The sequence below is a fragment of the Emydura macquarii genome, unplaced genomic scaffold (assembly GCF_026122565.2).
Source record: "Emydura macquarii macquarii isolate MOO-44397 ecotype Brisbane River unplaced genomic scaffold, CSIRO-AGI_Emac_v2 contig_1348, whole genome shotgun sequence".
Lineage (NCBI taxonomy): Eukaryota > Metazoa > Chordata > Testudines > Chelidae > Emydura > Emydura macquarii.
The window spans coordinates 6138715-6427072 of record NW_027131485.1 but is presented as its reverse complement, the minus strand read 5'-3'; the positions used below and the strand labels follow the sequence as shown (position 1 = coordinate 6427072).

Here is a 288358-nt window from a genome sequence, read left to right as displayed (position 1 = left end):
CCTCTTACCTTTATTTGTATCTTTCCTTCATATCAGAATAGTTTGATATCTCTGCTTATATTAAATGTGTCCAATTTTATTAATTTAATCTCAGATTCTATTCCTCTGCTATTCCCCACCCCAGAATAGCAGCATGCAATGCTATTGTTATATTGGCCCATTGTTGTCCCTCATTATTTTAAGAGAATAAATGATTAAGATCTTTCTCGGTTACTTTTCGTTTTTCAATGTTTAACTTTATTCTTTAATTCAAGCTGTGCTTGAAGCATATCCTGTCTGATGTGACTAAGCTGTTGACTCATTTCTTTTATGGCTCTAATAAAACAAGATCTAATGAATAGTGGCTGGAAATCAACCACCACATGCATCTGCAAAATCCAGGGTTTTTTTCCCTAAGATCTGGTTTTTTGTATATAGCGTGAATAGACTTTAAAATATCCAACGAGCATGCCTCAGTAGTAGTTGAAATTGTATTTTCTTCTGTGATAGAGATTTTCTGTTTGGCTTTAATATTGTACCCAAACTTTCTAGTTCAGAAAGTTTTAAATAGCATCCTTTAAATCTGTCTGAGTAAACAAACCTGGTAATTGTATTGAAAGATCTAATACGGACAATTAGGCTTGTATCGTGCACTAGGGATTTGCTTTGACTCTAGTGAGGATTTTATAATTTTAGGGATTAGCATTTCAACCTACTTTTGTCATCATTTTATTATAATTTGGTTGTTTCTCTTCCCCTACAGTTGTCAGTTGTACGGCCAGATTCTCTTTTGAGATCCAGCCCAATTGTGCCACTCAAGTGACATAAAAAGGACTGGATTCTGGCTGCAAATTGGCAGCATAGCATTTCCCTGGCATAGGGGAACTTCCTGTTGATGAATCTGAGCAGGGTCCGGCCCTGAAACTATGCCCACCTCCTTTCCAAGTGTGCATTGCATGTCAGATGAAAGATGGGGTGTAACAAAGGTCTGTTCCACTATAACTATTCATTAAGGACATCAGTGGCCGCTCTAAGCATCATTAGGACTGAGAATCATGGTTGGCACCCTGGCACCCCTCATTCTCTTGTGCACTGAGGAAATTCCCATAATTAGGTCTGAATATAGTCCTTACACAGGCAAAATAGCCATTGAATTCCAGTGGGATTTTTCCCAGCAGAAAGACTAGAGATCTAGGCCCTCAGTTATTTGTGAACTAATGTTTTATTCACTCATCCCTTTAAAGAACAGATCCCAGCAGTCATTTAATTGGCGGTGTGCTGTTTTGTTTGAGGAGTGGGCAAAGGGAATGTTCCACATCTCTGCTGCTTGTTGGATTGGCAAAATGTAACAGGGTCAAGCAAGGGTGATGTCTGCTTCCCAGGAGTGTCAGCTGTTGGAGAGGATACGGAAATGAGTTAGACACTGGAGTTTAACCCTACAGGATTTGCAATTGCAGTGTGGCCAACTCTTGTGATTTTATCGTCAGTCTCACAGTATTTGGTGTTTTTCTTAAATCTCGGTTGCTGGAGTCCTAAAGTTACAGGAGATTCTCAGCTTTTGTTTTTTTAAAAAAGAAGGTTTCCAGCTCTTATGGCTGTTGCTATTAATTAGAAAACGTGACCCAAATTCACCCTGAAAGTTCAGAAACCAGAAGGTAAAGGAAAAGATTCCAACATTTATTATTTTTTAAAATCTCATGATTTTAAGCCAATCCCATGACATTCTGGGTCCTGATTCATGATTTTTGAACAGTTGGGTTTGGCAGGACTGCCTCTGAGGGAGTTAAATGAGATTGGACCTTAAAAATGCAGAGCTAAATTTTGACCTCATTTACGCTTGTATAAATCTGAAGTTTCTCTGCTGAAGCCAGTAAAGCTATTCCAGATTTACCCCAGTGTAAATGATGTCGGAATCTGACCCACTGTCCCTACTTAAAATTGATGAGGTTGCTGTGAGGTAGAAGAGTATTCGGGATATAAGTGTGCAAATGAGCTTTGCATACATCTCACTTTGCAGTGACTTATTCTGACCACGCATTTCACTCTGTAACATGCGGTCAGCATTCCATAGGAATCCAGAGATAGACTCCAGTTTAGCAAAGCACTTAAGCATGTATTTAATTGCGTTGCTGAATCTGGGTGTTGCTGACAACTTCTCTTTCAAATTTGTCTTCTTTGGACTTCCCAGTTTTCAACCTTCTCAAACAGAAATATGACTCTAGCAATATTCAGATAATAGCAATAATAACTGAAGATAGATGAACAATTCTGTATAACCCTTTTCCCTATACTTTGTCTGTCTTGCCTCATTTGATTGTAAACTCTTTGGGGCAGGCCCTGATCTTGGAGGATCCTTGGGATTACTATAATAAACTCGCTTATTATTAATAATAATAAAGAAATGGGTCAGCTAGCAGTCCCAGTATGTATTCTTTTACCCAGTACTCCAGGCTTTCAGGAAAAGTTTGATGCAAGAGGAGGCTCCATGTTCAGCCTATTTTGAAAATGATCCTGATCTCTAACTGCATTATTTCACGTGAAGCTGTATTTATGAGATGTATTAAAGCAAAGACATACTTTAGAGAAAAAGAGACTCATTAAAGTAGTGAGAAATAGAGCAGTGTACTTTCTTCACACATGTGCCATTAAAAATTCTTTATTGGAAGATTTAGGGCCTGATCATGCATTCTTTGTATATCCAGAGCACCCTTTGACTTCCATGGAAGTGCAGAGAATGAAGGATTGGGCCCTTCTCATGCTTTTCTGAAAGGAATTCTAGTCAGGATTGTACAGTAGAAGCAGAGCTTGTCTCCTGAAGGTGAATAGCGATGGAGTTGAATCCTCAATCCTGGAGCACAATTCTGTTGAAAACATACAGGCAACTTTGTAGTTTAATACTTGGAATTTCTACAGCTCCTGCAGAGCCTGTGTACCTTGAAGAAATATTAAACTTTCAGTGTAGGTCAGTGAGGAGATTTATGCACAAGCTACATGGGAAGCACAGGCTTTTGGTAAGTGCCTAAGTGGTTTTCAACAATGAAAAATTAAAACAGTCACTCAATTAAATGCATGTAGGTGCCCTGAAATGAACCACTGTGGCTAACTTTACAGTTTAATTGATGACGAGGCTTGGAATTATGTGATCATTCTTTATTTCCTGACTTTCTCTCAATAATATTCTTTTCATTGCTGAGATTTATTAAAAAAACAGATATACATTTTTGCAGTAGTGAAAAATTTTTCAAAAAAGGCAAACCTTTAGAAACAGATTATTATTTATTCAAACGTATTCGTCCAAATACTGAGGTTCTTTCACAGTTTTTACCAAGGGCAAGATTTTTACAGATATTTAAGCACCTAAAGATGCAGATAGGGTTTGGATGGAAGGTTTTTCAACAGCGCCTCGTTGGCTAATTCCACTAAATACCTTTATAGGTCTGGCTCTTAACCCATGTAGAGGCAAAATTCCCACTCACTTCACAGTTGCACTCTGTGGTCTGTCCTGAGAGAACCGTAGGGAGTAGCATGCCTCATATATTTTATTCAAAACCCTTTTTGGTCAACAAATGGCCTTTTCCCCCTATTTTTTTAGTCAAAACCAGAAATTTCACTTTTCTTTCCCCCTTTTTTCCTTTTTCCATCGACTACAGTTGCATAAATGCTGCCTAGGGTTTGTTTGGTTTTTTGTTTTTTCATTTTTCAACTCTCTAACTTTTCCAAGTTCTTCTCTTTGGAAACGTTGGAGTAGCTACAAGAAAAATGGGAAAACAAAACAAGCCTGGACATCATTCATTTTATTGCACCTGGCTGCAGAGGGGAGGAAAGTGAGGGGGAAACAAAAATATAAATTGAAATTTCTGAAATTCAAAAATTTTCAAAAACATATTTTGAAAAAAAAAAAAAGAAAAATCCACACCATGAACAGTTGTTCCATTTTGAACCCTGTGAAGTGGAACCAACTTCAGAGTCGACTTTTTTGTGATTTTTTTTAAATTTTCATTTGTAATCATCTTTACCAGAGATCCTGCACTTCCATAGTGATCAGCAGAGCAGTTCTGCTGCAGAGGGAAGCATCTGCTGCATCCCCTCTGGGCCATAGAGCTCTGGGATTAATTGTGCCTGCTTCCTTGAGTTCCCCCGGGTGAGTGCAGTTCTGCACCAGCCTGGCAAGGTGTGGCCTTAAAAACTTTCTCCATCAGCCTATTCTACTTAGTAGAATGCTTGCCACATGCAGGCTGCCTAAGATATTTGTGTTAAGGTCAAAGCATAAAGCACCCCCAAATTATTGGACACAAAGTCTCAAGGATCAGAGAGCATCCAGCAGGCCTCATAATAGAGCCAAAGCTAAATGAAAATAGGATGATGTTTCTGAGAAGGAAACTGAGGGTTACATCTCCCTAGTCACTGGATGTTACCCCTCAGTTTACTGCTCTCCTACCCAGTTCACAGCTAAGGTGTCACTTTGACCAGCGTTACCACGTTATTTTTCTTTTTGTACACATTGTATTATATCTCCTGCAGTTAGGCTATGTCTACACTACAGCTTATGTCGGCATAGCTAATGTCACTCAGGCGTGTGAATAAATACCCCCCTTGAGCGACATAAGTTACACCAACCTAAGCGCCGGTGTGGACAGCGCTATGTCAGCTGGAGAGCTTCTCCCACCCACATAGCTACCGCCATTTGCGGGGGCTGGAGCAGTTAAGCCGACGGGAGAGCTCTCTCCCATTGGCTTAGAGTGGCTACATTGGAGACCTTACAATGGCACAGCTGCATCAGTGCAGCTGCGCCACTGTAAACACCCAGATGTAGCCAGGCCCTTATGAATACACCATGCAATAGTAGCTTTGCCACCTTCACAAATTGAAGCAGCCGTTATGGTTGCTGGAAAACCAGCAGAGTGCAAATAATGGCTCCTCTGGAAAGGTGAAGAATAATTTACCTCATTAAGTAAACTAATTAAAGTTGTACACAAATCTTATCCTTAGAGCTGCACGTTGATACCTAGTAATAAGGCCATTAAGTATATGTAAATCAATAGGAAGTAAAAGGCCCATTTCTTATAAATAAAGCAGCGCAAGATTTATACTCTACTTCAGGTTTCCAGTAGTGGATGTTTATTAACCATTTATTGGGAAATGTTGTTCTAATGATTTGGACCTGAATGATAGTGCACAATGGTGTGAATTTAGGAAGGAGACACACAATTCTGGACAAGCCTTTAGTGGCGTAATCTGTGAACCTGTTGCCTACAGAATAGAGATTCTGTCTTTGCTTCTGTTTTATGATATCTCACTAAAAATAGTCGGGACTTCTCTGAACTAAGTTGTTTCTGGGGCCCTATCGTCTCCTTGATTATTGCATACTCGATTCTCATTAGCATGAAAGAGAGTTACTGTACATGTGCACACTGAGGGCAAAAGAGAGTCCAAAATCTCCTCCTTGTCTCCACACTTTCTTTCCCCAGGCCCAGTACATTCACAGTGATATTTCAAACACATTTCAAGGTGGAGCTGTGTTCTAGGGAGAAAATTCCCACACTGCACCTTGCTTCAGTCTCTCCTCTGCATCCTAGACCTAATTTTTCCCCTCTCTGACCACAATATCTAAGCAAATGTGAAAGGGATGGGAAGGAAGGTGTAAAAGGGAGGCACTTTCATGCAGAAAGGATTGGTACACAAGTGGCCTCCAGCATCTACACACTGCTTTATTGCTGTTGTCTAAACAAATACAGTTCATGTTGCAGTCCAGGCCTTACATTTAACTTGTGCCCAAGGCGCTGTATTTGGGGTAAAGGAAGAGTATCTAATGCATGATTTTGTTGTCTTGGCCACAAAAGACCTAAAAGATGCTAGACAGAGAACAGCAAGTGCAGCAACAGATCTGACGAAATGTCTACGCACTAGTGACCCGGTAGGAAATAAAACGAGAGGGGCAAGTAGCAAGGAGCTTGAGACTAGAGTGAGTCGAAATGTATTTGGGATTGAATCGATATACAGAGGGTTTTGTCAGACTGTAGACATATGGTAAAGGGCCAAATTCACCCTTGAAGGGGCCATGACTTAATTGGTTTCAGTGAAATTGCACCCACCTATACCAGTCTTTGACCAAGGCTTTAGCTATCTATAAGCATCTACTCTGTTTTGATTCAAAGGACAGGGTTTGTGGATTCGGAGCCCACCACTTATCTAAGGACGTAAAGGGATGCTACAAACTGGGAGACAGTTGTTCATTATTCAGCAGTGATAACATTAGCTGTAACTCACCTGTCCATCCAAGTATAAGTAAACAAAAGGGGTTGTGAATACTAGCAGTGCCAAACAGCTGCTTATCTTTGTGAGAATACCAAAGAATACTTTCTGGCAGATTGAACTCCGCTCTAGTCGGAGCAAGTGTGTAGCAATCAAAAAGAGAGCAGTTTGAGAAGCTCTTGCATTCCCAAAAGTGTCACTTTGAAAGCTATTGCTGATCTTACCGACTTCTGTAACCGTGGCACTGCTTAGCAATTGCACATTAAAATGTTCAAAACCTCAGTATTAGCTAGAAAGGGGAGAAGCAGTCAGAGAGTTTGCAACAGGAAATACCAGTGCCAACTCCAAAACCCCATAGCAAGGCACATGTGCAGTACTCTAGTCATCAAGGGCCAAATCATCAGCCACGCAGCCAGCTATAGGAGCTAAGCTAGATGTGTTGCAGCTTCATGAAGATGGAAGAGGAGAATTCTCCCTCCCATTAGGCTACAGAACAACTGCAGAGCTTGTCCATGTAGGCTGTAGCACTTAGGTAATCCCTAACAGTTATAGGGTCTCTTGGTGTCTGTTACCAAATGTCTTAGGTTACAGTAGCCCCTAGGCCTCTCTAAGCTACACACGGAGTGGTGCAAACCAGTCCAGATAATCAGGGAGCCATAACTGGATCTTATCGCAGGAGAATATTGGGATCCATGGGCTTAAGTGGGACTGAAGTTCTGCATAGGTATTGTGCTCATTTTTGTACAAAGGAGAAAGTCACCCTCAATGCTCTCTGCAAAGATTAATTAACCCTAATGAAACTCCTGTAAGATCTATAATTATACACACAGATAAGCTAAGCCAAAGATTGGCTTTTGTGGCTGAGTAAGGAACTCAGTTCTCACTCCCAATCCCCTGCTATAACCACTAGACTACAGTCCCAGAAGACCTGGGCACACAGATAATTCTTTTGTTAACACTTCTCATACAAACAGCTTTTAAAATAATGCAAGACACTGCAGAAAAAAAAAACCAAGTAAATCTGTATTGAATGGATGTATGTATGTTTGAGGAATCCTATGGAAATATTTCTTTACACCAGGTAGGACCTGATCCTCCAAGGAGCTGAGCATCTCCTTTAAGGTGAAATCAGTGGGAATTGAGGATGCTTATCATGTTGCAGAAATTTACAGCTAGCCAGAAAATGGAATTTCCATCCCAGGGGAAATTCTAACATTTCAAAATTTGTTTTAGTCCTCCCCGGGACAAAAAGTTGAAATTTTAAATGGAATGGAAAGTGTGAACAAAACCTCGATTCAGAAACATGAATGCACCCTGAATGAAATGTTTCATTCAGATAATGTAGAAACATAATATAACAAATCTCAATGAGAAAGTTGAAATGAAATCCCATTTCAATTTCAAATCATTACAACATTTTTCCATTGACATTTTCATCAAAATTAACATGTTCTTGTGAACCATATTTATTTTGACCAAACAGCATTTTTCAATGGAAAACTGTTCTGTTGAAATTTTTTTTGTCAAGCTCTAGTAGGAACGCTTCTAGGAGTAGGTTTTGTCTGAGCAATCTACAGCATCATAATCTCTACTAAGTGGGGCAATCTGATTCAAATCTTGCAAACATAATAGAATTAAGAGGTTATATACCAGTGCTTACAATTGTATAGGTTAGTAAAAGCTTTTACAAAATATAGTTAAAGGTATTTTCTCTAGGGTTTTTAAATTTGAAGAGCTGTATATTAAGTTGCAGAAGATTTGCTGAATTTATTTTGAAGAAAATGTCCTAGGAAATATGAGCAAGGCATTTAAGATACAATAAGAAGGAAGGCAATTTACTGTGCCTTCATACCAAAAAAGCTTAACTGTAAAAACAATAACAACAAACCAGGAACCAGCAAGGTAAGAGATGTCATGAACTGTATCAAAGATAAATAGGAAGCTTTTACAAGGTATGGTATGAAGAAATATTTGGGTAATAAGAAAATTGGCAAATGACAAACTATGAAAAGTTAAGGCAAATAAAAAGTCATTGTCCCAGAGTGCACAAAATGTAAGCCTGCACTCTTTCCCAAGTACATACATTTTAATTAAATAACTACAAGAAATAATCAACTATCTGATGATCATGAGAGAGTAGACTTGGAATAGGGTAAAAGCGGAATTATTATGAAATGATTACAGACCACAGGGTGGATTTAAAGCTAAGATTAGACTTCCAAGCACAGAGGCATTGGGTTGGAAAGTGTGCCTTTAAATAGCATATTTTGGTGGTGAATCATACTAACATTCCACTTACTGGAATTTTAGTTCTAATTTCCAGGGTCAACATAGAATAAATCCTACCTTTAAAATGAAGGAATGGTTAAAAGTTTATGCTTGCAGTAGCAAAGAAGCAATTTCCATCACTAAAAGAGGGTCAGTGTCAAAAGGGCTTCTGTTGCTTAAATCAATGGGAGTTTTGCATTTGACTTCTGTGATAGCAAAATCAAGTCCAAGGGACTAGATCTTCAGCTGGTGTAAACCAAGATAACTCCAGTGCAGTCTTTTGGAGCTACTTCAGTTCGCACTGGCTGAGGATTGGACTCAAGATGTCTAAATGGCTTACTGCAAAAGAAATGCCTCAACACTTTTGTGGCCATGACAAGTGATTAGATACCATGATACTGAGCAAAGTATATAACTTAGAAAGAACACGGTCTAATCTGGATATTGCTGCGTGTGGTACCTTAGACATTCCACATCCTCAGCTTTAGATGCACCAGCAAAAAGCATGGATGACAGGACAATGGACACATTCTGCAGGTCAAATTCAGAAGTGACATTAAGGGGGTGGGGTAATTTACCTACCAGTAATTGGGCATAAGGGAGTCTAAATTAGTATTGTCACAGGCAGAAGAGTCAGGTGGCATATGTTACGTTAACACAGACTTCCTGAGTCAGAACTTGACCTTATGTCTTTGTGTGTTAAAATAAGAAAAATCAATATTCATTTGAAAATGATGGACCTACCAGTGCTAAAGATCCATGGATGCTGCCAATTGATCTGAAAGGGATTTCTTAAAAGAAAGCTAAGATTATGAGCTACCAAAGAAGGAAGTAACATTCTTGTGGCTTGCTCAGTTTGATCAGAGCAAGAGTCCAAATCTTTCTCTCCTCTATGATTAGTTATATGTCTTCTGTAGTTAACCGGAGTAACAGAGACACCAAACTTAATCCTGGTGAGCACAAGTGCAAGATGAAATGGTCTCTGTGTACTTATTGAGTCTAATAGTTTACATCTCATTTAATTCAATCACCTTAACAATTTATCACATTAAAATTACATTAAACTGATTGTCTCCAGCTGTGATAATTTATCACTGCAAGGAGCCCTACAGCTGAGTCTTTTTAGTTTCTTTTTAAATCCCAAGAGTGAAAGTCGAGGGTAATATTTTGCATGTGACATCTGGAGTATATAGAACAAACTAACTTGGACTAACGAGCTTGACTTGTTCAATGCACTATCAACCAGTGCTGTTTGGAAGCTGTGGAACCCCAAGGAATCAATGATCTTGATTATTCCTTTGTTTTTATTGTGTATATGTGACAACTCCCCTGAATTCAGTTGTTACTCCTGATTTTCAGCAGGGTAAGTGAGGTTAGAATCAGGTCCATTAGGTATAAATACTATAGTTATTTATTGTTGTTGCCAGGTGGGTAGGTAGGTAGATAAAATGTCAGCTGTATCCTATCACTGTGGTATGACATATTGGAAAAATGATTTTTATATACAGTACCAGTGTATTTTGAAATTGAAAACCTCCAACTGACCAACTGCAGCCAGAAAAGAAGAAAACCAAGTATCCAGTTTCAGAGTCATTAAGAAATTGCAAGGTGGTTAAAGAATAAACATACAGCCACAGTAAGGGACGGAACTGATCTAAGCATTGATGAGAAACAGAAGTTAGTAAAAATAAGATTTTATGAATAGTAAAGTGACAAGAGCACAATTGACCGGATCCCTAAGTATTCTTTGCACTAGATCTTGTTTTAGAAGCGTAACACACACAGCCATGGTAGAGGTCCCCTCTGCCTGGACACTTCCCAGGCCATTCTGTTTGGGGTCCACACTAGGCCCCATTTGCTCTTTAAGCCTCCAGAGTCTGAGCACAGTCCAAACACTGTTGCAGGCTAGGGTCTTTAGGCACAGATCCTCTGACTGTCATCTCCTTCTAAGAGTTGGGACCCCACAGTGCAACTGCCTAGCCCCTGGAACTAGTGCTGACCCCTCCAACCCCCCTGTAGCTTAAGAACACCCTCTCCCAGAACTCCAGCCCTGTGGGCACTCTGGGTTTATAGTTTAACTCTTCAGAGGCATGTGACAGTGAAAGCAAACAGACCCACAAGTAGACTTTGCACAGGGTTTTAAACACAATAACTCTTTACTTAGCCTGAGAGATACACAGGTCTAGACAAAATAGTTAACACCTCTATGTATTTCCCAGCCTCAGTTTTCTCACCACTCTGGAGAGTTCTTTGGGCTTGGGCGAAGTCCCCGTGGGTGTCCAGGGTCCTTTCCCTGCTGCACATGGCATCTCTTCAGATTCATTGAGCCTCTCTAGGTCAGCTAGAGGTTTAACTACTGATTGTTCTCCCTCATCTGGCAGAGACATGCTTCAGCACCTTTTAGTAAATTGTGGATTCCACATCCGTATAGAGGCATTCCATGGTACAACAATTTCATAACAACAACTTCATCACATCAGCCAGAACTCATAAATTGTATATAATGAGATTCTCCAAATTGTCACAAGAGGCAATACAAAAAGTTTATTCTTCCTTTCTCATCCCTTATGTAGAAGTCCTATAAAATGTAGTTGGCATGAAAGCTATAGGGTTCTATAGAAATTACTCAGACACCTATATCATTTAATAGAGAATTATATCCCAGCTATAGAATTCTATGAGTTATTTTTAAAATTCTATAGAGAGGTTATCACACTTCATTAAATCATCTTTAACTTTTCATGAGACAGAACAAGTGGCATATTTCCTCCTGGTGCCAATGTGAATTACATAGAATCATAAAAATGCAAGGCTGGAAGGGATCTCAAGAGGTCATCTAGGCTATCCCTCCCAAACTGAAGCAGGACTAAATATACCTAGACATGTATGTGCGGCAAAGATTAGATGCCTAAACATGCTCTACAGCAAGTTAAAGGATACCCTATATCTGCCCTCTCTATTTAGAATGTAAGCGCTTTAGGCCAGGGACTGTCTACTACTCTGTGTTTGTACAACACCTAACACAATGGGGCCTCATTCTTAGTTGGTACCTAGGCACTACTGTAATGAATATAATTAGTAATAATGATAAATATAAATCAGTGGGGCTGAGCTGCACAGTTCAATCCAAGCTGCTCCAAAATTCAAAGGCAATTAGATGCCTTGTTTCATTTCAGGCCTGTCTATTTCCTAAACATACATCTTATATTACTGAGGGCTTATCTACGCATACAGCGGTGAGAGCTTCTTCCATCGGCGTAGGTACTCCTCCTCCCTGAGAGGTGGTCGCTATGTCAATGGGAGAAACCCTCCCATCAACACAGCACTATCTACACTGGTGGTTAGGTGGGTGTATCTGCATCACTCAGGGTGTGGATTTTCCACATCCCTCAGCGACATAGTTGTAATGACAAAAGTCTGTAGTGTAGACCAAGCCTCAGTAAGAAGAAATGCATTTCAAAGGAGACATGTTTGTTCAAACAGCTGCAATCTACAAGTTTCAACTTCAAAGAAAAAAACTGGATCAAGAAGATAGTATCAGGAAGCCATGGATTTAAGTTTACAGGCCTGAAGACAAATGTTTTAATTTGAAAAGTATTTTTAAATCTCTGTCTTGATTTACAGCTACTTGTTGATTAATATAATAAAGTCTTTTGGTCCAATTCTCCATTTTCTCTCTGCTCTGCAGTTTTCTTGCTCCTTCTGCATGCCACTCACATTCTGCTGAATAGTGTGCAATTTTTTTAAAAACAGCTTGTGGGCAACTGGTTTGAGATTACAAATATCTGTAAATTGGTTGTCGTTATTTAAACACCAGACTGGCATTTTGCCGCGGGGCTGGAACAAATAAATACGTTTTTACTTGAGAATGTTTTTCCTAAGCATTTGAAAATGTTTCGGGGGGAGGGAAGCCCTAAGCTTACTGAGCGTGTCTCATTAGAACCTAGTCCAGTGGAACAGCATGGGGATCATATAGACGGATAGCTCAATCTTTAACAAAGATTTTGCTGTTGTTTTTCTTATGGCAGTGAATGGATTGGTTTTGTGTTGGTCTGGACTTGATAAAATAAAAAGAGCAGACAAGAGAAATTAAGCACCCAGAAGTTACTAAAGTGATACTTTGGGGGTTATTTGAAAAAGACATTGAAATATATATTGTATTTTCAAGAGAATGTTTTTTTCAGGGGGATGAATTATACTTAGTCATCACCAATTCAGGTATTGGAAATATTTTAAGTTCGTGGTGTTGCACTCACTTACACCCTGTCTTCATTTGCCCCACTGCGAGTAACTATACAATACTGGACATCTTCTCCTAGAACTCTGCTCACATTTAGACTACTGCTCATATCTCAGTGAGATCAGAAATCTTTAAGCAATCAGAGTTTTGGTTTTTTCTAAATTATAATAAAATGAAACCCTTCAAGATTTACGTGTTTTTATGGGAATTTGGAATTCTACCTTCCAGGTTTTCTGAAGGAAACATACCAATAGGGCTGAATTTAGGGGCAGGCGACCACCTGGTATGCTGGGCTTGAGGGGCGACAGGCATGGGGTGCTGTTTTTTTATTGTTAGTGACAAAAGGGAAAATAGAATGTTTGACGTAAAATGTATCAGATATTCCATATGTGGATTCATTTTTCACTAACCTCCTAGGATGTTCTGGACCTTCGTAGAATCTTGTGGAACCTTCCAGACTTTCTGAGAACTACATTTTCCTTGAACCTCCTAGAATGTTGTCAGGCATGCCCTCACAGGTATATAAGGGGCAGGGCATCACCAGTCAGTTAGTGAGATATAAGAATGAAGTGAGGTGAAGTGAGAGCCCAGCTGCAATATTGTGAACCTTGTTTTATTGTATACATGTGAAAGTGTATATGTGGAGGGATGGGGGGGGGGGGGGGGCATCAAACAGGGGATTGCCAAAATGGAGAGGTAGGGGACAAAGACACTGCTCGCCTAGGGCACCATTTGGTCTAGGGCTGGCCCTGCATACCAACCTCAGTTTAGCCAAACATTGGCTAGATCCTGACTCACAGAAGAGCATGAGTTGAAGCCCAGCAGGCTTAGCACAGGTGGCTTTGAACTACCATTATGTTCTGGAACTTGTGAACTCTAGATTAATCCTATAAGGGCAACTTGGCCATAACCCCTTGGCCACTCCCCTATGTTGGCAGTCAAGAGCATTACACTGATTGTACGGGCACCACATCACCACCCAATGATCTTAGTCTCAAGAAAAGTGAAGCCTTGAGTGGTAAGATCCACCCTGCCACTTTTAAGTCTGCCTTGTACCAGGGGAAACATCACAAAGTGGATTTAATGCACCAGAGAATGCAGCCAATCATGACTTATAAATGGGGCAGGGACCATCTTTTTGTTCTGTGTTCATACAGTGCCTAGCACAATGGAGTCCTGGTCTAGGACCAGGGCTCCTAGGCCCTACAGTAATATAAATAATAATAAATAAAGGCTTTATGAAACCATCATATAGATAATGCTGCTTTGATGCTACTCATTTTATTTTTATGTTAAATATTAAATATTAATTTAATGGTCATCTTCAAAATTTAGAATAGTGAAATAATGCAACATGCTTGAAATCATCCGCCCTCTTCCCCCCCCCACCCCCAAAAAAAAAAATTACATTCAGGCATTTAAAAAAACTGTCATGTCTGAGCTAGAGGGAAAATCCAATTTCCTGGCTGGGAAAATACATTTTTTAAAATCAGGCTTATTTATTAAACATGGAAAAGTTAATGGGTACAACAAAAAGCCAACAAGATCGGAGAGAGGATTGACAAGGTTTTCTTTTTAATAAAATTATCTTTACCTAAAACAGCTCCTTTCCCCCAGCGGTTTTACCAATCACTGCCTTGCAAAGGTTAGAGTGGAGGAAAGTATCCATATTCAAGAAAACACTTAACCACATGCTTGAGTCACACTGGTTTAGAGTGATGCCTGTGTTTGAGGGCTGTCTTGAATCATAACCTTCAAAAGCAGGGTGGGATTTTTAGAAGTGCTCAGGACCGGCCTAACCTGGTTCCCACTGAAGGCTAAAATTCCAATTGAGTGCAATGGAAGCAGAATTAGGTTGGTGCTATGCACTTTGGAAAACCCTGTCCTCAGAGTATTATTAAAATAAGTCAGTGAAAATGTTGAGAATAGAACTCAAAGTCTCGTGACTGTTGATCATTGCTCATGCCCAGTGGCACGCGCAGGAATTTAAATGTGAACATTTTTGGAAGGGCACATTAAACACACTCCAAAGAAAGGTTTGCGTGACCCTCTCCCCCCTTGATTTCTTGGGACGCCTCTGGCAGGGATGCCCAGCAGTGAGGAGGCAGTGGCTCCCCAGCGGCTCCAGGGAGGGGGGAAGCAGCAGGGTGGCTGGTTGCCCTCAGAGCTCCTCCTCCCCCATCCCTACAGCTGCTGCTTCTCCTTCCCTGTTGCTGGAGGCCCAGTGCTGCTGCCTGCTTTGCAGATCACCTGCTAAGGTGAGTCAGGGAGTGGAGACAAAGGCAGTGCGTGGGACTCCAGCAGTATGCTGAAGCTGTAGAGGTGTGGAGTGGAGGAGCTCAACTGGCAGTGAGCTGCCCTCCTGCTTCCTCCCTCCCGGGGCTGCACGGACACACACAGATTTTTTGCAGGGCCCGTGCCCCTGCTTGCTCCTTCTTGTGCATGCCCCTGCTCATGCCTCTAGTCCATGTGGCCTGTAGGGAAAAGCCTGCTATTGTGTAACTCAGAATAGGGTTAAATCAAAATGCACAGTGCAGCCTGCAATTCAGAACGTTTCAGAAAACATTTGTCTGAGCCTGAAACTTTATTTTTTTCCAAGAGAATCCACATTCCTGTTCAAATCAGTGGTGTTCAGGATACAACCAGACAAGCCCAACTCCCACCAATTGAATACAGCAAGAAGTTTACTGGTTATTTATTCTGCCTCTCAAAGTATCAAGTGTTATGTTTTATGGTCATGTTCATAGCAGTCTATTATTGTAGATATAGCAAATGATCCAGAAGACTAACCCTGCAGCTGAGCTTTGAGATACATGGTGTCCAGAGCAGCAGTACTAGAGGGGAAAAAAAGGAAAGAAAAGATAAAGAAAAGCTATTGAAACCAATGCATGACATAGTAACTCAAAGGTCAGTGCTGGCACAGTCACAGCACTACCTTAGACAGTATATAAAACTACAAGCACAGCTGTAGCCCAGTACAGGTGTATAGGTAAAAAATGATCATTAGTAACTGGGTTAAAGAAAAAAAAAGAAATCAGCATCATTAAATCTGTGGTACATTTCAGCACAAAATAATAGCCAGCTGAACCCTGGGAAGTGCTGAGTATCTGCTGAAAGCTCTCATTGGAATCAATGGGACTTGCAAGTGTTCTATAAATGTGTGTTGGGAACTGTAATGTTGGCCTCAGGAGCCTATTGGTATTGTTGACAGACCAATTGGCTGGTCTGCCTGTGGTAGCTACTTTATCCTGCACTAAAATGTATCATATTAGATATTGCAGTCGCTGCTTTCCAATAATGAACATGGACATGAGGAGGCTCAGATGACTAGAAAGGAGCCAGCTCCATCATAAGCTCCGTGTTGTTGTGGTGGGTGAAGCATCGTTGAGGCTATTGGGTGAGGCCACTGCCTGGGAAGTATCCTCCTTTACACCAAAGACAAAGGGTATACCAGCCCTCCAAAAATTAGTATTGTGTGGGTGGAGGGTTGCGTAGGTTATGCTAGATCAAAGTGGGGGGGATGTATAAGAGAAGCAGGAAATATGGCACAGAGAGAGGGACGAAGGGCTTGTCTACACAGAGCTGCAATGAGGGGTATGCTTTCTAAAGCACACTAACATGCTGCACATTAGTTGGTCCTTGTAGACCCTGCTGGTGCACACTAAAGGTTTCCTAGTGCACTTTAATGCAGTGCTGTGTTCAAGTATGCCACTGGGGTCTACCCAGACCATTTAATGAGCAACACGTTAGTGCACTTTAGAAATCACACTCCCATAGGCCAATTTACTCCACCATGTAGACAAGCTCAGAGAGAAGCAAAAAGAAAGCCAAGCAGATGCAGCCTGGAAACATGGCATGTGGCCCTGGGAGAAGCCTGAAAAGAGGTTTTGGGCTGCGGTGCTGACTGAAAGAGGCTTGGATCTGTAAGCAAGGACACTGTTGCCTGTTGTTTGGGTCTTCCCGTGTTCAGGGAAACAGGGCTTTGTACATTCATTGTAAATAAACAAGACTGAATCACAGAAATACCCGACTCACCAATTTCTGCTCCTAATTGGAACAACCTACAAGAGACCCTGAATTTTTGGCTAGCCGCTTGGGTGTAAAGGGATAACAGTATTATTCTCTTCTAAAGAAGGGAGAAATATTTTCTTCTTTTCTTAAAGCAAAATTCCCTTTAGAGATAATTAAAGGATAAAACTGTCATCTTACAGAGCCAAGAGAAGAAGAAAAAATTATATGGGGGGGCACAAGAAGTGGAGGCTCTGATATAATGATGATATGGCTGGGCTGTAAAAGAAGAGTTAATGGGCTCCTTGGAGATGGCTGGCATGCAGGCTAGAACATCCCTTAGAGCTCAACTGAGAGCCAAGCTGTGTGTCCATGCAGAGGTGCAATAGGGCATAGTTTCTCAACCTGTGGTACGCATACCCCCAGGGGTACGTGAGACACAGGCAGGGGGTACGTGGTGAAAAACCCAGTCAAGGGAAGGCGGGCGGCAGCTGCTGACTTCTGGGGAAGCCGGATGGCAGCCGCCCACTTCCTGCCCGGTCCCACCTCCTAGCTGGGAGGTAGACGGCAGCCCCCCCAGTCCTAAGAAACTGAGCGGCAGCCGCTGGCTTCTTGGGACTCTAGGTGGCAGTTACCGGCTCGGGTGGCAGCCGCCGGCTTTTTGGGAAGCCATGCAGCAGCCGCCCATGTCCTGCCTGGTCCCAGCTCCCAGGTGGGAGCCCAGCAGCAGCCTCCTGTGCCTTGCGAGCTGGGCTTGCAGCTGGGTGGCTGCCGTCCGTGCCCTAGCTCTGAGCCGAGAGACAGCCTCCTGCGCCCTGGCTTGAAGATGGGCAGCAGCTGCCTGCCGCCTGCCCACATCCCTGGGTCCCAGCCTGTGTGGAAGCCTCCTCCGCCCCAGCTTGGAGCAGGTCGCCCACCTCCTGGGCTGGCAGCCAGGCAGCAGCCACCTGCAACTTGCCCAGGTGGTAGCTCCCCTCCCTGGCTCAAAGCCCGGTGCCCAGAAAGCCAGGCAGAGAGCCCAGCGTCTTGCCCAGTCCTGTAGCCCAGCTCTACCGGCAGGTTTACTTGTCAATTTCACTACTCTAGCTGAGTGGCCCCAGATTTTACCAGTATACAAATTTTAAGAGGGGACCACACAGTGTGATTTGCCCCAGGCCCGCACTCCCCCTAGGGACGGCCATGGAGACCGCTGCTATCCACTCTGGTGGGTCGCTAGTGCCTGCTCATACCTCACAAGATCCCGCCTGTGTGAGAACACCAGGTGACCCCACCGTCAGGCCATCGTGATTGGCTGGCGTTGACCTTTGCTCCTATATGGAGGAAGGTGAGGAGGAAGGAGTTAAGAAACAGCAGGGGGTTTTGTGATCTGCCACAGCCACACAGCATTGCAGAACTCAGAACTCTCCTGCTTTACGAGAAATACAGTTCTCCAGCGGTAAAGGGGGAAAAGATTGTATTTCTCAGAGTTGTGTGTTGGGGTACTTATTAAAATTTTCAGAAGTTAGGGGGTACTTGCCACTTAAAAGGTTGAGAAACTGCGATAGGGTATAAGGGGCCACCTTTCCAGATCACGCATCAAAGGAGAAGAAGCTGCTGCTGGGTCACACGTCCCCCTCCTGCATTATTGGGAAGGACTGGGCTGCTGCACAGCTAGATCTGGGCAGAGGAAGAAGTAAGTTGCTTCAGCAAAAGGCCTTGTGTAACTTGCTTATTACTGGAGAAGATGGGGATACAGGGACCGCAGTGTGTCTGGTCTCTGCTCCTGGGATAGTTCAGCTACAGACCATCCTTTACTTAAACTGAATTGCAAGGTGCCATCCCAGTCTTTAAGCGTATATATTGTGTAAGGGAATATGTGCCTTTGTTCATTTGCAATTTAGGTCATCATGTATAAATCCCCGATGGGGCTCTAATGGTAAAGAAAAAGGACGAGCCCCCTTCCAACACCATAAATCACGGGGCTCCAGCTGCAGCAGCTCCAAATCCACTTGGCAGCCTGTTATTCTCTAATCCATAAATTGTGTAGGAGTTGCTGCTAAAGATAACACTCCATTGTTCTGCATACAGAGTGATCTATATTTTTAAAAGGGAAAGTCCTTTCAGTGTGATGCTCAGATTTTGTTTTTCTAGACACTCTCAGTTTTCTATAGAACAGCATTTTTCTGTAATTAATGATTTCATGAAGTTTTAATTCCCCCCCTGCTCCCTCACACACACATTTTCAGTCTTGACAACTTTAATTTTTGATTTTCAACTCATATATACATATATGTATGTCTGTGCTAATGCACACTGTATAGTGCAGTAGTTCTCAACCTGTTTACCGCTGTGGGCTGCATATGCAGCTCTGTATGTGTTATGTGGGCCACAACCACACACAATATATATACTACCTTTGTGCCCTGATGATGTCTCATGGGCTGCAGCTGTGTGCTGATTGGGCCGCAAGCAGCCTGGGACAGCAGGTTGAGAACCACACACACACTGTCCCCTGCATCACGCCAGTTTTATGCTGAAATCAATGGAGTTATAACAGTGGAATAAATCAGTAGTGAAACATATCCCTTGTGCATCCTATGTGTTTGTACAGCACCTCGTACAACGGGGTCCTGATCCATGACTAGACACTACCGCAATACAAATGTAAATTGTAATAATATGTATAGTAAAGATCAGATTGGGATACCCTTCTTTGAGTAGTGTCTTGAGCAGTTGTATTGTTAAAGAAGTATGGGTTGGATGAATGGACTATAAAATGGATAGAGAACTGGCTAGAGCATAGGGCTCAGCGAGTAGTGATTAATGGCTCCATGTCTAGCTGGCAACCGGTCACAAGCGGAGTTCCCCAGGGGTCGGTCCTGGGGCCGGTTTTGTTCAACATCTTCATTAATGATCTGGAGGATGGGGTAGATTGCACCCTCAGCAAGTTTGCGGATGACACAAAGCTGGGGGGAGTGGTAGATACCCTGGAAGGTAGGAATAGGATACAGAGTGACCTAAACAAACTGGAGGATTGGGCCAAAATAAATCTAATGAGGTTCAACAAAGAAAAGTGCAGAGTCCTCCACTTAGGAAGGAAGAATCCCATGCACAGCTATAGACTGGGGACCAACGAGCTAGGCAGCAGCTCTGCAGAAAAGGACCTGGGGGTAACAGTGGATAAAAAGCTGGATATGAATCATCAGTGTGCCCTGGTTGTCAAGAAGGCTAATAGCATATTGGGCTGCATTAGGAGGGGCATTGCCAGCAGGTCACAGGAAGTGATTATTCCCCTCTATTTGGCATTGGTGAGGCCGCATTTAGAATATTGTGTCCAGTTTTGGGCCCCCCACTACAAAAAGGATGTGGACAAATTGGAGAGAGTCCAGTGGAGGGCAACAAAAATGATTAGGGGGCTGGAGCACAGGACTTATGAGGAGAGGCTGAGGGAACTGGGCTTGTTTAGTCTGCAAAAGAGAAGAATGAGGGGGGATTTGATAGCGGCCTTTAACTACCTGAAAGGGGGTTCCAGGGAAGATGGGGCTAAGCTGTTCTTGGTGGTGGCAGATGACAGAACAAGGAGCAATGGTCTCAAGTTGCAGGGCAGGAGGTCTAGGTTGGACATTAGGAAAAAGTTTTTCACTAGGAGGGTGGTGAAGCACTGGAATGGACTACCTAGAGAGGTGGTGGAATCTCCATCTTTAGAGGTTTTTAAGCTGAGGCTTGACAAAACCCTGGCTGGGATGATATAGCTGAAGTTAGTCCTGCTTTGGGCAGGGGGTTGGACTAGATGACCTCCTGAGGTCCCTTCCAACTCTAATATTCTATGATTCTATGATTTCAGTGGCACCACTCATGGGGTAAGATGCAACTCAGTGTGCTGAATGGTATCAGCAATTGGTCCTAGCTGGCTGACTGCACTGAGAGGTCTTTTGATGGCAGGGAGATTTCTTCCTTTCGATAAATCATGTGGCTCTACCTCAGATTTTGGTATTGTATTGGATGGAATGGGCTTTAATCTGGCATGCCGGGCTAACTAAGTATTTTCAAATTTCATTACTGATGATGTACCATCTTAGGCTTATTCTTTTGACAAACCTTTTTATCATTATTCTTAAAGTAGAGACCTCCGACAAATAATTTATGTCATGTCAAACAAGAGATAACTAATAACCTGCTGTCAGGGTGATTATTTTGCTACCAACAGTACTTTGTACTTGAATATTCTACTGAGAAAGGGAATGTGTAATATTAACTGCAATAATTATGGAGTATTTGTACAAGGTGCTGTATATTTCTTGATAAACAGCTCCCTTTGGTATTCATTTGTTCGTTATGTACCTTATATTGTGAACAAGTTATATTCTGTAACAAGAAATATCACAGTGTATTAGGAAAACAAAGGAGAAGGTGCACAGAGAAATCTATTCAAAGGGATGATGTACCTGCATGTTAATTATGGTGTGGTGCTGTAGTATTTTAAATTTAAAAAATACTATTATTTTCATGAAGAGAGTGTGATGGTGTATGAATCAATACAGCACCTTTGTTTTCTTTTCCCCACAGATGTCTATTATTATTATTATTTTATTTATATTTTGGCAGTGTGCCACAGTCCCTGTAAGGATTATTATAAGTTTATGATGGTGGTATAAGTGGGAATGAAAGATGATGTTCTATTACAGGAGATTGTGACAACGTGTTGTAGTAGTTGGAGAGCAAGGAAAGGGGATTTGGTTTTATTATGCATGTACAAATGCCATGGTAGAGAATAGAACCAGTTGAAAAGCTAGTTTAAAAAATCAGGAATTTTTTTTTACATTTCTTTACTTGTTTTTCAAAATTTCAAAAAATGTCCACATTTTTAAAATTTCATCAAAATGTTTCAATGGCTGAAAATTTCCATTCAGCTCTGTGGCTTGGCAAATAACCCCAAAATGTTCAATGAAAGGTTTTTTTTGTTTTTTTTCCCCCCATCAAAAATCAAGTTTCCAAAGAAAAATGTCATCAACATTTGGGAAAATTTGACCAGCCCTAATAGAATATTTATTGAAAATGTCCAGTGGTTAGGATTAAGATAGCATACTTGATTTTGAGTGGAAGGGAGGAAGTCTGAGTGGTTGTTGGGAGGTAAGGTGTATGAGTGTAGTGTATGCAGTATCTGTGCTGTGATTCCCATTGTTTTTATTCTTTTGTATTGATGCAATATGAGCATGAGCATCATTAACTGTAAGCTAAGCAAGTTTGGCCTGGGAAGGAAAATTTCTCAGGTTCTTTAATAAATATGTATCAATGTTGATCTAAATGATGTTATTGGATGGATGTCTATCAACATTGATTATACTTCCTTCCTTGTGCTTGTTTCAAAGTGTCCTATCCATAGTGCTTTACACAGCAGGACTCAAAGACATCCCTGGTGTGTGACTACATTTAAGTCAGTAGAGTTGCATCCAAGATGAATTTGGTCCACATAGTCAGCATGAATATGATTTGGTGAGAAATTAATATAGGATAATCAAACATTCACTTGAGTCTATTGGAGTTCTGGGCACACAAGGAAATCAGGATCAGGTCCAGAAACCTGAAATACTGCTGGTTTTCTTATATATATTTTTTATATATTTAGTCCAATTAACTTTGAATCGGTGCTTGTAAGCCTATATGCTTTGTGAGCTACCAGCACTATATAATGTTTCAGAAGACTGGATTTATTTAATGCTTTTGCTGTGTCAAGATAATATTGAGTCAACTCAGAAATTTCCAAGTTTTGTTTAATTATCCAAGTCACTTTGTAACAAATGAGGAAGTTGTTTTGATCTTTTAAACATGTTAATTTGCGTGAAGCTCCCTTTCCACCCATCAGATCATCTTTCTTGCTTAAATTTTAGATGTCATTTTGCATCACCATCAAGATGATGGAATTTAAAGTGATGATTAAAAAAATAAACAAACCCAGGATCTCGTTTGCTTTCAAGAACTCTGAAAATATTAGAGGCTTTGTTTAAATTTAGTGATTAAGATAAAGTTGTTATAACTTCTGGAAATGTTATAGGCACCACAAATCAGTGTAAGCTCTCCATGGCCCTGCACAACTAGTATTTGGATTTCTTGCCAATCTAAATATACATACAATGGAGTCCTTGTTAGGTAGGTGCATACCAGTTGGGAAACTGATATTAAAAGCAACAAGAATCCTGAAAAATACTAGTGCAACTTCAGGAAAGCATTATTATATTCTAAACCCCCTTCCTGCTCCATGCAACAGGTCTCATATTGTTAATTAGGAGGATTGGTTGGCACTCTTTGGAACCACCCTGGAAAATAGCCCTCTCTATCGCACCTGCTCAGCAGGCTCATCCAGATTGAGACAGATTAACATTTCAAGTAGGTTTCTGTTGCAGGACTGAAAATGGCCTAATATTTTTCATCTTTGTCTGTTCATATTATTGTAATACTCAAATACATTCTTAATATGGAACTAGATAGCCAAATACAAAAGTAAACAGAGAAGAACAGAATATTAATGTCATTCGGACATGCTGTGCTCTTGAAGAAATAAAGTAAACTATTTATGAATATGAATAACAGCTATGAATAACAGCATAAATCACAGAGCAGCCAATTACACCATGTGTCTGTGTGAAATAATAGGGTAAACCTAATTTAAAATAAACTAGATGTGGATAGAGTGGGGTAAGTTTAAAGATCTGTATTAGGGTTAGGCTAGGGTCCTGAGTGTGGACCTGATGCAAACTTAGTGATAAGGTTCAATTTTGACAGTGCCAACGTCTCATGAAATTTTTGTAGCCTAGGGCCTCCTCTAAATCAAACCTGGAGAATAGGTCCCCATGGTCTTGAACCAGACCCAGAACTGTAGGAATAGATTTGGATCCAGGAGTTTGAACCCAACACCTGCATCCATGGAAAATTTTGGAGGAGAAGTTTCCGTTTTGAGTTTTCACTTCAGGCCCAATGGTTTCAGTGGAATTACACCTGACATGAATTTGGCCTACTGTCAAAAGGATTTGGGTCTGACTCTAATTGAACATCAGTGGTAAAAAACGAGGGCCAAATTCCCCACTGAGCTATACTCAGTGCAACCACTTTGAGTTCATTAGGGTTGGAGAGATGACATGAAGAAACATTTTTTAAAACTAAGTAAGGCTTTCTAATATGGCCTGCATAAAATGCAGGGGGAAGGAAAACTGAGCCATGTTATGACAATTTGGTTTGGAAGGACATGTCTGATTATTCATCTTTTCCTGTTTCTGTAGTGGGTCATAGTAAGGTCATCTGAATCTTTCAATTGACCTCAGTGGGCTTTTGATCAGGTTTTTATGGCCCTGGGAGAGAGGTGGTATTTCAAATGTATGAGTCTCAAACCATTTTGGCTGTAGTACATGGATTCTCATTACACCAGGTGTGGTATGATTTCTCTGGCCAGTATGAATGACTACTTCTCCAAATGCACAAGGAATTTACTTGAACCAATTGAGCTCATCTCTTCTAAGAATGTCCTGAACTAACCAGCACTTTGTGCTTTAAATAATAATATGTGGGTAATTGATACTAATGTGATTGTCTGCAAGATGTATGTAGAACTAGAAAAGCTGAAACAATCGATTTTAGTTGGCTCTCCTTTCAAACAGAGATTCAACCATTTTGTTACAGGTGATGAATACAGCATACCCACACACAAATTCACAAGATTCAATTGTTAGGTTTTTAAGCTGCCTTCAAAATCTAGACCCATGTTTAGAAATGCTCCATTGTCTTCCCTTTTTTCCCAGTGTAAGATTTTATACAATGTCTGCTGGATTAGGAAGAAGAACAATATGTCTTTTTAAATGTTTAATTACTTTGGAGCAGTGATGAGAGTAAGGTGAATTAGAAATGAATGCAGGTATGAGCATGCTAATACAATATTTTGGTAATGAATTAGGAATTTGCATTCCATGATGACTAATAGGATCATGTGACATTACTCAGAATGATAGTTTTAAAATGAATTGGGTTTTCTAAAGTAAATAGACATAGAAATAGGTGCAATTCCATGTGCTTGCAATGCAACACTCGCTGAAGAAATCACTAATAACCAGTAGGGGACAATGCCCTCATCTAGTTAAAAATCAGCAGCCCTGGGGTATCACAAATGAACAAAGGAAATCTACATAGAACCAGCACATTGTAGACAGACATTTAGATGAATACATTAACTTGATTTATATCATCTTCCTCTATTCCAACGCACATTTTTATTGGTTCTTGTTCGTAGTCATATGTTGGAGTTTACTTTTGATATGAGGGGAAAAAATGAAAGATGAACCTGAAACTGTTTTGATTGTTGATGGCTCTCATAAATCTTTGTAAGGTGAAAATGCTTAACGGGAAAGCCTAGCTACAGAGCAACACTATCTACAACCTGTAAGGTGCTTTCCCAAACAACATAGTAAATCGAACTGTCACATTCCAAAAATTCTACGTTATCAAGAACATAATATGGTGCAATAAATATTTTAGTATTATTAGGAATCTAAATGCTCTATAATTCAGCCCACATAATCTTGCTTATTTACATTGGACCTATCAGAAATATTTGAGAATGCATGGGAACACTTTCTCCGGAACCGTTTAACCAGGAATTTTACATGTATAAGCATCAACAATGGATTGGATCTTCAGCAGGTGTAGAATGGCATAGCTCTATTGACTTCAGTTAAAGTATTCAATTTTACACTAGCTGATGCTCTGGGCCAATTATTTGTAGAGGTGTGTTCTTGACCTGCTGCATGTAGATTTGTGTGTAACTCCTCGTATGTTAATCTTTAATGAATAACTTAGCAGAGGTTCTTATTTAAAACTTTATATAGTTCTGTATATTAATATTTTCACCTCTGAATGCACTATGAATCCTTGGATGAGAAGAGTTATATAGATGCAAACTATTATGACATAACAAGCGATATTTTTTCATCAAATTTGTATAAGTGTAAAATTTAATAAATCAAGTTGTTGAAATGGAGAGGTTCTCCTACCCATTAACAAGGCACTAACTTTAAACTAACTGAAAAGCAGATATAAATACAGAACCCTAAAGATGGTGGTTGTTTATTATTATAATGATGATTTATATTGTGGTATACTAAGAAGCTGCAGTCAGAATCAGGGCATGTTGTATTATAAACATGGCTGTGTCTATTGTGTATGCTCTTGTGTATTGTTGCATTTTGAAGGTCAATAAATTAAAGCATGAAAAATATATGAATCAGATACTTATAAACAAGAATGCTTATCACTTTATTACAAACATTAACTAATTTATCCTCTCATCACCCTGTGAGGAGAGCAGCAGCAGCAGCAGATTCACATGGTTGTGATGTAGCCATGTTGTGTGTAGAATGGACTTCCTTTTGAATAGTTCCTTGCAAATCTTCTTCCTTTGACGAGAGTCAGCATGGGAGGATTTAGAATTCTTAAATACCTCAAAATTACATCTTCCAACCTCATTCATGGTTGGCCTCATGCTCTATTTCCTTCGACCTCAGCACTGTAAACCTTCTGTAAAAGCATATCTTTTTCTGCATGTTGGATATGACTCCACCATTGCTGTTATCTTGTTCACAAATGGTGCAAGACTGCAACTTGCTGGAATCAACCTGTGAAGCAGTATCATATCCATTTTACAACTGGGGAAACTAGCACAGAGAAACTAGATGACTTAGTTTCTAGCCTCATGCTCAACCAATGTATATCAGATTGCTTTAGGTTTCACACTAGTGTTCAGATTTGTCTATGAGAGAGTGTGATCATCACCAGACAATGTCCTTGTGGTCAGAATGGCTAGACAGCACAAAGATAGATTGTTTGTCTTGAGAACCTGGTCAGTCAACCTTTATGGTCCAATGATAAAGCCATAGTTTACATATGAGTAGGTTCTGTTGATTGGGAAGCCAGACATCCCTCAGCTTACATTTGAAGATACTGTATGCACCTGCTGGTCCCCAAGACTGAATGCTATTAATGTGTGAGTGGGAGGATGCATGCTATTCCCTGGAGAGTGGCATGCAGTCACTGCTATTCTCAAGTCCTGCATGGTAAACAGATAAGCATATGAGGTCACACTGGTAAGGCCATGTCAGGCTATGCTTGCTGTTTCTGAGGATTAGTGTGTTAGCTAAGAAAAAGATGAAACAAAAGGAGAAACTCAGTTCAAATTGGAGAATTTCTGGCCACAAAACAATTATTTTATATGGTTTTAGAGAAACTACTGCCTAAGGGATATATTTATTTCAAAACAGGCTTTGACTTTGGACTGTAGAGGGACTGCATGCTTCCATGGCTGTGTGGTTGTAGAGAATAATATATTAGCTTATTTCATTCTTCAATTTATAATGCACAGGACTATTGCACTCCATATGCGCTATGCAATAACACAGTCACATCTGACAAACGTATACAATCAGGCTGACTGTGGAACAGTTTGTAGGGACTTCCTTTCATCCTTTTCTGCCTCAAACACCCTAAATCACAGTCAAACTGTGACCAGCTACCCCAAAGACCATAATATGATTAAATGGCCATTAATGATTAAGAGTCATGTATTGTATTTGAGGTAGACTGTTGAGCTCTTTTAGACCTTACATGGTGTGAAGGACATGGGAATGCTTGTACTATTTTCTGAATATTATATGTTCTGTCTGTAGGTTTGATTGTTATTGTGTTGTTTGCTATATGATTACAAGGGCTTGACTTAAACAGAGGTTATTTACATGCCCAGTTTTACCTCGGATTATGCGGAGCTGTACAGTCTGGTTTGTAACCACAAGAGGGGGATCCAGGCAGAAGAAACTGGAACAGAGAACTTTGTGGTGGTTAAAAGACAGTTCCTGGAGGACAGGACAAAGAGTGAGGCTGACCTCCAATATGCAGAGGTTTGGGTGTCTGGGATAAACTGGGCCTACCTAATTGTACAGTCAGATGGATGTGTGCATAGACCTTTGATTGTGTTAAAACCCTTTGCTCTTGTTATGCTACATTCCCACTGTTGGGATTAAGCAATACTTTGTTTTGAAAAGTCAGTTTTGTATCACTGTATTCACCACTGATCCCAGCTCCCAAAAGGAAGACTTACAGGCACCAAACCCAGTCAGGCCTTCTGAGCAGTCACAGTTGGTGCGAAGGATGTTGTAGCCCAGGAAGTCAACTGAAAAGTGGAGGGGCCGTGGGATTCCACCCATTGAAAGCTGAAGGCACATGGCCTGTCACCCGCGTAGGTGCACTCAGCGAGACCAGAGTGGGGTCAAAGGTGCAACTAGCCCTGAATCATGACATATGGATGTTTGTTTTAAGAACATTTTTAGAGCCTGATCTAGTCAGGGAGTCTGTCCATTGACTTAAATAGACTTTGTATCACAGCCTTATATAGCTGTGTACCCAATCAATACCTATCTATGTAAGTTAAAGCCCACATTACAAGATCAGGTTGGGCCACATTCAAACCACCAGACAACTAACTTAAAGGCAGCCTAACATATTTAGGATTCTAAATCTTGGAGACTGAAGTTGACTTCCAGCTGATGATTTTTCCCCCTTTTTATTGCTTCCTTATTGTCAGAAATCTGTGTTTATTCACCAGATTACACTTAGATGAAAAATCTCTATATCACATGGCTTCCCTTTGCTACAATCATTTTCTCTGAGACTACACTCCCCAGTGTTCATGTCAATAAGGCTGGTCACAGTTTAGCTTTTTCATTGAGAGAGGGCAAACTGAAGTTCATGGAGATTTTAAGTTCACTGCTAAACCTTTAACATAACAAACAGTCTGTAGCATGTTTTGGTTATAATGGGGAGTACAGTGATTCACGGAAACTAGAATCTGATGATTTTATTTAACTGTTGCATCAGCTACTTAATGGATGAGACCAGTTTCAGTGGTCAGAGATCTCCTGAACTCTGTCTCTTGCCATATCTCTCTAGCCTACGGTTGTGTCTTTTGTTCATTATACAACAAACATAACATTGAGGATCTTTAATAACTCAGTCATAGGTCAGGGGTCTGTTACAGGAGTGGATGGGTGAGGTTCTTTGGCCTGCATTGTGCAGGAGGTCAGACTAGATGATCATATTGGTCCCTTCTGACCTTAGAGTCTATGAGTTTGTGGGGTCCATATAACCATGTTTGTTAAATATATACAACGTGCAGGAACTAGCTACCTATACACTGCTCTGACTGATTTCTGGTGGCTTCTAAAAGCACAGGACACAGTGAATGCCACTAGAGGGCTCACAAACTATTTAAAGCCCTGGTTTTCAAACTTTTTAGGCTGCATACCCTTTTCCAAATAATGTAGTCTACCACATACTCCCATCTGAGACAGGATCATAATATATCTATGATTAGATTACCAAGTCTTACTAAATAAATCTTACTAAATAAAATACATTGTCTGCCATTACAGGATTTTTCTTGTGTACTCCCTGATGAGACCTCTATTCCTAGGGATATGTGCACCCCAATTTGAAAACCACTGATATAAAGGGTTACTACCCTCTAGGAATACACGATACCTACTTCCTGTTAGGTACCTGTAGGGTCCACAAGATGGACAATGCCACAGAGAGTATCACATTGTATTTTTGACCCAAAGGCTGGTTTTTTATCATCTAATCTTCTATGGTGTGAGTGTGGATAAATTATTACAGGTACAAGACTACAGAGTGGTTGAATCTTTGCAATAGGAGGTTAATCTCCCTGGAGGAAAGTTGGGCAGGTGGACACCTGTTAGAAAACTCTCCTCAGGAGAAGAAGGAAGAAATAGTTTAAACATCAGCCATCTCCTATGGAAGAGCATGCTATGTTCCATTCCTATATATCAGTCTAGCACACAGCCCAAGTGTAAGAGGACTATGCATTAAGGACAGTCTACTAGTATTTTAACTGTTTTTTTGTTGGTCATGAGGAAGCATGACCAGGAAAATGTGAAGTGCAAGATTTGGCAGCTATGCTTACTAAAGCTAAAATGAAATATGGTGCCATTGGAAGCAGAGAACAATTGTCTTTCTGAAGTGTCACCTAAATAAAAGACTGCATTACACACAGAATACTAATCTGCTCAGTGATTGTATTTATTCTGCCAAATCATAGTTTCAAAACAAAACAAAACAAGAGTAGCTAAAGAATTTTTAAACTAAAAGAGTAGCGTTGCAGATGTGACTTGTAATTATCGTGCTGTTATGTATTCTGTTGGAATTTCACGGCATTGAAACGTATTTCAAAAGATGTGAAAGGGTTGCAATCACATCTGGATGTTATTTTGTTGGCATAATGGATTAGTAAATAGTATTACTGAAGCTGAGAAATGATGCTCTGCATGTCTTTTAACTGTAAATTCTATCCTTGGGGTAATTTGAAAAACAATGTTACCTGATTAGTGATCATCCAGGTTCTTATAACAGATGTAGAGTAAAGTTCTTAAACCAACAGTGAGGATAGGATTTTCAAGATGTATAAATATTAGCCAATCTTTGTTCTATAATGTTTTGAAAATTAAAGATTAATTGAGCTGAGGGAAACCCATTTAGTGAGCGAGAATAATTCTTATTTTGAAAGATGTTTTGTAGCCTGCCAAGTCACATCATTAAAAATGATGGAGACTTTGTAAATAAGAACAAAATGGAGAAGCAAGAAATATGGAAATCTTAGGTTAGTGGAAACCTTCCCTGTAGAAGCGACAGGATATCTAGGCCAACCATCATTGACTCAAGAGATGGGAAATATAATACACAAACTGCAGTGAGTCAGTTGCCTAAACACCTACGGCCAAATCCTCAGATGATATAAATCAGCACAATTCCACTGAACTCAGTGGAGCTCCACCTATTGAGAGTCTTGCTCCTGTACTTTAGCAGGTCATAGATATTTGATCTTACTTGCAGAAATACCAAAAATATGGCACCACAGTATTGTATTGTATTACCTCCAGTTCTTGGTGCACCTAATTTATTAAAAATAATAGACGTGCTGGCCATTTATGACACTTTTGCTGTTCTATTCATGGTTGAACTTTGTCCTCAGAAATGAGATCAGAGATGGAGGAAGTAGGTAGTTTCACCATTGTGACCAAAGAAAAATCAAATGACTGGGATATTGTCATTGTAATGTTTATTGTCATGTAGTGAGGCAGAGGTGAGGATAACCATAGCTACCAGTATAAAGACACTGTTGTGTCCAAAACTGAAAGGCAGGCCCCTTTATAGGCTCCATAACATTAATTTCTTTAACTTTCTAGTGTCAGATATCAGTTGCTAACTCTTCAGGATTGTCTGGGAATTTCCAGGAATTAGAGATTAATCTTTAATTAAAGATTATGTCATGTGATGAAACCTCCAGGAATACAGCCAACCAAAATCGGCAACCTTAGCTGAAAGGGTTCATTCCAGTCTTTGCCTGCTGTTATTTATCACTGTTGAGGCTGGTATAGGCTATACAGAAATTTAGGGAAATTAGAGAAAAGTAAAAATACAGTAATCTGTTAAAAAAGCAACTGCTCAAGATCAGTTCTGGCTACACCAGGAGCAACTCCATTGACTTCAATTAATTCCATCCCATATATTTATTTCTTTACAGTTATTTTACCTCACAGTTTGAAGGTTGACATTCTTCTATCTGATCTACCAGGTAGATCTTGGCTCTCATATACTTCTTTTCTATGCTGTCTAACTTTCCATTGGGAGAGCAGAATAGCAGAGTTCAGGTTCACCACATGGATCTGAGAGGAGAATTTTGCCCTCAGTTTTTCACCAATGCTCCTTAAAAATTGATAGTGACATAAAAGCAAAGAGCACAACAGCTCTTGTGAGATATTGTAAGTCATAGGGAGATTCAGTGTCGTGAATATGTGACCTTTTCAAAATATGTCTTGGGCCTGGAGAGGTGTCATGTCTGCAGCATGGACAGGAAGTCTTGGTCCAGACAGATGTATTACAAGCAACAGATCTACAGAAAATGGTCCCAACTGACCACATTGAAAAATGAGATTTTGGGAAGGAAGGGGAGAAAAGGTTGGTTAGGGTGCTGGAAAAAGAAAGGGGAGGAACAGAATACTGATTTAGCAAAAATGTCTGTACAATATGAAACAGTACATACTTTTAAAAGTTTATATAACTCAAGTCCTGAGGTAGCTTAGGCAATCTAATAAAATAATAATAATAATAATACCACCTAGCTCTTATATAGCACTTTTCATCAGTACATGCCAAAGTGCTTTATATGTAGGCCAAGAGTCTATCTAAATATTTTTAAGTATCTGTGAGCTCTTAAGAGACTGGTTATGTATTCTGATTCTAATGCAGAAGCAGACACCATCAGTGGAAACTGCACATATGTCATTAGTGAGCCCATCAGGTAAATTTTATGCAAACAAAACAACTGTTTGCATGACTCAGTAGCTGGTGTTCTTGCTATCACCTTCCAGCATTTATTCAGAGCCGACTTTCAGTGCAGCTGAGAATATACCAGATACTGAGGCATGCAAACAATTCCTTTGTTTGTATAAAGTTTAACTTGTTGGCCAATGGGTTTCATGTGACCAGGATTTTCATTGATGGTGCTGACATGTGTATTAGAATTAAAATAAAAATATATAACATGTCTGACTGACAATTGATTCTGAATTATGACAATGCCAGTGACTACTCTTACAAGTAAACATGGAGATATTTCATTCAAAAAGCAGAGGTTCTGTTGAAGCTATAAATGCTGATATAGCTTCTGTGATACTGATAGTGATGAATGATCTGTTATATCAGTTCCAGGACTACAACACATCAGTGAAATGGAATCATCTCATCCTGTTCCTAGTAACATCAAATAGCCCAGACTTTCTTGAAAGGCAGATGGCTGAACAAAAAATCAGGTATGGCTTCAATTTATTGACAAACTGTTGTGTGTGAGAAAACCCCATTCTGCTCCTCATTGTGCTAAGGTCCACAGATCCGTTACAAGGGGTTCTCCAGCCTGCTTGGGGAGAGAACCAGATCAACTCAGTCACTGTAAGCAGGGCAGTGCCCCATCTCACAAAGTTCCCTCCAATTTTTTGTGTCTCCCAAACTGCCAGTGCCTCCCTGGTGCAAAGCTTTATTGAGGGAAATTCCAAACTTTATTTCAAATTTCTGGCTAACATTTTGGTTCAATAATGTGTCTTGTTTGAAATGGGACTACATCAATGTGAACTAGTTTCCTTTTAGTTTGTGCCAGCAGAGTCTATATGGGGCAGTCAGAATGCAACACATTAGAGTATTCCACAATTCACAGCCCCATAGTCTGGACTGCAGCACTGTGTAGACAAGCCCCTTGTTGTAGATTTGCTACTGATTTACTCTCTGGCCTTGCAATCTACCTAACTTTTCTGTGCCTCAGTTTCTCCATCTGTAGAATGGGGATAATAAAATACTTTGAGGGCTATATGCAGAAAGCTCTATATATGTAGTAAGTGTTAAGTGTCATTATTATTATTCTCAGAGGCTTATGGCCAAGTTCAGGGCCCACTGAGGCCAATGGGAATTTTGCTGTTGGCTTCAAAGTGTTTGGCCACTGGTTCTTGTCATTAGTGAACAGTGATCTTCTTAAGGTCTAACTAACTAGCGAAAAGCGTGCTTTGTCATGTGTGTTGTGTCTAGTTTTCATCCACTTATCATCTTGCAAAAACCTAAAGTCTCCTGCAGTTTCACTCAGTAGCATGTTATTCCCGACACTTCCATGCAGTCGTCTTATGTGTGGTCAGATGGAATTTGCCTGATTTGAGTTGCTTTTATTATTTGACAGATGTTTTGGGGTGTACGTTTGCAACCTGTGTCTACTAAGCATGGGACTGGAAAATCCTTGCAATTCCGAAGGGGATGACAGGATGGTATAGAGCACTGATCTCATTGATCCTACTGATAAAAGCTTACAGCCCTGGAAGTAGGTTATCAACTTCAACTCTGCTGGAACATTTCAATTATTTGGGGCTATAAAGGGTCATAATGTCTGAGGTTTCACCAGTGTTTTACTGTAGAGAGCAAGAAAGGTCTGAAAGCATTTGTTTTATAACCACCATTATGACAGAGGCAGCAGTGTTAGATAGTGTTCACAGCAGCAAACTAAGACCTGGTATTCTTGGTTTCAGGTGCCAGATCTATTACTGACTCAGTGTGATCATAGGCAAGTTATTTAACCTCTCTGTATCTCAGTTCACTGATGTGAGAAATGAGTAAAATAATTTTTACTATCTCATGGTGAGGTTTGAAGAAGCCTGATTAACTTGTGTTAATGTTTATCCATCTCAGGACATCTTGATTGTGGAAGCCATAAAATTCAGAGAGTTCTGGCTCAGTTTTGCTGGCAGAGGTGTTGGTGGTTTGGATAAGCATGTGAACTTCTCAGTGTTGGACTAAATTTAGGACTAAGAGAACAAACCCACACTAATAGTGACAGGGACTAAATACTCTAATAAGACTTCTCCAACTTTCGGGCCTTATTCTGCATCTTTGAAGTCTCCAGTACCTTGGTGTGTATATGGAAATGCCAACCGTTTTTTGAGGTTTGCCCATCACTAGATACAATATTCAGTGGTATTTCTGAGCAATTACCATGTCAGGTTTCCTTTGTGTTTATGCAACACTTACTAAACTGTAAAATGTATTTGAAGGTGAAGCTGAATAAGTGAGTAGGTCAGATACTAGTTTTGTATATTTGACTTTGGATGCTGAATGTTTAATTAAAAAAAAAGTTTCAACAGTATATTATGATGTTATTTGTACAAAGTGTGCTTGTGCTTAATGTTTTCCCATTTTCAAACTGCTAGTTTTATATTCAATAAAGGGCAAACTGTCATCAAATATATTTTCAGCTCATATAATCTGGGTCTTAAAACAGAAATGGCTCAAAAAACTAACACATAAGTGACATGGTTCAAAATAAATGAATGCACAAATGCAACTAGAACAGTTAAACAGTTTTGTGGCAATGTGAATTAATTGGCAGAAATGTGAGCAGCACATTTTGACATGTTTATTGACTCTTTTAAGTGAACAGTAACATGCTAAGGGGTTACTTTTTTGTGTGGCAGTCAGTGGGCCAATTTCTGAAGATGAGGTGGTGTAAATTAGCCCTTGTTACACTCAGAACCCCTTACTCTTAAATTTACAAAATGGAGACTTCTTTATCTTACATCTTCATAAATGTTCTTCTTTCTCATCGGTCTGTGTGATACACCAATGTAGATATCTTACACACCACCAGCATGGATGTCAGAAAGTCAGAGGAGTTTAACTGAACACTGGCTTTCCACTACCTTATTATGTTTCTCCTTCCCACTTCTAATCTAATCTATATCTAGTTGCTTTCCATGATTGTTCTCTTGATGAGAAGTAGCATTGTGTATATATAAAACTAGGACTGAGCTGGCCATGAAATTTATACGCAGAGTGATGCTTGTTTTCCCTTTACATGACTGTAAGTGAATAAGGACTTCTACATAGTTTGGACATCTCTAAAAAAATATAGGTCTCATGTCTAATCTGACCATTTCTTCTGATATCCTATATAGATTAGGTAAACATTTTTGGAAAACTTATGCCCCATGTACCTTCACAATTTAGGAACAGGAGGGGAAATCTTGGCTCCATTGAAGCCAATGGGAATTTTGCGATTGACTTCAATGAGGCCAGGATTTCACCCTAGATCTTTTCCCACCAAACATACCTTTCCCTACTCTCTTCTCCCCTTTGGATTTTAAATGTGTTAATGCAAGACTACTAACATGTATTAAGGGAGAAATTGTCAAAGGCACACATGGGAGTAAGGCACCCGAATTCCATTGACTGGTAATGTGAGTTGGGCACTTAACTTGCCTTTTGGCCTTTGAGAATATCTATTCATTGCTTGACAAGCCCTACATCTATTCTGTATGGAGATGTAGATCACTTCTGTATCGAATCAATGGGTCTTTTATATGCAATTGCAACCATAAATAAGACATTAATCAGATCTGATTAGAACACATGAGCAAAGGAAAAGACAAGTTCGAGAATTGAAGTGTAATAAACTGTGTTTTACACAAAGGACTGGCTCCTCAGAGCTGTGTCAATTCACATCAGGTGACGATCTGGCCCATAACCCACAGTTATCAAATATTAATGAATGTTTCTCATCTCCAATGAACTATCCTCTAATGAAAGGTCAATCTTCTGTAAACTGAATTCACTTAAAAATAGTTAATGTATAGTAGGTCATCATGATCAGACAAACTTGAAGAAAAAATGAACATTTCCTTCTGTGCAGGAAATATTAGAGCAATTATCTTTTTATGTCATATTGAACCTCTAGGAAGGAGCTAAAATAAGAAAAAATAATGGCTATGCCAGAGATTATGTTTAGAGTTACATCGTGTCATTTAGTAGATGGTAAAAATCAAAATGTTCATAAGCAAATTAAAAAAACCCTGCAATGTTTTAATGAACTGTAAAGCATTTTGTGAGACTCCATATGAAGGATTCTATTTGCAGAGGCAATGGTAATATCATTTTGTCTTCATTCAGGTATTCTACAGACTGCTGAATTTTGATAAATTTTAGCAAATGATTATTAAATTTCCATTTATCACTTAGGATCTGATCACTGCATTGACTTATGTAGGAACTTAAGAGCACTTTTCAAAAGTGGGTAAATAGTATTATCCTCATTTAGGGGACTTGAGACTGAGAGTTTAACTGATTTGTCCAAGATCACGCAGGCAAAGCCATAATAATGGGAGACTTTCCTTAAGGAGTGCAGGATGAAGCCTTAAGGGCCAAGTTTTCCAACACCTGTATTACCAGTGAGCTGCAGAAAATGAATATACACCTATTTTAACTCCCCAACTCTCTCATTTGTGCTATCAGTGGTGTTTGCATGTACAATTCAGGTACATTGTTCATGCAAACCAGGTAATTATTGGCCTGATATTCATAACTGTGTGTGCACAATTTCAACTGCAAAAATGGGCATACCACTGAGCATGTAATTTGTGCATGTGTTTGCATGTACAAATGGATATTTGTATGGGCAAATGCCATATATGCATGCAAAGCTGGACAAGCACCAGGCACTGTTACAGTAAATGTATAGATTCCTAGTGTTTAAGGTCAGAAGGGACCACTATGATCCTGTGATTTCACCTCCTATATAACACAGCCATAGAATTTCATCCAGTAATTCCTGCAAGAAATCTAAGTGTTCTTCTCTACTACATAAGAGAAGTCTGTTTGCAAATTACATATATGACAGAACATATTTTTTGCATACATGTGACGTAGTGCTGGACAACACCAGCTGATCCAGCATTCTGATTACTGCAACTTCCGATAGCTGCCCTGTGCACACCTGAATATAGGAAGTGTGCCAAACTGATAGATTTGAGTTTAGTCTGGAGAGAGTTAAAAACTAATCACCTCATTAACTCAGAAGGTACAAAGGCACAGGAAGGAAGGGTGAAAGGGAGAGCAAGTGAAAGAGCTGTAGGCTGGCAGAGCCAAGACCCTAGGAGGTTTCTCCCCTGCTGAGTTAAGGATTCTTAGAGCTCCAAGATGCCTTTAAAGCTGCTGCACAATCTGTAAAGGTGGTGGGAATTAACTTTATAAATAAATCACTGGGTGTTTTACCTGAAGAATGTGTCTGCATAGTATGCTTGTTTGGAAAGCATTGGCTATTATCTTTGAAAGCTCGTGGCAACTGGGGGAGATCCCTGATGACTGGAAAAAAGCAAATATAGTGCCCATCTTCAAGAAAGAGAGGAAAGAGGATCCAGGGAACTAGAGACCGGTCAGCCTTACCTCAATCCCTGGAAAAATCATGGAGCAGGTCCTCAAGGAATCCATTTTAAGGCACTTGGAAGAGAGGAAGGTGATCAGGAACAGTCAACATGGATTCATCAGGGAAAGTCATGCCTGACCAACTTGATTGCTTTCTATGAAGAGATGACTGGCTCTGTGGATGTGGGGAAAGCGGTGGACGTGATATACCTTGACTTTAGCAAAGCTTTTGATATGGTCTCTCACAGTATTCTTATCAGCAAGTTAAAGAAGTATGGGTTGGATGAATGGACTATAAAATGGATAGAGAACTGGCTAGAGCATAGGGCTCAACAAGTACTGATCAGTGGCTCCATGTCTATCTGTCAACTGGTCACAAGCGGAGTGCCCCAGGGGTCGGTGTTGGGGCCAGTTTTGTTCAACATCTTCATTAATGATCTAGAGGATGGGGTAGATTGCACCCTCAGCAAGTTTGCAGATGACACTAAGATAGGGGGAGTGGTAGATACCTTGGAAGGTAGGGATAGGATACAGAAGGACCTAAACAAACTGGAGGATTGGGCCAAAAGAAATCTGATGAGGTTCAACAAGGACAAGTGCAGAGTCCTGCACTTTGGATGGAAGAATCCCATACACAGCTACAGACTGGGGACCGATGAGCTAGGCAGCAGTTCTGCAGAAAAGGACCTGGGGGTTACAGTGGATAAGAAGCTGGATATGAGTCAGCAGTGTGCCCTGGTTGCCAAGAAGGCTAATAGCGTATTGGGCTGCATTAGTAGGAGCATTGCCAGCAGATCGCGGGAAGTGATTATTCCCCTCTATTTGGCATTGGTGAGGCCACTTTTGGAATATTGTGTCCAGTTTTGGGCCCCCCCTACAAAAAGGATGTGGAGAAGTTGGAGAGAGTCCAGCGGAGGGCAACAAAAATGGTTAGGGGGCTGGAGCACAGGACTTATGAGGAGAGGCTGAGGGAACTGGGCTTGTTTAGTCTGCAGAAGAGAAGAATGAGGGGAGATTTGATAGCAGCCTTTAACTACCTGAAAGGGGGTTCCAGGGAGGATGGAGCTAGGCTGTTCTCAGTGGTGGCAGATGACAGAACAAGGCGCAACGGTCTCAAATTGCAGTGGGGGAGATCTAGGTTGGACATTAGGAAAACGTTTTTCACTAGGAGGGTGGTGAAGCACTGGAATGGGTTACCTAGAGAGGTGGTGGAATCTCCATCTTTAGAGATTTTTAAGCTGTGGCTTGACAAAACCCTCGCTGGGATTATTTAGCTGAGGTTAGTCCTGCTTTGAGCAGGGGGTTGGACTAGATGACCTCCTGAGGTCCCTTCCAACTCTATGATTCTATGAAAGAGGCAGGAGCAGACAACACCCTGCCACAATCTATGATTATCCATTTGCAGATTATGCAGATCAGGCCCAGGGACTTGTTTTTTGCAAATCTCCTGTGACGTGAGTCAGGCAGGCAGGCCTTCACTCCTTTGAGCATGAGAACCGTTAATGGCCTTGAACCAGAAGAGTGTACCAGAGAGAGTTTCGTATGCTAGAGCCTAATAACGCACTGGAGCTGATACAACAAAGCTACTATAAAAATCTCATATTGAATCATAAACTATAAAAAAATTCTGTTTGCATGCTATTGCCCGGATACTTCCACTTCCCGAAGAGAAAACGCAAATGAGCCAAAGCTATTATAATGGCATAATATCCCATTATCACAGTTCATGGAGATAGGATCGTATACAATATTTAAATAGAATAAAGGCATGAGCCATTAAGCTGTATTCAAAACTATAATTGCAGGCTCCAAGTTTAAAACATATTGGGCCTGATTGTCTGCAGTGTAAATTTATCTTGCTCTGCTGAAGTCAAAGGAGCTTTGCTCATTTACACTTGCTAAGAATCTGGCCCATACAGTCCATCTAACACACTGCATTGGAGGCCACATCTCCTGCAAACTTGACAGTTTTGATGGCCAAAAACTTTCAGCCTCTGGAGTGTGAAAGAAATGTGTGACCACAGGATTGCACCCAAGTCAGGAATAAAGTGCCTCAACATTCGGACTCCCATTATGGAAATCTTTCTTCCCTCTACAGTTGCAAAATCCTTTCCTCCTCTTGTATAGCTGGAAGCATAATCTAGGCAAACATCTATGAGCCTCTCCGTTCTCCAAATTATTTGGCTATATGGTTGCTCTGAAAAGTGTGTAGACTGAAATATTGTCACAAGTATTTAAAGCAATCCTTCCACTCTGCACAGTCCTAGAGGCAGAGTTACCGACATTCCAGCAGCAGAGAAGAGAACAAGATTTGGCCACACATATAGTTGCCAATAAGTCATCCAGCCACTTGGAAAATGAAGACTCTAGATTTTTGTTCCCTCTTTTCCCTGGAATACAGACTGCACCCAAATTAGCCACTCTAAACTCTCAAGCATATGTCATGTTTATCTGGCACTTGTTCAATTTTGGCAATCATGCGAAATATGTTTCATGATTGCATGCAGTATTTGCCAAATTCATTATCAGAATTTTATACATAACAAAATACCTTCCATTTCACTAATAATAACATAAACTTACATAGGAATTAAAAGCACTTGTCAAAGTGGTTAAGTACTATTATGCTCACTTTGGGGACCAGAGGCACAGAGAGGTTGAGTGATTTGCCCAAGGTCACACAGTAAACCTGTGGTAAGGTCAGAAAAATAGCTCAGGTCTTTTGACTCCCAATCTCCTGGTCTCGCTATTCCCCAAGACGTTATTTTTCTTCTCTCTTAACTCGCCATAAATAATCCCTTTAAGCATCTGGAGCTATAGTCAGCTGTTGTAGTTAACTTGGTAATAAAGAATCCCCAATATGTGCTGTCTACCAGTGGATACCCATTTTCTAGTTCCTCCTTTTGGTCGTAGATGGCAATAAGTCTTGAAGCACAATAAGAAGGTGAGATGGTCCCAAAATACTGGTGAGGCTTCTTGTTCATTACAGCCATTTGGACTGAATTAATTTTAGAAGCACTGAGTGAATTTTAGGGCAGTTGTCTTCTCCTCCTGCTTCCCTTTGTACAGCCAAGGAGTCAGCTCACCAGAAAAAATCACTACAACCTAACCAGTTTCCAATGGTGAAATAATGAGAGTAAGCTTGTATATTTGGGAGACAAAGAGAGAAACAACATGACTGAACAAGTAGGAGAAAAATATATCTTTGCTGGACAGCTTCTGAAGTCACAGAAAAATCAGATGGAAGAAATCAATGTAGAAGCTAGGTATAATGCAAGGCAAAGGATCGGAAAGATGTAACTGAAGAACAACATCCCGTATGGCCTGGAGAGAGGGGGAGAAACAATGGCATATAATTCAGTGATAAGGCATGGAGTAGAATTGCCACATCACTAAAGCAGTCAAAAAAAAGTTACAATGGAAATCACTGAAGATAAGAAACTAAATAGCTCAGTATAAGAGCTGGATTCTGTGCACTAAAAACTCCCGCTACAACTGGTGGGATTAGTGTGTGCGTGCTGAAGGTAAGGGCAGAATTTGGCCTAATGACTAACAAGCAGGTAGATGGGGTTTATAAGTGGTCATAAAATGGATTCTAAGGTTTGACAGACCAAATGACTATTTTGGGAGGCTATTCTGAATTCCTGAGACTAGCTTGGATACTGAAAACCCAGGATTTGGAGAAATAATTGTGCAGGAGTGAACTGATCAAGCAGAAACTGGCAGTGATCGTGAGCATAATGAACGTTAATAGAGCACTCAGTTTCTGGAAGAATAATATCCTGTGCTTTTCAAAATTTAGGATGGCATTTAATTGATGTTTTACGCTGTCTTTTGAAATTGCAATAAAAAGTAAATTTAAACTATTTTTTATCATCTGCTATGCGGAAGTTTTATGTCTTTAAAAGCTCTGTGATTATAGCATTTATATAGCATAGAGAAAATCTAATTTATATCTATTGATTTTAACTTTGCCTTACTTTTTACATAACAGTTAAGCATCTTCAAAAATCAATATTTTTACATTTTGACAAATCGGCTACAGATGAATGGCTTTATTTAGCAATCCAGAACTTTTGAGTAGCAATAAAATCTCACAAAAAGGAAAGCTGTCAGCAAAACACCTCCACATCTTACTTACTGATCACAGTAAGCCTCATTGAACAGACATGGTATATGCTCTGTGTTAAGTGATCCAGGATTGAATTTAAGGGCTCATTTGCCCTTATAGCATTATGGGATATACTGAATCTCAAATCAGATAATATAACAGCAACAGCCGAGGAGGAACTTTCTGGGTGTGTCAAGTCAGCTACACATTTCCAAATAATAATACTTGGCTTTTTCAGCATTTTTCATCTGTTGACATCAAAGCATTTTACAAAGGTAGAAAAATACCATTATCCTAATTTTGCAATTGAGGAAACCAAGACAGATCAAAGTGATCTGACTTTTCCAAAGTCACATAGATGGTCAATGACAAAGCTGGTAATAGAATCGTGGAGTCCCAGTCCAATGGACCTCATATCTGTTTGGGAAAGGAGTAGATTAGCCATATAGGAAAAACTGATTTGTGGCGCAACTCCACTGAAGTCAGCAGACTTGCATCAGGGTGAATACGGTCCATTTTCATCAAAGGTCCTGCTCCTGCTACCGTTGAAATCAATGGGATCTTGCCATTGACTTCAGTAGACGCAGGGGCAGGTCCAAATTGATTTGATAGATAGATAGAGAGATATATTTAAATTGGCTGCCTCCATTTAAACTGCCACAAGACAACGTTAACTTTTGTGACCAGCACTTAGGTCCCTCTAGCCTTGACGGCATTAAACAGATCTCAGTTTTCATAATGAAAAACTCTGCCAGGCATATTAGCTCCACCTTTTTTTTGTGCACAAATGTAAATTCCTTTAACAAAAGCCATACATGGCTTTGATCGACACCTATGTTTTTTCCTCTACCAAATTCATTTATTATGAATATCCTACTTTCAGACCATGCTCCTCTTACATTGGTCTAGGCTGTGGCGTTTTGCCATGGCCACACTGTGAGGGAGTGAGGAAGGCGTAGGGGAAGTGCAGCAGGGGGCACTCTGGGGAATTCACCACAACTCAGTCAGAATTTGTCTGGAGAACCTGGGAAGTGTATGATGGTATAGCATAGACTTCCTCTTACAAGGCACAGCGGCATTGGTTAGTTTATGAAGGGCTGTAGGGACCTTGACCCTTACCTCTTTTCAAAGGTGCTGAGCATCCACACCTCCCATTGACTTCTGTTCCAATTGGGGTACTTAGTATGTATCTTCCTGCCATGCCTTTACCCCATTACAGAAAACTCCGGCTGCAAGGAAGACATCTTAGATAAGCAGCAGCCTTTCCATCTTTAGCAGGAAATTATTCTTTTCCAAGTAAAATGTTTTGATAAATACTAAATTTTTCTTTGAAATTTTTAACATTTTTGTCAAAAAGCTGTTTTCCATCAAAAATGTTTTGATGGGAAATTTTCAACCAGCCCTACTTGTTCTGTTGTTGCAAAAGCAAGCAAATAAAAAGATAGAAATGAAAGAGACTTTCTTTTAAACAGCACAAGCACAGATGATACATAACTTTTATTGGTAAACCCACTCTAGGTCTGTTAGCATTGCCCTAGCTAGTTACTCTGACCATTAATCCTCTTCATCAAACTGGAGAGATGACAGCTGTTTCAAACAACCTACTCCCTAGCACAAGCTACGGGCTTGCTATAAGAAGAGAGTAATACAAGGACAGAAAAGGGGACATGAAGACTGCTAAAAGAAAGACTAAAGCATGGTATTAATAATGATGTTATTAATCCTCATGTTTATTACTTCCTGCTCTGACACCATCTGACACATCTGGGAGCTATCAGGTGACCATATTCCATTATGTCCAAGAAAGGGCAATTCTTCTGTAAAAACCCAGACAGCCCTGTGTTTTAAAACGTTTCCCAACAAACAGAAACTAGAGACAACTGAGGGTATGTCTCCACTACAATCCGAGGTGTGACTACAGCGCGCATAGGCACATCCAAACTATTTTGATCTAGGGAGCCCAAAAAGCAATAGCAGTGAAGCCATGACAGCACGAGGAGTAGCGCCGGCTATATAACAGCACCTGGGACCCTGAGTCTGTACTCGAATGGCTAGCTCATGCTGTTGTTATCCCAGCTAGCTAGATCAAAGCTATCTCAGGTAGGTCTACACCTGCTACCATCACACCTCTGATTGCAGTGGAAACGTACTCTCTGCTGCATTGAGTGCCACGGACTCCTTATACACTCAGTCCTTTAACTGATCTTGTGACTCTAGGAATACAGGTTCTTCTATCATCATACAGAGCCTGATTCTGGAGCCCTTCCTTCTGTTCTCTGACTCATGCACTCAATCCCGTTAATTGCAGCACTGAGTCAAGAATAATGAAGAAGTCCCCGGGGCTGCTTGCACAAGTAAGGCTTCCCAAGTTAGGTTCATAATTGTTTTGAGACCTCCTTGGTATTTCTTATTGTTCCTCTCCCACAGTCATTTTATGTTCTTTTGGGGATAGAGGCCTGGGTTGGTTTCTTCTTATTTTATTATGTGAATATCCTCTGTGCACCTCTCCTGTTTCCCCAAAGTTGTGACCACAGAGGTCCTCTTCTGATAACCAGTAAAAATGAGGAAGAGGGTTGTGATTTTCCAAAATGACTAATGATTTTGGGTATGTTCATTTTTGGGTGCCCCATTTACGTCACCTGAAAGGGGTTTGATTTTTAGAGGGGAAGGGATGCACCCAAAGTCACTAATTACTTTTTAAAATCTTGGTCTTGGAATTTTTTCCACAGGGGCCTTATAGAAATATTTCTTTACGTCATTCATTAAACATTTTGTTTAATGCTCAGTGTCTCTCATTCTCTCCTAACCTGCAGCCTGTGTGAGCAAGGTGATCTCCTCTCCCTCTAGTGCAGTGAATCATCTCTCTAATGGTACAGTGTTACCCTTGGAGTAGTTAATACTAATTTTAACCACATATTATGATGTTGAGTTATTGACTGGATTTACTCAATTTGGACTATCCATATGCAGAAAGCAGGAGTAGATTTTCTTGCTAATGTTAATTTCATTGATATTTCTTAGGTCCCCCAACCCACCTGAAATTTGTCAATAATGGTACGGTGCCACAATGCTTTTAAGGAGTTAAAGAGCCACATCAGGGAGATTACAAAAGATGGTATGAACAAAGCAGAATGCGTTCAAAGCATGAATATTTCAGGGCTGGACTGCAATTTCAAGAGTTAAAATTGGAGATTTATTTTGTAGGTGGGAGAAAGACATTCCCACCTCAGATGTTATTTTCCATTCAAAGGACAGGATGGCATTAACACGTGTGACCTTTTTCTCTGGAGTTTCTAGCCTGAATCAGACCGAACAGATTTTGTGTTGCCTGGTTTTAAAGTGAGCTGGCTTTTGATAAAGGGGCTGTGCTAAGTAATTCTGGCCAATTTAATCAGAAAACACTTTGTACCACCATAACTGACCCTGTGTGCCAGAAAGCATTATCATCAGCATGCAGAAACATCCCTGTGTGAGAGCACACATTCAGAGTGTCTTTAATATAATATAAATAAAGAGGTGGAATTGAACTTTGGGGTGCTCCAGCAGGCATGCTACGTATTCCTCTAATAGTGCTGATCTTGATCCCTTCAAAAAATAAAGTATTATTTGGAGCATGTTTTCAGGAAAACATTGAATTACGTTTTCAGCCTTTCTGAATGCAAATAATGGGTGAGTATCTGACGGCATCAAATGTTTGTTCTACATTCAAGAATGTTATTCCCCACAGATGACCCTTATCTGTAATAATGTCTATTTGATCAGCACATTCAAATAATGCCATGGAGGTAAAATACCTGCGTTGACATCCAGACTGGGGACTACTCAGCATAGTCTGAATCAGAATAGAGCTATAGAAAGATGTTTTCAGCAATTTTGGAGAGTGAAGCTAGAAAGAATCCAGCCAGGGCTGTGTATATTTCACCATTTTTTGTTTCAAGGTATTTGCTCAGTGGTTTTTGGTGTTTTGTTTCTTTGTCTTATTCTGTGTAGCTGTCCCGTCACCTCCAAATGTTGTTTTAATCACGGTTTGGGTAAAATGGCTGTCAGCACCTGAGACCATATGAATTGTTGAATGCAAAATCCATCATAGCATAAAAACTAATCCATTCTTCACTGATAACTGGCCCATTTCAACTGAAAAATGAATGGGTGTTTTTGTCAAAATATCACAAATTCTTTTCTGATTAATACAATTTTCCATGAAAATAGGTCTAATTTCAATTTAGTAACATAATGCAAAATCCCTTGAATGCTGGTAATTTTGCAGTGTATATTTCACTCACCTCTTTATACTAAATAGGTCAGCAGGGGTCCTTTTTCATTGGGGTCTTATGTATTGTTTTTTGTTATAAATAGGAATTATACGGTCATTTTCTATGGACAGGGAAAGCATCTTGTTCTTAGAGAAGGCTGAATTATGTAGTCCAAACAGGTGACATATAGTAGTTGTGGTTGCTTTCGGTAACCTGAAATGTAATCCAACTACACCCACTGCTTTTTCAGATGTCAGCTGTACCATCTGCTAATGAAAAAATTCATTTATCACTGAGGAAATACTAAACAGTGCTGTGGTCTTTTGCACTATTATCAGGCTACGCATTTTTAAATAACTTGATCTTTACTCATTAAAAAATATGAGAAAACTATGCAAGACAGAAAAATTAAAGCATTGTAGTCTACCTGATTAATAAAAGAATACTATAAAACTGTTAAAACTAGAGGAACAAAAGAAATAGTTCAATTCTTTTTAAAACACTTAGGAGGCCCTCGGAGACAATGCAATAACTTCTGGAAATAGAAGCATAAAGTCAGCTGTAAGGAATGGGTGAAATCCTTACTCCATTGAAATTAATGGAAATTTTGCCATTGACTTCGGTGAGGTCAGGATTTCACCCAGTTCTTGTTAAATAGACATATTATAGCAGTTGTTCATACGGTTTCATTATCCTTATACCCCATGTTAACTGTGAGATTTAATGAAGTGAGTTACTGAGGTACTCTGTCAAAGCTTGTAAGAACTTTACATCATCTAAGGGCTTGTCTGTGTTGCCCCACAGTGTGGACTATGGCGTTGTGAATTGCAGAGCACACAAAACTGTTGGACTATGACTGCCCCATGTAGACTCTGCTAGCATGAACTGAAAGGTAGCTGGTTTATGTTAGCTTAGCCCTGTTTGAAACAGGACTACACCAATGTGAACTAGGTACCTCTTAGTTCACGCTTGTGGGACTACGCAGGGCAGTTACAGCACAACACTTGAGTGCATACTGCAGTTTCCACCCCTGTAGGTTGCATTGGGGTCCATGCAGACAAGCCTTAACGTGTCATTTGGATGTTTTTAATTTTTGGAGTTGAGATGCAAAATGCTTGCTGTGACAGTGGCTGTCTGTCTGGCCAGGGTGTAGAGAACTATTTTTATGGGGAGGAAGGGTAGAGTTAGAAAAATAGCTGTTGACTATAATTCTAAAACTGATTATTGTAGCAGGGACAGTCTTCTGAGAACTCCTCATTTGTTCCCTTCAGCCCAGGAAGGGTACAGTCCTCTAATGGTCTCGGCTGCTTGAAATCCCTCTCTTTACCTGAGGATGGCCCTGGTAGCTGGGGCTGGGTTGAAGGTCAGCTCTGCAGCAGGCTCTGGCTCCTTTCTTCGCTGGCTAAAAATGGCTCAGCAGGGTCTCATCATCTTGTGAAGGGGAATTTAGTGAACCTGGGTGAGGATCACCTCTCTATGCTTCTCTCACTTCAAGCAGCCACTTTAAGCAGCCAGACATGGCTGTGTGCATGGTTCTGTGCATGCGGACTTCTGATCCTCTGTCTCTAGAAATACCTGGGATATGTCCAGCCAGTTGCTACTCCACCGGGGCTGACTCCCAGAGCATCCTGATTGGCTTTTTTCTTCTTTTCCTCCCCCCACGCTCCCCAGAAGTCCATGTGTTCACTTCACAAAAGGACAGTCAGGGATGCCAGATGTCATGAAGCCCATGATTCTTTGACTGTCATTTTGCAGCCTCCGACCCCAGTCCCATCATGCCTGGGTGGGTCAAAAGGCCTCCAGCTACCGTCTTAGGGTACGTCTACATTAGTGACTGTACATGGTTACATGTGATGTGTGCATTGTTGTGCCATAACTCCCTTATTGTCCACATTTCTGAAGGGGAGTGCCCAGGGAGAAAGCTAGCAGGTATGAAGAGTGTGGGTATGCACATGCCTCCACTGTGGCATGGCCCCATACCCATTCTACAGAGTGGTGTGGACAGGGGCAAGGGGTGTGTACCAGGTCACGAGTATCGATAGTCCTCCACAGCCATTCTCACAATGCATTGAATATTTTGCTGCCTGACCCTGACTTCGCCATTGCCAGTGGTAATAGCAGCCTGGTGCTGACCACTTCAGAACAGTTTTCCGGTTCTGATCAGTACTGGTGTTCATGGATCATGTTCCAAGAGCTGCCGCTTGGTCTGTGGAGCACAGCCAGGTGCTGATCAATGTGTGGTCAGAGTACACCGTCTTCCATGATTCCAGCTGGTGAGGGAGGAACATACACCTGTACTGGGAGATTTCACAGAGGCTGGAGGAAGCAGGCATTCCTCGGAGTACATGAAGCACCTGAGGCTCCTGTACCAGAGGATGAAGGACTCAAATAATCACTCCAGGAGGGAACCTTGCACATGTGCATGCTACAGTGAGCTGGACCAGATGCTCTCCAGGGTTTTGAGTACTGAACATGAAATGATTCAGGACCCCCTCCTCAACCTCACTAGCCTCATCTTATGATGGGACACTAATGAGGGGCAGGGTGAGGAGGCAGCAGGGACTTGGGAGGAAGAGGAAACACTGGAAGACCAGGAGGAAGAGGAGCATGTGTCTCTTCACCTCTATCTGATTGACCTGGTTGAGGAAGTGCCTCTGAGAAGCCTGAGGAGGACTCAGAGCCATTGCAAGAACCAGAACCTAAGGCTGGTAAGTTACAGTACACCCCCACACTCCCTGGAAATATTCCCTATTGCTCCGGTGATACATGCCTGAAGTCCATGCCCTCTTTCCCCCCATTGTCCCCAGCAATGAATGTCCTAATGTTTAAAACAAAAAAGAGTTCATGACAATGAACTAAGCTCTGAAATAACCTTTGTTGTCTAAAGCACAAGAATGAAAAACAGAAGTGAAGTGAACTGAAATGTCTTTATGGTTTTGGTAATAATTTAAGTGGCAATACAGACAAAAGACGCAAAACTAAATTATTGTTGAAGATGTGTGAGACTGAGCAGTGCTTTTATGATCCTTTCTTCCCCACCCCCACCAGTCACCACTTGCAACCATGGAACACCATGCATAGCAGCTGATAAGTGTTGTGAGCAGTGCTTTCAGAAAACATTGTGAAGGAGGAATGAGTGAAGTCCCTCCCGAAACCTTACACAGCTGGTTTTCAATTACTTTAAGAATGATTAAGTGCTCCTGCCCCATAAAGCGAAAAAACTTTGCTCAGCACTAGCATTATAGAGTCTTTACACCCTTCACAGCACAAAACCATGGCCAAAGGTGTTAACCTTGTGGAGAAGCCCTCGCAATTGTCTGCTTTCAATTGGTACATTAATGTCTGCTGCAGGGGATTGAAATTCACCAACGTGTGTTGCCACACAACTACAGTAGAACCTCAAAGATACGAACATCTGGGGAATGGAGGTTGTTCATAACTCTGAAATGTTCATAACTATGAACAGAACATTATGATCCAGTAGTACCCTGCAGTCAGTGTCTTCCAGCTGAGGCTGGGAGAGGTCTCTGTAAAGGTGGCACCTAGCAGCACTGCCTGGTTTCCTACCCTATTCCTGTTTCTTGCCTTTGGGCTGAACTGGGGGGGCCTGTCCCACACTCTTGGCACTACAAGTCCCAGTCCTCAGCCACCCCTCCCCAGGGCTCGCTGTGATCAGTGCACTGCTTGCCATGTTCCAGAGGCAGCACATGGCAGGAGGTTGGTGGCAGCCAGCTGCCAGCCCCCCTCCTCCTCTGCCCCTTGCATTCCGAGAGGTGCTGGCAGGATCCAGGAGTGCAGCCACGGGCAAAGCTTGGGCGGCATCGGTGACTGCTGTGGCCCTTTAAAACTCCTCCAGAGTGTAGCTGACTCTCTCTCTAGCACCAGGCCAGGCTTTGGCTGCAACCTTCAGTTTCTTGCTGCAGCAGCAGCAGCAGCTGTGAGCTTTCTTTCCCAGGCTCTGGAGTGGGGGAGACAGAGGGTGGTGAAAACAGCTTCCCCCTCCTGGTGGGGTGGGAGGGAGTGAAACAGCACCCTTGGCTTACAGGAACAGCGCAGACCCCAAACTGTTTCTGCTGTGTATGCCAACCTTGCAATACAGGCACAGTATTTGCTTTGGTTCTTCTCCCCTCCCCACTGCTGCGTGATTGTTTACTTCCAGTTTCACAGGGTGTTTGGTTGACTGGTCAGTTCGTAACTGGCTTCAGTGTCTGAGAACTATTTTGCAGTGTGTGAGATTTAGGAGGTTGTAATGGATGTAAGAAAAGATTCTGAAATGAGAGCTTGAATGGTGGCATAGCAGCTCGAATGGGAAATGTCACTTCCTCTATGGTATTGAGCTGGGTCAATAAGTCCTAAACATGGTAGACAGTCTGTCCAAAACTCTTTAAAGACTGGATATTTCAGCAATGGAAGGCCAGTCACTTAAGAAAATGGCATTGAATTCACTTCAGTCCATTTGGTCAGATGAAAGCAGCAACTTGTTCTGAGAGCAAATCTACCAGAAATGTTTAAAGCTGGAGATAGTCTGAATGCTTGAGTTTCCAAGGGAGAGAAAAGTTCCCAATGATATGCAAATAGGGACAGGTGAACCCAACTACCCAAATTCATCAAGGGAATTGTATAGGAACATCTTTTTCAAAATAATTGATTTTACAATGTCCAGTATTCAATCAAGATTTGAACATAAAGGCTAGAAAATTATTCAAAATCTTGCAACTCTCATTACGTCTCCAAAGCAAGTTCAAGACATGCTTCAGGTATATGGTTCTGATTTCAGCCATGTTTGATTTATTTTTCAGCTTCAACTGTTGTAAGTCAATTATAAGCTTTACAGAAAGATAATTGAAATCAATTCAGAAATACCTCTTTGCTCAGCCAAACCAAATGTCAGCTGTTTCCCAAAATGATGTAGTTTATACAAGTTATTCTGGTGGTACCTGCAACTAATACTGTAAGCAAGCATAGTTTCAGTGCTCTACACTTTATTAAAACATTGCTTTGATCCACAGTGTGACAACCATTGCTCAACTGATATATGATTTTACATATATGCAAGGACAAAACCGCTGACTTACATTTAACAGATATTGCAGAAGAATTCATTTCAAGAAACTCAAGGCGAAGATCATTGGAACTTTTTCATAGTTGTAATTCATTCTTTTTACTCATAGTTTTAAAAAAATACTTTAATGAGTAGTTTTGTAGCATGACTAAATTTGTTTCCTTTTAATAACATGAGATACATGTGCTTCTGTTTAAAACTCAGTGTTTTCTTTATTTATTAATGCAATCCTGTGATGGCGTGGACTAGGCCCAGAGGCCACCTGCTGGAGGCCTCAGGGTCCTGTCACACCCCTCCCAGGAAAAGAGCAGTAGAGAAGTCCTCCAAATGGCCTATAGAAGCTGCAGAAAAGCAGCCAATAGACCGCAAGGGGCTAGCCAATCAGAGGGTTGCAGGCTAGTATAAAAGGAGCTGCAGTGCGGCTCAGAGTCAGTTGTGCCTTGCAGCCTGGGGTAGTGCATTGAGTGTAGCACCATGGACAGCTCAGTACTGGCAGGGCTTTGGAGCGTGAGAAAGTGCTCCTGGCTGACTGCGGGGCCTGAACATTAAAGAACTCTGAGGTAAGAGTGAAGCATTGGTGAAGGCTGGGGCCATGGGGAAGTAGGCTAGAGAACTGAAAGCAGTTTAGTTAAAGGGACATGGGACTGGGACCTGGGGTAGTGGGTGGGCCCAGGTTCCCTCCCCCCCCCCCCCCCCCAAATAAGTCACTATGGATATGGCCTACCATTGGACAGTGGTGATCCTCCAGAAGGGGATCTGAACTGTTAAGAGGCCCAGCTGGGGTCAGAACAGATCAGAGTGGGCAAAGATTGTCCAGGGAGGAAGCTCTGGTGGCACGGCCCCCTACCAGGGCTAGATGCTTAACAACTTCGTTGGTCTAATACCCCAGAGTGAGTCTGTTGGAGTTGAGTTCCATAAAGATTGTGTGAGACTTGGCCAGAGGGTTGAGTCACTAGAAACTGCCAGAAGGGGTTGCCACAGACTGAAAAAAAGCAGACACACACCTGACTCGCGGGCACTTGTGGGAGATGGGTGCCAGCCATTACAAATCCCTACATTTTCTGCAGGAGCTAAAGGTCAGACAGCATACTGTAATGAGGTGGCTGGCATTCTGAAATCCTCAGCTGTGTCTCGTAGGCCCTAAACTACTAATAGCTAACTGAAGTGGGAAAGGACTGACTGTGCTTTTGGAGCAGAATGATCTGAGTTCTGCCTTCACTGTTGCCACTATGTTTCATGGTGGTGATGAAGTCCCAAATGGACATGGGTTTGTTATAATATTTTCATTAATAAATACCAGGATTAAATGCAAATAGGCTATTTTGTGTCACATGGATGTGTTTATGCAAAATTTTCTATGATTTCAGTCTGCATGTAGTCTGAAATTGAGTCAGGTTTGAACAAATGCCAAAATGTAAAGTGAAACCCAATAGAAATGACTCATTCTGGCCCTCTTTCATGTCAAAGCCATGAACATTTTCTATGCAAAACAATAATTGGCCCCATGCTCACTGGGAAATGGCTCCATATTTGCTCAAACCTAGGCTCTGCTTCATTTAAAACACTTGCACATTTTTTTGAGAGTCCAGTTTGAGTTTCATGTTGTAATGGGCCCAAAAGTAGATGCATTTCTTGTGACTGGGTGTCATTGGTCATGTTGCATGAAGGAAAAAAAGTGGAAAAAGTTATCTCAAGAATCTAGATTCCGTGAGAAGGATGAATTTTCTGGACCTGATCCCTTGGTTTAATCAATTTAGGGCCTGTTTGTTCTTCATTGGAACGATGTAGTGTTAATGGGGTGTTGACTTGGTTTCTAAATAAACTGTTTTACAGAGACATTCACAATCTAGAGGAAGGTTACTTAATTGTTTGGACTATTTCATAGCAGTCATGTACAGGGATGTTAAAGATTTAATAATCAAGCCATCTCTGAGCCAAAGCCTAGTCTCACTTGTGTAAGACTACAGTAACTCTCTTGACTTCCAGGGATTTACACCAGTGTAAATGAGAGCCAGAATCTCATCCTCTGTGTTGTGGCACAGACTAATGGTTTTAGAGTTCCAATAAAATTCCTACCTAGGGGTCTTGAGGAATGTGTAATGCAGTTTATTGAGTGGGGTCTCACTTTGCTGTTTGAGTCTAGTGTTCAGATACTTGCCAGTAGAGGTGAAATGTTTGAGCTAAATTATCTGGTCTGCAAGTTTGTCAGTTTTCAGATTATTGGTAGGGTAGTTCAGACACAGCTGTATCATGAGAACAGCTTGAACTGGAATTGATTTGTTTTCTTTCTCCTTTGGAAAGTAGGACATTTAAGCCTGGACAGGTGTTTATAGCTACTGTCTGCAATTGTATTATAAAACCATTGTAAATACGAAAAGTAGGTGCACAAAGATCAGTAGCTCTCTGAGCAAGTCTGCTATTTTTCAAATCTTTCCCTTTGTCAGGCTTTCTAGCAACAATGCCCTGGGCTTTGCTTTGATCAAGGCTGGAGCAACTACTCTGGTACATTTGCTTGATTATTAGTATGTTGAAGGTTCTTATGAACACACACATTGGCAGAGGAAGATAGAATTAAATCTGGGCTTTATTACTCAGGCCAAGTGTTTTTAACTGTTGATGGCTGTCAAAACAAAACAACAGAATGGGGAGAAAAAATAAGTATCTGAATGTAAATATGGAATTGATCAAATGTTGTATGAAGCAGATGAAAATGTAAAACTATTTATTTTTCAAAATGCCACCTTCCAGTGTTCCTAATATGGGCTATATAACGTAGGGTGGCACTAGAGCTGTCCTTTTTTTTTTTTAAGTTGCCCAAATTTAACGTGGACAAAAATATGAATTTTTCTCTAGCCTCATTCTTCGAAATAGCTTGATTCCTTTGACTGAAATTTTCCAAAAATAAAGTTAGCCTGAGAGACACAACTTCAGCTCAGACAGTTAAGTTTGGCAAGGTTATAAGTAACTGAAAACAATACCTTTAATAATAGGCAATGCTTACTAGCCCCACCCATAATAACAAAGCTGTGTTTCTCCTTTGTTGGGTCCTGGACTTCCTGTGGCAGGTCACTTGGGGTACGTCTGCACTGCAATTAGACACCTGTGGCTGGCCTGTGCCGGTGGACTCAGGTTCATGGGGCTAAGGGACTGTTCAGTTTCGGTGTAGAGACTTGGGCTCTGACTGCAGCCTGAGCTCTGGGACCTTCCCATATCTCAGGATCCTAGAGCCTGGGCTGGAGCCTGAACATCTTCCTGGCAATTAAACAGTCCTTTAACCCGAGCCCCATGAGCTCCAGTCAGCTGGCATGGGCTAGCTGAAGATTTTTTTTTATTGCCATGTAGACGTACCCTTATTCTTTCTGTGCCTCAGTTTTCCCATCAGTGAAATGGAGCTGATATTGTGTGCAGTAGTGTGTGTGAGGCTCTCGGATATGATGGTAATGAGCATCACAGAAATACTTATAAACAAAATTAAAATAACATTCTCTACTGAGGTAATAATTAAAGCCAATCAGTGAAATCACAACCTTATATTGATTTTTATGTTCTATTCATGATCTGTTTGGGATTCTTTTGGGGTTAGATAAACTTTCTGACAGCTATAGGATAGGCTCCTATATTTCTTTTTCACAGCTGTCAGCCGCTGTTGACTTGCACATTGTTACGATGCTGCATTAAAATTCAATACATGTGTGTCATCTTATTTAAAACAAAGCAGAAAGAGAGAGAGGATTGGCCTGGTAATTCCAATAAAAGGAAACCCATTCAAATGAGTGATTTTTATAAAACTACCTACCACTCATGCTGAATATGAAGTGACTCTTCATGCTATTAACTCTGGCTATATCAGAGCTAGTTTAACTTTGATTATTCAAGTCACTGTGACACAATGAACCTAGCTGTAAAATGCTGCTTGTAAGCAATGCAGAAGAAGGGAAAGGGACCCTTTTGTGTATCTATTTCAGGGTGGAGGGGGTGAGAATCTTTCAATTAAAAAGGAGAAAAATATATCTAAATTTGAAACAAAAATGATTTAAAAAACTGAAGATTAACATTTGAGCTCTGACTGACTGTAAAGTGGTCTTTATACCAGAATAGCACAACAATTAATTGTTGTGTAATAATTGAAATACATAATAGCATGGATAGAGGCATGAAAGGATGTCCACAGACTGAGGTAACCCAGAAACCTGAAGGCAGGCAGATTTACTCAATTCACTGGGGAAACAACCTGCTTCAGGCACTCACGGTTAAGTCAGCCCTGTTTTGAGTGCCATGGAGAGGTAGATCGGGACACCCAAGTTGGCTACTGGGGCGCATTTTTCAAAAGTGTTTGAGAATGGATTTGAATGGAAAGTCACACAGCTAAAATTCTGCTGTGATAATTCAGGGGTTAACGTTATAGTCCTAGATCCCCATTTGCGGAAGGCAGGAATTGTAAAATTATTTGCAAGCATATACAGCCTTTAATTTGCTTAGGTAGTAATTCTGAAGTAGTGTTCTGCTAATCAATGATAATGGATTTCTCCCATGCTGTAATCCATCATTTTAGCACAGTATACAGTTTAGCAATAGCTTATGCTAATTATTACAAGATCCAGAACAATTTCAAGAACAGTTCTAGATTATTCCCAGATCTAAAAGAGATGCTAGATTGTTGAGGGAAACGCTGAAATATAGAGGTCACCTTTAAAATGTGTTTTCTTCCTAAGATGAATAGATATAGTTATCTGAATATTTGCCATATTACCTAAATTTTCCAATGCCTACTATAGTGAATATGAGCACTGCAAACCTGGAGGAAGAATTAATTTGACATCAAAGATATTATCTTCAACTGGCAAATTCTCAAGGGTGGGCCTGTATATAATGATGCTGCACAAGAGAAGGGTTCTGGTCTCTAAATTCCATCTTTTCCTAGCCATGGGCAGGTAAAGTGAAAAATAGAAGATATTAGAGGTGTGAACAGACACCTTTGCATGGGGTTTTTGTACCACTGTGCACATGGATGTAAGGAGGACTGGATCTGAAAGATTACTCACTGCATAGTTACTTGTGTACGCAAAGCAATATGAGAGAGCATGTGATCTGTGAGAGGCAATGTAGTCTAATGGATAAGGCACTAGACTGGGAATTAGAACACCAGGGTTTTATTTTCAGCTCTACCCACAATCTGCTGTGTAACATGGCATGAGTCACTGACCTTCTCTATGGCTCCATTTTCCTCTCCTACCTTTTGTCTGTCTAGCCTTTAAACTCTTCAGGGCAGGGAGTGCTGCAAGTGCATTCTGCATGCCACACAGAGGAACATCAAAGAAGGGAGATCAAGTAACAGTTTTTAGAAATCCAAAGCTTCCTAACTGAGTTTTGGATTTTGGTTTGCTGATTATGGATCACACCTTCCCACCCTAATCACGCTAATGTCGTACGTGTGATGGGTCTTCTAAGCAGCCTCCTTCCCACAGCACATGGCTTTTCTCCTAGCTAGGTAAGGGGAAAGATCTTGAACAAGAAGTGGCTGGGCTCTGTTTGGGGAAGCTGTGGCTGCTTAGTAAGCTGGGAGCTGTGCAGAAGCTGGAGGCAGAAAAGATTCCCCTGAACCATATGCAGAGCTGCCTGTGGACCAAGCTGTGACTGCCGGATATTACAGCAGGATGCAGGTCTGTCTGGGACTTATGGGGAACAGCAGTGGCTGGGTGGAAAGCCAGCTCAGAGGGTCCCAATGAGCGACACTAACTGAGTCTGGCCTGGAAACCTGCAAGTATCAATTTTACATCAACTAGAGATTGGACTGGAGAGGGCACCCCAGGCACCAGGCCTAATTTGCAACAGAACTGTCATGGGTGCAGACAACAACTGCTGTTGCTCACTGTAACTGTCAAGCTTCTGTAGCTAGGGTGTTTGCAACTTTCCCTTTCCTGCTAGCCCTAATAAAATAACCTTTCCCTTAACCATGTGTCTGGGTGGTTATCGGAGCCCACCAGGGTAGCTGCTGAAGCACCTCCTAATGAGTCATGGTACACCTGGCATGCTACTGGCACTCTCAAGGTTTGGTGTGCTTAGCAGCCCCAACGATTACATATGGTGTGTGGGTGTTTTTTTTTTTTTTTTTTTTTTTTTTTTTCCAGTGGGATCATTAATGACACATCTATACATCCCTTAAAAGTTGCATAGGTGCTCGAGCTGTGGATTTTTTTTTTTTAAATTTAGACAGCAGTCTTGGGGTGTGCATGAATGTTTTGATTATGTACATGTAAATATTCATATCTGTGTGAATTACAAGAAAAGATGCACACAAAGAAAGAGGAGTTGTCCATGAGTACTTGAAATTAACACTTTTCTATAATAGCTCTGTCCCTCAGCTCTACCTCCCATTATGCTGAGTTGATCTAGGTATCACAGGGATAAGGAGGAGCAATGGAGGCAAGTCATTGATATTCCCTGATACAGCAAAATGGGTTTTAGGTTGCAAAGGTTCAATGGTAATTTCTGATGATAGTATTCACGAGAATATGGGCTTTGGTAGATCACTCTTCCCCCTTCCGTCTGTTTATTGTAGTACCATGTAAATAACAGCATTTGTTAGATAAATATACTTGAAATTATTTTTACACTGAGATTGATGGACTACACAGTTCTGCCTTTATGCTCACCCAGATACCACTAAAATCAAGAAGAGCTGGGCACGCATTTCTGAGGGCAGAATTTGGCCACAAGACCTTTTAGCCTATTGCTATGCAGTTGCTTTATCTGAAGCCCTGAAGATAATGCTTGAAATTATGACCTATCATAGAACAGTGGCTTTCAACCTCCATCATAATTGCCCTCTTAAAAGTAGCACCGAAGAGTTTCCCGACAAAGCCATTACTGTTTAAAGGACAAAAGGAGGGTAGCTAGGTGACTGTGCTCAGAACTGGGTTATCAAATTAGCTTCAGTCACTTTCAATTACAGACTCTCTCACGCTTTAGAAATGAGTTCTGTATGCAGGGACATAATTTGTTTTTCACAATGAGCAAAAGAACACAATCATCATTATTTAACAAGAAGCCAGCAGTATAACTAATTCCAGCATAAGATTCCTCCAAAAGAGAGCAGGATTTGATTGGCACTAATAAGGAAAAAGATTACCCAGTAGCTTGGCTTCCGTGGATTTCACAGCCCTGCTGCTATGGAAGTGACCTTGGGACTCATCCAGGAGGGATTTACTCCTAAAACTATTCTGAGCCACTTGCTAATGAAATATAAATAACCAAAAAAACTAGAGCAGTGGGAACTGACCACTTCATATATCATTTTGGCTGTAGCCTAGGGCATCTCCAGGAAGGAGGATGTTAGCCGACTACAGCAGCACCAGGAAAGGAAGGAGAACTAGCTGCTCTGTGGAGAGAGACTAGCTGCTGGCCTCCTTGGCCACTAGACAGTGCTGAACTCCCACCTGGGTCCCTTGTCCATCGAGGTCAAGAATATGTTGTACTGGCAGCAGGAGGAGAGGAGCAGACCCCAATGCCACTTGCCCCTGAGGCTGGGGGACTCATGGCCATCACACCCAAGGGGAGGAGATCTAGGGTGGCTGTAGTCAGGGACTACCTTCTGAGGTGGATGGAGGCATCAATCTGACATGATGTCCTGGGGGGTGTGTTGCCTGCCTGAAGCCCGCATCCAGGATGGTACGGAAAGGATGCCAAGGCTCATCCATCCTTCTGAGCACTGCCCTATACTGCTTATCCATATGGGCACTGATACTGCCAGGTGTGACCTAGGGACCTCCCGATACCAAATGGCAGAGGGCATAGGGTGCATAAGGGTTACAGGGATCCTCTGGGTCTAGTATCTATATACTAGTTCACCCAGTGTCATGTAAGGTCTAATGAAAGCCTGTGTCATACTGGTCTTCATAGTCACTGAAATGTACGTATAGATAATATGCAAGGAGCTATATATAAAATGATGATCATGTTCACCAGAAAAAATGAGGCACTGTTCTTTCAGGCAAGAGATGTTTATCTATCTGTCTACATGTAAATTGAGTAAGGTATGATTCACAATGGGCACCCATATACAGTCTAAGCAAAATGCTAATCAAGTAATTGCAAAGTCTCCAGTGGAGATACTAGACAAGAAAACGCTCAGTAGGGTTTATCCTGTTACACATCCAGACAATGGATTTTTGGACACTGACTATAGAGACAAACTTGACATCTTTCCATTGAGAAGGCAAGAGGACAGTGGGTTTGTTTCATGACAAGCCTGGCTGTAATACTCTGGAAGGATTTTAGATGAGTGTTAGCACTTATGACATGACAATAAACTTTTAGTTAAAGTTAGGATCTAGTATGAGTTTATGTAACCCTTTGTTTTCAGTATTTCTGCTTGCTATCATTTGACTGTTCTTTGTTAAATAAACACATACTTTGATAAACAAATCTAAGGGCTGTGTTAAGCGGAGCTGTGTTCTACAGTGTAACTGGCAAGCTGGGAAGTAATGTTCCTTTGGGAATAGAGGATGTGGGAATTCTCTGGGTGTCCAGGGGATCAGGGACTGGATGGCTGGAGTGTTCCTATCATTAACCTGTAAAGAGTGGGGCCTGCGGAGGCTTGGAAGGCAGTGCTTGTGTTGCCAGATGCTGGAGGTGTTGGAGAACTGACCCACAGCAGGGACAAACAAGGCTTCCTCATGCTAAGGGCAAGTGGTAGCAAGGTTCCTCCAAACTCTGCATACCTCCAGGAAGCATCCCAGGTATGACCCTGAGCAGATCAACAGTGACTACCCTGGGAGCAAAAGTGAAGGAGTCAGGGACGCAGGCAGTCTCCTCTGTTCTTCTGGGGGGTAAGGGCCAGGCAGGGACATTGCATCCTGGAGATGAATATGTGGCTGCACAAACAGTGTCAGAGGGAAGGCTTTGGCTTCCTCAACCATGGGGTGTTGTTTCAGGAAGTAGGACTGTTGGGAGAGATGGGTGCACCTGATCAAAAAGGGGAAGAGCATCTTCACACACTGACTCACCAACCTAGATTCAAACAGGACGTGACAAAAGCCCATAACTGGGTATAAAAAAGTGACCTTAGCAGGAAACTAGATGTTGTGGGCAGGACATGGAAAATTATTATAGGGCCATAGGAGCAACAAAAGGAATAACATGCACAAATGCAAGGAGTATGGGGAATAAACAGGGAGAACTAGAAGAAATAGTAAATAAAACTAAATTATGCCTTTGTTGGCATCACAGAGACTTAGTGGGATAAATCTCATGACTGGAATGGTGAATATGGAGTATATAGCTTGTTCAGGAAGGATAGGTAGGGGGGAAAAAAGGATAAGGCATTGCATTATACATCAATAGTATGCTCACTCGTTCTGGAGTCCAGAAGAAAGAAGCAGACCAGTTGAAAGTCTTTGGATGAAGATAAAAGGGGGAAAAACAGGGGCAACATCATGGTAGAGGGTCTAATATAAACCACCAAATCAGAATAGGGAGATGCATGAGGACATTTCTAGAACAAATGACAGAAATATCCCAAACATCACTGGAGATTTTTAAGAACTGGTTAGACAAACACCTGCCAGGGATGGTATAGTATACATGGTACTGCCTCTGGGGGGTTGGACTAGATGATCACTCAAGGTCCCTTTCAGCTCTACATTTCTATGACTCTTTTCATTGTGCAGTGATTTCTGCCATGCCTGAGAAGGGTTATTGTTTTAGCAATGGGGTTAAAGCCCTCCTTCTGGTTGCTAAGCTCATCATCCCTATGTGTGGTAGTGAAACAGAGAAAGTTCAAGTCAGGAATGAATATCCTTTTTAAAAAAGGATCTATTCTCCTGTATATAGAAGTCACATCCTTACTTGTACAAGTAAGGCTAACTCTAGTAAGTAGGGACAGCTAGTACTGAGTAAGCGTTTTCAGGATTGAGCTCAAAGTGAGGTCTAGGTGACTGCCAAACTGGAGAACAATTACAAATCACGTAGGGATCTATGCAATGGATTGTCATATCTGAATGTTTATTAGCAGCAATTCCATTTTTTTTTTAATTATTTAAAAAACCCCAGTAATTCCTTCCACCCCATCCAACTGAAATTAATGATCTTCATGAAATCTCAGACATACAGGAATAAGCCACAAGTCCCTTGAAAGGTAAAATGAACAATTTACAGGACCGTGAGTAAGAGCATAAAGAAAGGTGAATTTGACATCCGTCCGCCTGATTTTACATTACACATTAAATACAAATAAGTGAAGGGTTGCCTTGCATACTACTGATGTGCCTTGGTGTACTTAGCTCAAACATCTGGGGTGAAATTCTGACCCTATTGAAGTCAATGGGGATGATGTCCATGACATCAGTGGGGCCAGGGTGTCACTTCTTGTTCTTATTGGTCCTTTGCTTTCTTTTAATTTTGTTTTTATTCTTTTTCTCAATCAACATAGGCCTCAGGTGCACCAAAAAACAGTAAGAAAAACAAAACCACCACCACAAAAAAACCCAAAAAACAGATTTTCCCACTGCTCTAATTGACTTCCCAGTTCCTTTCTCTTATTCTAGACATTTTACTTGCAAAATAAATATCTGGGGAAATTTCATACTATTTTGCACTAGATTTGTTGTTGCGATGTGTAAGGATAATTGGGTCTCTGACTTTATTATTTTCTTTATGGGTTTGTTTTGTATATTAATGGATCTATTTCAACAATGTGCTGTTAGTTACAACTCCGTGTATACTTTTCCAGGTAATGTAAAATATAATCAGTATTATGGATGAAAATTGAATTGGCGGAAAGAATGGGAATGCCAGTTCATATTAGCCATGAAGTAACAGATCTCACCATTTAAGAGGTGCAAAATATCCCTTTAATGAGACTGTTGCCTGAGTAAGGACTATAGTATTTGTCCCAATTTGATGTTCATACTGTTAGACATCCTGTGAGAGAGGAGAGAAACAGAAAAGCCGAGAGAGAAGAAACCACCAGTCACAGCCTGGAGATGCTTTGGGAATATGACCCTGAGAAAAGTCTACAGAGAGCTTTTGTATGGAGTGCTGTCTGAAAGAGGCTGTTTAAGATTCCTTTGTACAATCCTGTTCATTGACAATGATTGTACATCAGAGATCCTTGACTCCGTCAGATTCTCTCCTAATGGAAACATCTTGCAGGCCCCTGAGCTTTGGCAAACTGCTCAGGCAAAAAAGGGGGTGGTAATCTGAATGCTCAGGGATAGAGAAGAGCTCCCTTCTGTTCAGCAGAGAAAGATGTGGGACGAGCAACAGATATTTTAGGAATATTTTAATATAAATGTGGAGTGTGCCCTAAAATGGTATAGAGAGGAAGTGTGGTTAAGGCACAGGAGGTGTGGGTTTAATTCCCGGGTCTGCCACCAACTTCCTATGTGAAGTTACTTTAGCTCTCTGTGCCTCAGTTTCTCACCTGGAAAATGGAGATAATACCGCCTTTCTGTCTGGTCTGCTTACAGTGTAAATTCTCTGGGGCAGGCATTGTTTGTGTGTGAGCAAAATGTCAGCCACCTCTGTGGATACGACTATCAAAAAGGGGAGCATATGGTAACAGTGAGATATTTAAGTATGACCGTAAGCAGTAGTTTTGGCCTTCTAGTGGTCTAACCAGTCTGTTCAATTCATTGTGTCTCACTAAATTCTGAAACACTTGTCAGTGACTGGAAAGCCTGGTAACTAGTGTTCTATATACAGTGTTTTCTGTCATCTTCGTTTATGTACCTTAGGGGAAAACCAAGTAAAACTTGTTCAACAAATGAATAGCTTTCCTTCACACATGCTCTCCAGTGGATTGTTATCCACGGTCAGATCCCTATCATGAAATGGGTGGATGATGTACTGCTAATACACAGCAGAGAGGCAGTTTCTGGTGCCAGTTCCATAATCATAGCTCTTCTTTGTTTTACATCTAAAAAAGGTCACTGATCATTATCGGTCCTCAAGAGAAAGAAGGCAGCTATCCCTCAGTGTTAAAAATGTGTGCTGCGCTTAGCTGTTCTAGTCTATACAGCATCACTATGTCCAATGGTATTTTTATGCTATCATCACTCCAAATAGAAAAGTGAGCTATGAACCCTTTACGTGGCTTAACATTTTATATAAAGTTTTTTGGTTTTTTTTTCAACTTCTGTTTGGAATTCGATGGCAATGCGATGTAGCTGCCATTTGATTTCAAGCAACTACTTAGGCTAAAATATGGAATTTTGATTCTAACTCTGCATGTGTGTTCCTGTTTAAGGGAGGGTGTGTGTGTGTTTAATTATATGAATGGCTATCCTATATAGTTTCTTGGACCTCGCTCATCACCATAGTGTCTGAGCACCATCCAGTGGTGCATAAAACTGTGTGACTACGTTTCTCTCATCCTCTCCCCACGGGGAGAAGCATGCACATTGGAATGTCTCGTTTTGATAAGGTTTTAGATTTATTGGTGGAAAAGGGATTCACCTTTTAACATTCAGGCAATGAGATCCCTTAAGAAACAGCATGAGATCGCTGGAAAACTTAGAAGACCTTTGCTATGACTTAACTATTGAATGCAATGAAGATCATGATATAACTGAATTCTGCCAAATAGTCAAAGTGATGCTACAGAGAAGTGGATGAATGCACTGAACTCTGCTCCAGGCATTCCCTTAGGGAGAGTGCGGCTCAACCAGAAGACCACTCTGCCCATGTCCTCATTGGAATGCTATGATAATTTGTCTTGGAGCTTATAAACAGGGGACAAGGAACTATTGCTGACTTTCTTTACTGTCTTCCTTTGCAACTTGTTCCCAGATATGTTGCTCTGACTGTGAGGTTTAATATTCTGAAAAATGGTGAAAATCAATCACTGTCCCCCCATGAAATTCAAATGAACAGAGCTTGTGCTGTAATGTCTTGGCAGTTCTTCCATCCAGCACCTACTACATTTGTACTTGTGACTAACTGAAACGGGCAATTTCCAAACTTATTAGAACATTCATTCTCTTAAAATGAAAAGAATGAAAATTCTAGTTGGATGGGGCTTACCTCTGCTCTTATACATGTGTAATTTGATTGAAAGTAGTGGAATTACTGCTGATCTGCACGGGTATAAGTGAGAGCAGAATCTGGTCTATAACTCTGTCAATATATTAAAGGCATATTATTTCCCTTAACTTGACAGAATATTGGGAGAAAAATCTCATTTTCTATAAGGTGGTTTTTTTTTTTTTTTTCTTTTTTTCTTTTCATACCAATGAGCCATATTGTGCCATCAATTTATTGTTTTGGTGGGTTTTTTTTTTTTTTTTTTTTAAAGACCACCACCACGTTGACTCAACAGAGGTCTTATAGTTTGCATCTTTTTTCTCAAAGCCAGACTCTGCAGAGAAAAACATGTCTCCATTGTTCTCCTGTAAGCATTTCCATACGCCAGCTCCTTCAGTGACAATATTCTCTACCGTTCATAAAATAACTCTGTATGTAAAAACCTCCTCAAATAGATAAAATCTTTGCTTTTAAGACTGAGCACAATCTTCAACATTTTTTGTACTTCAATTCTGATGATTCTTTTTCTTTCCCCTCTGCCCCTCCATCTTTTGCCTAGGTGCTTGAAGTTGGCATCCATGTTAATAATGGAAATAAAGAATCTTTAGTGTTCAGCTCTTCAAGTATATTCTCTTCCCCTCCCCCTCCCTTCAGTGTTACATAGGTCAGTCTTTCTCCTGAATTCTTTCCATCTGTATGTCTAACTTTATTGTTAGGGTTTTTGTCTTTTCCAGTTCAAATTCTCTTGATAGAAAAAATGCTGTTGCATTCAAGTTTTCTATCATCACTTTCCTTGCTTGAGATCTTTCTTACATTGCCATAGCCTTTGGTAGCACATTTGAATTCTCTGTAGTCCAGTTGGTACTCTGTAGTCCTCAACACTGATTCTGAGAAAAGATGTAAGAGGACAACAGCTTTATTTATAGCTTTGGTGGATTTATTACTAGGTACTGTGGAATTGTGCATGTATTGAACTACTTCAGTTCTACTCTTATCAAGCAATTCTTATCATAGTTCATCTGCTTGCTCAGTATTTTCATACCACAAATACATTGTTTTACAAGTTGCTTCAATATGATTTTAAATAAAAATGAAGAATTGTTTTCCTGCACTAGAGGCAAATGAAGTGAATGTTTTAAATAAATTCCATTATTATAGAAAAATGAAATAGTGTTATGTCCCTTCTTTGCAGGAAAGTTAGCAGACTTGCTTCTGTATATTGGTGTAAAATCATATTGTATCAGACATTATATGCAAAAATTACAGCACTGGCAAACATTTACAGAGGCTATTCAAAGGCTCACAAAAATCAGCACAGTTGCAATAACTTTTTGCTTTTACCTAGAATACAAAAATCAAATTTTGTTGCATTAGTCAGATGCCATTTTCAGTCTGCTGAAGTGACAGCCCACCTTCTTGTTGCAGAACTAAAACTCTCCTGGGGAAACTACTGCATTACTAATGATTTCTCCCACCTTTATCCTAGAAAGTGAGCTCAGTTAATTAAGACTTTGATAGTGGAAAAAGTGGCTAAAATTTGAGTGGAGAAGTATCAAAGAAGAAGTCTTGTCATGAAGACACAATTTATTGCCTGTAGCCCAAATAAATACTAAGGCCCTTTATCCTGCAAACCCTACTAAACATAAACCCCTAATCCAAAAATAGCAGTTAAAATCCATTGGCTTCAGTGGGACTCTAGTGCATGCTTATTTTTAAGCACAAACTTAAGCTCTGTGCTCCAAATAGGGATGGACACAAGCACGTGCTTAAGTACTTTTTTTGAATCAGGACCCAAGACCAGTAGTATTTATAAGAATCAGGCCCTGTATTTTGTATACTTTATATTCTTTGCTATTGAAATATGTTTTTAGCAGTCTGAACTAATTTGAAGAGCTAATTATTGGGCCAGATTCTGATAACCTTGCTCACATTATTACTCCTATAATCAGTGGGGGTACTTGTGGTGCATGGTCCTCTCTAAGTGAGTAAGCGTATCAGAATGTGGCACATTATTAATATTCTTTGCCAACTAATGAGATTTGAGTGTCTAACCACTGTTCACTGCCACCACTTAAAAATATACTAGTTTTACAAGAAGCTAGATAAGGCTTATTGGTGGCCAGGATTGGGGAGAGATGATGGCTTATAGCAGACTAGACTAGACTGCGTGGAAAAACAAGTAATTCAGAAGTGCTTCTGATATGTCCAAATTCTTCCTGCAGGTGCCCAGGCAGATCTCTCATTGACTTTATTGAATTCCTGCTGTATTTTATTAACTGTTGACAAATCTCTCCTCCTTCATGGATTTCCTCCTCCTAAAGTGTATCTAGCTAGAATGAGACTTGCATATGCACAGAGTCCCAAAATATTCTTTTGTTTTGCCTAGATTCACAGCTTTGTTCTCTTTCCATCTAGTTTTTTTGAAAGATGTGAGTGTGGCTGTGTGAACTTCTGCTCCCTCTGGAAATTCATTATATGCCCAATGTTTTTCCCACCAGCTCCTAAAAACTCAAAGCACTTACAGCTCCACCACTGAGCTCTAGTGGTGGGCAGCATCTTGCTGTAAAATGCTCATAGCGAAATGCACACAAGTGCCAGTTTCTTGGTAGCCTTAGGGGTACCTAAAAAATCTTCACATATCTACTCCTCTTCATCCAAGGCCATAGTACTGCAAAGAAATATCAGACAACACACTGTAGCATCTGAAATGTGTACAAATAGATCACATAATAAAAGCCAGTAACAAATATTCCTTTGTATGAACACAATAGTCTAAATTCTTCACTGATGTTACTATTGGCTTAGGTGGAGGATACATCAAAGATGAGTTTGAACTATTATAACACACATGCAACAGAAACTGCATGACTGCTGTGGGGAACTGTCCTATCTCACTTCTGTTATGCCACCAGAAGACTGTATTTCATCTACCCTCACAGCCATGATATGCAATGTTTATAAAGATAACCTCTGTTGTAAACATATTGGTTAAAATGCTGTATGTGTAATCAGCTAAGGGCAATTAATTGTAAGAATTACCCTGAAGTAGGATGTACACATGACTAAATGCTACTAGCTGTAGTTAAATGCATTTTAACTTCTAGACTGTGAGGATTTTTTTTTTTTTTAAAGCTGAACAGAGTAGAGTGAAAGGAGACTTAGCTTACCGTATATTTGTAAAGATTGTTTGGTTAATGGCTATCTACACTCAGTGACATATGACCCGATTTCAAAACTGGTTGAACTCCATGGAAAGACTTGCACTGACCGACTTAATTGGGTTGTGGATCAGGGCCGAAATTAACCAAAGGAAACAGAGAAGCATCATAACTCTTTTGATCTTGCCTGTTCTTATTCCCTTGGGGAATACCTGTGACACATGACTGTGAGCATTAGTCACAAAAATCCTATAATGTAGTTAATGGCAATAATTCAAGCTGTAACACACCCACTGAGACTTGGGGTTTTTTTTGTTTTTTTTTGTTTTGGTTTTTTTTATAAGTGGACTCCATCTTTTTAGGAAAGAAGCCTATTTGTAGAAACATAAATCTTCAAAAACTGCTGTTCCAAATGCAAATGTCAGTGAGGAAGCATTTGCTAGACTGTGAAAGCAAGGGTTTCTGTTATCCAGCTGATTCTATGGTAACACGATCCTATTGTGAATTGGAGCACCTGCTGAGAAATTCCCCACAGAAATAAAAGGCTGCTTCGAGATACCTGGCCCACTTCTAGCAGCAAAAGCCCTACATCAATATTTCATGATGGGAAGTAACTGGAGTGTCACACAGTGTGGTGCCAGCAATTATACTGGGAGTTAAATACTAATTTAAATCTTGTGATTCCAGGAAAAAAACAAATAATGCTCATATTTATCCGAGAGATCTTGGGCAATAGTTTGGCATCCCCAGAGGAGATGCCTTGCCTACCATCCACCATGGATGCTCCTTGGACTCTCTAATATCCCCGTTTTCAGGTGCTGCTGGGCTGTGCATGGCTCAGGATCCAAAAGGGGGCAATTATGTCTTTAGGATAAGCTAGCCTTGAGGCTACTTATGCCTGGCAGCATATGGCTTACGAGGATGTTCTGCATGCCAGTAGTTGTGAATAGCCAGAGAGATTCTGCCCATACCCAATCATGACTCCATTTAGAGGTATGTGTAAGATAGAACCACTGTGTCAGCTCTGTGCCACATAGGAAGATCCTTACACTAGGGGAGTTCTTGGTAGCTGGCTAAATAGGCTTTACAGCTTCTTTGTGCTGGCCATGCAGCAATGCCATAGGATAACAGAGCTGGGCCTTCTGAGTGCAAGGTAGGTGAGTGGGAGATTGATTGAGGCAGTAGGTACGCAAAAGGTGGGGGACCATGACCTGCAGCTCTCTCCTCTATTACTACTTTGTGCATTTTGGCTTCTGGAGAGAGCATGGCTGCAGCTTTGTAGGTTGTTGCAGCTGCCCAGTATGTGGCTGGGTGGGTGTGTGTTTTTTTTTTTTTGTTTTTTTTTAAACCCCAAAGCACCCACGGACGTACTTTCCATAGCTGTGTTCTCTGCCCCTTCTTCAGTGCCCTACTGTAGACCATGAAATTTCAGCTAGGCTGGGCCTACTTATAAAATTGAGCTATCAAATATTAAGATGCATATTGCAGAGTATGTGAAATGGTGGCTGGCGTCCCTTTTGAAAAAGGGTGGTGGTTTCTCATTGCAACACATCCATGCTGTCTTTCCATTCTCAAAGTATGTCTGGTATTTCATTATGAGAACTGTTTATTAATTGCCTCTCATCTGGACCATCTTCCCTGATGAACTTATCCTCTGGGAGTAACTCATCTATGCAGTAAACAGAAATGTGTTAAATGTAGGGTGTGCTAGACCTCCATGGCTCCAGACCTCTTAAAATACCTTCTGATCAAAGCCCATGGCTGGATGCCACCCCAGGTATTGCTCAATGTAATCACAACCCCAATACCCTTTTGTTTGAAGGGTGGAACACTGAAACTAAACAACAAATCTAGGTGTCTAGCACCTTTTAACTACGTAAAGTGCATGGGTCTCTCCTTCTTGTATTCTTTTCTGAAATTCCTGTGTTTACTCATGTAAATTACCAAAATGCTTTGAAAAACATTGAATTTAAGAATATAAAAGAAGCAATGGAACTGGAAAAAGGCTAGCTTCAAGAGTGAAGAATCACTCTGGACAAGAAACTGACAAGACCTGCCATCTTGCCCAGCTCTCTTCTGAGACTCCGGATCCAGGCTCTCGGGGGAAGCTGCTAAGAAACCATCGCCTCCTCTTGCCTGCATTGGTGAGGATGATTGCTTTTGCAGCTAAAATATATTGGACTTTTGGTTTGGGGGCTCATTTTATACGTTTATAAGTATAGTAATTAAAGCCTTTCTGTCATTATTGAACGAGAGTCGTGTCAATTCCTGAGCACACTAATAGCAGATCCCAGTCTGTGTGAACACCTTCCGCAGCCCGTGGAGATGGCACTGGCCCCTGTTGTCACAATCTGCATGTAGACTGTAAAACGGGAGTGCTGTAGTTGGGGAAAACAGCATACCGTATCACTTTTTTTTTTTTTTTTTTTTTAAACTAGGCAAGTGGTACCCATGTTCCAGACTTTTCAAAGCAAGAATTAGTGTCATTACTCTGGATTGACACCGGCTTTCTAGATGTTTCTGTGCTATATAAACATAGATTCTAGGGAAGAGTCATTCCTAGTTCAAGATGTATTTTTTTAGGCATATTTTAAAAGGGACTTTCTGATACATTGTAGGCTCATTAGGGCAGAGCCCATATATATCTCCCTCCCACTGTGCACAGCACACTAGGGTCCTGGTCCATCATTGGGGTGCCTAAGCACTACCCACAGTACAAATAAATACCTTCAACACTTAGGACTCTTTCAACAGCAAGTAGCCAGAGCCAATGCTGTGTCTGGATGCAGGCACATACCCAAAATGAATTAATTTTCATTGCACAATTACATATTTCCACTGTATGCTAAAATACAACTGATAGAATCCCATGGACCTTCACTAATTTTTTTTCAAATTTTTTTATAAAACTTCCCCAAAACATAACACATAATAAAAAGATGATGTGCTATGAATATGTAATTATTGGTTTTTATACTAGTTATGCCATTAGAGGAAGTTCTCTACTCGAGTACAATCTAAATGGGTAAACATGGCTAAGAAAAACAAGGAAACACACAACAAAACTACATTAAGGGAATATTCTGTATTGGAAAGAAATATACAGCAGTATGGTCCTAATCCTGCAAACCCTTACTGATTTGAGTGTTCCTTAAAGCCCCTAGGCAGCTTGGTATTTATGCATCTTGGGATATACATGCAAGGGAATAATGGGCAATAAATCATGGTATGTATGTAGCCTCTTCCAACCCATAGAATATCCCTTAGTTGATCAAGTATTTCGTCATTTACACACTACTGGTCTTTAGCCAGTGAATATCTCTTTGAATTTGAATCTGTAGGGAGTGATCATGGCTTTAAAATTCAGGCTGTGCTGCTGAATTGTGATTGCTCAATAAGTCCTAGTGTACTGTTAGAAAGAATGCCTAGTTGTGCCTGCTGCTAGAATACTTCTACATGTAGCATTGAGATTAACTTTCTGCTGACACTTTTTTTTACTAGCAAAAATGTGATCTCCCAGATGTTCATAGTAAGTGAAGAGAAAAGGGGCACAGACATAGCCAATGGTAATTTATTTAAAATATGAATATTCACACATTCTGCATTATTCACCAAGTTCCGTCTATAACTCTGAGTAACTTCTAATAGTAGGATGGATCCCACACTGCATATATTACATGTTCCTTTAAAAGCTAATTTCAGCAATAATGTGTGTGTATATATAGGTATACTTAATTCTGCCTCGGGGTGGGGGAGGGAATGGACTAGATTATCTCTTTAGGTCCCTTCCAGCTTTACGGTGCTAGGATATTAGAGAGACAGTGTGATAGAGGTAATATTGGACCATTTTCTGTTGGTGTCAGAGAGAAGCTTACACAGATCTGAAGAAGAGCTCTGTGTAAGCTTGAAACCTCACCCGCCTTCTTTTGTTCTTTGGAAAGAAGAGAGACAGTGGAGATCAGAGATCGTTCTCACTCATTCACTCTTTCAAAAGATTATCATGGCAATAGCTAGCACAGTGACTTGCAGTCGCCTTGGAGACAGTAGAGGTTTTGAGCAAATATGGTCATTGTGGATGCCAATTCTAATATACCTTCTCCAACACATTATCTAGCTTGCAAGTACTGTAATAGTCTCCTTAAAAATGGCGTTGTGGGCCTCCAGGGGTCTTGTGACTTCAGGTGAAAAGTGCCCTCCCCCTTATTTCTGGAAAACTCAGCCTTGGATTTGAGCTCATTCTTCACTACCAGAAATTGTTTAAGAGAATCCAGCTCACTTACTGTCTGTTTGGTGTGTTACTTTTGCAGTGTAATAAAATAAATCAATAGTCTGTAAAAGTGTGCTGATCCGACTCTAAATACGCAGTAGGTGCAGATCTGTTAAGTAAGGGTTTGTTCTGGGGTTTTTGTTTTTTTCAAATATAGTCACTTAAGATTTACCATGAGCACTAACTTCTTATTTCAAACAGACAATAAAAAATATGCAAAGAAGTGAGTGGAGGTCAGTACAAATCTGTTCTCTACTTCTGTATTTAAGCATGCCCAGTTCACTCATTCACTTGTATTCATTCAAGCCTGTGATAATTTGATTTGCAATGGTACAAAACCTCCCAATTCAGCTGGCATTTTAGCAAGTTATCTTCCTCTTGTGACTCAATTGGGATTTTTCTAACCTTGACAAAATGGCTAAAATGACTCTTTCCTTAGGGTTCTTGCTACCGACCAAGTGCAAAACACAGTACGGTATCTTTTGTAGAACTAATGTTTTGGGCGTGTATAGTACTGAGTTGGCATCTGTGACTGACATAAGATATGGCAAGGCTAATTAAAGTTGATCTAAATCACACGCCAAACACAGGCTGTATTGTTTTGATTCTAATTATCTTCACTATTGTTCTGTCGCCTGCCAGAGTTTGACTGGCTGGCAAGCTGGCTATCACTCCATCTCCACTTTATAGCAGTTATAAATTATTCTCACCCCAGTTTTTATTTAGTATTAAAATCACTGAAGAGTAGAAATGGATCTCTAACCAAAGAGCTAAACTGAGTTGAAACCTATAGAAATGACGCTAATAGGCATCTGATTTTTTTAACTAAAATATGTGGTACGCTTAGAGGGCTTGTGGTTTTGGGGTTTTTTTCTGCTACTGTCCAATATCTGAGCTGTCCATCTCCAAAGTTTATAGCTCCAGCCCCACATACCAAGTGCTGCTGTAGGTGTTGTGATCTGACTGCCTCTGTGTCAGCTGGCATTTAAAGTCTACTGGCACATTATGGTTTCCTTGTGACTGTTAGAATAACATTGTAGCTGGCTATTAATTAGTGTCATACCTCTTCAGTCATGTGACCCTGACTAACATTAGACTTAGTTGCTCTTCTCTCTTAATTATCAATTATCACCAATGTACGCTTCACTATTGATTTTGTTTTCTGATCACTGTTGGTGTATGCCAAGTGCTTAACAGCAGGCTGTTTAGTAACAGATTTAGCCTTTAAACTAAGAAGGTGGGAGAATGAATGAGCAACTGTGGCTTACAAGAGAATTCAAACACAGAATGACTCTTTACTGATGATTCCACACTTTATTCTTCTCAGGTTTCTGCTTCATGAGTCATGTATGCTGGGTCATAAGCAAAGACTGTCTCTCCAGGGAATGAATTAGGAAAAAGAGTAGTGATGCTTTACTAAACTCCACCCACAAAACAAAACTGTCCCAAATGGACATCAAAACAAGACTCCACTCATTGTGACTGTTCCTAAGAGCCTCCCTTTCCTTTCTTGCTTGTTTTGATCAGCAGTGAGATAGTGAATGACGCTGATATTTGAAAACATCGTCATTAGGCTTTAGGGTTAACTTATTCAAATAAATGGTCCAATTGGCAGGTTGTTGCAGGCTCAGGAACACATCAGCACCACCATGGTTATACTGGGTTCACATTTTGAAGATTTTCTTCACAACCATAAAGGCTAGAGACTCTTTCTTGAAACAAAAGCTTAGCTTTTGGAGCACACATTCGCTGAATCGTTGTGAACAAGCTCAGTGTAATCCCTGTATGTGTCTAATGCTGATAATGCGATTCTTGTGTTAATTAGGATATCTGCGTGTTATGCCCCATAATGTATATCACTATATGATTCTTTATCACACAGCCAAACTAAAAAGCTATATTTCCTAGAGCTAATTTTAAAGACTCTGCCTCCTCTCCCCCAACTCCTCAATACTTATACTCTAAGTGAGTGGCTGCAATATACTTTCCACAGGGAAAATAAGAGTTGGAGTGAGGCATACAGGAAGAGAAATAGAGGTGGAGTGGATGTAAATGACTGTGGGTATGTTAAAGTGGAGCGAGTCCCTAGAACAGTTTGAAAGCTACAAGGACTATTTTTAATGGGTTTGGAGCTATGAAGTTAGTGAAGGTTAAAGATGATGGGGAGATACAATCAAGTAATGTTGAAAATTTTCCACTAAACCTGATGCATGCAGGCTTCAGCCAAGTGATTTCTAATAATGCTAATGAGTTGCACAGCTAAATCCTGATAACCATGCAGAGAATTCACCCCAGGGATTTAATTTATATCTTCATGAAAAAATGAGTTCTGTGATGAAGCTGCTACATTTGTCCTTAATTAACTTTATTGCACCATTAGGTTTTACAGCACATATGTTATGTGATACTGGGTCCCTGCAATAACTAGGCAAAATGTGATGAGTTACTGCTCGAGGGTGTGCTCCTGCTTTCATTTAAGTAATGGCAAAACTCCTTAGTGCTAATGCTGTCTTGGCACTAGGATGCTCATGGAAAAGCCACTCAACACTACAAAGTTAACTCTGTATGTCTTGGCGGTTTTTACATTTAGCTGTGCTCACTAGGGGCAACTCATGAAAAGTGCACAGCGCCTGCAACCCCTATCAGTATCCCTTATGGGGCTGACCTAATTCTCCTTGAAGTCAGAAGAAGGCTCCCTTGACTTCAGTGGGAATTGGATGCAACCCTTGGAGTTGTATGCTCAGCTGTGCACAGCAACTCACAGGATTTGACTTCTAATATTTAATGCAGACTATTGTATTTCAGTAAAATTTTTCTGGTTTAGATACACTTAAAAAAAAAAATAAAAAAAATCCCACCTCGTAAAACATCTGAAAATGTGCTTTAAAATGTAGCTGCTGTATCAGTCAGCACTTATCTCCAAAATAAAATTAGACTGTCTACAAACAAAAGGACATTAACCATATATTTGGTGAACTATCATTCAAAAAATCCAAACAGAAAGATAGTCTTTACTAGCTATGATGTAATATTACCTAAGCTTATTTCTATAATCAGAAATACAACAAATGCACTTAAACTGTTTTCTTGTAACTGAATGATGCATTTTGTTTTGACCACAATACAAAAAATTAGCCTATCCATTTAAAAAATATTGTTTGGCAAAACGGATACAAAGAATGTCTAAGACTGATCTCCATTCCCACTGCACTCTTTGGGCAAAATTCTGCACTCCTGTGATGAAAATTGAGTTAATTCCCAGCAGCTCCAATCATGGACCAGGATCTCATTGTGATAGGGGCTGTATAAACACAGACCAAAAAGATTTACAACAGCATAATTGAGAGCAGAGCAGAGTTTGGTTTGTAAAAAAAGAGAGAACAGCCCCTCCAAATCTTATAGATGGTATAGTAATGTCAAAAGGGCGAAGGCTCGGCCTCCCTTTTGTGGATGCAGTTTGCTTCTGCATTGGTGCATGCAATGCTGAATAATTGCCATCTCTTCCTATGTGACTTGTGCACAAAGCTGGGCACCACTTGCCATCAAAATGGGGGCACACATAGCACCTGGAAAAGGTAGGCCGTCGTCTTGAAAAATGTGATGTATGTCTACACTGCTGTGGCGGCAGGCATCAATGCAGCAGCAGCATCGACTGAGCGGGTCTGTGTAGACCCGCTCGTTCAATGGGAGAGTGCTCTGCAGTCGACTCAGTTAGTCCACCTACCTGAAGGCAGTGTTGACGGGAGGGCGTCTCCCATCAATCCAGGACAGTAAAGACGCCGCGGTATGTCAACGTAAGTACAGTAAAACCTCAAACGTCAGGAATGGAGGTTGTTTATAACTCTTTGAAATGTTCGTAACTCTGAACAAAACAGTATGGTACAGTACCCTGCAGTCAGTGTCTTCCAGCTGAGGCAGGGAGAGTTCTCTGCAAAGGTGGCATCTGGCAGCACTGCCTGGTTTGCAAGGAGCTCCCTGTCCTATTCCTGTTTCTTGCCTTTGGGCTGAACTGGCCTGCCCCGCACCCTAGGCACTACAAGCCCCAGCCCTCAGCCACCTCTCTCCAGGGCTCACCCTACTCTGTGCACTGCCTGCTGCACTCCAGAGGCAGCATGTGGCAAGGGGTTGGCACCAGCTGACTTCCAGCACCCCTTCCTCCCATGCCCCTTGCACTCCCAGAGGTGCAGCCACAACCTAGGAGTGCAGCCATGGACAAAGCTTGAGCCATATCAGCTCACAGGCTGTGACCCTTTAAAACTCCTCCAGAGCATACCTCTGGCTCCCACTCCAGGCCAGGATTTGGCTGCAGCAGCAGCAGCTCTCAGCAGCTTGGTCTTTCCAGGCTCTTGTCCCCCTCCTGAGAGGGAGGTGGATGCTTCTGCTCTGTGCTACAGTTAGGCTGCCTTGGGCTGGCAGCAGGGGCTCACAACAGTGCCTGTGAACCTCAGTGGCTTCACCTTCTACCTGCAAGTGGCTTCCCCTCACATGGCAGGTAGAGTGGGGAACAGGAAACCCAGATGTGCCGACCATTAAGATGCAAGACCGGCACAGGATAGTACTGTATTTGCTTTCCCCCCCCTTCCATTGCTCCCTGATTGCTTACTTCCGGTTTCACATGGAGTTTGGTTGACTGGTCAGTTCATAACTCTGGTGTTCCTATCTTTGAGGTTCTACTGTACATCAATGGGAGATACACAAACTTCATGGCATAGCATCTCCCATCGACCACTGCCGCCAGTATAAACCAGTGTCATCTACTGACAAAGCTGCTGTTTTTCTGAAGGTTTAGATTTGCCATAGTTCCTTGCAGAGAGGACAAGTTGGGGAAAAGGCTGGCATGGAAGGTGACAGTTTTGCTCACTGAGGTCTGATAATAGTTGTAGTATTAAAGATAAGGAGTGTGTATGAGAAATGAGCCACTCATGGGCATAAATGTTCCAGAAGGAGTATAGGTGAGCCCATAGCCACAAAACAGAAGGAAGGTACCATTTACATATTCAGATTATAAAATCAACACCTGGGTTGTTTGTTTTTTTTACTGAAGTGCAAAACCTTTCCTCCATTTCTCATTTGACCAAGCACATCAATACGCTGCTTCATTTCAGCAGATGCAAATGGAATAATAAATGGTGGACTCAGTTGACTGATGTGCTGGCGTGAAAGAGGAATATGCTGTCTCCTCAAATGCTCTGCAGTAGTTTTTCAGTATCCCATGGGAACAGGGCTACAAACCCCCTTCCTATTTGATTTGTTTCTTCTGTTTCCAGAGTAGATTCAGTTAACAAGAAAAGCTGTCATATGGAGCATATAAGGTGGTGGTGTTTAAATTAATGCATAGGCAGTCGATTTTAGAGAAATGCTGTTAATTACAGTGCAGTTCTTTTTGGCATTACACAAGTAAGGTTGGTTCCCTGTCAGTTTCCTTGACTGACTCTTTTCTCACTTGCGTGAATATATCCTGAAGGCAGTAGCTCTGCACCAAGAAAAGCATTGCATGGTGTCAAAAACTTTCCGTGAATCTATAGTTAAAATGCCTTTATTTCTATTGTTAGGGGACTAGAAGATGCCATCAAGAAATCACTTGATAAATAGTGAGGAATGTTCTCTCCCTAACTTCCCCGTTTGGGTTTCCTAGTGCATTATGTCTTCCTGAGTATATTTTATAGCCCTGATTCTGCAAACTGCTCCATGCAGGTGAACCCCGAGACCCACGTGGATTTCCATTGAAGTCAGAGAGGCTACACATGAGTGCAGAGGTCAGCATATGTGGAATGCTTGAAGTATGGGTGCCATAGTTTGTAAACTCTTCATGGCAGACACTGCCTTCATTTCCACCTCTTGTATAGCACTGGGGAAATTGCTTGTGCTTAACAAATTAATAGTGGGGAATAATGGATGCACAGGATATTCATCTAGGAAACTCTTATGACAGGCATTCGGAGTTACCTCAGTCAGTGCCTGCTGTCTGAAGTAGGTATTGAATGCATAGGGCATTTTTGGAGATATCCCAGAATAAGTCCTTATGCACGCTCATAATTGTCTCGGATGCTGTTTAGGTGAGGACCTTGAAAATCCCTCCTGGCAAGCCAGCTACCTAGTCTTTAAATTTAAAGCTGTGCAAGCTTCTGTGAAGAGCTTATCTAACGTCAATGGAGAAATCACCATGCATGCAAAAAAGTTAATTAAGCACTCAAGTGCTATTTTTGATTCAAGTTTAGCATGAGTCTCAGGAATGGACTGGTCTGACTGCAGGATGGAATAAGTGACTCAAGCAGCTTTCGGATGTGGTTTTCTTTATCTCATCCTAACCAACGAAACAGGTGGATTTTGCAAGCTTTCCCAAGCATGCTTAGAAGAGTTTGTGCACCAGAGTTCTAGGGCCTGGTTTTTCAGAGGTGCTAAGCATCCACAACTCATACTGAAGTAGATGGCAATTATGGATGCTCAGCACTTCTGATAATCATTTATTGATGTCTTATTGCTTAATCCATAAGCCCCAAACCTGCAAATACTTGTGGACTTGCTAAACTTTATACACATGAGATGTTCCATTGGCACACCTCCACACCCCCATTTTCGCTTTCAAAATGCTATGTGATCAAACTGCAATATATTATAAAAATTGAACTAAATGAATCACTGGGATGTCGTCAAAAAAAAAAAAAAATCTGAACTTCCTGTTTCTTCTTCCTTTCCCTAGCCCCAGTTGACCAATTGTTCTTCTTTGAGTGCTTGCTCATGTCCATTCCACTATAGGTGTGTGCAAGCCTCCGTGCACAGTTACCTGGAACTTTTTTTCCCCTTAGCAGATCCTGTAGGGCCGGCTCTGGTGTCCCCTGAAGCCCCACGCACATGCCACGGTATATTAGGCGCTGCTGGCCCTACGCCCCCTCAGTTGCTTCTTTCTGCCTGTGACGGTTGCTGGAACTAGCCTTGCTCTGAGCAAGTACTATTCCCCTTGTTCGGACTTGTTTGATACTCTAAGTTTAGTTTTTGTTAAGTAGGTGTTAAGTGTAGTTACAGATAAGGCAAGTCCCCGCAGGGACTTCGAGCAGCCGGGCTATGCCCTGGTTGCCGGGATTCAAGTCGTGTGCCTCCTGTGGGAAGGCCTTCCTGCTCAGTGACCCCCCACGACCGCTGCCTTAAGTGCTTGGGGGAAGCCCCCAGAAAAGAGAAGTGTAAGATCTGCAGGGCTTTTAAATCGAACACTCAAAAGGATCAAGAGATGGAGGCAGCACTCCACCTGGCATCCGAGCCGGCCCGCTCTACCTCGGCACCGAGCGTGACCACGGTAAAGAGCGCGCCGCCGGCACCACCCTTGACTCGGCACTGTGCAACATCACCGGCATCGAAGAGGAAGAAGCAGAGTGCGGAGTGCAGACACTCCCCTGCGCCATCAGTACGGGCAGGGTCGAGCACGGAGATGCACTGGACCTGGCCCGTTGAGTCTTCTCCGGTGCCTGCATCTCTGGTCAGGGAGGCTCCCCGATTCCTGGGAGCGGGAGAGTACTTGGGTACTTTGTAAAGCCAAGGATTCTTAGCTGGGAGCTGGATCCTCAGCTGAGCTATTTTAGTTTGTCCCAGATGACTTCAGCTGAGGACCTGGCCACAGGAGCATTTCCTTAGTCAAGACTATGCTGTCTGGTCTCCTGCACATTTCTCAAGAATAGCACAGTACAAGGAATCTATGGATGCATGAAAGGAAACACCTTTAGTAGCGCAGGACTTTCCATACCAGGTCAGATCAGTCTCATGTAGACTATTGTCTTCACCGTGGTCAGGACCAGATCCAACAACATTCGGCACAACAATCCCCAGATGACACACAAGTAATAGCCTGCCCATAGGGAAAAATTTCTTCTTAGCTTCCTCAGTTCCTGGTTAGCTTATTCCCTGAAGCTTGAGGGTTTATAGCCCTTATTAACTAGTATCCTGTTTTCAATAAGAACTCCATTAAATCCCAGAATAAAAATGTAAGTCTTACTTTAAAAAAAAAAAAAAAAAAAAAAAAAAAAAAAGCTTGGTGTTTAAGATCGAATCAAATGCCCACTGAATTCAATGGGCATCCTTCCATTACTTTGAGGGGTTTGGCTCAAGCCCTAAAACCCTTCTGATAGTCTACGCAATATATGTGTGTCGTGTGTCTCCAAAATAAGGCATTTCCTAGAATGCTTAGGAAATGTGACGGTATTAGTACTTGCACAACTTTTCTTTATGCTACAAAAAATGTCACTAAGGCTACGTTTGTGCTACAAGCTAGGGCTGTGATCCCCCTGTTCTCATACACATGCTCCTGTTAGCTCTCATTGAGCTAGCATAAGGTTTAAGAGCCGTGTAGCCATGGTAGCACAAGCAGCAGCAGCAGAGGCACACCTTAGCTGGGCCAAGTACCTACCTGGCTGAAACTGTTAGGTAAATACACTCTCATGGAGCTAGCGCAAGTACATATACATGAGGAAGGAATCAAACCTTGTAATGTAGATGTAGCCTAAGAGTGTAATTACGAAGATGAGACATAGCTGCACTTCCTCTAATGTTACTATGATATCTATCTTGTTCATCCATTGAAGTCTCCAGTTGGCCATAATCACTTTGTGGTGCCATTGTTGTTTACCGCATTTCCTGGAACTCTTTTTTTTGTAAGGCAGGAGGCTTCCTGCTAGACTTGGCAGTGTGGTTTAACAGCTGTCACCTGCAAAAACATGTCAGTCTTAAATGCTAAAAGTATTCTTAGCAATTGTTTTTGTAATTGCTCTGTCATCACACTAGCAGATGTGCAGATTAGAACTATCAAAAGGCTTTTTTGAAATAAGGTCAAGAAAATCACAACCAAAGCAATAGACTCAGAACCACAATGAATTTTTTTTTAAATATTGTGACTTTTGGTTAATTATGGTCCAAATTCTCTGTGGGTATGAAATGGCAAAACTCCAGTGGAGCTGTGCCTATTAACACCAATAGACAATCAAGGTTTATAAAAATATTATTGACCTTTAATTTTCACTTGTTTTTCAATATTCTGTTGTGTACGTAACTGGCTTCCATGATCTAGCCAGCTAGATGAATGCAATGCTGTCTATAAAAACTTAATATAGATGATTCTGCCTCTGGGATCTACTCTCCACAGAACTCCCATTCACATTAATGGGGGACTTGCTTGTCTGAAAACTGTGAGATGGATGGAATTTCTATTACTTTGCAAAAGGAACCTTCAGATTTACTTTTGTTCTGGGGGAGATGGTGGCTAGTGGCGCACTGCAGAGATTGATATTAAGTCTGCCTTTAATGAGCATCTTAGGGCTGCATTCTGCCTAGTTCCTAGACAGGTGAGCAGCTGTGGGTAATTGAGCTCATTCCAACCCTACACTGGATGGCCTGAATACTTACATGGGTAGCTTGGGTAATTGCTGAGGAAAAAATATGAGAAGTGTGAGAGTGGCAAATAGATTTATATTTAAGTCTAAGACATTTGCACAGTGTTATACATTTACAAAGCTCTCCCAGCTCTAGTGTCAATGTCTCTGATCTCCTGTATAGGAAAATCACTACACACAATCTGTTACAAATCTCCAGAGTTCCATGTAACTATATTCCAAGTTATGCTACTATTTCTTTACCTCAGGAAACCTCTGAAGTATGTCCTTAGATGGTGAATATTTAAAACAACAACAACCCAAACTTTTCATTTTCTTGAAACGCCTACTTGTCTGAGGCCTCCATGGAGCCTGTAGTCCCTCAGCTCATAAACTAAGTAAAGATTTAGAGGTACAGAGTAACTTCTGGGCAGATGTTGGTTATGCATGAAATTTTAGTATAGGGATTCATTCTTTGTTGAACATTTGAGGCTTGAGTATAATTCCTCAGATGTAGAAAATGCACATTGTTCTCAAGATCACTGAAAGGGAACTTTCAAACCACAGTGCAGAGGTGTTAGCTATCATATTGTCCCATTTGCAGCTGTGTTTTTAAAAAAAAAAAAAAAAAAAAAAAAAAAAAGACGAGCTTTGTTCTCCTTAAAGCTATAGCATGAAAATAAATGAGCCATTACTTTTAATGCCTGCCGCTTTCTGTAAACAGTGGTGGGAGACAGAGTAAGCTTGACCTTTTCAGGCTGCTAACAACACTGCACGTTTCGGCCCCCTGGAAATCTAGAGAAACAACATAATGGGAATGTCACAACTTGTTCCTGTCTCCAATAAGAAGCAGAGGGTTTGAATCTTGCCCTTAATCTTTTTGGGCTTCAGAATGCAAGCCCTTATGTGGGGTGCAGCTAGGTGTGCAACATTACTGCCCAGCTCTGGAAGTATAAGCAGAAACTGTGTCTGAATGAAAGAAAGGTTAAGTACCAGGTATAGTCTCCCTAGTGATCGATCACTGATCACTTAAGTCCCTTGTGCATCTAATGTCTTAATTGCAAATATGCAGAGGAAAAGGGTGGGCGTAGGAGGGCAATGGATATATCCAAGAAGACAAATCCTCAAATGGTGCAAATCAATGCAACTTCATCTGAGGACCCAGGATTAAGCATAATATTCAGCATGCTAATAAAATACTGAGTTATCTTGATGTGACTTTTTTTTTTTTTTTTCTATTAGACCAGAGTCATTTGGTCCCATGGAGTGGAAGTTCTCATTAATGCAGGATTGGTTTCCCTGTGCTCCTGATTGTCCATCAATTTAAATCTTGCACTTAAAGTGCAACGCTCTCCATCTATGCTGTGCAAGTTCAAGCCCTTAATGGGGAACTATTGGGTTGTGAAGGGAAATAATCATGTACCTACAGAGAGATTTGAATTCCTGGTGACCTTCCAGTGCATTTCTGCAAATGGCTGATATTTAGCTTCAAAGCACATAAAAAATTTAAAGAATCACTAAACACTAAGCAAAAAAGGAAAAAATAAGTTCTCTGCACTCAGTGAAATTATTGAAGCAATAAAGAATAATGTTTTTGCAGATGAGGCTCCAGGCTGAGCAGTGCAGAGCAAATCAATAATGTCAGACTTCTTGCCAGGATCAAAATACTCAAGGAAATAGCTGCAGAGTAAAAAAGGGAAAGGCTCATTTCAGTCTGTCATTGTGCAGTATACTGCAGTATTATAGGACAAACTATCAGTCTTGCTAGGGAGTTGAAAAGCATTTAATCAACGATTTAAGCCATTGTTTATCCTTCAGGATAATTATGAAACTGAATATAAGGTGGGGACAGGTGAGGGATTCTGACAAGTGATGGGTTCCATCAATGCTTTTAAGAAAAAATTGACGACTGTGTGCAGCTCCCACTGAAAAATGAGAGTTCAGAAGATTCACAAAGGCCAGGTAGCAAATGAGTCACGGGTATGTATCTGATGGCCTGTTTTGAGTGCAGAGATTGCATTAAGCATTCTGCCAGTCAGTGTCCTTGACATGGGGGGATATTCAGGTAATCCAGATGTACAAAGTGGGAGATGGGAAAGGAAGTAGTGTGACTGGAACAGTTATTGCAATAAGGCCTGGGGGCCCCCGCTGTGTCTGAGGCCCCACTGTGCTAAATGCTGTATGTACACAAAGGAAGGCAGTCCCTATCCCAGAGTGTGTACAATCTGCATAGAACAAAGGGGGTGAGAGAAAGGAACTAGTATACAGAGGAGAAACTGAGTGAACTATGTGACAGTCCAAGGTCACCCAGGAAGCCTGTAGCAGAGTCAGAAACTGAACACAAATCTCCTGGGTCTGTGCCCAGTGTTATAATCACAAGGCCATCCTTCCTAGGGAGAAGAGTGAGAGTTTGGATTAAACTTCATTTCAATGCTACTGTATAACGTTGGGCAGTTTTAACACCACATTGGCTAATGTTGTTCAGAATTTTATTTTTAAATCCATAACTATCTTGGAAGTGTCTGCAGAACTTAGAAGTTATTTACCTGAAGCCTAGTGAATTCAGTTACCTAGTGGTTTTTCAGTTGGCCATTGTTGGAAAAAGAAAAACATGAAGGATCAACTTTTAAATCCCATCCTAGCACCAGTTACACCTGCATGGCATAAGAGCTCTCTAAGGAAGCCTGCAGAGACCAAGGAGATGTGGCATTTTCCCTATGTGGTGTCAGAATAAGAGCTGCCTGGAGAATGACAGTTTCGTCTCATGGCAATTTTTGAGGTGTCAGTTTTTGAAACCAAGCCAAATCCCTTTGAACATTTCAGAATTGTGTTGTCAAAATGCCTCTTTTCAAGACAAAACATGAGCGGTGGGTGGGTGTGGTGTGGGGGCTGCCTGCCTGCAAGACCCAGATTCAAATCCCTACTCTGACTGATTCAGAGCATTGTTTTCCATTCCAGATCACGCAGAGCAGGGACTGACACTTGGATCTCCCACATCCCAGGGCAATGCTCTAGCTACCAGGCTGCAGAGTATGTGTGTTTTGGTTTTGGCGAAATTTTATTTGGCCGGAAGTGTTCCAAACCAGCTCTATTCAGAAAACCTTCAGGAGAATGGCAGGCAATCTACAAGGCAGAAGCCTTTGAAATCACAGCAAATGAAAGTGGAATTGCTATCTCAAATTAAGAGATTAAAGACTGGAGTAATTGCTTTTTTTAAAGATATTAAATTATAAAAGTAAAGCCTAAATTAGGAAACATATTCTAGCGTCATGCAGCTCGATTTGAACATGGGCTCAGGGACTACTCCAGATTCTCCTTTTACAGCAGTAAAATTCCAAAGCAACAATGTTGCCCTCAGGGGAGTTACCCTAGTGAATAGCTGGAGTAAGTCAGATAAGAGTAAGTGCCTCTTTCTGGAGGAATAGATTATTCTGGAGTTGAAGCTTCCTTTCCATTGAACCTGACTGACAGAGGCAGAAATAACTGAAATTATAGTTTAACTGATTCAGTTCTTCTTGCTCTTTATTTCCAAAATGGGGAAAAAAAGTTGCACAAAATGGACTGTTCTATGATTATTAAACAAAAAGTGGGTTCAAATGCAGTCGATGGTTCCAAAAACACTCAGAAAGAGCCAATCTTTTCTTAACTGCCAAAGAATCAAGTCCACTGTATCATTTGCAGCATTATTTTACAGCAATCAATAACAGAACTAAAGACCACCTTCCCCGATTGCATCAGTTCATCATAACCTAATGTTCATTTGGAAAAATGAGCTGCTGCCCTCGTCTGAAACGCAGAACATTTTAAAAGTATTTCCCTGTGGGAAAACAAAAAAGGAAACAGTAAAATATCAGTAATTTATCAGCTTGTCTTTCCTACAAACATGATCTTATACATAAGGAAAACAATGTATTGAAGATTTCTTTTCTCCCTTGCATATTCTGAATTTACCATTGAAAGGGACTTCCCTGGGAGTGTTTAAATCAAAAGGGAATACATACAATTGTCTTAGCATTGTAAGACATCTTGTCAATAGCCTGAAATACCAATGTCATAAGGACAAGAGAAAGATTGGATGGACTCAGCTTTGTCCAAGTGCTTCCCCCAATCCTTTTTCTCCCTGTTTTTCTTGTGTGTTTGCTTTTTTCCAAAACAATTCCATATTTCTTGGGTAGAGGGGAGAAAGAGAACTGGTAATGTTAGAAGACCGGCACTTGTGAGTAACCTTATGGCACCAAACTAATGTGCACCTGTAATAGAGAGGAGGAAATGGTAGTAAGAAATGCAGTACACTTCCACACTTCAGAAGAATTTTTCCAAAGTAGTGAATTTTTATAACCACTGCATGAAAAATATTCTGTCCCCATATGACTCTTAACAGCTGATCTGCCTCTCCTGAACTTACAGTGATGTAAAAAAGAGCTACAGCAATGTGACACTCATGATGCTTCTGCTCTCTAGATGAGCTTTCCTGTGGGAATGGGATCAAGATCAATGGATGCTATATTCCTAATATCAATTTTTACTTTCATTTCCTTAAGTCCCCAGCGTAGACTGTCTGTCTGGCTTTTGAATTCATTGCATGGCAAAGCAGATTTTGCTGATACACGATCATGGTACACTCTACAAAACTGAAGATTTAAATGTGCAGGGTTTTCTGTTTGTTTTGTAGCCGCCTCCATTTTGGGGCTGGAGAACACAAGTCACTAGATTTGCAGCCATAGCTTCACTCTCCCTTCAGTTCAAATCACCTTTAAACCAAATCATGTTGCCCTTACGGAGGGTGAAATCCCTAGCTACAGCACATTATCGTAGGTAAAATGCAATGGTGGTGGAAAGCTCACCTTTACTGTCAGCAAGTCCTGGTGGTGGTTGCCAGCATTCATTACAGCAGCCTGAACCTGGGCCTCAGTAGTAACTCAGCCAAAATTTTCATTCATATCACTGCATTTTGCCTTCCTGCTTAGTGCAGACTGGCAGATGCAACCAGCCCAGGAGGCACTGTCTCTTGCCCAGTTCAGAGCATGGGGAGGCCTTGTTGGGTGGAGGTTGGGAAATTTCTCACCCAGGAAAGCGAAAAAAATCACTTGCTCTTTGGAAATCATTGGCTCTCTAGGGAGCTCGCCCTGGCTCTCTCTTGGTTAAGCAAGAGATACATGTCTTTAGAAGTTATGATCCATAGCTGGGTGTGTGGCTACCATACATGTGCATATTCCCCCATACCTTATACATTATTTTGTTTGTTGTAGTATTTCTGATGTTCTTTTGCAACTTGAGGCCCTGATTCAGCAAAGCACTTAAGAACATCTAAGTCCCATTAACATCAACGGGGATTAAACAACGCTTAAGTGACCTGCTGGAATAGGGCAGCTTTCCTGAACTGAGGTCTGGGTTTTTTCTGCCTTATTTACTACAGTTTGTTTCTACATTTACTACATTTATTCACTACCCTTTTTCTCCCTACTATATATCTTGGGGTTAACTTTGCTTTCATAAATAACTAATTAAGTAGCTATAAGAGGTAATAGTTTCATGATAAAGCTCTGCAAGTGGGGCTTATTTTTAAATTCAAATGGGTGACATGCCATCATTTGGAATAGCTATACAGTTATGAAAAAAATCTATAACACCAGCAAGTTGTTTTGTTTGGAAATGCGATTGACCAGCAGCAGTCTGGCTGGGTATGGAAAGCAAGAAGGGCTGTCTCTGACCGTCCCAGCCAAAGAGGCACTTAAGCACTGGAAGAAGGATAATGGAGCATCCGTTCAAGTCTTTGCCCAAAGTAGTTTGGATGTGAAGCCTATTTATGCAATGGTTTGATTGGGGGAACTGGTTGGGGATGTAGCCTTTGAATTGGTGCTCTTTATAGCTGTGTGCATAGTGCTCAGAAATGGGGGGTGGAATGTCACTGCATACAGTCACCTGTTAGGCTCATGCTTGTTGGCGGTGTGCTCTAGGGATCCTGTCCTCCTTCCCCCGCCCTTTGTTACAAGGGTATCAATCTGTTCCAGTTGTTCTCACTCTCTATATCTGGTGAATGTAAGGGGGCAGCCCCAGCCCAAGCAGTAGCAATAGCCCATCCCCCAAGCCTGCAGAAGCCCCTTATCCAAATAGCATCTAACAGGGACTGTGGATTTGGAGTCATGGCTGGGAGGCCTTTGCTGTATGCAGCATTGTTTTCAAAGATGTAGGGGAACTCCAGTGGGAGTTAATGCTAATCAGGCCCTGCCCCTGCTCTCTCTGGGGTATCTTGCACCCAAAGGAAGACATGGAGGAAGCATCCCTTGGGGGAGACCAGTATCATAACTGTGCTGCATTTGTGCCCACAGGTAAAAGGTGGAGGTGAATCCATGACCCCCAGCCTTGCATGTACCAGAGCAGTCTGGCCCGGAGGTCAGTAGAAGCATTGGTTTGTTGGGTATATGTGATGGGGTGCCTGCCCCTCACTGTCAGGAAAGGATTAGGAGGGTCCTTGGAATAGGAAGGAGCTGCGTGGCAGCCAATCATGGCCCAGGAGGCCAGTATATAAGGAGTGACACAGCAGAGCAAGGACAGTGCCTCCCAGGAGCTCGAAGGAGAGACTGACAGTACCCTGGACAGAGCAATGGCTGGCTGCTGGGAAACAGCAGAGCCAAAGGCCCTAAGGCAAGGGCAGCAAAGGTACTGGGGCTGCGGGGAAGTGGCCCAGGGAAAGCTACGGAGGAGTTGGGGGAGACGCAGTGAAAGGCTGCCGCTCCTAGGGTCCCTGGGCTGGGAACTGGAGTAGTGGGCGGGCCCGGGTCCTCCCCCAGCCCCTGATTGGCATAGGACTGGTGGCAGGACTGCAGTGGCCTGGGAAGTGACCTAGAATAGACTGCAGAATCCCCCTGGAAGGCGGGGAGCACAGATGGTGACTTGAGCAAGGGAGACAGGCATGAGACACAGCAGAAAGAGGCATCTGCCTGGCTGAGGGCTGATTCCCCAGATAACCAGCAGGAGGCGCCAAGGCAGGGAGACGCACCGTGCACAGTATAATATGGAAATTCCATAGATCTATTTTTTTTTTTTTACATGACCTCACCATTACTTGACCAGCATCCTACCTATAAGTGTGTGTCCTAGCCAGTGTCGTGACACTCCCTCCCACAGTTACAGCATGGAACTGAAATCCTTTCAGAAGCTGCTAGGCATGTTAATAGAAATCCTCCTGCCAGACCATCTGGCTGCAGATAACACATTATTTTGATCCAGGCCACTGTTAACAGGCTGGTAACAGAAAATCTCCTGAGGGAATGAGATTTGAATAAGGGAAAGTGAAATCTTGATTTAGAAAGGTCTGATGGTATATTAACCTGCCAGATTAGGAGGTCCCTATCCCACTGTGAATATAAAAATGCTCTTAATGAGAGCATAGGACCTGTCAAGGCCCATTTATAAATAAAAGGTGATACTTTCCAAGCACTAATTATCTATTAAATTGTAAGATTAGCATCTGAGGTGACAAAGCAGGGAAAAATAGAATCCTCTGTGTGTCTAGGAATGTCATAATTTGAGGAATAAAGGGGTTATTTGTTTGTTACAGCTTAATCTTGATCATGTAAGGCCTCCAGGGTGGTGGTTTAGTGTCCGGAAAGAGCTATCTGGGTTGTAAATGAGAGAGACCAAGATATTAGCAAGGTCTATAATTGCCTACAGCCATTTCACTAATGTCCCTCAGGTTCCCGGAGGCATGTCTAAAGCAGAAGATCCTGCATCGCTGTCTCTTTATCAAATGACTGGGACAAAACTGTCACCATATTTTTACCCACCTCAGATCAGAGGATGGGGTAACATTCTCTTTTGAAGCATCAGCCCATATCTTCCCAAATAGTTTAACGGAAGCTGACATTTGGAGTTTTCTCTAACCTGTGGGCTACAGCAGAGACAGCATACAGGAAGTAAGAGGTTAAGCATTAATCTCTGCTTTCTGGTACCTGCAAAGGTCTGATGAAGCTGTTATAAAAGCTTTGTTCCTAGAGAGAGGGAGACTGGCCAAGAGGCCAAAGAGCACACAGCACAGGTCAGGAGTGAGAACACATAGATGACCTCTGCATTCCTCCAAAGTTTGGTCATCTATGTGCCACATAGATGGGGTAGAACAGAGCATCACTTCACAAACATTAAATCACCAATCCTCCCAGCACATCAGCAAGATAGGATGCTGATTCTTATGCAACTGTTTTTACAGATGGAGAAAGCTGAGGCAGAGGGGTAAAGTGACTTGCTTGATGCCACAAAGTGAATTTGCAGCAGTGATGGGATCAGAAGCCAGGACCTCTGGACTCCCACCTCTGTGTTCTTTTCTTCAGTTCATTCTCTCAAATAAAACGCTCCACATACTAAATGAGACTTCCCCCTGAACTTTTTGAGGTTACTGCTTGATTCAAGGGGGATTCCTTAGAGACATCATTCTCTCTCTTACCCCACACTACTCTGTTTGTTTGCTTAGCAGGGGGTCTGCAATTAATGTGTTAACCTGCCACTACACAGCCTGCTGCAGTGTGTCAAGCACCTTTCTGTTAATCTGTGCCGTTTTAAAGAAATTGCTCAGCACCCTTCATTTCTAAATCCTCTTCCAACATTGATTGCTCTCCTACACAAACTCATTTATTTATCTCCAGTTGTGTGGCATCACTCTATCTCAAAGGTGGTTAGTTGGTCTCCCATAAGCAGAAATAGCAGCATAAAGGAAACTCCTCTGTCCATCTCTTTTTGACGTGTGAGGTTGAAGTACCTGAAATAGTAAATCAGACAGTGATGAAGACTTTGTAGCTATGTAGTGGTGGAACATGTACCTCAAACCAGGGATGTATGAAATAGTTAGGACGCAATCGCTTTCTCTTCAAGTGACATCTCCAATACGGAGGTTGGCAAGCACTACCTTCCATTTTTTTGCAGTCATGACAGAGGTGTAAAGCTTCGACTCTTCTTTAGGTACCAGTCCATTTGGCAATGTTTCCGATGTAGCTGGCTCTTTCTTTTTTTCTTCCTCTGCCTGGTTTGTCTGCAATTTTACTCGATAGTATGAGTACTGGAATTGAGTTGTTCTGTGATTGGTGAGCAAAGTCTCTGCAGAAAGATGCACATATTACAAAGCAGGAAGTAGAAAGAGCACCAAAAAGTGAGCAAAAGCATTTGGGGAGGATTGCATTGTGGTTGATACTACCATCGTTGAATGAAGATTCAAAAACTTATCTGCTAAAACCTTTCACTCAGACATAGAACTTCAAGAGGACTTTAAGAGGTCAGTCTTCATCACTCTAGCAAAGGTTAGTAATGCTAAAGAATGTGAACAATCTAGAACTATATGTCTGATAAGCTACACACAACATTTAATTGGAAATTGTCAGCACATGTATACATCTGCTATTCTTGGCACAAGATATTGAAGTCAATTTAGTTTCTTCCCAAGAGAAGGCACAAGGAAGGCAATTTTCACCCTGAGGATCTTATGCAAGTGCACGTCAGTACAAAGGGAAATTTATATGTGCTTTGTAGCTTTTGAGAAGGCATGTGATAAAATCCAACATGACAAGATGATGTGTATTCTTGAAGAATGTCAAATTGACTCTCAAGATCTACAATTAATAAAAATCTTGTACTGGGGACAGAAAGCAGCAGTCCAAATGAACCATGAAAAATATGTGACTATTGCAGCATTATGAAAGAGGATGCTCCTTGGTGTACACATCTCTGCAACTATTCTCTCTCTCTATATATATATATATAATCAGGGCATACAGGTCAGTAGCATCAATAACATAAGATATGCCGATGACTTAGTTTGCATCACTTCAACCAGGGAAAAGCTCCAGATATACTTATTGCTGTGAACAAAGCCAACAAGAAATACTGAATGACAAAGTATGGTAATAAGTAAACATAGTAACTCACAAGGTAGGCAACACCCATGCCTCAATGGTCAAGTGGTGGAACAAGTTAATAGTTTTCCCTGATTAGGGAGTCCTAATAACCTAAGGAAGATGCAATAAAGAAATGAAGAGGATACATCTTGCAAAAAGTGTATTTAAGAACTGCCAAAAACTTTGGTGTTATCAAGTTAAAACTGCACATCTGCACTAGGTTAAGTGCTACATATGTGGTCAGCCCACAGATATGTTTGTGAGATCTAAGCTCTTGAAAAGGATACTGAGAGATGACTCTGAATATTTAAGTTTTGGTGTTACAGAAGAATGTTAAAAATTACCTGGATAACCAAAGCTATGAACAATGAGGTGATTTTAGGACAGAATAAGAGATCTGAACCATCACTCCTTCCCTTAATTGAACTCCAGCTTTTCTCCAAGGCTGAGTGCTTTGGTTGAGGAGTCTCTTTTTCATCCTTAGTTTCTCTACTTTCATTGCTTTTAGCTCTCAACCAAGATTACAGCCCCATTGAGCTAGGCACTACAAACATACAGTAAGAGTCCCTACCCAGAAGAATTTATAATCTAGCCAAGACAGACAAAGGTTGAGAGAAAGGAAAAGTTATCTGCATTTTACTGATGGGAACTGAGAAATAGAGTAGACTGAGTGAGATACACAGGAAATATATGGCTGAGCCAGGAATTGACTAGAATCTCATGAGTCCTAGGCTAGTGCCTTTAACAACAAAACCATCATTCCTTTCTTAAACTGAACCTTCTTAATCTTGCCTCCAGTATGATTACCTCTTTTGCCCGGCTACAATCGGGTTTCTAACTGATCTCCCTAGCCCTGAGTCAGTGACATCTTTCGTCCATCCCTTTGTGAATGTTTTTCCTTCTCTAACCCTCTCCCTGATCTTCACTTTCTTTTCTTTCCCCCAATTGACTCCCTAGTCCAGATAGTTTTTGTTCCTCTCCCCCCCCCCTTTATATTTCTAGTGCTGGGTGCAAGGTGCCCCAGAATATGCTGTGTGCATCCGATAACTGGAATGCTCGGCTTGGCAGAGAGTGCCCCAAAGACCTGCAGAGACTTCACCCTGGGCTTTGTAGCATAGCAGGAATGGCTGAGGAGTCTAATAGAACAAGAACATACTTGTGATATCTGCCCAAATCTTGATCCAAACATTTGTACTTGGTTCAAGGATTGTGTGGTTCTTCTATCTTTCTAATCATCCCCCATCCCAACTGCTAAGAGCCGAGCACCTGGGGATACTGATAGAAGTTGAAAAATGTTGAAGTCCCTAAAATTGCAGGATAGAGATGTAAAAATTACCAAAACCTAAACAAAGGCCTTTATGGTCCATAAACTTAAGATTTATTTACTGCTCCAATAAACAGTGTCATGTTGTCTACCATGTCCACCTTTCCTAATATGGCCCCTCTAAAAGTGAAAGATCTAGATTTTCCTGCTGTTCAGCATCAGTCTTTTAACATTAGCGCTATGAATGTTTTTCCGAAACTTATTTGTATTAAATACCAGTGACATTCACCATTGGTGAGCCTCGATACTCAAACAACTGCTTGCATTTTATTCCTCTGCTCAAAAATGACATTTCCTCTGTATATCAAGGCAATATCACACCCACAGACTTTTCAGAAATTATAACTGCTGTAGCCTGCATGCCCCAGGAGGTGATTTCTCTAAATTGGCAGAGTTGCCTCTCAGTAAATCTTCTGCCAACTTGTGGAGTTCATGTGGTTCATTCTTTATACTAACAGCCTCTTTAAATTTAAACACACACATGCACGACAACTCAATCCTCCAAGTGAGGTTTTTATCTCAACTCATAAAAGCACTGCAGTTTTCCTTGCTGTTACATTCTACATTAAAATGAAAACTGGGGCGCCATTTTATATTAGATTATAGACAGCGGTGACATATGTTATCTAATCAACCCCCTGCACTGGGTCATGTGACTTTTGCCCTCCATCTCACATTGGTGCTTGGTAACCACATGTAGCTGATTCCTTAAGAAATAACAGAAACTGTAAGTGACAACCCATCTGAGTAACTGAAATGTAATTATCCTGTTTTCTCAAACACAGAGGGGAATGAATTGCAGTCACTACTGTACAGCCTGCATGGATGAAAAACATGTGTAACTTGTATGTGAGTGCTAGATAAGTTGCATTTGTTTCACGTAATGTATTGGATATATAAAAGCCTATACTAAGAAAAAGGGCAAGGCTTGTGCATGCAAGGATCATTCATAGGTGTTCTCAACTAGTTATAATCTTGGCTTTTTCCTCGCTTTTAAATATTGAATAAACGATCCTTTTATAGTTTGCATTATGATCCTTGCTTTTTTGACAGTATTGGGGATCAGATATTGTTCTGTATATGGGTAACTGGACCCTATGGTCCACACATGCAACATATATAATGCAAATAACTCCTACCTATGCGTACTAAACACACATGCTTTCAAGAATGTGCATCTGCTTAAGGAATCCCACAGATTTTATATGGGTTCTTGTGAAACCTGATGGATTTATGGAGCCGTAGCAGATTTCAGAGGCATGAATTTATGCTAAAGCTGTTGCTGACCTCTAGGCACTGGTTTGAATACCTCTATAATCTACCGAGCTGCTCTCCAGGGGAAATATTTTTGTCTTCCACTCTAGTCTGTTTCCCTAGGGCCAAATGATGCTGCGACTCCCACCCCACACACTCGTTGGGGTTGCACAGTCCAGGGTAGAATTTAGCTGCTGTTTTGAGCAGAGTGTAATGAAAATTTAACTTGCTCACCTAAACCAGGAAAGCTCTCTTCCTGTTGCTATGGAAACATCTCCATTCCACAGCCCCTGATCACAGGCCATTGCTGCTGCCTTGCTCTTTCTTCCTATTGCAGTGTCTTGGACCAGTCGCTATCTTCTTATGCTGCTTTACTGAAACCAGGGGGAAGTTAATAAGGAACATCCTTAAGCACATGGGACTGGATTCATTCCAGGCGTAGTGCCACTGAAGTCCTTGGCCCTGGAGACAGACTCAGGAGAGAATGAAAACAGAATTACCTATTTGAAAGTGCAGGTCTTGTTCTGATCACATAACCCCCTGGCTACCAGGCTACACTTCTGCTGACTTTAGTGCTGTGGCTCGCTCTGTGCTGAGTCCTCTGACATGTAATAAATTCCACAGTTCTTTTCACTTCTCTGGCCTTGTGGAAGCAGTTCTCATCATAAGTCGTTGTAGTAACAGCTCTATTTCTACATCATGAGCTCACTCCCCAATCTGTACTCCTCATTTTGGGGCCCACTGGGCTGGGGAAACTAACTTGCTGCTTTCTGTGGGTGAGTGGCTCGAGGGAGATATTTGGTGCTGATTTCATGCTAAGCCATTGTAGTTGCTTACTTTTCTGCCTCTGAACCATCAATTTGTTTAGGCAACTAGCTTAGCTTGGGTCCTCTCTGCCAGGGATTTGGTTAGACAAATAGCCCAATAAAGGGCCCTGCTGGCTAAGGATTTTTTTTGGAAAGCAGGTTGGCTTGAGATCTGAGGAACTGTATTGTCATGGAGGGTTGGTTAGGAACCTAGACCTTCATGAGGGGAGAGGCCTGTTCGCCACAGTTACCAGATATTTCATATTCCTAAAAACTCTATTCATAAACTCACTGAAGTAGTTGTGAATGAAAATAGATTTTGTGTGAACTGGCCTAGCTCAGCTGAGGATCTGGCCCTTGAAGCTAAAGCTTCAGTTAAGTAGCTGGTAAGATCTTTGATGGAGAGATTTTGGTCCTGATCCTCCTCTGCTTTTATAATAATGCAACTTAATTGACTTCATGACTACTTCTTTTTTCACAGGCAATAATGGAAAAAATCTGGCTCTTCTTTTTCATGTTTGCCTGTCCAACACCTAATGCATATTGCTCAGTAGACTAATAAACACTCTGATACAAGGCTCGGGCATATCCTTTACACACTAAAGTAATAATTGCTATTTCTAGAAACACCATATCCTTGGATGAGTTATTTAAAGCTCTGATTCCCTGTTGGTTGCAGAGGTTCACTTTCCATGAGGTATATTGTTATATTCAGAAGCTGGAGTTGATATCACTCGGGTGGTGACTTATCAGAGTTGGTGCTTGCTGAAATGGTGTCTCAATGGTCGGGAAAGGGAGCACTAGATGATGTAATTTGTTAGTTTGCCGATTGCTAGAGGAAATTAAAGCTAGAAACAGGAAGTGTCCCCAGTAGAAAGTTAAAACTGATCTTCATGGCTGTGCGGCTATTACACATTTGCTTCAGCTGCTGCTTTTCCAGGTTCAGGTGTGCTAATTATCTGCCACCTAGTGACCTAGCATGGAACTGAAAAACTTTTCATTGCTCTCATACATGGGGATGTGAGAGGGGTGGGTAGTAGGGGAGAGGCAAAGAGGGAGCAGCCAATTACTGGAGCATACTGTGATACAGGATTGTATTAGGCAAAGTTCCTTACTGCTTCTCCAGAAAGGAGTAACTTGAACTGTTCCAGCAGAGATGCTGGATGGCAGCATGTGTGTAGGGTATTGGAGTGTGGGGCCATAGAAGACCAACAGTGTGTTGGTCTTCCATGCCCTGGCCCTGTTCCTGCACGAAGGTGGCTAAAGCATACACTCCCTGGACCCTCATTCCCCTGATCACAGCAGCACAAGACTGGGCAGAAATCCTATCCTAGAAGAATCCTAAGTGAGGGGTATATGTTTTTATTTTGATGCACTGGGATTATCACATGTAATTGCAAGATCCTGCAAAGTTTCCTATATTTAAATGGAAATACTGATAATTACTCAGTGCAAAGTGGATAATTACACTTGCCTGAACTCACAGGCTGGTGACTTTTAGAATGTGAATGAGGAGTCTGCTCCCACTCCTGGATATAAATGAGGAATGGTACAACAGCTGACTCAAACACATACCTTGCCTGGCCTAGCCTGAAACAAGGGAGATGCAATAATAAGATTTATTAATCTGTGAGCTACAGCTGATCTGTTTCTTGGCAATACTGAAAATTACATACTTGGGAAAAATAAAATGATGCAGCACATCCACGGTGCACACTGCATTCTCTTCTTAATGGAAACCCCTAAATCAGGGGGATTTTAGGGACATGATTTTTTTGCTTGCTTGGTAGTTTGCGTTTTTGGGATTAGCTGGGTGACTGTTCCCTTTCCAGCACTCATGTAAGGTGTGTGTTACAATAAAAGTCACACTGAAATTGTTTTGCTAAAGCCCGGAATTCATAAATCAAAGGCATATTGAACTCCCAAGCAGATATCCACCTTTGGATGTGAAGGGCTCTTTTCAAACCATAACAGAGCAGGTGATTTGGAATGAAAGCTGATCCTCCATCTGTGACCTGTCGTATGCAGGGGGCTTCCTATGTTGGGGTGACTTTTCATATAAAAATAAGTGAGTCATAACCTGAGTCTCTGAGGTTGGCCACTGGGATTTCATAATCTACCCACAGATATGCCTGTTTATAGGAAGTCCCTATGTATTGCATCACTTCAGGTTCCTGGGAAGGTTGGGGAGTTTTCTTCAAGAGAGCTGTAATCTGACATGAGGTAGGGCTCAGCCATTGACAGGCAGGATATGCAGGCAAAATTCCTGATTTCCTCATGATTCTACTGTGTCAAAGCTGTATTATTTGTGGAAATGAGGACCCTCCAATTCCCAGGATGATCAAGGCTGGCCGGAGTGATACTCCTCTCTGGCAATCCCCAGCTGGCATAATTCAAAGTACCCCCAAAGCTGCTCTTAATTATGCATATGGCTGACCTGGCCCTCAGATGGACATAGAATTAGCCCAAAATTGCCCTTCTTCCTAATGCCTGATCCTGTTCAGGGTTGAGATTGACAAAACCAAAAGATTAGGACCCAGGGGTTCACACCTAGCCTCCTTTATCTCTGTGCACCAAAGTTCCCAGGCTCTCCCTCTCCACTTCAGTCTCCAGCCCTCTTGTGGCTCATGTTCTTCTCATGATACTTCTCCTGCTCCCTTCTATCTATTTCAGTGCTCCAAAGCCTTCTAGGGTCTTCTCTGTATCCACTGGCTTGTTTTTCCTCTGTCACCAGCACCTTGGAGTCTCTTCACTTCACAAATCACCATAACATTTTCCTGATGTTCGTTGCTGTCCACTCTGAGGTAGGCACTGCTTTTCCATGCTGCTGTGGGTGAATAAGATGCATGATGATGACACAATAGACACAGCAGTGCTTGGGACTGATTCCGAAAAAAAGCATCAGCAAAAGAAGTGCATGCATAGAACTTAAGCCTTTCAAATTGTCCTGTCCGATGACTCATGCTGGAAACCTACAAACCTCAAGTGTGATGGAGATTTTAATCAAACTCATTCTCTCATCACTAAACAAATAATTGTTAGCATTAAACTTTGAGGAATGATGGATTCTCCTGAACAAGATGCTGACTGGTTTATTCTGAAGCCTTATCCTACTCGTAATGTTATAATCACTAAATATAGCTAATTTCTGTCATATTCAGAAATGAAGAAAGGGTAATTAGTGGTGTTTGTCTATGGGAAAAGCTGATTCTTGCAGGAAAACACAAACTCTGACTCCCACACAGACCTTTAAATGGCAGATCTGACATGAAGGGTTGTATCCACCCCTCCATGTAGAGGAAGGAAGGAGCAGAAAACCTGCTTCTTTGGCCAAAACTGTGTCCGTGGGAGTTGAGGAAGGGTGAACCAATATTGCAAGCAACTTTAACTAAGTGCATTTTCAACACGTCAGCAGAGGCTCTGGCCATAAACGTCTGGTCCTTTCACTTGTGAAGAGCCTTGAAGATATAAATAAGCAAATAAAATTAGAGTAAACAAATCAATAGCAAAGAGCTGGGCACCACTTCTGCTGTTGGAAGCTCAGGGCAACTTGAAGATGCCCACCACATGGACGCAAACAGTAACAATCTTCTGTTGTAAAATGAGTCCATTAATTTGGAAGATGTATCCTAAGGTTTATCTTTCGAAGTCCCCTACCCCTAAATCCTGAGAGCAGCCAAAGGTACAGTGGTGTGAGATTGGTTGAGAGAAATCAGTTAGATTAGAGTGAAGGGACCGGGGGGAGGGGAGGATAACACAAAAATGAGTTTGCAAACCTGCCTGATAATGCCAAGTTTGACGCTGACTGCGAGGGACCTGAAGATGCCGATACTGCAGCTGTATTGTATTCATCCAAGGGTATGATTCCTGTAAACCGTAATTGGTTTTTTTTAATGAGCATAGTTTTGAGATATTTGGATATGGACGCACCATTGTTTAACTAACAAGGAAAAAAGTAAACATGGAGCGAAGAGGTGGCCTTGAGTGGGTTAACGAGAAACACTTATGACTCATTGTAAAAAATGGATTAGAACTCTAAATGCAGGGGGAAAAGTGACAGAACTGTCACATTGTTTTCCAAACTGTTTCACAGTCAGTTGATTCCTGTCTATTTTGTAATGAAAACATGTATGCATTGAGGATTTGTAAGGAGAGTTCAATACAAGAAATAAACGCAATCATGAAATGACTCAAGAATTTCATTGTATGAACCAGGCTGTCCTTAGCTGTACAAATCAGTTTTACTAGTCACTCCTGTTATAAGCACTTAAGGTACAGTTTTACCTCTGTGCAGAGGGCCAGCACAAAAAGCCAATGTGCTACTTAAGCTGTCAAAATAAGGTGTTTAGTGAGATTTACATGGGGCATAAAGACTTTGTGCTGGCTCTCTATATAGAGGTGAATATTGCCCTTAAAGAATTTGCCCAGAATCTTCACTGTTTCTCATACACGATGACTAAAAGAAAACATAGAGCAATGTGAGTTATAGGTGATGTGCTGTGGGTTTTAAAATAACATTAGTCAGCAAGTGAAGTCTTGAGACAAACCCTCATAGTAATGAAAATTCTTCTTGTGAGCTCTCTGTGGTGCTTGTTTGATACAAAGCTACTTCCTTTCGCACATGGCAGTCCGGAAATGACATTTCACTGAAAATACAGATTTTACAAGGAATTTTGCAGAGCCAGCATTCTTGGCTATCTGGCATTTCCTTCAAGTTTTAAGCAAAGGCTCTTGATAGTTGCATATGTCACAATGTTACACCAGCTGTAACTTTTATGGGTTTTTTTCTTAAATTTTATTTTTAAGGAGGTTTCAGAATTACCATTTGGAAAGGAACAGTCTGTTCTCAGTTTCTGATCACAAATTTTACAAAATCCAAGACTGGGAGAAATGTTTCCATGTTTTTAAATTCCTGTGCAAATAGGGGGAGAAGACAAAGGCTGTGAGTGTGAATGAGTGTGAATTAAAATATCTCTCTACATATTTGTTACCCAAACATTACAGTACAATTCTAGTCCATGGCATCCAGAAAGTGAAATGGATGAGAAACTGACTAAAAAAACCTAACTTCTATTTTCATTGTCTTGAGGCCAAGCAGAGCAAAATGTAAAAAGGAAACAAACATAGATAGTGCTAAGTAAATTATATTTGTAAAATTCATTAAACTTTAAACTAAGCTCTTCTATTTTTAATGTATGATGTTTAAATAGATGCTGTTCTTTTAAATATTTTTTGTAAATATTTTTCCTTCGCAGACATTCTTATCAAAATGTTCTTGAGTTTGACTTTAAAATGACAACTTTTTAAAGGGAAGGGAAGTCCCACTCTTAACACTGAATGTGCAAGTAGATGCAACTCCCTCAATCAATAAAATTGTCAATTCAGAACAAATTCACATTTACAATGTCAACCTGCCTCTGAGAATTGTGGATACATTGAAATCAATACTTAGTTATTTCACTGTTTGGACTCAATAATTCTCACATAGACAAAGTTCTCTTACAGAGTAGTAATCATTGGTAATTAAAGTTCTATATCTCAAAGTACCTTAATTTACCCCTAGGGTTAGCCAATATGATGATCTTACTTTCTTTGAAAATCTCCTTCTTGTAGGCCCAAGTCCATAGTCTTTCAGAAATCTCTGAAAACACTTTAGGGTGAGGGCAGAGGATGAAGCTGAAAGCAATTCCTTCTATGGCCTGTATTATACAGGAGGTCAGACTAGATTATCACAATGGTCCCTTTTGATCTCAGAATCTCTGAATCTGTAAGAGAGAGTTGGGAGGGCCAAAGAAGCGTCAGTAACAGCCAGGGAAGTGTTTAAAGAGATAATGGCAACCAAGGAAGGGAGGCGAGCAATCAGGTAGAGTCTGGGGACCATTTGGGAGAGCACGTGTGGGATCCAGCAGACAAGGGGAATGCTAAAGAAGAGTCGGAATTACAACAATACTGAATGGCTGGATTTCTAGCATCAAATAGGAGCTGAGGGTGAACATGAAGGAAGGATCTGTACATGTCTTTGTTTTTCATGGCTAGAAGCCATTTCAGATTACCCTGGTCCTGAGTTTACTCTGTAAGTACATTGATGACAGGCCTAGACAAATTTCATGGACCAACATTGAATCAAAGCGTTGTTATACCTATGCTTAGGATCTGTGCTTAGACTGGAGTCTTCCTTTGTCTATGTAGTACATAGTTCTGTGTGTGTGTGTGTGTGTGTGTGTGTGTGTGTGTGTGTGTGTGTGTGTGTGTTTCACATGAGTTCAATAACTAATCTTACAGCTAGTTGAAAACTTTTTGCTCAGCAAAAAATGGTGGTTTCATCAGAATAGAAATTTTCTGTGGGCAAATGTTAATTTTGAGTCAACATTTCTAAATGAAACCATCCTTTTCACTTTAAAATGTCAAATTGAAATGAAAAATGTAATTTTGAAACATTGAATATTTTTTTTTTGATCATTCCAATTTGAAACTTTTTGAATTTGTTTTGTTAAAATTTTCAACGTCTTGACTTTTTGTTGCAGTTTGAAACAAAAATCAATTTAGAAATGTCAGAACTTTGAGTAGGGAAAAAATTGTATTCAGAACAGTTCTAATTCTTGTGCTAATGAATTGGGAGTCCCTGGTTCCCTCTTATTGCAAAATGCACTGACAGTTACGTAGTTTAGAAATAGCTTTGTAGGGAACCAATGGGCCTTCATTTCTTAAGCTTTCCTCTCATAAGAATAAATTGCTGGCCTTGTGATCAGTGGACTCCTCGGAATGGGCAGCATGTATAGTTCATGTTCCCCAACAGGTAACTTTTTTGTTCAGTTTACTGGTGCCTATACATTTACTGTAGATCCCTGGTTACAATGTGCTATTCCAAAGCTTATGCAAACCTTGCAAGGAAATAAACACACAAAACTAGATCTTTTATCAATTTGCCAGCAGGTGGCATTAACAGAGCAGTTAAAGACGTTTTAAACCATTACAACTGGAACTAGTTGAATAGGTTGCAATGAACATTTTATTCAGTAAATACAGGCCATGTTTCTGTTAACATTATCTGCCAACATGCTTCAATTTTTACAAATCTGATAATTTTTTGAAATGATCTGACAAATGTTTTAGGCAAACAATGTTTAGCCTTTCTATTACTTGCAAAGCCATTCACTGAAATGGTTGCCTTGAGTCTTTGTTATTCATAGTTCTACAATTTACTATTTGTGATTGGGTACCTAAGATACTGGGTGTTGTTTCTGTTTCTTGATTGGATGACAGAAATATTTAGTGATTTATTCAAGCCCCTCCTCCTGTTTATAAAGTTGTGACTATTTGCACACATATATATCTTGTGAGCATCTGGACACTTCCAGCATGAATGCATATTTTCATGCATGGTTCAGATACTCATCCCAAAAGCACTATTGTAAATGAACTTCTGTGAATGTTTGCAGACACTGGATAGATGGGGGTTACAAAAGGTGTCAAAGCAAATTCACTTTTTTTATTGAAATGAATGTTTTTTATGATATATTATTGTTGTGTTAAGCATTTGTTCATTTCTAAGTGGCACTCACACTTGCTAATGATTGTTCCAGTACAAACTGGTTTTCTACTGTGAATCAAGTGCTTTGGCTGAGGGAGCACATCTATCCAGATAGATTTCGTCTTCTGTCTCTGAAATTTTCAGATGACCTGGGTTCTGTTTGTAAATGGGCCTGTAAACGAAAGCCTCAGTGCCAAAGATCTCAACTCAGCAGTGAGACTGGGGAAATGCAGGGGAAATAATGCACATCAAATGAACAAAAGGTCCTTTGGAAGTCTTTTCTGTCAAACAAATTGTTTTAGTAAAGGATTTCAGGGGCGAAGGAAGGCAGTGGATTAAGGTGTATGATCTGGACCAGTAATATTAGTTTAAAGTGAGTGGGAAGGTAGCTAACTGTCACTGTTGCTGTCATAAATGCTATAATTGCCACCTACAAATCTTAAGCTTTCCCAAAGGTAGCCACTACTACTGTACAACCAGTAGTAAAACAGTATAAGATAGACTGTGCTAAGAGGCTTCCACCACAACTGGAAACAGAAAATTCATGGATGAATTCCTGGTTCCATTGAAATCAATGGCAAAACTCCCATTGATTTCAGCAGAGCCAGGATTTCACCTCATACATTTGTATGAACAAATCCCTATTTCAGTAAGGGAAATATATAGGGGCAAAATCAGTCTTGGGATATGTGGGTATACACCATGAAAATGTTTTAAAACCTTTGGCTTACTGTCTGGCAATGATTGGAATGCTAGCTTATTGCTATACTCTCCATACTTTGTTGACAAATGTGTGTTCAAGAAAGGATGCAGGAAGTTGAAAAAAGCATGCATAAAATGCTGATAATGGCAATATAAATAGCACCAAAAAAACCAGGGTAGCTTTAAGCAAAGCAGTCCCTCCATTTTCAAACCAAAGGAACCGATTCCTAAACTATTAAGGAACAAGAGCACCCAAGATATGTTGCTTGAAGCCATAACAAAGGAGATAATGGTTTGTATATGTCCCTTATATTACTAGTTCAAGGAACTATCTGCTGGAGACTCGTATAACATGATCGTGGGGTAAATTGCTGTCACAGAAGCACTGATTCTACTCAGTACCAGTGTCTGCGTCCAGTCTATAATTCCAGTGATATATTTTGTTTCTTAGACCAACTAACCAACCAACACCTGTTTAGAACATGACATGAAAAGGAAATTAAATTCTAGATGTAATTCCCAAATCGTGTCAGTTTTCAAAGCAGCCAATTAATATAGGCTTAAGCATCAGCAATAATGTTTGAACATACAAATTCTATTGTCTCTGCTGACTAATTACGATGCTACCTGTGTTGTACTTTGGCAAGCAATCAGAATTTATTCACGGGTACTTTTGCCAGCTGTGCTTGGGAAAATGCTTTGCAATAAAGCTCCATTTTATATGCTTTATTAATATTTATTGCTTACTGGATGCAGTTGTATATTTATCTGTTTGCCTAGGAGAGCTTGAACAAAATGCAGCAAAAAGCTTTTTTGGGGGGGGGAGGTAGAAATGACTGACTACAGATTGTGCTTATTATGCAGTTGTTCATGGCATGTTAACTAGATCTGAATTATACTAAAAGTGGGGAAAGTCAGTCTGGTGTATAAAAGTACCAAGTTCTGATGCAAATTATAGCCATGCACAGACAGCTAAGGCCCTGATCCAGCAAAGCTGCTGACACGTGTGCTTAACTTTTGTTACTTGAGAAGTTCCATGTACACTGCTGGGTCAAGGACCAATTCCTGAAAGGAACTGGAAATCTGAAGAGAATATATTTATAAGCAAAGCACCTGTAACTGTTATCTGTTACGGTTAGTGTTCACAAAGAGAAAACGTAAACTATGGGTACACTGAAGGTATGACATGTTATTTCAGTGGCAGGATGGGTGAGGTAATACCTTTTATTTGACCATCTTCTGTTTGATGAGAGAGACCCATCTTATCTATGCAGAAGAAATGTCTGCTATGAGGCCACTGGAAAAAACCAGGCTGGCTCAGATATTACCTCCCAAGCATATTAGATGTAGTTATGAAGCATGAGCGCTCTAAATCCATCAGGACACCTTTTTGTCAGTAAAAAAATATGTATGAAAACTACTAATTGCCTGTGCATGGGATTGGGCATAAATTCTGACACACGAATAACATTGCCACAAGTTCAGTGGATAGATTAATTTTAAAAGGTATTGCATTTCCATAAAACAGAGTTTAAAATTATTATGTACTTCTCCCCATCCTATCAGCAAACCGTTACAATCAATCATGGTCTTCATACCTCATTAGCTTTTTAAAACAATGTACGCTTTGGGCCAAATTCCACTCCACGTTACACTGCACGACCCCATCAAGTAACAGAGAAGAAGAATCCGTCCTCTTTTATCAAACTTCCTAAACTAAATATTTACAATTTATAGGCCAAATCTTTACATCTTGTTGGCATGTATAGTCAAGTGGATAAGGCAAGCAGGAGTTAGACTTTATGCATATAGGCTGGGATTGTTAAAAGAGCTTTAAGGAGTCAGGCACACAAATTCCATTGAAAATCAATATGAGATGGGCACCTCCTCTGACAATCCCAGCCGCAGCATAAATCTTTAAGCGTACACATAACTTAGCATCTGGCAAAATCAAAACTTCAGACAGATCCAAATGTCCTCAAAGTCAGCCAGTCAGAAGAGGAAATTATATCTTTCTGGATCTAAACAAGGGAGGATCATGAAGACAGTCTCTTCATTCTGACTAAAAGAATTAGCAGCAAAACTTAGTTTGATTCAGTTAGTAATGACAGTAATGACAATTATTTCAGTTTTATTTCTCAGAAAATGTTGTGACTGTGCTAGTTAAGTGCAGTAACTCTGCATGTGAAAGGTAATGCAGTAATTACTAAATGCAGTAGTCTAAAGGGCAAATTCTCTTCCTACTTGCACCAATGCAATCTACAGTCTTCAAAGAGTTGTAACTGAGAGCACAATTTGGCTCTATAGGTAAATCCTGCTATCCATGTGTACTGTCAAGCCTTGGCCAGGATTTTCTCCCCCAGATGTCCTGCAGTATTCTCTGCCTACTGATTCCTGCCCTCCACCTCAGAGGTGGCTGCATCTAAGTGGAGTTGTACAAATATAACCGGGATCCTTTGTGAGAAAAATACTAAATATATCTAGGAGCTATCTTTTTACTCAAAACCATAAAGAAAAATATTAAGAAACACAAAAAAATCATTCTCTGAAAAAAAGAGGAAAACCACACACTATGCAATTATTTCTATACTAACATTTTACCCCGATAATATAAATGTAAATAGGAGTGTTGGCACTTTTTAGACATAATTTTCTATTCTTTGTGCTACTTAATTCTTCATACACAGAACACATCTCCAGAACTGATATTCATCTTTATTATGGGAAAGCATGGAAAGCCATAATGCCAGGTACCAGCAGCACTGCAAGAAGCATGCAAACCTGAGAGGGGGAACATCACATATCTCATAAAACACTGTATGTCTTGTTGAAAAACAAACAACTCTTACTTTTGCACGTATCCAAACCTAATACAATTATCTCAACTGGTAAGTGGTAAAGTAGTGTTTCCACTTCTTCCCGTTAAAGCTGTGTCTGAACTTTCAGTATATTTGTTATGAATTTATTTTTGCACTTTCTGATGTTGCACATGCTATAAAAATTGTCTCTGTTTCAGGTCTGTTTTATGCTGGGGTAACTCCTAAGGGGAAAAGCTGGTATAAAACTGAAGTAAATGAGAAAATAATTATGCCCTATACGTATCTCTTAGAAATTATTTTAGTTTCTGTGCATTTGAGTGTTTATTGAATGTTTATCAATTCTGGGCCATCATGCCTTTTTCTCTGGAGACATCAAGTGAAGAAAGGAGCTTACCAAAATTGTGAGCTGAATCACTCACTGCAAGACACATGAGACCTCCTTATAGCCTTAGGAAAGGTGACATTCAACATTCTTTAGCAACAGTATATGGAACTTTCGTTTTTTTATATGTTTATAAATTTCCATATACTTCATGCGTACATTTCTAAGTAGTTATGTGGTGTGATATTCCTGTTGGTGAATATTTTAGTGTTTTCACTACTTCATATGACTAACTAGATCATCTTAGAAACAAGAACAGTGCTGCAATGAGTCTTACTTTCAAACTGATCTGCTTAATAACTACCTTCTTGACTCTAACGGCTTGTATATACACAAACTTGCATGGGGTCATTTTTAATGTATATTTATGTATTGGTTTAAAACTGGTGATATAGGTTTAACTTTCCCCTGGAAACTTACATATCAGGTTTAAATTGAGTTAAGAATGTCCATGCACACAAAGTTGCACCAATCTAGATAAATTGGTTTAAAATCACACTTTTAGTTAAACCGGTGCTACTTCATGTTGAGACCAGGCCTAAGGAATGTGACGCTTGTGAATTATAATTGCATAAGCATCTCTGAGCTCTGCAGACAATGGGTCCCAAATGCAAAAGGTAATTGGGGTCTACATCAGTGGCCTGATGACTTTCAATTCCAAAGCAAGACTATGGAGAGCAAATCTGCTCCTTTAGCAGGATTACAAAGCAATATTTATTGTAATAATGTAAAAATGCATCAGTGAGCTACAATTTCTAATTGTCATAAATACACTTAATGGCTTGCATGCTTCAGTGCTAGCCTCAGAGACTAATTTTGCAGTGGAGGTAAACAAGACTAACTTCCAACAGACTTAAGCATTTCAAGGGAAAATTGTCCTTGAGCTGAGATGCTATTTTCTACCACGGTTACAGTATACTCTTGTGTGCTTAGACAGCTGTAAAAGTCAGACTGATTTATATAATGGTTCTCCAATAAAAATTCAGATTTCAAAATATTAAGGGCTGAATTTGGATTGTGAAGGTTGGGGTGCCATAGTATAAATAGGATGTAATGAGAGTTGTGTACCAAATTCACCAGATGTTGGCATGCATTGGAAAATGAGTTGCTTTAACATAGTTAAGCCACTTAAACTGTGTTTTTAAGTTAAAACATTTTAGTACTGGTTTCACCGTTAGGGAAGCAGCCAGTCCCCAAGGACAGGTCATCTGAGATCTAGCTAATTTCTTAAGTGTAACATGCTGCCACTGGAGGGTGTTATGCAGAGAACAGTGGGCTGTTGGGAAATTGGAGTAGGTAGGGATTCATAGGGTGCAGCAAGTCCTGTTCCATCCTGTCTCTTTCCCTGTCCTGTTCTACTGATGCGACCCTGTTATTGGTCACTCTCCTTTTCACCAGGCCAAGACAGAGATGGGAAGGGACCAATACAAAGCCTAGAGTGGTTCACTGTGAGAAAGCAACCCAGTAGAATCTGGTGGCTATCAACTGAGCAGGACACTCAGGTGCTTGGAGATGAGGAAAGGCAAGGATGGCAGAGGAGACTGACTGACTTTCAATAAGACATAGGCACCTAATTCACTTTTGAAAATGGGCTTTAGGCTACTGAGTCACTTAGGTACTTTAAAAAAATGTACCACTAGTCTCTTAAAGCCACTTTGGAGCCCATTCAGGGAAGGAGATGAGATTCCTATAGCGTGGGAGAGCAAAGGTGAGGTAGCGGTCTCTGATACCGCAATGCAACTTCATTGTGTTTTAAGGGTCTTTTTGAAATGCAGATGTTATAGCAATGGGCACACTAGAAATGGCTAAGATAGACAGAACTTTGCCCTGACCTGAATAGGAATTTGTGCTGCAGATGAAAGGTGTAAGATTCTTTGCAAATAATTCTCTAATCCATCCCCATCTTGAATGATCAAATATTTTGTAGGATTGGTAGCATTTGTTGTAAGCATAGCATAACAGCTCTTCAGCAGCAAGACAAACTGGGATGCATTCCCACCATCAAACGTTTTCTCAATACGTAGCATGGCCTCTGTTGCTAACACAGCTGCTGATCCCTCATAATATGAAATGTAATTTTGATCACTATAGGCAACCATTTAACTGTGAGCATCCTGATGTGCCAGCATAGACATTTACTGAACTAAAGTAACAACTATACTTAAATTATATTGATATATCAACTTTTTGGGGCAAGAAAGTATATGATCATATATTTAAGGAAACTTACAATTAACAGATGTGCATTTTATTAATTTAAATTTCATGAGGTGTAATCTTTTTCTTTCTCAATAAATCTTGGTGTTTCACTGTGCAAAGTAAATAATTTCTTGTTTTGTACTCCCATAGAATTTAGAGTTGTCAATCGAGAGGTTACCAGTGGCCTGTTAGTCCCCAGGCGCAAGTTAGAGCACCTACGGGGCTCAGCTGGAATGGCCTTTCAGGCTATTTTGCTGGCCCAGAATTCCTGGAGGGTAGTGCATTCCAGCCATGCCCACTCCCACCATTGCAACACGCCTCCACAAAGAGGGGGGAGAGTCAGGAGCAGGTGGGGCAGTATTAGTTGGGCTGGCTTTTCACTTGATGAGGTTTTCTCAGAGTGGGAGCCTGGACTTGGACCCTTGACACCCAAGATATTAGCTCTAATAGACACGAATATGTCATTCATCGAGATGAATCATATTGCATTAATCCCGTACCTTATAATGGGCTCGATGGTTGTTTTCAAGACTGGTTTTCATATCCAGGGGGTAGGAGCAGTGAAAATTAATTTTTTGTTATCTTGAATTATAATCCCATTTTCCAATAAAGAGATTGCTATAGGTGGCATGTGTTTCATTTTTCTATGGGGAAAAGAATTAAACCTTTATAGCTTCTGGATTAGGTAGATTTGTATGGTACAGTATCTGCACGTACTGCCATTCAAATTTCATCTTGCTGCAAATGTTACAAATTGCCTGCCTGGGTTTATTTTCCCTCTCAGTATGATAAGATTATTTGATTGTATCTCCTTATTCTTCTGTTTTCATCTGTTCTCTCAGATCCTCTAATGATGGGTTTTCTGTTAATAATAATAATAAATATTTTTATTACAGGAGTGTTTAGAATCTCCAACCTAGGTGAGCGCCCCTTTGTGGTAGGCACTATACATTCACATAGTGAGGTACTGGCCCCCTCCCTAAGAATTTACAATCTAAATAGACAAGACAGTCAATGGGTGGTAGAGGAAAACAGGCACTGAAAAATGAGGTGACTTGCCGGAAGGTAGTGGCAGAGAATGGGATAGGACCTAGGTCTTCTGACTCTAACTAGGCAGGCCAAAAAAGAATTTGAAGAGCAACTAGTCAAAGATACACAAGCTAATACCAAAACTTTTTCTTTTTTTTTTTTTTTTAGTACATCAGAAGCAGGAAGCCTGCTAAACAGTCAGCAGGGCCACTGAGATACTAAAAGAGCACTCAAGAACGATGAGGACAGTGCAGAGAAATTAAAGGAGTTCTTTGCATCAATCTTCACTGCAGAGGATGTGAGGGAAATTCTTTTTAGGGTGGCAAATCTGAGGGACTGTCCCACATTGAGGTGTCAATAGAGGTTTTGGAACAAATTGATACATTAAATGGCAATAAGTCACCAGGACAAAACGGTATTCCCCCAAGAGTTCTGAAAGAACTCAAATATGAAAGAGCAGCTTACATACCACAGTTAGTAGTTCTATCATTTAAATCAGCTTTTCTGTACCAGATGACTGGAGGATAGCTAATGTGACACCAGGTTTTTTTTAAAAGGCTCCAGAGGCGATCCCAGCAATTACAGGCTGGTAAGCCTGACTTCAGTACCAGGGAAATTGGTTTAAACTATAGTAAAAAACATAATTATCAAACACATAGATGAACATCATTTGTGTATGGGAGGGGGGGGGAAGAGTCAACATGGCTTTTGTAAAGGGAAATCATGCCTCACCAATTTATTAGAAATCTTTGTGGAGGGTGTCAACAAATATGTGGACAAGGATGCTACTTGTTTACTTAGACTTCCAGAAAGCTTTTGACAAGGTCCTTCATCGAAGGCTCTTAAGCAAAGTAAGCAGTCATGGGATGAGAGAGAAGGTCTTCTCATAGATCTGTAATTGGTTAAAAGATAGGAAACAAAGCGCAGGAATAAATGGTCAGTTTTCAGAATGGAGAGAGGTAAATAGTGGTGCCCCCAGGAGTCTGTACTGGGACCAGTGCTGTTCAACATGTTCATAAATGATCTGAGAAAAGGGATAAATAGTAAGATGGCAAAATGTGCAGACTATACAAAATTACTCAAGACCATTAAGTCCAAAGAGACTGCGAAGAGTTGCAAAGGACCAAAACTTGACTCATGTCTGAACCTTTGTAGATGTATAATATGGTTCATATTTTTGAACCCCAATTACTTTATTTTTAATTGCCATGCTCCTCTATGCTTCCTGCTTCCAGCCATGATAGGAAGTAAAAAATGCCAAAATCCCACAAAAAAGTGTTCTTACTAAAGGCACGGGGTCAAAGTTTTAAGGTGTTTAGGTGCCTAAACGTGCACATAGATATCTAATGGAATTTTCAAAAGTACCTAATACCCATTGACTTCAATGGGACTTAGGAGATTCTGAAAATTCCACTAGACCCCTACGTGCATTTGTAGACACCTTTAAAAATCTGGTTCTCAATCCTTAGCTGCACGTGCTTATTTTTAAAATAATCCAGATATTTGTTCTAATTTTGGCTCCATTCCCATGGTGCTGAATTCCCCTCTCTCTTGAAGACATTAGGGATGCACCAGTGCAACCTAGGGAACAATGGGTTGAATGAGCATCGGGCAGGTTTCATTCAAAAAGGATACTATGATGAATGATCTTTGCCCTGTTTTCTACATCAGTGTTTCACAATGACCAGTCCATGGCCCGGTGCTGGTCCCTGAGATCTCCTTGACATAGTTTAGGAAGGCAGCAAGCCAGTCCCTGGTATCAAAAGTTGAGAAACACTGTTCTTGAGGGCCTAAACCCTTTCTCTTGTGACACTGTGTGACAGACTGCTGGCCAACAGCCCCTGAGCTAGCCCCTGAACAGCCCAGTCACTGCAACTCCAATGGGAGGACACATGACTGGTAGTTCTGCCAAACTGATAAATTTAGGGATGGGCTGGCAAAAGCTACAGGGCTAATTAACCCATTCTCCCAGCAAATAGAAAAGGCACAGAAAAGAAGTGCCAAAGGAAGAGAAGGCAAGAGAGGCAGGCTGTCAGTGAGTCCCAAGAGAAATCTTCAACCTCTCCTTGGTTTAAAAGGCTGAGGATGATGTGCTGTTGTAGATCAGGGGATGTGCAACACTGTAAAAGTGACAAGGGAACACTAAATAAACTACACGTGGTGGTTGCAAGCAGAGAGTCTCCAAGCAGGCTCTGTGCACAGAGAAAGACAGGTGTGGTGGGCGAGCCCTGTTACACACTGACTATAAAAGCATTTCTGAGGCAAAATGGAAGATTACTTTAAGAACTTGAGACACTGATCCCAGGTTAGGGGGAAAATGCCAGTAAAGTCACATTCCAAAGAGAAATGATGCACAGCTAGACAGTGACATTTGTAGTCTCTCTTTATTTTCTTGTTTTTATTTTTTGAAGCATCTCTCTATTCTCATGATATGGTCAAATTCTCCTTGTGTGGTGTATCCTCATCCTCAGGATATCCTCATATGGAATCTTTTCCTTTCACTGTGGAATTAAAGTTCTTCTTTCTGTTTTATGACAGTCTCTTCCTTCGTGAGATCCTCTTTGCTTTCTCCAGGAGTCTTTAAAAAATAAAATACACCAATGAAGTTCTGTATGATAGCCACTCGTAAAAAGAGAATCGAGTATTTGTTCTCTGAAAAGTTTGTTGGCTTTAAAAATATTATGGGAACTTTAGATGAGTTTGATCTTTTACATCTCAAAAAATGTGATCTCTCACCCACTCATCAGCCCCTGCGCAAAGCTTAGATGAGATGCCCTTTGTGTAAAATTCTGATAAGGTCTTGAGAAAACAGTCAATTTCACTATGTAATGCATTAATGCATGGGCAGATCTAAAAATCTTGTAGAGATAATTCTCAGTCATTTCTTATGCAGCCTCAGAAGAACTGCCCTTTTCTTTTGTTATTTGTAACTGCCCCAGTAATGGAACAAAAAGAATTGCTCCAACAGGGGATTTGCACGTCAAGCCGTGTATCATGCAAAAGACGTAGTGTATCCTGCAATGCTATGCTGGACAAATTTGGATGTCATTCAATAAGAATAGCAAACATGAGCAGGTGAGCTAATGCCAACCATTCCCCCTCGAGCAGTGCAAAGCACATTTTGGATGGTGTTTCCCAGACTGGCTCTACAATTACTCTGCAGCCCATATACTTTAAAGGGACATAAGGCAGCCTGAGAGAAATGGCAGCATGCACACAGCTCTGTAGTACAGCACAGAGGAGAGTGAGTGAATGTGACTCATACCCCTACTTCAAACACATGACTGGAGAACATTCACCACAGCTGCAGCCCCCATGTGTACAGCAGGAGAGGATGCTCTGCTTCCCAAAACAAGCTGCTTAGTCATCGATCCCCCCCCGTAAACCCTGAGAAATGAGCCTGAGTGAAGGGTGAATCACGTTCCTCAGTGAAGGTATTTCTCCATCCACCATCTCATTGCTTCCCTGCACCTTTAAAGGGCAACTTCAGTTATCCTGGGCTCCAGCCTCCTCATTCTTTTTGGCAGAATAGGCCCTTGAGTCCAGTGAAAGGCTGATTATGCAGTAAGAAGTCCTTGCATATACTTTCTCAGCAGACATTGGGTGTGAGGACTCTACAATCACTTTTCTAAGTGTTTTCTATATGTATTGTGAGTCTCATGTTGTTATATTATTTGTCATTAATTAACTCTTTCATAATGAAATACATGTAAATGTACAACTGAGTCAATAAGGGGCATCTTCCACATACATAGTGTGCTCTGCAAGAGGTGAAACCCAGGAGAAAGTTAGAGTCGAGAACACCAAAACTTGTGATTGGTAATCCAGGCTATAGTCAAATCCAAATCACAAAAGGGAAAGGTAAGCATTGCAGTCACTTCTGCCACAGTGCTTGGAAAGGAGAGAAGCCCTAGTGAACTTAATGGGAGTGGATAAAATGGGAGTTGGATAGGAGCTTTTCCAATTTTTGTCCAAACCAGCTGTGGCTGAGGCTTTGGTTTGTAAATTCAAAACCCAGTTAAAGTTTAGTTCTCTCTTGCCCAGATGGTAATTGCTTCCTGTTGCCCAGTGTGGTGGTCCACTAGCTTCTTGGCTCCGAGACTGTAACATGAGAATCATGAAGAGAAGGTTCATGTGTTGTAAACCCAGGTGTGACTGGGTGAGTAGAAGGTCAAATCCTTTACCTTTTCTGTTCCTTCTGCTTTTGGCCTGCTTTGTTTTTCTAAGAATTCAGTAAAAGCCTCAAGGGTGTATTCCCCATCATACACCACAACCTGAAAAGAACAGAAGTGTAAAAAACCGATAATTCTATGCATAAAATGTCTGAAATCTGACTACAGTACACAGCGATTTCTGACTTATGCAGGTTTATCAGACTCTGGACTCTTGCATTTAGTTTGGAAAGCCATGGAGGAGACTCAACAAATTCTAAGGCTAATTGGATATTGGGAGTGCGGGAGGAGATAACACATACAAAGACCTGTGATAAGAAAAGAGGGTATCCCACTCAAACCACAGAAAGAAAGTCCCTTATTTTATTAGGCCTGGGTCCCTCCAACTAGTGACATCTGATGCGTATAGTTAAGCAGATGCATGCATTTTTGTGGAATAGAGACCACGAAGAGTGTGGTTGAGCTTTTCAAAGCTGTGTAAAGTGTTTTAATTGGACATCCAAAACCATTAGATGGCTTTGAAATCCTCCACCTAGAATGATTAAACTGGAACAAGAGGAAGATGAACAAAAGTATTAATTTCCCTATGCTTGATGACCATGGAGAATACTTCATGTCTTAAGACAGAATGTATTGCTGAAATGTTTGTTTAGGGAGTTTGGAAGAAAAATCATTCACATTGAGAGCTTTAAAATTCTCCAAAAATCACTGGTTACAGCACCATTTTAGAGGCTTGCAGAAGCCTAAGGAAGATTGTAAATTTGTTTTTTAGCCATACTGTAGTGTAAGATTGTATCTGCTTGACACAAAAGTGTCCATTTGTGATCTGAGCAAATTTAATCATTCTGGCCCAGAACCTCAGATAGTGTAAACTGGCCTCCCTCCACTGAAATAAATGGAACTGTGCTGATTTACACCAGTGGAGGATCTGTCCTGTTTAAATTCAAAATACTGTGTGCAAAATTCCTCCGTTTCCTTGTGATTTCAGTAGACTCACACCAGATATTCATTTGGCCCATGCATTAAAAATGTTTGAATATGACAAGAAAATACACAGCCACCTTTAAGTTATGCTTTCTCAAACGTGCTTGGTTTTTTTAAGTTCCTTGAACAAAACAGTTATTTGACTCCTACAGAGAAGATAAACGTTCTCCAAAAAATCTTGAGTCTTTGTGACCTCTGATGAGGTAATCAATGATAGCTAAAGCAGCAGGGTTTCAGAGCCTGAAGGTTTTCGAAGTGAGATAAACAGCCTTCTTAAGCTCTTCCTGGGGTTTGGAACTAGGGAGAATTTTCAACATATCTCAGAGCATTCAGTTCTTAAGAGGATATAAATGTGTGTGTCTCAGTGCCAAAAACAAAAACAGATGTCAGCATTAAACTCCATCTGAAAAATGCTAATTATATTTTATTTGCACACAGCAAACGGGGAGTCAGTCTGCTTCATCAAAAGATCTCAAATAATGCATGGCACCCCAAGTTGCTCCTTCTGAGGGTGTTAGCCGATGAAATATCTCCATGTTCCTTCAGCCCCGACTGTAACTATCCCCATCAGATGGTTAAATGCCAACTATGTTTTTTCAATTCTCTATATTTACTTAGGGGATTTAAGAGTTTTCTGACTCAGTATAATGGCTGATTGCTTTTAACAGCAAAGTGTTCCCCTTCAAGTCAATGGACACTATTCACTTGTTAGAATAAAGAAATCTTTATTAAAGCCAAGACTTCAAAAAACCAGATCCCTGAGTAAGCACTTTTGAAAATCAGGCAATTTACTTAGCTGTCTAAATATGGAGCCCCCAGCAGCTCTCGACTTACTCCTCCTCCTGCTCCCATTGAAACCAATGGGAGTTTTGTCAGTGATGTTGATGAAAATAGAATCCTGTCTTAAATGGCCAAAATCTAAAGGCATGTTTGAATGAGGGACAGCTGATGGAAAAAGTGGGTGAGAAGAACACCCACCCAGAGAAAAAGTGGGTGTTCCATAAAACTGCCTTTGTATTGTGAGAGAGTGTCTGATTGCACACTATCAGCTGAACTGGCCTGGGGCAGAGCATGCAGTAATGTTTAGTTTTCTGGTGGCTTTATCACAATCCTTTAAGGACAGCCTGAGGGAGACTATGGTGGTTGGAAGCCATGACATCCTCTCTACCCTAGTCCTAGAAAACAAGGACCTCCTCTTGCTCCCATTGACGTCAATGGCAAAACTCCCATTGATTTAATGAGAACATGTTCTAGCACCCTGATGTCAGGGGATTGTGGTATTTATCTGGAAGAAAAATTCTTATCTCAAGGATTTTTACTGTCCAAATATTTTCCCCCACAATGTGAGGTTAAAGTGACATCCAGAAAGTACTATTTTCATCCAGCATAGAGCTCTTCCTATCTTTAATTCTTTAACAAGGAAAGGTGTTGGGTAGAGAGGACTCTGATATAGACCCACCAACCCTCTGACACCAACAAAATCCTTGTCTTGGGGGTCAGGCATTTCATGAAACATTGTAATTACTATGCTGTTTGTTGAGAGCTTTATCATCTTGGTGCTGTACAAACATACAGAGATGTGGCTGTTGCCTCAAGGAGCTTATGCTCAAGACAGAACACAGAGACAGTAGTTCAGACATAGTGTCCTCTCAGTGCGGGCATGATTTTCATCTGGTATTAGAACCATACAAGAGTCACATCTGAAAGACGATGAGGGAGAAATAGGTTCTGAGAAGAGATTTGCAGATCATTTGGTGCATGAGAAGACAGACTAACCCATGCAGAAGAAGATGCAGAGGGGAAACATGCAATCTCCTTTGACCCTTGTCACACTAGTATTTAGTTCCCATCCCTAACATGCGAGAGAGATAAACACCACAGAAATATTGCAAGGAGCCAATATTTCTAAGTGTGCCATGTATTTCCTGCTCCTCTCTCTCTGTCCATCTGCTTAGCATCTGGGCACCAAACTCCAGTCTAAAGCAGGAATGTGGCAGGATGAGATTGTAGGTCCTGAACCCAAGGAGCTTAACTTTGTGTTGTGCATGTTCAGTGCCTAGCACAATGAGACCCTAAACCCTGACTGGGGCCTCAGAACAATACCACAATATAGATAATTAGTAATAAAATTTGGTGAGAACCTGGTGTGCCAACTTTTCATTCAGTTTTTTAGAAAACAAAATGTCAATACGTTTTAAAAAAGAATATTGAACAGAAAACTGCTAAGCAAGAGGGATGTAGAACATACACAGTAAGGCCAAACACAGTAGGGATGTACAGGGCTGCCGTTCAGTTTACTAGAAGTTGTGCATGCACGTCTAAGGGAAGAATCTCTCCCTAAGAGATTAAATAAGGACAAGTACAAATGTCTCAGAATTTAATTTACACGTTGGGCATGAGGAGAAAAGTGAAAAGCTGAGTAATGTTTTAATTATAACCGTATCATAGAATTGAATTTCTCTGATCCAGAGCTGGTGTTTTCTCTTCTATTAAATTATCCCAGTGGATGGAGGATTATGACTACTTGGTTAATATATTTCTATTTCTTCTGTCCTTTCTTGCATCAATACTTTTAGAACATTATGCAACATGCTGGTACATTACATTGCATATTCTAAAGATAATCAGCAATAGCAGCCATTCTTTATTTTATATTAAGAGGCACTTGAATTTGCTGCTGCTGTGGTTTGTGATATTGTCATAGCTGTCTAGAAAAGAGTTTTTGAAAAGCTCAGAGGATATGGCCTTTAAGACAGTGTAAATGTATTTTCATAAGCCAAACTGTTAAAGAAACCATTCAAACAGGTAAGATGAACAAAGTACTGGGGTAAATAAGGCCTGAGTTGGGCGGGGGGCGTTTTAAGGAGAATTACACTAAGCATCCCCTGAAGAATCCATTCTTAGGGTTTAGCATGGGGCCCATGGCTGTAGGTTCTCTTAAAGGTTAGGGTTCTGCAAACATCCCGTAAAGTCCAGGACCACTGGAACCCGGGACAGCACAGGTGTTGGCTCAAGCCACCAGAGACTATGGCTGTATCAACTTCATCAGTCCAGGTCTGTGAAAAGTCTAGTATGGGCTCATACTATAACATGATACTTGTAGGTGAGGGCTGTAGACAAATATTTTGCCCTTTAAGCTCCGATTCCTGACAGAAGTGAGTACATGTTGCTCCATAAAAAAATGTGTGAATAGATAAGGACCAACATTTTCTTCTCACTTTTGCAGCACCCTTCTCACATACTCACTCATTGTGATGTGCACACACACTGAATGCTTCTCACCTGGTTTTTGGATCCAACAGGAAAGAATCTAAAGAATGGATAGCGGTCTAGCATAACTAACTGGATGTCGTTCGCTGTGAAGTCTATTTTGGCAATTATTATGTTTTCATGATTTTCATATTTCTTGCCCAGCTCATCCCAAATTGGTAAGAGTTTCCTACAATTGTGGGACCAAGGTGCATCTGTAATTTTAAAAACAAAAATAGATATTCACAAATCAAGCCTATGAATTTATTCCATTGCAGTCACAGGAATACAGAAAGTTTATAGGTGCCAGAGCCGAAATGGGCATTACGTACATATAGAAACAATGTGGCAAATCAGGAAGCACAGTGAAGTCAGTAGGAGTTTGTCAGTCAGAACTGAGCAAAATCTGAGTTAAAAACTACAGGCTTTGGACTTACAAATGCCTTCTTTTCTGGCACCATTTTTGGGTGGCAGGAAGCCTTGCAGCTCAAGTAGGTCCTGGTACCTCCATCCTTGTTGCATAACAATGCTTTATCATCCTGAATTTAGAAGGGAGACTGATTACAGCCATGACCCAAATATGGATCCACTTTGTGTAATTGGCCCTTTCCTCTATATTATGCCAAAGCAAAACTCCAGGAAGTGAAATCCTGGCCCCACTGAAGTCAATGGGAGTTTTATTATTGACTTCAGTATGCCTGGAAATTCACCTCAGATTTGAATACCCCAAATCTGGGGGGTGTAAAGTTCAAATTCCAGATCCAAATCTACAGATTGGGCCCTTCTCTCCTTAAAATTTGGGGAGGGAGAGGGATCAGATAAGCACTCAGAATAGCAGACGCTTCTCTGAGCCTGCAGAATCAGGTAGTAAATCTTCAGAGAAAGGGCTTTCTCGTGAATTTTCTGTTATTTCTGCGTTAGTCAGGACAGAAATATCATCATTTTGGCACTTCCATTTTGGATCTTGTGTGCAACCAAGAAGTGAATGAGCAAGCTAAACTGTTACAGAAATAGAAAGGAAGGAAGTTATCTTAATTCTTCTGAACCTCCATCTTGAATGGCAGAAACCTTGCAAGTTCAGCTGATTGTGTAAAATTTCCATCAGCAAGGATTGATTTTCCCTGCATTAGAAATAGAAATTGAAGAGCCCTTTAAGCTTCAGATCCAAAACAGAATCAGCATGGTAATAACAGGTCTAGCTCCAAGGATTGAATGTGAAACCATGAAATTCATGGGTGTTTAGATTCAAGGTTCTTTTTTTGTCTTCTCTCTGGTTTTCAAATAAAAAATATTCACTCCTCCCTCACTCATGCCCTATATCAATAGTTCACTAGAAGCTGCCAAACATTTCCTGAATGCATTTTATATAGCAAAACTGCTGATCATAATAGTATAGAATTAAGCCCTTTATAATAAAAATAAACATATAAAGTCCTAGCAAGTCCTCATATGACTTCAGTAGAGAGGATTCCATGGTTGACCAAGATCATTAACCCAAAAAATGTCTTTCATCAGTTCAGCAAAGTATCTCTTGTTACAAAGTATCTCTTGAAACAGCAAAGTGTCAAGTAGACACAAAAATTATATGGAAAGCCACTGTTTCAGAAGCAATGGATTATGCAATGCTTCATGTATTTGTCTTGCTTTCAAACTAATGTAGCTTATATAAATCGGAGAGAGCTACATGGAAGGAAGTGTTTTGTGTATCAGCTAAAAGTTACAACAGTCTTTTATATATCAGGGAGGACAATCCAAAGGACATGGAAGGATAGCAGAGCAGAGAATCCTAGGAATTGGATATGACTCTTAATGTATTGTGACTTAAAAATGCCCCTTGTTTAAAGTCCTTCAGTCAATGGATCAGTGTCCTTATTCAAGTCAATTTCAGTAGGGCTTCTTTTTGGGGCAGGGAGGGGGTGATTTCATTGAACACTGTTCAAAATCAAGATCCTATATAGTAGCATTTCTAATTCCAGTGTCTTGTGTTCAATACCTGACTAGGGCACAAATACAAACTTTGTTCGAATACCAAACCAGGTAACAATAATTACTGTGAATGAAATGGCCACAGGTCAAAGTTGACAATTTGAGGAATGTACTAGTCTCTGGGAGAGTGTCTGGAATTTCAGGATGAGTGTTGTACAGCTATGTGTGGGTATATTTCTGTTTCTTACATATGGCTTCTCTAATGAAACAAACAAACATCTCAGGTACAATGTAAACCTGAACATTTTGTGAAGACATTGTCCTGGTCAAGTTCCAATTTGCTAATGCAATTCTGCTCACCTAAATTCCCATGCATTTATCAATTTTCTTTCCTAAACCTTAGTGCTACAGTCTTGGGCGCTTAAATATTTTCCACAGTCCCTTTGGTGCTGCTGTAATTCAGCAGTGGATGAAGGGGATCCTACAGATAGTTTGCAATCAGCTTTGAGATCCTAAATGTAACAAAATTATTATAAAGATTTAATTATTAGTATGTCCAAGGGAATTTTTCTGTAGGAGATGATTTGATGGCTTAAAAGTCCAATTAATGCCTTTCCCCTCCCTCTGCCTCCCTATGGCCTTGGAAAAATACAATTAATTGTGAAAAATAGTTTTATGGATCAGATTAGGACAAAAGGTCCAAGTTCAGAGAGGAACAGCAGCAGGAACAAGACTGTTAGGGAATTGGATTGGGTATCTTCTTTCACGTGGAGGCAATTTAAAGGAAAATGAGGCTGCAGCAGCAGCAGTTGCATGATTGCAAAGCAGTGTTCTCCACCATCCTTCTTACAAACTTATACTTCCGAAGTTTGTGATAATCTGAACACACGCACATCTTTCTTCATGTTAATGGCTACCTGACATTTTCAGTTGTCTTTGTTTCCCTAAGGACCACATTTTTCCAATGGTGTTCATCAGAACACCAGCAAGCTTGGAAACTTGTTCACAAAAGCGTCAAATGGGCAGGATAGGGCTAGGTTTGGTCTTGGATTATGCACCCGTGCAGAGGCACAGTGGGGAGTAAGAGCTTGGCTTCCTTTGATTGTGGATCTGGGTGCATAAGCTTATTATGCATCTATCTGCTACTCCCACCCTGGAATAGGTGGCAGGGGAGGGGTGGGAAATAGGCAGAGCTGCTCTGGTTGCTGTGGGGATAGTGATCTCCTGCTATATAGGTCAGCAGGAAACTACTTTCTCTCAGAGCTAAGGGGAGCAGCAAAGGAACCACAATTCCTTTTCTGGGGCGCTCCTAGAGTATCACAGCAAGATGTCCTCCACTTGCTATGGGATGTGTCCATGGGACACAGTCTAGTTCCAATAGTATGGCACATTTGAATGTTACAATTGTGCAGTAAAATGCCAGGATAGCTCTGTCTTTCAACATCAAGATTTCACACCGCCTTGACAAACATTGTCTATGGGGTTCCTTATACAGAGCAATCTTAAGTCAGCACATAACATAAGGAAACAGTGTGGGTCATGTCACAAATCTTCCTATAATGCTTTGAGTGAACAGCAAAAGTATATTAATCTGAACCTCTATAATGTATAGTGGTTGGTTTGATATAGAACAAATGCATTTGCATTTTCACCTCAAAAAGATCACGTTAATACAACCTAGAATGATACTCACAGAACATTATAAACACATTCTTGGCCTTATTAAAGGCAACCTTGTTGAAGTTCTTTCCAACAAGCACCTTAACAGGATTCTTGTCCCAGTCCTCTGGAATTTCTTCACTAGACACATGTGGCTAATCAAAAAGAGAAAGAAGGATATGAAAGAAAAGGGGATTTCAGGAAGATGTATCTCCAGTTCAGGTTAAAGTGAGTCTGACTAGACAAGTCTCACCAAATGCCCTTATTTACTATACCTAGCTTTTAAAAATATTGTCAGTCATGTCAAACCATTAATAGATTACTCGAACCTACACAATCCAGTTGTCCTACAAAACTTGGCTGAATGACAGTCAAAATCTAGAGAACTATAGAGCTTGCTGATTGCGGCTATAAAGAGGAGTGAGGTGGCTATATCACTGGGATGGATGCCACTCCCTAGATTTCTCTGTTCCCTCCACATGGTTCCTTCCTTCCTCTTGATGGAAGTTGTTAAGTATGAAGGCAAATCAACCATCAGAACACTGAAAAAACAATACAGTTTACACTTTCTTTCGTAGATTCTTTCAGATATGGCATGAACATTCTGATACCTGATCATGATGACAATTATTGTAATGAGAATATGGAGTGAACCAGCAGAAAATAATTCTAGTGAAAAGAATTATAAGGAGTCACAAAAATAAGGAAATCCATTCACAACAACTACAAGATCTTATAATATTTTGCACTTTTATAGAAACTATCAGGATCTTCTGTAGCACCTTCCCACAATCTCAAAGCTCTAAGTACTCAAAGCCCTCAAGTACTAATGAAGTCTCATATCACCCACTGGGGCTGGCAAATATTATTATCGCTGTTATACCGATGGGGAAAATGAAGCTCAGAGAGGCTTCATGGCCTTATATTCAGAGATGTTCAGCATAAATGCCAGTTACAGTTAATGAAATTTAGATGTTCACATCACCTTTAAAATTCAGGCCGTTCAGTGACTTGCCTACATTCACACACAGTCATTGGCAGAGCTGAGAATCTTGTGGTCCGTCTCAGTTATCCAAAATAAGGGAGTGGACTAGTATGAACTGAGCAAGCTTGTAAAATCAGAACCAGGCTAGTACAAGAGGTAGAGTAAGAACTTAAATGACACTTTCACTTTATTTTTGCAAATGTGCCAGAAACTTCAGCTGGCATAAAATGGACGTCTGACTCTGTCTCTTCAGAGAGGCATACCTTTGCTTTCCCACCTAGGTAGCTGTGACAGAAACTTCTTAGATTCTCCACAGTCACTTCATCTGCAGGCATTTTGTACTTTGCGTCACTCGTCAGGTTTAAGATTCGCACTGCAGGGACGTCTATCTCAGTGATTCGAAAATACTCAAAAACGCGCCCATTTCTGGTTTCATCTGTGTCCACCAAGATAAACATTATCTGGAAAAGAAGCAGCAGGCTGGATATCCAGCTTCATAGCATCCCATTGCATCCTAAAGGCAGAAGTCTATTAACTTAGAAACAGAGCTGAGCAGCTGTTCACACAAATCAACATCTTTTGGATTTCTCCACAGGGACCTGCATCAACCAACTCCATCTTTCACTTTGAATTTCAGGCTAAAGGAAATTAGATCCTGTACATGAAACTCAGTTAAAAGCCTGGAATTCACACTGAATCTGATGATGAGTTGGAATATGAAATTTCCCAGTGTTTAAGGGAATTCAGTCCAAGGGCTTTGGTTTAGTCATAGAAATACAGGCCAGATTTGAAGTTTAGATCCAGAAATGAACCTCCCAAAACTTGGCATTATTAGGATCCAGGCTTATCTGGTGCTGAAATAGTGCAAAACCACATACTGAGCTAGGTTCACCTAGCAGTACTGTAAACTTTTCTGTGTCCCAGCTCCGAGATCGTAACAAAATTCTAAACCAACTAAGTTTGGGCTTTTACTGCATCCACTTGATGTTTCTGTACTACATAGAACTGCAGTGCGCTAATGTTTGGATTTATTTCTCAGTCTGGTAAATTATATTGCTCTCTTCCACACAACCAAAGCTGTGCTACAAGTCCTGTTAAGCTCTCATTGTTTCTCATAGCCCTGCATTACATGACAAAACTTCATAGTACAAAACATCTGAAATATTTATAATCCAGGTGTCTTTACCAATAATAGATAGTTGGTGGTGGTTTTCTACCAGATGAATTATCATTTTGTAGCACTTATTGTATTTGGAGCAATAGCAGCAAAATTAAATAACTGATGGTGGCGATTGCTAGAAAGTGTTTTTTACTTACCCCACCCCCAAACACACACGCTTCCCTCGGCACCCCCGCTCCTCCCCCTCCCCCCACACACCCCTTTGCCGCAGGAGACGATGTCATACAGATTCTTTGCAAAACCAGTTATGGCAGAACTGCTCATTTCAACTGTGGCCACCACCAGGCATCTTGTTGAAATTCCCAGAATGGTATTTCCAGATGGCATCACAGACTAGAAGCTGAGTCTGCAAAAGCACGGCTAAACTTTTCACGTCTGGAAGTTGCTGTTAGTAAGGGATGTATATACAAGATCAGAAATAGGCTTGATAGGAATGGCCAGACATAGGTTTGGTGTACATGACACAGAATCATATTTTTAAAGCGTCACTTTCCCTTTGAGTTTACTTTTAATTTGATTTTCCCAGATCATTTTGCTTAAGGACTCATGATAGAAAAATAGCTCCTATCAGTAACATTGGTGGGGCAGGAATCTAAAGTAAACAACATCACAAACCTTTCCTCTAAATTCCACGGCAGCAGACTTGTAATCTTCATAAGTCTTGTTGAATGTCTCTGAGCTCTTAGGGGTGAACAGCAGGATATGATTTTCAACAGGAACATCAAAAATCTTCACAGATGTCTGCAAAACAAAAGGCTCAACATCTGTTCCACTCTCTGTAAGCAGAAGAGTGAATCACATGCTCCCAGTAGCAATGCCATTCATTTCTGGTTTTTTGCATATTTTACTTTGCAGGACTCATATAGTTTCCCATCATTTCCATAACCCTGGGATTTTGCATTGTTTTAAAGAAGATAAAGTGAGAGGAGATCAGCAGCTGCTAAGTGGTTTCCCGCACAAGGAAAACCTCAACATTAATCATAGATTAAGATCAAATCGACCATTATGGTCATTTAGTATGACCTCTGGTATAACACCAGGCACAGAATTAGTGCTGGCTGTAGTTCTCTAAGTAAAGATAGCGTTGTCTATAAAGACTATTGAGATCAGCCCACTAAAAAGCAACCAAACTCTGGGCAGTTGCATAACCATCTTTAGCTTGAGATTTAAAATATGCTATTGACCTTTACGGCTGATTACAAAACTGGTAGGGCAAGTCCTTAGAGCTAGCAGATGTGTTTATCTGGTCAGTAGTGATGATCAACAGGAACGAGTAATAGATTGACCATCAATTCAGAATAGTGTCACTTTGTTGCACTAGGCTGACATTTCATATAAGGTTCTCCCATGCAGTTTAACAAATGATAGAATTCCACCATGATGACGTTTCATAGTCTGAGTTTTCCAGGAAAGGAGTCAATAGGGGGATATTGAGATATTGAGGGATGTTTTTATTGTGCTCACAAAACTGGAGGAAAATGCTTTCCAATTGGATTGAAGCCCTGTAAAATATTTGCTGGTGTGGTGTAGGTGGCTGTGTAACTGTTATGATGGTTTTCTGCATGAGTCCCTCTGTGCTTCTGCTGGAGTGGGCAGTACTGCAAGCCAGTTTGAGATGGCAGCTTTTAGGGAGTGACACACACACACAGGGTTCTCTCATGGAGATTTTACATTTCTTCTTCCTTTGCTCCTTTTATGAAGCTAACATAGAAGTCACTCGGATTGGAAGTGTATAGTGTATGGGAAATGTGAATGGCAAACACAGCAGCTGTGTAAACTGGATTCCCACTCTAAATTCTGATGAGCTTTATTGACTAGCTCAACATAGCCACATGCTAGTTCTGGAATACCCGTAGCCTATGAGCAACATATTAAAGAGATGATGATTTTACACAGAATCTATGGTGGCAGGTTACTGCCAGGAATTCTCTTTTGCTTTAGCTCTATTTAATTCCATAAAATGAACATACCTCAAGATTATATTCTGTGACCAGATCCATGGTAAATGTTTTAATTAATCTGGTAAGATCCACTTTGTTCTGCTTGCCGTCTTCAGACACTTCATTATGTACAGGTTTTCCCTTGAGTAATAATAAAGTAAAGTTTTTAAAGCGTACACTTTTATCCTCAACTGTAGCAAGCATGCTGTCATTATTTAAACATGTTCTCAAATTTACTTTTTCTTGTCAACAGCAACTAAAATTTCATAACTCTTCTCAAATAAATGGCACCGCTAGATTAATAAACAGGGTTGCAACTAAGTATCAAGATAAAGCTGATGTTTTTAATATATTCTGTGCCAATAACCTTAATACACTGTGTAAGCACTCAGAATTATAATGCAAGACCCTTTCAATGCATAGGCACAATGAAAGGGCAAGTGAACCCTCATTTGACAATTTCTTGGTTTGGTTACTTTGTACCCTAATTGTCAATTTTACTTCTGTATAATTTTGTAGTTGTTGTTTTGTTTATGGAGCTCTTCTTCAGGGTATCATTTGGGGAAAAGGAAAAAAGATCCCAATGGGCTATAGAAGCACTGAGCATCCATAACATTGCTTGAGTCCAGCAGAAGCTGTAGCTGCTCAGTGAATTTGAAAATTGTGCCATTTTTCTTTAGGTGACTAACTACAGATTCAGAAGCCAGAATACAGGCACCCAGTTTTGACCATTCAGTCTTAGATTTCAGTTGTCTAGGGGTTGCAATGTACTACGAATTGGCACATCATGACTATAAATGCAGTATTTATAACACTAAGCTATTGGCATTCCTGTTAAATATTCCTACCACAATAGATTTTCCCCAAGTGCCTCTTTATCCACAGGTTCCTATCATAGCCTATTGTGCAGATTTCGTTGTGCATACATTCCTACCTTCTTGAACACAGCAATAGTGTTCTCTCGAATGCCATAGCTAACGAAAACCTCCTCGCTGGCTGTCACCCCAAAAAGCAGCTCTGGCACATCTCTCGCAGTCTCATAGAAAACTTCCACTGCTCCACCGTGAAGTTCCTGTAGAACAAAAGCAGTGATTTATAGTGGCTAGCATTCTGTGCTGCACTGGCATGGATGGGAGTTAGGGCAGACTGAGGCTGGCCAAATGCAGTTCTCTGAGGTGTCGGAGAGGGAGTAAACACCAGGGATCCTAGTTTTCTATGATTTAAAAATAAACAAAATTCTGTGATTTTAAAAAAACCCATCAAAGTCTGCATTTTTTCATGATTGAGATGAAACACTGAACTTCAGTTTCTCTAATCACTGTCTCTATATCTATCAGTTGAACATGTTTTATTGATATACAGTAGAACCCCCATTTACCCGAGTCTCCATTATCTGGCCCTCCGTATTAACCAAATCACCAGCTGCCCTGGGGGCTGGGGCTCCAGCTGTCAGTGCTACATGAGGCTAGCTCCCGCAAGCCCCTGTCGCATGGAGCTGGCCACCTGAGGACCCACCCATCTTAAAATAAGGGCTAGAGAACTCTTTGCCAGTTCTCCTGATTGTCCCACTATTTGATTCTCCACTCTGGCCCTGGTCCCAATTAGATCGAATATACCGGGTTCTACTGTCAATTTAAAGCACATTCAAAACTCAACCACAAGAGGGGGGGCGGTTGCGCAGATTGAATAAGTGACACTAGTACTTCCAGTAAAATTTAGTTAATAGTTAATGTGTTTTTTATTTTTTCCACAAAAACTTAAGATTTTCTATAAAAATGCAAATTTGGCATTTTTCTGTGGGAAACAGATCTAGGATCTCTGGTAAACACCGACACTAGCGATCTGGAAAAAGTCCTGAAGCCTACCTTGCATCTGCTGGACTGATATGGAGTTGCTGTGATACTCCCTGATCTCCACCCCCATACTACCCCGTTCAACATGGGCCTGCTTATTCCTCTGCACCACCAATGCCCCTGGCAAGTCCTGGCCCTGGGAAGGTCTGCCCAAGTGGAGAAGGAGTTATCACAGCACCTGACCTTGACACCGCTTCACTCCTTCTACACAGGAGCAGTGCTAGTCACACGAAGAGGGTCCCTTCTATGCAGTAGGTCAGAGAGGAATAGGGTGACCATATTTCCCAAAGGGAACACAGGACACGGTGTGGGGCTAGCTCGCCCGAGCCTCGCTCCCCACATGGGGCTGGCCCGACCTGTTCGCCCAAGCCTCCCTCCTCAGGCGGAGCTTGCCCTACCCCTGCCCCATCTCCCCGCACAGGGTTAGAGTTACTGCTCACCCAAGCACTGCCTGCCTGCTGTGCGGGGCTGGCATCTTTACTCACTTGAGCCCTGCCTGTCCCCTGCGCAAGACTGGAGCTGGCATTGCTGCTTGCCACAGCCCTGCCTCCCCCGTGCCTGAGCCCTGCCTCCCACCCTGAGCGGGACAGTCATTGCCGCTCGCTGCACCCCACGTTCCTCTGCACCTCACTTTTTAAAACAAAAGTGGGCATTTGACCCGTTTTCCGGGACAGGACTTAAAAAAGGGACTGTCCTGGCCAAAACAGGACGTATGGTCACTTTAGAGAGGAAAGATCTCTGCTTGACTGAGGACCTACCTGATGACATATGTCTGAATTGTTTTGTCTATGTCTGATGCTTAGATAGGAAGCTGCTATTCAAGGCAGAAATCTTGTCTCCTAAATCTGTAGGATAGTCAGCATGCTGTCAGCCCCCCATTAATAGTAAATAACAATGATGAAAGGCAACAGCTCTTGCAGCTTCCATTTAATCAGAGAATTATTTCATGCTAAATGAATAGTAATTTATATGCTGAGACCTCCTGACATATTCTGGCATTTGCAATCGGTGAGCAATCTGTGACTAATAGAAGGCCAAATCCGGCTCTTTATTTATTTAGACAGTGCTTTATTGGTTTCCACCTGCTGTATTTCTGACACGTCCTAACTGATGCTGATGATCATCTATAATCATTTCATTCTCCAAATGAATTCACAAATTCCAATCAAAGAAGTCTTCAGGCACTAACTATCCGCATACTCCAGCAACACTATTATACTGGGCCGGATTGTGAGTCCTTTTGTGAGTTGCACCTTATTTCATGAATGATTTCAATAGGGCAACTTCTGGAGCAAGACTCTAGTTAGGGTGAGCATTTTCACCTCTGACCCATTGCTTTCAGTACATACCTGCCTCTACCCCTAAGGTGCTATGGCAGCAACATACTTCAATTACCCCAACAAGTTGCCCAATCAATAAAAGTTGGAGTATAAATTATAATAGTTAAATTATAGGAATAGCACTTTAGGCTTGATAAGATTGAGAATGTGCTCAGACTCCATGGTATTAGATGAGTTCAAAAGACCTGGACAGACAGAAGAATAAATACCTGCTTAGTTAGAAAAAATCAGAATACAGATTTAATTATATTAAATGTACAGAGGGTGCCAACAAAAAGTAAGAAAATTCAGTACTGTTCTATGGACTTTAGAATGGACCTTAGATTGCATGCCACAGGAACTTACTGTGTCACTCTGAATATTTACTTTTCAATGGTGCTTACTGCTTAATATTTTTCAGCCCTAAATCTTTCCGTTCTTCTTCAGTCCTTGAACCAATGGGAGTTTGCCAGAATAAAGGGTACAGGATTTGGCCCAGGTGCAATATAATATTTTATTAATTCTTAACTAGGAAATAGCGATAGCAGATTTTTCCAATTGTCAGCAGCTAAAATCTACAGTTTGCATGTATTTTACAGTCATCTGATTCCAAACTCACTAAGACATTTCCCTCTTTTAAATGAAGTTGTTAAACCAAAAATGTATCCTAGTGCAATGGATTATATTTTCTGGTTTTCAACAAAATTAAATGGTAAGGGTCAATTTTTCACCAGTGCCTCAAATTGAGCCCATGTTTATGGTTTTACAAGTACAAGAAGTCAGATCTTTGAATGAAAATCAGTTACTTAGATGGCCAGCTCTCTATCTGAGATTAAAATGTGACTAGCATTGCTTACGTGACTATTGATGTAGTCACAATTCTTGCCCCTGAGGAGCACCCAGGATGTGCATGGGCAGAACCACCAATGCCATTAAGACTCTCCAAAGGGGAAAGAGAAGGGGATGGAAGGATGCCAAGACTATTGATTGCCCTGTTCTACATCAACTGGTAGCGCTGGGATGGTTCAGCAGGGAGCACTGTATCCAAGATAATAAGAGCTACTTTGGCTTGGGGCTGTACCATCACTGCTCCAGGAATATCTTCAGGCAGAAAACCTCTGTGCATGTACACACAGAGAAAATACTATGGGAGTGAGGCTTTACAGCTAGAATCTGGCCTTGTTTAAACCCAAGTGTTTGCTTGTGTAAAAACATATGCAGGAATAAGTGCATGGGGAAAAAAAATGTAGCAAACAATAGGCCTAGTTTTTGGGGCCAACTTTAGGCACCTTTGGAAATATGGTCTTTGGTGACAGTGGCAAAAAATGTGGGGCCTGGTCACAAAGGCAGAATGGCCTTTGACTTTCCATTGAGTTACCTTAAAAAAGCCAATCACTGCCAAATCTTCAGAGTTAATGATAGCTTCAGCCTGATCAGTGCTGTTGATAAGCATAGTGCTGGGTCCTATTCTTCTTCTCACCCAGGTAATAAATGCAGAGGCCTCTCTGACTCCTTTGGAACAAGGAAAGAATGAAAAGGACTGTAAAAGAGAATTACAAAAGTCATCACTTTTCTGAATAACCAAGATGACAAGAAGTGTACAAGGTTGTAGAGTCTAAATTCATTTGGACTCCACGTACCCTTGAACTCTTGACTATTAGATAGTTAAAGGTTGCCTTAAGCATTGAAATTCAAATCGATTCCAAGCACTTGAAGAGGTTCAGGGTATTACAGTAGAGTGTTTGTGGGTCGTCACTGTACTTTCTGGGTTGTCTGTAAACAACAGTTGTGCATTACTAATTAACTGTTCAATCACAGATTTTATGGGTCAGGGCTCTCAGACAAGTAGGAAAGCATGGAGCACAAAGATTCACATGGCAGGTATTTGACTCTAGGGCACCCATGAGCTATACAGAAATAACCTGTGGTTTAATCCGACATGACTTCAAACCAATTCCACAGTTCATTGAACTATCTATTCAGTTAAATTAGGTGTTAGATTTGTACCTCTTGCACAGCAGAAGAGAAGTGATAGGTGCTGAGGCATATTAAAATGTTTCTTCAATGTTAGAGCTCAGCTTTTCTGGTTTACAGATAAGAATTAAGGACCAGATGGTCATGTGTCCTTTAATTGTGGATGCTTGCAGTTTTTAGGTACCCAACTCAGTACCCAACATCAGTGTTGCCAACTCTCATGATTTTATCACAAGTATTACAATATATGGAGTTTTTTCCTTAAAGCCCAGCTCCTGGGGCCAAGTTATTTACAAAAGAATCTCAGCTTTCATTTAAAAATAAAATTTCTAGCCCTCATATTTGCAGGGCAAAGTTTGGAAATATGAACCCTAATGGCTCAAAGTGGGCTTAAGGAACTGACGATCCCAGTCTAAAAGAATGCTCCTTTAACTTTTTCAACAGAACCTTCTTTAAGAAGATGGCATCGATGTACACAGAGGGGTCAAGCAAAGGGTTGTCAGAATTGTATATGAAAAAGAGAGCATCAAGATAGTATCAGTCTGTATGTACTGTGCTATGGTGTAGTCCTACTACATATTACAAACAGTTGATCAAACATCCAGACCCTGAAACTGTGTATCTTATCAATGTAACAAGATTAAAATTCAGGGCAGGCCAATTCAGTTGATTGCCACTAAGACATTTTGCAGCAAACTTCACTGCAACTAATTCTGAATAATATTTTTTTGAAAGCATGGCAGGCTGACATTTGTACTGGAGAGCACAGGCCTGAAATGTAAAGCGGCAGAGCAGTACCTAGTGGCTGCACGACATTCAAATGCTGTCTACATGCAGATCCAAGTTCTTACAGCTAATCTGTTTTATGTCAGCCATACAAACCTCAGCAAATCCTTCACCAGATTAATCATGGTCTTGTATTTGCCCAAAATGCCCTTGTACTTAGTGTATTTGGGCCAAATCCTGGCCTCATTGAACTAAATGGCCCATTGATTTTATGAGGACTAGGATTTGGCTCCGTTTATCAAGTATTATGATGACCATTAAAAAAAAATCCCTCTTTCATTAAATATTTCAGTGAACTTTCCTGTTTTAAACTTTGTCAGTGCAACATCAAAAGCATTTGTTTGTTTAAGGATTACACATTTCCTCTAATAAATAACTAATTGTATAGTTAAAGCACATTCAGATCTGGCCACTCTGAATACTTCAAATAGCTATTACTTATCAGTGAGAGCACTTGTTTGATTTTCATCATTGTAAATAAATGGCTTACCAGTCAACCGACTGTAATTTTAGTAATTATTGGAGTTGTGTATAATAGATGATTTGTGAATTCTTTATGAATTCTTATGTTTAAACTCTTCGCAACTCATTTATAGGCAATGCCGAAAGGGCAGCTCTACTCTGACATTGCGAGGGTCCTTGTTCACTGACTCTCAGTAACATACATATCAAATGAGTTTGCAAGTTAAAAAGTTAAAGTAGTTTCTTGCTAGCCTTAAAGGCTCAGGCTCAGTACTTTCATTCTCATGCACTAATAAAAGTTCATTGGGCAAATCATGTCTTCAGTGACACCTGTGCAGGGCCTCCTGTGTGCACAAGTGTAATGACTGAAACTCAGTAAAAAAATTCTGTTGATGATGCACAAGATGGAATAAAAGTAGTGAGAACACAACTCCACTGAGGTCTGTGAGAGTGACGGGGGCTCAGCAGCTCTGAAAATGGGGCCACTTGTTCACGTGCCTAAAAGTGGGTTTAGAAGCCCAACTTTAGGCTTCCATTTTAAAAAAAATCTTGGCCTTTCTGCCTGTCTTCAGACTCCATAAACACACTCCTGCATAAGCTACTTACTTCTTAACTGCAAGACAACATCATTTTAACCAGTCTGCACAATTAGAGAGAGATGTAGGCAAAAAGAAGGAATGTTATTTGATCTATTTTTAAAGAAGCAAAAGCTCTAATCAAGTCTGGATTTCCGGGGATTGTACATATTCTGAACTATGGAATGCACAGCCCAAACGCTATAGTTTGTTTAATATATCTTCATGTACTTTAAATGCTATCTTTTTAAGTGATTCCATTGCATTACTGGGCCTTATGGGAGCTCCCTCTGGTGGTTAATTTGCCAGCTTCAAAATTCCTTCTTGGGTTATAGAATCATAGAACAAATATATATATTTTAAGCAAACAGACAAGGTTGTTGTTAAAACAGTCCTCTCCAAACCATAGTGCAGACTTCTGCTGTACTCATACTGTGCAAGTAACTTGTATTGAGAGTCCTGTGGGTGTAACAAATGCAAATTAAGCAGTAATTGGGCCAAATTCTCTGCAGGTGTAACTCCATTGTATTCAAGCTCATTGGAGTTAGTGGGCGTGCATGGTAGTTCACTATAGTCAATGGAGTTATGCCAGCAGAGAATTTGGCTGCTATCTTCATTGCTGGTCAGAGACAAGCATTTAAATTCTAACTTTGGAAGGCGAGTTCAAATCCTAGTTTGTCTTTATTAAATGCACACATGTACACACAGATAGCTAGATATGCAGAGATAAATATACATACAACATCAAGGGCAGAATCTGTTTAATAGCAAGTACATTCTCTGTCTGAGCATTATATTCTTGTCCAGTCAATAATATAGTAAGTCTTTTCCATCTGTAATACAATGGATATTATGCACTTCCATCAGTCCAAACAACAGTTTACCTTTGCAATCTATAGGATTTTTCCTATCACCATCCACAAAGAACTTCACAGTAGGAAACTCCTGAATGTTAAATTCTTTTTTCAGATCTTTTTGGTCTGTGACATCGACTTTGCCAAATCTGATACCAGGAGCTTCTTTTTTAAGCTGCCCTGCAGCTTTTGCAAATTCTTCAGCCAAAGTCTGAGATGGCCCAGATAAAGAAATATCTAATAGGGATCAACAAAGAGAAAACCAATCATGTATTCATGAGTATTAAGTTTCAAACTCAAAGCCATTAAGTCAGACAATATTTTAAAGAGTTAAACAGGACTATTGAGACACAAGACAAAGGGAACCTATCCCATCCAATGAGTCTAAAACAGGAGAGACTTTTTGATCTATTTTGTTCATTAAGAATGATCAATCTCTGCATGATTATGTGTGTTTTTGTGATTGCACCTATTCATGAGTAGCAAAAAATGTCATTCAAAAGCTATGATGGGAGGCTATTTTTTTGGGAGGGGGGACAAAATGGAGTCAGCTGTGACTAAATATTCTGGTCAGATTTTTAAAAACAGGAGCCTAAGGGTAGGGTTAATTAATTTGTATAAAGTCACTTAAGTCACTTGATTTTCAAAAGTGCTGAGTACACAACAGCTCCCACCAACACATGTTTTTATAACAAAGTTTGTGTGTGTTGGAGCTGTGGGAAGAGGGTTCTAGCCTGTACTCTGCAAATGTATGCTATGTTGTTATGGAGAAAGGACAAGAAATGAATTGCCTATATCTAGCTGCTTTGAATTCAAAGGTATGTATCAGATAAAGGCTAAGAGTTCTCCAGTGCTGCAACTTGTGGAAAGGACTTTTGAAAGCAACTTAGTTTAACTTTCTACTGATAAAGCTGAGATATGTTATCACCTCATTTGGCTTGCTTTACTATTTAACATAAAGAGGGGAGTGAAAACTTGTAATTCTGTCAGGGATTGAAAGAAAATCAGTAACATTTTAGTTTTATCAATATACCTTTCAAACAGGGACAGATGAAAAAAATCCAGATAGTCTTGGTTATTTATAAGTCAAATTTTAAATCCAACAGTATGACTATTTTTTATCTAATGTCTTTTGTACTACCATAGAAATGGAAACAAATACAAGTCTCTACAGTTTTCCTAATCAAGACACTGCTTTATATAATTGTACCAAAAAGTGAGTGATCATTTTCATTAGAGCTCTCATAAATGAATGGAATATAAAAATTTTAATCTAGCTCAGTGATCAGTTATATTTCCCTGCGTGATTCATCGTCGTCGTCATTCTGAGTCCCCGCCATCAATCATTCCTCCATCCAACTAGTGCAATCGGGATCATGAATAGTAATAACTAGCAATCTCTTTTTATTATTAGTTATTTGGCTTGTACATGGATTCAGTGCAGTAAGGACTCAGCTAGGAAAGCTTTCGAATCAATGGCACTAAGCCAGTTCACCGGTTGAGTGTCTGGTTACTTGTTTTTATGTGATCTAATGGCGCTCAGGAAAAGCAGATCTGGTACTCTTGGATTTTAATCCCACTAACATGCTGTGTTACCTTAGTCATGTCATTCAGCAAAATATTAAAGCATGTGCTTAATTTTAAAAATATGCTTAAGTCTCATTGAAGTCAGTTGGAATCTCTGTGTGTGAATGAGAGATGCATAAGGCCATTAATTTCTGTGTATCTTGGTTCACCCAAGTGTAAAATGAGTGTGGTACAACCTACCTTCCTCCCAGGGGTAAGTCTGGAATGTGCTCTGTTGGGGTGTGCGTGTGCTAAGTTCATTCTCCTTTTAACAATAGTTTGGTAAGTAAGTTTATAAGACACCTCTAAAAATGTAAGAATCAAACAGATCAACAGTGCTGGCCTCTCCTGAGTTGTAACAGAAAACATTGGGTGAGATCTTGGCTCCACCAGAATCAATGGAAGCTTTGTCATTGACTTCAACAGGGCCAGGTTTTCACCCAATGAGTTTATGGGCTGTGTTAAAAATGCTGATTTACAATTTTATTTTTTCAAAACATTAACTTGTTAGATTCAAACCAGCTTGTTTCTCATGTAAATCTTCTTAGCTCAGAGATTCAGAAGCTGTTACAAGCCCATACATCAGAACAGCTCCTCCAGGTGGCAATATGCTAAATGAAATTCTTGTTAGGGGGGAAAAAAAAAGTTAGTGGGACCTCAGATATCATGGTGTTAAATGTCACAGAAGTTCCTAGATGGAAGGGACCTTTTACATAAAATAAAGGCTAAGGGCATCAGTGGATCAAATTGTGATCTAATCACATGTAAATTTTAGCTTTATAGAAGGATAAAATCTATCATAAAATTCTAACTTCAATGGCTCTCTTTGCTAACTATAAAAATGGTCCTACCAACATTTCCCCTCACAAATTTTGTAAAGTATTTGCCCTCCAGATTAAACTTTGTATGGAGAGTTCCAATCCAAGCATATTTCTTATAGTCCAGCTGTATACTGCTGGAAATCAGAGTATTTGATAGAAAATCTAACCTACCACGTACAATAAAGGGCACGTCTTAGTATAAAATGTTATGGAACATATAAGGCAATGTTTGCCAAGCACACATAGGTTATGCTTTAAAATAGGCTCAGAGAAATTTAGCACACTTTTAGTAACTCAGACTGTGATGGACATGGAGCTGCTATGTAATAATCTAAAAATACTGATATATAACAACTTTATGAATATTGTATGTGACCTGGGCAGTGAGGTAAAATTACTGTGTAGCTACACTGGGTTATTAGAATTTTCCTTTATGAATGTATTGATCTAGCTTAATAGGGCACTATTGGAAAAACAAGCAGGAAAGCAATGCAGTGGTGAGTATTAAGCATGCGAGTAGTCCCATTGACCTCAGGAAAAGTGAATGATTAAGTTCATTGCTGAATTGGAGCTTTAATGCTTAAATTACGGAAGGAAATGCCTTTCAATTTAACTGTTAACCACATTTTTTATACATTTATTTCTATGTGGGTTAACGGTGGTCAAGTCATGGAACTGTATATCCAGATCATATCTTTTCATAGTTGATTATTTATGTAGTGGTCTTTGTTTTTCTGTTGCCCATTAACTTTGTAATTGCCATAATACATTACATTTTATTTATTGATATAGCACCTATGAGCCAAAGTGGTTGAGAAGGATAAGAGTAGGATAGAATATTAAAATAAAATAAAAAGTCAGCAAATCAACAAGTGGTCCTTAGTGAGAACAAGATATTGGGTTTACAAGAGCAAGAATAAAATAATTCAAAGTTATATTCAGAAACAGAAAATAGCCAGGCTCTAGTACTTGTCCTTTAATCCCAAGGAAAAAGTGGAGAGTGTTGGGCCTAGAGAAGATAATAAAGCAGAAGAAATTATTTGTAAATTAATGGAGCAAACAGGTAAGGGAAGGACTAATTCAGATGCTAAAATTAAATGTTACAGTGAGAATTTGAAAGCAAATAAGTATCATTATACCTGATTTACAGTAAGTGCCAATTTACCTGATTTAGGGCCTGATTCCACAAAGTATTAATGAGGAGTCCCATTGGTTCCAAATATTTTTCTGGTTACAGATAAGCAACCACCCAACAAACACTTGCAGTCTGGTTCCAAGACAATGGCTGTGCAGCCTGCACTATGAGCAGTAAAGATAGCTTCTAGGCTTTAGCCAAAGTTACACAGCTGTTTTGCCAGGGACCTGGACATCAAAGGGTCACTAAATGGTTAAAAGGATTCTAATGGGAGGGGGGAATTATAAGTGAGTTCTGTCCCAGATACTGACATAGATCCTGTGGGAGGGTCTGTGGTTTGGGGCCTTCCCAAGCTTTCACTGGATAGTAAGTTTAAGGAAGCTAGACAGCATATAGATTGTTTATTGCTTTAAGATCTGCTTGCTCTGAATTGCTTCAGTTCTAAATAAAGTAATACTTTGCTTTTCAAGTGCTATTTGGTCAGTGAGTAACAGAACTGCAGGTACTGAACGTAACTCAGGCCTGCTGAGGTAATTACAGTTGGTATCTGGGGCCGGAAGCCCAAGACCTGGTCTGGGAATTGGAGAATCGTGTGATTCCACTCTGAGGAAGATGATGGCCTGAGGTCTGAGAAGGGATGCATACAGAGACCACATGGTGGGAAAAGGTGCAGTTAGCTCAATAACTGTGACACAGGTAACAGATCTAGAAGTACAGTGAGTGAGCATCTCTATCTTCTTCATCAGATGCATAAATGCTGTTTCCCTGACCACCTGAGAAACACGTGAGAGGATCCATCACATGATCTCCTTCTCCTTGTCCTGAGTGCCTAGAGTCCTCTTTAGCTTTCCATCAATTCTTCTGTTTTTGTTTTTAATGCAGCTATTCTCTGTTCTCCTCCGACGTGCTTTATTTTTCAGACCGCTTTAGTATTGCAGGGAACTGTCGCTCCTTTTATTTGCAGCATTCCCTTTATTGTGTTTTCCTGTCCCTGTCTTTTAGATTACCGACACTGATTATTCTGGGGGAAAAGGGTACTGAGAGCACGTCTACATGTATAGCGCTGCAGCACGTCTCGTGAAGACCGTCTATGCCGATGGGAGAGAGCTTCCCCCACCGACATAGCGCTGTCCACACTGGTGCTTATGTCAGTGTAACTTATGTCACTGGGGATAGTTTGTTCACACCCCTGAGAGGCATAAATTCTGCCAACATAAGCGGTAGGGTAGAACAACTACACAGATTCCAATATCAATGGGATTAAGACATGTGCAGAACACAGGAGCAGATGCAGTTGGACAGCCAGTCTGTTAGCATGGAGCTTAAGACAGGGCTAGCTAAGGTCACCATTGAAAAACTTATGGATGGGGTGACAAGACTGATAACTACACTTACAGATGCCATCTCTATTGCTTAGCAACTTATTGAATCAAACACAGCTGTGAGAAAACAAATGACCCTTGTAGTGTCATCAGCCCAGTAATTAGATTTGATTTAGCAGGAGGTGGTCTTCAGCTAAGTGTCAATATTTTATTTTAAAAACATTTAAAAATCAGTATTTTTGTGTTTTAAAGGACTGACTTTTATGACTTGTCTCCTTCGATCATCACTAAATTTCCACTCACCCAGTCTGGTCACTGGTTTGTGAGGAGTTCTTCTGCTGATCTTTTTTAAATGGACCTAAATCTAAAACATAGCCCTTATCAATGCAAGTGAATTATGACAACATGAGCATGGACACAGCTGACAGCGGAAATAAAATATCCGGCATCTGAAGCCCAAGACAGTTCAGGTTGCTTAGTTCAGATACAGGAAGAGGAAACACTAGGACATAGAGATACAGTTGTTAACAGAATCTCTTCCTCTTGCTAGTCTCATTCTTTTCCTGCTGCTTTCTTTTCCTGTTGCTAGTCTCTTTCTTGTTGACTTTCTGTAAAAATCAAACAGCAATGAATGACTTTTAAAATTGCTTATTTTTACCAGGGGAGCTGTCCTATCAAGAACCTTTCACATACACACAATGCTGATATACTGTTATAAAATACTTCTTTGTGTGAGGAAAGTGCCTGCAGAGAAGGACAGTGGGGACTCTTCTCACCTGTTCAGCTGATTTTACATACGCGCACACACACACACACACACACACACACACAGTTGGGGGGGGGGGGGGGGGGGGGGGGGGGGGAAGCTGTTTTTTGTTTTTTTGCCTCTTTTTGCTTCTTTCCAATGTACAGAAAAGACCTGAACGTTTTCAAGTGTTTTGGGTTTTTTTAAATAAGTATTTATTTCCTGTTTTTCTACATTCTAACTTCAGGTCTTGTCAATGTTGTTTTCCCGGGTGGACTCAACTGGAGAACTCATATGTTTATGACATTGCAGATGTCATGAGAGTAAAACCTGATTAACTGAGAGGGAAACTGATTTTTAATCAAACTGTTTAAATGTTGAATTTTTGCTTGTCCCAATTGTTTGTTTATTTGTATTCCAGTAGCATCTAAAAGACCTAACTGTGATCTAGGCCCCATTGTACTAGGTGCTGACCAAAGACATAAGCCCTGCCCTGAAGAGTTTATGTCCTGAATAAATATGGACAAAGGGTAAGAGGGAGAAATGCTATTGTCCCCATTTTACAGATGAGGCTCTGAGACACCGAGAATATCATGCCCCAAGTCACATAGAAAGCTTATGGTGGAATTGAATTGAGAGCTCGAGTCCCTTAAAGCCAACCTTCTTAAACATGTAGACATAATGAATGAGCCACTGATTTTTTTAGAGTGCAACTTATTTAGACTAAGATATATTGAAATGTGATAATCAGGGATGAAATTAGCCACTACAAAAATATTGTATTTAACGGCCCTAGTGCATCCTTCAAATGAGTCTACATGGAAGCACAGCAGATGTCTCCATCTTTACCTAATTGTCATCTGTCTTCAGTTTCATTCTGTAGTCTTTATTGATGATCTTGGTGATTACTGGAGAAGCAGTAAGCTTGCTTGCTGTCAGGCTAAATACTGATTTCTCAGCAGTAAGCTCTCTACACCAGGCCCACTCTTGATCTTTCTGTGTGTAGGCTTCTTATTCAGTTTCTCCACAGCCATATAATTTTCCCTATAGAAAACTCTTGAGGGGGCCTGGAAGTCAGACAGTCTTTGTTTTAGTCCTGTCTCTGCTGCAAACTTTCTTGTGAACTTGAGCAAGTCTTTTAAAGCCTGATCCTGTTGACATTGAGATAAATGGGAAAACTTCCACTGACTTCAGTGGTGCAAAATGTGGCCCATAATCTCTTGGGTCAATTTCTGTACTAAACTGGGGTAATATAACCTTAAGTCACTAATGTTTGTACCATGATTTGAGATTCTCTGATAGAAGGCATTATACAAATCCCAAGAATGATTTTAAATCTTGGGGACTCGTAATCACTGTGTCCCAGACAAACTTTAAAATGTTCAATAAAATTAACATGTTAAATTCAAACCCATATGTATGTGTCTGAACAGCATCGGCAAAGGGGTATGAGAGCATCATGGTACCTATTTTACATTCCCAAATGTATATATCCCTCGGCCTGCTCACCCATGGGCTTGCATATGGGGCATAACAATTTTGTGACCATTTTCAGAAAACTTGGCCCTAAGGAGAAAGGCTGGTGTTTTCAGAAGAGCCTAAAGGACTTAGACACCCAGACGCCATTGACTTCCCAACCCTTAGGCTCCTTTGAAAACACCAACATTACGATGTCTTTGTTTGTCATACATTTATATTGTTTACATATACCCTAACTACTTTGTGAGGCATGCACTTTAAAGGAGTTACGCTATCAACCTTCACTGACGGAGTCCATTTTGGATGTTGGCTTTGTGACTCTGCAAAACTACTTAATTACATATGATTAAAAATTAGATTCCCATATTTTTTTCTTCCTAAGAAAACCCAATTTTGATTTACAATTCACAGGCACTAGAGGAATTTCCAAGAGAGGAGAATGTTTTTGATATTAATACATCTTTCTATTCCCTGTATTTAATTCATCCTGGTATGTCTCACTCCTGAGATGTTTGGAGGTTCTCTGTATAGATGTATTTTTTTCTCTCTGATGCTGAATAGTGTTCTCTAATATTGCTATAAAGTCATTGTAGTGGTTGCTTTTAAAAAGTCGTCATTTGCCAACAGTTACCTCAGTTTTTATCTGAGATACCACACAGTTACCAGAATTATTTCTCCTTCTAAGCACAAGGGAAATGTGTGGTATTAGTTGACTTTTTTAATGGTAATTATTGTATTGGTTATTAATTTGTGTTCAGATCCTAAGGAATGCCATTAACTTGTTACACTTCTTTCCTGCCAGCAGAATGTAGTACCCTTGCAATGTGTTAGGTTGAAAGCTCCAGGAAACAATTTCTGTTTATCCACTGAACAGGCATAGGAAGAACAATAGCTGTATTTACTAAGGAAATTAAACCTGGCACAAAAAAGGACTGGAGCTGATATTCTTAAAAGTTTGGAGAGTTAAATAATTATGAATGGTTTTCTTTCCTGTAAAGCTCTGGTGGGGAGAGTGACATTAACACGTGGTCAGCAGCCATTTTAATATTGCCTAGTTTTTACACAGTGCTTTTCATCAGTAGATCTCCAAGCACTTTACCAAGGATGTCGGGATAATTGTAGACAGGGAAACTAAAGCAGAGAGGTGAAGGGCTTGTTCAGGTCAGTAGCCAAGCTGGAATAGAACTCAAGTGTCCTGAGGTCCAGTCAATGCTCCAGCCACTAGGCCATGGTGCCCCCCTTTTGGGTTTTCCTGAATTTGTAACTTGCCTAATTAAACAGTTCTGCCTGTGATGGATGTTGGCTGAGGGTTTATATGTTACTCCTCCAGCACAGGTGTGTTGTGGGTGCTGTATCTGAATCTATATAGTACTGTGTGCCAGTGCAGGCTGTAAGCATGCATGGAATTAACAGCATATTTGGGTGGAAACTGATGCTTCAAGAGCCTGTCTCCGTGGATACCCTAGCCTGGAGACACCTGAGGGGTGTGGAAAGGCAGGTCCAGTTGCTGAGTCGTTTGCCTGGCCTAGAGGAGTACCATTCTGACATTAGGAAGTTGGTGGGATACATGAATGGCTGCTCACCTGCCTCCAAGACAAGGAGATTTATTTCCAGTGCACTCTAGCAGAGCTCCAGTCACAGTAGCTGCCCCACTCACTATATTAGGCTTCTTTACACAGGAAGATTATACCACTACAAGCAAAGGTTTGAATTTAAACCCGTATGATACCACCAGTGTAACTCCCCATATGGACACTCTTATTCCAATATACAAGGATCTTTTTTAGTATAACTTATTTCTCTTTGGAATAAAACTATCCACCCAAGGAGTTACACCAGTTTAACTATCCCAGTATAATTATACACGTACAACTGCTAAAAATTTCCCTTGAAGACAAGCCCTAAGCAGGGCATTTCTCCTGCCTGTAATAAGTACTCCAAGTCCTTCATCCTAATAGAAATTCTAGAGAATATTGTTATGCTGGAGAGTGTTGGTAGCTGACAGCCAGTGTGTCTTTGATCTGTGGGCAATCACAGACCTTGCTGAAGCCAACGCCAAACTCTTTCCCTCAGCCTGAATGAGGGAGCAAATAAATGCTCCTCTGTTTTCTGATAGCTGAAACAATAGAAACTACTGCCCAAATCATGGATCAGCATGGCAAGGCTGGAGTAGAAGCTGAGCCATGGGGAGCTGAGAAGTTTCCCTGGATATTGATTGTAAATACAGGAGCTTGGATTGGTTGGACTGCAGCATATGTCTGTGTGTGGGAGAAGCAGAAAGACTTTAGGAAATCAGCTAGGAAAGCCAAGAGAGGTCCAGAGAAGCACTGGCAGCTTGGCCCAGGCCATGGGAGGAAGAGCTTCTTTTGGACCAAACGCTAGCTGCAGCAGGCTTAGAACTGTGAACAAGGAAATTGTTCCTACTGTGCCTGGGAAACAGGAATTTGTGTACTTTCTTTGTAAATAAACAGGATTGCACCAAAGAAATATCAAACTTGTATCATCAATTTCTGCTCAGGACAGAAACAACCCAGGGAAGCCTTGCATATTAGCCAAAAGGGACAAGAATATTTCCAGCTGGCTACTGTTTGTCGACACACCAGAGCACAGACAGCAGTCAGACCATTCTGGTGGGGTCATTCAGTGCCACTGAGGTCACTTGCACAGTACACACAATGTATGTGGCTAAGACAGCCATTTCATGGCCACTAGACCCCCTGAAATACAGGAAAGAAGCTGGTGGCGAATTTGAGTGCCGTGGCATTATTTCCAGACTGCGTTCCCTAGTTATGATGAACTCCTCTCTTTGCAAAAATGAAAAAGAAATCTGGAAAAATGAAAAAGAAATTTCTACTCCCTGCATCCTCTCAATATTGCCCCTTTCCTCATTTTCAGAGCACAACTTATTACGGAGAACAGTGAGCTAGTGAAAAGGACAGAAAGGAGCTGGATTTCTGGGTCCGTACTTTGTGCGATGCAGGGACTTTGCCCTGTTTGCTTTGCACTGTGTGTTTGGCTGGCCCAGTGCTGCCAGACAGAAGTCAGTGGCCTTTGTTAAAAATGGGCACTGGACACAGTCCTGAGCTGAATGACATCAGAAGGCTTGGGTGGTCGCTGGAGGGGAAACATTAAAACAGGATTCTCCTGCTGAATATTGTGCGGCTGGTAAGTATATAATGAGATGCAATTGGGAAGGTATTAATAAGGGGTAGGCCTGAATTAAATCCCACATGTGGAACTTGTATTCACAGCTAGGTTTAGATCACAGTTTGCAGCTCAAACCCCCTCTGTATTAGACCAAAGCCAAAAAACCCAAACATCAGAGAATTTCGTATTCCTTCTCATTCTCTCTCCATCCCTCCACAATCAGAGATGGACCCAAGAAATGGACTCAAGGGGTCTAAGATTAATTCCTGGCTGTCCCACAAGCTTCCTGTGTGACCTGGGGCAAGTCGCTTCATTTCTATATCTGAGTTTCCCATTTGTGAAACGGTGATAATTAGAGCTGTGCGAAAATTTTTTAAAAAACCCTCGTTTTGGGTCCAACGGACAATCACATTTTCAGAAGTTTTGGTGAATCAAAAATTGTGGGAAAAATTATCAAAATATTTCAGTATCACCAGCTCTGCATTTTTTTATTTTTATTTTTTTGGTCAGAAAAAAGTTTCAGATGAAAAATTTCACTCAGCTCTAATAATAAGCCTTCCTTTCTCCCATCCCTTGTTTGACTCTCTATTTAGATTGTAATTTCCTCATGGCAGAGAATGTTTCTTATTGTGTGTGTGTGTGTGTGTGTGTGTTTGTTCACTGCCTAGTGCAGTTGGGCCCTGGGCTCAGATGAGGCCTCTACACGCTGTTGTAATACAAATAATAATGAAAGTTTGGCTGCACACACTCCAAAGTCCACGGGCACTTGGATCTGGTGCTTTAGTCCAGCTCGTTGTAAAACTAGGAGCCTTCTGTGAAATTTGGACTCTGGTTTGATTTCAAACATCCCACCCCCAAGTTCAGAATGTCGGGTTCTGGGGTTTTAATAGGGGACCCCTCAGTAATGACATCCCCACTTTATGCTAGTTAAAAGACACCTGTGTAATTTAAGGCTGAATTAGATTAAAAAACTCTCAGTCTGACTGAATTTATTTTGCAGACTATCTGTGTACTGAGCACTGCGAGTATGGTGCAGTCAATAGAGCGGTTGCCCAAGGTTAAGCCCTAGGAATGGAGCCAGCTTTGGGGCTTTCACTGTCCTAGGCAGACTGAAAATTCTACATCACACATAGCCCTTAGTCACTCCCAATATAAACCTGTCACAAAACATTTTCCTGCTGCGAGCAACCTCCATTTCTGCTTGTTTGGCAGAACTATCTCTGCCTGGAAGTTTGCATCATTTTCTGGCTATACTGCCCTCTCACAGCTACGTAAGACCTATATAGGATCAGTGCTTAATTTGTGCCAGGGCTTGGAAGTTCATAGCCCCAGCACCTCTGGTCTTGGCAGTTCATAGCCCTGGCATCTCTGGGCCACTTGGCACATCAGTTATGAAAGTGTAAAAAAAAAAAAAAAAAGTGCTTGAACCCCGGCACCTAATTGCTTGAACCCAGGCACCTCTTTCATTACAAATTCAGCACTGTATAGGATGTCTTCATCTCTACTGTTACACCTACCTCCTCTCCGTATAGTCTGTGGAGCTACTGTGCAGTATTAAGTCGCTATATACACTTGGGGTTCGATCCTGCAACATGCTGAGCAACCTGTCCTGACCTACCAATGCACTACCCAGGGGCTTAATGTGCATGAAGTCAATAGAGCTAGTCTCCTCCTTAGAAGTGCAGCATGTGCTTAAATGATCTGCTGGGTCAGAACAGCAAGATTGAGTCCTTAGAGAAGATGGCATGTGGAAAAATGGCCGAGGAAAATTGCTTTGAGGGGTATTTCAAAACAAAACTAACATGATCATTGTTTTTAGTATCACTGTTTGCCATGACCTTTTAGGAAGAAAATGTTCTGCAGTAAAATGTCTGCCTGATTTGGAGATTGGAGACACAAGGTGGGTGAGGTAATATCGTTTATTGGACCAACTTCTGCTGGAGAAAGAGACAACTTCTGCTGGTGATTAGAGCCGAGGTGACGCATATCTGTGGATATTGGGGGGTGCATGTGTTTTCAAAAAAAGAAATACAAATATAAACCCCGGCAGAAATGTGGAGGGGCACATCACCCCACGTGCCATTCCCTCCACCCTTCCCCTCTCCCCCCATTGCCTCTGGATTAGAGAGTGACAGATTGGTGTCAGTAACTCAGATTTCTAATTCTTTTTGTGTTTGCTGGGGTTACTGTGTAAATGGTTCTGGAGTAACGCTTGCTCACAAATGAGTTACACTAAAAAGACCATATAGCACTTATTACTATCAGTGCTACTGGAGATGGATCTGAAATGATTCAGAGGGTTAGATCTGCTCTCTGAACTTATCTGACCTTCTTTGATCAGATTGTGGTACCAGTCTTGTGCCCAGAGGCTTTCCTCAACCCTTATCATTCTGGCTGTGTTTTTATTTGTGTGTGGCTTTTCTGTTGAGATGCTTCTCAGCAGTTAGTGCCAAAGGTCCATGTTGGAAGATATAGTTCATTCAGATGTGTTTTACAGCTTCCCTTTGCTTCAGTATATAGCTACATATAGACAAAACTGTGCAAACACTTCTGGCTGTAAAATACTGGATTATGCAGTGCCAGCCTCCTCTGCTGAGATGAACAGAAGGGGTCTAAGGCAGCTACAGCTTCCCTTGGCCATATGGAAAGTGGGAGTGCCACTTCTGCAGCGCCAGCCCTCCCAAACCAGGAAGTCTGTGGAAGTCAGTGCTGCAGGGTTGTAGAGGAAGATCAGGGAGCAGGAGAGCATCAAACATATGACCCTTCATTGCCTGTCAGCCCAGGTATTCTGACACAAAAATCATCATCAGCTTCTGTAGTGTCCCCTCCGTAGCCAGTGGGGGACTCAGTGAAGGGCAGCATGGCCAAACCCTCCCCTGCGGGGGAATAGTGGGCCGTTTCCCATCCTGCCCTCTAGATCTTGCAGAAGCGGATGTGACTGAGCTACACGTGTGGTGCCATATGTTGGGGCTGAAGATTTTCTCCCTCAGTCATATGACACTAGGGCATATTTTCCTGTATCTGGGGTTTATTCATCTGGGTTTTTTGCTCTCTTCCAGAAATTGGGCCCTTATTTTCTGAAACACCCTGGACTGATCCTCTGAGATTCCACAAACTGAGATTGAGAGATTTTGTTAACACTTGGATATAGCCTGAGTCATCTACAACAGTTCAGTTTTTAAATAAAAAAACCAGCAAGGAATCCTTAGACTGAGGCACTGAATAGGAATTAATTGTGGCTGTACACAACCACCATGGGAAAGCTTACTTTAGCAACTGGAGCCTGCTATGACTTCCTAGTGTATCACAATAATACTAAAGCAATGGCAAACTCTGCCATGGAACACAGCCTCAACATACATGGAATAGAGAGGGATCCATTCTGTTTAGATTTTATTTCTATTTAAACTTATATGTAATTGTGGTTTTGTTTTACCATCTGAGCTACAGAAAGGCATCACCCACCCAGACACTCTTACTAATACCATAAGCCATTCACAATATGCCTCTTATTCCCTCATGGGACTGCAGCACATAAGATACAAAAAGAAAAACCACAAAAACCCAACAGTAATCCCCATCTAGCCAATATTAATGTCAGCTCTTGCAACCTAAGATAAATATACAGTCAGCGACCCAGCTGTTGCAAAGAACCATTCCGAGACGCCCAAAGAATTATAAAAGAGGACCTTCCACTCACCATGAACCTTTCGCGAGAAATTAAAGCAGTGAAGAAAATGAAGAGTGACTAAGGGAGCAGCAGATAAAATCATTCAGGATCATACAAGTGGCCTCTCATTTTGTGCACACATCGGGTTTGCATGCACAATTGCTGCAAAATGTGCCCTTGGAAAATTAGATTGAGACAATGGAAGCTGAGGACAGTCAGTTGACATTGTGCAGAATGTAGCCTGAAGCCCTCAGAGTCCCAGCTCAGTATCACTGTTCCTATTGTTATACTATTGTTAGCATCTAAGGGCTCTGGGCCCCATTAGACTGGCATTGTACAAACACATGTTACAGTACACCCCGTCTACCAAAGAGGTTACAACAAAAAATACAAGTGGACGAAACAAACAAAAGGGAGCTATTAATCAATCATCTGTGTAATGCTCCTGCAGAGCCATCAATATACTACACAGCCTCCATTCATACTCACAGAACTCCACTAGCAGATACTTAGTTTCCTTCAGTGCTCTGTCAAAGTTGCTCTTTTTCAGCACCAGAAGGTTGTCCTCCTCTTTCATTTTGGGGAGTTTGGCTTTCTTTGGCTTTGTTTCCTTTGGGCCTATGCCATCCTCTGCTGCAGGACCTGGGGGAACTAATAACATAAGGAAGGAAAGCCACAGTGTCTTCATCCTGCACCTACTGCACTTCACAGGCACAGAGTGAGAAAAAAGGACTGAGGGCTGAATGTTTGCTATTAAAATGGTCATTACCTTATCAGCAGACCATGTGGCTAATTCCCACATAACCCTGATAACAAAGCCTGCCATGAGTGGAGCCAACCTTGCTCCTTCACAGAAAAATTAGAGCTGTTCATTGATGTGATCATTATTTTAGCAATGCTTGGAAAACTAATTCCTGGGCAGTTAAGGGGGAAAGATTCTCATGAGCATTTGTAATCAGTGAGAACAATATCTGATGAGGGAGAGATGAAATTCAGAATAAAGCTTGGCCATAGAAATGTGAGTTTTGGTAAAATAATGCACTTATAGTTATTTAAGAACATCAGCAATGTTCTAAACATCACCCAGAATTGATGTAGCGATGACACAGAGGTCCCTATTGGAACTTAGGTGCCCATGAATGTAAGGGGGCCTTGATGCCTGCTCTTATGGATAATATTTGGTCATCTGTTATGCTAATGGGACCGCTTATTGAAGGTCTGATCCAAACCCCATTGACATAAGAAGGAAGACAGACTCCCATTGATTTACAAAGGTGTTAGATCTTATGCCAAGTAAGGTACAACTCAGTGGGTGAAATCTTGGCTCCACTGAAATCAATGGGAGTTTTGCCATTGGCTTCACTGGAGGCAGGATTTCATCAGTGTGAGAAGTGGTGGCAGAATCTGGCCCAGAGTAATTAGCTAACGTCTCCATGGTCTTTTGAAGGTGCAAAGCACTCCGTATATTCTAAGCAGAATTACTATAAACTATTAGAATTCTATACAATGCATATATGGCTACTCTTTTCAGATCATGTTGAAGAATATCCTTACAGAAAGATTAAGCAGTTGCTATTCATGTCTGCAGGATATGGTGCATTACAAGGATAACAGATGTTCTATTTCCCAAATATTTATCACATGGGAACTAATACAAAAAACATACTTCTATATTCCTAACATCCTTTTCTTAGATTATTGACTAGAGTGCAGTGTAGTGTACAAGCCAAAGTTACCGCGTCAGCAGAGGAGACCAGCTGGTCTGCTGTGAATTGCTTCCCTTACTTTAACATCTCACTGAACCTCTTCTTTGCTGATATTTCTATGGTGTAGATGGCCATTTCTTTCCTGGGACAAGTATTGAATGGTGTCTTCACCATTATAATTTTTTTTCCTTAAAAAGTAGTCATTCAAAGAGTCAGGATGGTACCATTTCTGAGAAAATCAGGAAACCTGTTCTAGGAGATCGACTAACTCATGGCTATAGAGGCATCTGGTTTTTGAGAAGAAGAAAGGGAGAACATGAAAGTATATGATAGGGTGTTGGGGAAGGAAGCTCTGGTCCAGTGGCTAGATCACTAAGCATCAAGAGGCCTTATTTCCAGTCTCAACTCTGCCATTGTTCTGATCTGTGATCTTGGACAAGTCACTTTGCCCCTCTGTACCCTAGCTTCTCCATGTATAGAGTGGAGGTAATGCTACTTACCTTCTTTTGTAGAGCACCTTGAACTATATGGATGGAAAACACTATATAAAGAGGGTTACTTATTCAAAGCACAAACTGAAACTGTTAATTACAAGCTATTAATTACCAGTCTACAAAGAAAGAGGCCTGTAAATGGTGAAACGGATATTAGTGACTTACTCAGATCAATAAAAATATAAAATAAAAATTCTGAAGGAACTAATCAGAATTTTTAAAAATCATGCCTGAGATTATATCCTCCATTTTAGCAAATGATAAAGTAGAAATGATAGATTATGCCGTAACTATTTTCTCTTTCAGGCATTATTGTAGTAGGGCCTATTCAAAACCACTGAGAGATTGCATTGACTTCAGTGGGCTTTGGATCAGGCTCATAATGCACCTAGAATCTTATTCTCTTATCATGCACATAGGACTTATAATGAGGTAAGTGGGAGTCGTGTGTACAACTTGATGGCAAGATATGACCCTGTATAAACACGGCTGCTAAATCAACAAATGTAAAAGGATTCTGTAAGAACAATTGACAAAAACTAGAGAGAGATTGGCTTGACTTTGGTTGTATTTTTTCCCATAATCAGCTCTTTTCAAAGTTCTTGTATAAGTGACATCCAGGGAATGAAAAAGTATCTAAGAATGTGAAGAGGTCTGCATGGGCTATCTGAGATGAACATCCTTTCCATAGTTATCTCAGAACACAGCCTAAGCCTTCTAAGTAATAAACCTACAATGACAAGGTCATTTGTTCAAACAGTTGCTTTTCACTGTCTGCCACTGAAACAAGTAATAAGCAACCTAAATCCTTCATGGAGAGCCCTTATCAGTGAATGCACAGTATACTGAGAGAGACTGTTGACCTCAAAGTGATGGAAGCAAGTTGGAGTAAAGCAGGGTAGGTTAGGAAGTAGGCCTGCTGAGGCTAGTTGGCAGCAGGGAAGAGAATCCATTTGCTAAATTGTGCAGAAAATTGAAAATTCATGGGTGTAAACATCATTCACATCAAGATAGCAAAAATGGTCTCTACATTTGCACAGTCCTGGTTATAGGAACTAGTGCTTGATGTCTTTAGAGAGCAGCTGAAATAGTAAATTCTTCAGAACTGGAATGTTAGTAGTCAGTGTTGTGTGGTGGTGTAGCCGTGTCTGTACAAGGATATTAGAGAGACAAGGTGGGTGAAGTAAAATAAAAAGTTAATGTTATATGCATAGACTAGTTGGTAAGCTCTCTTTTTTAAAGGCCATTCACATTAAAATGAGATACACTTATTTGAATATTAGTCAAATGCAACATACAGACATTTGGGCCCCATCTGTATCCACCTCCCTCCCTTGCCCCATATATTTTGATATTTTAAAAATTCCTTTGAAACCAAATGCAAGTAAAGAGGTTTTAAAGTGATTTAATGTATTTTATTATTATTACTCTTATTGATACCTTGCTGAACACTTTGCCCTGAGCTACCACCTTCCATCTAAGGCTTGCAACACACTTACAAACATCAGTTTGTTTAGCCTCCTGCTGGTTTTGTGAGATAGATAAATATTATTGCCCATTTTACCGAGTCCAAGTCCATTAAAATCAATGGAAAGGTTCCCACTGACTTCAATGAAGTTGAAGGTCACACAGGAAGTCTGTGGCAAAGCCATGACTAGCACCTAGATTTCTTGAAATCCAGAGCTGGGTTTTAATAACTTCAGCATCATCCTTCTCTCTGTACTGTATGTTCTTATGCATTATTGAGCTCAAATCAGAAGACAGAGAGGGTGATTTAAAGTGTCTTTTAAAATTTTTTTTTTGTTTAAATATAAAATACACCTTACAACTTGTATCTCTGCAAAGTTATCCACCTGATCTGAACTGAAAGGAGAGTGCATGAAATCCTATCTTCAGGCTCTACAATTACTTCAGTAGAGATGGATATGGTGTGGATTCATTGTGTCTTAACTGGGTGAAAAATAAAGGCATCTGAAGAAGTTGTTCAAAGAAATAATGGATTCACTTTAAAAGGGCATTATAAATCCTTTTAAAATGTATCATACAGTCATCACTAAAATGGAATGATTTATTAACTTTCTATCCTCTAAAGAAAATAGAACTAGAAAGAAAGTACAATATACAAATATAAAAAGGTTTGTCAACATTTTTATTAGTGCCTGGCATTCAGTGTGGTGAATTGCCATCTAGTGTATGTTTAGGGAATAGCAAAAGCATATAGGCTACTTTTAGTGTGATATCATGCGTAGCTATCTTAAGGTTTTGTGATTCCCACAATGTCACTGTGTGCTGAGAGCTCAACACACTTTCCAGCTGATGGCACTATACAGTTTTGTTAGCACTCTTCCATAAGCAACTAAATCTCATCCAAGATTAAAGAGATTAGGTCTATTTTGCCTCTTTCACCAGTGTAAATCAGGAGTAACTCCACTGAAGTCAATAGAATTACACAGGTGTAAAACTGATGTGAATGGAGAATGAGGCCCACAGAGATGGACTAGAAAGTGAAGTGTTTGTTGTACTCACCACCTGATAATGCTGATGATAAATATGCTAACGAAAAATGCTACTTATTTACAAAATGTGTGAAAATTAAAAATGTTGTTATTTACAAGGTCACAATAGGGTGACCAGATAGCAAGTGTGAAAAATTGGGATGGAGGTGGGCGGTAATAGGAACCCATATAAGAAAAAGCCCTGAATATGAGCACTGTCCCTATAAAATCAGGATATCTGGTCACCCTACGTCACAATAACAAATGAGGTAGAAAATTTCAGTTGAACAATAACAGAAAGTCAAGTGGGGGCACAGATTGTCCATAGTTTGTATTCTGTTTGCAGAAACTTATCCAACCGTGCTTATTAGACAGTATTCTGGATTTGGCTGTTGATTTTTGTTGTTTGTTTTTTCCATTGCAGGTGAATGATCCAGCACAAATATGCATTTACTTTTTTCACGTAGTCAGATAAGTCAGCATCATGAAGACGTTATTTAAATTACTAATTCGCCAATCTTTGTGGCCTCCCAAGTCACCTTCTGGATTATTCCACAAAGATAACAGGCATCTTGTGTCTCAGATTGTTTCACACTATGAATCTATAAACCGGTGTGAACAGGAACTGCCTGAATACTTCAACTTTGCCAGTGATGTCCTTGACAAATGGTCTCAGATGGAAAAGGTAGCCGTTCTTTTACATCATAGATATTGGGCCACATCCTCAGGTGGTGTAAACCAACTACAGTAGAGCTGTGCTGATTTACACCAGCTGAAGAACTGATCCATTATTTTCTGTCTCAGAAATCTTTTACTTTAAGGCATCAGCTACAAAACATAATTTGCCTTTTAATGTAAATGATATCTTGAACTCTCTTTGTAACAATAAGGGATCAGGTCCCTAAGCACATGTGGTCCTTGTTCCTGTTCTTTCTCAATGTCAGACTAAATGATCATAATGTTCCCTTCTGGCCTTAAAATCAGTGATTATGTTGGGTGACAGTAGGGGCCAAATCCTGGGTCTTGCTGAAACGCACAAAGTGCAGGTTGGGGTGGGTGCAAAGGTGATGTAAAGGTCATCCTTGCACTCTCCTGACTTCTGTGACATTCTGTGCAGCTCTGGTCTCCGGCTCTGACTCAGAGCAGCACAAGGGCTGTTCTAATTTAGGTTGGCTGCCTGATGCCATTGGTATTGTCTAGTAGTTCCTTTCATTGGTTGTTACATGAGTATGCAAGTAAATCCATCTAAGACCAATACGATGCCATTTAATTATAAAGATCATGGAGCAGAAAATGATGTGTGGCATATACCCAAGGTGTTAGACTGAATCTCCCCAGTGAACTCCCAGGTACACATGAAATGTTCAGAATTGAACCTTTGGGTTATAACTTACATTAAACCATTTCATATTTGCCGCCTTATGTTAACTTCTTGAGTTTTCTGCTAGGATGGGAAGAGACCTGAGATTGCAGCTTTCTGGTGGATAAATGATGAGGGAGATGAGGTGAAATGGAGCTTTGAGGAGCTGGGGTTTCTGTCCAGAAAAGCAGCCAATGTGCTTTCTGACCCATGTGGATTGCAAAGAGGAGACAGAGTTATAGTGATTCTACCTCGCATACCAGAGTGGTGGATACTGAATGTGGCTTGTATGAGAACAGGTTAGTAAAAATATTTAGATATTACTGAATTTGGTGCAGAAAGAAAATAAACTAAGAGATCTGAAAATCACAACATTATTTTGAAAAGAGTATGTAAATTAATGAATTACTAAGCCAATGTGTCTAATTAATATTATTATTAATTTGTATTTATTTGTACTGCAGTAGTTCCTCAGAACCCCAGTCATGGACCAAGACCCCATTGCAATAGATAAGGTACAAATACAGAACAGAAATATGGAGCCTTCTGTTACAACCGTGCAACCCTAAATGGCTTCAATTAAAAGCCAGGTTTGGCCACTTATATTATAACTGAAGGCACAGTATATTAATTTGATATAACCAAACAGTGAAACAATTTGGGATAACGCATTGCTGTTATAATTTTGCAAATGTTGTGTCATCTGCACATTTATAAGCATACTGTCCATTCTATTGTCTGATTCATTAATAAACATATTGAATAGTACTAGTCTGTCCTGGGTCCAATATTAGTCAATACTTTCATTAATGGAGTGGACAGTATGCTTATAAAATGTGTGGATGACACCAAGCTGAGAGGTGTTGCAGCACTTTGGAAGAGAGGATTAGACTTCAAAAGGACCTTGATAAATTTGAGAATGGGTTTGAAATCAACAGGATGAAATTCAGTAAAGTCAGATGCAAAGAACTACCCTTAGGTAGGAAAAATCAAATGCATAAATACAAAATGGAGAATAAATGGCTAGGCAATAGTACTGCTGAAAAGGATCTGGGCATTATAGTGGATCACCAATTGAATATGAGTCAACCATGTGATGCAGTTGTGACAAAGGCTAATATCATTCTGGGGTGTATTAACAGGGCTGTCATATGTAAGGCACAGGAGGTAATTGTCCGGCTCTACTTGGCACTGGTGAGGCCTCAACCAGAGTATTGTGTCCAGTTTTGAGCACCACACTTTAAAAAGGATGTGGACAAACTGGTGAGAATCCAGAGGAAAGCGATAAAAGGTTTAGAAAGCCTGATCTATGAGGAAAGGTTAAAAAAAAAACCCTGGGTATGGTTAGTCTGAAGAAAAGCAGACTTGGGGGGTAGGAGTCAGTAGGGTCCTGATAAAAGTCTTCAAATACGTTAAGGGCTGTTATAAAGAGGATGGTGATCAGTTTTTCTCCATGTCCACTGAAGGTAGAACAAGAAGTAATTGACTTAATCTGCAGCAAGGAAGATTTAGGTTAGATGTTAGGAAAACCTGTCTAACTATACAGATAGTTAAGCTCTGGAATAGGCTTCCAAGGGAAGTTGTAGAATCCCCATCATTGGAAGCTTTTAAAAGCAAGTTAGACAAACCCTGCCTCAGCACAAGGGGCTAGACTAAATGACTTTTCAAGGCCCTTTCCAGACCTACATTTCTATGATTCTATTAAATTCTGAAGGAGGAATTTGGCCCATTGTATTTTTAATGACAACTGGACTGGCCAAAGCATTAGTAAATATCCTGTAGGGCAATTCACCATTAGCAAGGAGATGATCAAGTAGGTTTCTTCCATCTCTAATATCCATGATTCTTGTGGTTACGCATGGGACTGGGATTCAGGAGATTTGGGTCTATTCTTGACCATAGTACAGATTCCTTGTGTCATGACTTAGGCAAGCAATTTAACTTCTGATTCTCTGTTTCCCCATCTGTAAAAGTGAGATAATAATACCTACCACATAGGGCTTACACCATTTATGTTGGTCAAACTGAGATCCTCGGATGGGAGATGCTGTAGAAGTAATAATTTAGCTGTTCTCCTCTGGACTTCTCAGTTCAAAACTGTAGGTGCCAAATGAAAATGGTGTCTGTTATCCTACTCCTTATTCATTTGCACTACAAAATTAGCACAGAATTCACTATGTCCTTGTACAAGACAGTCCCAGGAGTGGAACATAAGGGAGTGCTGAAGATCATGATGGAGGGGTATTGGCTAAGCTGTGTGAAGAAGTATTAGGGGGTCTGCCTTTGAACTATTAACTAAACACAAGTCAGTGGTGGTAATTCCTCACTTATATTACTTCAGACTAGGACACTGATCCAAAGCCCAGCTAAGTCAATATTCTTACCATTGACCTCAGTGAGTTATAAACTGGGCCCTAAACCAGGGCTCAGTCCAGACCTGCAAATCTGAACACACCAGATGCAGATCTCTCAAATGGCCTAAGCATCTTTAAAATGGAATGAATCAAACCCCAGCTCTAAACATCCTCCGCTTTGGGGTATTCAAGATTCTGACTGAGATTTGGTAACGTGGATCCATCTCCAGTCAGGATCTAAAATGACTGCTTGTTCATTCTTAACATGGACTTCATATCATATCATAAATATGACTTTCAAATGTGTTGCTTGGCTTTATAAGTGACTCCATTCCTCTGTGGCTGGCATACCTACTGTCATCTTGCTAAAACCATTTTAAAAATTCATCCACAAGTTAGAAAAATAATGTTGTTGCTCTTTTCTAGGAGTTGTCTTTATTGCAGGGGCATCCCAATTAACAGCCAAAGACATTTTCTATAGACTCCAGGCTTCGAAGGCCAAGTGCATCATTACCAATGATATATTGGCACCTGCAGTGGATTCTGTTGTGCCTGATTGCCAGTTTCTGAAAACCAGGCTAATTGTTTCTGAAGACCACAGGGATGGGTGGCTGAACTTCAAAGAGCTTCTCAAGTAGGTATCAACTGTCTTAGCAATGTCACTATGAGACTAAACAAAAGCAAGGTGTATCAGTTAGATATTATTGCTAAACTGATAGGGAATCCTTCATTTTAGAATCCATTTCCAGTATAGAGATTTGCTGTGAAAAGCTTTACCATCCCTCCACTAGCTAACCCTAGTTACCGCAATAACTTTAATTTCTCATTCTTGCCTTCAGGGCCCTGGAAAGCTCTCTCCTGACTTGTTCCTCAGACCTTCTGTCTTTGCATTTCCCCCCACACTACATTCTGTCAACACCACCAGCCTCAAGCCCCATTCATTTTCCCTCTCCCACTCCACACCTTTTTTCCCGGTTGCCTCCTATGTGCGTAACAATCTACCCACCTTCTTGTCAGGCTACTACCTTCTAACAGCTTGCTACTGTTTCTACAGTGCCCACAAAAGGGAGGTTATTAGAACAATTACAACCCTAGATCCTCCCTTTGCAACTTACCTTTTCTGTGCCTGTCTTTTAGAGCCCAATCCAAAGCCCACTCAAGTCAGTAGAAAGATCCCCTTGACTTCACTGGACTTTGGATCAGAGCCTTAGACTGTGAGTTGTGTGGGGCTGGGGCTGGACATCTTAGTAAATAATTATAGAAAAAGCCACTAGAATATGCTGTCAGTGCTTGTATCTTTGATTGCATGAGCTGATACTTGGAGGCACAGCTTCTATGACTAGCAGAATCCCTGGAGTTAGTCTGTATTGCTGTTTCCTACAGACTCATAACTGCTTCAGCTGTTTATTTTGTAAGACTAGTTACCGAACCCAGCATTGCTCTGTTACTGTCTGAACCATAGCAAATATTGTGGGCTCTTGTGAAAAGAGACCATATAGTCACTGTTAGGTATTTTGTGTTCCACAGGGTGGCACCTGCTGACCATAACTGCGTCAAGACAAAGAGTCAAGACCCAATGCTCATCTATTTTACCAGTGGAACCACAGGACTTCCAAAAATGGCTGAACACTCCCATAGCAGTTACGGCATAGGATTTACAGTCAGTGGCAGGTATAACCCATAACTGCTGCTAAGATTCTGACTTAGTGACAAGATCCTGTGATGAACAGGAAGGAGGCAATGACAGTAAAAGACTTATAAAATTAGATATTTCAATAGCAAAGAAACCTGCTTTCCTGTCCCTCTTAAAACCACAATTGAAAGCTTTTTGCAGCAAGAGATTGCAATTCAGATCATCAGCAATAATGATTTGTCATCCAACGGACAGGTTAAGTGAGCTATTCCACTTGTAGAAAAACAGAATAAAGTTCCATTTTTCAATACCACATGGGCATTTCCTTACAATTAAAGCTTTCTGGGCCAGATTCTCAACCGGTATAAATTGTCATAACTTGGTTGAAATCAATGGTTCTGTGCTGATTTACACCAGCTAAGGAGCTTGCCTTTTGATTTTTGCTTCGCAGTGATGGTGACATTTCATGAAAATTAAAAAACTCACAAAATTTCAGTGAAAATGTCCCCCCAAATCATCACCACTTGAATGAAGAAGAAATATCTTTCTTTCTTTTCTGTTTATCTCTATGTATTACCTTTATTTCCAGCTATTCTGCAATATTGGAATATTCTTTTAATTGAAATAAGAGGTGACACATGTCAGACAATACTAGAAGAAAACAAGTTCATGTGCAGAGGTCTTCAAAAGTGAAGCGCGCCAGTCCTAATGATGTCATTGAGAGCACCTCCAGAAATCAGGCTATATCTGTTAACTTGAAAGACATTGGTATTGAACATCAAGTGTGGGGAACACTAGTCAACTGTGCAAAACATTGGGGTTGAATCTCACATACACTTGGGATCAGCCGTGTTTGGAGTGTAAGCTATGCTTGTGAAGCCTTAGTGTAAATTTTTTATGCATCCTGGTCCTGATCCCAAGACAATTGTAATAGAAACACTCCTATGGACTACAGCAAGCTTTAAATCAGCCCTGTCTGGTTATCTGTTATTCTGAGGCTTCCCATTATATTTTGAGTTTCGACCTTATTGATAACCATATGACTGAAAGAGTCAATAGAAGCCATTTCCTTCGGGTTCCTAGCCATGAGCCCGTTATTTAGCTGCTCTTTCTGATCTAGGTGGGGGGAAAAATCTAGGCTTTGTGGCTTAAGCCCACTGCTGTAAGTAACACAGGCTAGACGAAAACAGAAAATTTGAAAGGTGAAAAGAGAGAGAGAGAGAGAGAGAGAGAAAAGGAGGGGACCCAACAGAGGAGGGAAGGTTCTTTATGATCAAATTTCATTTCTGATTAACTTTGTGCTGTTCACTGAACACGGCTTGCTGACACCGTGTCTTCTAAATGAGGCCCCCAGCCCCTTTTCCGTATTATTCTGTAACTTGCATTTCACCCTCTTGTGCTGCCTGTGACAGCCTCTGACAGTAGATAAATTCTTTCCCTCTGCATTATCAGGTACTGGCTGAATCTGACTCCCTCAGATATATTCTGGAACACATCAGACACGGGCTGGGTCAAGGCAGCCTGGAGCAGTGTTTTTTCTCCCTGGAGTAGCGGATCATGTGTCTTTGTACACAACATGCCACAGTTTGAACCAACAACTATCCTGAATGTAAGAATAACAATTCACACTGCAGATTTTCTTTCTATTTTACGTAAGTGAAGCAGACCCAGACAACTCAGAATCAAATACATACTGACCCTCATCCATACCACTTCCCCCAATAGCACCAGGCTCCCTTATTTTTAGTGCCTTCTGAGAGAAGAGACAGACAATATCCTACATCCCTCTTCCCATCCCACAGCCTGGCCTGTGGGTCCTCTCTCTCACCCTGGATTTTTCAAACAGTGGCTGATAGGCCCACTTCTCCCTGTTGTGTTTCAGGGAGCCAGCCACATGGCCCACTCCCCTCCATATCAACATCTTCTGTAGACAGGACAGCTTGTTTTCTAAAGGACAAAGCTGGGAAAGGCTCATCCAGTCCCACCTGCTGCCAGTTATCAGAGCTTTTCCTTGAATCTGGAACATAGTAGCCCTGGGAAGTAATTAGCAGCCCTGACGGCAGAAACACCAAATATTCAGTGTGATCATTAATCTCTTCATGACTGTTTGAGGGTGAATACTTTTAATTTCTACAGCAATAGGACTGAATGATACAGATCTTGATACATCACTTACTGAAGCTGAGGGCTAATTTCTTTCCCTTTGCTGAAGCCAATGGAATTCCCCACTGTGAATTTGGCCAGTACATTTAAATTTTAGGCACTCAGGTACCAGAGGGGTAGGCTCATAGAGGAACCTGAATGTAGTAGAATAAAATAGAATAGGGTGTTTTCTAATGCACTGACAGCGCCATTTGTCACTCACATGTTTGCAGGATCAGGCCCTATTCCATCCATTCTGTTCAGTATGGTAACTTTCCAATTTTTATTTTTTCTAGACTCTCTCAAGATATCCCATAACCACTTTCTGCACAGCACCAACTGCCTACTGCATGCTTGTGCAGCACGGTCTTACCAGGTACCACACATCGGCTTATTGGTAATGGTAACAGAAAGGGACAAGTTTTTAGTGATACGACAGGTCTCGTTGTTTGGTTCTCTACATTGTTTTCATTTTTATTTTATGCTTTAAATGGCATCTTGTTAAGAAGCCGTTCAAGCAAGAGAAAATGTTGTGCTGGAATCCTAGGACCAATAAAATCCATACATATTCAGTTCCTGAGGTATAAGGGAGCAAATCTTTGGAAAGAAAATGAGGATGAACCAAGCAAGTTTGGGCAAGTGCAACTACCTTCAGACATGAGACTGTTTTAAGGCCCAGAGATAGCTAGAGGCAATATACGGCCAAGTTTTAGGCCACTCTGGATGATAGTTGTATTTGTGTAAGGCAGAATTGGTCCCACACATTAAATAAGTAAAATGAGCAGTTAAATGAACCACTCACAAATGGATATTTATTTGGAAGTTGTACCCAGTGATATGCTATTCTGTAGAAATATTCAGCTCAAATGGATGTGATATATGTGTGATCTTAGCAGTTACACCCTGGATAATGTTTGCAATTTGTTCAGAGCTGATCCTAGCCTTCTGATTTCTTGTAGCAGGAAGAGCAGGTCTTGCATATATGTTTTAGTCCTGCCACAGTTGACTCCTGTCTTAGAAGTGAATCAAAGTTCTGCACTGCTGCCAACCCCCTCTTCAATATTTCCTTTGTTTCTAGGAAAGCCTTATTGACTGGACTTCTTTAGCCAGCATGTAGAACAAACTACACAATGGTGTGAGATCTTGGTACCAGTTGGTTACTTTTCTGTGCATCGCATACAAGTCCTCTGCTCTTCTCTGTCATACTGTGCTTGTTCACTGGCATAAGTTAGCTGAGATCTCCTGTGTTTTCTTGAGTTAGCTCTTCCAAGAAACTCATTCTTTTCTGTTGCTCTTTCTTTTCTGTTGACCTCCATAAACATTTTACTTGTGAGGGATCCCCACCCTGGCACCATTGAAGCATTGGCTTCATTGGAAACAGGATCAGGACCTAAGATGATCTCAGAGTCTAACTCTCATGATGATTATTTACATTTTCCAAAATGGCACATGAGGTTGGAGCACATGTCAGAAGTTTAAAGTTGCCCAGCTAAAACCATGTGCAGTACTTTGCAAACTGTAGGGTTATTGTCTGATTGTTTTCGGTTCCTCTTGAGTTACAAGTTTATGAGTCTGCGACACTGTGTGACTGGAGGGGAGCCGCTCAATCCAGAAGTGATGGAGCAGTGGAAAACCCAAACAGGGCTGGATATCTATGAAGGCTATGGCCAGACGGAAACAGTACGTTTGCACTAATTCTCACACGATAGCCTCTAACAATGTAACCTTACAAGGGCACAGTGCACCTGGCAAACCAAGGGAAAGAGTGGGAATTTACTTAGTTCAAGGTTGTTAAGGAAGCTATAGATGAATTAGGTATTGAGTTTTACATAATCAACATAACTAGACTTACAGGTTTTTAGAACCTGAATGATCCATTATGATTATCAAGTCTAACCCCTGCATAAAATGTGCCACAGAATTTCACTTAATGATTTTTTCTTCAAGCACAGTAACTTGTGGCTGAGCTGGAGCAACGCTCTGAGAAAGAAAAACAACAAGTAATTAGCTACGAAAACCAACGTACCATGCGTGGGATTGCTGTAGAAATATAAAACCAGCTTCATGGGATTTATGTATATAAGAATTTAGTGGCTGAACATAACAAAAATACCCAGGGACAAATTCAGTCCTCCTTTAATTTTACCCTCAAAGTGGACACAAAATAAAGCTGCCAAGACCAGGGTCACTTTACATCCCTTTTCTGGGAAGTTGAGGTGTGTCCACAGAACCACCCACACAGCTAGCCAGGTGCACAAGCAATCTCAGCAGGGGGAGGTGTCCTTGATGCCGATGCTGTCCCATCAGTCTCTTTTGCTGCGAGTGGGGGTGGGGGAACACAAAAGTTGTGTGCCACTTTCAATTTTGTATTCTCCTCATAGAAATACTCAGAAGAGGAGACATCAATTGGGCCCCCAGAAATTATCACATATGAACATTGTCAGCTAGTTTAAAACCACCAAGAATCCTACTATGTTGCACAAATAATAAATCATGTATTATGCAGGTAACAATATGTGCCAATGTGAAAGGAATGAAAATTAAACCAGGCTCTATGGGAAAGGCATCTCCACCTTACGATGTTCAGGTACGTTGATAAATTTTCCTAGCTGAGCTCAATCTAAAATATGAGAGAAAAAGAGTTAAAAATACTATTTGCTGTTCCCATCCCCTTCCCCCTATATTACAGTTGTGAATTGCAAAGAAATTACACTAAGCCAGTCAAAACAATCTTATGTTTTTCTTCCTATAGGTTGTAGATGACCGGGGTGATATTTTGCCTCAAGGAGAAGAAGGAAACATTGCCATTCGAATCAAACCTACAAGACCATTTTGTCTTTTCTCTCAGTACTTAGTAAGGAGACTTTTTATTACATTCAAAAAAGTTTGATGCCACTTATCAGACATTTTGAGAAGTCCATAGGTGAAATCCTGACTCTAATGAAGTCAATAGCAAAACTTCCTTTGACTTGAATGTGGCCAGGATTTCACCCAACGTGTTCACAATGCCCATGGCTGGCCCTTGTCAGCTGACTCAGGATCCCCGGGGTCAGGCTAAGGGGCTGGTTAATTGTGGTGTAGCTGTTCAGGCTCAGGTGGAACCTGGGCTCTGGGACCCTGCGAGGGGGAAGGGTTCCAGAGCCCAGACTCCAGCTTGAGCCTGAACATCTACACTGTAATTTTATAGCCCAAGCCCAACGAGCTCGAGTCAGCTGACATGAGCCAGTCACAAGTGTTTTATTGCAGTGTAGACATGCCCCAAGAGTCCCCATCTGCCTCACAGTTTTCTCCTTGCTGTGAGGTGGGGCAGGCAGTACGTTACTCCAGGTCTATATCTGGCATAGAATACAATCCCCGGAAACCACAACACAGCTTCCACTCATCTGCAGAGGTGGAGAATGATGTAGCAACCCTGCAGACACTGCTCTGCCCCACACACAGCTTCCCATGGACAAAAAGATATGTACCCGGCCTCTGTGGTCTTTTTGTCCTGCCACTACCCTCTGCTGGAGACATCCTCACACAAGTGTGTGATCGTATAGCTAAATATTTGTATACAACTACAGTAATGAAATCTCAATGTGTAGGTGATCATTTTGTCTTTTAAATGGTTGTGACATATACACCCTAACGTAACTACGGAAACGGGAATTTTGTATAGGTTAGTGCTAGTGTAACAGGCTTGTAAAATGTGTGTCCTGTGGTCTTCCTCAGTGAGTAGTCCTCATGGAGGGTAACTACTTCTGTAGCTGATAGATGTACTCCTTGAGGTAAAGTGGTAGAGAATGGGGTTTTGCTACTGAAGCTCAAAATTCAAAACCCCCCCCCCCAGCCCCTTGCTGGGAGTCATTGCACTAGTAAATGACCATTTTTCTCTTGAAAAGGAAGGCTGTATATTTGAATAATTAGTTCTGATGAGGGGAATTTCTGATGGAACACATCTTTCCCTTTTCCCTCTAACACACAACACACACCACAATTTTTCTGATTCATATCATATTTCCACAGCTGGAACTGCTAATCATTGTGGCTATATTTTTAAATTCAAGCCATAAATATTATGTGAAATACACTGGTCTGGGAAATATATGACAACATGTTTTATTTCTGTGCACTGCAGCAAGATGGACAGATTACACTTCACTAAAGATCACTTAAGGTTTGTGAAATGTTGATTGTTGTCAGGATAACCCAGAGAAAACTGCCTCCACAGAGTGTGGAAATTTTTACATCACTGGCGACAGAGGGATTATGGATGAAGAAGGATACTTCTGGTTTGTTGGAAGATCTGATGATATCATTATTTCTTCAGGGTAGGTCATTACTGTAGGATTTGCAGGCTTCTCTAACAATGTTGTATTTTGTGATACTACAGAACAATTAAAAAAAAAACATTTTAATGAAAAGATAAATAGTTTCATGCCTACACTCTTTCTTAGATATCGTATTGGGCCATTTGAAGTAGAAAGTGCCTTGATAGAGCACCCAGCAGTCGCAGAATCAGCTGTGGTCAGCAGCCCAGATCCTATCAGAGGAGAGGTAAAAGAGCTGATACAGAAATATTTACTCTTTTAGTGAAATGTAGAGTTCCTGCTGTACACAGTATACTGAGCTGCAGATGCTGAGACAGAACTTGGAATATAGTTGTAGGTGTCATTATAAAAAAAGATAAAAAATGGGGGGGGGGGGGGGGGACAACCTAATTTCATGAAGAAATTTAGAATTCCAAGTTTTTTTCCACATTGTGGAATTTGACATGGAACCATTTTTTATTTTGTCAGAAAAAACTGTGAAATATTTTTTTTAACAAAAATTGATTTTTTTAAATCTTCTGTTTACCTTTTCTCCTTTTTTTTGTCACAGAGAGCAGTAAAGTGAATTACATTCAGAGGCTTTTTTTTTTTGTTTTCTCTTTTTCCTGCTCTGTAACTTTTCAAAATTTCCCCAACTTTGCGAGAGTGTCAGAGATACAGTTTCTTTTATCTCTTTGCCACTGTCACTTTTCCAAAGTTGAGGAATTTTTTAAAAGTTTGAGTGAAAAAAAGAAAGAAAAAGCAAAATAAAGAACCATGCTGAACATGATTAATTCTGTTGCATTCAGTGACAAACAGAAAAAAGGAGAGAGAAAAAGGAAAAACAAAATTCTAAACTTTGCAATTCTCAGTTTTGATGAAAAACTGGATTTTAAAAAACCTGAAATTTTTCAGTTTAAAAATATCACTTTTCATCTTTATGTAACAGATGAAAAATTTTGACCAGCTGTAAGTCATTATCTAGTTTTCTTTTTTTTTAAGCGAATAAGCACGTGAAAAAGCATTGTAGACTAGGTACATCTCAAAATGTAATATAGCAAGAGACAAGGTGGATGAGGTAATGTCTTTTATTGGGCCAACTTCTGTTGATGAAAGAGACACGCTTTTGAGCTACATAAAGCTCTTTTTCAGGGCTGTGTAGCTTGAAAGTTTGTCTATTTCACCAACAGAAATTGGCTCAATAAAAGATATTACCTCACCAACCTAGTCTCGCTAATATCCTGGGACCAACCCAGCTAAAACACTGCAAACAAAATATAACATATAGACTAATAAAGAGATATGATAGGTAAGGATCAGATCTTGAGTTGGTGCAAACTGGCATAGCACCTCTGAAGTCATAATCTATTGATTTCAATACAGCTATACTAATTTATATCTAATCAAGATCTGGCCCAGAGATTTTAATTTCTCAGTATGATTGCTAAATTGCACCAGGCTTTTTTAGTCTTATGGAAGTAGATAGTCTGACATTAAGGGCCCCAGAAGGCCTCAAAGGAAGTGAAACCATGGTTGTATTGTCCAGTAGAGATTCTGTCTGGCCATGGAGAGCTGTACTGTTTCCCCGGTTGCATTCTCTGTAGCATTACAAGGGACAGCTTGGGGGTTTTAAAACATCCAGTTTTAACCAGACAGTTCAGCTTTTCTACGGTTTGTCCGACATCCAGTACTGAGAAAAAAACGGGCGTGATTTTTTTCCAGTATGGGATGGATGGCGCCATTTTGAAGAACATGCGCTCCACACCCCCCACCTCTGGTGTGACCTCGCATGTGCACTATGTGTACAAGGTCACACTGGCAGGGGCAGGGGCATGCAATGGGGGGGTGGGGGGCAGATCAACGCCGTTCTCAGAAGAACCAGAATGTCTGGTGTTCCGGGAATGCATGAGCGGACACCGTAGTGGAAGCATGGCCACAAAGTCTATTCCTATGTGGATCCACAGGCCCAAGTTCAAAGCCGGTGCACTGTGGGCTATAGCCACTGCTGCAGTCCAGAAGCTGCAATTGTAGTTATGCGGGTGATCAACGCTTCGTTCTTCAGTTAAGAAAGGAGGATTTTATCCCTGCTCTCTTCCACATAGATCTGTTTAAATCACATTTATTTTATGGTGCTCAAATCAGCTACCTAGCTGTCATCCTCCACCCCAGAGATGGCTGCACTACACGCTGGAGTGCGGTTTGTAAAGCATTTTTAGATACTTGGGAATGAAAGACACTACAGTATATAAAAGTAAAGATTATTATTCCACCAGTAGATATTCAGACTCACACCATAGGCAAAGATGTTAAAAATTTGGATTAATTGAAGCCCTTGGGAACACTGAACCTTTGAAAATCAGGCCATTTATTTGTTTCAGTATGGAATAAGGTGTCTAATTTCAGACCCAAAAGACAGCCTTTTGGGTTTGGGCTTTTTCATGTTCACATTTTCAGCCTTGATTGCTTGTTGAAAACTATATACACCTATTTATTTTCATTATTTGTATCTCATATTACACAGGTGGTGAAAGCTTTCGTTGTCCTTGCTCCTACTTTTGTATCCCATGACCCAGAAAAATTAGCTCGTGAGCTGCAGGAGCATGTGAAAAAGGTTACTGCTCCCTACAAGTATCCCAGAAAGGCAAGTGCCCACTCCCTGCTAAATAAAAGGGAGTATATTCGAAGCATGGTTTTTATAAGTGTTTTGGAAATCAAGCCATGTTTATGACAAATTTACACTGATTCCTTTACAGTCTATTAAAAGCATTGTCTGTATCATGTTCTAAATGCCGTTCGTTATGATGGAATCATTCAAAAGAAGTGTGAGCACAGACACTCATTCATGCCCTGAACAAAACTCAAGTATTTGAGTGGGGAATTCTGCAGGGATTGAGAGGGATTGGAATCCATCCCTTACCACAAAAGCATGATCTGATAACTCCCTCCCACAGCTGTAGCCCCCTAAACACCAACCTGTTCTGGAGTGTAGTAAAAACCCCATCTGCATAGCTCTGTGCACAAGTGTGAGTATAGGGCTTCACAGTCAGGCTCAAACCTGTCTCAACAGTACTGACTCCCAGTCTCCTGTCCTAGCTTTTAGGCAGCAGTTAATTTTGCATGTTCTTTGTTCTCCCTGGGAGCTCACAAAAAAGGACCTGCCCTAAATGTCTAATTTTTTCCCACTCAGGTGGAGTTTGTTCAAGAGCTACCAAAAACAGTTGCTGGGAAAATCCAAAGGAAATTATTAAGGATCAAAGAGTGGGGAAGAGCATAGCATGGTGTGGATATTCAAGAACAGAGCCTCTTTCACTTCCACCATCATATTTCTCATGTTTTCACTTTTCTCTATTGGTCTGGTTTAATATTGTGAAAAAAGAGCATTATCGGCATGTATGGAACCATTATCTACAAAAAGAAGAGGCGATAAACTTGCTTCTGGAGTGCATAATCATTCCCACATGGTTTTAAAATAGGGATAATTTATTTAGGACCAGCAGTTCTCATTGTTTTAAAAGGCTTTGAATCAGGCCATTTAGGAAAAGAGTGGATATGACTAACAAAAGAAGAGGAGGATCCAGGGATGCAAAAGGGAGATGTAAGAATTCGGGAATCTATAGGGAAGAATTGGATGGGAAACAGTTTTCTTGTCCCAGCAAAATTTTCAAGATTTCAAAAAAAATTCCCATACCAAATCAGGACAAAAGGTCAAAATATCAAAAATTTTCACAAACAATCCTAAATTTTTTTTTGTCTGGGTCAATGGAAACATTTTGTTTCAACTTTTTCAAAATGTTTAATTTTGATTTTGACCTTTTTTTTTACTATAATTAATTTAAATTTCAAAATGAAAAGTTAATTAGAACAAAAAAATTGAATGTTTTATTTAAAAAATGTCAAAATAGGACATTTTTGACAATTTCAAAGCCTTTTTTTCCCAATTTTTTTGTTTGTTTTCTAAATAAGAAATTTGTCAAAACTGATGCTCACAGTTTTGGTTTTGATTAATCAGCATTTTCCAATGTGAAAATGTTTAGTAAAAAATTCCACATTAGCTCTATATGTGGGTGTATTATCAGCTGGAAGAAGAATTAGATTTTGGAAGCTTTATAGCCCTCCTGTTTTTGTGTTATTGAACTCATTAGGTAGTTAACTCTTCAAAATGGGGAAAGAAGGGAAGAGACAAAGTGCTCTGGGTTAAGGGACAAATCAGACACTCTTTACAGCAATGTAAATGATTACAAGAAAACTATCACTGCACAGGAGATAAATATCAAATTCCCTGTTCTGTTATACACTATGTTCTGTTTGCATCTCTTCAGTAAAAGAGAATTGTAAAAATAAAGATAGCATCAGACTAAACACTGTTGATTAAGAAGGTTTGTGTGCAGGGTACATGAATCCGAACAAAAGCTAATATCTAGAGTGTGTCTTCTGGGGAGACACATACCCTGGAAACAGAAAGAACTAGTGCGGAAGATTTACTTTGTGCAGCTTTAGTGCTTTCTGAGTGCTCCAGTGTCCAGCCTGTCACTTACCACAGCGAACAGGTCAGTAGAATGTGTTGATTTGCCTGTGTCCTCAACTTCATTAGAAAAAAATCAACTGATTTTATACAACACTTCAAAAGAGTCAGCGCTATTGGGTGATGTTTTTCTTTTTCTCATGTTTAATTTCATGTTCTGCTGTAACTGAACTGGACAAAGTGCTGTCTGCTATAATTTCTCTGATGGAGAAAGTTTGTCTGGAATTTTAGCTCACCTGAGAAATCCAAATTTGGAAAAGTTTTACTTTAACATTTTGACATGTTGTTTTAAAAGAATAAGGCAAATCTTTCTTAGCATCTTCTGTTCTCTTTAGTAGTTTGTGTGTAGTTTCACCATTACAACATACTGTTGAGGAAACTTTAAAAATCAATATGAGGAAAGGAACTGCTACCATACAGTGAGAGCAGGTCAAATAACAGAAAATTAACTGGGAAAACATTCAAAATTTTGAAATTGGTTCTGTTTTGCAGCGATAAAATAAGGAACTTATTTTTCACCTTTTTTGAAATTTTCCATGATTTTTTTTATTGAAATCATCACAGAAATTCTTAAAGAAATTTTTCATTTACTAAAAACCATCAGTTTTTTTTACTGCACACTGGGTTTTCAGTACATTAATATTTTAAACGGTTAAAATATCGTGAAAAATAGAACATTTCAATAATGTCCATTTTGGGTAAAATGTTTTGCGGGGTGGTGAAGTCAGTTTTTCATCAATAAAACTTACTTTGAAAAATTTCAACTAGATCTGTGTGTAATATAGTTTCAATTGCAAATGTCAGGTTCAGTGTATCCTTCAGCTTATAAAGTATAAATCCAAATCCAGAGTAGATTGTAGTGATTTTTTATTTCTCTTCATTCTCCATTTCCCTACAAAGTAGGCCCTGCTGCAGTCTGAATTTGTAATTGGTGGTTCACTATTTTCTGAACAAGACCCTCCTTATCATTCAGCCGCTTAGGGGCCTAACCCTCTTTCTCAAAGAAACAGATTCTGCTCCTTTGAGTGTAGTTTCCTTGATTTTAATGGGACTGTTCTCACAAATGAGTGAGTATGACTTAGCCCTACTTCACTATAGAAAATGGCAAATAAATCAAAATAATTGCTCACTTTTTAGGGCTCGTGTGCTGCAGTTCTTGCTCAGGTAAAAGCCGCATTGGGATCAGTGGAAGTACTATCTGAGGAAGGACTACAGGATCAGGGCCTTAGAGTCTCTTCTTTTCAGCAATATCATTTTAAACACAGTGAGTTACAGTTTGCCTATTGACAGCTCTTCAAATCAATGGGGTCTGAAAAGTGGGATGGGGGAGGAGTCAAACAGTTGGGGAAAGGGTCAAAATCAAGTTGACAATAATGAGACGCTAGGTACAACCTTAACTATGTAGCGACACTAATAGCATCATTATCCTGTCACTGGGTCAAGTATATAAAGCACAGACTGATCTTGTCACACTTTTAATTAACAGGAATTAGACTCGGTAAACAATGTGACTGACTCTGTTAATTTTAAGTTAGACATTTTTTGTTAAACTAATTTAATACTCTTAAATAGTATTTAATAGATGATTTAACTGAAGTAGTGAAATATTTGTAACATGGTAACAAATTTTGCTTTGGGTTTTTATTTAACTTTACATGCCAGCAAGATATGAGTACAGCATAAAATTTACTAGTGAGGTAACTTTATCTACGCTTCGTAATAAGGAATCTACTATAGCTATCTGTAGTCTCGTGTATGTTACAAACATGAGAAAAAAAGGTAAAAATACAACTTTCAATGTAGCAACAGGTCTAAAATTTAGCAATCCTAGTGTGACCCATCCCGTACCCAAGGTAGCCCCCTGAAAATGCCAAGGTCAGGGCAGGCTGCAAAGAGAGAGCAGATTCTCCCAATACTGGTGGGTGACACTGAAGTCAGGCTTCCCAACCAGCCACAAACTGCGCTTCTGAATCCCCACAGAAGCCAGTATACAAATACACACTGCCCCCCTTTACTGCATTTCAGCTTCTGGCTCCCAAATCAGCACTAGGTCCAATAAAGAGACCAGTTGTTTAAACTCTGTTCTTTTACTACAAAGGTTCCCTCTGACCCCAAAGGGTCAGCTATAGTACCAGATCAATATGAGTTTGGATCTTACCTAAAATACCACGCTGCCAGCCAATCCTTTAGTAACTAGAACTAAAGGTTTATTGTAAAAAGAAAGAAACAAACCACGAGAGAAATGTTAAAGGGTCAAAGCAAATCAGATACATAGAAATGACTGAAAGTCCATATACATCCAGTTTCTGGGAGAATTGTAGAGTTGCAGGCTTGTACAGTTCCTCTGGTATACATCCAGTACCTGGATGGGTCTTAGTTCTTCGGTTCAGTGCAAATGAATTAATCCAGAGACAGATATATGTCTGTAGCTGAACAGGAACAAAGGCAAAATGGTTTCCCAGGCCATTGCCTTATATACCTTCTGGCCCTGGCCATGCTGTCTGTGGAGTTTTACAGGAATCAAAATGGAGTCCAGAGTCACATGGGCAAATCCTGGTGACTCACTAGGTGATGCTGCTTGTGGAATTTCACAGGAACCAAAATGGAGTCCAGAGTCACATGAGAAAGTTCTGGTGACTCATTAGGTGATGCTGGCTTCTTCCATTGGGCCCCTTGCACCTGGGAATGTCTTAAAGGTCCATTAAGCAGGCTATTGTTCTGCGGTGGTCCTGTCTGGGGCGTTTCCCAGCCAGCACAATTTGAAATAGAAATATCTCAAATATATCTATGCTTCCATTTCACACATTACACATGAACATAAGTATCATCATCTGACTTAGCATATTATAACCTTTCTAACTGACATGGTGTATCTCACATGAATTATTATGATTTTGACATATTGATGTCAAACAACATAACAAATGTCCCCTCCTTCCTCTCCCTGTCTACCCAGCATGATACCTAGTGCTAAGCACTCTACACATTATTCATAAAGCAAAAAGTGTCAGTAATAAACACAGCAAAAATATCTCTTGGTCAATTAACCATCACACAAGGAAACTATATATAGTAATTGTGGAAAATTCTATGTATCCTTTTAAAACAATGTCAGAGAGCATTAAAACAATTATTTAAAATGGCTACAATAAATGATATAGGCCTTGATTCAACAAAGCACTTAAGCACATGCTTAACATTAAGCATGTGTTCAAGTTTGTCCTTATTCAGCAAAGCACTTAAGCATGTAGTTTACCTGAGGCTAGTCACATGGGATCTGCATTGGGTCTGGGTGTGCAGCTAACTCTAGCCCTTCATTCTCATACAGACATTGGCAGTATTACTGGGGATGGACAAATCTGCTAGGGCAAAATGAAATCTAAGCTGAAGTGCGTTTCCCAGAGGGCAAAAGGGTATTCACATCCACAAGATGAGTCTTTTCCAGTCCACTGTGCACATTTCTCCTTGACTCAGTGTTACTGACTCTGGCTGGCTCACCTAAACCTTAGCCATGAGCACATATATTAATATTCACTGGACTGTGTATCAACGTTGGTTTGGACAAGAAGCACATCAGGGGGTCAAACTCTGGATCCAGGCATGAAACTGGATAATTGCCCCTCTAAAGGGATATTAATGCTACAAAAGCAACCTTTAAAGTGAGCTCTCCTCGAGCTATGTAGTTACAATGTACCCTGAATGGTCACTATGAGCATACCATTTGGCAAAAGCATTGAAACTAAGATCTCCATATTTGTGATAATACTAAAGAGAGCGAGAAGACACATATAAGCAAGGAAGAGCGTAAATAGACTCCAAAGCTGTTGGGACCATTACCGTGTGTTCAGAGATATAGTTCAATGTAAGACAAATGTAAACCTATCTCGTAGCAAAGAACCAAACTGGGGAATGTGGCCCGGGTCCAGCAAAGTGTTTAAGCATGTGTTTACTTTAAGAACCTGAGAAGTCTCAATGAACAGTTAACAGTAAGATACACGCTTAATGTTATGTACATGCTTTTGTGCTTTGCTGGACTGGTATCTATGTAACGAATGAAGTAGTCATTTAGCACATTGATCAGAGAAAGGCTGTGAGGATTATTGTGGAAACATCATGGGAAAAAAATCAACTAAGGCTATGATAAACACAGGAAAGTGAGAGAAATTAGATACTGGGTAGTTTTAGCAGAAGAAGAGAATACAAGGTGGTACCATTCTTGGATAAGGACATCAGAGTGTGTTAAATGACACTGACTGACCTCAGTAAGAATTGTGTGTGATTAGTACCTTTAAGGATCAGAACAATAGTCAGCCATGAAGGTGCAAATGAGATCCAGGATTAATGCTGCAAACAGGTAAATTCTTAAGGACTTGGTGGTGCACAATATAAATGGGTGTTTTTTTCCAAATAGCATGATCCATTTTACTGACATTTCTATTAAAAAACCACAGATTGACCATGCTTATTATAAGTGATTTGTAATGATTAATTCACCACGTCAGAATTAGACCCTCAGGCAATTTTCAGGATGCTGTTAATTGTTGTTTTTGTCTTTTCTTTTGTTTCAGGGTTCACAACAACTATTTTACTTATTTTCTTACATGGTCTAAAACAATCTGATAAATCCTCTGTTGCCATGAAGACTTTGTTTAAGTTACAGATTCTCAAATCCTTGTGGCTTCCCAAAGCAAGTTGTAGACTTTTCCACAAACAGTCTGGGCTTCTTGCTGCAGAGCTGTTTTCACATGAGGAATCTATCAGGAAGGGTGAACAGCAAGTGCCTGAGTACTTTAACTTTGCAAGTGATGTGCTGGACAAATGGTCTCAGATGGAAAAGGTAGAATCTCTGTCACTGGGCAGCAGATTAGAGATTTGAATTCTTTTTTAATAAATATTTTTGTCATTTATTTAAAAGAAAAATCAGTTGCTGAAGACAATTTGCATTTAAAAGACAGGCAGGTTCATGCTGTCTCTTGCTTTATCATTAGAAGATCTGGATTCCTTGGGCTAAATCTTATTCACCTTTCTCCCATTGAAGTCCTACTGGGATGCCTCGCATGGGTACGGCTGGCAAGGTTTAACCCTTTATTTACAGAAAATGAAATAATAAAGTCAAAAGTGCCATACAAAGTGACCTCTCACTTCACTGAGGGGGAAATCTTTCCCCAAGGGACACCTGTGTCTCTCCAGAATAGATTCTAATACTGCACAGATCATCAAGGAGGAAGTCCTTACCATCAGTCTGCTCCATTGCTCCTTTCTTTTCTGAGTCCATCATGCAGGACACAGAAGTGGTCCTTAGCATTCTTATGTCATTTCATTTCATCCTATCTCTGTTACCATCATTTAATAGATTTCCCTGACTCTGTGCCCAGAAAATGAGGAGTAACAAGTGAATCGTTTCATATCATCTGTTATATCATAAGACCATTAATGCTGAGCTTTGGAGACTTCAGGTGAGAGTCCAGACAGGCCTTGAAACTAGAGACAGTGGAGCTATTAAACTTCTAGGTCTCAGAAAAAGTAAAGGATTACTGGAAATAATTGGGGCTGATCCAAAGCCATATGAGGTCATCAAGAGTTTTTCCACTGACTTCAGTGGGCTTTGGATAATCCCCAATGTGCACACAATGGGATCTACAGAGCCATGACAAACTCATAGGTATATGTGCATCACAAGTTTGATTGGCTTTTAGAATGATCCTTTCTCTTTTATCTCCTTATGCTATTGTGTAGGATGGAAAGAGATCGTCAAACCCAGCCTTCTGGTGGATAAATGGAAGAGGCAATGAAGTTAAGTGGAGCTTTGAAGAGCTGGGATTTCTATCAAGGAAAGTGGCCAATGTACTCACTGAAACGTGTGGTCTGCAGAAGGGAGACAGAGTTATGCTGATTCTACCCCGGATACCAGAATGGTGGCTGGTGAATGTGGCTTGTATGAGAACAGGTCAATTTCAGATTGCTGAATTTGATAGATAATTGAAATACATTAAGAACAGGATTTTACAATGTCCTTTTTCTTAAAGAAGAAAACTATATAAATTAATGAACTACTATACAGCTTTGCCTACAAATGTTGAACCAAATTCATTCTTGATATAAATTGGGGAATAATTTTGTGCATGTCCCGTTCAGAAAATGATCAAATTAAAAATGTCCTCTCAAAAAATTTCCTTATTGCTCTTCCAGGAATCGTCCTTGTTTTAGGGACATCCCAATTAACAGCTAAAGACATTTTGTATAGACTCCAGGCTTCTAAGGCCAAGTGCATCATTACTAATGATACGGTGGCATCCGCAGTAGACGCAGTTGCATCTGATTGCCAGTTTCTGAAAACCAAGTTAATTGTATCTGAAGGCAGAAGAGATGAGTGGCTGAACTTTAATGAACTATATAAGTGAGTATGCATTCGCCGTGCTAAAATAATAGAATAAAAAATGAGGCTTTTCCCAAAAGTACATTGTATCTATTAGACGCAGACATTAATGGAGTTTTTTGCATTTACCTTGCTAATGTTTCCAAATCAGAGCTAGTTTTCTAACAGCAGTCTATTTCCAGGTGAGTGTCATCCTGTCTTTACTTAATGGGAGTTCTGCACATGAAATAAGGGCAGGAACTAGACCTACGTTTTTGTCTAATTTGGTCAAATGTGTTTATGGAACAATTGGTCCTTGGTGCTCATGTAGACATTTCCAGATCTCTTCATTTTGGAAACTAGACTGGAAATCTCTCATCAGAATTTCTTGCGGTATTTCTCTGCTTCCAAATTCTAGCCTAATCAGCTAGACCACAAATGTAACATTTCTAACAGTAGTTTGGAATTTCTGCTCCTATGTGGACCCAGGAAATAAACACAAATGTGACATTTTCTTTAAAGTTAATCCAAATTTTTAAATCTTTATATGTTTGGATTCAGTTTAGATTACATTTTGAACTTTTTTTCTGAATGTGTTCTCCCATGGGTAACTACCTAATTTATACCGCATTTCCTTGCCTCCTTTTTAGCTTTCTGAAATCCGCTGAAGTGCAAGTGGTAATGGATATCCTCATCTTCCTTCTTAATTGTCCCCACCAATATATCAATTTTTGTTTCCTAAGTGAAGTTTCCATGGTGTCTTCCTTCTCTTCCTCCTTTAATCAGAATCTACCATGCTGATGTCTCACTGACTTTTCCATTGTTCAATTATATTAGCTGGATAGGATTTAATGCTGGATGAGAAATGAGACTAGTGCAAGGCAGACTATCTGAAAGCAAATCAATGCTCTCATCCAGGGAGAAATAATATCCAAATGACAGAGCAGAGCTTCTTCTAGGATGGGAATGAGGGAAGTTGCAATACCTAATCCACATTTACGTTTCAAAGCTTCAGTAGATTGCACCTGTATCCACTGTAGCCACCATTGCATTTTATATTTTAAAGAGTGCAGCCTGCTGATCACATCTGCGTTAAAACAAAGCTTCAAGACCCAATGGTGATCTACTTTACCAGTGGAACCACAGGTTCTCCAAAGATGGCTGAACACTCCCAGGGCAGTCTTGGTTTCAAACCTGTTATAAGTGAAAGGTAAGGGCTGTAACTCTGGTAGTTTTATAAAATGGGTCTAAACTGAGTGTGAATTTGAAAGCATGAGTCTGGTTGACCAAGATAACTGAGATATACAAAATTAAGAAGCATTGGATAAGAAATATGCAATGTGTGGCTTTGATTCTGCTTCCTTTTGATATCACTGACTAAATTCTCCCTGTCTTCAAGGGAAGTGGTATCAGACCTCATCTTTCCATTTTGAATTAGTGAATGACTCCCAGCATTTCTTGAGAGGGATTTAGGTGACAACCAGCAGCTGGAGATGACTCTAGAAGCACAACTCCTCTAGGTACTTTGTGCTTGGGGTGGCAAAGCATCTTGGGATTGGACAGCTGTGCAAAGGCAAGGGAAGTCCATGACACAGATCAGCTTTGCCCCCAGCACAACCACTGAGATCCATGAATTCAGAGAGTGGAATCCCCAGCCTCTTCCGTAGAGCCCCCAGCTTCTTCCTCTTCCACCCCTCTTTCCCACCCTCCTACAATGGAAGAACACAAAGGAAATTCACCCTGATTAAATTCAGAGTCTCCATCTCCCCCATTGTTCCACATGGGTTATTCCTGCAAAGAGAATGGGGCCCACAAGCTCATCATGAGGCAATACTCTTTTTAGTGTTCAATATCTATAAACCTAGTTAAAGTTCTTGTTTTCTAGTTCTGTTGTCTATTAAAAACCTTGAACTTTTCCATAACGGCTCTTTTCTCTGTCATATCAGATCCTGGCTGGATTTGACTCCCACAGACATGATTTGGTGCATAACAGATACAGGCTGGATAATCGCTTCAATCGGCTCTGTTATTGATTCATGGGTTTTTGGATCATGTGTCTTTGTACACCACCTCCCCCAGGTTGAATCCACAGCTATCCTAAGTGTAAGAAAAAAGGCATCCTGTAAATTTGTTGAAGTTTCCCATGAGCAAAGTAGACCTTAAAACAAATCTTTAATGAATGGAGAGGCTCCTATTAGGTTATGCAATTTGTTGTATTTGTTGAATATTTTTTTCATTTCAGGTCAATCAAAATGTTTTGTTTAAATTTTGATCTTTTCTCAACTTCTTTTTTTAGTCAGGAAGTTCATCGAAAGCAACCCTATTTCATGAACAGTTTCAGTTTAAACAAATCAATATTTTTTGACAAAATAATGATTAGTTGAAAAATTCCCAACTAAACTCTAATCCTGAGGTCATTACTTACTCTGCATTCATAGCTCACCGGAACATTAATGCAAAGTAACACTCCGAAGCTGTAGTAACCAGTGGCATTTCAAGGGGTGAACGCCAAAGAGAGCCAGAATATTGGTACAGTTTATGTAGAGATAGTATTTGATAATATCAATGGTTAAAATAGATTGAAACAGGAGAAGGGGCTCACTCTACACGGGTTAAGGAGGAGGGTGAGATTGGGGGAATAGACTTCCACTCTGTTTTTAGCAAGGGGGGGGGGGACTTTTTCTCCCACACTCTCCCTTACTTCCCTAGGTGATGTAATCTTTTCTGCAGTTCACATATAAACTTTGTTCATCTTGTTGTTTTCATTCACTAGACTCTCTCCAGATTTCCCATCACCACTCTCTTTGGTGCTCCGACTTTGTTCCGCATGTTGTTGCAGCATGATCTCACCAGGTACCTCAGGAGATGACTTACCAACAATACTCACCTGAATAGATTTTAATGAAATTGCAGCTGTAGGTGCTTGGCACAATATATTGAGTTTCATCAGTAAAAACAGCATTTTCTGAAAAGATAGTCATGAGAAATGCATGGCTTTTGCATAGTTGTGTTATGAAACATGGAGGAAACACAGCATTTTCAACTTTCCTTCCAGAATTGGGGATCACTCAAAGCCGACATTCTTAGCAAAGTTCCAAGGGGGTGAAGCCAAGTGGAATAAATCCATAGAAAATGTTCTCGTGAATCCATTTGGAAGTGCTCAGATTCCATGGTGATGTAAGCGCTGCAAAAGTCAAAGGTGGCGATGGATTGTACAGTGATTATTTCAGATACAGGGACTGGCCAGTCTCTCATCACTTTCAAGGTCACCTTGCATGGGTAAAATTTTAGGCAGGGCATCAGCCCATTATCCTGGCTTTCTAAACATCACATATAGAAGTGCTTACATTGCCTCCATGCAGTGACAATTTCTGAAAACAAGTAGACAGAGCTGGTGTGTCAAGTTTTACACAGTGCTAGCACAGGGCGAGAAACACGAGTTTGTGCCATGACTCCAATGCTGGGAATACAACCCCCCAGAGATGGTCCTTCCGCATATGACTTTGTTTATGTGGTGGGAGAACTCACGAGTAGTCTTTTATAGTGAACTGCTGAGTACTAGCAAAATTCGCTACAATAACTTTCAGTTAACAACGCGTTTTGTTTTTCATACCGTAACAGTGTGTTTTTTCATACTGGCACATTTATGTGACTGTAATTGAGTATGAATGTCAGCTAATGTAACAGGAGCCCTACCTCCCCCCCCCCGACTGGTTTGGCTCTCCTGGTATAGGGCCAGATTTGTCTGAACTCCCTCCCACTACCTAGCAGAATTTTCAGAGCTAGGCTAGGTGGTAAGTATGTGCCCATCTCCCTGTTCACCGCATGGGGGCAATGTAAGTACTTAGATATGTGAGGGCAGCCACCGTAGTCCTTTAACTCCTGTGGCCACGGGTGGGATCCAAGACAAAAACCTTGTAATTCCACCATCTCCCCAAGGAAGATCTGCCAGCCCCTGAGAGACCTGTTAATAGGCTCAAAATCACAACTGTCCCATGGTGTATGCCAGAAAGATCTGGTGAGCCAATAGTTCCTGCATCACGGCATCAGAAAAGTGTACTTGACCCCTCCATCAAGAGCAAAAGAATTCATGGGAGCCATTGTTAACCAGAACGGTGCAGTGGTTTGGGAAACTTTAGGGTGAAGATAGGAGCATGCACAAGGCTCAAGGGTGTGCTGGGATGTCAGGTTAAAACCTTCAGTGAGCTTGCACGGGTTAGAGAGTCCATTTCTGACATGCATGAAAGGCAGGACAGCCAGACTACAGTTCTGCATACAATAGCAGAGACAGTTGTGCTAATGGCTAACCAGTGCCAGCCATCTTGTGGTCTTTCCAAAGGGGCATTATCCATCCACATGTGTACACAAACCCAAGTTCATGAGCTTGCTTTTGCCCATTTCCCCACTGTCCCCACTGCAATTATTCATACAATACCAGCCACAAAGTTGCTTATCCCAACCATTCAACCTCCTCCCTTTCCACAAGATTCCATAAACTCACAGTGTTGTTACATCTCACATGATTTTCCTAATCCTCCATGTACCTATGTGTGTCAGTCCTTTCCCCAATAACCAAGCCTCTCTGTCCTTTCACTTTATACTGTTAGCCATGTAAGTCCATTCCATTCTTGTCTGTCTGCTCCAGACCCACTTGTCTACCTATCAGACGTGGTCAGAGGTGGGTGCCATGTTAAGCTGGATCCAAGCATGCGTAGGTGTTGACCCATTCTTTTCCCTGCTGCGCAGAATGCACAAGTTCACAGACAGACTCTTGAATTGAAAAAGTACGTCGTTTGTTTGCTGCTTCAGTGAGTCATCAGTCCACCGAAACAGGACACAGCATAGAGTTAAATGCAGACACTCACAGTCAGGTGCTCACCTTAATTACATTGTTACAAAGTTATTCATTATATATCATATAAACACTTTTTCTGCCTAGCACTAAGATTAATTTGCTGATCCAGTTGTTTACTGGATCTGATTGTTGACTCAGCTTTTTAGCCAGCTGGCCTCTTTTCTTGCCAGACAAGCAGACATTTTTTCACATGTCCCAACACCTAAAATATACATTTTGAATATTACATCCTATACTAGGTTACTGACCCCAACAGTAGTATAGTGTCCCCGCCTAGTTTAAGAATGCCACATAGGCACTCAGGGAACTCCACGTCAGTGTGGGGACGGGTAGTGCTGGATGCAGCTGTGCAAATGTACTTCTAGGTGAGTCTGACTGTTCCTAGGTATGAGCCTCAGTTCTCTAAGCTAGGGCCACTTGCCATGGGGTAGCGGCAGCACTTAGGATGCTGACTCTTATGTAAGGTGACCAGATGTCTCAATTTGATAGGGACAATTCTGATATTTGGGGCTTTGTCTTATACAGATACCTATTACCCCCCACCCGATCCCGATTTTTCACACTTGCTATCTGATCACCCTACTCTTTGGCACCAATCACAGGAAAGCGGGTGCTTAAGGGAATTTAGGTGCTTGGAGGGGTAGGCAATAGTTGAGCAGCAATTTTAAAATTATAGTGGTGTCTAAATGGTGGACTTTGGCACCTATCTGCCTCTTTAGTTGCTGAAGTGCCTTTAAAACTCTGGCCCACAGCCCATTCTTTCCCACCCCTTGCCTTGCGAATTACACCAGCTGGCACTCACACTGACTTACCTAGGTGTAGTTTACATCTCTTCTGAATTTGACTGTTGCTGAGGCTCAATAGGTCAAGGCCCCAGTTCAGCAAAGCACCGTGGTCCAGATCCTTAAAGGTATTTAGGTGCACACCTAATGCTCATTTTCATGTACAGCACTACAGTGGTGCAGCTGTGCCGCTGTAGTGCTTTCATGAAGACACTACTGCACTGATGGGAGAGCTTCTCCTGTCAACATAGTTAATCCACCTCCCTGACGCGCTGAAGAAAAGCTCTCTCTCGTCGACACAGCGCTGTCTACACGGGGGTAGGTTGGTATATCTACTTTGCTCATGGGTCTGGATTTTTCACTTCCCTGAGTAATATAGTTATACCGATACAGGTCTGTAGTGTAGACCTGACCTAAATCCCATTGATATCAATGGGATTTAGGTACCTTAATACCTCTGAGGATCTGGGTCTGTATGTTTAACTGTAAGCATGTGAGTAATCCCATTTCTACTCTGCAAAGCCCTTACTCCACTTTAAGCATGTGCTTAAATCCCATTGATTCCTGTGGGACCGCTGTCTAAAATTTAGCACAGGCATATGTCCTGACAGAATCAGGAACCAAGGTAGCTGAAATCTCTTCCTCTGATTTCTATACTCCAGAGAAGATAAGCTCCAACCAAGAGCTTTCCAGTATTGTTTGTTGACATTTGCTAGCCCTTTAGCTGTTATGCTTATCACCAGTGACCACGGAATCTAGTGATAAGCCTCTTTTCCCTCAATAACCTTTCAGTGACTCTTATGATTTTTTAAATCCTTATTAAGTTACAAGTTCATGAGTCTGAAGCACTGTGTGAGTGGAGGGGAGCCACTCAACCCAGAAGTGATCGAGCAGTGGAAAAGGAAGACTGGCCTGAATATCTATGAAATATATGGACAGACAGAAACAGTACGTTCAATTGGGTTAATAATGTGTTCATTAGCTTTCATTTCTTTTGCTTTTTTGAGTTTTATGGTTGAAAAAGCCAAAAGGAAACCATCTATTACTTACTTAAAATGTCAGGGAAGAGTCCATTAAAATACAGTAACTTATAAATTGATGTTGATTGAAAAGATGGCTTTCTTGTAGAGCTCATGGAACAGGTGGAGTTTTTTGTGCTTTCATTTTTCCATAAAGATTTCTGAAAAAATCATAAGTGAAATGATAGGGAAGAAGGAGGATGTTGTTACTAAGACACAGGACTGGGAGTCAAGATATCTGAATTCTTTTACAGGTTATTTCACAGACTTGCTGTGTGACCTCATGCAAGTTACTCCACCGTCCTCATCTATAAAATACTTGTCTAGCCCATCAGGGTTTTTATAACCCTTAATTCATGAGCAGTTTGGAATTGAAGTGGAAAATTAATTAATGTAGAACCTGACTGAAAATATATATATAAGATATTCCTGCAGAAATAAAACTATTTTTTTACAGGGAATAATTTGTGCCGTTTTCAAAGGGATGAAGATTAAACCCGGATCAATGGGAAAGCCAGTTCCCTTTTATGATGTTCAGGTTTGTTAATACAACTTCCTGTCTTGTATCAGTTTAAGTTATAGTTATTTGTTTTACTGAAGAATGTTTTTTCTTCTTCCAGATCATAGATGAGAATGCTAATGTTCTGCCTCCTGGACAAGAAGGGGAAATTGCCATTAGAAACAAACCTAAAAGGCCGCTTGGTCTTTTCTCTAAGTACATAGTAAGGAATCTATTTTACCCTCATAGGAAATCCTAATAATTCCATAATAGATACAAAGACCCATATTTTCACCATCTTTTATGCCTGCTGGCCAACCTCTAGGTCATGCACCGTACTACCACAGCTCCCAACTAAGTTCAATCTGAAAGCACTCTCTTCAAAGTAGAGATGGGGCCAGGTTAAAAGAATCTAGATCCAGATTTCAATCATCCCAATATTTGGAAGTGTTTGGATCCAAAGTTTTGGTTCAGCACATTTTAAAACTGGGCTCTGAAAGTCAAGCTGTAGTTCCATCTAACATCCTCACCAATGACCCTGACTGCACTGAGGATTCTATGTGTAGTGTGCATTATTTATGCATCTATAATGAACTTCCATGTCGATAAAAATCTTAACTTTTGAGCAGGTGACAAGGAAGTCTAAAAATCTTGACTTCCTTTCCTGACCCTGCCACCACCTTGCTGCGTGACCGAGATAAATAAAAATATGTAAATAAAGGGTGTGGCACAGCATGTGTCCCTGTGTCCTGGGGAATTCAAGGAGGAATTTTGAAGCAGAATGTTCCCTGCGGCACCTCTTTTTCTCTGGACTGGATCTATATCAAATTCTAAACCTCTGTCTGAACCTTTCCCCATCAATGAAATGTAGTTTACAATACCCATCTTTGTACAACTCTTTGAGATTCTGTTACCGAAGGTGCTATTTAAGGAGAAAGGTTTAGTATTTATTTGTCTTTAATTGCTGTACATTAATATGCTATGCAGTTCTGATGACTTTACGGTTGTGTGTAAAACAGCAGAATTTATGATTAAACTGCATTATTTTAATTGCCATTTGTGAAATGTTATCAGGATAACCCTGAAAAAACCGCTGCATCAGAACGTGGGAATTTTTTTGTCACTGGGGACAGAGGGATTATGGATGAAGATGGATATTTCTGGTTCCTTGGAAGATCTGATGATATCATCAATTCTTCAGGGTTAGTTTGTTTTTACTGGTTTTGCGAGCTTTCTGTATAGTTCTATCATAATATAACATAATATAACATTTATAAGAGATGAACTGAACTGGTGATGAGTGTCTTAGCAAGAAGGGAAGGGGACTTACAAGAATTCAAATGAATCAGCCAGTGTCTTATTCTGGCAGCATGGCCCAGTGGCCGGTGTACTGGAGTAGGACTCGGGACACCTGGCTTCTGTTCCTGGCTCTACCACTGCCCTTCTGTGTAACCTTGGTCAAGTCATTTCCTGCCTCTGTTTCTCCTGCCACCCTTTGTCTGTCTATTTAGATTGTAAGTTCTTGGAGGCAGGGAGTTTTTGCAGCATGCTTAGCACAACATGGGTCTGATTTTGGTTGGGGCTATTAGGCAGTAATCAGTTTCTTCTTTCTGTTGTAAAATTTCTATATTTCTATTAAAAAACAATACTGGTTAAAAGACCTATTCATGTCAGATCAGTATAATTAAACACCTCATTTTCCTCTCCTAGGTATCGTATCGGACCATTTGAAGTAGAAAGTGCCTTGTTAGAGCACCCGGCTGTAGCAGAATCTGCTGCTGTCAGCAGCCCAGACCCCCTCAGAGGAGAGGTAATGAGGTTGATAGCGATGAGGAAAATATTTCATAGAAAGAGAGGCAAAACCGTTTGTGTTTCATTGTATAAAGTGCAGCTGTTGCACAGCATCACATCAGTGTGACTAATCCTTTACCAGGGCGATAAACAGAAACCTTTCTATGTATGTCCCTTTGCTCCACTTATTCATCCCCACAGTCTCTCTGCAAGAGAAATTGATGGTGACGTACACTATCCCATCAATAGACCTTCCTGCTATTAAGGGCTTGTCTACACACACAAAAGTTGTACCACTTTTACGATACCAGTATAGTTAGAGCAGTACAGCACCCTTTGTGTGGATGCAGTTATTGGTAGAAATGTGCTAATATCGGTACAGCTATTCCCATGCAGGCAGGGGAATAAGCTATATTGGTACAGGGCAACTTTATACTGGTATAACTGTCTCCACGCTAGTGATTACACTGAAAAAAAATCTCTACCCCAATCAGCATAATTATACCAGGACCAAAACTGTGTGCAGACCCGGCATAAGAGTACCTTCAAAACATGGTCCTCCCATAGTGGAGCAGAGCAGTGTGAACCTCAGTGTGAGCTCTGGGAGCTCTCTGCTTCAATGTTACCAATGCATGCTCAGTGCTTCAGAGAGAAACAAAGCTTCCTGATGATCCTGCAGAGCACAGTCACTGCAATCCGCCTCCTGCAGGGGGCACCATTTGCTCCTTCTTAAGCCCAGCCAGCTATGCTGTTTATTAGTTGGTGTGATGGGGGAGGTGAGGCCACAGCCGTGCTTCCTACCTGCCATGGCCATCTTTGGAGAGGGTGGAAGCACTATCCAGGAGCAACCATTGTGATCGTGTGAACTGTAATTGTGCCGGAGCCCTGCACTGTTATGAAAGGCAGAGGGGACACTCCTTGCACCCCTCCCTCACTTACCTGCCTATACAGGCTGGTCACAATCTGACATTCAGTTTTAGAGACAAACTGACTTCTTCATAAATCTCTTACCAGGCTTGTGGTCTGGGAGCGATATTGCTAACTGGGAACTAAATGTAACACCTTTTATAAGTTGCTGGTGTCAGTTTGGTTCTCTTGATTTTACCCTGTAGGTGGTGAAAGCTTTTGTGGTCTTGTCACCTGCCTTTTCCTCATGTGACCAGGAAAAATTAACGCTTGAGTTGCAGGAGCATGTCAAGAAAGTTACCGCTCCATACAAATATCCCAGAAAGGCAAGTACCCTCAAGGGGTGATTTTTAACGTGGGACATGTCTCCTTCCTAAATCTCTCCAGAATGAACCATCCTGGGTTTACTTAGAGCTACAAAGATTCCTTCACTCATCTAAAAAAGAGAGACCAAGATTTTGGGAGACCATTTGCTGCAGAGAAACTTTCCTAAAATCTCATTTATTTTTCTCTTTCGTAAGTTTTTAATATAATTGTTTGTCAATAAATATACCTTTTCTACCTTTAAAAATCTTCCTGGGCCAAGTATAAGATCCTAGTTAGATACTCCCCATGTTCCAAACCAGGATATAATCATCTGCTTCTGAATTAGCTTTCACCTACTCCTTATTCAGGCACTCTAGTGACGTTAGTGGAAATGTGCCTGATTGAAAACTGACAAAGGATTTGTCCCATTGGCTTTGGAGTAAACATATTAGAGACAGACCCAGGAGTATCCATTTTAGATTTTTTACAAAACCTAGTGCACCTTGGGAGATGGTATGTGCAGTTAGTTAGTGCCTGATTCTGGAAACTCAGGGAAGTAGCTTTTACTCATGTGAGTCCTCCCATTCTTCCACATGGGGTCAGAGCCACTATTGCAAAAAATCCCAAAACATCAGAGGAAAGCATACCAAACTGTTTTGTGTTTTTTACTAGATGGAATTTGTCCAACAGCTGCCGAAGACAATCACTGGGAAAATCAAGAGGAATGAATTAAGGAACAAAGAATGGGGACGAATGTAACATTGTTGGGGAGTTTAAAATAGTTTCTTTCACTCCATTGACACCATGCAGGCTGTGATGGTTCTCAGAGTGCCCTGGACAATGAGTCACCTTGTTGCCCCCTCCCCCTGCCCACCACCAGAGAGAGAAAGAGACTTGCTGGTGCTGCTTAACTAGGTGTCAGTTCCCAGATAACACCAGTCTGTTAGTCACCCAAACAATCTCCTCAGGGCAATGCCAACCCTCACTTTGCTTTGCAGATTAACAATAGGTACACTCCAGAGTCCGAACCTCTTTTGAAATGTTCCCCTGTGATAGCTAGCCCTTGTGGCTGGCTACTCCCAGAAATACCAGGTTTGCTGTCCTCAAGGGAACAGTATACACACATTTCTTTGATTCAGCTGAGGATCCAGTCCTTTGTAATATCATAGCAATGAGCTATTTATAGTGAAAATAATCATAAATTTATTATCAAAGATTAAGATTTAAGAGTTAGTGAGTAAGGATAATGAAAACAGAATGGTTACATATAAAATGAAAAGTATGCCATGCTGCCTACAGTTTAAACTCATCTGGCTAAATCCCTGTTTAAAGAAGTTGATTAAACCAAAGCAATCCCCAAACATCTCCAACCATCATGGCCGAGATCCCTCTTTCATGACCGCAAAAATGCTGTTCTTTTTCTTCCTCGGTGCAGGATAAAGAGGTGTCCTTTGGCCTTCTCCTTATATCGCCTAAAATTCATTGTCTTGTCCTGAGTCAGGATGCCCCTCCTTCCCTCTCCCCTCCCCCTGGGGTTTATTCCCTGCTGTACTGACTTAATGCTGACTTCACCTCCTCATATTGGCTTCATATGCAAATGAGGCTTCCATTGTGTTGGTTCACAATGCTTAATATATGTGTGAACTGAGGCAGATGGGAATACACATCCTTTGTTTGGCAGAAACCAGTTTGTCAACCCTGCCTTGATTCTGACTTTTTTAGCAACATATTTTCAGTGTATATGTACCTAACTTCTCACATGGTATTTGTACTAACATTTCCCAACCATATTAATGACCCATGTGATGCTGGCTGTCATTTAAGACCTCATCTGGTACTCTTTGTGGATAAATACTGTGAAAATGGCATGCTAGGTGTTGTAATTTGTCAGGCCTGTTAGAAACTGCTGACACAGAAATAGTGAACTATTTGCCAGTTGACATTGAGGGTTCTTAGGGTCATGCAAGCATCTCTGTGTTATAATTGCCTTTTTTTCTACTGGACTTTTTCCAATACCATGAGCATCTAGAAGATTACCTGGAAAATTGAACCAAAGAACCTAAGCTGCAAAGTTGAATCCTATGAGGAACCCAAGCTGCAAAGTTCAGATCTGGTGGCAAAACCAAACTTTCCCAAAGGTGGTTTCAGTTTCAAGCATTTTATTGATAAGGCCAGTAGCAAAGTTCTGATCTAAACCTGAACATTCCCAAAATCCATTATGTCCAGATCCAGGATTGTCCAGCCGTGTCCCATCTCTATTCTGGAAGGTATTTGAGATCAATGTGACAGCATTGTTAGTATTTGTTGTCCAGTTCCAAGCTGCAGAAAAATAGAGATGTGCTTTAAAGTTTAGAGGTTAAAATGATTTACCTTATCCAAGCTATAGACCAACACATCCAGCCATGTGAAAATGGAAAGGCCTTCCTCTATTGTTACCACCTTCATAGATAGCACCCTTTTAATATAGGCACAGCTGACAAGATGGTCCATCTGATACCATGGGCAGTACTTTATCAGCAAGTACCCACCCAACACAGAGGCAATCGGCCTAGGTGTGGCTGCCTAGCCTCACTTGTATCACCTCTGCAAGTCCCTGAGAAAGAGGTCTGAACTGCTTGCTGTTGGACAGATGAAAACCCAGACAGGTAGAACAAACCAGGGCTGTCTGTCACATTACTTACATGTGGCACGACAAGCCCACCAGTGGGCTCCTTTAATATAATAATCATCAGATAGTATTAAAGATCAATGAACAGACTGTGTGAGTCTCATACATGGCTTACTGTGTGTGATTGTCTTCCTTTACCAGCTGGCCCCACGCTCCTAACGTAGTGTCTGTGGGTGTATGGCCACAGTTTATTAATGTAGCATGTGCTGTAGTGTGCTGAGTTCTGAGGACAAACCAATTCTAAATTCTTCATCACCAAGTGTTGTACTTTGCTCACTTAAGAGAGCTTAATTTTCTGGCATGTGATCTTTCACTAGTTTACAAAATGTCTCTGACAATCAGCTGTCCTCGTCCATTCACTAAATAGAAATACATTTTTAGAGAACAACAGCTTCTTTGGAGCTGAGAGAAAAGCTTTTACACTTAGTGTCCCTAAAAGTCTTTGTAACACCGCCTGGAATTAGCTTTTTATTGTGATTAATTGGAATGTGATTATTTTGAGCAATGAAAAACAAAATCATTTGCAAGAAATAAACACTTGTCTATGCCAATGAAATAATTTCTGTGCTAAAGTCTGCTACAATAAATGAAAAAGAAGTTCAATAAACACTATTTACTTTGCATCCCTTTTTGGTGATGGTTTATTTTTTAAATATACATCAGTGTTTCACAAAGATTTTAAAATACTGTTCAGTTATCTTGCTCCGATAGGATTTCAGATACATATGTTACAGCCATTCAATCAAACTAATCATTCCTCTCAGCTACTCAATCTTCTTTTTTCTTTTTGCTTCAGGCTCCTTGAACGCACAGTCTATACCCACCACCTCAAACTCCTTTCTCTACCCCAGCTGAATCCCCTTCAATCTAGATTCTGAGGCTTGTGTGCTCCCAGAACATCTCTTATCGAGGTCACCTTCTCCTGGCCAAGTCCGAAGACTCGTTTTATCCTCCTTGATCTGTCTGCCACTTTCAACACAACCCATTGCTCACTCCTCAATTCTGGCTTCTCTTTCTCTTCTTAGTGATCAAAGCTCCTTCAGCATTTTCAGTGGTTCCACCTCCTCCCCTCTCCCCTTTGTTTGGCATCCTGCAAATCTCTGTACTCAGGTCCTCTTCTCTTTTTCCTTGACACTTTATCTCTGCGTGACATCACCTCATGGCTGATGACTCCCAAACTTACCTCTTAATACTCATCCTTTCGTCGTCTGTGCAATCTCACATCTCCATTTGACTTGCCAACATGTCAACCTGGATGTTATAGTTACAGTCCAAACTAAAGCTGTGTCTAAATAGCAGCTGAGAGAGTGCTTACCAGAGCATGTAGACAAGATATGCACTAGCTCTGCTCCAGCTAGCATGCTAAAAATAGCAGTGTGGCAATGGCAGCATGGGCAGTGGCTTGGGCTAGCTGCCCTAATATGTACCTATGGGGTCAGGCAAGATTGCACTTGGGAGGTTAGCTCAGACCACTGCCCAGGCCACCTTGGCCACTCCTGTTTTTCGTGCACTAACTCAGTCAGAGCTAGCAGATGTCTGTCTACGTGTGCTGGGAAGCACCCTCCCAGCTGCTATATAGATATCATGTGCCTGCCAAAATCAATCTCCTTGTCTTCATCTTCAAACTAGCTTCTCTCCTTCCATTCTCTATTACCACAACAAACTCCACAGGTCTCCCCCTCAGCTTCTGTCTTTGGTGCTGCAGTCAGGAAGGGTCACTCTCTCTCAATTTCAGGGATATCCTGGAACCAGCCCCTTGTGCCCCACAACATGTGGAAATGCACGCAAACGCACGCACACAGAGGAATAGGAAATACTCCCTTTCCCACTGCAATGGCTCTGCACTAAGCGGCAGGGGAACACCCCATGAGGCCCAGCACAATAGCAAGGGAACCCCTAACTGCATTAAGAAGTAAAAACCCATAATTCCTAGTTCCCCCAGGAAAACCTTGGGATTGGAGAGAGTAGTAGCCGTGTTCAACATGCCCACTGACAGAACAATGACTTCTCTTCTTCCTCCAACTCCTGGGCCTCCCCCTGCGCTCCTCCCCGGGTCTTTTAGGGACACCAGATGGCTGCTCTCCCCCATTTTGTTCTATCAGAGGGCATGTTGAGCTTGGCTACTACCCTCTCAAATCCCAATGGCAGGAATTCTGAACACTTCTATTCCCAACTCTGCCATTCAGCTGTTATATGGTAAGTAACTGAGGCCACATTTTTCAAATTTTTGTATATAAAATTCAGCACCTGCATCCAGGTTTGGGCCCTAAATAAGGTTAAGATCAGGAACTTTAGAAGCTTAGAGTGTAATTCTGCCCCACTGACCTCAATGGCAGTTTTGCGATCAACTTCAGTGGAGCCAAGATTAATTTAGTGTATTGAGTTCCAGCCTCTAATCCAGTCTGTTAAACATAAAGAGCTATAATTTTATTTTCTGCAGGCTTGAACTATGAAACTGCTCCCACTATTGCCCCCCGGGTCAAACTGGCCACAGAAGATGCACTACATGGTTTTCTCTTTAGCCTCCTGCTCTTTGTACCTTCAGTCAACTCAGCTGAAAATGTGGGTAAAAGTCAAGAGACCTGTCTGAATGATTTATTCTACATCAGAACACAGAATCATTCGTCTTAATCTCTGTCCTTGTGTGGAGTACTGCATTAGACTACACCATCTCCTTAATATTATTGCTTTGAACAAACTCATGCCTAATTTTCAAGATGAATGACTTATTAATATAAGACTATAAATTCTTCCTCTCTACCCAAGTTCAAAGTATTGCCAATGATTGATGGCTGTCCGCTCCATTTGGAATCATTTCAGAAATACAAAGTAGCACCTACAAGGATTTGGAAGCAAAATATGGTCCTCAAGCTCAACTTTCTTCTGAGCAATAAAGGTGAAACTTGGTTGAATGTTACATTAAAAACAAAAATCACCATTTTGAATCCAGTGGCCTTCAGTTCCACTTTCCCTGCATCTGGTCCCAAAGTCATTTTGATATTCTACTCAAAAGCAACAGGAAATCAATTATGGTAATAGATGGAAATGTTTATATCAAATGTAATTTTTCTTTTAAAAAATGGTTCCTGTGAACTTAAGGTTTGACCTAAAGCCTACAGAAGCCATTGTATTTGCACTTGGTGTTCTCAGGTATCTGAGACCGAGAGAGAGATATTTTCTAAAATAATGGGCCAGTATTACATTGGGGGTTGCAAAATTAGTAAAGCCTTGCAGATGTCAGTTGTGTTAAGGAAAACATGCAGCTGCACTAACCTTTATACAAAAACTGCATTCCCCCTGCCCATATTTGTGAGTCATTAATGCTAGCAGGGCTTTGTATAAAGGAAGGGGAGCAAGAGGAGTCTGGGTGAAGGAAGATGAGCCTTACCGATCTCCTATAGCCTTGCTACCTGGGCATCAGAATGTAATTAGCCCGTTGTCTCTGTGTTGTATACAAACCAGTTTAAAACAGGTAGCAGCTGCCCTGAAGCTTTTGGAAAGAAACCAACTTTTTCCTCAAGGAACTTGCCTGAGGAAATTGGACAGTTTCAACAGCTGATAGCTGTAGTGTGCTCGTGGGGTACTTGAATGTATTAACACATAATCCCTAATGTCAGAGTTACTCATATTCATGGTTAAAAAAGACAATTATATTGTGGGTGGGGGGGCTGTTTGCTTCTTACTGAAGCTTAGTGGAGTTTTTTTGGTTGACCCACCTCCAGTACCAGGAGAAAGGGGACGGGCCGAAATGGCATCAGAATGCTGAGACTGACAGGTCCCCAGGGCCAATGAGGAGAGGCTGGGCTCCATTCAGCTGGATTGACAGGGTGGGCAGACCAATGAGAGACTCAAGAGCCCAAGGCCCGTCCTCCGTGTGAGCTGGGGCTGCCAGGGCAGGCAAGGGACAGCCCAGGCATCAGGCGGAGCTGAGCTGGGAAGAGAGCCGCAGCCCAGAGGCGGGAGCTGGAGCAGTGGTGACCAACCATGCTGGTGGTGAGCCAGGGCCAAGCTACAGGGGGAGCTGCGCAGCCAGAGGCAGGTTAGGGGATGCCGGCCATGCTACAAGTAGTACTGGAGCCGAGAGCGAGCGGGGGTCCTGGGTAAAGAGCGCCCAGCAGAGGGAGACAAGGGGGCCTTGAAGGCTGGACTCGGGGAGGAGTGAGAGGGGGGCATGAACCCAACAGGAGGCCTGGTGCTGGGAAGAAGGGTCCTGCCAGCTATAGCCTGAGGGCACCACTGGGGCGGGTGTCTTACCTGCAGTATCACCGCAGCACAGCCATGGGGGAGATCAGATTTCACAGTCCGTGATGTGTTTTTCAAGGCCATAAATTTGGTAGGTCCCTATCTATATAGCAGTCATAGGTGCAGTGTGAGTGTAGGACGTCAGCCTTCTCTTTTTCAAGCATGTCCACAAGATCACTATACTTGCCTGGGCCTGATAAACCAGTACTTCAGAAACTGAGGTAGTACCAAGCAGGGAGGATGCCTTTCCAAGGGAGGTCCCAGCTTTTTTCCTGCTGGGTCTTTATAGGTATTGCAGCTGGCAAAACCTGGCTCTCTATGCCACCAACGAAATGTTCAGTTTGTAACAAGAGAGCCAGGGAGTCCCAGTATAACCGAAAAGTGCAGTGCAAGGATTACGTCAAATTGCATAGTTGGTGAGCGACCTGGAGAGTGGCTATCTCATAGGCAGTTGGTCTGGAAATCAACATACTGCCATCAATAGCTTCTACATGCTCTGGAACAAGCTTCCTCTGGATGGGCAAGTGATTGGTCCAGGCAAAGGCCAAGTCCATAAATTTTCTGGATGCCCCAGAGTTGACTGATGCAAGTGAAGTACAGCTTACTTTGTGCATGACAGGAGCCCTCAGCTGGAGGAGGGCTTGCAGACGTGGTTGTGGGGCTCTGCTGGTTCCTGGGCATAGGTATACAGCAGAGGGAATCCAGTCAGAGATTGTCCTCTGGTTCATATCCAGCCATGACTACTCTACCAGGACTGGACGGTGTAGTTTCCCAGCACTGTAGAAGGTCTGGGTTTGTTGGGGCATCCTGAGATGAAGTGGCCATCTTCTCCGCAATACAGAGAATGGCCATTTTGGTGCTGATAGTTCTTCTCTTGGACCATGAGGCACCTCCTGGTGCTGTCGAACTGCAGGGACTCAGGTCCAGAACGAGGCAAAGGGTATACATGGGTGCCGTTGACACTAGTCTGGGAATGGGTGATAGCCTGTTTCCTTTCCAGGTGATGCTCAAGCAGCCTGTTCTCAATTCTAATACAGAGCTCGATATAGGGTAGGTAGTCTGCAGGGGGGTCAGCCTGAGCCAGCTCATTCTTTACAGTGTCGTTCAATTCCTGACAAAAATGGTAGATTTGAGCCACCTTGTTCCAGGCTGTATCAGTGATCAGGTGCCTTAAGGGGGCTGCATAGGTGGAAATAGTGCATGATCTCTGGGCAAAGAACAATATGTCTGCTTCAGTGGTATGGGATCGGTTGGGGTCACTGAATACCAATGAGAAGTGAATGAATTCCTCAATGTGGCCCAGCATCGGGTTGGCCCATTCCAAGATGGATAAGGCCCAATCTAGGGCTTCTCCAGACAGTAGACGGATAACCAGCCCCAACTCCATTTGGTCATCTGGGTAAAAGGCTGGCCTCATCAGGAACAGCAAGTGGCACTGGTTGATTAAACCTCAGAACTTGTGGTGGTCGGCATCAAACCATTCTGGCAAATTCCAGAGGGGTAGCCGTGTTAGTCTGTATACAGCAAAAACTACGAGAGTCCTGTAGCACTTTAAAGACTAACAAATTTAATTTCAGCAGACATAAGCTTTCGTGGGCTGTAACCCACTTCATCAGATGTAAGGAATAGAAATCAAATAGGAGGTGTATATATATATATATATATATATATATATACATCTAAGGGTAAAGGAACAACATTCCGGTAAGGGAATTGTCAAACCATGTTCCAGTGCTGCTGCCACAGGTGGGGCCGAGGATCCTGGAGGAATCTGGGCCTGCTCTCGGAGAGAGGCATTCTCTAACTGCAGCTTGGCAATTTGATTCTGGAGGGTCTGGAATAGGGATGCCATCTGTGGGTCTGCAGCACCCAAGTGCTCCATCAAGGCCTTAGGGTCCACTACAGTGGAGTCTGTGCAAACTGTCAGGAGCTGCATCCCAATAGTCAGGCCTGATGGTTAGAGTGGAAGTCAAAACTGGATGTAGGGTCGGGACTGGGCCAAAGGTAATGCTAGAGCCAAGATCTGGGGACAGGCTGGGGTCAGAACTAATTCTGTAAAAAAGCCAAGAGCAGTATCATAGCTGGAGTCCAGGTGCAGAACAAAGGTCGAATCCCCATTGTAGCCTGATTTTATGGTTATTAATTTATTGAATAGGGTAATAGGTTTGCCAATTGCTCTAATTAAAGGATTATGAGGTTCGTATCCTTAATCAGGCTTCAGGTGAGTTATAAGGACCCTGGGTACAACACAGGAAGAATTCCAGTGATAACCAATATTTGTATAATTTTATAAATTTATTAAAATAACATAAAATAATAAACAAATGACTGATATAGAGAAAATAAAATGAATAATCAAATTGATATTGGATTAATACAATCTTAAAGGTAAAGACTTATTTGATAGATATATCTATGATATGCTTTAAACTAGTATACTCACACCCTTCCTGAACTTGGTTGAAAGAGATGTCTAATTTCTCAAGTTGGAGTTGAGTGGAATAAGAGCTGCTTCAAAGCTAAGAGCTATAAGCTAAGACTAACATTACAACTTTAAGAATATAAAATAAAGAATGAATCTTAACACTAAATAAAACTTCAAGCAGGGATAGCTGACAGTCGACTGCCCCGATGAGCTGGATTTGATCTTTCTTATACCCCTAAGAATATGGATCCTCCTTCCAGGCCCATACTTGGCCTTTCCACCTTCAAACTTTTGGGGTACATATAATCTATTGGCTACTAAGTTCGTACGTATTGTTGACGTATCCACATTCCTTTCCAGGTGGTCTTTTATTTCTCCTTTGTTATTTCTAGCTTATTGTGGGTTCTGTGGTGTTCTTGTAACCGGGACAGCCCCTTCCCCTTTTAATGTCCCTTGACTTGTCTAGGGTAAAGGTTATGACCATATATGTCTTATCCTGTTCTACATTGATACTTATCTAAGCCAAAGGTTGACTTGACTTGTCTAGGGTAAAGGTTATGACCATATATGTCCTATCCTGTTCTACATTTATCTAAGCCAAAGGTTGAATATATATATATATATATATATATATATATATATATATATATATATTATATTAACGGTAGCTGTCATCCAGGATGTGGCCTGGAAGGTACCTTGCATTACAGTTGAATAAAATGTCTAATTTTATTATTGAATCACACAATCATATCAAAATATCTCTAATAATAATAATGCAAGCAAGCAGGCTAGTTCTATAGGCTACAAATCCCCCCTTTGATGGGGTGGTTGCATAATAAACCCCATCGTAAAATGTCTGACTGGTTAGTTGTTTTAGGGAATTCCCTCATTTCTTCCTACTGCTCGTGTAGGAGTAAGAGTATCATAGTGATCTGTACTCTGGTACCTGACCCTCATGGGGACATAATCGTCTTGTTCAGAATTTTGTCTCTGATTGGGTCTGAAATTTTTCTTGTATTTATTAATTTTATATTGCATGAATCCCAATAGGACAAAGATAATTCCTATTGCAATTCCTTGTATCACAATGTATTCCCGTAATCCAATTCCTACTAAAGGGACTGAAGGGATCTCTTTGGTTTCATCCATTAACTGAATAATAGCCTGTTTGGCCTTGTCCATGTCATTAGTAATCTGTATGAGGTGAGTCTCTTTACGAGACACCAATGATTTCAATGATAACCCCAATGGGGGAATATGGACAAGGAAGGTTGGTGTATTTTGGATAGTTAAATCTTGGTAATCTGGGTTAGACATAATGGTAGTAATGTTTTCAAAGGTGGGGATAGGAGAAATTGCTTGATTTCCAATTAACACTGGTTGCTTTGGAATAAAACAAAAATTTGGGTCTGTGACCTGACACTCCAAGGAACCATAGTGGTACCCCTTTTGATTGGTTACTACGCAAAATTGGCCATTTCCAGCATAGGACACCTTCTCCATTGGAGTTTTCCACGTCGTCAGCCTCACCAGGCATGACGAGGATGATTTGTTTTGTAACTCTCCCTGTAATCCACACATGACAGTATTTGTCTGAAACACATCACATCTACAAATGTACTGAAGCCCCTTTTCAGAGCAACAGGCCATCTGTGGAACTTTCCAAGTCTGAGTTGGAGTGTGAAAGATTACCACGGGAGGTACATTGATCCGTTCTCTGTAGATGTCATCTTCCAGGTGACCTATGGACTGGACAGTTGCCAATTGCTTGTACACATCCTTGTCTGGATCAAACACTGGCAATGAAACAGTGAATGAGACATACAAGGATTGTGCCATTGTACACTCTTTTGAAAAAGAACAACTGTCTTGGTTGGGGTGTGGTGTCACAGATCCCATATGTCTTATTGTTCCCAATGACAAATGTTGGCATAGATCCAAACATGTGGATTGTTCTCTTTCTAACCCCTGAAAACATTGAGGACAATACCAACTTAATAATTGTTTATCTTTGATTAGGTCTGGAACCTTCCCCAATTTTAGAGCTTGCAAGGTATCTGCAATAGTGTCTATAACATATTCTCCATATGCAGAGCAAATAATTTCCTTTCCTAAATGTTGGTCCTTTTGTTGATCATTGTTTACTGCAATTAATTGATTAATTTTAGACTGGGTTTCATTAAATAATTGAACTATGTCATGCATATTATAAATAGTGAATCACTCTTCCTGGGCTAGTCCTTTTACTCCCTGTAACATTGGGTTAGTTACCTGATTAGCTTCTTCTCGTAACACATAATCCATGTGTTTACGAATTTTCCAAATATCTATTTTATTCCACATTAACATTCCTGATCCAAATAATCCTGTTACACTTCCTAACATTCCAAAAGGGTTTAAACTGCGTTTTTGTCTAAGGGTATGAAATTTATCACCCATTCCCAACAGAGTTATATCTTGCATTTGCTGTTGGTAAACTGCAATTTTGTCCAAAAGGAGTACTGAGAAAAAGGAAGCCACTCTTGTATCTTTGCAATAACTAAATTCACCCAGTGACCAATTAGATAGATTCAACACTACTGGTATATGCATGAATTGAATGCGATTCACCAGTACCATTGATAGGGGAATTGTGGTAAGACCACTAGCGGGTCCTGGGTTTCCCACTGGACAAGTTGTGTTATCCTGCATTGAATCCTGGATTTTTAATTCAAAAACTACATTAAGATGTATTTCTTGTTTCCTGATATAGTTTGGAAAGTAGCTATAATAGTTACTTCGTAATGTCCCTCATCCTCATTTTTAATATTGGATAGGGTTAATTTTCCTCCTGTTTTCAAGTTAACACATGTGGTTCTGTTTTCCCAAGTTCCATAAGACATTCCTTGTGTCAGGGAAATTGAATATGTTGGTGAGGAGATATAGGCTTTACATCCTCCCCCTTTTGAATCATCAGACAAAGGCCAAATTCTTATCCAGCCACTGGATGGTAGTTCTACTACTCCAGCTAATTTATATTGGAAAGTAACATCTTCCCCTTGAATTCCTTTAACCTCTTGTCTTTTAGGGTTGTGGATTAGTTCCGGATTAGTGCCCAAATCCACAATTTCTAGGTGGTTAATTGCCTTTGAGGATTGGACTATTAATTTAGTGTACTTCCACCGAACATAATCGTCAGTGGGCTTAAGGGCACGAGTGGTGATACACACTCCTGCTCTATAAGTACCCAACATGCGTGGGAGAATATTATATATATTCAATGCAGTTTCATTAGTCCAGGCTGACAATTTAATTCCCTTTTTTTTACTTTCTATTAATTTCCCCTGTTTTGCAGTATATTTCCGATTCAAAATTACCTCATATTCTTCAGATCTTAAATCCGATGTAGGTGAGGGTTTTACGTCTGTTTCTCTCTTCCAAGTCCAGACAATGTTTACCCCCACATTAATACTTAAATCATTTATCATGTGAAGAAATGAGTCCATTGAAACATTTCCCACAAGATTGGGATGCATTTTCAAGGTAACCATGCGTCCTGGATGGATTGCAATAGGCTTTCATTTCTTCCTTTGGAGCATTTTGCTTCAAATGTTCAATTAATTGATCATGTCCATATTGTTGTATTTTCTGGTCTTGGGTGAGCTGTTGTATTCCAAATTCTTGATTTTGGCTCAGTCTTACCCTTAATACGACAATAAGGGTGTAGTAAATTAGGAATACTCGTATCCATCTCATGATGGTGGATTGCTGGACTTCAGCGGCAACTGTTGTAACTGCTGTTCACCTAGCTTTTGAGGAGGAAGCTGCTCCTGAGACCTGATTGATATAACTTTAACTGATTAGCGTGGAAAATTTTGTCTTTATTACGCTTGCCTCCTGTTACTCTAATTTTGTATACTGCTGAACTGAGTTTATCAATGATTCAGAATGGTCCGATCCATCAATTACACAATCCATGCTCTGGTACCTTATATGTTAACAACATTACCAGATCACCAACTTCCCAAGTATTCTCTCTTTGAGTTTTATCAAAGTAGGCTTTTGCCTTATGTCTGGATTTTCCCAATTTAACCGCTACCTGCATGTGGACCTGATTTAAATTGTGTTGCAGATTTTGCAGATATGTATCCATTTTTATTCCCTCCAGTTGAGTGCCACTAGTGTGCCAAATCAAGTGTTCTGGTAGCCGCATGTTTCAGCCTGTCATCACCTCAAAGGGTGTTTTATCAGTAGACGCAGCAGGTGTTGCTCTCAATGCCATTAGAATTAAAGGCATGAGGGTATCCCAGTTACGTCCATTGGCATCAACTAGTTTCCTCAACATTATTTTTATAGTCCGATTGGTTCGTTCCACCATCCCAGATGACTGAGGTCTATATGGGATGTGTAATTTCTGCGGGACTCCCATTAATTTGAGGCAATCCTTAAAGAACTGTCCAGTAAAATGTGATCCCTGATCTGATTCCACTTTTACAGGGATTCCCCATCGAGAGAAAACCTGTTCCACTAGCACCTTGGCTGTGACTTTTGCAGTATTGGCCTTCAAAGGATTAGCTTGAGCACATGCCAAACAATTATCACAATATTGTTGTACATCCATCCTCAGAAGTGGCCACCATCACACTGATGCAAGACGCTGGACAGTTTTGTCCACTCCCTGATGACCTCCTGTTGGAGTGTCATGAACCATATACATCATTTCCCTCCGTAGGTGTGTTGGAACTACCCACACTGGGAAAGGACCTGCTGTATACATCAGAATTCCATCCACCATTTGTAACTGCTGCCCATATCTTTTGTATAAGGGATTTGTAAGTGACCATTCCCCTTCTGTTTTAGATAGCTCTTGAGTTACTTTCACTATGTCTTTATCTAATTTTTGCATCTCCTTTAAGTCAGGTATGTTATTCTTTTCCACTTAAGCTGTGGCAATTGGGCATACTAAACCAGAGATAGGTTTGGGACATTCTTTTTCACTCCAAGATTTCCCTGATTGGGCCCCTTCTCTAGTCAATTTATCAGCCTTCCCATTCTCCATTGTATAAGGCTCTAATTTACAATGGGCCCTTATCTTTTTCACTCTAATTGGGTTTTTTGGAGTAGTAAGCTTTGCTGCCAACCATTGGATGTATTTTAACAACAAAGCATACTTGATGGATGATCCATCCGAAGATGTGAATCCATTAGTTTCCCAATATGGTAGAAACTCTGTAAGAGAGTTGCACACCCATGCTGAATCTGAAAACAGACAAATATTTTGATTTGTAGTGGTAATGGAAAATTGCACACCATGTTCCAATACACAAGCTACTGCTGCTAATTCAGCATATTGGGCCGAATGTGGGGTGCATGAGAATGCCTTCTCCCAATATTCTCCTTTTTCTTCTGGTGGAATTGCATAAATTCCAAACCCAGTATAAGGTTTTCCTTCATGATAGTAACTAGAGCCATCCACAAAGAGCTAATCCTGTCGAGGGGCACGCCCACTCGAAGATCCAGGATTATTCTGTGGGTTAGAATTATTTTGCCAACGTTTGTTTTCAGGGAATTTAGGAACATCTTGGCGAATTCCTTAAGGTGATTTCCTCAAAGGTCCCTCAATTTTGACTGTGGAATTGGTGTGTGGCTCCTGAAGCGTTGCAACAGGAGGCCCACGCCGATTTGATTTAAAGCCTCCCTGAGAATGTGCCTTAGCCAATAAGGCCAATGCATCCTTCAAGGAAGTGTCATCATTAACATGCATATTAACCTTTTCCTGCAACTGTGGGAGAGAATTGTTGATTAATAAACTAACATATTGTGGCCCATCTATGTCTTCTCTCATATGACTGTGCAGGCTGCACTTAACCGAAGATGAAATTGATGTGGAGACTCATTGAGTCTTTGCTTTAAATTTGACAAGATAGCCACTCCAGCTTGTCCTGGGTGTTGATTATGTTCCAATAAGGCTACTGTCTCCTTAAAAGTTTTCTCTCCTACTCTGTATTCAGGGGGTAATGTACTCCACAAAGCTCGATTTACTGTGAGCTGTAGGAGTTTAACCCAGTCTTCTCTCGGTAATCCAAACACTTTTGCCTTCTCCTGTACATGTTGTGCATGTACTGCAACAGAACTGTCCTCCATCATTCCTATTTGCTTAGCCACCAAATCAAGGGTCTTAATATCTGTAACTACTGCCACAGGACAATCTGAATCTGAATCTGATTTGATCATTTCCGGGGTTTGATTCCCCAATTCAGGAGATGAAGTTCTTCTTCTATCCTGATGTGTATGTTCTTCATCAGAACTATCAGAGCTTTCTGCTGAATATTCTTCTAGGGTAGTTAATGGATCAGGATAGCTTTCCATTAAATTTCTACGTTCCCCATTTAAAGTTTCCCCATACTGGCGCAGAACATTTCCTAGCTCCTGAAGAGATGTAGTTGAATGCTCTACAGGTATACTGGGAGATACCAACATATACCAAGGGGGTGTTCTTGGTTCACGAAATTCAAGGGATCTAGGCAGTGTTTGTGATTGTTCAAATGATACCAAACGTCTACCTAAAGGGGCTAAAACTCTAGAATCATATGGTGCCCAAGTAACATTAGGTGGGGATACAGGGATAACATCCCTGCGCTGTTGTATTGCTCCTCGTTGTAATCTAGAAATCACTATATCACAAGCACTAGCTGCTTGAGTCACTTGAGAAACAGCAGTTTCCAAGCCTTGAATAATCACAGATTCAAGAGGTACATTCACTTCCGTACCAATAGCAGATGTTGACGGAAGAGAAGATATCTCCTCCTCTTTTGCTTTATTCATGTTATCCGGTATGCCAGTCACCGCCTCCGAGATGACGTCTAACTCCTCCTCTTGCTGTACCACTCTCTGACTTCCCTTTTCTTCTAACAGACTGCTCACAACTGTTTCGCCACTAACTTCCTCTTTCGACTCCTCTTGCAGTTCCTGAGACGCAATCAGGTATGGTTCTACAGGTACTGTGTCAGATTGACTTAATTCTCTCACCTTACTCCTAGTAATTGGTCCTGCACTTTGATTTTCATCCATCGAGTCTACCATACCAATAGGGATAGGAACTATATCCTCTATCTCTAATCCTTGTGCCACCTGCACTCCTATGCTCACCTTCTCTACCAAAAAGCTCTCAGCTGCGGGCTGATTTATCTCCTCTCTCTTTTCCAATCCACTGATTCGATCTGATAACAACCTCTGCTCTGATTTATGACCAGTTAATAAACCTTCCAACTTACTGATTTGATCTACCAGCCGACCACGCTCTAATTTATATTCCTTTAGTGCTTTTTTACTAGCAACCGCTTGTTCCTTCATTTGACACCAACCCTGCTCTAATTTTTCCACCTCCTGTGTTTGTTTATACATTGCTAATCGGACCGCACTCAGCCGAGTGGTCAACTCTTGGTTAGCTTTCTCTTTCTCTTCCAGAGCTTTCTGAGTTTTTTTAAGTAACTATATTTTCTGATTCATTTTCTGCCCGAGTGCACTACAAGCTGTTAACAAACACTCTACAGCAATTCCTTTCACCTCTTTAACTTTTCTTTTCTTTTGTTCCACCTCCTCATCAAAAACCTGACTCATTAATCCCCATGGATTATTATGTTCAGCAATAATGTTACTATTTTTCAATTGTCCTATACCTTCTTTGTGTTCCTGAATATATTTCCTCGTATAATCCTCCAAACTGTACTGCGGGCCACGCCCATAAATTCTATAGCTCTTGCTTCACTCATTTTAAATGAATTTTACTTACAATCTAAATAAGACAAACTATATAACGTTATTTGCTAGCTTACAATACCATGGTTAACCACTATTTTCTTCAAACTCTCAATCCAAGGCATCCCTTCGATTACAAGGAGAAGTAATAAAGAAATAATACCCCGGACTAGTCTCACTATATATATGTTCTGTTACGTAAACAAGTCCTGATTAAGGATACGAACCTCATAATCCTTTAATTAGAGCAATTGGCAAACCTATTACCCTATTCAATAAATTAATAACCATAAAATCAGGCTACAGATTGACACCCCAGATGGGACACTCGGAAAGTATATAAACAGGTAAATTCAAGGTGGTACCAGGTAATTAGAGACTACCAATCAATTTAAAAAAAAAATTTTTTTTTAATTAAACTAGGAAGTGAAAGAGTTAAGTTGTTTTTTCTTTTCTTAAGTTGTAACGAGAAAGCCAGGGAGTCCCAATATAACCAAAAAGTGCAGTGCAAGGATTACGTCAAATTGCATAGTTGGTGAGCGACCTGGAGAGTGGCTATCTCATAGGCAGTTGGTCTGGAAATCAACATACTGCCATCAATAGCTTCTACATGCTCTGGAACAAGTTTCCTCTGGATGGGCAAGTGATTGGTCCAGGCAAAGGCCAAGTCCATAAATTTTCTAGATGCCCCAGAGTTGACTGATGCAAGTGAAGTACAGCTTACTTTGTGCATGACAGGAGCCCTCAGCTGGAGGAGGGCTTGCAGACGTGGTTGCGGCGCTCTGCAGGTGCCTGGGCATAGGTATGCAGCAGACGGAATCCAGTCATGGATTGTCCTCTAGTTCATATCCAGCCATGACTACTCTACCAGGACTGGATGGTGTAGTTTCCCAGCACTGTAGAAGGTCTGGGTTTGCGGGGGCATCCTGAGATGAAGTGGCCATCTTCTCCGCAATACAGAGAATGGCCATTTTGATGCTGATAGTCCTTCTCTTGGACCATGGACCTCCTGGTGCTGTCGAACTGCAGGGACTCAGGTCCAGAACGAGGCAAAGGGTATACATGGGTGCCATTGACGCTAGTCTGGGAATGGGTGATAGCCTGTTTCCTTTCCAGGTGGTGCTCAAGCAGCCTGTTCTCAATTCTAATACAGAGCTCGATATAGGGTAGCTAGTCTGCAGGGGGTTCAGCCTGAGCCAGCTCATTCTTTACAGTGTTGTTCAATTCCTGACAAAAATGGTGGATTTGAGCTATCTTGTTCCAGGCTGTATCAGTGATCAGGTGCCTTAAGGGGGCTGCATAGGTGGAGATAGTGCATGATCTCTGGGCAAAGAACAATATGTCTGCTTCAGTGGTATAGGATCGGTTGGGGTCACTGAATACCAATGAGAAGTGAATGAATTCCTCAATGTGGCCCAGCATCGGGTTGGCCCATTCCAAGATGGATAAGACCCAATCTAGGGCTTCTCCAGACAGTAGACGGATAACCAGCCCCAACTCCATTTGGTCATCTGGGTTCAAGTCTGGCCTCATCAGGAACAGCAAGTGGCACTCGTTGATTAAGCCCTCAGAACTTGTGGTGGTCGGCATCAAACCATTCTGGCAAATTCCAGAGGGGTAGCCGTGTTAGTCTGTATACAGCAAAAACTACGAAAGTCCTGTAGCACTTTAAAGACTAACAAATTTAATTTCAGCAGACATAAGCTTTCGTGGGCTGTAACCCACTTCATCAGATGTAAGGAATAGAAATCAAATAGGAGGTATATATATATATATACATCTAAAGGCAAAGGAACAGCATTCCGGCAAGGGAATTGTCAGACCACGTTCCAGTGCTGCTGCCACAGGTGGGGCCGAGGATCCTGGAGGAATCTGGGCCTGCTCTCGGAGAGAGGCGTTCTGTAACTGCAACTGGGCAATTTGATTCTGGAGGGTCTGGAATAGGGATGCCATCTGTGGGTCTGCAGCACCCAAGTGCTCCATCAAGGCCTTGGGGTCCACTACAGTGGAGTCTGTGCAAACTGTCAGGAGCTGCATCCCAATAGTCAGGCCTGATGGTTAGAGTGGAAGTCAAAACTGGATGTAGGGTCGGGACTGGGCCAAAGGTAATGCTAGAGCCAAGATCTGGGGACAGGCCATGGTCAGAACTAATTCTGTAAAAAAGCCAAGAGCAGTACCACAGCTGGAGTCCAGGTGCAGGACAAAGGTCGAATCCCAGAGTGAGAATCCAAGGGGAGCAGGAGGCAGAAGCAAGACTGGGAGCAGGTCAGTAACAGGACTGGAGCAGGAACAGACTAGGGCAAGGACAAGACTGGAACAGGGCTCAGGCAAGGTTAGGACAGGAGCAGGAACTAGATTGGGAGCAGGCTGGGAATCTAGAAAGTCTGATACACTGCAAGGCGCAGTAGGTTTCCTGGCCGGGTGGTGCTGTTCCACAGACTGATCTGCAGCTCTGGCAGGGTTGGGGAATACCGAAGCCTGGAGTCATCTGACCCAGGGTCTACCCAGGGCTCGGTTGCTGCCTTATACCTGAAGGCTGAGTCACTGCAGGCTCTGAGAAAAAGGCAAATTAGTACAGTGAGTTGCAGCTGTGTGCCTGAGTGGTGACTTATGTGTTTGCAGAAGGGGCAGCAGAGCAAGCAGCTCTGGTTTGGCTGCGGGTTTGCCTCACACACACCAAGAAAGCCACCGAAACCAAACCAGTGTTGATTGTGGCAATTGTTGGGTTTGGCTATAAATATCCTAATTGCTTATTTTGTCGTACCTGTAATATGGCATAGCTAGAGAAGATAACAAGAATAAAAAAACATCAATCCACCACCCTCAGCCTTCCTCAGCACCCACATTTCACTGTTTTGAATGCATGCTGCTAACCCTCCAAAGATTCCCAAAGGGAGAAAAACAAAGTAAAAAAAATGATTTTTTTTTTTAATTATGAGGAAGATTTTATACATTATAAAGGAATAGTAAAGTACACAAGCAAAATATTTACTTACCTGGGTATTTATCAGCTGAAATCCAGAGGATTAAGTCAAATTTATAGCATTTATGTTCATTAAACATTATTCAGCAATATAGATAAATCAACAGGACCAATTCTCTCTTGATGCAATCCCGTTAAAATTAATCGAGTGAGGGCAGCAGTGAATTTGGTTCACAAAATCTCTCCAATGAGATCTAAATGCAAAGTGATACTCAAGATCCTAAACTGTATTATCAGCAATATTTCTTCTGTCTGGTACCCACATAAGGTGAGAGAGAGAAAATATACGTAAAGAAACTTTTAATCTGATTTAGAACACTGAGAAACACCTTGTTTACCTATTTAAAAACAGCATTTAGAACCAACTTTATTTTGGCAAATAAAGTATTTGTGTTTCAGAGTGAAAGTTAATATTTACTTCTGTTTTCTGAAAGCCTTAATTGGTCCATAGGTAAAGTATGAACTTTGTCTTGCAGCTCTGCATGCGGGCTCTCCATGACTTTCTGTTCTCCCCAGTGTGTTACTGTTCAGTCCGTGGAATATAAGTAGCTGGTAAGTGACCTGCAAGTTCAACATCTTACCTAAACTCCAGAAAATTAGAAAAAAGATATTACAAAACTGGAGTAGCAATTAGATTGCTTGCTTGCTTGCTTTCTTGGATTTTTTTTATTTGTTTATAAAACTTTTAAAATCATTGAATCTAAACTTGGGACATATACAATAGACTGTTATGCTAATATCTAATTTGAGCCTAACTAGTTAACCTATAAAATACGTTTTAAAAAAGCCAATTAAATCTTACAAAATGGGAAAGCTATAAGAAAACCCATTTTAGAAGGATTTCATTATTGAGATGATGAATTGGAGATGAGACAGTTGGGGATGGGAGAACCTGGTTTGCCAAATTTAAACCTCACCTGTAACTTGTGGATTCTAGATTTAGAACACAAGTTGAAACTCTGGCATCTGAGTTTCTTTTGGCGCCAGCAGAACAAATTCCAAGCTGCTGAATATTTTCTATTTTATTCTGCTATGGTCCTAGGAGTAGAGAGAGAATAACCTTCAAAGAAGAAGAGTAGCTGACTATATATCACAGACAGCCTGTTAGTTAGAAAGCCATGTCTTTGAAATGTAAATGCCCCATATGAGCAAGGAGAATTGTTTAACATGACTTCTATCCACAATACTTGTGCTATCAAAATGCTTCTTTAGGGCAAATCCTGCCCCTGCCTTATAGGTGTTCTGCAGAGGAACTTGTGCAGTTCCAAGATATGGGATGAGGAATGGGGACTTGGGAAGCCCACACAGGAGCACTTAGCCCCCGTGCACTGTAGTTTTCTGTTCTGCAAGATCTCACTGTGCACTGAAGCTGCAAAGTGGCTTTATAGGTGGGGATGTGAATCTGCCCTTTAATAAATGTGTCATTAGCTGAGCTCACATGGAGGTGGCATTGACATCAGAAGATGTAACAACTCTGAGTCTGGAGCAGTGAACTGGTTTTCCTACCACTCCATCACCTGGGGGTGGATACTTTCTTCCAATGCCCTGAGGAAGTTCCCCAGCACCCAGTCTGGCTGCCCAGGCTTTCCTGTGGGGCCAGGATTTGGGTCTGTGGGAAACATCATGGTATTAAGCACCGCTTCCTTCTCCTAATTTTGCCATGTACTCCAGTGAGACAAGGATCAGACCCTTGGTTTAGATCTTGTAACTGATTTGTAATACTGTGGCCTGTCAATATTTGTTTTTCAGGGAGCTCTCAGTATAGAATTTGTGTAACTAATTTCATTGCAGGTCAAAAGCCCTTCAAAGAACATTCTGCTGAGGTGTTCATATAATCTAAACAAAGAATTCTGACCAGGTTTTTGTGCCATGAAGTCTTTTCTTAAACACCAGATTTTTAATTCTATTTGGACCCCCAAGTTGCCATGTAGATTCTTCAGCAAACATTGCCGAGGATTTGCCACTCAAAATTTCTCAGGCTCTGAAGCCTTGAACCTCTACAAAGAGTTGCCAGAGCACTTTAATTTTGCAAGTGATGTTCTGGACAAATGGACTCAAATGGAAAAGGTAATATATTTTGTTTCCTTATTTCCAGTATTTTCTGTCATTTCTGTCTGATATATTATCTTATAGATACAGGTTCCAAAACATATGCTCTCAATGCATAAGAAGAGATGATCCTTTCATAGCAGATGACAATTACTTTGCTTCTATATGATACTTACAAGAGTGTCAGGTGAATAACAGAGGTGTTGGGACAAAATTTTTTCCAAAGTTTTCCATCTGAAAAATATTTTGATTAAACCAACATTTTTCACAAAATCATATAAATTTCAATGAAATTCACATTAAAAAATTGAAATAAAAAGTTCCATTTTGGAAAATTTTATTTTGAAAAAATTGTGAAATTTTATTTCTAAATTAAAATTTTATTTTGAATTTATGCAGTGTAGTTGTAGCCGTGTTGGTGCCAGGATATTATAGAGACAAGATTGGTGAGGTAATATCTTTTATTGGACCAGCTTCTGTTTGTGAGAGAGAAAACGTGTCTCTCTCACAAACAGAAGTTAGTCCAGTAAAAGATATTATCTCACCTACCTTGTCTCTCTCTTTTGATTTTGTCATTTTATGACATTTATTTATTTTACATTATTTCCTGGCATCTCATGTTATGTACTGTTACTGCTCACATGCTGTCATTCAGAATGAAAACAAATTTAAAATGTTGACACGTATTATGAAATGGAAATTCTGAGTTTCAATCAGTTGTAGTGAATAGTCAAAACGTCATTAAGAGTATTTGTTGCTTCACATGACAACATGTGATCATATTTATATATTTGTGTGTATGAGTCTTTGCATGATCAGCGCATAAGTAGAAAAGACTAAGAAAATAAATATTATTAGTGCCATTTTATTGACAGAGAACTAAGGCACATGGAGAGTAAATGACTTGCCCAAGGTCACAACAGAAGCTTGTGGCAGAGCTGGCAAATAAACCTACATTTCCTTCATCCCAATCCTGTGATTTAAGCACAAGTCCAGCCTTCTGCTCCTTGGCCCTGCTTCAGGAAAGCATCTCTATTCAGGAAAGCACTTACATCCCATTAAAATCAAATGGCTGAAAATTAAGCATGTATTTAAGAGCTTTCCCGAATTCATGCCTTACCCTCTGATTCTGGAAACATTGACACACATGCTAAACTACTCAAGGTAGGTAGTGAAATCAGCAGGACTATCATGTTCTTAAAGCTATGCACATGCCTAAGTGCTTTTCAGGATCACAGTCAATAATTGGAATCAATTAAAGCATTCAGAAAATGTCTAAATGCAGGATTTTTATCAGTGGTTAATATTTAAGAGAAGTAATATATTTAGCTATTTTGATAAAAATAGATACATACACAGGAACTTTAGGTTTTAAAATGTCAAAAGAATACATTGTAGGTTTTAAATAAGAGGGCCTAAGACCATTAGAATTGATATTAGCAACCTTTTTTGTGCTCTCACTAAACCTAATTCTGCAGAGTCACTGACAGAATTATCTTCACAGGGAGTCTGTGATTGGGCCTGCTGTACATTCTCACATACGTATGTTACTTGTAATTGTCGTCTGTTATTTAAAGAGTGGTTATATTATTATTATTATGTATTATAATATATCATTAACTTCTCAAAACAGCATGAGTCCTGTGGCACCTTAAAGACTAACACATTTATTTGGGCATAAGCTTTCGTGGGCAGAAACCCACTTCGTCAGATGCATGAAGTGGAAACTTCAGTTTGCTAGGTATATACACATATGCAAGGATGGGTGAGTTACATCACAGTGAGGAGGGCAAAAGAAAAGACGCAAAAGAATAAATGGACACAAATCACACATCAGGAATGGTACCATTCAAAACCCAGTAGGAGAGCACTTCAATCTCCCTGGACACTCAGTAACAGACTTGAAAATTGCCATACTTAAAAAAAAATACTTCAAAAACAAACTTCAGTGCGAAACTGCAGAGTTGGAACTCATATGCAAACTTGACACTATCAGACTACGTCTGAATAGAGACTGGAAGTGGCTAGCCCACTACAAAAAATAATGTTCCCTCTTTTGACATTCACACCTTCTCATCAACTGTTGTGAATGGCCTCATCCACCCTGATTGAATTTACCTTGTTAATACCTGCCCTGTTAGTCTTTAAGGTGCCACAGGACTCTCACTGTTTTGCTAAAAACAGACTAACACGGCTACCCCTCTGGAACTCATTAACTTCTCAGTGTATGATATGCAATTTTATATGATGATCTTTTCTTTTTACCAGTAAGAGAACTATGGGCTCATTTCACAGCTGTGCTGAGTACAGTAGTTCTAAGCACTACTGTAACAGAAATAACAAACATCTTCATCATCTTCATTATGTGGTCTAGGCCATGTTTAAAGAAAGGAGAATAAAGACTTTGTACACTTGGAATTATACTAATAACGTGAAGAGCTCTACAGTTCTTTTCCCATAACCATGATTGTGATCTATGGTAAAACGCATCCAGAGATAAACCTTCCCACAGGCTGCCATAAAGCTACATATTTCATGTGGTAATTAATTAGTTATTAATTAATTAATGCAGTTAATTATGGATAGTTTGGGCAACTCAGAAGATGTGAGGCAAATTCCCCAATATACTTAATTAATAAGCACATATTAGATTTGGGATATAGGCCCAAAGCCTACAAACACGTACATGCTTGCCTTTAAGCCCAGGGTTAGTCCTACTGAAGTCAAAGAGATTGCATCTTTGCTTGAAGTTAAGCAATGTGTGTTTGAAGCACTGAGGCCACTGATTGTTGCATTATTTACATATTTTCCTAATTTCTTGTCTTTACCAGAATGGAGAAAGAGCTTCCTCCATCCCAGCCCTCTGGTGGGTAGGTGATAAAGGCAATGAGGTGAGGTGGGGTTTTGAGGAGCTGGGATTTCTGTCCAGGAAAGTGGCCAATGTACTTTCTGATGCATGTGGTCTGAAAAGGGGAGACAGAGTTATAGTGATGCTACCCCGGATACCAGAATGGTGGTTGATAACGGTGGGCTGTATGAGAACAGGTTAGTATGAAGAATAATAAATGACTTCATTTATTTGTATTTCAACTGAAGTCTGGGTCCCATAGAATCATGGGGTTAGACGGGACCACATGAGTCATCTAGTCTAACCCCCATTAAACTAGGCACTGTACCAACATAGCAAGAAACAGTCCATGACCTAAGAAGATTACAGTCTAAGGCCCCAATACGTCAAAGCCTTATGCACTTAACTTTACACACTATGAGCTGTCCCATTGAAGCCAAAGGGAATACTTAGAATGTGTAAAGTTGAGCATATGTGTAAGTATTTGCTGGATCAGAGTCTGAGTAGAAAAGACTGACAAAGCTAGTATTGCAGTGTTCTAGCCGTGTTGGTCCCAGGATATTAGAGAGACAAGGTGGGTGAGTGTGACATTCCCCAGAGCACAGTCTAGACTGTGTCCCCTTAATTCTCTAGCCTGCGGTGTCTTTTACTCTGCTTTGCTGTGATAACATCCACTCCTGGCTTGTTCATACAGCCTTCAGCATGCAAAATCATTCCCAGCTCTGTTACATGAATGCTGTGGCCAGCCACTCATGAATTACATACAGGCGACCCCGCAATTCCCAGTCCCAGCCTTTCCCCCAGAAATGTTTGTCTTGTACTGCTGTGTACCTTACTAAACAAAGTAAGCTCATATAAAGTCCATCATTTCATCAATGGAAAATTATATGCACTAGCTTTGCTATCCCAAATGGAGTTTCCCACACACTTTAATCCAAACACACTGATTAAGATAAAACAATAAGATAAGTTCATTAACTACAGAAAGATAGATGTTAAGTGATTACAAGTAATGATGCATAAAAGTCAGGATTGGTTATAAAAGAGTAAAATGCAAGCTAATACCTAATTTAACAAGCTAAACTTAAAACTTTAAGCAAAAAGGTTTTGTCTCACCATATGTTCACAGCAGTCTGTACTGGCTGAAAAGCCTCCCAGCCAGGACCACCCTTCACCCAGTTCAATGATGCTTTCTTTGTCTTTCAAGCATTGTAGCTGCTGTGAGTAGAGATGGTGGGAGAGAGAGGGGATTTGTGTTGTGTCTTCCATTCTTATATCCTTCTACCTTCTTTCAGGATTATCTCCAGCTGGGGTTCAGGTGACAGTTAATCTGTTTACAAGGAAACTTCAGCAGTTTTCCTTGCCAATATGTAAAGTCCTTGCTCACATCCTTCTTTCCGCCAAAGAATAGTCGCTTAAATAAGTGATAGTCCACTTGACTTTGTTGATCCCTGGCTGAGGTGCCAGTGTGTCTTTGTCTTTGAAAAACTGGTTTAGGCCTGCTTTTCTGACTCTGGAGCATGTTACAGCAATGCTATATAGTAGAATCTTATAACTTTACATACAATGTTGATACACATATTTTACCAGGACAATAATGTTCAGTAAATGATGACATTTCAAATGATACCTCACAAGGCATACTTTGTATAAAATTTATCATAGTCTTGTAAAAGTGGTAAAAATAGTATAGACCATCACAGTGAGGAAATATCTTTTATTGGACCATCTTTTCTTGGTGAGGGAGACAAGCTTTCAAGCATATTCATAGCTGAAGAAGACCTCTGTGTAAGCTCAAAAGCTTGTCTCTTTGCCAACAGAAGTTGGTCCAATAAAAGATGATATCTCACCGACCTTGTCACTCTAAAGAAAGAATTATTGTTTCCATTTTACAGATGGGGATCTAAGACACAGAACGCTTAAGTGACTTGTCCAGGGTCACACCAGGAGTTTTTGACAGAGCTGGGAATTGAACCCAGATCATTTCCTTGACGTTTCTGTTTGAAATGAATTTTCGTTTAGAAATTTCCTTCAGGTTTTTTTAAATTAAAAACATAAAAAATGCTTGAAATCAAAACAAGAGATTTTTGTTTTGAATTGAACTAAATGTTTCAATTTTTTCCATCTTTATGGTTTACTGAAATTTTTGAAAATTTTTGGTTTTGGTTTGATCCTAAACAATTTTTTTTCAATTTTACAAATTCCCAGCAAACTGTAAAATCCGTTACTCACACAGCCCTGCTTAAGAGCTTTCCTGAATATACACCTTAGCCCCTGATCCTACAAACATTTACACACATTCTGTATCATTTACAATGAAATCAATGGGACTATTCATGTGCTTAAAATTAAGCAGATGCTTAAGTGCTTTCAGGATCAGGATCAATAAATGACATCAGTTAAAGCATTCAAACAATTTCCAAACTCAGTATTTTTATCAAGAGATAATATTTCAGATAATTAATATATTTAGCCATTTTGCATACAATTACATTTTGAAATTTAAATATGATATTGATTTTAAAGAAATTAATGACAAAATATTAATATAAAAGAGCCCATTTTACAGAGGAGGAAGCTGAGGCATAGGCAGTTTAAATGACTTTTGAATCCCATGGGGCCATAGAAAAGGGCATCACCCAGACAGTGTGGCCTTAGTATTAGCAGGAAAATAATGTTATCTCCCAGGAGATTCTTCTGCAAAGATAAAAAAGGAAGAACCTAGGGTGAAGAGTTGAGTTGGGATTTCTGATTCACAATGATGCTCTACTTCAGTCTGAGGTAGCCTAACTCTTCTTCTGATCATAAGTTACCACTAGGAATAAGTCTGAAGAGGCAGTGGCATGGGAATTGATTCCCAAAAGCTATGGTAGTCAAAGACATGGCAAGGCACAACACAGGAGAAGTACGAGGGGCCAGATGTCCAGCTAATGTAAAGTGGCACAGCTCTTTTGAAGCCAATGGACTTACACTGGCTAGAATCTGGCCCAAGTATTTTAAAATGTTCAGCTAATTTTAAACTTCCATTTGTTGCACTTCTAGGGATTATCTATATTCCAGCAACAACGCAGCTGACAGCTAATGACATTTTCTATAGACTCCAGGCTTCTAAGGCCAAATGCATCATTACCAATGATACACTGGCACCTGCAGTGGACTCAGTTATGTCCAAGTGTCAATTTCTGAACACCAGGCTACTAGTATCTGAAGGCAGCAGAATTGGGTGGCTGGACTTCAAGGAACTATTCAAGTGAGTATATCTTGCCTCAGTGAGCTAATCATCCAAATGGAAATTCAGGTGTTTCCACTTTGTATTGGCTGTGTGTACTCCTCCTTGTTTAAAAAGCAGTTTCAGAACTCTGGTAACTCATAGGTGGCATGTGTTTTGGGGGAGCCAGCTCTTCTCTCATTTACCTGACAAGTCTGCATTCCAACACTAAATTAAATACAAGTATAAAAAGTTAACAGAGATGGGAGAGGAGATCTGCAAATAAGTGTGTCTTTAAATTTATAGAGGGCGAGGGAGCAGCATTGATGACAACAGAACAGGGTCATTCTGCTGAAAGTGTGCTGAACCCTAGTATCAGATATACACACAGGGCCATTGAAGTCAACAGAAGTCTTTCCATTGATTTCAATGAGCATTGAATCAGGTGCTTAGTTCCCATTGAATGCAAAGGGAGTTTTGTGTGTTTCTGAGGCCAAAATTTGCCCTAATAAATTTTATTGGCCAGTGACCATTGAGAATGAGACCATAAGCAGTTTAATTTGAGAAGAGAAGAAATGCCTGCACTAGAGTGTAAACTGGATCAGGGATTGAAGTTTCCTTTGTTGAATAGCTTTAGCCACTCTTACATACTCTCTTCTTTATTTTAAAGAGCTGCACGTGGAGATCATGACACTGTTAAGACAAAGAGCCAAGAACCAATGACTATCTACTTCACCAGTGGAACCACAGGTTTCCCCAAAATGGTGGAGCATTCTCACAGTAGTTTTGGTATTGGAATGACATCAACTGCAAGGTATCTACTGAAAATACTTTGTTGCTCTGATAACCCTGGTCACAACAGGAATATATAAAAAGTACTGAATACATTATTATTTTTCTGAAAATTCATACCAGGAATGGATTATTTCTAGAGATTATCAAACCACAGAATTTCTGTCCTGTGGGAAATTCTGATATCTTGACATTTGTTTTCATCCTGAATTCAATGAAAAGTCAAAATATCTAAATTTTTTGTGGGACAAAATTCCTAAATAATTTGATTTGGCAATTTCTCAATGTTTAATTTTTCACATTTTCAATTAGAAAAAAAAGTGTTTCAACATTCTCAAATCAAAATATTTCAGTTTGGATGAACATTCATCTCTCCATCTGCCTTAACCACCAAGGTGCCACATGGGAATTGTAGTTTCAGGTCTCCATTGCCCCCATTCTTCCCTGGATGGACAACATCTCCCATGATGCACTACAACCGTGTCCTATGACTTAGGTGCTGCAGCATACCATGGGACTCCCAAATAAAAATATTTAATTTTGTTTCCCTGTTAGAATATTCTTCCAAAATCGATTCTGCCAAAATCGATGCCTACAGAAAATTTCTATTTTAATTAAACTTCTTTTTCTGAGGGGAAATGTTTCATTCAAAAATTTTTCACCAGCCCCCATTATTCACTATTTAATATATCTAGTTACTTTTTAAACAGGAGAATAAGAAATATCTGTTCTCCCATCAAGATGTTGAAAGAAAACCATGTGACTTAGGTGAGGAATCACACAAGTATAAAGGATAATTAATAGATTATATGAATAGGTGGCAAACGTACCACAGGGCTGTTAGCATAAACTACTGACAGGATAACTATATCTAATGAATCCATTCATAGGAATCAGAATTAGTTAATGAAAAGAAAAAAGAGCTATGTTCATTCACAACAAATAATTTAATCAGCTTTCCACTTGTACATTCACTTTGTTTTTCTATTCAGTGTTTTTCATTATATTTTTTTCTGGTTATTACCAGGCTTTGGCTGGATTTGAATCCCTCTGACATATTGTGGGGTCTATCTGATCCAGGCTGGGTAAAATTTGCTTACGGCAGTTTCTTTTCTCCATGGATTCAGGGAGCGTGTATCTTTACACAGAGCATGCTGCAGTTTGAGGCAACAACCGTTCTGAATGTAAGAATAAAAACATCATGACATGGTTTCAGTCATAACTGATATATGCAAAGCAGGTGGTAAAAAGGATAATATCAGAACTAATTTTAAAATATAAAAAATATGAGGGGAGGCAGTGTTGTCTAGTAGTAAGTGTCATTGTCCCTGGGTATGCTGCCTCTTTTGAGATGCTTTCCTAGACACCCCTCCCCCAAGTGCACCCTTTCTAGTGGCAGGCCTGTGCTTCCACTTTTTTGGGGGGTGAGACTCCACAATCCAACTAGTCTCCAATGGGTCTCTGGGTTACATCCCCCTGGTTATCAATCATGATATCTAGCAGGCCCAACAAGAGTTTTTCTTCAACAGCGTGTGAGTGGTAATAGAATGCAGAAGCAGTGTCTTCAAAATATAGTATAATTTATTTGCCAAAAGGTGCACACCACTCAGAAAAATGGATTTAAAATAAGAGATCTACGCGCATACTGTCTTACCTACACATGTCATTCCCTTCCCATCCCTAGTAGACATGACTTATCTTGGTGCTCCCCACTCTCTGGGGGACCAAGTTACAGCCAGCTTGCTGCAGACCATAACATTTTCTGTCTGTCTCCTTGCTTCCCTGTCATCTTTCACTGACAGCCCTGGGCAGACTCAACTCACTCAAACCCCCTCCTTTTTCTGGGCCAGGGTGCTGTAATGGTTTAGTATCCTTTGATCCTAGGCTTAGCCTTGGGAATAATAAACCATTCTAGCCTAGATGGAGCCAGGTATTGGGGTATTCCTCAATTAATAGCTTCTCCATTGTTGTCTCAAAGGCTCTGATCTGTGCCATTGTTTTGCCTCTCCTGCTTGGTCCTTCTAATAAGCTATTTTGATGCAACTCCATAGCAAGTCACCCATCATAAACAAACACACAGAAGCATGCACCATATTCACAAAAAGTAATATAGCTATTTCCCAGTTCTCTATATAAGAGCAGTGGATGGGGAGTCAGGAAACATAGTTCTGCTCTGAGCTCTGCCACTGACCTTCTGATTGACTGTGGGCAAATCACATCACCTCCCTATCCCACAGATTCCCCATCTGTAAAATGATGATAATAAAATGATACCTTCTTTTGTAAAGCGTATTGAGATCTCTGAGTGGAAAGTGCTATAGAAGTAGTAAGTATTATTATTACTTTCTCTTCACTTGTGCCTATCACTTTGGAGTTGAATTTGTCTGTCACTGATGGAGGAAAATGCTAAACTCAAAACATAAGCAAGTTAACTTTCAAATAAATATAAATAAAAAATAAAGGAACAAGAACTGTTCATAGCTACACCAGACCTAGCCTTATGCCTTTTTAGTATAATGCATTCACTTTATTATTTATTTGTTTGTATTGTGATGGTGCCAAGGACCCAAATCGTAGATCAGAGCCCCAATGTGCTTGGCACTGTACAAACACCTAACCACAAGACAATGCCTGCCCCAAGGAACTAACAATGTAAATAACTTTTCTTTTCTTTCATTCATAGTGTCTGTCCACATTTCCTATAACCTCTTTCTGTGGTACACCAACTGTTTATCGTATGCTGGTGCAGCATGATTTTAGCAGGTAACTCTAGAGTGCTTACTACCATCCCAAATGAACCATGTTCTAGCAGAATCACAGCACTACATTTTTTCTTTGCCAGGTTATATTCTAACAACATAACAATTTCAGAGATTGAAATTCTAGCTGAACTAATTCTGTATGTTCTTTACCTGTTACATCTACAATGAGTGAAACCCTGAACCAATCCAAAGTCTCTCTAATAATGAGCTTTAGTCATTCTAATAATTGTTTTAAACATTTATTAAGCTACAAATTCAAGAGCTTGAAGCACTGCCTAAGTGGAGGTGAGCCACTCAACCCTGAAGTGATGGAGAGATGGAAAAGCAAAACGGGGATGGATATCTGTGAAGGATATGGTCAGACCGAAACAGTAGGTTTGCATTCAATCACACACCTAATAAGCCTAATTCTAATTCAAGCTAACAAGGAAAGCTATCAAATCCATGTCATAGGTTTCTTGCTATACCGAGGAAAACAGGCCCCAAATTTTCAAATATAGGCAACTAACATCAGGCTACTAAATCCATATGTAGGCCCCTGAATAAAAGTAGTCTGATTTTCAAGGGTGCTGAGCACCTGCAGTCCCAATGACTTCATTTTGAGTTGTGGGTTCTCAGCATCTCTGAAAATCAGGCTATTCAGGAGCCTAAACATAGATTTAGGTGTCTGAACATTTTGGCCTAGGAATGTAATTAGGCAGCATGAGTTCATTCAGCCAAGCAACTCAGCAGCAGATTTTAAAAGGGCCATTAGCTGTACATTTAATTCATTAAATATGTTCCAAAAATACAATAAGGGTGCATCTCACCACCGAGCTACTATGAGTACAGGGGACCCAAAGTGGGCATATCTTGGCTGGAGGGAGGGGGCGGTAAGAAGGGCATACTGGCTACAGAGAAACATTCTCTCCTGCTTCCAACCCTGTGCAAGCTCAGCAGAGAGGAAACGCCAGGACAGGTCTGGAAGATAATTATTTTGTGTGACATCATTCCTTCTCAGCTCTAGGGGATTTGTGGTGTAAATAAATGCTGATCTGACAATGTTGTGCTTTTTCCCTCACCACACAGTGAACCCCACTCCACAGGTGCAGATGCACTGTGATCCAGACCTATGGGCGGGAGGCATGAGGAAGCAGTAGTCACGGCTTCCGGTGTGTATTCAGAGATCCATGAGTTTCCAGGGCTAAGCCCCAGTCAGCTCTCTGTGGTAGACAATCCTACCTCTCTAATGGAACAACCAGAAGGAAATTCCATGGGCCGAATTCTGAATTCACATCTGTGTTTTTTACAGTGACTTAACTCTATTGATTGAAGCCCAAAGGATTTATTCTGGATTTAAACTGGTATAGTTGAGAGCAGACTTTATCCCACTGAGCCAGATCTTCAGTTGGTGTTAATCAGGGTAATTCCATTGACTTCTTTGGAGCGATGTTGATTTACGCCAACTGAAGATCAGGCCTATTTTGTTTAAAATCACAGTGGAGTCACTTTTCAAATGAACATTTCTACAAAAAGTTTACTAGTAAAATAGGTCATACCAAAAATTTTCAGTTAAATATGTTCACATCAAAATAAAACATCATGCACTGTATTTTGTTGCACAAATACAATTTTATTTTACAGGTTTTGATATGTTCACTTTGCAAAGAAATGAAAATTAAACCTGGTTCTATGGGAAAGGCAATGCCACCTTACGATGTTCAGGTATATTGATACTCCTGGTCACTTTCAATCTGAAGTAAGATAAAGTTCCCATACAACACCAGAATCACTCTCAACATTTAATTAGGTACAGCTTCAGTTTAACAGAAAGACACTGAATCATCATTCTCTCATTCTAGGTAATAGATGAAAATGCTAATGTTCTGCCTCCTGGGAAAGAAGGGGATATTGCCATCAGAATCAAACCAACAAGACCATTTTGTCTTTTCTCTCACTATGTGGTAAGGAACCTTCTTATGAAATTAACCAGATTTTGAGGCAACATCTTAAATATCATGATAACTTTTGAAGGTATCTTGCTGTGGGTGTCTATATCCTTCCAAAGATAATAGTTCATGTGTCTCATAAACAGGACTAGATTAACTCTTCCACTGGTGCAACCAGTGGCAGAAAGTGGACTGGTGGGGGAGGTTGAGACAGAAAGCATCTGCAATATTCCCTCCACTGGTGGACTAAAGGTATGTCACTACTGCAATCACAGGTTGTACAAACCTGCCTGGAACCCTGGGTAATTACTTGAGGGCCTTGCCTGTGCTGAAGCCAGTGCTGCCACAGTTTCACTGTTCCAGGACCTGAGCTAACTAGATCAAACTTCGGTATGTTGGCTCAAGCTGCAATCACACTCAGTGACTGCATTCCCTAAGAAGCAGGTGACTATGACCAGGGATGCATTGATCCAACTCAGCCTCAGCTGACAGGGCTCTTGTGGAATACCTGGCAGATTTTTAATGCTCCCTTCCACCATGAGATATCCTAGGGGAGGTCACACTGCAGGACTGCTGCGTGGTGCATATCATTGGAGGGTAGAGAGGGCCAGGCTAGCCCTGGAAAGTGTCAGCAAGAGTGAGTGTGGTCCAGAGTTTGATATTTTTAATTGTTCATTGCAAGAAGATGGATTTCATGAAGAACATAGTTCTATCTTTCTTTGTCTCCTTCTCTACCCCAATCTTCCAACTTGATTTGCTGATCAGGCTATTAAAGAAGATGGGTTTAAGGGCTAACTTTTCAAAAGAGCAGACAGTAAAAAATGTACATAGCTCTTTTGCAAAAACTGGCTAAAAGGGTAGGTAATGTGTAAAGATATAAGCCAGAAATGTTTAACTGACTTCCTTGCACATGGGACTTCTGCCCTCTGCCTTGCCTCAGGTAGCCTCTCCCAATGAACCAGGCTTGAAATGCAAACAGACTATGAACAGGAACTAGAAAAGCCTTTGGGCATCCAGCTGGAGCAAAAATAAATTTGCAAACTACTTCTGTTGGCATATGGCAAAGACAAATCCCTGCTGGTTCACAGCCAGTTTGGACACATCTTAGGGCTGAGTACCAGTACTCCTGAAGCTCAAGTGTAATCATTCGCACAGCTCTAATGCAGAGTCACTTGATCTCAAAAATACAGAATTATTCATAGTAGATCAGATCATGCTAGACTTGTATGGGCTACAGCAAGGCTGAAAAGGTTCAGAATAAGAACAATTATGAAAAGTTTAGAAAGTTTAGAAAAATCATCTTGTATAGAGATGAGTGGAGTTCTCATGAAACCTTTCCTGACATGGAGGAACTATGGCCTTCTTCTGATAAGTAACAATTTAGGTTTAAACACCACTGAGGTCCTGAACCATTTCCCATTGAAGCCCATTGGGATTTCTTCCATTTACTTCTGTGGAAGTTGGATTGGATCCTAAGATTTCATTACCATTTGTGAGATGTTGCTTTGTTGTTGTCAGGATGATCCGGAGAAAACAGCTGCATCAGAACGTGGAGATTTTTATATTACTGGAGACAGGGGCATTGTGGATGAAGATGGATACTTCTGGTTTGTTGGAAGAGTTGATGATGTCATTTTATCTTCTGGGTAAATTTGTTTCTATGGAGTTTCCATACTAAGCTGCCAGTTGATACAATTTTTAAATACCAAACTCTTATTTTCTCTCCTAGGTATCGTATTGGACCATTTGAAGTAGAAAATGCCTTGATGGAACACGCAGCAGTAGTAGAAGCAGCTGCTGTCAGCAGCCCAGATCCCATCAGAGGAGAGGTAATGAGTTTGATATGAGTGGTTATGCAAAACACCTACTGTATATACTTGTTTAGAAATAAACTATAGCTGTAATGGAAATCTAGGCATACTAAAGGCCAGATTTTCAAAGGTAGTTAGCTGCTAAAAATGCAGAGGTGTCTAGTTGGATTTTCAAAGTGCCTAAGCAAGTTAAGTGCTTAACTCCCATTGATTTCAAAGGGTATTAGGTGCCTATAGGTTACGCTTTGAAAATCCGGCCCTAAGTACTGGGGTAAACTGACTGATGTTATTTTATTTGTTTTGCTGTTTAAAATAAATTGATTGATTCTGCTCTGAGGTTGGCCTGTAGGGGAGCCACGCTGAGATAGCTTAAGCAGGGCAAAACTGCATAAAACTGGGGCAGGCAGAGCCCCCTAAATGCTGGTGGTTTTTCTTCCATAAGATATACTAAGCAGCAACAAACAGCTTCTGACTACCTCACTGGTTATTCAGAATACAAAAACATGGTTTCCTTAATGCCATCCAGCCCTCTGGCCTCCACCCAGACAGCCAAGTCAAATATGATGGAGCTTATTGAAAATCTTTATCCGTCATATGTAAAAAAGTTCTACCAATCCCAAAGGACTGGACACAATACCAAACAGGTCAATGAATAGTTCAGCTCTTACTTAAATATACATTTAAAGCCAAGGTTTATTAACTAAACTAATATTTATAAAAAAAAGAGAGAGAGAGTAGTGGTGAAAATATCATATACATATAGATGAGAATAAAAGTTCATAAGTCAGTTTAACATCTCTACTTTGATACTAAGTTGCAAAGCTCTTTCAGGATCTTTGTAGTACTTGAAATAAACTGCTAATTTGCAAAAAGTCTCTGGAAATGATCCAAACAGCTTGAAGGACATCAATCCTTGTTTAGAGCTTTCTTGATAGAAACCCAGTCCAGAGAAATGAAGGCCAACATAGTCCATCTGCAGAGTCTGTATAATTTCTTCCTTAAAAAATAACAGGGTGAACCAGTCTCATGACTGGGACCTTATGCTGGCGACTTGAACTTCCCCTGATGAAATCTAAGCAGTCCTAAGATAAAAAAGGATCAGGACCCAAGAGTCTTTTATAGATCCGTGCAACCTTGTTGATATCTTCTTGACAGCAGATATCACAGCAGGTAATCCTTCAGTGCATAATAGGTAATTACTTGTGCTCTTGAGGGTCTTAACATCTCCTATTTTCTATTCACACCAGTAACTAGCTACATTAGCACAAGGCAATTGGCAATTTACCACCATTCACCGGTATTTACTACTTAAATTTCAAAGAGAAATAAAAATAATAGTATTTGTTACATTCAAGTTTCATCTAAATGTTAATATCTTCTTTTGGTTTTTGACCTAACAAACCATAGTGACAGACAGGAATTATTTGGTTATACTGGTAATCACTAACAATATTATAGGTAAATATAGACATGCATAGCCATTATTTACTTCCCAACTTCTAACAATATAAGTTTAAACGTCTGAGTTTTAGTTATTTTACAATGAATGGCTCTAATTGCCATTTGTATCTTCTTTTAATATGTCTTTAAAGATTGGATTTGGGCTATGCAGCTTGCAAAATTGCTTAGCCCTTTCTGGCCCAGTGTCGCATCTGCTTTCACGTACAATCAAGCAACCACAGCGACTTCAGTGAACCCCAGTGGGTTCCACAGCTGTAACTGAGAGCACTGACTTTAATGGGCTACTTTGCAAAACAGGCCCTTAGTTGAAAAACATACTTGATGTTTATGCATAGGCATATGCTTATATACATATAGGACTCAGTCCTCAGGCATGCTGCAGGCTGCTTTCTTTGCAGCACAACTAAGGGCAGCCTCAGGGCTGTTCTAAGTTCCACTAACTTGAAACAATGCTCTAAGGCAGCGGTTCCCAACTTTTTTAAGTGAAAGCTCCATTAGCTAACACTAGGTAAAACATGCGCCCCCATCCCACCCCCTGACCGGCCATAATCACATAAAACCTCTGTAAACACATAATATAATAATAATAATAATAATTAATAATAATAGCACTAAATGACATAAATAATAATAATAAATGACTCCTACCTGAGTAAGAAGCTAAGCCTTCCCTGGCGCAGCCACCACCGCATGCCCTGTGTGGCCCCACCTCTTCCCACCCCTAATGGACTGAGGGTAATGGAGGCGGGCTCTGGCAGGTTGGCTGGGGCTGCTCCAGGCTCCCACTGGTGCAGGGCTGCTCCTCTCTGGCCAGGTGCGGGGCAGGGGCAGGGGCTGCTCCTCTGCTCCGGCTGACATGGAGCTCGAGGCTGCTGTGCCCCACGTGGAGCTCGGGAGACTAAATGACCTCAATATTACTGAAGCCTCATGGACCCCCTGGAATTTTTGGTTCCCCTCCCAAGGGGGTCCCGCACCTCAGGTTGGGAACTGTTGCTCTAAGGTCATTGTGCTAGCCAGGAACCACTGAAGAGCAGTATGCTCAAGCCACACCCCTCCTACCTCCACTTCCTATGCTGGGTGTTGAGAGGAGGTGGTAAAGAGCTAGCATAATTGGCTGTAGGCTATTTGAGGATTCCCACATACTGGGTGAATCTTCAGATGCCTACTTGGGGTAGTTTTAAGGCCCTTAATGGTAGAAAGAGTTACTGTATGCCAGCATCTGGCCCATAATCTTACATGCCATCTCTCTTGAAAGCAATTTTAATGTTGCAAATTATATTTTTCAGTTTGATTATTATAAATGTGATTGAATATTACATGTTGCCTATATCTGACTGTCTTGTAGGTGGTGAAAGCCTTTATTATTCTGTCTCCTGACTTTGTATCACGTGATCCAGAAAAATTAGCTAAGGAGCTGCAAGAGCATGTCAAAAAAGTTACTGCACCATACAAGTATCCCAGAAAGGCAAGTACCTCCAGGTGCTGAATGTAAGAGTAACTACAGACAAAGTACCCCAAAAATAAATCTGTTCTGATCAAAACTAAAAATTAGATTAGAAATGTAAACACATTTTTCTTTTTAGTAAACAAATACTTTTCCTCTTTTTTTCTTCTATTATCCCACTACCTTTTAATCAGTTCTTCAATGTAATTTTGAAGCATATGACCAGATCTTTAGCTTGTGAAAATCAGTGTAGCACTGTTGAACTCTATGAAATTATGCTGTTTACATCAGGTGGAAATATGGCCTTTTAGCTGTTTTCATTTTGGAATAGTAGAGACAAATCTTTCTCAGATTTCAGTGAAAATATTCATGGGGAAAGATAAGCCACATTCATCGTTTAATGAATTTTTATCTATGATCCTAAAATTAACCTGATTTTTAGCAAAATAAACAAATTTTACAGATTAAATATGATTTCACATTATATAATTAAATTTTTAAAAATCTATTTTCAGGAATTTTCAATAATATAATAAATAGAGAAAATAAGATCCTTCATATAGTACAATAATAGAGTGACTATAATGCTATAAATAACGGGCCAAGCCCATAGCTGGTGTGAATTGGTTTTCTTCCATTGATTTCAGTAATGCTATATCAGTTTCCACCAGCTGAGGATCAGGTTTAGAGATTATGCTGGGTGGGTGGTGGAGAATCACAAAGGGACTGTATCATGCTGATCATTATTGATGTTTGCAGAATTTATACGCATCAAGCTTAGCATTAAAGTTTGTATAGGTAACATAGAGATAAGAAACAGAATCAATCATCAGTGTGTCTAGGCTGGTATTTTCAAGGCTGGTCTAAGTGAGTTAGGTGCCAACTCCCATTGAACATCAGTGGAATTTGGGCCTAATTCCCTTCTGCCCTCATTTTCAGCATCAGATTTTATGGTAGTTACATTCTATGAGCATTTAATGAAGTGCTTCCCATGCCCATGGGAACTGCATTTCATTTTTTAGCTGAGTTACCAGGCTTTTTCTAGGAAGATTCTGTTTTTAGTGTCTTTGATCCAGTCAGAATAGAAGGGAGATATGTTGGAGATTTTAAAGGTAATCAAAATTTAGGTGGCGAGGGGGGAAACTATAAACAGTATTAAATTTTAAACAATAGTAATAAATAGTATGTTTGCTTTTTTTAAAAAAAGTTTCACAGTTTGACAATCTGATTATTTTTTAAAATGGCCTTAGATTTTAAATGTAAAGTGGCAAAGTAATCCAATTATTTTTTTTAGATGTAAACAAATCAGATTCATAGGTTGAGTATCAGGATGACAAAGGGTAATAGTGTTAATGTAATATACTTACACTTCATTAAGTCATTTGATTTGGTGCCACATGATATTTGGATTCAAAAAGTAGAATGATATAAAATTAACATGGCATATTAAATGGATTAAAGTTGGCTAACTGATAGATCATCCTTGAACATGTGTTGCTAATGAGGTCCCACAGGGATTGTTCTTCGTCGAGTACTTGCTCATGTCCACTCCACTATAGGTGTGTGCACGCCTCTGAGCACGGTTACCGGAACTTTTTTCCCTTAGCAGATCCCGTAGGGCTGGCTCCGGCACCCCCTCGAGCCCCGTGCACATGCCACGGTATATGAGGCGCTGCCGGCCCTACGCCCCCTCAGTTCCTTCTTTCCACCCGTGACGGTTGCTGGAACTAGTCTTGCTCTCAGCAAGTCCTTTTCCCCTTGTTTGAACTTGTTTGTTATTCTAAGTTAGTTTTAGTTAGTTAAGAAGTTGTTAAGTGTGTTTAGAGTCGTTAGAGATAAGGCAAGGCCCTGAGAGGACTTACAGCAGCCGGGCTATGCCCCAGTCGCCGGGATTCAAGCCGTGTGCCTCCTGCGGGAAGGCTTTCCCGCTCAACGACCCCACGACCGCTGCCTTAAGTGCTTGGGGGAAGCGCACAGAAAAGAAAAATGTAAGATCTGCAGGGCTTTTAAACTGAGGACCCAAAAGGACCGAGAAATCCGGTTGAAAGCCCTGCTGATGGAGGCAGCGCTCTTCCTGGCATCCGAGTCGGCCCGCTCCACCTCGGCATTGAGCATGACCTCGCTGCAGAGCGCACTGCCGGCACCGGCCTCGACTAGGCATTGTGCAACATCACCGGCACCGAAGAGGAAGAAGCAGCGCACAGAGCACGGACACTCCCCTGCGCCGTTGGTATGGGGCAGGGTCAAGCACAGAGATGCACCGGACCTGGCCCGTTGAGTCTTCTCTGTTGCCTGCATCTTCGGTCAGGGAGCCTCCCTCGACTCCTGGGAGTGGGAGAGTGCCTCTGCCGATGCTGTTGACACCGGAGGCTTTTCAGGCGGCAAGAGCCTTGTTGGCCTTGCCTACACCACCTCTGTCCCCTTCTCCACTGAGAGAGAAGGGGCTGGTGTCATGGGGGAAACCCATGCTGGATCCCCCGAAGGGCGGTGGAGATCCCCGGTATGGGGAGGAAGATATCGCACCGGACGGCCTCCGGGGGTAGAGCAGAGACGCTCCCCCAGCAGTCGCTCCAGGTCAGTGTCGTCGAGCCAACCTGCTTCGACACAGGACGCGGAGTCTCCCTCTCGGCGCCGATGTCGATTCCCAGCACCGGAGGCAGCGCATGCCAGGAGGCAGCACCAGTCGAGGTCTGTCAGGCAGCACTCAGACAGCTCCCGTTCCAGATCCCCAGCACCGAGGAGTTCGCCCACACCGAGGCGGCACAGAAACCGGTCGCCGTCGGAGGACCCAGCACGGCGCAGTCCACGACGCGGAAACCGGTCGCCGGAGTCTGACTCGGCACTGAGGAGTTCAGAGTGGCACCGACCTCAGTCACCAAAAGTGTCTGCAGGACCGCAATGCAAGCAGCACAGGAAATCTGTAGTACCGAGACGACACTCCGGTACCTCTAGCTCTTCGGAGCGCACCTCCGTTTGTCAGCACCGCTCATGGCAACAGAGGCAGTCCTCATCATCCTCCAGGTCGGAGGCATCAAGAGGGCAGTCCCCGGCACAGAAGGGCGCCCATGACTGAGGACGTGCACGGCACCGCCGGTCCAGTGATTCGGAGTCTCCCAGGGAGGACAGTCATCAGGAGAGTCGATGCCCACGCAAAGCATCACAGCCTGTGGCGCAGTCAGTCACGGGTTGGTCCCAGGGTCAATGGCTGCAACAATGGCCTTATTGGGCCCCATGGACTATCCGGATGGGGCTGGGACCCCAGTCTATCCTATCATCGGAGGTGCAGTCCATGCCTTAGGCACAGGAGAAGGCCCATAGACACCACTCCTCGGACGAGGAGTTGGACTCCATGGAGGGACCCTCAACGGGTGCATCCCTTTGCCGGGGGGGGGGCGCACCCACAGGACACGTTTCAACAGTCTTCTTCCTCCTCACTTGTTGAGGCAGTCTCCTGGGACCACTTGGCGCCACTGGAGGATTTCAGGGTGCACCAGGAGCTGCTCAAGAGGGTGGCCTCCAACTTGGGGCTGGAAGTGAAGGAGTTAGAAGAGGCCGAAGATAGCCTCTTTAATGTGCTGGCAGTGGCTGCCCCAGCGAGAGTGGCCCTCCCAGTCCACGAAAGGGTCCTTACAACTGTAAAGGCCCTGTGGCAAACCCCTTCATCGATCGCCCATACATCAAAGGTGGCCAAAAAAAAGTATTATGTCTCGGGTTTGAGTATTTGTTCACTCACCCTGCCCCGGGAACCCTGGTGGTAGACGCGACTAACCAGAGATCTAGGCAAGGTCAGCCAGGGTCCACTCCCAAGAACAAGACAATAAAAAGCTGGGTTTGTTTGGGAGAAAGGTTTATTCCATGGCAAGCCTGCAGTTCAGGATTGCCAACCATCAGGCCCTCCTGGGTAGATATAATTTCAACCTGCGGGACTCCCTCAGGCGGTTCGCTGAGGCCCTGCCCCAGGACCAGGCCACAGACTTTAACACCATCGTGGAGGAAGGAACCACGGTGGCTAGGGCAGCGCTGCAGATGTCCTGTGACTCTGCTGACTCAGCGGGCAGGGCCATAGCCTCTGCCATCTCCGTGAGAAGGTGCTCGTGTCTGCAATCCTCGGGCCTGTCCCAGGAGGTGCAGCAGTCGATTCAGGACCTCCCCTTTGATGGGTCAGCCCTATTCTCCAACCAGACTGATGCAAATCTGCACGGTGTGAAGGACTCCAGGGCCACGCTTCACTCCCTGGGCCTCTACACGCCACAGTTTTGCAGGCGTCAGTCATGACCCCAGGTGCAGCAGCAGCCAAAGCCTACACCCAGGCCTTTTCAACCCTATAGGAATAGGGATAGAAATAGGGGGTTTAGAAGGAGAAACCAGCCCCCAGCTCATCCTCAGCTCCCCAGCAGGGGCCCCCCAGGAGGTTGGGCAACCAGAGGATACAATTTTGATGGTGCACCCATGGGTGGCACCCCGACTGCTCTCCTGGATCCGCCCTGCCCCTTCCTAAACAGGTTAAGACCCTTCTATCCCGAATGGGCAAAGATCACTTCGGACCGTTGGGTTCTTGGGATAGTCTCAGGGGGCTGTACCCTACTGTTTACATCTACCTCCCCCAACAACCCTCCCCCTCCGTCCCTCTTCAGGGACCCCTCTCACGAGCAACTCCTCTCGCAGGAGGTGGACACCCTCCTCAACATAGGAGCGGTGGAAATGGTCCCTCAAGGCAGAAGGGGGAAGGGGTTCTATTTGAGGTACTTCCTCATCCCCAAGGTGAAGGGGGGTCTGAGACCCATACTAGACCTGCGTCGTCTAAACAAATATGTCAAACGACTCAGATTTCACATGGTCTCCCTAGCTTCCATAATCCCTTCCCTGGATCCAGGAGACTGGTATGCCGCCCTCAGCCTGAAGGACGCATACTTCCATGTGTCTATCCTCTCCAGCCACAGGCGTTTTCTCCGTTTCATGGTGGCTGACTCCCACTACCAGTTTACAGCCCTACCCTTTGGCCTATCTTTGGCTCCAAAGGTGTTCACCAAGTGCATGGCGGTAGTGGCTGCCCACCTGAGATGAAAGGGTGTGCAAATTTTTCCTTACCTGGACGATTGGCTGATCAGGGGCAGGTCCAGGATAGGCACTCAGGGGCTCTGGTCGGGGAAGGAGAGGCACCTGCACATCAGTGTGAAGGAGCTGAGGGCCATTAACCTAGTGTGCAAGGTGTTCCTCCGTTTCCTGACAGGCAGAGTGGTACAGGTGCTGACGGACAACACCGCAGCCATGTTCTACATAAACAGGCAGGGGGGGGAGCGCGCTCCTCAGCCCTCTGCGAGGAAGTTACCCATCTGTGGGACTTTGCCATGAGGCATGATTTCCACTTCACTGCCTCTCACCTTCTGGGAGTGAGGAACGATGAGGCGGATCGCCTCAGCAGGTCGTTTCTACCCCGCCACGACTGGTCATTGCACCCAGAGGTGGTGGCTATGATCTTCCAGAAGTGGGGTGTTCCCCAACTGGACCTATTCGCATCGACCTGGAACACAAAGTGCCCGAGGTTCTGCTCGTTCCAGGGTCGCGAGACTGGGTCGATTTCCGACGCGTTCCTCATGGATTGGATGGGGACCCTCATATATGCGTTCCCGCCCATTCCGCTCCTGCCCAAGGTCCTGCTGAAAATAAAGAGGGACAGGGCGAACGTTATACTCATTGCTCCAGCCTGGCCAAGACAACACTGGTTTAGCATGCTGCTGGACCTTTCGATCACCCCACCCCTGGAGCTCCCGAGGCGACACGACCTTCTTTCCCAGGACCATGGTCGCCTCTTGCACCCAGACCTGGACTCCCTGCACCTCACGGCTTGGAGGCTCTGTGGCTGACGGAGGAAGGGAGAACCTGCTCGGTACAGGTCCAACAAGTCCTGCTTGGCAGCAGGAAACCTTCCAAACAGGTCATGTATCGGGCTAAGTGGAGGTGGTTTACCTGTTGGACGGAGTCCTGGGGTATTCCGCCCAGGCTCTCGCCTATACAGGCGATCCTGGAGTACCTGCTTCAGCTAAAGCTCCAGAGTCTGGTGCTGGCCTCGCTAAAGGTTCACCTGGTGGCCATTTTGGCCTTCCATCAGCCACTAGAGGGGAGATACCTATTCTCCCATCCCATGTCAGTCAAGTTCCTCAAGGGGGTGGAGAGGCTTTATCCGCAGGTCCATGACCCGGTGCCTCCCTGGGATCTCAACCTGGTCCACTTGAGACCCACGGGGGCCCCCTTTGAACCCATGGCTTCATGCCCTCTGCTCATGCTTTCATGGAAGGTAGCCTTCCTGGTGGCCATTACCTCAGCTAGGAGGGTCTCCGAGATTAGGGTCTTGATTTTGGAGCCCTCTTATACAGTATTCTATAAGGATAAGGTGAAGTTGAGGCCGCATCCAGCCTTCCTACCCAAGGTGGTTTCCCAATTTCATTGTAATCAAGATATTTTTCTCCCTGTGTTTTTTCCCAAACCTCACGGTTTGGAGGAGATGGCATTAGCTGGACGTGAGACAAGCCCTGGCCTTCTACATCGAGCGTACAAAGCCGTTACAGAAATCGACGCAGCTCTTTGTCGCAGTGGCTGACTGGATGGAAGGCTCCCCTGTCTCATCTCCTTATGGATTACATCATGCATCAAGTTCTGCTACAAGCAGGCGAGGGTGCCACTTCCAGGAAGCATCACAGTGCACTCAACCAGAGCTCAAGCCTCGTCTACAGCCTTCCTGGAGAGAATGCCCCTGCAGGACATCTGCAAAGCTGCCACCTGGTCGTCAGTGCATACCTTCACGTCCCACTACGCCATCGTCCAGCAGGCGAGAAAGGATGCGGGATTCGGCAGAGCGGTGGTGAGGGCAGCTCACCCGTAACTCCAACCCACCTCCAAAGGTATTGCTTGTTAGTCACCTATAGTGGAATGGACATGAGCAAGCACTCGAAGAAGAAAACAAGGTTACTTACCACTAACTGATGTTCTTTGAGATGTGTTGCTCATGTCCATTCCACAACCCACCCCCCGTCCCTGCTGCCAGAGTTGGCAGAAAAAAGGGACTGAGGGTACGTAGGGCCGGCAGTGCCTCATATACCGCAGCATGTGCGCAAGGCTCCAGGGTGCGCCGGAGCCGGCCCTACAGGATCTGCTAAGGGGAAAAAAGTTCCAGGAAACGTGCATGGAGGCGTGCACACACCTATAGTGGAATGGACATGAACAACACATCTCGAAGAACATCAGTTACTGGTAAGTAACCTTGTTTTTCTTGGCCCCTTTGCTATTCAACATGTTTGTCAATGACCTGGAAGAAAACATAAAATCAGCACTGATAAAGTTTGCAGATGTCACAAAAAAGTTGAGGGAGTGGTAAATAATGAAGAGGAGAGGTCATTAATGCATCGCAATCTGGATTGCTTGGGAAACCAGATACAAGGAAACGATATGCATTTTAATATGGCTAGCTGTAAATGTGTACACTGAGGAACAAAAAATGTAGGCCAGACTTGCAGGACAGGGGACTCGATCCTGGGAAGCAGTGTTTCTGAAAAAAATTTGGGGTTGGGCCTGGATAATCAACTGAACATGAGCTTCAGTGGCGATGCTGTGACCAAAAGGGCTAATGTGATCTTCGGATGCATAAACAGAGTCTGTAGCAGGAGTATTTTACCTCCGTAATTGGCACTGATGCGACCGCTGCTGGAATACTGCATCCAGTTCTGGGGTCCACAATTCAAAAAGGATGTTGACAAATCGGAGAGGATTCAAAGATGAGCCATGAGACTTAATGAAAAATTAGAAAATCTGCCTTGTAATGATAGACTCAAGGAGCTTAATCTATTTATCTTAAAAAAGAGAAAAAATCATAAATACCTACATGGGGAACCAAATATTTAGGAATTGGCTCTTCAGTCTAAGAGACAAAAATATAACATGATCCAATGACTGAAAGCTGAAGCTAGACACATTCAGACTGGAAATAAGGTGTACATTTTTAAGAGTGACGGTAATAAGCAATTAAAACAAAATTTACCAAGGATTGTAATGAACCCTCCATCACTGGCAATTTTTAAATCAAGATTAGATGTTTTTCTAAAAGATCTCCTCTTGGAATTATTTTGGGGAAATTCTCTGACCTGTGTTATTCAAGAAGTCATACTAGATTAGCTCAGTGTTCCTTCTATGAATCTATAAGGCCTTGTCTACAATCAAAAATGACTGTTAATATAGTTGAATTACTCTGTGTAAGTATTACGGGTTTTTATGTAATCTGATGATGTTTTTGTGAGGTAATAAGATAAAATGCGATCTTAAAATATAATCCTAAAATGTATTTCTGTCACTATTTAGTGATTTTTTTACATTTGGTTTTAAATAAAGTGGATGAGATTCTTATCTTAGTTTAGCTCCATTAGCTCAATAGCTGATTTACATCAGCTAATAATCTGGCATAACATGATTTGCTTCCACCCACTCTTCAGAGGGTTCTTAGTCCAAACACTGGGCCTGATTACCACTGCGTTACTCCAGTTTACACTGGTGTAATAACATTGAAATCAGCTGTTAGAGCAACATAAAACTGGAAACAAAGTAGTACTTCAAGCTCAGAGTTTATAACTGAAGAGTTTTACATTTCCATTTGGTGTTTGAGGGGTACTCCAACATTGGGTGGTTTGTCAGGAGCTCTGTTTAGCTCTTATAGCCATGTAGACACCCACAAAAGGCAGAGCAGAGTCTCATTGCAGTCCTAGCGGACATAAGGGTCTGTACTATCAAATCCCATTGCAAGATCAGGGCCATCATTGGGAAACATCTCTCCCTCATATATTCTAGTAGTATGTGCTCTGAAAAAGAAACCTCACTTCAGTGGATTACAGGTCCACTTCTGCTCCCATTGAAGTTAATGGCAGAATTCCCCTAGCTTTCAATGGGGCAGGACTATCTATCCCTGGAAGAGTTGAGGAATTATTGTGTGAGCAACTGACTGGTTCCATTTCCCCAGCAAGTAGCCCATTCTTTTATAAGTGCTGGTGGATTTACTCCCTGGTTTATCTTGAAAGAATCTCTAACCTGTGCAATAGAAGGTTTGTCCCAGAAAGCAAGACAGCACCAAATCACATTTAATTTGCTACTTTTTCATTATTATTTTTATTTTTTATAAATTAGGTGGAATTTGTTCAACAGCTACCAAAAACAATCTCTGGGAAAATCCTAAGGAAGAAATTAAGGAAGAAAGAGTGGGAGAGAACTTAACTTTGCTGTGGAGTTAAGAACATAAATTAATTTTCATTTCTGTTATAATCATCCATTGCTTCTTCAGGCTATGACCTGTTCTCTGTTGACATCATATGGAGCTAGATTGTATTTGTGATGAGGAATAGACATTATTGTTTGCTGTAACTTGCAGTGATCTGGGGCCTTGGGATGGTTATGAAACTCAGCAGACCTGATTCTCCTCTCATTTACACTTGTGTAAATCAAAAGAAACGTCATTGAAGGCAACACTGTGAGAGGTGAATCAGACCCTAAACTCTTCTTTAGCTTTTCTGTTCATTTATTTTTCATCTGTGCATTATCACTCAATACTGAATGTTACACTGCTGGCAAGTATGTTAACTGTTTTGTGAAAATATTGTGTAATTATTTTTAATGGTCAGATTAGCTTTATAGAATACTAGATAACTTTTGAGGTGGTAATTATTGCTAAATTGTGTTCTATCAGTCATCTTTTTGTACATGATAGTTTTAAAAAATAAAAGTTTTTCTGGGTTGTAAAATTTTGTTAGATCACAAAATGTTGCTGTAACAATCAGATTTGCCTCTTCGGTATTCAAGCAATGATCTACGTCAGAGTCTTCATTGGGCATTATCAAGAGTCTGGTATTAATATACTATATTATATTATTAATACTATACTTCTGAGTCCCATGGTAGTAAGCAGTACTCTTGTTTGAAGCATCAGGTCTGACTGCTTCCCTGATATGGTCCAAATAACTCCCTTTGAGGTCAATGTTACTTGTGCTCTGCAGGGGGGATACTCTGACTGTAGGATTGCTAAGACTGGTGTAAATCAAGAGAAACTTGATCCTAATATTGTATATTAGGAGTAAATCCACACACTGAACACACTGTGATTAATGCTTTTTATTTCTCTTTTAAAAGAACATGAAAGACAATTGAGCTCTGTGGCTAAAGCAGGTTATATTTAGAGATCATATAAAAACACTGGTACGCCAACATGTAGAAGAAGAGTGTTATTTTATCTCAGAATCTCTGGTTCTGCTGTGAACTTGCTATAATGGAGCTCTCATGAGCACATTTGCTATCATGCTGAAGGCCTGGGAAAATAGCAAACGTTTTATGTAAAGCTATTGATCACCTTTTAGTAGAATTAATTGTGTTACTAATTGGCAAACAAACACGGGTCCCAGCAGAGCCTGTGCCAAGACATTTTCTGCAGGGGGCTCTAACCACCTACACATCCTCAAGCTTTCAAATGTATATTACTTTGCTTTACAACTATTAAATACTTAGTTACCACAATACAATACAAAGGACTATTCTCCCCTCACTACATCAGTGTAGATATACACACTAATGAAGGGCCTGATGCTGCATGATTGAAGCCAATAACTAACTTCCATGGGATCAGAATCAGATAACAAATGTAAAATATTTACATGCTGTGATCACCACATTCGTTACAGAAATGGAGGTGAAGTATTTCTGGCAATGACTAACTTTTGAAAAGAAAGGAGCTTTCTTTATTAATGAGTCCCTTGGGATTGTCACATATTCCCCAAATAAACTTTGCTGCCTAGCCAGCCACTTGTCCAAAGACACTGTATTTTAAGTAAGCAACACAAATGACAGATTTGGAAGCTTCAGCTGCATAGTCTATCCTGGCTGGGTCTGTAACATGCGCTCAGCGGCAGCCTTGCAAAATTCTACTTACCAAGGTCAAGCGATTATGTTTCAATGATCAGATTAAAAACCTGTTTCATTATCACAATCATTCAATAGTTCTGTGCATGTGCTGGCAAATACTGATGACAATTTTACAAAGCTGATATAGAACACTGAGTCCAACACCAAGATCGTGGTTTTGGTTTTGACTATAAAATCTTGGGAATAGTGACTGTCTCTTCCTATATGTTTCTGCAGCACACAGGACGTTTTGCACTTTTTCAGTGAATAAGCATTAATAATATTTCCAAAATGTCAGAGCTGGGTGTGCATCTCAAAATTTACTTGCACAATGAAGTGAGGGTCACACAGGGTATGGTCAATGGGCCTATATGCAATCTCATGAAAACTATTATAAATCTAACCTATGCTACGCTGGGGAAAGAGGCAGGGCAAAAACACAGCTGCTTAAATCCATACTCACTCATGATTTTCAATCACTCTAAGCTGGTTTTGATTCCTGATTTCCACACTATTGCATTTTATATGTTAGGTATTTCAAGTGGCATGTGAGTATTTGTGTTACATAGCTCAGAATCTACTTAACACAAGTACTGGGGAGAACAGCTGCAACACACATAGTGTGGGCTGAAGCAATTAGGGGACAGAACTGCAAGAAGATATGTTTACCCTTTGATGCAGGCATGCAATTCCAGGGGAAGTTTCTCTACCACAGATCTCTATCTTATTGGTATTGAGCTATCCCTCTGAGATCAGCTCCCTCTATATCTAAGAGCACCCTCTCCAAATCCAGGCAGAAACAGGGTCTTTATGTTTGAAGAGCTGATGATCATACAATATATTCTGCCAGGCTTTAATTGCATCACAAGATCATCATCTAATCTATTTTAATTTCTTTGATATCTATGCCCAAGGGCCTCTATGCACCCTAACAAAAGTGCTAAAACATAATTAACCTAACTAGGCATCTTGCCCGAATAATGTCAAGAGCGGAAGCAGAACCAATAAAATATACCAGTCAAGCCAACAAATGGGGTAATTCACCTCTCCCTTATGTCAGTTTAACATCAATGTAACTCCACTGACTGCAGCAGGTTAAGTGAGAGGAGAGTCAGATGTGACATCTTTAAATATGATAAGTCTATAGTTTACCATAATACTGGATGTGCCGAGTTCTCAGAATAAGGGAATAGGTTTGTCTAGTTGATACTGACTTTGTGACGCATTAATGGGAATAGGAAGAGTCAGGCTTCCAGGAGTCATGCCTTACTTGCGCTGGTCCAAGAGACTTATCCTCTGACATTTTAAAAAGCTTTTGATGCCTAAATCCCATTTTCAAGTGATGTAAGCACTTGACTTGCAAGGAAACTGAGGCTCCTAAGTGTCTACATCATGTTTTTTGTGTTGCTATATCTGTGTTATCTCAGTTCATTTCCATCTTAACATTGGTCTGCAAATTTCTCTTTCTCTGCCCCACTCCCCAGGATCATTACATGAGTGTGCCTCTCTCCCTTACTATATGGAATGGGTTTATGGAGTCATCTACGTTAAATTAAATTGCTCATTCACATTATTCTACAAAACTTGGGTGATCTAATAGTTTTGTTTCTTGTATTGGTTAAATTGCCTGTCTCCCTCATGTTGCCATCTTCCAGACCACATATATCTTCTGGGATCACATAATTGTCACTAGGTCCCTGTGCACGTAGGATGGTATATCAACTGTCTCAACAGCAGTGGTTCTTTAACTTGAGTTCTCATTACCTTCCTCAGGGGAGTCAGGCTTGGTCATGTCTGAACTGTTTACATTTTCTCCTCCAAACTGAACAGGTGAGATTTATTGGCACTGTGATGCCTGACATGTTTAATTATGTTTATCATGCTGTGTCTTATATATTGTTTGCCTTGAGGCTCTGATAATAAACTTCTTCAACTCCATTCTTGTGGTTTCTTGCATCCATGGTACTACGGGATGGAATTATAGAATAAGGTTTAGTGGATTATCTATTCTCCTGAAGTAGGGAAACTGAAACAAGGTAGGTCAGACAGTGCACTCTTTCCAATTTCTCTCACCCTTCTTAGTCACCATAATCAGAGACTAATCAGTGAAATGAAAACTGCCTTCCCAGCAGAGAATAATCCTTACCACTGGACCTAATGCACACTACTAATGAAGTGCTACAACTGCTTAAAAAGACAGAGTGAGAGAGAATAGCTGGGAAGAGGATGTTACTGATAATGAGCATGCTAGAAACATGTGGATGAGTTAAAAGAAGTCTTACTTGACCATAAAATATCATCTCCACGTAAGGGCAACCTGTTTTATGGTATACTTAAACACCTAGAGAAATGAGCGCTTGTGAGACTATTGAGTACTTCTTGTCTTCTGGTAACATACAAAAAAGCATCCTATAGCAAACATCCCTGTAGTCCCCGTTCCTTTAGCAACTTGGCTCATTTATGAATGATTTGGGGATACTGGGGAGAAGCTGTAGTTTTATGCTTAATAGACAACTGAACACAGAAGTGGCTTCTCTATGGGTTAATTTATTCTAGATGTGATGATGCTCAGATCAATAGATGAGGTTAAAAAAAATTTTTTAATGAGAATTTACTCATTTATGGTGTGGTCTGGAAGCAAGTTTTGCTGCCTGACTTGTGCGGAACTGAAATTAGAAGCAATCTATTAAGATGATCACATCACATCACATAGAAAACTATCCTCCTTCTTTACTGTCTAAGGCTGAATGCCTGATATCTGCCATGCTCTTCATCTACAGTCACTGCTCTAATTCAATTCAGGCTTTGCAAACTGCTTTGGGGAGAACTTGCATATAAAAGGTGATTTATGAAATCAAATTCACCTGTACCTATTTAGTGCTAAGTGCAGATGTGGCAAAAGCACTAATTCAGTAAACAAAGAATAAGAAATGGAAAAACACCTGAGAGTTATTCATGATACCTTGTGATTGGACTAATAAAATAAAGCAAGCATTTGAGGGCCACGGTCTTTTTCTTCAGGCCATGCGAAAGCAGAGCAAGGGGAAAACAGACTTCTAAATACATTCACAATTACAACATAATTCAGCTTTATAAATGATTCCAGTAAGACTAATTATAATGATATTCATTTAAATTATATTTATTATTTCTATTGCTGTAGTGCCCAAAGGCCCCCGTTAGGATCAGGACTCCATTGTACAAAACATTGTACCACCACATAAGAAGAGCCAGTCCCTGTCCTGAAGAGTTTACCATCTACTTAAAGACAAGAGACAACAAAGTAAGCATAACAAACCATTGGCGGAGATGAGGTCCAGGAGGCATGGTCACAGTAACAAGACTATGGGGGTTTCTTAGGCTAGCTAAGGCCTGGTCTACACCTAAAACTTAGGTTGACCTAGCAACATTGCCCAAGACTGTGAAAAATTTTGCACCTTATGCGATGTAGTTAGATTGACCTAACCCGCACTGTAGCTAAAGCTAGGTCAATAAAAGAAATCTAGCCTTGATCTAGCTATGGCCTCTCAGAGCAGTGGGTTACCTACATCAATTGGAAAAGCCCTTTCTGTCGATGTGGGAAGTGTCTACTCGACAATGCTACAGTGGCATAGCTACAGTGCTGTAGCCGTACCACTATAGCTGCTGTAACGTTGACATTGCCTACGTGCGTAATTAGATGGTTCCAAATCATTTGAACATTTTTTTCTTTTGTAGATTTTTTTTCATAGATTAGCCATTGGAACAAATGACCAATGGAAGCGATGGATGCTCCATCTCCGGATGTCTTCAGATGAAAGTTGGGTGCAGCGCCGGCTTTACATATTCTGCCGTCCTGGGCAAAATAAAAACATGTGCTGCCCGCCAAGCGGAAATATTTGAGTATTTGCAGCAGTGCAGGGGCTGTCATTCTTGTCATCCACTGCAGCGGTGAAATTGACAAGAAAGCCTGGGGCAGCTGGAGCCTGGCTCTGGGAGGGGACGAGGTGGCTGCTGCCCACAGCCAGCAGGGACACGGGCCGCTGCCGCCCGCTTCCCAGGATGCTGGTGGCTGCTGCCAGGGTCCTGGCTATGTGCTGGGACCAGGCGGGAGGCGGATGGCTGCAGCTCCGCAGCCGCCTTTACTTTTTGCTGCCCTAGGCAATTGCCTACTTCACCTATAGCTAAGGCTGGGCCTGGTTAGGTGCCTTTCTGGAAGAGATGCTTTAGTCAAACACAACTTATTGGACTCAGTACAGGGATAACTGGATGAAATTCTATGACCTGTGATATACAGGAGGTCAGACTAGATGGGCTCTTCTGGACTCAAAAACCTATGAATGTAGATTTGGTCACCCGGTTTAGATGGCTGAATTTGAATAATCAGCTGTCCTTGTTTAATCATCCAGTGTATTGCCTCATGTTGTGCTCTTCCACCATGAATGTTATCCCTTAATCACATGTCCATTTGCCCTCCCCAAGTAAAGAATCCTCAGTGAAGACATTATGGGAGAAAAAATATGTAATAAAAGGAGGTTTTATGCTGGAGAAAGCAGTTACTGCTAGGTTAGAGAACAAGAGCTTATGCCATAGGACTAGTGGCTGCAAGAGTAAGGAGGCCCCCCCAAAGGAGTCTCAGTTGGAAAGGAGCACAGCAAGACCCATAACCAGGGTTAAACTTGATTGTACAGACAATTCTGTGCATTTGACAGGATAAGGCATTAGCATTCAATTTATTGAATAATGTCGACATTATTATGATCTGTGTTTTTTGAAGAGCTGCACCTGTTGCGCACAACTGTGTCAAGACAAAGAGCTATGAATCAATGACCATCTACTTCACCAGTGGAACCACAGGGTCTCCAAAAATGGCTGAACTTTCCCACCATAGTTTGGGTCTGGGCTTTGCTGTTGGGGGAAGGTATGGTGTTCGATTCCACTGTGTCGCGAAAGCTCTGAAAAGTGAAAGAAACAAAAGAACGTTACATGTGTGACGCAATCATGAGCCAAATGGCTGGGCTGTCACTCCATTGTACCTGTAATTTCTTTGGAATCCTTAGTTGAACTGTGTCCATGAATTGACAATCTTGTTTGATACAGTATTTTACAGCATATTGTGCCCTGCAAAATCTTACTTGCCCACTAACCCATGACAAATAATATTTTTGATGGCTGAGTAAAATATCATTAGTTTGATGTTATCCTCAACATCCTGATAAAGGGCAGGGAAGGAGCTTTTGGTTGAGCTGTTAAATTTTCACCTCCATTTTATAAGGCCTATATTAAGCTAAAGCTGACATTTCTTAGTGCCAATTGTACATTCATGTGTATTTTTCATCTCTGCATTCTACAGGTATTGGCTGAATTTGACTCCCTCAGACATCATGTGGAATATGTCTGACACTGGCTGGATAAAGGCAGCTCTAGGAAGTGTCTTTGCCCCCTGGCTTCAGTGTCCCTGTGTCTTTTTACATGCCATGTCCCAGTTTGAGCCAACAGAGAGCCTAAATGTAAGAGTACAAAGCTCACAATGAAGGTTTACTTATATTTCATGCTGTTTGCCAAGCAGATGACAAACATGGTACTAAGAAACATATGCTGAGCTTCTGAGGTTTATGGGATTAGTGTTTCAGAATGGTATAACCACAAGGGATTTGTCTTTTGAAAAGATGTAAATACTGTAGGTTTTTTTGCAGAATCTGGTTTTTGGGGCACAGGATTCAGCCAGGTGCTTCCAGTCACATGGGATGTAAAAGTTTCTCTATAGTCTTTCCCCTCCAGAGCGTCTCTATTGAAATGATAAATTAGCTCATTTCAATAAATATTTTAATTAAGTTCTGTGACCTTTGGAAAAACACCAATCAGTGTTGCAATACATTGAGAAAGAGAGATCAGCTTGCTCCAACGGTAGATGATATCTAAACCTCCCACTCCACACCTAAGATAAATCCTATTGTGACATGCAAGAGGAAAAATACTACTTTATGAATGGCTTGAAAGCAGCTCTGTGATGAGTCACTAAGTTTTTATTGCATAGTTTTGCTGGACCTCTAATTTCACCTCCCTTTTAGAGTTTTAGTTGTTGGGTTGTTTTTAAAGGTTACACCAAGGGCTAAGTCCACAAATGGATTTATGCACAGCAATGCTTAACTCTTAGGCACCCGGCTGCCCATTGGATTTCACAGCCCCGAGTTAAGGCCCCAGCTTTCCTACACAGTGGGGAGAGTTAGGTCCCTAAGAATGAACTTCTCAAAAGCCAGCAAGCTGAGCCCAGAGTTGCCTACACTGGCTTGTAGGAAACAGCTGGGAGATGGTCAGGGCCTAAGCCTGATCAGCCCATTCACATGAGAGAGAAAGCTCACTCACTCCACTGTAGCCAATAGCGCAGTAGTTAGCAATCTTATCACCTGGGCAAGGGGACCCCTGTTTTCAAACCTTTGCCCTGCCTTATTTGGAGCAGAGACTTGAGCCCAGGTTTCTTACCTCCCAGGTAAGTGCCCTAACCACTTACTACTGGGGAGGACACACAATAGGAAACCCCAAAAATTCCTGAGCTGCTCACCTCTGGCTGTGTTTTGTTTGAGTTAGGCATGCCTACTGGAATGGCCTGAGAGACATGGTGGGGAATAGCCAATTTGTGAATCCTGCCAAGGATTCGGTGTGGGGTAGGGCAGTCTTTCTCAACCTTTTTGATGCCAGGGACTGGCTTACTGCCTTCCTAAATGGTGTCAGGGAGATCTCCAGGGACTGGCACCAGTCCATGGCCTGGTTATTTTGAAATACTGAGCTAGAGCACTGAGCAGCTGGGCACTGTCAGGACTTGGGCAGTTTGGTGCCTGTCCACTGGCAGAAACTTAGGCACCGAAGGAATTTAGCACCTATAGGGGTAAATTCAGCTGAGCCAGGGGGTTTGAGGATCTCACTGGCTCCAAAATGTTAAACTTACGTGCCTAAAGTGGCAGATAGGACCTACGTCCTTTTGTGGAACTAACCCTAAGTGCTTGACCTTGCAAGCATGTACATGGAACACAGCAGGAAGCACAAGGGTTTTGTATCCTCCTCCTCATCCAAGGAGTCCTCATCATTCTCCCTGTACTGGGATGCAGCGGAGGTATTGATGCTGCGTGGTGGCACTGTGGTGGGGTCGCCACCGAGAATTGCATGCAGCTCCTCATAGAAGCAGCATGTTGTGGGCGAGGCGCCAGAACGGCTGTTAGCTTCCCTGGCTTTTTTATATGACTGCCGTAGCTCCTTGATTTTCACACAGCACTGCTGCGCGTCCCTGTTGTGCCCCTTCTCCAACATGCCCTGGGATAGCTTCCTGTAAATGTCCACATTTCTTTTGCTGGCTCTGAGCTGAGCCATAATGGAGTCCTCGCCCCACGGACCGATGAGATCTAAGACCTCTGGTCGACTCCATGCTGGAGCGTGTTTGGGCTTTGCAGTAGCCATGACAAGTTCAGCTACAAAGCTCTCTCCATGCTGGCTGCACAGGAAATTAACATTCACATTCTCCTGGGGCATGAGGGGAGGGGCCTTTCCGGTTTGCATGGCCACGTAACAGCAGAGTGCGAATGTCCAGAGTGGTTACAACGGGGCATTATGGGATACCTCCCAGAGACCATTAACATCGAATTACGTTACACTCTGTCTACACTGACACAAAATCAACCCATGAAATTCTAATTACGTGCTACGCCACTTGCAGAGGTGGTTTTGTTACATCGACATTTGCTGCGCTTTACGTCGACGGAACTACCGTGCCAGTGTAGAGGCAGGCTTTAGGAGATCGATGTAAGTGGCATTACGTCAACCTCCGTCACCAGTATAGACCAGGCCTTAGATTCCTATGGTGAAATTCTGGCCCCACATAAATCAATAACAAAACTCCAGTTGACTTCATTAGGGCCAGGATGTCACCTCTGGAGACTGACAACATGTTTCAGTGAATGTCATGATATATTGGCTCGTGTCCAACTGATAGTTCACTAGTTAATATATCGCCACTTGTGCTAATGTGCCCAGCAAATCAGTGATCTCAGTTACCCTGTTGGAAATTTTGCATAACTATAATAAAGTCACTATAGTTACTTCAGCTTTACACTGGTGTAATTGCAATCAGAAAGTGGCCAATATCTGTGCATTATTATATTGTTGAAATGAATAGTTAGAGAGGCTTAAACTATTCCAGGCAGCTTTTTCTAACAATTTACAAACTTTCCATTTTCCTTTTCCCGTTAGACCCTGGCCAGGTATCCAATAACCACTATCTGCAGTGCCCCCACAGTCTACCGCATGCTTGTGCAGCATGATCTTACCAGGTACCTCAATCCTATTGACGGCATTAACACAATTCTATGTCTATAAAAGTGCCCATCCAGAAGTTTGTAGTGAGCTCTACTGACGACACCATATTGCAAGTTAAAACCATTGCAGTGGGAAACGATGTTCTGCAAGAACTGAACCATGAAGAAGTGCAATGCTTTCAGTTAATAGTCAGTGGGGCATAACAAAGTGAGTGCCAAGTTCCACCCATGTTACTGCCTGCAGCCTCTGCATCTAAGAGTGAATTTTGACCTGAAACATTAAAGGACAGCAAACAAAGAGGGAAAAGTTCTCTTAGATTTGTAGTGGCTCCACCAATGTAAGTGGATCAGGTGGTTCTGATAAAACAGGAACTGATCTGAATCCCTGCTGAAGAATTCAATCAGTCCCTGAACTGAACCTTTGGCGAAGTATCAAAATGTTTGGTTAGCTTTTACCAGTCATTTTCACTTTAGCACTTGGTTGCACATCCTGGCTGCTGCCTTAGAAGTGCTGAGACATAGCAGAGCAGGCAGTGCTTGTGCTATTACCAGGCCAAACACAAGCTTGGAAGCACTGAGGAGATGGGTTCATTTGTACTAATAACCCTTTACAGCATGCTGGCAATGTAAAGGGCTCTTAGTGTAACTGTGAATGAGACTCTGAGACTTTTGGGGGAAAAGATTTCAACTGTTTTGCAGAACTGGGAAATTGACACAGGTCAGAAAGGACTCCAGATTGCTAGGTGCATATCTGAACTGAGCTGTTTGGGTCTATCCCTCCTTAGTAAATGTGGGCAGAATAAAGACCTCTGCACTCACCTCCCCTGCTTTTGTTGGCTCCTCAGAATGTCTTCCAAAAAGCAGCTCCACTCGCTTTCCTTGGGATGGATGTAATAAGAGCATGCAGGGGTCAAATTCTGCACATAGCCCCAGTGAAGTCAATGGGCTTGATATACAAGTGCAACTTTCAGTGACATTATTGAGAGTTGCATAAGTGAAAGGCAGAACTGGACCCAGTGTGCACTGTCAATGCGGTAGCAAGGAAGCAAGTGAAAGCAGCATTTGTGCCCAAGAGCCCTGTTAACTTGTAACGATTCTCACTGATTTTCTTTGTGTCTGTTAAAGTACAAGTTCAAGAGTTTGAAGCACTGTGTGACAGGAGGGGAGCCACTCAACCCTGAAGTGATGGCTCAGTGGAAAAGCCAAACAGGGCTGGATATCTATGAAGGCTACGGATAGACAGAAGTGGTATGTTCACATTAGTTCAGAGATGTTGCAAACTGATATTTAAAATTAGCACGGGACTTTGTTACAGGGATGGGTGCTTCACAAGCACCCCCTTGTGGTCAGAGGTCAACCTGCGGCACCCTGCCTCGGTTCCTTGATCCACTCAAAGCCACAACCCAGTGGTAGATAAAATATTCCCCTTCTGGCAGTCCAATTTATCCAGTCCTCTGGATACACACTGGCCCTCCGGACCCAACCCCAGTTCAGTGTCCCTCTCCAGCCCTTCTTCCCAGAGCTGGGTCCCAATTCAAAGCTTTTCTAAGGCTCCAACCGGGAGTTTGGCCCTCCAGGCACCATCAAGGCCGTTAACCTGGCACAGGTGGGCTGGAGCAGTTCCTTCCATAACCAGGGTTCCTTCCATAACCAGGAGGCCCCTGTCCTCCAGCCCTTAAGGAGCAAGCCATAGTGTTACAGACTTACACACTACTTGTTAAATATTTTACCTTATTTTTAAACTCATCATAAAGATGCATAGAACGATCATAATCACCACAGAGCCAATACTAATGGATGAAAGGCTTCATTATTTTGCTTTAAATTACAATGGAGTCATTAAATGCAGCTTAATGGCTGCAATATAACCTCATAAGACTTCGACAGTGAACTGTTTTGCATTCCTGTTGAGCCAAAACACCCAATGAAGTCAATGGGAATTTTGGGTAGTACAAAATGTGAGATTTGAGCTTTTAGATATCATGATGATGAGCTTGGTATAAGAACTGGAACAGAATAGAAATTAAAACATCTGGGTTGTTTGTTTGTTTTTGTAACAGGGAATGACATGTGCAAATATGAAAAACATGAAAATTAAGCCAGGGTCTATGAGAAGAACCACCCCGCCCTACGATGTGCAGGTATGGTGGGCACCTTTTCTGATTGATTTTAGAGTGAATGGAAATATGGGAATGTGTTGGATGGTGGAAGTTTTGCTACAGAATAATGCTCCCTTTTTGCTCTGGGATAGGAGTATGAGCAACTCCTTGCTAGTAAATTGCAAGACCTATTTTCAGGGTGGAACTCCACTGGCTGGTGCATCGGGGCACGGTACCATGACTCTAGCCATTCCTTGCCCTTGCTCATTCGCTTGCTTGTGGGAGGGAGTATTGGATAAACAGTCCTTACTGTCCCACTATGACCCACCCACGATTCAGGTAACCCTCTTACAGCCAGGCCAGGAGGTGGCAGGAGCTGCGTCAGGGCTAATTATCTCTCCTCTGAATGGATCTGGGCTGCTGACAGCAGCTGATTCTATTAATGCCGGGTGCTCTATCAAGGTACTTTCTACTTCAAATGGTCCAATATGATGCCTAGGAGAGGAAAATGAGGTGTTTAATAGATGAAAAATGTGTTATACTGCACAGAGCTCAGAGTGTGCAAGCAACTTACAAAACTCATCTTAAAATCCTCACATTCTTCACAGGTTAGGTTTACCCAAAAAGTGAGTTTGTAAAAATTACATCTTCTCAGTCGTTCTTTGCCTTGTAGTTTTCAGAATCATGTTGACGAGTATCAGAATTAAATTGTTATTGCTTTTTATGCTTCTTAACTCAGTTGAGACAATGAACTAAATTATCTTCCTTCTTGTGCAAACACAATAGTTTTATAAATTCCAATCAAATACACTTGTGCCAATCCACTGAAGACCACAGGCTTTTACAGGTGGTACCACAAGCAAACTTTAACTTGCAAAATCTTTCTTATTGATGATGATGCACAAGGTAAGAACACAGATTGACTCTCAGCTCCCAAGTTGAAAGTATGTGGTTTGTGGGAAGATGAGGTACCCAGCATCAACCATTTTTATTTGTAAACTGACAATCAGGAACCTAATGATTCTAGAAGAGAAATCCTGCTTCTGCAAATGATGATAGGAATTTTACCACTGATTTCTGCAAGAGTGGGAGCACGCTGTTAATATTGTGGGATCTGAGAAGACTTTAGTTCACAAGAGATTTATTGAATGTGATGAGGAAACTATCTTACTGGCTAATGAAATTCCCATATAAACCTGTAAATCTAAATCTGTGTCAGCCAGACAGTATGGATCTTCAAAGACTAAAAATGAGATACAAATACACTTTTGTAACTGCAGTTAAAAAAAATAAGCATTTGAGGGAAGAGATATAAATTGTGGGACGGCAAGAGCTCTTTAGAAAAATTGAAAGAATGCAATTATCTTAAGAAAACAGTGCAGACAATAGCTTGGGTAAGAGACTGGTTGACTCAACCTATGAATATCTTGCTAATCAAGTTTCTTTTTGAAAAGCTTACATTTTGTTTCCCCTAAGATACATCTAACCAAGATCTAGTGTGTTTAGATGTGAAATGAGTAGGTGGTTTTACTCCAGGCATCTATACCAATAAACACCATCCAATTGGTACTTCAGTCTCAAGCTCCATTCATGGTCCTTTCCTTCGCACAGGGATGAGACTTGGACCATGCTGACACTCTTGCTTATGGTCCAAACGCACAAAACTATGGATGTGCTCAAATGCTGGATGTCACATGCTGCCAGTCATAAAACATCCTTGGAAGTTTTAAATATTATAGATGACAATTTCCTAACTCAAAAAGCACTGCAACCAACACAGGGGAATTCTGTATTAGACCTAGCCTTGACAGATTTAATAGGAACTGATCACAGAACTAACATTAAGGTACAAGTGATCATGACTTGATCACATTTATAATGTACAACCAGAATCAAGTCCAAAGCAGTAGTGTGTGCGCATGCGTGCTTTACAAGGGCCAATTTCACAAAGCTGAAAACAATTATGAGCCAAATCAGTTTAGAGGAAGAATTTAATCAGAAAAATGTAAATGTAACTGGGAACTGTTTAAGAACACTTTACTAGATGTTCAAAAAGCTACACTCAAGGAAGGGTGGATTGGTTAAAAAACCAACCTGGGTTTAGAGGGAAAATAGAGGTAGCTATAATATAAACACAAATGGAAAAAAAGGGGAAGGTGATCATATAAACTGAAAGCTCAGACTTATAGAAAATGTAGAAGGAAAGCAAAGGAACACAAGGTGAGATCTATGGCTAGCAACAGTAAAGACAATAACAAGGTTTTTAAGTAAACAAAAATAATCCTGACAGTGGTCTTGATCCCTTAGGAGATGGCAATGGTAGAATTATCAATAATAATATAGAAAAGGCAGAAGAGTTCAATAAATAATTCCATTCTTTATTTGGGGGAAAAAAACAGATGCTGTCTCATCATATGATGAGACTTTTTCCAAACACTAGTTTTGCGGGAAGATGTTAACCAGTAACTATTACAGTCAGCCATTTTAAAATCAGCAGGTTCACATAAGCATTTTAATGGAGGAGCTTGCTGAACTGTTAATGTTGCGTTTCAGTAAGTCTCAGAGCACTGGATAGTTCCAGAACAGTAGAAGAAAGTGAATATGACAATATTTAAAAAGGGTAAACAGGATGGCCCAAATAATTATAGGTCTGTCAGTCTGACCTGCATCCTGAGCAAGATTATACAAGGCACTGGTGAGACCTCATCCGGCATACTTTGCAATTCTGATCTCCCATGTTTAAGAAAGATGACTTTAAACTGGAACATATGCAGAAAAGGGCTAGTAGGATGAGCAGAGGAATGGAAAAACCTATCTTATACAAGCAGACAACGCGCTTGGCTGGCTTAGCTATCCAAAGGAAGGCTGAGGAGAGATGAGTGCTCTTATAAATACATCATAGGGATAAATGCCAGGGAGAGGAGCTATTTGTTAGACACCAATGTTGACACCAGTACAAAGGAATATAAACTGGCCATCAAGTTTAAGTTTGAAATTAGACAAAGGTTTCTAACCCTGAGAGGAGTGAAATTCTGTAACAGCCTTTCAAGACGGGGAGTGGGGGGCAAAAAAACCTAACTGGGTTCACAACTGAGCTTGATAAATTCATGGAGTGGATGGTACGATGAGACAATGGCACATTGCCCATCTGCAACTACTAGCAGCAAATATCATCAATGGCCTGAGATGGGACACTAGCTAGGGAGAGCTCTGAGTTACTAGAGAGAATTCTTTCCCAGGTATCTTTTTAGTGGAGCTTGTTGACATGCTCAGGGTATAAGTGATCACCATTTTTGGGGTCAGGAAGGAATTTTCCAAGTCAGATTGGCAGAGACCCTGAGGGGCTTTCACCTTCTTCTGCTTGGGGCTCAGGTCACTTGCTGGTTGAAATGTAGTGTAAATGGTGGATTCTCTGTAACCAGAAGTCTAAACCATGATTTGAGGACTTCAGTAACTCAGCCAGACATTAGGGGTCTATTACAGAAGAGGGTGAGCAAGGTTCTGCAGCCTGCAATGTGCACAAGGTCAGACTAGATGCTCACAAAGGTCCCTTCTGGCCTTAAAGGCTATAAGTAAGATAATGAAGCAGCTGATACAGGACTCAAAGGAGTATTATAGAATTAATTTCAGTCAACATGGATTTATGGGAAACATATCCTGTGAAACTAATTTGAGTTTTTTAATGAGATTACAAATTTGGTTGATAAAGGTGATAGTGTTGATATAATATATTTTGACTTCATACTGTAGGACATTTTGATTAAAAAACTAGAATAAATCACCATGGCACACATTTAGGTGGATAAACGCTGGCTAATTGACAGGTATCAAAATGTAAATATAAGCAGGTAATCATCAAGCAGGTGTGTTTCAGAGAGGTCCTGCACAGACCCTTCTTGGCCCTATGCTCTTCACCATTTTTATCAATGACCTGGATGAAAATGTAAAATCATTATTGATAAAAGTTCACAGAATTGGGCGAGTGATAAACAATGAAGAGGAAGGAGAGGTTATTAATACAGAGACAGCTGGATCACTTGGAAAATTGAGTGCAAGCAATGTGTGTTTTAGAATGGCTAAATGTAAATGTACAAAGAATGTAGATCAGGCTAAGAGGACAGGGGACTATTCTGGGAAGCAGCAACTCTGGAAAAAGATCTGTGTGGGCTTAGATCATCAGCTGAACACGAGCTCCCAGTGGGGCACTGTGGTCAAAAGGGCTAATCTGATTGTTGGATGCATAAACAGGGGAATCTTGAGTAGGAGTGGAAAGATTATTTTACCTCTGCATTTGGCACTGGTGTAACTTCTGCTAGAATACTGTGTCCAGCTCTGGTGTCCACAATTCACGAAGGATGCTGATAAATCAGAGAGGATTCAGAGAATAGCCACAGGAATGATTAAAGAATTAGAAAACATACCTTATAGTGAAGACTCAAGGAGCTTACTCTATTTAGGAAACAAAAGGCTAAACGGGTGATTTAACTGAAGTAGCTAAATAGGGAACAAATATTTAATGGGCCTCCCACAATAAAACAATCCCTATTTAGGCTATGAAAGAAAGGTATAATGGCTACAAACTGAAGCTAGAAAAATTCAGACTGGAAATAAGGCATAAAATTTTTAAAGTGAAAGCAATTAACTACTGGAACAATTTACCAAGGCTTCTGGTAGAATCTGTACCATGTTAAATTTTTAAATCAAGATTTGGATGTTTTTGCTAAAAGATATGCTCTAGGAATTATTTTGGGGAAGTTGTCTGGCCTCTGTTATACAGATCAGATTGGATGATTGCAATAGTCCCTTCAGGCTTTGGAATCTATGTTCAAGTATCAAAAGAACAGCAATGATGTGAAAAAGCAGGGCTTAAGTAAATCAGGATGAGGAGGAAAAAGAAACACAAGATTAGGGAAGGATTCTCTTTTTTAATTTTCAAACTTAAAACAGTTTTACAAACACTAGAGATCATAAAACAAACCTGTAAGAGTGCTCAGCTATGTCCTTTTCATTAAATCAAGATCAAACCAGTTGATGTTATTTAGAGCAAGTATTTTTCCATTAATGACACCGATAGGTTTAAGCTGTAAGTGTATCATGAAACACCTGACCCATACACTTTGTACAAAAAGTGTACAGCAACAATGCTATTGGAAAACACGTTATAGTCACACTATATTAAAATGGTACTTTTTTAAATCTGAGTTCCTAGGCTTTGCAAAAATGATACTGTAACTGTATCAATGAGACCTACTCTTTAAACATCATACGAAGAACAGGAAAAACATTCATTTTGTAAAATTGAAACCGTACAAAACATTTAACAGATCCTTTTTTCTACTAGACGTTGTATAACACAGAGAGCTGCTTTCACATCAAGTTTAAAAATGAGGTTTAACTCAAACATGAGCAAAGCTAATAAAAAAATAAAACCAATTGAACAAGACTATAAAGACATCAAACTTTTTTAAAAAGTGCCTTTGAATAATTATCCTTAGAAATGGGTTCTTTCCAGATAATTGCTGGAAAAATTGCTCTTTAATGGGTATGTAACATATATGCACCTATCCAAAACGTACACTGCTGTTCTTGAGAGACATGCCATAGGGTGCTTTTGCAAAGATTATACTTGACTTCCACAACGGCATCTATCTGTTCTAGAAATTACAGGAATTTGAGGAAGGAGGGTGCTGAAGGGGTTTTCTCATAATAGTGAGCAATTTTGATGGTGGCAATTTCTCTTCTCCACCCAACATATTTCCAAGACACATTAACATATCCTAAATTAATCTTTGTAGACATCTGAAGTACAGAAAGTCAGGGTGCTTATGGCTTGTTCTGTATTTAGTAAGACAATGAGGTTTACATATTATGCCAAGTCATGTCACCAAAACAAAATGGGATTGTATTTTCAAATAAATCCCCTTGCAAGATCCTATCCTCTTCCAGACCTTTCAATCCTGCCTCTGCCATTGGCTTCTCAGAATGTCAAGAGGCAAAGAGGCTGATTTAGCCATGCACCCTGTGGTAGTTATTTACATGTGGTAAGTGGGCATAAATGCTAGCAGATCAGAACGGTAACATTTTACATATGCTTTGCACAAACGTGACCACACAAGATGCAAGGCATTGGAGAATCAGGCCTAAGAGTTTAAGTGACAGATATCACCATTCTCTCCTACACTGCGTGCTGCAACATTGGTTCCAAAAGCAAATACAGGAGGGAGCATTCAATTTTTTCTCTAATACTTGGATATTTTAAAGAAGTAAACTTAAAAAAAAACTAAGCTCCTCTTTAAAAGGTCATTTCTGAACTGGATGCCAGTCTAATTCAGTTATCTTTAGTGTTTGTCTTCCCTATCCATCACATTTTCTACACCTGGTGATTGTCGCTTTCATTGGGCTTAGATTCCTCTTCACCCTGACTTTTGTCTTCTGATTTCACTTCTTTAGAGTCCTCTTCTACCAGTTTTACTGTTTTCAACTTCTCCTCCTGTGAAGCATTTGATGGGTTTTGCTGCACCAGGTCCTCCTTGTTGCTCTTCACCACCTCTTGTAGATTATATTTTCTGAATAAAACATAGTCTTTCACCACACTCAAGCAACAGACATTTTTTATTATTTCTACCACAATGGTATACTGGGGGTTATTAAGATCCACTTTGTTTTCTGGATTTAGGCTGCCCACTATTCCTACAAAACAAAAAGAAACAGTCTAAGAATTAGTAGGGAAACTGGAAGAATATTTTTCATTCCTTGATTGTTAGAGAAGAGTGTAACCTTCCTCTGTAGCATGGGGCACAGCTCACTTGCTGGTGGATTCTGTACCTTCTGTCTTTAAGCCACGATTAGAGGACTTTAATAACTCAGTCATAGGATAGGGGTCTATTACAGGAGTGGATGGATGAGGTTCTGTGGCCTGTGTTGTGCAGGAGGTCAGACTAGATGATCATATTGGTCTCTTCTGACCTTAGAGTCTATGAGGTGTTATGTTCATCAGTTGAACTCTCACTTAAAGTGCTAGGACTTTTAATCAGACAAGTTCTAAAAAATACCACAAATCAGATAGTAGAATGGCAGTAAATTTATCCCCTCTAACTACCCAAACAATGAAAGAAACCTGATACTGTAGCAACAAGCCAAAATAAGCAATTCACAAAAGAACTGTTTCCAAAAATAATTTGAACACTTGTGTTTTGGAACTAAAATCTCAGAGCACCACCACCACCAGAGAGAGGAAAACAAGGCACCTTATTTTAGCAATGGCAGTTGCAATCAAGAATTTTCAGTCACTGAACTGTTCAAAATAGCAGGACAGATTGGGACTCTTAGAAACACCATCTCTCAAACCAAAGGACTATTCCATAGCGACTATCAAGGAGAAAACTCCCAAGTGAATTTAAAGTTATTTCATTAAGGCTATGTCTACACTACAAAATTAAGTTGATCTGATTTATGTTGGCATACAGCTGCCATTGTAATTACACTGCTTGTAGCTGCCTACACTTTGGCTTCTTGCATTGGTGTATATGTCCTCACCAGAAGTGCTTGTATTAATTATACTGTCAATGTGGGGCCTTGTGGGAAACTCCTTAAAGCCAGTAACAGTCAACATAAGAAATGCAGCATCTACACTGACACTGCATCAACCTAACTACATCGACTTTGACTCTGCACCACCTGTGGAGGTGCAGATACTATGTCAATATAGTGGAGCAGTTACGTTGACAGAAGTGAAATTTAGGTGTAGACACTTCCATAATTAGGTGGACGTAAGCAGCCCTGCGTTGACCTAATTCTGTAGTGTAGACCAGACATAAGTCTCAGTCAAGGGAAACACTAACAAGTCATTTCCCAATATAACGTTCTCAGTATTTAAAGAAGAATTTTTAATACAATCTGGAAGTTTGCAGAAATGGCACTAACACAGTGAGTTATATCACGCTCTTCTGGTTTATGATCTGTTAAGATGAAAACCTCTGCTATCGGAAAAGAGTGTTGTTAGTACCAAGTTATTTTCATAGAACTTAAGGAAAAAACTTGAAAGACTTTCGTAATTCAATATGCTTAAGTTTGCTTTAATGCAATGCTTATGCCTACTAATACTGTGCTGCTTTAATAATTTGACTATGTTACACATCCAGTCTTGGATGATTTATACACTTGTGTATAAGCCTGCTATGTCGGATAAGTACATACCTGCCAATTCTTTGATTACTTCTTCTCTACTCATGTGACTGTTATTACGAGCTTTGTAAACAATCTGAAAAGTACCCTTATTAGGGGCTTTAAACCAAGGCTCAAAAAAGGTCTCCGAATATTTTTTCATATCTTCCACAAAAGCCTTGCAAGTTCCAGAAATGGGCAACATGCGCAGAATAACTCTTGTTTTCTTCTTTTTAGTAGTGTGCATGTCCTTTAATATATGATGCACCAGCTTCTCAGGTTCTACAAGACAAGACAAAGTAGTAAGAACAGCAAATGGAAAGACTTTCCTTTTAAAAAGGAATACAGCATCAAATCTTGTTTCCTTACAAAGAAATTGAATAATCAAATTCTATAGCACGCTATTAAATTCTATACGGTTCTTACAAAATGATATGGAACTTGAAATTGGGGAGAGCAGATTATTTCCACAATTCTAGCTTGTGAAGCACAAGCAAAGAATACCTACATGGTGCAACACTGGAGCTCTGCTTCTGCACTTTTTTACACTGACAACTGGAGTTGTCCCTGAGCAAGGATGGAAAGATCAGACTCTACTCATGTTTATAGGATTGTCAATACACTGGATGTTCTTCCAGCTCATATTTGTTATTTGCTGGGGACCTGGGAACAGAGCTGAATATATGGCCGTGTTTCCACCAGCATGCTTTTTCTCCATGGTTTCTGAGTTCCACAAAATACCAAGCCCTTTTATGTTTAGAAGGGTCAGATTATTTTGCCAAAGTAGAACCACCCATCTGGCTGTACTCACTACAGAGTTCAACGGGAAAGGGAAAGAGGAAGGCTGTAAGTAGCTTCAGCATGCCTCACTTCTTTGGAAGTCACACTCTGTGTCACAGTCTAACAAACTCCAAAGCAGCTTGTGCTTGTCATGTTATGCAGCAGTTATTTCACTACACACCTATGCCCAGTGTTCTAATAAAGACCACATTGTTAGCTCCGCTCTCCACTGACTGGAATCTTCTCAGCTTCTGTTCTGTTGAAGTGCGAATCTGATCAACTTCTTTCTTTAAGGCAGCTTCAACATCATCATTTTCCTCCTCTTCGCTTCCTGATGACCTGTCACCTTGATCTGTAAACTGTTCAAACAAGAGGCTGCATCTTAAATGAAATGTCAGTGGTGGGTTAAGAAATCACACCTAGTGCTCAATAAATTATGGTCACAGAGACCACTATACCCGTGGCCTAAAAAAACCCAGAACTCATGCAATGATACTACAGATGGTTGATAAGCAGAGTGACATTTTAAGAGCAGTCACACTGTGTTAGGACAAACACCATAAGTTATTGCAACAGGAATCAGCATTTCATTTTCTTTATCTGTGTAATGATTTAATTTTAAAGCATGTTACTTAATGGTGCAAGAGACAAAATTTATGTAACAGGTGGATTATCATCAGAATTTTTTTTTTTTTTTAAATAAACTCATCATCATTGTTCGGTGGTCCGTGAACTTGAAAGTGAAAGTGATCTTTTCAAGATTATTACCCATAGCACTGTATAAATGGGAGTGGTGAGCAATATGTAAGCCTTAGACCTAGTCTACACTAAGGAATTAGGTTGGCATAACTACTTCACTCCGAGGTATGAAAAATCCACAACCCTAAGCAAGCGGTTAAACTGACCTAACCCCCAGCACAGACAGTGGTAAGTCAATGGGTAAATTCTCATCAGCCCAGCTACCGCCTCTCAGGGACAGCAGAGATGCCCAAATCATCTAGCACTGCAATTCTTTGGCATCCATTCAGGCCCCAAGACCTCAGCAGTGGCCAAGATGCCTGTAGAGCACAGGAATCACAGTAGCCCCATGCCTCTGCTGATACGGGGTTCACTGTGATGCCTACCACAAATAAATTGCTTACCCGTGGCTGAGCCAACATCGTAGACTGACTATAAGCTCCTTGGGGCATGGACTATCTGGTGTTTGCCTACTTGGTGCGCACCACCACGGGCCTTTGTCTAGGATGGGGGGTCCCTAGGTGCCATGCTAATAATGTGGGTACCTCACGGGTAGCTCTGGCACCCCGATGCAGCACAAAAAGGCGACCCCAAGAGAGGGGACCATGATGCAAAGGCCACTGCAGCAACGCAGAGTGCACCAGCCCCTCCACCCCCAGCAGGGCCTCGCTGGCCGCGGCCCGCACGCACCTTCTCGGGCCCGTAGAGCAGGTCCCCGTACTCGTTGAGCAGGCTGTAGGCCTCCCCCACACATTTGCGCTCGTTCATGTTGCAGGTGATGAGGATGCCCTGCATGCCGAGCTCCAGTTGCCGCGGCCCGCCGCCGCCGCCGCCCCGGGGCCGCTTGGCTTGCTGCCCCGGCACGTACCGCGCCTTGTGCCGCCGCTTCATGGCCGCAGCCGGCTGCTCCGAGGCAGCCATGGAAGCAGGTCAGGCACTGGAGGCACGAGTCCCTCTCCAGGCCACCACGCGCCACGCTACTCTGCGCGCCGCGCGGGGAGATGACGTCACAAAAGCGCGCCGACGGGAGGCGGTCCTTCGCCCTTCTTTGCAGGTCCTAAAGCATGTGCGCCCGGGGTCCCAAAGCCCGCCGGATACTAGTCCCAGCGGCTCCTCCTAAAGTCAGTCACCCCCATGACCCCTGTGCAGGTACAGCGCCTTTCCGCTGCGCCACGCGTGAGCTCGGGCCCGCCCAGCAGAACAGTGAGGCCGGGAGGGAGGAGAAACGAGCCGAGCCAGCCGCCCTCTGCCCTGAGGTGCCCTGACTCCCAGCTCTGTGGCACCGACCTGGCCCGCCTGAGGAGAGGCGCAACCCAGGGGCTGCGCTGCCGCCCCCTCTCTCGTCTCGCGGGCCGGGGGGTGGGGTCCCAGCGTGGGACTGGGGCAGGTGGGGGAGGGGCGGATAATATCCCCCCGACTGAGCCTCGGCGCCCTCCAGGGCGCAGCGCCGCGGGCCGGGGCGGCTCTAACTCCGGTGTGCACCGCTGCTCCCCGCCTGGGATCGGCGAAGAAGTAACGGCCCCCCGTGCGGTCAGAGAGCAGCATTGCTATTGCCACACAGCCGCAGCCACTGGCGGGTGAGCAGAGCAGAGCAGAGCAGAGCTGTGTTCACACCCTGCCCCGGCTCCTCGTGCCCCGTTACTTGTCGGTCAGAGTGAAACGGTACCGCCCCGAGCCAGGTAGGGGGCCGAGAGACCTGTCAGGTTGGTTTATCCGACAACCCCATGGGCAGCCTGAGACTTCTCTGGGTTTTCTGGGTTACTCTGCGGAGGCGACGTTGCCAAGCCAACCCGCACATTGAGGAGATCATGTCAGGCCTCAACAATGACGAGAGGAACTCAACAGTCATGAGATGTTGTCCAAAATGGTATGGGGGTAGAGGTGGGGGAAGGGATGTGATGCTCACCAGATCACCATCTGCCTTCAGCCTGAAGCAGCTTTGGCTGGTGCCTGCTGCTCCCTGAAACCAACAGACACACACTGACTTCCTGGTTTCCACCTACCCTCATCTTCTCTATAGAGGCTAGTGATAAACACACAGACGTCTGAGCCCCCTGTGCGTAGTATCCAGTCCTGGTCACTGGACATTCCAGGTGAGCTGTCTCTGAAGGGATTGGCACAGCTCAGGCTCAGATCCTTTATGAGGACTCAGCACTGTAATAATCTATTTATAGTGAAAACAAATATGTTTATTAACAAATGTTAATATTTTAGGAGCTAGTGAGGATAGTAAGAACAGGTTACTTATGAAACAAAAGGTATAGCACACTTCTTCAAGTCTAAACTTTATCAGGCTAAAATCCTTGTCTAAAACAGTTTCTCAACTAAAGCAACATCCCAGCATCTCTAACCTGTACCTGGCACCTGTAACTTTCATGGGTGCAAAAAGTACTGTTCTTTTAAAGATCTTTATAGATAAATACCATGACAGCGAAGTATTAAGTGTAGTGAATTTGTCAGGGCTAATAGAATTGCTCTTACAGAACAGTGAACTCTCTGGCAGCTGGCGTTGAGGAATTCTTAAGGTCATAGGAGATAGTTGCCTTCTGGTTTCTGAGCCTTTAGGGTGCATGCATGTCACATTTTCAAGATTTTCATTGCCACCATGAAGGCTAGAAATTAATTTTTTTTTAAAAAAAGCTGAGATTCTGAAGTAATCATTAGATTCCAAGAGCTAGGACTTTCAGACAAATACTAAAGATCAAGAGACTCACAATACAATTGTGGCAGTTGACTATACTGTGTATCTGTAGTGTGTCTAGCACAATGAAGCTATACTCCCTGAGTGGAGCCTTTATACACTGTAGCAACACATGTAGTAAATAATAATAATAGAGTTGACTGCTCTTACTTTAGGCTAAGCTTAGATACACAAGCAAACATCTGTTGTAAAACAAACCTTCTCTGACTAACACAGAAAGTATTAACAGAGAAATTGTTCTTTGAAGGAGTGATTGATCTGAACAGTTAATAGCTCAGTCTGAATGTAAAATACTTTAGTTTGCTAAAATGAGCTGTACACAAAGTGAATTTGAGTTTGGATAAAGTTGAATCTTGTTGATTTATACTTTTGTAGAACTTTGGCTATCAGGATTAAAGGTCCAGAATTTGGGTTAATAAATTGCAGAATATAAACAGAAGCTAACTTGGAGCCTGAGATGAAGACTATTGAAGTAAATGGAAAGATTCCCAATTGTTCCCCATTCTGCAGTCCATATTTTATACTGCACTTTCAAGTAGACCTGTACTACTCTGTGTACAAATTGCAGAAACAGGCTCTTGGTTTGGAATGTATCCTTATTTTCCTAAGTAATCAGTTAAAACATTGCTAATTTACATTTACAGAGAAGGAAAAATAGACTTTCTCTATGATACAGGTAATTTTGGGTATAAAATAAAGTCCATTCCTTGTCAGCAGAACCAGGTGAGCTGTATGATATTTGTGATTTGTTCTGACTGCAGGACCAAGACTCTAACAAGGTGCAGCTGTCAAGTTATTGCTATTGCAAAGACTTAGAATGTGCTGAACTTTAAGAAGCTGAGTAATCTCGTTGAAAGCACTCGGACTTCTCATAGGGCATAAAGTAAAGTTTGTAAGTGTTGGCAGGATTGGGTTTTAAATCAAGGCATCATTTCACTCTGTATTGAAATGCAGCAGCCTCTGGAGTGAATGGTGATAGGTGCCTTACAACACATAGTAATACTATACAACAATTGAAAAACATGAAGTAAAGAATAATTCCTCCAGGTGATGCTGCTTGGTGAGTTTTATGTAGGCAGAATTTAATTAGCCAATCTGAATTTAACTAGGATATTAGGATTCACAGCCCTGTTCTTGTGAAAAGTGCCATGAGATTGCTAAATGATAACATGTAGCCTGGAAACCAGCTTTATGCCTCATCTAAAAGAATAATGTACAGAAACAATTAAAAAGAAATTTCTTTCCCTGAACCATCAATGCTTCTCAGCTGAGCATTCTTGAAATATTTGCTGACCATGTCCAAAAAATAAAAAAACCCAGACAAGCAGTTTCTCCATCATTTTTTATTCACTTTCCTGCATCCTTTGGGTCAATTTAATCTTTCATTTGTGGATTCCTTTAAATGCAGTTTCTCTGGCTCCTCTGTTGAAGGATTTTTCTGTGTGTATTTCAAAGAGACATATAAATTCTCACTCATGCAAGCCCTGCTGCATGTCTCACTAAACTGTTAGGGAGACAGCAACTTTCTTATTTGGGGGAATCCTTCCAAAGCCATTTCTTTTTGATCCTGTGCAGGTTTCAGTGAGGCAGCTAACATCTCTGCCAGCTTGCCCCCATCTGACATGGTCAAAGCTCCCAGCAGGGTAGCTGATGATTTTTCTGGAGAAAGCACAAGACATAAATGCTAGTGAAGGTGACATTAGTTTCCTTTTCGTGCATCAGCAACAACAGAATCAGTCAATCCAAATATTTCTGATGAGTGTTTCTGCAAAGTCTCTGCTGGTCCCAGGCCTCAGTGCCAGTGCTTGGGGGCTGAGGGGGTTCATCCTCCAGCAGGAGGTTACAAAGTGGCATAGCTACACTTTGAAAGCAGGCCTACCCACCCAATCAGTTGTGGCAGTTCTGCTGCTGATGCTCTGCTTAAGCTACCTTGGCAACTGAACTGGAACTGTTGGGCAGCTTAGTTTCTCCGCTGTTCGCATCTTAATCTTCTGACCGGAAGCCAGAAGTTTGGGATGCACTTGTTTTTCAACCGACCCACCTGTGTCAACCACAGGCCCTGCCAAAATATCACTTCTGGCTCCGCCCCTAATACAAACCCTGTGCACTCACTGGGGTCACAACAGAGCCTTTGCTGCTACTTGTGCTTTATCAGTGCACAGCCAGAGTCCACTGTCCTGCAGTTCCTGAGGGGAGGGGACAGGATATCCTTCACTTTCCACTTGGCTTTGGAGTTGTGCAGAAAAACAGCAGCTTCTTTCCGGTGTGTGCAGGATCTGGCAGCCCTTCATGTGAGTTTGGAACATTTGTGCCACGGTCAGTGTTAGCAGTGTGCTGTTATTTGTGTGTCTCTGAGGGACATGGCATGTAGCAGGGACCCCAGACAAGAGGCACTAGGCACAGTAATGCACTGTAGACAGTAGGACACTTTTGTAAGTGATGTGGGAGTCATTACTTTAGCACAGCCAATATGGTCTATTACATTAAGTCTAGTTATTGTCTGATATGATCTAGTTAAGGTTTCTGATGAAAATCAGCTAGGACAAATCTGTGAGGACTCCACAACTGTGTGAGGCAGTGGGGCATTTGAGTCTGAAGTGACAGACAATGAGGATGGTTGAAAGAGGTGCAAGAGGTGAAATAAGTGGTTTGGTTCTAGGGATGGAAAGGGGGACTGACAGACAATGAGGATGGTTGAAAGAGGTGCAGGTTGGTTCTAGGGATGGAAAGGGGTACTGAACCCCCTGGGCAATGCCAGTGACATTTGTGGTGAAACAGTATTGGTTTCACTGTTATCTGTGTTTCTCTCCCTCACTCATGTCTCTCCTCTTTCTCTGTCTCTCCCACTCTTTCATGGGGGTGAGTCTCTCTCTCTCCCCTGTGTCTCTTTCATGCGTAGCTCATGTACAGATTGAATGCCATAGCTCAGTGTAGTTCCAAACCACCTCCCTCTCATTAGTTGGTGCCTGGTCACAGTCCGAAAACATCATTAAACCAACTTGGCATTGCATAATGTGTTTAACCATTCGGTAAATACTTACCCAATTAGAAGCTTATGTTATTGTCACTTATATCACTTACTCTATGAGTAACAGCAAAAGGACAGATCCCGAAAAGTCTATTCCAATGTTTCCAGATTCATTGCTCTTTGGAAGTGAGCGATTCCTTCACTTTGAATGAATTATCAGGAAGATTTTTTTAAACTGCTCCCTATTGTGAGGATGAATTTTCCTGCATGTGTTTCAATGAAATGTTTAAAATATCATTGCTTGACATCTCTGCTGGCCGCATTGAAGATTTGTGTCCCTGAGCAGCACGGCCAAAGTTTATTATGCTGTGCCTGGCAAACTGGACAATGCCGTCCCTCACAGAATACACATATTGCTGTAGCAGGTAACTTTCTGGCTAGCTCATAATTCATGTAAGACTGTTTGTGTACTCTGCAAAACAATGTGTTCCCTGCTATTTGTAGTCGCTTGCATTCTGGCTTTGTATTCTTTATCGTTTGGTAAGATTACATTCAGTGAAAAGCCATGGTTGACGTGACTGGACTGTAAAGTATGTTCATGCATTTGCAAGAGCATAGCAATATCAGTGCCTCTCAATTATACATTGCAATTGAAATATTATCAGCCGGCGTATGAGTTTTTTTTTTAAATGTGAATATTAATGCTCATGAACAGTGCATAAGGAATACAGAGTCATGTCCTCAACTGCCTATTCCCCAATGAACATAAATGGCTCCTAGAGAGTTTTGTATCCAAGGTTAAAATAGGTGGTTGTTTCCGATTTTTCATGCTGATATTTTTATTCTGTCCCTGTGCTCCATTCTCCTTCTGTCTTTGTTTACTGGTCTATATTGGTCTTTCTGTGATAGTGTCCCATGGTTTCAAGATTTACACGGCACTGCTGTAGTAAGCCCAAGCGTGGAGCATGACTACCTCCAGGCTGTCCAACAGAAAAATGCATTAAAAAGTGCATCCTCTGTGACTACCCTCCCCTCCTGCTTCTAATTCCTTCCTTCTGCTCCAGAGGTAGAATCATTTTCACATGCGCTTGAATCCCCTAATCTATTGTTAGGCATTTTTATTGTGATTTAGGAAGGAAGGAAGCTACTAAAACAAAATACTATACTGCACACAGAATTTATTTCCTGGGGAAGAAAGAAAAAATGACCCACAGGTGACAGATGTTAGCAATGTTGCTTAATGCACTACTGTAAGGTGCACTCAGATACTACAGTGATGAGGGCAGTATAGGAATCTGTTCAGAATAGAATATCTATTACTTAGTTCTGCTTTCCATGAATAGCTATTTCAGCTCGTGAAATATAGTAGAACCTCTGGCCTGGTCTACACTGATGGGGAAATTTGGCAGCAGTTGACGGGAGATATGCAAGCTACATAGAGTACAACTTCCTAACTTCTACTTACCGCAGTAGCGTCACTTCACTGCAACAACGAGAAATGCACTCCCGTCGACGCAGTGTTACTCTTTTTCCAGAGGTGGATTTATTAAATCGACTTCTGGATCGATTGAGTGGGTCTCCACTTCCGCTCAATCGATCCCCAAAAATCTATCTGACGGTGGCAAATTTGCTGCTGTCAATGAAGACATACCTTCAGCGTTACAAACACTTCGGGAATGGAGGTTGTTCGTAACTCTGTACTAAAAAGAACAAAAATCATTCTAACAAGTATGCATTAATCTCTTGGAGTCACTCTCCCTCCAGACACAGGCTGGGGACCCAGAGGAGCAAGCAAACACTGATCATATTTACCCCAGAAAGAAGATAGGATCCCAAAATCTTTCCCACTCTGCCTAATTTCATGCTCACTTACACAAGTTTCCCATTAGTGCAGTTACTCATGTACTCTGGTGTGAGATAAAACAGCCCCTCTGTTGCTAAAACCTCTTACAAGGTTCTGCTGCCTGTACAGTTGGGGTTTTACCATGACTGTATATTCTTCTTGACTGTGAATGCAAAATACCTATAAATACATGGTTCATTGAGGGGCTACAGGAGTTTATTTTTCATTTATGTGGCAGTGGCTTAATCCCTGGTTTGGTGATTAATGCAGAATGTTGGTTTATGAGTCTTCTCCCCCTAAACGCTGTCATACTTTTTAAACAAAACTAGCGAGGTAGGGTGTGGCAGTTACCAGGGACAGCTGGAGTGTGTGATAAGTGCTCTGCAGCCCTTTCTGTTTTCTGGTTGGCGTGAAGCAGAACAATTACAGTAAAAGACCCCCATAGCACAACCAAATTATATATCTGTAATAATACTGTAACAGTTCAAAGCGAGGGGCGCAGTACAACACGGGTTTTTTTATTAAGAAAGTGCATTATAATGTTCAATTATTTCATAGCTGATGTATAAGAACATTTTAAATCTATTTTGAAACCATATGGCAATTGTTTATTTTTCGTGTATTTTGATGTATAGTTTTTCAGATAGATGGTCCACAAAGACTATCCTGAATACAGAATAACCTGAAAGGACCTTTTATGGCTTCTGCTGTCATGCAATTTTTACTGAAAACCCAAATCTCTAGGCTCCGGTGGACTTCCTTGACTGCATCCTTCCAATTCTCTAAAAAAGGCTACAGGGTATTGACCCCACAGAATTTTTCAGACTATGAATCCATAAAACAACAGTACAAACCAGAGGTGCCAGAGTACTTCAACTTTGCAGCTGATGTGCTGGACAGATGGACTGAAATGGAAAAGGTAACATTTCTTTAACTTCCCTATGCTCAGATTTTCATTTTGGGTATCGTGGGAAAATCATAGTTGGCAGAAGCAAGTGATAATACTTTCTGGTTACAGATTGGCAACCCTTTCAGTTCAGAGAAGCAATGCAGTTGGAATATAAGACTAACAGCCAGGAATTCCCAAGTTCTAGATGCTCCACTGCTTTTGGGCCCACTCCATAGCACTTGCTTACTTGAATAATCTCTCTCAGTACAATGAGACTGTGAGCATGAGTGACAGAGGAAAGAGGATCTTGTGATTGAGACACTGCCCTGAGACTTAGCAGATCTGAGCTCTGCCGCTGTCTTTCTGTGTGAGTTTGGGTAAATCACTGAGGGCTTGTCTACACTTACAGCGCTGCACTGGTGCAGCTGCAACACTGTAGCACTTAGTGAAGATGCTACTCACGCCAATGGGAGAGTTTCTCCTTTTGACATAGGTGCTCCACCTTCCTGAGAGGTGGTAGCTATATTTACGGGAAAAGACCTCCTTTTAACATACCTCTGTCTACAACACAGGCTAAGTTGGTATAACTGCGTTGCTCAGGGGTGTACATTTTTAGTTATACTGACATAAATTGATAGTGTGGACCAAGCCCTAACCCCCCCATGCCTCAATTCCCATCTGTAAATTTCCTTCCTACCCTTCATCTGTCTTGTCTACTTAGAATGTAAACTCTTCAAATCAGGGATTATCTCCATGTGTATGTACAACATCCAGCACAAAAGGACCTCTGTCATGATTGTAATACAAATAATAGTAACAGGCAGAAGAGATGCAGGATTAAACCCATAGATGTAGCACAAATTCTCTGTGTCTCAGTCTTTCTGTCTGAAAAACAGGGGTGGTAAAATTTATGCTAACACTGAATCATCACTTTAGCATAATATGAAGTCATAATTCTTGTGCAGTAAAGACAACTTTTTGCAGGATGCAAGCAACATTTTTCAAGAATCAACTTCTGGAGTAAAGGTTTGTGGAGAAGGAAGGAGGAGCAGGATTTACTCCTTAAAATGCACAAATAAAATCTTCTCACCTTGTTACCTATGGCTGACAATTACACTATCTATTACTTTGAAATGGAACTTGTTCTTAGTATGTACTGATCCCTCCCACAGCAGTGAAGATCTCAGCAGGCATGCTAGGCATGACCTATACTAATAAATAACACTTCGTCTCTCAATAGCAAGTTTTATCCAAGGATTTAAATGCACCTTTCAAGCATCAGTTAATTTAGCCACATAACACCCCAACACACAAAAAAGGACCTCAGTCTTGATTGGGGGCATGACTATCATACAAATAATAGTAACAGGGAGAAGAGATGCAGGATGAGATCCATAGACATATCATAAATTCCCTGTGTCTCAGATATGCAGGATCTCAGCTGGCAGGCAAGGCATGACATACACTCTACTAATACATAGCACTTGGTCCCTCAATAGCAAGTTTTATCCAAGGATTTCAATACACCTGACAAGCATCAGTTAATTTAGTCACATAACACCCCAACACACACAGTAACTTTGGTTTACAAATGGAGAGTCAGATTTGGAGAGGGTTAGATCTGCATTTTCAAAAGTAGCTTCCGATTTTGGGTACTTAGATTTTGGACCTTTAGTCTGATTTTAAGAAGTGCTGAGCACCCTCCACTGCAGTTGAAGTCAACATGAGCGGTGGGTACTTGCCAACTTATCTGAAACTCAGGCTGCCGGTATCTGTCTGGGTACAAACCCCAAACATTGAGGAATCCAAAATTACAGGCCACCTTGGAAAACGTGGGCATGGCAATCCAAACTAACCCTCAGTTTTCTGCATTAGCCACTGTGCAGCATTTTCTCATTATCTAATGTGTTAGCTTCAGGATGGGAACTTGACATTTATAGACTATTCCAAATCAGGGATGAAATCCCAGCTCCATTGAAGTCAGTGGCAAAACTCTACAGATTTCAGTGGGGCCAGGATTTCTCCCTTAATGTATAAGTAATGAACATTTCTCTGTCTTGGACTTGAGGGAAGGTTACATGCATATCAATCTAAGCACTTACAACATGCTATGTTATTCATTAGGAAGGAAAGAGGCCTCCAAGGCCTGCCCTGTGGTGGGTAAACGATAAAGGTGATGAGGTGAGGTGGAACTTTGAGGAGCTTGGATTCCGCTCCAGAAAAGTGGCCAATGTACTCTCTGAGGTATGTGGTCTGCAGAAAGGAGACAGAGTTATGCTGATTCTACCCCGGATACCAGAGTGGTGGTTAATAAATGTGGCTTGTATGCGAACAGGTTAGTAAAAATAATAATGGCAATTATGAATGAAATCATCAACAATCAGTACTTAATGAGGTCAAAACTACAAACACGTAATAAGAAACACCAGTGCTGTACTGCTAAAGAATGCTTTTAATATCAAGATCTGTCTTTATTTGTACTATTGGATTTCAGGGATACTTTACTTCTGCCATTAACAAAAACCTAATACCCCATGTGCCTGTATCGTGGTCCTCTCACTGCTCATGACAAACTGCAAATGTACCCAGATACCTACCTGCAAAAGCAATAGCACTGTGCACACTTTTATATTTGTTAGTGTGGCCAAGTTTTTGCCAATGGGATTTGTTCAATAGTCAGGCTTTTCTATGTCTGAATATTTAATAAAACCCAAAGTATCTCAGTGCCTCATGGATATTAATAATTTATTCTCACAACACCCTGTGAGGCAGAGAAGTGTTATCCATATTTTACAGATGGGGAAATGAGGCACAGAGAGTTTAATCATTTCAGTGGGAGGGACGGGTGCTCAGAAAATCAAGCCCCAAGCAACTTGCCTAGGGTCTCTGTGGTAGGAAATCTGTGATAGAACTGAGACTCAGATGTCCTGAGTCCAAGTCCAGACCCTTATCCACAAGTCTGTCCTCCCTCTCTAGTACAACCAATCATATCTCTAATAATCTGTATCTATATATACATATATACACAGGCTTGGAGAATAAACTCTTTATATAGGGTTTGAAGTTTTCTCTGTGTTGCTAATTTGCTCCCGTAGTAAAATATGTGAGATCCAGGAGGAGGAGTGGGAATGGAAGGAGGAGATACTTTGAAGGAAGAAGGGGCAGCTATCAAACTATTAAGAGACATTAACCCATCAACCCTTTTTAATATATATTCAACCCATCATTTTTACAAGTACACTACTTCCATATGAGGGAAATCTTTCTATTACTGGCTTCTCTTATCGCACCATGCTAAAGACATTTTGATTTGGTATTACTTGCTAATTTATATTGATCCTAATTTATAATTCACTCTGTGAAAAAGCAATATATTTACAAACATAGAGCCAAATCCTATTCACTTACTCACACATGAAACCTCTAAAGCCAGTGGATCTACTAGTAAGAGTGACATGAGAAGAATATAATTCCTAGATTTGTACAATCCTATTACTAAATTTTAAACTTGACTCCTCCTCTAGGAATTGTCCTTATTCCTGGGACAACACAGTTGACAGCAAAAGATATGCTCCATAGACTACAAACATCAAAGGCAAAGTGTCTTATCACTGATGATGTTTTGGCACCAGTTGTAGATTCCCTTGTGTCCGAATGCCAGTCTTTGAAATTCAAGCTAATTGTGTCAGAAGACCAGAGGGAAGGATGGCTGAACTTGAAAGACCTATTTATGTGAGTAGCTGCCCTGTCAAAGTGCTACAGGAACGTGAAAGGAAAGCATGGTGGTTGGATTGTTAATAATAAGTGTTAATGTAGAATATGGCAAAACATTTTCATCTCTTTAGAAGGGGGAGAAGTGAACACTGGAAAAATTGCCAATGATCATGACTGATAGGAACCAGAAACAGGCCAGTGCCTTTGTGGCTTTTGTTTGTATTTAGAGTAGACAAACCGGTATTTAACAGCAAATTACATGTTAAGGCAGCATTTCCCCAGGTGTGGAGCACTCCCCCATGAAGGACACAGAGGACTAGCTTGTGGTTGCTGGCACAGAACATTGGCGATGCTAGTTTCTCCCATGCTGCCCTGCTAACATAGTGGTGCTAAAATGGAGCACGATTGGTTTTATTTTCCTAAGGTGGGTGGGACTCAGCTTTCAAGAGCCTGGGAAATGCTGTGTTCAGATAACATTCATTCCATGATTCCAGTTCACAAAGGTGTGAACATACTGATCAAAGCTCACACTCAGTTCTTCATAATTAGACTAACAATTTCCCTGGTATAGCTCATTTCCCACTTCCCCCCAGCTCAGCTGTGTTTACTGGCACGTTATGGGTGGGTGGAGCCAAGGTGCTCTCCCACTTATTCCCTGGCATATTGCCAGGCTCACTACTGAGCTCTAAGGGTAGGGCTGTGATCCCCACCTTGAGCATAAATAATCGTGCTAGCTTTCATCGACTTAGCATGCTAAAAATAGAACATAGGTACGGTAGCCACTGTGGCATGAGTGGTGAGATGGGCTAGCTATCCTGAGTAAGTGCCCAGCCCATCAGAGACCCTAGATACATACTTAGGGAAGCTAGCCTAAAATTCTGTTTTTAGCACATGGAGCTGGGACTCACCCCTACCTGCAGATATCCCTTTCAGTTGATTAGTATCATCAGATTTTCTTTTAATGTAAAATTTTTAAATGCAGATGAGAGAAAAAAGGAGACAACTGAAGTGTAAAGTTTGGAGTTTGTTTGTTTTTTAAAGCCAGATCTCATGCCATCTGGCCTGTTAATATGCAACCAAGTTCTGTGAATTATTTTTTACATGTATTCACACCACTCTAAAAGATAACCCTGGAGAAAAGCTACTTACTTCACTGCAGCTAAGCACCGTTTCTTGTAACTCTGCAGGAGTTGATTTATTTGAACATCATCTGGGATCCATAAGTTACATTTTTTACTTTCTTTATTCACCATCTTGTATATTTTAAAGAACTGCTAATGCTGATCACAACTGTGTGACCACAAGGAATCAAGATCCAGTGACCATCTTTTTTACCAGTGGAACAACAGGGTCTCCAAAAATGACTGAACATTCCCACAGTAGTTATGGCATTGGACTTACTGTAAATGGAAGGTATGGATCAAGTGCTTTAAACCATGTGGGTATTTCTGCAAAATGGTTACATAGCAGAAGTGAAGGAAGCATAGCACTTCATTAATATCTCTCTGTTTCAATAACTTAGAAAATATCAGTTTCATTTAAGTCATGACAAGTTTATTGTTCCAGGAGACCAGAAATAATTTGAATAATTCCGCTACCCAGTTATGATTATATTGAATTAGAGCAGTTGTATGTAGCTGCTTTTCTTATCTTAAAAAAAAATCCAACACTATCTATTAAGGAGGGAACCAATCTTTCCTGCTGGATCTTCAAAGATCAGGTGGTTTATAAAGGGTCTATAAGCAGCTTTATAAAGAGAGAAACGTTGTGATTTTATAAGGTTTATAAAGGCATGGGTTTATCACAGTATATGAGAAATGCACTGAACATCTCCCACAAAAACAAAATAACTTTATCAAAGCTCAGAACATTGCAAAGCCTGCACTTGTTCATGGGATATCTTACCTCGGGAAAATAACATTTATACATTCCACTGTGACTGGCAAGTAATCACAGCTAAGAAAACACCTAATAAAAGGTAAGTAAATTAAGAAACTCTTACCTCCTGAAAAACAAACTAAACAAAATCCCATACAAGTTCATAAATATGAATTCAGGATACTCTGTTTTGAGACATCATAAGCCTTTGTACTGGTGCAGTTTTTTAATTAAAAAAATGCAAAGTGAATCTATAATGACACAATTGCTATGTTTGATGGCTCATTCTTGTTTGTTGCTTAGGTGTTTGCTAATCTCAATTAAGACAAGACAAACAGTGACTTTGTTTGTCCCAGTAATATTTTTGCTGTTATAATTGCTCTATTTTTAAAAAATGGTTTACAGATTTTTCTTTATCAGGTACTGGCTGGATTTAACCTCCTCTGACATATTTTGGAATACATCAGACACAGGCTGGGCAAAGTCAGCTTGGAGTAGTATTTTTGCACCATGGATTCAGGGGGCATGTGTGTTTGTACATAACATGCCTCGTTTTTCCCGAACCACTGTCCTAAAAGTAAGTGACAAGAACTATGGCATTTTCCTAACAGCATGGTTTGCCTCCCTTGCTGCTCCATCCAGTTGTTCACCTCTCCTGTTGTACAGCAGACAGCATGCTACTTGACTGCAGCCCTTCACCCAAGAGGTCATCAGCCACATTTCAGCAGTGATATGTATTTATATAAGAGCTGATTCAACAAATTGCTTAAGCACGTTTACCTTCCATTAGGTGCTTGAATCACATTGGTATCAAAAGGGATTTGAGCTTGTGCTTAAGTGCTCTGCTCAGCAGATGTTATAGTTAGGGTGTGTGATTTGAGGTTTTCACTGATAAACACCAGTAAAACACCCCCGATTAAAAGAAAAAGAAATCAGGGTTTATCCAGTAAACAGAAAAACCCTGGAAATGCTTACGTGTATATAAAGGCTTGTCTACATGGAGCAGTCATGTGGACTATGGGGAGGTGATTTCTAAAGTATACTAATGTGTTGTGCATTATTTGGTCCATGTAGATCTTACTGGTGCACACTAAACCTTCCTTAGTGTGCATTAACATAGTGCCATTTGAAACAGTAGTATGTTAAAGTGCCCTAGGGAGCATGACAAAGAGATTACTCATTGCGGTCTGTACTGAGCAAAGCCCCGTGACATTCTTTTTATAATTTTTGGGAATTTTCTTTTCTTTAGTTTTATCATGGGAGGCCTGAGAGGGATGGGGGACTGGGTCCTCCCTCTGGGATCGGAGTTCCTGGGGGTGTCAGATGTTCCCCCAGAGGGTAGGAGGCCATGGGGTGCGTTGCAGAGAGAACCCACCCTGTAGCTGGAGTTCCTGTCCCACTGGGCTGGGAACAGCTCCTTGCTCTGGGTATTGCAAGCTGGTGCATGGGGTCACAGAACCACACAGGTTTAGCTCAGATGCCCCTCCATCATGAAAAGGGGACTGCCAGCCAAATTCAAGTGAGAGGTCAGGTGCTGCAACCCCATGAGCAGGTCACAATCCCACTCACTCAGATTTGGCCTAGCTCCCTCCCTCCACATCATGGAGGGGCAGATGGGCCAAAGCTGAGTGGCGCTGTGACTCTGTGTTCGAAGTTGAAATGCCCAAAGCAGGGAGCTGGGCCCAGCCGCATGGACAAAAGTCACAGAAGCTGTTGCTGCAGAGAAAGTTGTTTTTTGTTTTATTGTGTGTTATTTTGCATTTACAAAAATATGGTCTCGAATATTGACGAATACATATAATATACATTACTCATTACAATATATACAAAGAGAGAGCCCCTAAAATCCTGGTTTTTGGACATTTACATAAAATTTAAAAATTGCTAAAAATAAACCCTGAAAAATGAAATTAATAAACCCCCAAAACAAAAACCCTAGTTACAGTGCACGATCCTGCAAACAGTTAGTATTCATCATAAAGTGAAGCTGACACATACAAGCATTTGCAGGAATGGAACCACAACTTGTAAAGCATATTTGGACCCTTTGGAGTTTTCTTATTACACAGTGAACAAAACAAGTGGATAAATGAGCATCTTGTATGGCATTTCAATCATGTGAACTGTAAATATTTCAACACTGAAAAGTGGAACTGCTACAAGACTGACCTTGTTTAACCTTATAAATTGGCATCGGTAGTATATTGTATAATATCCTGCATACTCAACTTTGAATACTATGACAAATAGCCAAGTATCATTCACTTCACATGGGATATTCCACATCTCTGCTACTATGCTCTCCTCACTGAAACTACTCTTATAATATAGCATCCTTAAAATTGCATATTTTTGTTACTCTGATGGCTGGAAAACACCAGCTAGTGTCGGAATATTTGGGGGATGTTTTACAGCTAATACTGCTGATGCCCAGTTTTCTGAGTAAAAAGAACTGTAAGGAAATACTTTGAGACAGAATGCAAAACCTTCTGTGATAAGATGCTCGGAATGTGAAGCTAACTAAAATAATTTGCAATTTTTAAGAAAAAGCTATTTAAAGATGAAATAATATTTATGAATTCAACACTAGATGTGTTTTCACAGCTTGTCAACATTATGTTCACGTGTTACATAAATTGTATAAATCTATTAGTTAAATACATGCATATCTTACATGTCAGATTTCCTTGGGATTCAAATAACTGGGGGAAGCATTGTTATTTCTGGTTGCAACATTTAGAGTTTTTATTTTAAATTCTCTAGACTCTGTCCAGATTTCCCATAACAACCTTCTGTTCTGCTCCAACTGCTTATCGAATGCTTGTGCAGCATGATCTGACCAGGTAAACGATGATCAAAAGTATTTTATCGTATTAGATCATCATATTCTACCAAAACAGTGTGCCAAATTCTTTTAGCTAGGTGAAGTTACTCAAGGTTTACAATGGTGCAACAGAACAGAAGTTTTGCTGTGTACTTCTCGGTCTTGAATTTTACCTATTAGAAATAGTCAGCAGAGTACCATAATATGGGACGTGGGGATAATATAACTCCTATAAATGTAGCAAATTACACTGAAATGGAATAAGACTTTGAAAAGCATTTTAGCAGCACTGACAGGACTTTGAGTCTTATTATGGAAATGCACTTTTCTAATCAGATCTTAAGCTTTGTTTTGTAGTCTTTGTTTACAGGCAGACCACTTTGGTAGGGCAATCAAAATATTTTCCCCCATTACTGGTGTTCCTGGAATACAGTAACTACAAGAATATGTTTGTATCAAATTGGTTTGGCTGAAATGTACAAGGACTGGTGATTCTGACTTAATGCTATGACGGCATGAATAAGCTTTTGATAATATCATTAGGGCTGAATGCCAAGACACTTCCCTATTTTAAAATCCTATTGAAAGCTTAGGGTAAGAAAGACTATTTTACTTTTAACATCTTGTAAAATGCTGAACTTGCAGCTTTAACGTGCATTCTTTCACAATGTGCCAACTTCTCTTTAGTTTAACTTCATGCAATTACATTAGAATGAACTGAGCTCAATAAATATTTTATGTATATTTTCTGTAGAAAGGAGACATGATAAAGGGATATAATAATGAATGGACACTGAAGGTAGATCAGCCATTTCCAGTCACCCTCTCTAGTAATACAAGATCAAGAAGCCATTTCATGAAATTGGAAAGCAGCAAATTGAGATGCTGATCAAGTGGTGATTCCACACAGGTGCTGCACCTACATGGAACCCTACTGACTTCAAAAGAGCTGTGTGTGGGTACCGGGGTCTATGTACACAGAGCTCCATTGAAATCAGTGTGGCACCACATAGGCATAGGAGACTGCTCATATAGAGTAATTTTCAGGACTGATCCATTAAAACTAATAACAGGAACTACTTTTCACGCAGTGAACAATTAGCCTGTGGAACTCATTGCCACAAGATATCATTGAGACCAAGAGATTAAAAAGAAAAAGTTTACTTTTGTATGGATGAGAGAGGATCCAGGGCTACAGTAGTGTGTTTTTTTTTAAATCCTTACAACAAAAAAACAAGAAGGATATACAGGACAAAAAAAATGGAAGGATATAAACCCTCATACTTCAGGGCATAAGCCAGCACAGCAAACCATGTGATCTAAGATCTGATCATTTTCTCACAAAATCCTAATTCCTTTGCAGGAATCAACTCTTTTTGACACATTTCTACTAAGAGACACAAAGAATCAAATCTGCCTTTTATATTTATTTCCTCACTGTGGCATTTTTAACCAATTTAAAAATCTGATTATCCTTTTTCTCTTCCATTCAAAGCTATAAATTCAAGAGTCTGCAGCATTGTGTGAGTGCAGGGGAGCCAATCAACCCTCAAGTGATGGATCAGTGGAAAAAACAAACTGGGCTGGATATCTACGAAGGTTATGGCCAGACAGAAACGGTACATTCAGATGCTTTAAAGACACAAATAAATGCTATTCAGCCTGCTAAGGAAATGTGTTTGAAAAAATAGTATACAGTCATGTCATCTTTCAGAGAGAAAAAGCAATTGTAAAAATAAATGATGATGGAAAGAAAAATCTAGTTTTAATAAGTCATCCAGAACTCCCACTTCAAGGGGATTGGATTGGGACCTAACACAGCAGAGGCATATTCCTCTTTTTCACAGGTGAAATTCTGCCTTTGTTAAAGATTTACATTCACAACACACATTCACTTCAGTTGGAGCTGTAGGCATAATTCTGAGGGCAGATTTTGGCCTATAGACATGTTGAAAGTATGATTATAATGAAGTGTTAATTGTTGTTTCTCAGAGAAGGCGCTATATACTGTAACTTTATTTGCCAGACTAGTTGACTATATTAAATATAAATTAAAAACGGAATAGCTGGGATTGCAGTTTACTTTTTTAAAAACCTTTTGGTATAGGTGCTGGTTTGTGGAACGTTCAAGGGAATGAAAATTAAACCAGGGTCTATGGGAAGGCCGTCTCCAGCATATGATGTCAAGGTATTATTTATCATATCTTTGAGCCCGAGGGACATTTTTCTCCAAGCAAGAAGGTGCTGATTTCTCCTCATGGAGGTTCAAGCAAGTCTAGGGAAGACAAAGAGAGGAGTTTTTTCTTGCTGAATCATTTTTCGTTTAGAACTTCAGAAAGGCAGATTCTTCTATTGCATTATATGGATTTTCAGTAGATAGTCTGTGAAATTTCTTGCTGGGTCCTAGGTAAAAACCAGCCAGTCAGTAGAGGAAACAAAACTAGGTTGCATTTATTCTTAAGATAGGACCCATCTCTGGCTCTCTCTCTTAAAAATCTTTCTTTTGGGGGAGATTTTAATAGTTACATAGAGACGAATATGATAACAAATGAGAAACTCTCTCTAGAAAAATGCATATGATACATTGAACTAGATATATGTGGTTTGAGTGACTGAACTATATCCCTACACCATTCTCACTGGAAGAGTTAGTTAGAGGATATTGGAAAGGAATGATCTACTGGTTAGACCAGAATTGCTGGCTCATATTCCAGCACTGACTTGCTAATACAGACAAGTCTCTGGGCACCTTTCTGTGCTTCAATTTTCCCCCTGATCATTTGTTATTTCCTTTTTGCTCACTTAGGTGTTACTAAGCTTAATTAATGTTTGCATAGTGCTTTCGAATCCTCAGGTGAAAGGTGCTATGCAAAGTACAGTTACTTAGTATTTATTAGTCTTCTGTTTCATTTGGGAAGTGAAGCTGGCTTTGCTGGTTATAGTCAATTCTATTAATGATTTCTTAAATTCAGTGTTTCAATGTAAACATGCAGGTTTTATTAGTTTAATGAAAATTATTGTATAAATTAAACACCAAAGTAATAACACAGTGTATTTTGTTTGGGTTTAGATCATAGATGAGCACTGCAATATTCTGCCTCCTGGAGAAGAAGGATATATCGCCATCAAAGCAAAACCTATGAGACCTTTTTGTCTTTTCACTCGATACATAGTAAGGAGCTTTCCAAATTAAGTTGCACACCTGTTAAAAAATTCCTCATAATTTCTGAACAAAAAGATTATAAAATCCAATTACTATTCAGACATTGAAATACAATCCTGATTATGAAATTAGACATTATTATTATTTGTATTTGTGATAACTCCTCAAGATTCCATCCCCGTTGTGCATGGTGCTGTACTAACGCAACAGAAAGATGATCTCTGCCTCAACGAGTTTACAATCTAAGGGCATATTTACATTGCCAGCAGCACTGTTGACAGCGCAGGAGCAATTGCAAGATCGATTGAGCAGCAGTGGAGACCCACTCAATCGATCCAGAAATCAATGCTGTTAATCCACCCCCCGCAAGAAGAGTAATGTTGCATCAACTGGAGGGCATTTCCCATCAGCACAGCACAGTGTGGACGCCACAGTAAGTAGAAATTAGGAAGTCGACGGGAGATACGCAAGCTTCTCTATGTAGCTTGCGTATCTCCCGTCGACTGTTGCCAAAACCTGCCAGCAGTGTAGACCAAGCCTACGTATCTACAAAGTCTCTTTCATACAGACTGTACCCCGCAACAGTTTACAAAGATAAATACTACAGCTACATGGATAAATAATAGCAAAAGAGGAAAACTAAAAGAATTGTCAAGTGAGATCTATTTTCAGAACAGATTTTCACTAAAGTGAAAAGATACAGGAAGGCTATTCCAGATGGCAGGTGCAGTAGAAGGCTATCACACTAACAGGGTCTCTCTTAAAAAAACTCGAATATGATACATTGTATGGTAGAGAGAAAATGCTAAATAAGAAGCAACATGCAACTTTCTTTTTACTGCTAATACAGAGTAAATTAAAAGCTAACATCTTTTCATTTATTAAGACCAAATGTGACCAGGCCATCCCAGTAGTGCAGTGAGAGCAGGGGAGGAAATTAATGCCCTCCAACCAATCCAGGAGTCAGTTTAGTTAGCTTTAGAGGGAGCTGCATGCACCCCTTCGTTAGCCCAAATCACATCTTTTTTTTTGATAGGGGAGAGGGGAGACAAAAAGGAAAATAAGGGTTGGGAAATGTTCCCCCAAATAAACTTAATATGGTAGGCGAAGATGCATATTTTGGGTAGTTCGTTATGATTAAAAACACAATTCTAAAACCTAGTCAAAGACATAAACCACAACAATTATATATTCACTTCCCATCTGTTGAGTTTTATTATTTTTATTTCCTGAATTATGGGCTGTGTATCAATCCAAAATTATGAATATGAACTATTTTTGAAAAAACATCTAGTTGTTAGAATCTGCTGGTACTTTACTATGACATGGACTATTCAGCAAGGCTGAGTTTTTGCATGCTAAATTATGCCATAATATAAATTAAATGCTGGAATAAAATAAGTATCAGTTTCCTACATACAGTAGAGTTTAATTTCTTTTATTTGCAGGCAGTTTAATATTTGTCAAATACAATTTAATGTTTACTAGGATGATCCAGAGAGAACTGAATCAACATTTCGAGGAAATTTTTATGTCACTGGGGACAGGGGGATTGTGGATGAAGATGGATACTTCTGGTTTGTTGGAAGAGCTGATGATGTCATCAATTCTGCTGGGTAACAATTTGTGTGTGCATCCATTACAATGTTAGACTCAAATTATGCCAGCACACAGTTGAATGTATGTTTTATATGCACACTTTACCAACTAATAAATATATATAACAATAAAAGCCTTTTCTTCATTTTACAGATATCGTATTGGACCATTTGAAGTAGAAAGTGCGCTGATAGAACACCCAGCAGTAGTAGAATCAGCTGTTGTCAGCAGCCCAGATCCCATCAGAGGAGAGGTAAAGGATTTAATTGTGTTTGGACTTTTTATACAAATATGTATTTTTAAAAAAGCCTAAAACAGAATCCTAACGCAACTGGAAAAAAGCTTACTTTTATATACTCTCAAAATTACAGGAGAAAATTCTAGCAATATTTCATCATAAATAAGCCAAAATCCTAAAGAATTCAGAATAAAACTGTTATAAGACTCAGCTTAAAAGAAGCAGTACAAAGTCAACCTTGTTAGAGAAACACAGTTAAACTAATTCTATTTTTTTAAACCACAAAAGTCTCCCCGTTTCTGGAGGTACTGCAATACCAGGTCGATGCATGGAGTAGATGGAGCGAACTCCTACTATTCCATCTCCCTGTTCCAAAAATCCATTTAATATATAGTCCTCAGAGAACATATCAGATATTAAACTGATAAGAACAGATTTAAAAGTTTGATTAAAGCTAATGTTAAAATTAATGTTCAAAAATAGTTGAAATGTTCATCAAAGCACTCAGCCCATTTTTAATGTTTGTCTAGACACAGGGGTGTCTGAAGTGGGGCAATCACTGCATAGCCAAGTGATTGCAATCTTCTCTCCATTTTATACGTAGGTGCTGCCCAGAGAAGCCCCACATTCCAACATGCCATATCGTCATCTGAGCAGTCATATTGCTTATATAGTTTTTCATACTGGGACTTATAGTTCCTAGAAGTTGAAATTGCAAATTAAAGATAAGGATGGCTGCAATTTACTCCACTTTCTGCATATTACACATAAACAGCTGCCAAACTCAGACAAATTGTTAATATGGCACTCACCTTGGAGCTGTTCATATCTGTACTGTAAATTAATTAATTTGTAATTTGTCAGCAACTGAATTTTGTTAAACATTAAGACCTTGTACTGTATTATGTGCATTTTGTTTCATTAACATTTAATCTTTTTAAGGTAGTGAAAGCCTTTGTTGTTTTGGCATCGGACTATGTTTCACATGATCCAGAAAAACTGATTGATGAGCTACAGAACCATGTTAAAAAGGTCACTGCCCCATATAAGTATCCTAGAAAGGTAAATGCTTAAACATAAGTATTTTAAATAATTACATTATAATTAGTCAATAAGTGGCATAAGAGAACTTTATGTACAAAAACTTTATTATACCCCGCCCCCACATACAAATCATAAGCAAGCTTGAGAGGTTTGGATTTCTATCAGTAAATGTTGGTAAACATTGATTTCATCATACACACACAAACCAAAAAAACATTTCCATCAATGATAATCTAAATGTAAAGGCAAGCAAAGTAAGAAAAATGCTGCTTGAGAACTTGAGTTTGATTTAAGGATATTTCCTTTGTATATTTTGAAACATGATGTTGACAATTTGTGTTTTAACAGTTATAAAGTTTTAACTTTTTGAATCTCAACATCTACTGTCATTAAATAATTATTGTTTGACCACCCCATAATTTTCCACAACTGTGAAAAATGCAAGTAAATCCAAATAAAAAGCTTAAAACCCATAACTTTGTGCACTGTGAAAACTGAAATTGATAGAGTGAAAAAATTCTTAAAACTAAACATTGATATCTGTCAAAATTATTAAAATTACAAATCAAATTCTGCCAAGCTTAATCACAAGAATGTAATGGAGGACAGGTGGTGAATTATAATTCTAACACCTCACAATGTTTATTTTATTAAACATACGATATACCCTTTGTAGATGTTCATATACCATAGTGATGAGGATGGCATAGCAACCTAGAAAATGGATAGGAAGTAAGGGGGCGCAAGAGAGCACATGCACAGTAGGATACAGAACCCTGAAAAAATACACACTTACTTGGGAGCTGTGATTCCAGTGTTGCCTCAAAATGACAGCATTCCTATCTTAAATAGGTTCTCTTAACATTATCCTTTTGCCTTCTCCAGACTCACAATTTTATATTTGCTCTACTGTAAGGGCCAATGGATATTTGAAACAGAAATCCTCGCCCTTTGCCCCCTCAGCAGGTCAACAGCAAATATGTTTGTTTAAATTTCATAGTTCTACCTATCTCCACTTTACAGTAAAGAATTTATAGTAATGTTAAATTGAATTCTATGATCTAGAAATAGTGCAGAAAAATCCTGTGCTGCAGACTCTAGAGTTTGTATAACATGGTCTGGTAGAATATTTGCCATTCATATTAATTCTATAATCCATTTAGTCCACATATATATATTTTGATGTTTGCACTGAACAAATCCTACTTTTTCTGCAGGGTTCAGAAGGCTAATTCTTTAGCTTTTCTACTGCATGGAAGGGCCTTGTATGGCCACATCTATAGGCTCTCTAGGTGGTGGCATAAAGTGATTTGTCATAATACAAACTTACCAACCACAGACCATCCTCAAGATGAGAAGGGCAGAAAAGCTGAAGACGTTATTGAAATCTGATGCTGAAAAGCAGCTACAGAATGGCCACACTGACATTCAGTGACCTGCAGTAGCTAGAAGAGCTGTCCCAAAGAGCTTCCCAACACGATGTTCAGTTATTCTGGCTGGGCACTAGGAACAAGAGTTGCCCATCAGAGAACAAATTACTAAACCAGGGACACTTATAGTAACAGTGTCATAAAGACACAAACTAATGGTCATTATTTCAAGATGAATTGAAATATAAGTGGCTGATGTTTTAAAGTCTACCACTTTGTTTAATCCAGTTTTGGGAGATTCTTCAGAATAATAAATTTATTCAAACTACACATTTTCCTATGGTGGGAAACCATCTAGCAAAATGTTTCCAACATAAATATGACATTGAATCAAACTGAGGAACAGAATCTTTAAGAGTTTGATACTAAAGTTTCAGTACATCACAAACATCACTTCATGATCATAGGCCTACAACAAACCTTTAAAAGCTAAAGTCAAGGATTATTAATAATCCAAAAATAATCTATTTTTCCATTGCTTAAACTTCCCATTGCTGAGACTTTTGTCCATTTAGTTAAAGTTCTTATAATAGATACCAGGGAAAAGGTCCTCATTTTCCATAACTGGATCAATTTAATGTCTATGTCTGTAAAAGTGAGGTAAAAGCAAATATTGTATGCAGAGAGAGCAGTTTAATCTTTCTCTTACTATATATTGTATTAGTTGTAGTATCTCCTCTTTTCCAATAGGTGGAGTTCGTTCAACAGTTGCCAAAGACAGTCAGTGGAAAGATCAGAAGAAATGAATTGCGCCAGAAGGAGTGGGGAAAAGCCTAGAATTGTCTAGTATTTATGTTCCATAAAATGGTCTTATAACAATTTTATTTATTGCTGATATATGATGCCATTTTTTGTTCTCTTGACCTATTACAAATGTTACAAATTTAGAGGCTCATCATGCATTGTACGTACAAATAAAATGTACTGACTTTAGTGAAAATGTTGGCTATGCAAGGTTAGATGCTTGGTGAGCATTCCTTTCACATTTGTTCTAGGTATAAAAAGAACTTTATCATAATTAAAACTTTAACTCCAGTTGTCTAGTTACAAAAGCATACAGGAAAAAATAGTGTACACAAGTCGTAAGCCCCAAACCCGTTTCCAAAACTCCAACCTTAGTAGTACCACGAACTAGCTATTAACTAGGAAAGCATGCTGGGAAAATAGACATGCAAACAAGCACATCTAATTTATAACACCACTATTTATTTCTATAGCATCTTCCAACTCGAAGTGACACTGAAACTAGCTTTTCGGGATAGTCCATATTTCCAGGCCACTTTACTAAACATGCTGTTAAGTTCTGGTACATGGATACCAGGATCCATGATTGCATGCAGTTTAAAAACTATGTGTGGTAGTGCTGGATATAAGAATTTAATAGCAAAGTGGGGCAAATGGTGTATTCTTGTGCATTTCAATATTCAAGATGATCTTCCAGCTCAGAGTTATTCAACAGTGTTCATGTCTGAACTTCTAGAGCAAACAAATTTGAGTGTACCTGCCTGCATTCATTTCCTCCTGTGTTCTGGGCAATCAAGTGTGATGCAAGGCTATCCTCATTTTAAGTGTTAATATATTTATAAAAAACATTTGTAAGGAAAATTAACCTGCATAAGCAGTTTTCTGTATCTATTAGTTTTAATTAATATACATTCAATAAGCATCTCTACTCATTGCTTGCATACTCCTGATTCACAGCTCTCAGATGTTTTTTAGTTCATCCTTTCTACTACAGCCTTTTCTCTTTCTATCATACATTTTTAATGTACCCATAACTCTGTATATTAGTAATCTAGGTCATAGGCATACATTTCCAAGTCAATGATGACCGTTTGTTTCCTCAGCGTTCATGGTAAGCGGTGGTTGGAGTTGATGTATAAAAATACTTTCCCCTAAAATTTCCTTTTAGGGTAGGAAAACCTTCCCAACATTGAGTTTTCACTTATGGAAGTCCTGAAATTTAAGTATTTATTGAGTGAAAGTGGGTGGATTTACAAGGTAGTCTCTGTTATTAAATGATGTTTTGATATCTATAAATACCTGCCTTGACACAACCTTTGACTGTCCCAGATACTATGGTAATGAGCATGAGAATGGAGATAGACTGATAAAAAAGAAATGTTACATCAGCTGAAGGGTTAACATTTTTGCTATGGTATTTAAGTTTATTTACTCAAGAGTCACAGGAATTTAAGTTTATCTTTATTTCATTTCAGTAATAAAGACTATAAAATAATTTTAAAACCATCATTACTACTTTAAGTGTCATTTCTGAGACAGAAAGGGTTAAAGACATATGCATACATTGTAAAGAATTCGTTATATACAGATGCATTTTTAGAAAAATGTAGTCATGTAAACAAAATCTGTATCGTAAACACTGATATTTAAGGATTGGGCTGATAAAATAAAATCTAAAATACCTGATAAGAGAATAAAAACTTTAATTGGGATACCAGCAGCTTATATTTTCATATTAGCCTTGCTAACCTCCTCACATTCTCTCAACTTGTCAATGTCTGTCCTCTGTTGCCACTTTTGCTTCTAGTATTTTAGTGTATGTATCCCTATATGCTTCACAAGTTTCCATTTCGATCTGAAGTAGCCCAGCAAGGTCATTTATGCCCAATCCTCATGAAATTTAAATCTGTGGCATCATTTGCTTATCTTTTTGTAGTACCTATTAGCACATAGCAAATGTTAAGATGGACAAAAAATAATATTCAAGTTCTCATAGAAGGTCTGAGACCCAGATATTTCCTGTGAGAATTTCCTGAAGAATTTGAGCTTATTCCAGGAGACATTAAACCAACTGCAGTAGTGGAAAGAGTAGAAATAGTATTAGTGGTTTTTTCCTTTAGAAGCACATGCTCCCACTTGAAATATCCACAGCCTTTCTTCTTCCCTTCATGTTTTCCAACAGGACAACTGTAGAACACTTTGCCATGATTTGGACCAGCACTGGACACATTTAGTCTTTTAGCTCTTCGCCCACAGTTACATAAGGGTGGAGTCAATTTTTCACTTTTCACAGCTCTTAAAGATTGGTTCTGGCTGACTGAGGAGTTTAAGATAACAGAAGGCACTTTGTATGAACTTGAACTTCTCAAAGGTAGGGACTGATCAGAAGATGCAACTTCATCTTCATGTACAGTGAATGACTGTTTTTTTGCTGGAGGTAAAGTTTTTGGACTAGATGGCTTCCTCTTAGGAGTCTGAGAGAAAGGTATGGAATGATTTCCAGTTAACATTATGCTTGATAATGTAGCATTTACCTTTGCAGATGGTAACATAGAACCATTTAAAGCTTCCTTTTGGGCTATTCCTACATCACAGATCATAGTATTAGGACTTTTGTACACTATGGATTTAGAAGCTTTCAAATGTTCAGTACATTCCCCCAATTGTTTAAAGTGTGAATTCATAATTGCTGGTTCTTTTGAAACCATCACTTCTCCAGAGACTGATAATGTCTCTGTATTTGGGTCATCTTTAAGCTTCACAGAGTCTGTATTTTCTTCATGCTGTGATTCTGGTATTAAAGCTACATCCTCCCAATCAGCCAACATAGATAAACAGTCAGAACTAGTACTTATATCTACATTAGAGATATTAACAGAGGAAATAGTAGTGGAGACAAGCACTAGCCCTGAACCAAGTACTGAAGAGCTACATTTGGAAGTAGAACTAAGATGTCCATTACTTAATCCATTCTGGATGCCCGTCAGTAGATTACAATGAGGAGCCCGTAGCTGTCCAAAGGGAACAGGAAGTCTGCCAATATGTGGACCTAAGGAGCTTTGGGTTTGACCATATTCATCAATCTTTGCACTGCTTCTAGACACAACATGGGCATTTGCAGAGGAACTTGTAGAACTGAATTCTTGCTGGTCTTTTACCTTTACACTGGAGTTTATAACCATTTTATTAATTTTATTGTGTTCATTCTCAGCTACATAGCTGCTGTTGCAAATTCTATCTTTATATGAAGTTTCAGCACCATCATTACTTCCAAATGGATTCTCTTCAATGTTCACGTTCAAAGATCTGGACACTGTATTATTCTTTGGATGTACCTAGGGATTCCATAAACAAATCCAAGATTTTGAAAAATAGATGTCATCAGGTTTTACAAATCAATGTACATGACAAATGAGAGAGTCTGCCAAGGATGCCTTAGATTAAATTCAAATTTAAAATGTTTGTTTTGTTTTTTCAATGAACTCACCTTTTGTCTGCACTCCGGGACTTGAGGCAAGAAGAAAGGAAGATATGAAGAAGTCACTAACCTTATCCAAAGATTTAGTAATTTTCATCACACATCCATCACAGATCATCCTCCAAGCAAGACAGGCTGTATTCCGAGAATCATCCAACCCTTCAGAAGACATATTATCATAATACTTTGTTTGTTATTTTAATGTGCTACTGGGAATAGTAATTACAAATGGCCTAATGACTTAGGTGAGAGCTAAGGAATTTAGTGCTTGTTAAAAGGGATATAGACAACACTGAAAATTATCCATCCACCGAACAGTCACAGCATGGGCTGTGGCAGTTCAAGCTCCCTCACACCCCACCATGAAAGATACAATCTGTGTGGGTGGAAATTTCCCTGATTATTCAAATCTTTAGGGATCTCTCTGCTGTGCCAAATATCAAGATCAAACTATGCTAATCTTTTTTGTGATGTAAACAGATTAACAGCTACCATTTGGTCCTTTTTGCACGAGTAATTTAGGGCCCAATCTTGCAAGTCCTCTATACAAAGCACTGTGATTGACTTCAGTGGGAGTTCTGTGCCTCAACACCTTGCAGAATCAGATCTTAGAAATGAAAAGCCCAGTGTCCTGAATCACCCAGTCCCTATTATTCAGATTGTTTTTATTTTTATAATGAAGAACATTATATAACATGGAAATAATTAGGGTTATAACTGCTGTACTTTGATTAACTTTATGAAACAGATTTTTTAACAATGTCATGTTATACTCACCAGAATGTTCCCGTCCTGCAAATTCTATACCCAGATCCTGCAAAGCACCATTTAGCCCTTGTGGTTTTCTAGTGTAGAAGAGCTAAGAAAAAAAATACATTACTAAAATGTTCTATATTAATCAATTCACTGTGAAGTACACACAATTCCAGAAATATCACCTTAAAACTAATAAATCAAACAAGGACCTAGTGAGGTAAGATAGGTTAAATAAGCATACAGAGATAAAATGACTTGCCATATAACAAGTCAGAATTGGAAAGAACCCAGAACTCTAGTTTCCCAATCTTGTGCTAAATCATGCTGCCTCACCCTCTCAAATTCTTCAGTTACATATTGTACAGTTTGCATCTAAACAAAAGTAACTTAATAGCCTTTGGGAACATTACTATAAATTGCATCAGTCTGTTCATTTCAGTTGTTGTTTGTGGTGTAAATTTCTTTGAAATGGAAAACAAAGTATTCCAAGAAACACCTAATATTTCGTGTTTGCAGAGAAGCAACACAGAATATGCAATTTGCTATAGTAAATGAGAAGTGACTAGAAAGTCATGGATGATTTTACACTAGACAGATAGGAGTATTTTATCATCATTCATTTTTACAATACCAGTCATGCTATTTAGAATGCCCTCACTGGCAAATCCCAATTCTTGTGCCATTTAAGCAGTGGAAGCTCACTCTGTTTTAGCTAGGGAGGGAAAGCAGTAATGGAAGCATGACTGACCAGAGAAGGAAAAAAGCAGGGAGAGCAAGAGAGGGCAGGAAAGTCAAAACAGCTGGAAAATTTCTCATAGGCCTACTGACAGCATAACAAGTGATACAGATGCTTATCGGGTTTGGTCTGTAAAATCAAGCCTTCTAGAATTAAAATGTGTATAACTCTGAAGCATACATCATTCTTTTCTATTGACCTATAAAATGTGTATGGAGGAACAAACAGGTAACCCTAATTACTTGAACATACATGATCTACTTTTGATCCTTTAAGGTGGAGGTGAAAAATTTCCATATAATCTATTGATTCTCTCACCTTGTATGTTGCTCTGAGATCAATCCAGGAGTTTAAAATATCAGGTTTTCGCAGCTGCTTCCTTTTGCACTCATACTGCAAACAGACACCCAGATCCCAGTCTGCACAAGAGAGAGAAAAAAAAACTTTTCACTCTTTATTTTCATGATTACCAAGTATGTGTATTGATCAAATCTAAATAAACTAGAATTTGATAAAAAAACACTTAATAGATTAGCAAGATATACTAACCAAAATTGTTTACAAAATAATCATTGCAGGCAGAATGCTTCCAGTTTTCCTTATATGGGGAACTGACTGGCCAAGTTATTGAAGGCATTACATTTATCTGTTGATAACTGGACCCAAAGTTGGCTTAAATCATATATAAATAAGACAGAACCCTGGCCTGTTAGTAGTTTCCTGCACTCCCATGCAAGAAATACAAACTGAAATGTTAATCTGGAGTCTTGTTTTTCGTCTAGAAGTATTAGAATCACTGCAACTCGGCATCAGAGAAAACAAGTGACATAAATCACTTGACAGTGACCTGATTAAGGAATTATGTTGGACAGGTTCTGAAGGACCTTCCAGCCAGCTGTCTTAACTCAGAAGTACAGTGACATTACATGGTGAATATAAAGCAAAGGAAATGTGGAATGAACCCGGAGACAAAGACACAGGGAGCACCGCAGGGTAAATAATCACAAATGAAATGCATTTCATATTTTTGGTCTAGTCCCAACAATATGTATCATCATCATAAACACACAACAACGTGGCACTGATTGACAGTATATGCTCCCAGAGACCCTGTATAGAGACAGCAGGAATGATGTAAGTCTGAGGCCTAAAGTCAGCACTATGACCCACTACAGAGCTGTGGTACAAAAGTTTGCATTAACACCTGCTTATACAATGCCAGAGTCTAACCCATATCATCAGTCTTTCACTTTTATTCCAGCACAAAAAAACGTAAACTGTTCTTTACCTGACCAAGTAACAAAGGTACATGATTTTGCTTCAGAAACAGAATGGCTTGAAACATCTGAATTGAAAATAATTTTCCTCTCCTTTTGTATCTTTTGAATCCATTTAGAAAACTGTGATAAACAAATGTTTAGAGGAACCCCTTCATCAACTTGATTCTTGATAGGATAGAACAAAATGCACATATAAACATCTGTTAGTATATTCATCTCACGCTTAAACTTCAAAGAACAATATATGCACTTTTAGACTGCCAGAAAAATTATCTTTCTGCACAGCTGTGAACAGGACTGTTTCCAAGATTAAGGTCCTAAAAATTCTTAACTAAATTATAAACCTCCTGTAATGTATATTTAAGGTTAAGATTTTGTCATGGTTATTTTTAGTAAAAGTCATGGTCAGACTGTGGGCAATAAACAAAAATTCATGGAAGCTTATGACCTGTCTGTGACCTTTAGTAAAAAGGTAGGATGGTGATTGATGGGGGACAACTGAAGCCTGGGAAGGGACAAGAGCCTGAGCCCCGCTGCAAAAGGAGATGGGGGGGTCCAGGACCTGACACTGCCATGGCTGACAGCTTGGGTCCCCTGGACACCTGCAGCGGCTCAGAGCTACAAGGCTCCTCGCAGTGGCTGGGAGCTCCAGGGCCAGCAGCTCAGAGCTCTGGGTCCCCTGCTGCCCACAGTAGCTTGGAGCTGCAGGGCCCCCAACCACCCACAATGGCTGGGAACCGCAGGCTTCTTGCGGTGGCTGGGAGCTCTAGAGCCAGCAGCTCAGAGCTTTGGGTCTCCTTCCACCCACAATGACTGAGAGCTGCAGGACTCCACGCCACCCCTGGCTCAGGGCTCCAGGGCCCTCACCAGCTGATAGTCTGACCCCGTTGCCCTGAAGTGAAAAATGTCACAGTGGTCTCTGAAAGTCACAGAATCTGTGACTTCCATGACCTCCGTGACATAATCTTATCCTTATGTATAGTATAAAGACTGTACCTGCTTTATGCCAGTTAAACCAGTACAAAATTCAGAGAGAATTGGATGTTCCTCAGGCTGGACATACATGTGGAATTCAGATTCAATCTCTCCAGTTGAAGTATTTAACAAAACTGCTGGAAATTCAACTAGATTTAAAAAAAAAAAAAAGGTTATTTGTATAAATGATTCAAGTTGCTTTACATGAGAATTTAAATGACATGATTGTTAAACAAACATAGATACTATAAATAAGACAATGTAGCCCCCAGACACAGATTTTATATTAATGGTAAATTTCTCCATTTCCTATGTATTATAAAATATACTATTCTGAATAATAATTATTTCAATATATCACAGCATGAATGTTATTTCAGAGCAAACAAAATGTATTCTAGCAGAGTGTTAAATTAAGCTATTATAGCAAAGAACACTTATTTACGGGAAACTTAAAATTAAATTATTTAATTTTCAAACTAATAGGGTAATTTATGGCCCTATCTAATTTTAATGTAACTGGCTATACAACATTACATGATAGAGCATGACATTTAATAATCTATATTTCAAGTTACAAATGGTTGGTACTTGGATATAGGGTTTCTGACACTTAATAAAGTGAATAATGACTCTTCTTTCCTGTTTTCCTTTTAAAGTAAAAATTCTCATTTTAATTATTGCTATATTACTTTCTAGCTGAATAAGCCAAACATTTTTTTAGATGCAATTGCTAACAGACATTAGTACATTTTCACTTACTTATTTCCTGGCTGTAATGACGTTTGCCATCTTTCCAGCATGTAGACTCAAAGTCAATAATAATTAAATAGTCAAACAATTGCCCTGCAACACATAAAAACACCTGGTAAATCTGTATCAGTCTTTAAAAAATTAAGATATTTACATTAAGGAGGAAACCTACCACTTACTTGACTTGGTTCTAGTCTGATTCTTGCCATTTGAGGAAGTTATGGAACTTTTTCTAATTAGTCCAAGTTTCCTTAAAAATAAAAAGAATCCGGAATAAATTAGCTATTACACTTGGACCCAACAATGTACAAAATGGACTCTTTCAACTGATGAACTATCCATTAGCTGTTGGGACTGGAATCACTAATCACACTGGAGTACAAAGAGTTTTTTAAGGGCTGATCTCTTTGAAACTCTCCCTGTGAAGCTACATCACAATGCATTTATCTAGACTAACAAAACATGCACCCATTTACTTAAACTGCTGGGTACATTTACAAACCAAACCCACAAACACTGACCACATCTCTAGACTCTTTAGGAACAATCTCAAGAATGCATTTCCATTGTAATCTTGGTTGTATATTGTTATTACACTTATTTTCTCAGACTGACCCCTCCACCCTCCCAAAAGTAGGTGGCAGGCTGACATAGGGTGTTATTAGTGGTTTAGCTCAGCTACCCAGGGTATCACATGCTGCCTTGCTTGCACGTTTTTGTTTTATGTAAGAGTTTTGGGGACATAAAACAATTACATCCACCACTAGACTGTACCGTTTTCAGTTACAGGATACGGTCTATTCGGCCTATGGAGCAAACCCCCTTTCCCCCAACCATGAAATGAATCCTAACGAGCTTCTCAAACTGGAGGGTTTAAAAATCGGGCTTAATAAAGCGGACCCCTCTCCTCAGCCCCCTCCATACACAGCCAGCCCAGCCCCCTCTCCCCCTGCCCCCCACATACGGACTGACGCTCCATTTCTCCCCACACAGCCCACCCTCTCTCCTCACCCCATTCCTACCCATCCCCTCCCCCCACACGGACGGACGCTCCATGTCTCCCTCAGCCTCCCCGCAACATCTTCTTCTTTCCGCCCCTGCCTCCTCCTCCTCCTCGCCCCCCGCTGCTCCGCACCCCCCCCGCTGCAGCCTGAGGCAGGGCTGCACGGTCCGCACCGGGCCAGCTGCTTGGTCGCCATCTCTGCCCTTGGCGCCCCGCGGGCAGCAGCAGCAGCCGCCGCCTGGCTCAGCCGCTCTGGGCCGCGGGGCGGGGCGGGGCGGAACGGGGCGCGGAGCAGCTCAGTTCAGGCCATTTTCAAACCTCCCTCCGTTCCGCCTCCCAGGGAGCCGTTACCGCCCCCATGGATGCCATCGGCGAATCCGCTGCTCCGGTCTGGCTCCGAAGGCGAGTCGGGCGGCTCCGCGCCGGGGCCCAGGCAGAAAGAGTCGATAGTCGAGGAAACGTGTTCCTCGATGATAACAGCCCGCACCGGCTAACTGGGTGAGACCTGGGGGCAGCTGTAGGCGGCTCCTTCCCGCCCCCCTCGGCGGGCAGGGGGTGGGGCATCCCGGGGACCCCCCCCTTCATCCGCGAGTGGGGTACGGGGGGGATCCCGGGGAACCCCTTCACCTCGTGTGGGGTTCGGGGTCATCCCGGGGAACCCCCCTCCTCGTGTGGCGCATGGGGGCATCCTAGGGAACCCCTCCTCCACCTCCTCATGGGAGGCAAGGAGGGGCATCCCAGGGAATCCCCTCTCCACCTCCTCTCACGGGGGGGGGGCATCCTGGGGAACCCCCTCTCCACTTTCTGGCGTGGAGAATGGGAGGGGAGCATCCTGGGGAACCCCTCTCCACCTCCTCTTGTGGGGCACGGGAGGGAGGGACATCCTAGGGAACCTCCCTCTGCCAGGGTGGCACCCTCTCTAGGATAGCCATGTTTGTAACCAATTTATGGTTGCCAAAATGTA

The 288358-nt window shown here is 40.9% G+C and overlaps 7 protein-coding genes, 1 long non-coding RNA gene and 1 other non-coding gene across 23 annotated transcripts; 5 read left to right on the top strand and 4 right to left on the bottom strand.

Moving 5' to 3' along the window:
- The first annotated feature begins 51429 nt into the window (after window positions 1-51429).
- Window positions 51430-89157, top strand: LOC137155064 (uncharacterized). Its single transcript, XR_010920345.1, has 3 exons — window positions 51430-51544; window positions 87115-87178; window positions 88992-89157. It is a non-coding gene; the product is annotated as an uncharacterized lncRNA (long non-coding RNA).
- Window positions 89158-111131: 21974 nt separating this feature from the next.
- PDILT (protein disulfide isomerase like, testis expressed) lies at window positions 111132-147308 on the bottom strand. Its single transcript, XM_067551020.1, has 11 exons — window positions 147005-147308; window positions 132661-132867; window positions 129358-129491; window positions 125742-125879; window positions 124838-124948; window positions 123483-123608; window positions 121951-122148; window positions 120737-120857; window positions 117151-117332; window positions 112897-112986; window positions 111132-111290 (listed from the first exon to the last, which is right to left on the bottom strand). The coding sequence occupies exons 1-11, from the start codon at window positions 147279-147281 to the stop codon at window positions 111222-111224; spliced, it is 1653 nt and encodes a 550-aa protein (XP_067407121.1). The 5' UTR covers window positions 147282-147308; the 3' UTR covers window positions 111132-111221.
- LOC137155061 (acyl-coenzyme A synthetase ACSM4, mitochondrial-like) lies at window positions 142717-167350 on the top strand. Of its 6 annotated transcripts, XM_067551014.1 has the most exons (15): window positions 142774-142863; window positions 144691-144745; window positions 151635-151895; window positions 152659-152869; window positions 155351-155558; window positions 156452-156595; window positions 158010-158166; window positions 158996-159075; window positions 160256-160379; window positions 161206-161286; window positions 161452-161553; window positions 162885-163012; window positions 163139-163238; window positions 165513-165632; window positions 166179-167350. In XM_067551014.1, exons 3-15 carry the CDS (start codon window positions 151695-151697, stop codon window positions 166263-166265), a joined length of 1743 nt encoding a protein of 580 aa, XP_067407115.1. In that variant the 5' UTR covers window positions 142774-142863; window positions 144691-144745; window positions 151635-151694; the 3' UTR covers window positions 166266-167350. The 6 variants fall into 6 exon arrangements, 4 of the variants coding, with proteins under 4 accessions (XP_067407117.1, XP_067407113.1, XP_067407115.1 ...); XM_067551012.1 differs by lacking the exon at window positions 144691-144745 and having other exon boundaries at window positions 142718-142863; XM_067551015.1 differs by lacking the exons at window positions 142774-142863; window positions 144691-144745 and adding an exon at window positions 147059-147233.
- Window positions 167351-167399: 49 nt separating this feature from the next.
- LOC137155062 (acyl-coenzyme A synthetase ACSM4, mitochondrial-like) lies at window positions 167400-187317 on the top strand. Of its 2 annotated transcripts, XM_067551018.1 has the most exons (15): window positions 167402-167538; window positions 168651-168777; window positions 172082-172350; window positions 173250-173460; window positions 173703-173910; window positions 174935-175078; window positions 175815-175971; window positions 176642-176721; window positions 180330-180453; window positions 180982-181062; window positions 181145-181246; window positions 182098-182225; window positions 182734-182833; window positions 183927-184046; window positions 184699-187317. In XM_067551018.1, the coding sequence occupies exons 3-15, from the start codon at window positions 172150-172152 to the stop codon at window positions 184783-184785; spliced, it is 1743 nt and encodes a 580-aa protein (XP_067407119.1). In that variant the 5' UTR covers window positions 167402-167538; window positions 168651-168777; window positions 172082-172149; the 3' UTR covers window positions 184786-187317. The 2 variants fall into 2 exon arrangements, with proteins under 2 accessions (XP_067407120.1, XP_067407119.1); XM_067551019.1 differs by lacking the exon at window positions 168651-168777 and having other exon boundaries at window positions 167400-167538.
- Window positions 187318-188234: 917 nt separating this feature from the next.
- LOC137155060 (acyl-coenzyme A synthetase ACSM4, mitochondrial-like) lies at window positions 188235-235235 on the top strand. 3 transcript variants are annotated; one of them, XM_067551009.1, is made up of 15 exons: window positions 188235-189590; window positions 204561-204636; window positions 205876-206151; window positions 208965-209178; window positions 212024-212231; window positions 212860-213003; window positions 214009-214165; window positions 215665-215744; window positions 215991-216114; window positions 217367-217447; window positions 217585-217686; window positions 219190-219317; window positions 219401-219500; window positions 222289-222408; window positions 231553-235235. In XM_067551009.1, the coding sequence occupies exons 3-15, from the start codon at window positions 205954-205956 to the stop codon at window positions 231637-231639; spliced, it is 1743 nt and encodes a 580-aa protein (XP_067407110.1). In that variant the 5' UTR covers window positions 188235-189590; window positions 204561-204636; window positions 205876-205953; the 3' UTR covers window positions 231640-235235. The 3 variants fall into 3 exon arrangements, with proteins under 3 accessions (XP_067407110.1, XP_067407111.1, XP_067407112.1); XM_067551010.1 differs by lacking the exon at window positions 217367-217447; XM_067551011.1 differs by lacking the exons at window positions 219190-219317; window positions 219401-219500; window positions 222289-222408; window positions 231553-235235 and having other exon boundaries at window positions 217367-217481; window positions 217585-217673.
- Window positions 235236-248602: 13367 nt separating this feature from the next.
- THUMPD1 (THUMP domain containing 1) lies at window positions 248603-254384 on the bottom strand. The gene is made up of 4 exons (XM_067551007.1): window positions 254069-254384; window positions 252822-252999; window positions 251894-252142; window positions 248603-250387 (listed from the first exon to the last, which is right to left on the bottom strand). The coding sequence occupies exons 1-4, from the start codon at window positions 254297-254299 to the stop codon at window positions 250068-250070; spliced, it is 978 nt and encodes a 325-aa protein (XP_067407108.1). The 5' UTR covers window positions 254300-254384; the 3' UTR covers window positions 248603-250067.
- An 891-nt stretch (window positions 254385-255275) lies between these two features.
- On the top strand, window positions 255276-280724 carry LOC137155058 (acyl-coenzyme A synthetase ACSM3, mitochondrial-like). Of its 7 annotated transcripts, XM_067551003.1 has the most exons (15): window positions 255276-255471; window positions 261526-261809; window positions 263904-264114; window positions 265304-265511; window positions 266763-266906; window positions 267792-267948; window positions 270135-270214; window positions 271691-271814; window positions 272303-272383; window positions 273266-273367; window positions 274847-274974; window positions 275111-275225; window positions 276138-276257; window positions 278360-278455; window positions 280596-280724. In XM_067551003.1, exons 2-14 carry the CDS (start codon window positions 261588-261590, stop codon window positions 278444-278446), a joined length of 1779 nt encoding a protein of 592 aa, XP_067407104.1. In that variant the 5' UTR covers window positions 255276-255471; window positions 261526-261587; the 3' UTR covers window positions 278447-278455; window positions 280596-280724. The 7 variants fall into 7 exon arrangements, with proteins under 7 accessions (XP_067407104.1, XP_067407105.1, XP_067407101.1 ...); XM_067551004.1 differs by lacking the exon at window positions 280596-280724 and having other exon boundaries at window positions 275111-275210; window positions 278360-279322; XM_067551000.1 differs by lacking the exon at window positions 280596-280724 and having other exon boundaries at window positions 278360-279322.
- LOC137155352 (U2 spliceosomal RNA) lies at window positions 275479-275666 on the bottom strand. The gene has a single exon (XR_010920439.1). It is a non-coding gene; the product is annotated as a U2 spliceosomal RNA (small nuclear RNA).
- Window positions 279274-286599, bottom strand: ERI2 (ERI1 exoribonuclease family member 2). Its single transcript, XM_067550999.1, has 8 exons — window positions 286564-286599; window positions 286401-286484; window positions 285660-285787; window positions 284672-284828; window positions 283702-283802; window positions 282669-282750; window positions 281962-282050; window positions 279274-281748 (listed from the first exon to the last, which is right to left on the bottom strand). The coding sequence occupies exons 3-8, from the start codon at window positions 285726-285728 to the stop codon at window positions 280396-280398; spliced, it is 1851 nt and encodes a 616-aa protein (XP_067407100.1). The 5' UTR covers window positions 285729-285787; window positions 286401-286484; window positions 286564-286599; the 3' UTR covers window positions 279274-280395.
- Between the last annotated feature and the right edge of the window lie 1759 nt (window positions 286600-288358).

What these genes read in the sequence shown, in the direction of transcription:
- LOC137155061 (XM_067551012.1), top strand. Translation starts at nt 151,695, where the DNA reads ATGAAGACGTTATTTAAATTACTAATTCGCCAATCTTTGTGGCCTCCC. An exon ending in TGTGGCTTGTATGAGAACAG is followed by an intron (nt 152,870 to 155,350) that starts GTTAGTAAAAAT and finishes GCTCTTTTCTAG; the next exon opens with GAGTTGTCTTTATTGCAGGG. An exon ending in CCTACAAGTATCCCAGAAAG is followed by an intron (nt 165,633 to 166,178) that starts GCAAGTGCCCAC and finishes TTTCCCACTCAG; the next exon opens with GTGGAGTTTGTTCAAGAGCT.
- LOC137155060 (XM_067551009.1), top strand. Translation starts at nt 205,954, where the DNA reads ATGAAGTCTTTTCTTAAACACCAGATTTTTAATTCTATTTGGACCCCC. An exon ending in TGCCACCTTACGATGTTCAG is followed by an intron (nt 217,448 to 217,584) that starts GTATATTGATAC and finishes CTCTCATTCTAG; the next exon opens with GTAATAGATGAAAATGCTAA. An exon ending in GTCTTTTCTCTCACTATGTG is followed by an intron (nt 217,687 to 219,189) that starts GTAAGGAACCTT and finishes TGTTGTTGTCAG; the next exon opens with GATGATCCGGAGAAAACAGC.
- THUMPD1 (XM_067551007.1), bottom strand. Translation starts at nt 254,299, where the DNA reads ATGGCTGCCTCGGAGCAGCCGGCTGCGGCCATGAAGCGGCGGCACAAG. An exon ending in TGCTCTACGGGCCCGAGAAG is followed by an intron (nt 253,000 to 254,068) that starts GTGCGTGCGGGC and finishes TTGTTTGAACAG; the next exon opens with TTTACAGATCAAGGTGACAG. An exon ending in AGTAATCAAAGAATTGGCAG is followed by an intron (nt 250,388 to 251,893) that starts GTATGTACTTAT and finishes TTTGTTTTGTAG; the next exon opens with GAATAGTGGGCAGCCTAAAT.
- PDILT (XM_067551020.1), bottom strand. Translation starts at nt 147,281, where the DNA reads ATGACCATTTTAATAGCAAACATTCAGCCCTCAGTCCTTTTTTCTCAC. An exon ending in TCACAGAATATAATCTTGAG is followed by an intron (nt 123,609 to 124,837) that starts GTATGTTCATTT and finishes TTTGTTTTGCAG; the next exon opens with ACATCTGTGAAGATTTTTGA. An exon ending in CCGTGGAATTTAGAGGAAAG is followed by an intron (nt 122,149 to 123,482) that starts GTTTGTGATGTT and finishes CTTCTTTTCCAG; the next exon opens with ATAATGTTTATCTTGGTGGA.
- LOC137155062 (XM_067551019.1), top strand. Translation starts at nt 172,150, where the DNA reads ATGAAGACTTTGTTTAAGTTACAGATTCTCAAATCCTTGTGGCTTCCC. An exon ending in TGTGGCTTGTATGAGAACAG is followed by an intron (nt 173,461 to 173,702) that starts GTCAATTTCAGA and finishes TTGCTCTTCCAG; the next exon opens with GAATCGTCCTTGTTTTAGGG. An exon ending in TATATGGACAGACAGAAACA is followed by an intron (nt 180,454 to 180,981) that starts GTACGTTCAATT and finishes ATTTTTTTACAG; the next exon opens with GGAATAATTTGTGCCGTTTT.
- LOC137155058 (XM_067551003.1), top strand. Translation starts at nt 261,588, where the DNA reads ATGGCTTCTGCTGTCATGCAATTTTTACTGAAAACCCAAATCTCTAGG. An exon ending in GATGTCATCAATTCTGCTGG is followed by an intron (nt 274,975 to 275,110) that starts GTAACAATTTGT and finishes TTCATTTTACAG; the next exon opens with ATATCGTATTGGACCATTTG. An exon ending in CATATAAGTATCCTAGAAAG is followed by an intron (nt 276,258 to 278,359) that starts GTAAATGCTTAA and finishes CTTTTCCAATAG; the next exon opens with GTGGAGTTCGTTCAACAGTT.
- ERI2 (XM_067550999.1), bottom strand. Translation starts at nt 285,728, where the DNA reads ATGTATGTCCAGCCTGAGGAACATCCAATTCTCTCTGAATTTTGTACT. An exon ending in TGCAGGACGGGAACATTCTG is followed by an intron (nt 282,051 to 282,668) that starts GTGAGTATAACA and finishes TGTCTTCTGAAG; the next exon opens with GGTTGGATGATTCTCGGAAT. An exon ending in TTACTAAATCTTTGGATAAG is followed by an intron (nt 281,749 to 281,961) that starts GTTAGTGACTTC and finishes TGGAATCCCTAG; the next exon opens with GTACATCCAAAGAATAATAC.